General features: G+C 33.6%; 18 protein-coding genes across 33 annotated transcripts; 8 read left to right on the forward strand and 10 right to left on the reverse strand.

The window, feature by feature from the left end:
• Positions 1–901: 901 nt before the first annotated feature.
• On the reverse strand, positions 902–2767 carry LOC116338672 (multiple epidermal growth factor-like domains protein 11). The gene is made up of 5 exons (XM_031764082.1): positions 2341–2767; positions 2071–2244; positions 1744–1993; positions 1491–1669; positions 902–1391 (listed from the first exon to the last, which is right to left on the reverse strand). The coding sequence occupies exons 1-5, from the start codon at positions 2765–2767 to the stop codon at positions 1012–1014; spliced, it is 1410 nt and encodes a 469-aa protein (XP_031619942.1). The 3' UTR covers positions 902–1011.
• A 594-nt stretch (positions 2768–3361) lies between these two features.
• Positions 3362–128655, reverse strand: LOC116338925 (protein grainyhead). 7 transcript variants are annotated; one of them, XM_031764500.1, is made up of 21 exons: positions 126457–127542; positions 125902–126289; positions 125033–125249; positions 124716–124893; positions 123895–124544; positions 69006–69110; positions 68414–68656; positions 60489–60663; positions 51048–51170; positions 50647–50759; positions 50075–50357; positions 49358–49581; positions 44936–45098; positions 28058–28169; positions 23935–24029; positions 19775–19831; positions 15317–15415; positions 11779–12113; positions 11446–11641; positions 9413–9477; positions 3362–7712 (listed from the first exon to the last, which is right to left on the reverse strand). In XM_031764500.1, the coding sequence occupies exons 2-21, from the start codon at positions 125975–125977 to the stop codon at positions 7574–7576; spliced, it is 3648 nt and encodes a 1215-aa protein (XP_031620360.1). In that variant the 5' UTR covers positions 125978–126289; positions 126457–127542; the 3' UTR covers positions 3362–7573. The 7 variants fall into 7 exon arrangements, with proteins under 7 accessions (XP_031620360.1, XP_031620361.1, XP_031620359.1 ...); XM_031764501.1 differs by having other exon boundaries at positions 49358–49576; positions 50076–50357; positions 124716–124896; XM_031764499.1 differs by having other exon boundaries at positions 124716–124896.
• A 36642-nt stretch (positions 128656–165297) lies between these two features.
• On the forward strand, positions 165298–166140 carry LOC116338738 (peptidyl-prolyl cis-trans isomerase NIMA-interacting 4). The gene is made up of 3 exons (XM_031764179.1): positions 165298–165440; positions 165515–165765; positions 165871–166140. Exons 1-3 carry the CDS (start codon positions 165353–165355, stop codon positions 165937–165939), a joined length of 408 nt encoding a protein of 135 aa, XP_031620039.1. The 5' UTR covers positions 165298–165352; the 3' UTR covers positions 165940–166140.
• Positions 166141–166155: 15 nt separating this feature from the next.
• LOC116338673 (eukaryotic translation initiation factor 4E1-like) lies at positions 166156–166930 on the forward strand. Its single transcript, XM_031764083.1, has 4 exons — positions 166156–166205; positions 166266–166527; positions 166587–166745; positions 166806–166930. The coding sequence occupies exons 1-4, from the start codon at positions 166188–166190 to the stop codon at positions 166928–166930; spliced, it is 564 nt and encodes a 187-aa protein (XP_031619943.1). The 5' UTR covers positions 166156–166187.
• A 133-nt stretch (positions 166931–167063) lies between these two features.
• Positions 167064–169537, reverse strand: LOC116338419 (parafibromin). Its single transcript, XM_031763646.1, has 4 exons — positions 169321–169537; positions 169042–169147; positions 167805–168966; positions 167064–167735 (listed from the first exon to the last, which is right to left on the reverse strand). Exons 1-4 carry the CDS (start codon positions 169449–169451, stop codon positions 167557–167559), a joined length of 1578 nt encoding a protein of 525 aa, XP_031619506.1. The 5' UTR covers positions 169452–169537; the 3' UTR covers positions 167064–167556.
• Positions 169538–169572: 35 nt separating this feature from the next.
• On the forward strand, positions 169573–170711 carry LOC116338420 (estradiol 17-beta-dehydrogenase 8). Its single transcript, XM_031763647.1, has 4 exons — positions 169573–169638; positions 169742–169801; positions 169862–170166; positions 170251–170711. Exons 1-4 carry the CDS (start codon positions 169590–169592, stop codon positions 170644–170646), a joined length of 810 nt encoding a protein of 269 aa, XP_031619507.1. The 5' UTR covers positions 169573–169589; the 3' UTR covers positions 170647–170711.
• Positions 170619–180959, reverse strand: LOC116338418 (serine/threonine-protein kinase ATM). Its single transcript, XM_031763645.1, has 20 exons — positions 180286–180959; positions 179975–180204; positions 179504–179884; positions 179293–179423; positions 177791–179234; positions 177453–177725; positions 177016–177385; positions 176662–176948; positions 176310–176585; positions 175584–176240; positions 175275–175517; positions 175041–175194; positions 174614–174963; positions 173812–174552; positions 173089–173731; positions 172549–173013; positions 172250–172462; positions 171114–172175; positions 170973–171032; positions 170619–170888 (listed from the first exon to the last, which is right to left on the reverse strand). The coding sequence occupies exons 1-20, from the start codon at positions 180806–180808 to the stop codon at positions 170767–170769; spliced, it is 8625 nt and encodes a 2874-aa protein (XP_031619505.1). The 5' UTR covers positions 180809–180959; the 3' UTR covers positions 170619–170766.
• Positions 180960–181302: 343 nt separating this feature from the next.
• On the forward strand, positions 181303–189421 carry LOC116338674 (ribonuclease 3-like). The gene is made up of 16 exons (XM_031764084.1): positions 181303–181672; positions 181754–182455; positions 182553–182685; positions 182748–182862; positions 182947–183211; positions 183638–183856; positions 183920–184841; positions 184963–185097; positions 185182–185591; positions 185670–185757; positions 185845–186633; positions 186712–187034; positions 187097–187285; positions 187360–187714; positions 187846–188067; positions 188142–189421. Exons 1-16 carry the CDS (start codon positions 181580–181582, stop codon positions 189170–189172), a joined length of 5991 nt encoding a protein of 1996 aa, XP_031619944.1. The 5' UTR covers positions 181303–181579; the 3' UTR covers positions 189173–189421.
• Positions 189422–189883: 462 nt separating this feature from the next.
• On the forward strand, positions 189884–191969 carry LOC116338639. The gene is made up of 5 exons (XM_031764039.1): positions 189884–190108; positions 190195–190504; positions 190595–191179; positions 191251–191683; positions 191773–191969. Exons 1-5 carry the CDS (start codon positions 190026–190028, stop codon positions 191901–191903), a joined length of 1542 nt encoding a protein of 513 aa, XP_031619899.1. The 5' UTR covers positions 189884–190025; the 3' UTR covers positions 191904–191969.
• Positions 191970–192053: 84 nt separating this feature from the next.
• LOC116338695 (poly [ADP-ribose] polymerase 1-like) lies at positions 192054–194433 on the reverse strand. Its single transcript, XM_031764109.1, has 4 exons — positions 194376–194433; positions 194138–194241; positions 193393–194078; positions 192054–193284 (listed from the first exon to the last, which is right to left on the reverse strand). The coding sequence occupies exons 2-4, from the start codon at positions 194204–194206 to the stop codon at positions 192114–192116; spliced, it is 1926 nt and encodes a 641-aa protein (XP_031619969.1). The 5' UTR covers positions 194207–194241; positions 194376–194433; the 3' UTR covers positions 192054–192113.
• Positions 194434–195785: 1352 nt separating this feature from the next.
• On the reverse strand, positions 195786–200637 carry LOC116338504 (mediator of RNA polymerase II transcription subunit 25-like). Of its 3 annotated transcripts, none has more exons than XM_031763820.1 (18): positions 200145–200637; positions 199855–200077; positions 199638–199780; positions 199431–199576; positions 199131–199174; positions 198942–199048; positions 198618–198872; positions 198322–198556; positions 197879–198222; positions 197694–197811; positions 197579–197623; positions 197366–197476; positions 197240–197308; positions 197094–197168; positions 196819–197019; positions 196601–196717; positions 196453–196512; positions 195786–196201 (listed from the first exon to the last, which is right to left on the reverse strand). In XM_031763820.1, the coding sequence occupies exons 1-18, from the start codon at positions 200432–200434 to the stop codon at positions 196112–196114; spliced, it is 2673 nt and encodes an 890-aa protein (XP_031619680.1). In that variant the 5' UTR covers positions 200435–200637; the 3' UTR covers positions 195786–196111. The 3 variants fall into 3 exon arrangements, with proteins under 3 accessions (XP_031619680.1, XP_031619678.1, XP_031619677.1); XM_031763818.1 differs by having other exon boundaries at positions 198942–199051; XM_031763817.1 differs by having other exon boundaries at positions 198942–199054; positions 200145–200636.
• Positions 200638–201232: 595 nt separating this feature from the next.
• On the forward strand, positions 201233–213317 carry LOC116338732 (inactivation-no-after-potential D protein). 4 transcript variants are annotated; one of them, XM_031764169.1, is made up of 17 exons: positions 201233–201314; positions 201736–202909; positions 208622–208674; positions 208864–208946; positions 209230–209322; positions 209426–209551; positions 209654–209732; positions 209806–210015; positions 210114–210304; positions 210384–210599; positions 210674–210775; positions 210844–210915; positions 210989–211115; positions 211215–211369; positions 211441–211599; positions 211699–211824; positions 211903–213317. In XM_031764169.1, exons 2-17 carry the CDS (start codon positions 202458–202460, stop codon positions 212068–212070), a joined length of 2412 nt encoding a protein of 803 aa, XP_031620029.1. In that variant the 5' UTR covers positions 201233–201314; positions 201736–202457; the 3' UTR covers positions 212071–213317. The 4 variants fall into 4 exon arrangements, with proteins under 4 accessions (XP_031620029.1, XP_031620030.1, XP_031620031.1 ...); XM_031764170.1 differs by having other exon boundaries at positions 211221–211369; XM_031764171.1 differs by lacking the exons at positions 201233–201314; positions 201736–202909 and adding an exon at positions 204766–204963.
• An 827-nt stretch (positions 213318–214144) lies between these two features.
• On the reverse strand, positions 214145–222335 carry LOC116338604 (acyl-CoA desaturase-like). The gene is made up of 6 exons (XM_031763990.1): positions 221839–222335; positions 216262–216697; positions 216046–216176; positions 215746–215951; positions 215389–215627; positions 214145–215307 (listed from the first exon to the last, which is right to left on the reverse strand). The coding sequence occupies exons 2-6, from the start codon at positions 216686–216688 to the stop codon at positions 214691–214693; spliced, it is 1620 nt and encodes a 539-aa protein (XP_031619850.1). The 5' UTR covers positions 216689–216697; positions 221839–222335; the 3' UTR covers positions 214145–214690.
• An 11543-nt stretch (positions 222336–233878) lies between these two features.
• LOC116338913 (cilia- and flagella-associated protein 410) lies at positions 233879–247285 on the reverse strand. 3 transcript variants are annotated; one of them, XM_031764474.1, is made up of 12 exons: positions 247100–247285; positions 246383–246979; positions 244060–244125; positions 238229–238337; positions 236608–236672; positions 236323–236539; positions 236033–236116; positions 235566–235667; positions 235410–235499; positions 235137–235339; positions 234973–235066; positions 233879–234895 (listed from the first exon to the last, which is right to left on the reverse strand). In XM_031764474.1, exons 2-12 carry the CDS (start codon positions 246460–246462, stop codon positions 234782–234784), a joined length of 1224 nt encoding a protein of 407 aa, XP_031620334.1. In that variant the 5' UTR covers positions 246463–246979; positions 247100–247285; the 3' UTR covers positions 233879–234781. The 3 variants fall into 3 exon arrangements, with proteins under 3 accessions (XP_031620334.1, XP_031620333.1, XP_031620335.1); XM_031764473.1 differs by having other exon boundaries at positions 246383–247285; XM_031764475.1 differs by lacking the exon at positions 236033–236116 and having other exon boundaries at positions 246383–247282.
• LOC116338912 (kinetochore protein SLK19) lies at positions 247018–250014 on the forward strand. Of its 2 annotated transcripts, XM_031764471.1 has the most exons (7): positions 247018–247311; positions 248103–248167; positions 248261–248489; positions 248556–248812; positions 248881–249121; positions 249183–249296; positions 249356–250014. In XM_031764471.1, the coding sequence occupies exons 2-7, from the start codon at positions 248118–248120 to the stop codon at positions 249887–249889; spliced, it is 1425 nt and encodes a 474-aa protein (XP_031620331.1). In that variant the 5' UTR covers positions 247018–247311; positions 248103–248117; the 3' UTR covers positions 249890–250014. The 2 variants fall into 2 exon arrangements, with proteins under 2 accessions (XP_031620331.1, XP_031620332.1); XM_031764472.1 differs by lacking the exon at positions 247018–247311 and having other exon boundaries at positions 248057–248167.
• Positions 249926–254014, reverse strand: LOC116338911 (ribosome biogenesis protein BMS1 homolog). Of its 2 annotated transcripts, none has more exons than XM_031764470.1 (5): positions 253830–254014; positions 252425–253753; positions 252099–252319; positions 250528–252024; positions 249926–250463 (listed from the first exon to the last, which is right to left on the reverse strand). In XM_031764470.1, the coding sequence occupies exons 1-5, from the start codon at positions 253879–253881 to the stop codon at positions 250062–250064; spliced, it is 3501 nt and encodes a 1166-aa protein (XP_031620330.1). In that variant the 5' UTR covers positions 253882–254014; the 3' UTR covers positions 249926–250061. The 2 variants fall into 2 exon arrangements, with proteins under 2 accessions (XP_031620330.1, XP_031620329.1); XM_031764469.1 differs by having other exon boundaries at positions 252099–252322.
• An 88-nt stretch (positions 254015–254102) lies between these two features.
• Positions 254103–255092, forward strand: LOC116338801 (DNA-directed RNA polymerases I, II, and III subunit RPABC2). The gene is made up of 3 exons (XM_031764285.1): positions 254103–254266; positions 254547–254702; positions 254802–255092. The coding sequence occupies exons 1-3, from the start codon at positions 254238–254240 to the stop codon at positions 255010–255012; spliced, it is 396 nt and encodes a 131-aa protein (XP_031620145.1). The 5' UTR covers positions 254103–254237; the 3' UTR covers positions 255013–255092.
• Positions 255093–255396: 304 nt separating this feature from the next.
• Positions 255397–257883, reverse strand: LOC116338800 (protein downstream neighbor of son homolog). Its single transcript, XM_031764283.1, has 6 exons — positions 257654–257883; positions 257422–257561; positions 257007–257351; positions 256707–256929; positions 255815–256628; positions 255397–255725 (listed from the first exon to the last, which is right to left on the reverse strand). Exons 1-6 carry the CDS (start codon positions 257702–257704, stop codon positions 255538–255540), a joined length of 1761 nt encoding a protein of 586 aa, XP_031620143.1. The 5' UTR covers positions 257705–257883; the 3' UTR covers positions 255397–255537.
• Positions 257884–288358: the final 30475 nt, after the last annotated feature.

Raw genomic sequence — 288358 nt, forward strand, 5'->3', positions numbered from 1 at the left:
AAGCCAATTCTAATAATAAAAAACAAAAAATTCCCGAATAATAAACAAAGAAAGATTAAAATTGTCAGATCAAGCTGAAATTTTGCCAGACGTTCTAGAATCTAGAATAAGAACGCCTTTCAAATGTCAGCTCGACCCGATAAGATTTTAAAAATTTACATTTTCATACAGGAAAGGATTGTCTGCTGGTCTAGAGGGAACTAAATAATTTTTTTTTTCAAAAAAAAAAGCAAAAAATGAAGTTGGTCGAAAATTTGTCATATTCTAGATTATCATTTGTAATCCGACCGTCGTGAAACTTAATTTTCTGCAAAAAAAATGATCTAGACAAAATTTCACGAAGATTGATGCATAAATGATAGCTCAAATTTCACATTTCTACAAAAATCACAAAAAATGACGTTTGTCGAAAAATTGTCATATTTTTGTTTTTAGTCCCCCATTGGGACTTAAGTGGGACTTAATTGGAACTTAAGGGGGACTTAATTGGGACTTGAGTGGGACTTAAGTGGGACCAAAAGTCCGAATTAAGTCCCACTTAAGTCCCAATTAAGTCCCACTTTCGTAGCCGTTCCGTCTACAATATAGAAAAATATCGACATTTCAATGAGCAATTCCGGCGAAATTTTGTACTACACCCGAAGAGTTATCAAGCGGGATTCTTAGATTCAACCTTAATTCACCGAACTCAACCGAATCCTGAAAACTTTTTCGTGAATAATTTGAAAAACTATTTGATTGGCAAATCTACCAATAATTAAAATAACATAAATGAAAATAAAACGCAATCATTCTTATATTTTCCGAATATATTTTTCTTAATTATTAATTATAACCAAATTTGGAACCGTAACGTATCTGAATACAATCATAAATGCAAGTTATTAATTAGTGTTGAAAAAACATGTAAAAATATTGGATAGAGTTTTAGTAGCTTTATCGACTATAATAACATAATACAATTATCACTGGAGATAAATTAACGTTCGTGCCAAGGATGCCCAATGCCTATCAAAAATTGCGTATTATGCTTTTCGGTTCTATTTCAGCGGACGATAGTAACTGGCTACAATTTGAATCTTTGCACGAAAATGTCACACCACCAACAGAATATTCAGTGAAGCAACCCCATCCATATGTAATAAAGAAGTGACCTGTTTGCAAACAATGGCAATTGGGGCCTTTTCCAATGGCATAAGGAGGACAAGGTCGACCCACGTACGCATATGGTTCACATTTGCCTGTTTCTCTCACCAGATGATGTTTATAATAAGTTGGGCATGTACAAAATGGAGACACATTTACACCATCTTCACACGGATGATTGCAAAATCTTAGACCAGGGTCATAAACATGATCTTTATTTTCGCATTTACAATTCGGATGATGGCCTGAATGTGTGTTTAAAAAATAAAAACAGTTTTAATCAAATTTTAACATTACGATAGGATATTGTATATATTTTGTATAACAAAACAAGGCAAAAGCACCTATAGCATCTTTTGGACAATCGTAACATCGTTTCCATTTTAAGTCAAAGCCAGCTTTTTCGCCGGTGCATGTGCAGTTTGGATATATTCCTGTTGCATCATCACAATCAACACAACGGTTCAAATATCTCCGGAAATACAAAGGATATTTACAGGTGCAGTTTGGATAAATTCCAGTACTTCATAGATAGAGATAAGAGAAAAGATTCAAATTTACTCATATTTTAGTTTACTTTACAACATTTGAATTTACCTCTGTTCTGGACATATACGGCATTCGTCGGCTTTTTCATCATATACAGCATCTCCGTGACACGTACAGTTTGGGAATGTTCCTTCACCATTCCAAGCGCAAATTTTACATTTTTCACCGTTGAATACTTCACCTGTGGGACACTCACAGTTTGGATAGTCTCCATTGAGCTTATATGGACAATTCAAACAGCCTGCTTTCTGCCAACCATAAAACCCACCGTAATAAGAGTCTTCCGATTGATAGTAATCTAAAATGACATTTCATTTTCTTAGTATTCGTTGTGTGTTGATTTCCGTTCAATCGTATGTATTTAACTGTACTGACCATTGCCATTTTCACACGTGCAATCCGGAAACTTTCCGTATGATCCAGAATGACATACTTTGAATTCATTATCCAATTCATCAAATGTTGCATTTACAATTGTATCAGTCTTACAATTCGGATAAATGCTGTCATACGTACTTTTGTCGGGGCATCGAGAGCACTTGAATAAATCTCAAATTCGCCAACGAAAAAGCATCGAATTAGAAAAAAAAATCATTTTTCATAATGAAACTAAAACGAAAATCATTTTCATGCTGATTTCTGTACCTTTGTTGAAACCCAAAAATTCATCGTTACATTTGCAATCAGGAAAATATCCAATACTATCTTCTGGACAAACCAGATTGCATTCATTAAGATAAACATTGTACTCTTGATTGTTTCCAGTACATTTACAATTTGGATAAACCGAGTCGGCCGTTGAATTTTTTGGGCACTTTGGATTTGGACAGGAATTCGTTAACTTGTCGTAATTTGCACCATATCTACATTTGCATTTGGGATAAACACCTTCGCTTATCGATGGACACATCAATACACACGATATTCCATTATAGCCATAATTTTCACCATCACAATCACATTTTGGATAATATCCCGCTTTATTATTCGAACATCTTGCTTGGGAACGTACAAAATCAACGCAAATCAATAAAATAAACAAGGAAAGAGTTATCTCTTGAAAAATTATCATTATATTGTAATAAAATTTTCGACAATTTTTTTTATTTGCAATGATTTTTTATGAAGAACGTTCTAATCGTAGGATAATTCCACTTCAACTGCAAAATATCTCTTTTTTAAAGCTTGCAAGCGTACGTTTGAAACCAAAGTATGTAAGAGTAACTGTGATGTATACAAACTGGTTTCTATCAATTTGAGAAGAGACGCAAGAAATCAGGTAAAAGAACATAATGTGTAGAAATAATGTTCCAGTCTGCTAAAATTGTACCTAAACTTGATCAGCTTTGCATCGTCTCAATTTGCATTTGCACTATCGCCGTTAACTAAATTATGTCCGTTTGGTCGGCAAAAAGGAAAAAAGATGATAACAACGTATCAAACGTATACTTCAAAAGCGAACTAATTATAAAATTGTTGTAAACAATGCAAACATATTTTTGCACTTGGAACAATAGGAAAAAACAAAAATTTGAACAATTATCACAATTGAACAGAGGTGACCGATATCACCGTTACATACTTAATTTTAAGATCTGTTGTTACCTACCCATCATTCATAAAACTCCTTTTTTGCTTTAAAATAAAAAATAATACGCTTAAAATGTTTAATTTTTTATTCTTTATTTCTTAAAACACAATTATATTCCAAAAGGTTTACTTAGACTTCCTTAGACAGAACAATTCTTTTTTACTATAATTTCGTATGTTCACATCGAGTTTTGTACTCATTTTGTTGTGGAACAATATTCTTTTGTCTAAATTATATGAGTCCGTGCGAATTTTCCCGTCGATTTTGTTTTTTATTTGATCAATTTTCAAATAGAGTATAAAAGAAATTTTGCCATTAAATTTCAAAGTAAAAAGAGTTCAATTTTTGATTGTGATAAAAAAAAAGTTAAAGATATATTTGAATCAAAATGGGTGCGCATGTTGATGCTTGCTATTCATTTTTTTTTTGTTGTTCCATTAAAATTAACCATCACCAACGAAATCTTAGACGGGTCCCATGGTGGACCATTTAACTATTTGCAATATTTTAACAAAAATGAAAACTACAAATAAAATATGATTTATGTGCGTGATTTCAAGCTAAGAGAAACAAAACAAAAAGAATTTTTCATTCGCAAAACAGAAGGAAAGAAAAGTAGGGAGAAAAGATTCGTTTCTAGTAGAATGTGTCAATGGTTACATAAAAACGGATATTAAAACCGAAGAATATTTATAAATTGCTATTCGAAACTGAATTCATCGAATAAACTCTCTTTCTGTGTTTTTTGTTTGTTTTTAATCTGTTTCGTAAGTTAGATTTAACGAGATAATAGAGTATAAAATGAACAACATGCGTGTATGAATAATAAAGAGAGTAAAACTTATATATGTAATTAGCTTTTATACTAACTACGTGTACGTATCATGACGTAAAACATCAATTAATTTAATCATAAACATTAATATTGCATTTCTTTCACAGCAGAGAATATGTGTGTGTGTGCGTGTGCTTTGTCGTGATCATCATCTTTACCGCGAGACAGACGAAGTCATGAATCTCATTGCCGAATGGATCTTGTATCGTTTGACGATAAATTTTTTTTAAATAGAACGTTTGTTTTTCAAACAAACCAATAAACATTCGATACGAAGATGCCTGATGCACGACTGCTAGTGACACTTTTTCGTGCATGCTGTTTTTTTTTTCGTATTGTTTTTTCTTCTTCTTTTGTTACTCTGTAAAATAATTCGCTTAGCTAACGATCTAAAACTTATATTTACTTGTAATAGTATTCAGTATTTGTTTTCTCGAAAAGTGTTGTTGTTGTTTTCTTCGACTAATTCGTGCATTTTCTATTTCATCCACATTCATTCAATCAAACCGTTATCTATCAAAAAAAAAATTCACGAAAACAGTAGTCCATCAATTTTAAACGAAATTCTTATAAATTAAGAAATCTCAACTTAAAGTCTACCACCATAAACTTGCTGTGTACTGCCGTTCGATTTATCGACAAATGTTTTGTATATATACGTTTTTCGTTCATCTAAAAAATATCCTGAATTCAAATATGGCTTTACTTAATCGACAAAAAAAAGAAAGTAGGCGATAAAATTTAATTGTACCTTATTTATGATGCGCTAAATATTTCCTATCTCATTTTTGTATTTTCTCGATTTTTTGTTAGTGTTTTTTTTTTATCTTTTTAATCATTGATCGAAATGAGATTTATGTTCGTAAAAAAAGAACAAAAAAGTCAAAATCGCACTGAAAATTTTCTTTAGAATTTGTATCATGGATTAATTTAGAATTTAGTTATTTGTTGTCGCCATCCATTTATTCGGACTGATAGATTTGTTTTTTTTTTTAAGAAAACTCATTTTGTTTTGTCATTTCAGGTACACTTAAATATCAATCATGCAAAAAAAATTCTATCATTAGCTTAACTAATTTCTATAAAATACGATATACTTGTTAAAAAAAACAGTTTCTGTATTTCGTTTGTTCAATATTATCGTGCAATTATTATGGCAATTGGAATTGTTCAATTAGCTTTGTGCTTGTCTGTTTTGACTGTTGTTCATCGATTTCAGCTATAAAGAAAATTAAATAGTCATTTGTAACTGGTTAAGAAAACGAGCAAAAATATAATATGACTATCGATTGAACATTCATTTTGTAAAATATCTCGCCACAAATCTATTCAATTGCTTGAAATTAAATGTATATGCGCTTTTGTCACTTGTGTTCATATTGGGGGTTATGTTTTGGAGGCACTTATTTCTTTTCACATTCTTCTTAGTCTTGAATATGTTTTTATATTTGAAAAAAAAAAAGAAAAAAAATAGTTCAATGTTTTTGTGTTGCGGCAAATTGAGCAAGAATTCCAGATGTGCCATTGAAAGTTTTTTCTCTTTGAGATCTTTTTTAAAACCTAGAACCTTATTGTTCTCTATGCATTTGCATTCGATAGTTGTCCTAAATACTTGGGATTTATTATGCAAATTAAAATGCGCTCATTCAATCATTAGCTGGCAAGATAAAACTGTGTTATCAAATTCTAGTAAAATATATGCATATGTATTTTTTTTATTCTGTTTTAAAAACGCTAAGCATGATTCTTTAAAAGAAAATCGTATAAAATGGACTAAGATAATTAAGAAACAATCCATAAGACTGAAGTTGACTTCGTTTTTTTCTGTTTAAAATAGAAAATTCACAGGCCATAGATGAATTCGAAAGAGAGAGATAGAAAGTGCGCAGATATTTAATTTCTCTCACATATGATCTCGGTGTTGATTATGGGTTTGATTTACTTAATCGACTTTAATCATCATGAGATCCAATGGATCCCTCTCCTCGCAAGCATCAATAGACTTATGAATTCTTTTTTAACGATTTATTCCTACTTTAAAAACAGCTTATACAATTAAATTTTGATGAAATTTAAAAACAATTTTGACAACACTATCTACGACCATATAATTTAGAGACATAATAAATTGATAAAAATTAAAGGATAGAGAGACTCTCTCTCTTTCTCTCTGAGGGATAGAGAGAGAAAAAACGAACATCGAAATATTTGGAATGCAATAAACAAACGTGTAAGTGAAAAAACAAACGTTTAAAATTTAATTCCATTGAAATGCATGACCCCAATAGCGTCCATTTGAATCGTTGTTATCTCTTAATATGAATTTTATAAATTCTCAATATCTAAACTAATTAACGACTTAATATGATCTAAAAATGATGAAGAAGTATATTTTTTGTTCTCATTTCATAATAATAATAATAATAATATTAAAAAACACCTTAGCTTGTACAGTAAATAGGGCAAAAATAGAAGTAAGGATTTTTTTTCATTCGAATCAATACATTCAATGCGAATGAAGACGGAATATGTATTCATCGTCAACATCGGTCTATGGACTCATGTTTTTTTTCTCATTCATCTACTATTCGTTGGTATAGAAAATAAAAATCGGCTACATTTATAGTACATTTTATATTGTAGTTTGTTTCTCATATTTGTGACATTTTACTTAATTGAAATGCTTACATAAAATCTAATCAAAAATCGACTAACTTCATTGGCAACGGTCATATGCTGTCACACATAATTCAAATATACTGAATTATCAAAACGATTTTATAGTTTAACGGTGCTACACACATTGCCATTCCCGTTAGCTATTTGAGCTATAAACCGCAATTTTTTTGAATATATATTCCTCAAGCATTTGACTATTTGTCTTTGTATTCAAATGCCTTTTATAGTTAATCATCATCAATTTATATAAATTGTCATGTTTAGGCATAATATCAATTTGTCTATACTCGTTTGATACGAGAGAATACTTTATCTAAAAAATCATCTGTATTTGTGTAAAAAAAAAGAAATTCTATATAATAATAATATTAAAAGACATAATTTCAATACTAAATCTAACCTAAATCCATCTAGTTACTAATAAGAAACACGCAAATCAAATTATAAAAAATAAGAGTTATGTGTATGTATATATGATAGAGTCGCAGTTTCCCATTATCGAGTGTTTTTCTAGTTATGCTTCCAGATAGAAAATCGGATATTGTGTGTATATGAGCGATGAATTGTGCGGTGGCAGCAGACCGTTTCACTCAGTTTCTCGATGTCGATCATTGGATTAGTGACACAGAGATTATGTAGAATGTACAATTGAATAGTCAGATCTGTTGACAGCTTAACACGAGAAAATGATGTGGCAAGAATATTTATATATTAAGCATATGTAACAGTGGCTCCCATTCGGCGATTGGATCCAAACGTGCGAGAGTTGTCGTTTATTTTGAAACTGAATGATCGGGTAGTTCAGTAAGTGTGATATCGAATAGATCTTCTTCCAATTGTCGAACCTCTAATAAAAAGATGTCCTCATTGCAATAGTACGACAGCATATCGTCATCAATTTTCGCAGTAATCCTATTGAGAGAGAAAAAAACACAAAGAGAAGAAAAAAGAGAGAAGAAAACATGCATAAGTAAAAAACAATTATTTTTATAACATCAAATTATAACAATGTGAACGATAAAAAGAGAAAAGATTACAATAAAAAAAAAAATCAAAGATTTGTTTGACACTCATTTGCCCATTGCAAAATACGATAACAATAAAAAAACCACAACAACAACATTGGATAGAGAAAAGTGCGCGGCCAGTATCGTCACTATCATCATAACATACTTCCATTCAAATTAAATTCCGTTTATGGTCGAACATGTGCAGCACAAGTGATAAAAATGTCTATTATCGAATAAAATTTATTCGATTAAAGTGAGAAGTCTCTCAATAGAATTTCGAAATATAAAATAAAAGGGAATATAACAGAGGGAGAGAAAGAGAGAAGGAACTATGAATGAATACACATAAACTAACCACAAAGTTGCAATCAAATTCAGTCGATTGTGCATTCAAATACAAGAACAACAACAAAAGTTATCATTTTACAATCAAAATTCTAATTTTATCATGAGTCAACATGAACACCGTTGCGCGCGTCGCTTCTGATTTGTGTAGTTGCACATGGCGGGAAAGGTGACTGCATTCAATAGTAATGACTTTGTGGTGCGCAGTTGTTTATGACCACTAATAATAACAGTAAACTAGTTGATCGGCTACTATTAGCATACATTATCATTTTAATTGAAATTTTATTGATAACAACATCCAACACACATATCAGTTGGTATTGGTACGTTCGAATCGAAAGATAGACGCAGCGAGATAGAAATGTGAGTGTGTGAGTGAGAGAGAGAGTGAGCTAGAAAATGAGCGCAGCGTCGGCAACAGCTCATCGAATTAATATAGAAAATTATCACAATTGCAATCGATGATGTGTGTTGGATACAATTGCATTACACAAACGCCCGGATGAATTTGCAACGAATCAAATGGAGAACGTGTCGCATTCGTGGTATTGCTACCACATCATCGTTTATGCAAATTGTGACACCAAGTCAACTTTAAAACAATAACGCATATTGATCGGATTTATCTCTTTTTTTTCTCTTCATCTCACGTGCGTCAATTAGCATTCCATATTCAATAAACGAGAGCCGAGTTCACATTGCAATTTAAATCGTCTTCAAAGCGATTTATTCACATGAAAGCATCCTGTACCGTACAACTGTGCCAAACAAAAATCACATTGAACGATATTCACTCGAAAGTCATATTTGAATCATTTGCATTGCAAACGGACCATTTACGAACGCATTACACCACTAACACAGGTTATAAACAGTCCATTCTCTTCATATTCATATTGATAACGGTTACTGAGAAGTGTTATGGTTAGGCGTGAATTATGATTAGTGAAAAAAAAAATTGTTCAAAAAGTATGTATATATTTATATTTATGATTGAATGTGCATGTGAATGAATTTTATGTATGTCAACATAACAAATACGTTAAAAAACGATCATTATTGTTATCATCACAAATTGGATGGCGAGAGTGATTGAGATAGAGTTAAACATAGATTTAGATAAAGAAAGGGGATAGATGAAGAAAATCGAAAATAAACCATTGTTTTATTGTGGCATTTTGTTTCGATTCCTTGCTAATTTGTTAGTAATTGTTCATTATTATTTTTTGTGTGTTTGGAGTTTGTCTGACTTACCCTTTTCTATTTGTACGGTAAATGTTATTAATACTCGATGTCGATATTTTGTATTTATTTTCGATCTGCAATTAAGATAAACAGAATGAAACAAAACCATGAGCTAAAACCTTATTAGAAAATCCATCAACATGTTGATTTCATTTTATTTTGTGTTTAAATTTTCATTTTCTCTATATTTCTGTATTTCGAACGGAAACAAATTCAGAGGCATTTTCAAAGGAAATTTGCCAAAAAAGCAGATACGCATTATTCTCTCTAGTTTGAGATTTGTACATTGATTTTGTCATTGAATTGAAATTTGAAGTTTTGGAAATTATTTTCGATTTTTGCTTTTGTGATTGTGACAAGGGGGGCATTCATATTTCACATCTCATAACATGATTTGGAATGTTGAAAAAGAAATTAATTTTTGCGAAAAATTTGCAACATATTAACTGACGCAATCGTTTTTGTTTCATCATTAACATTTTTGCACATTAGATTTTCAGACGGTTTGAAGGAAAATTGAGATATTCCGTTTCTCTCGAAATTAATATATATCTTTCTCACATTGGAATGACAAAATATCAAAAATATGTATTCTAGTTGACAATGTCATTACATTTTCTTTTTGTCTATTTTGATTGCCATCATATGCCATTTTTGTCTCATAACATTCGTCGACGACGATGACAATTCTGTTTCCAGCCTTATTATTGCCATGAAGGATTTAAAACGCTCAAACGGAGAGGAAAGATCGGCAGCAGTATTATAATGTGTGTATGTGTGTGTTTTTTTAGTAGACAAATTAAAATTATTAAAATGGAATTAATTGAATGAACATTGAACAATATTGAAGCGGTTTTACAAAAATCATAGTTAATATCGAGCGTATTGATTAAAAGTCTCTATCTTTTTTGTTTTATATTGCTTAGTTTGAAATTCATTAGAAACGTTTTGACGAATGGAAATTACAAATAACAACAAAAACAAAAATAGTAAAAACAAGAGAATAACAATTAAGTGTGATGTGTATGTTAATGAGAATAAAGTTATTAATTACACCCATGCAACAACAACAATAAACAACATATCAACCAAAACAATGTTCAGCAATATAATAACGATTGTGCATTTTGTGTTTGTGTGTATGTCATGTGCTTTGTATTTACTTCTTTTTTCTTTTAAATAATATATATAAATGCGTGTGTGCGTGTATATATATATAACTGGCCGAATTTAAAAAGCCAAACGATTCCTCCCCTAATTGCTGTTTAAGTGAACTAAATTTGTTTACTTTTGCGTTACTAAACAATGTTCGGTTGCTTTGGCGATTTTTGTCTTTTGCACATATTTATGAGTTTCGAATTACGGTTGGATTTTTGTTTCTTTTTCACTTCGACAATAATGGAATAATATCATACCCGAATGCTTTGCTCAAAACTTTTCACAAATGTTTAGTTTCTGAAAAGTTCTGAATTTATCTCCGAATATGCTATTTCGTTTGAAAAATGGCCTTTTCTTGTTTGTTTCACGATTCAAAAACAGTGCTATTATTATAATTTTTTTTTCGTTCGAGAAAATTTATTATGTTCTTTTTCTCTCAATAATTTTAAAATTAAATCAATTTTGGTGATTCTAAATTGTTCTTTTTTTTTCTTTTTTGTAGTCTGTTCTGTTTTACTTGATTACACCTGTTTGTATGTGTTTTTTTTTTGTAAATATTTTTTTGTTTTTGCGCATTAGAAATTAGTTACAGTGATGTGTGTTTTGGTTTGATGATTTTATGGTAATTTTTTATTTGTTATGTATATAAATAAATCAATTTGATTTTAGCTTGTACAAAAAACAGTCAGTGTAGCCGCGCACATATATCGAAGCGCAGACGGACTGAGAGATGCACAACAAAAACAAAACAAAATACGAATGATAATTCTTGATTTACTTAAATTAGACTGATTTAATTTGAAATTATTGAGTTGAAAATGTCAATTTACTTGATGTGATTTTTATGATAATTTATTTGATTTAACAAATGGAAATTTACTTACCGCATTCAAGAGTCCAATTGTTGTTGGCGGTACGACATGCAATGGTGTGTACACATCTTCATTATCTTGTCGTACATATAGCATAACACGTTCATTCAATGGCGGTGTCATTCGTTGTCTTTTGATTACTGGCTGGCCAAATTCATTAACACTTTGAACCATTGATTGATCAAGAATGTGATCCTTTTTCTCCGTACTGTAAATAAGAATTTTCGTTTTAATTAGTAACATAAAACTGAAAAAAATACTCGAAATCGATTGAAATTGTTATCAAGAAAAGATATGAAATGGTTTTGTATGACATTGTTGTGCGCAGATTCGATTTTTACTCACGTCGGCACATCCGGTGGGAAGTGATTGTGGAATTTAAGTGTTGGCGTCGTCGGTTTTTGTGATGCATGCAGTAAGAATGGTGATGTTCCTTTCACATCGCTGCCATTCATTTCACCTTCGTGCGCATAAAAACTTTGCAAATCCATGCCGGACAATTTTTCAATATCTTCGGATGGTGTGAACAATACAGGTGGCTTGGCCAAATCTTGCATCGCATAAAATTCGGATCGATCGGTGACAGGATGATACAATTCGTCCAGCTTCTTACGACCGGTTGCGGTCATTTTGCGTTTAGATGCACGTCGTTCTTCGTCACGTGTTTTACGTTCGGCACCCTGGAAACAGCAACAACAACAAAAAATAACGTAAATTTATAAAATATTGCACAGAATATGGTTAAAAACTGGAAAAATAATATGATTTCGATTTAAAGTATGACATACACACAGAGAACAAAAAAAAGTGTCGACAATATAATATCGATTGAATGAGAAAGCGATTCACAGCGACACATTGAATTTAAATGGTGTTGAAAGAAATACGTGTTATATTCAATGCATGTAAAAGTCATTAAACAATATGCCAACTTAATTAGTAAAAAAAAAAGAATTCAAATCCATTTTCAACGCGCCCAATGGAATGGAATATTGCAAGCTGTTGATGATCTATAAATGGTCGTAATTGGTGTTCGTCCATTTTGATTTTAATGTGTATTAACGGCGGATAAAATAAATAATTGTCTTGTAATGCATTTTAAGTTTCCCCGCATATCGATACTGTAACAGAACATTGCATTTGTGATGTGCTCAATACCGTTATGTCGAGAGCACTATGCGATCCGATTCATGTTCGTTTAAGCATTTCAATCACACACACACATATACAAATAATTCGTGGTGCATCGATGTCAAGTCATCCGATTACATACCAAATGAAATTAAGTTGGCCACATGTTTATATTGAATTTCGAGTCTCAAACGACCTCGAAATTGAAACAAATCACAAATTCTTCTCTGCTGCAACAAAATTCTTTTAAGTGTGCTACAATAATAACACGACCATCGTTTCGTCTTTCGCAAATGTGCAATACTTTGCATCGCATAAATTTATTTATATGTTTCGACAATGTTTTATTTGAAGAAACAAATACGGATCATTCCATTGCAATCGCAGACGGTGCAATAATACAGCAAATTTCTTATCTCAGCAAACATAAAAACGTGGAAAGAGCTAGAGAGGGAATGCCTCGACACCCACTCGAACTTCTTTTACATTATGAAGCGATAAAGATGTGAAAATCATTGCCTTAGACAACTCTCTTTCAATAGCGTGCTCGTTTGCATCAGACAGACTGCTGTTTGGCTTTACAAATTAAATCGTAAAAACATCAAACATGCAGAATAAATGAAGCAATTCAAGACATGCATATAACGGACGCGTTTAATATTCGAAACATTTTGTTTTTTTCTTTTCATTCGAAACGAACTTTATAGAAAACCTGCGAAAGCTTTGAATTCACTGCATCATCGTCGTCTCACAGAGAGTGTTGTTTGAATCAATCGATGTGTACGAATTTTTGTCGCAAAATTTTCCCAGTCGCCGTTCTGGGCGCAATTAGCAAAGTGTTCGATATCACATTAGTTTCAGACAAATGGACAGGGCTTACTAGGTGGTACAATTTGTTTGTTTTTGGTCACAACACGATTTTTGTGTGGTACATCGATTTATCAAGCATTTGATTACAAAGTTGTCTCTCGCGCTCGCTCTCTCTCTCTCACACATTTTCGTATTTTTCATTTTCTCACTTGTCTGTTGTCCAAATGCCTAAATCGACCTGTTTTCTCATGTCATTGCTTTTGGCAAGTGATCATTCACTGTTATCGCGTGTGTGTTTCGATTTGGGAACGCTCCAATTTATTTGGCCGTCATTTGATTCGAGTCATGACTTTTCCTCCTTGATTTCATGTCGGCCATTTTTTTTTCTCACATTCTTGTAAGCGTGTGTTCAGATCCAAGTACTCATAAAAGAAATGAACAAATTAAAAAAAATACACACTTAAAGCGACAAAGATAAAAAAAAACATATCGTAAAACTATCATGTGTCGGCTTAAGTAGTACGATTTTATTTCGTGAAAAAAAAAATCAGCGTTCAATTCATGCACACATTTATATTTATTTCACATTTCTCAGTTCAGCGTATATTTCAAGCTTGTGCTCGAATTGGTGTTTGTGTACATATTTTATAGCATTATTCAAGGTAAATACTGTCAATTTTGTCGTTCAAATTCTGTGCTGCTGTTGTTGTTTTTTGTATTATTACACATTATATTGTTATTAGCTTCTGCTAAACAAGTTGCCGTTGCTTTTTTTTTCGCTTTATAAACATACACATTTGGAGCGGCGCAAAGTGTCTTAAGCCATATTTTTATATTTGATAAAGACAAACAAAAACGGACAACGTACACATATTGGGTTATATTCTTAAAAATTCCGTCCTTTTTTCACTAACGATTAGCCGAGCATTTTGCATTTCAAAAGCATTGAAAAACGATTGATCGTAACACTTAACCCAATGGTCCATATTTGAATGAATTTAATCGTTTTGATGAGACAAAAAAAAACATATCAACACATCTCTGTGTCTGTGTCACACAATTTAAATGAGTGCCAAAAATATTGACGGAATTTTTCATTCGCTCAATTATGTGGAAAATTTTCCACGCATAGTTTGTATATTGAAACAATTGCGAGTTTTTATATTCGAAGCAGTTTCCGTATTGACAACAGCATATTTCTATATCAAAAATCTCCATGATATTTGTCATCGCATCTCGTTTGTTTACTCATATTTGCTTAAAAGCGAATTCGGCAATCGAATCGATTCGCATTGACTCATACCTTATCGTAATGGACAAGCATTAATTTACATAAATTTTCGATAGAAAACGAAAATGAATTTCGATTTAACGAAATAAATTAAACGGTTTTAATTTGTTTTTGTGTGGTTTTTTTTCGTCTTCCATTGGATTCATGTGTATTGGAGATTTATGTTTTTTATTCGCTTCAACAATGGATAAAAGGATTTTGATTTTTGGTGAAAAAAATGAAGAATGTGTTGAGTGTCTCTCTCTGTGTGTGAGAGTGTTTTTTTCGTCGTTGGATCGTTTGAAGGTCACATTGACACATATATTTTTTTTGTTCATTCTTTGGTGTCATGTCATTTAGGCGATTCTTTTTATTCTATTGCCATTTTATTGCTTCGATTTTCGGCAATGTTTTTTTTCACCGTATTTCGTTGTATTTATTTTATTATTCTGTTGTTATTGTCATCTCTTGACCATAAATAATAAACATATAATTTCCTTATAATTTTGCGCATAAAAATATCACTATAATCCGTGTATTGGATAAATCCACGTAGTTTTAATTTGAATTTGTAGTTTGATCTTTAGAATCGAAACGCCAAAAGAACAACAAGCGCCGCAATTTACTTGTCCAAAATGAAAAAAAGATGTAGAAATGAATAACAAGACTTACCTTATCACAAAATACTTTGATTTGACAGTAGCCCCGATGGAAGATTTGTGCATCTCTGTGGTCTTCAAATGTGTCGATTTGAATGTGCAATGGTAAACCCTGTAAAAAATAAATAAATAAATGAATTAACTCCAAGCAACAATTACAAACCATTTATGCGAAGAAAATTGATTTTTGCCATTTTGCTAAAACAAGATAATCACTTATTGGAAAATTCAATTCACTTAGGAATATCTTAAATAATAGATAAATGGTTTCAGCAGAAAATTCTTGGCAATTGGTAAAATTGTGATTGTATTGCCCATACCAAACGGAATGTACAATTGTACAATGACAATATAACAAAATAAACAAAACGCGTAGGTTTAATACAATTTGCGACAAGAGAAAATCGATGTAGAAAAGAAAAACAACAAAAGTGGAATGAGTGATAGTTAAGAAAGGAAGGTGCAGAAATCACGAAAAAACGAGCAAAAAAGCAGCAGACGACACTTAATCGCAACTAGATCATTTACGTGGCAAACGGCATCAATGATTGCTTTTGTCCTCACGCACTTTCCGTTCGGTCAGACACTTAACGCGCATAGACTTTCCATTGCTTTATATTTGTTTCAAGAAAGAGCATTGAGATTTTGTATTTGTTATGTCTCGCCAATCGAACAAATATCGTGTGCGTATCTTTCTGTACATATTTTTTTCCTTCTTCGCTCGCGTTTTTCTCAACTCAAAAGTGGTTGACTTTAAAATATTAAGTGTGCAAATATTAATCACTCGCTTTATGAAATCGTGAAGCAAATGGGGAGGGGAAGTGCGTATGTTAACGAAATGGTCATCAGCATATATATATCCGACAGATATATGAGGAGGATGCGTGTTTATTTCATCATGTACATCAATCGTTGATTGTAATGTGTAGCAATGTAATAAAATGTATATGTACACACACACACAGCATCCAAAACACCTGTCTAATATTCACTTCGTGGTTTCGGTTCAATGTTCATTCATGGATAATCTTTTGGTGCGACAGGTAACTCGGCGTTTCTGATTCAAACGAAACATTAAACTACGACACACCGACAATATCAATCGACAAATATCCACAGCGATATAACTTTTAATCGCATTGGCCGAGCGAACGATAAGTAGAGAAAAACATATTTATTCAGAAGAAGACGAAACGAAAAAAATAAAAATAAAAAAATAAAAAGATCAATCGCACATGAAATAAAAATCAAAATAATTCGATGAGACGATGTTGTTGCGTACACTGCCTCTTTTTTATGTGAATGGATTTCGATATTGTGTATTCATATCAAATGGCTCTTTGGATCTGAGTCTGATTTATTAGGCATTTATATGCATCGTTTACAAATAATGTGTGTGTGTGTGTATACGTTTAAGAGGTGCGCACTGGAGAGGGAGCCTTTGCCTTTGATCGTTTGTTGCGGTGTGTTCGGGTACATGAGAGATCTCAAAACGTTTTAACATTTTCTACTTTGATCCAACACTTTTTTTTATACATTCCATTTTGAGATAGACGATTTTACACCTCATTGTGTGTTGCTTTGATTTCTTTTTGGGCAACATACGTTGTTGTTTTTCTTCTCGAAACATTTTCTCGCTGCCTCATTATTTGTGTGTATGATTGCTCGAATTATTTATTTATGATTTGATTTTATGCGCTCTTTTCAATGCTATTCAAAGCGTATGCTTTAAGCTTTAGTTCTTCCATTTTTGTTTTTCAATTTTCGTATAAGCTTGAACTAAATGACGAGAAAAAAAACATTTTTATTTTGTTGTCGTTCTTACTGTTGCATTTGAATAAATTGGCCTGTTCAAGCTTTGAATCGGTCAACGAATTGATTCTGTATGGTTGTTGTTGTTGTTTTTCATCTTCTATCGGATCTCTATCGCATGGATCTAACATTTAAATCTACTCAAATTTCATGAGATCAAACATAACAAATGGATTTAATTAATTGCCGTCGTGTTAAAGGGGAATTCCAGACATTGCTTAAAGTCAGGTACATTGGAAATTATTGCTCATTTTATTGGTTTTTGGTGGAACAGAATGAAAATAACTTTCGAACCAGGTGACTTTCAAGCTCGTTCATATTCTACGACTGTCTAGATGGAGAAGAAAAAAAAGGCCTGTGAACTACTTTTTTTGTGTATGTAAGTGTATTCGATCACAGGGTAGTTGAGCATGATTTTTCGTGTTCGTATTAAATCAATTGCGTTCAAAGTGGTAAGACACACTTTTACCATTCAATTTACAACCAAAAATGGCTCACAAAATCACTATTCACCGCCAAAATACAAAGGAGAGTGACAGTCACAAACAGTTTTCTCGGCGTTCTTTTCACATCGCATGACACACGAAACGAAAAAAAAAGAAACACCAATCCTGTAGCAGTCGAAAAAAATACGTCTCGGCCCAGCGAGTGAGGAAAGATAAAGTGAAACAATCAAAAACCATTTCAATGAAAGAAGAAAAAAAAAAAGAAAAAGGAGGCGAAAGGCTTATCGAGCGATCAATGTCTCATTGCGCCCAAGATCTTTAATGCCCACAATTCTTTTATATATCTGTGTTTGTTTGTTGATTTCATTTTGGGATTAATTGAATGGACAAAGCGGTATTGAAATAACTTATGGAATGAACAACATTCGATTTTCCATTTGTCTTTGCGTCTTTTCCCACATTTATCGATTTTTTTTTTCGTTGGTTCGCCTCTTCTGTGGCCGTTTTGCGTAACCGATTTCTGCACTGACTGCTGACCACCGTTTCTCTTCACCTCATTTTTTTCTTCTTTACTTCTTTCATATACATATTTAGCATAGGGTACATATGAGCGTACCATTGTCAGTGTGTTTCGGGCAATCGGTGTAATTAAAAATGGTGTACTCACTATGAAATAAATTTTTAGAATGCAATTCATCTGAATTATATATGCGAAAAAAAAATTGGAAACGTTTTGTAACATGGTTTCCGACTGATTAATAAGCTACGATGTACGAGCTGCACACTTCATTACCAAAATAAAAATACATAACACCGATAAACGGTAAGCAAAACAAAAAATGCGCGCGCACACATCGAATCAAAACGACATGAAATAAAAAAAACTGTCGCAAAAAAAGAATTAATGAGAAACGAAATTAGCTGGCGCAGGGGAAAAAATGGTGAAGAGAAAAATAAAACGAAGAGAGCGAGAAGAAACATGTGAAACAGTGAGAGTGTAAAAAAGCTGAAAAAGAGCTGATAGTGTTATTGAAAGGCTTCGTCAATACAGTTGACAATAAATGTGCCGCGCAATGATACTTATGCCACTTGTCGCGGATACGATTAAATTAGCATATAAAAATTAATGGGGCGTACATAGTTGCTATGCATTAAAAAAAAAAACGTAAACAGCGGTCGTATTTTGTGCGAACACAATTTTATTTGGTTTTTGTTTTGTGGCCACTCTTCATCGCTTATTGTTGTAATAAAACTTATTTTTGTGCACAGTGTTGTTGTATGCTTTGTTTTTCGTCTTTTAATATGCTCACACTCGCACGGAAAATCAACTTTTTTTTTGTTGTAAATGATAAGACAATCGAACGATAAGAAGTAAAACTGACGGTGGTAATGAAGCTAGTTGCATTTACGGTTTGAAAGTAATACAGTAGTAAAAGGTGTGCAAGGTAAAGGTTCCGAAACAATCAAAACAAAAGCACTTAGACTTTGAAAAGTCCAAGCGTCGAGAAACGATGAATTTTTTTACAAAGTGTACCATTTTTACACTAAAGATTTGTCGGTTACCGTTTTGTATATCATACTGATCAACAAACAAGATAATCAATGTTTTCTTGTGGTGTGATTGCCTTTTTGCTAAAGGATAAAGAATAAAGCAAATATACCGATTTCACAGTATCTTCGAAATTTAATCGTTTAGTTTTCAAAATTCAAATCAATTAATAGATCATAAATAATACCATTTTATTCGTCTAATTAAGATCCTTCCTCTTCGGTTCATTCATGATTATAATGAAGGGGGAGAAAAAGACAAAAAGTCAATTCAATCGGCTAATTTAATTAATTCTATTCGAAAGCCAAATTGTGTTGGTAAATATTATGATGCTGATAAAAAGCCAAGAATTAAAAGTGAAATCATCTAAATTATTAAAATTTGCTCTTAAGAAATGTCCATTATATTGGGAACATGATTGAGATTCCAAAATGCACTTTCCGCAATTAACTAATAAGATTGACAATGTATGGAAAGAACATTGTTGTTGGCAATTCGATTTGGCAAGAAAAATGGTGATTTCAATTTGCGTGCAACTGCGACAAACGTTCAAACGAATACAGCAGCCACATAAAATCCAAAAAAATATCGTTCACCATGCCATCGAACATCCGATTGAAATGCAACGATCCGGACAACAAAATTGAAAAAAAAAAACACTCACCTTTACGCCTTTCTGACTGCTAAAGTCTGTGCTCAAACATTGTACGGCTATGTTTATCTAAAAATGAAATCAAAAATAAAAAAAAAACATATTGAAAGAAACAAAAACAAAACAAAATGATGAAAATGAATAAAAAACATAAATTATACAAATAAATTTCAAAATAAAGAATGAAGTAAAGAACAAAAAGAAAATCAGTTGAACAAGAAATTGGTTGGGAAAGAAAATTGCATTGCAAAACAAAAATCGAAAATTTCGTAAAGTAATACACAAATGTTTGAGGGGAGTAAGAAACAAAGTAAGCAAAAAAAAGAGTCGATGGTGTACTCCATTCAAAATCAAATGATAAAGAATTAATTAAATAAAACAAATGGAAAAATTGTCACAATAACCGATAAATTAAGGATAATTGTCAAATAAATTCGTTTCAATAATAATTATAGTCAAGTGAACATATCAACAAATAATCGGTTCAATTGAATTGAATCTGAGCTAAAACAAAGCTAACATGTGTTGGTTGATTCGTTCATATCAGGTCTCTTGCTGATCATCTAAGTGCACCGTAAATTGTTGAATATAATCGATGATGATGGTCCATGCACGGTCGACAAAATGTTATATGAACTATTAAGCAATGTGCTGTTCGGTTGTTCGTTATGTGTGCCGGATGCATCAAAGTTAATCAAAGAACGGGCACAAAGCGAAAGAAAAAAAAACCTAGAAGAGAATAGAATCGAACCGCACAAAACGGCGAGAGACAGAGACACTGATAGACATTGAGCTTCGAACCATTTCTCGTATAAATAATAACGAAGTGTCAGTGTGGCGTTGTCAGAGAAAACTCGCACGTACGTACAGAACAACAAACAGAGTCCAGTGCATTTCATGCGGTCTATTATCCTATGATTATTATTCCATTTTTTTCTCTTTCTTGCTTAAATTGTTCGTTCTACCGTGTTTTCTGTATGTATTTTACCATGTTCCACGGGTGAGATGTGCCATGAGGATTGTTTATTATAATTAATTGAAATGTGTTGTATTTTCATCTCGGTATGATTTTGTTCTTATGGTTTGCATTGTAAGGGATCAAAAGAGAGAAGAATGAGAAATTAAGAAGAAGGAGACAAAAAAAATGGCAAAAACACACAACACTCAATCTCAACAATATTGCAACATTGTAAGCTGAATCGCTGAAGCCACTAAAACACATTACAAATTAACGCGTCACAAGTTGTTTGGAATTGCTTTGCTCATTTTGCCGCGTGCATGCATCTTATTCGCATGATATGCAAATGATATGTACTTTTACACTTGTTGCATCGGCTTTTCTTAATTACACACATCGAATACATATAAATCGATCGTTGGACACACAAACATAGACACATTCTCATACGCATCAATATACACGATATATATATTCACTATGAAATTGACTGGATGTTTCAATATCTTGCTGCACTGTTCTATACACTCAATTCAAACACATAATTTCAACATCAATCCCGCAATAAATATTAATTTTAATTCATAACTTTAGATTGAGTCTCTCAGTGTGTATGTGTGTTATTTTTTTTTATCAGCATCTGTTCTGTTCGTCATTCTTCGATTAGATGTGTGCACAATGAGTGAAAAAAAATATGATACGTAGTTTGATACTTGGACATTAAATATCGATAGAAATAGCAACGGCACAAAACTAACGTTGACACTTTATATACGATGTTGTCACCTTATCCGTTGTGCATTTCGTATTGCATACCAATTTATGATGCAATATAGTGTATATGCAAAAATCACACCGAGCGCAACAAGAAGACAGAGAGAACTGAAGAGAAAAAAAGGTGTTTGTCATTTGTTGTTGTTTCATGTTTTTCACAATTATCGCAATTTTCGACACAATTTTAATAAGAGTCGATGTCGCAACATACATTGACGGAGAGACTCAGTCGTAGGCCCCACAACAACAGAACGATTTTTTTTTTTAAATAACATAGTTATTATTTAGTGTGAACTGTTTGTCGATACTCGATTTTATTTATTGGAATCGCAAAAGAAAATTCATTGAGGAAATGCTTTTTATGAGTCTTATTCAAATCGAAACAATATGAAAGACACTGCTGATGTCAATTATTTCATTCCCATTGCATCCATGAAATAGCTAGAACATTTTTTCTTGCTAATAAAATCGAAATGATGGATTCAACGCCCATATCAACTAAACTAATGTCATTTTTTGCTTTGAATAATTTTTCTATTGCTTTCTTCACATTTCGAATATGATGAATTAAGTGATCTGAATAAATTGAAATGCTAAATAAATGAATTGAACAAAAAAAAGAAGAACGGAGATTTAATAGATTCAAAACATTATAAACACTGGTGTCAATATGTTTTTCGCGATTCTTTAATACCTTTTGCAATTAATGCAAAAAGGCTGCGAATCAGCAGTTACATGTAAAAAAGCAAAGCAAACGATAGAGACAGAGAAAGGCAGCGAGAGAAAAAAAAACTCAGAAAGATGTAAAACAAAACGACATAAAACGAAAAAAAAACACACATCTAAAGCAGCCTATTGAAAGACATAAAATGCGAGAATAGAGCAGACAATGTATATTATACATATTAAAATGATTAACGGTATCTGAAAGCACAACATAAATCTTTCTAATTATAAATTGCCATATTCTAGATGTTTTAATTGCTTTTTTTCAATGAAATGCAGATAAAAAAAAATTTTTTATACATTACACATCGATTTATACTTTATATAAATATGTGTGACTCCATTTTGTGCTTTGCTAACTTTTTCTATCGTTCACCATAAACGCCAATAACAGCATGTGTTTGTATGAACATTATTTTAGTAGCTCTAATCTATTGTAAAATGTAGTGAAGCAGAATATTAAAGAAGAAGGAAACGTGTGCGTCGACATTGAGAAAGAGAGTCATTTTATTTTGTGAGATTGGAAGCGTGTGTTAAAAGGGCCAACGCACATCAAATGAAATGATTCATTTCGATTTAATATTTTTCTATTTTCTTTCCGTTTCATCTAAAACTCGATGCGTCCATATATAAATGTTTTTTGCATATTTGGTTTGGCGCTTCTTCATCTTCCTTCCTTCTTTCGAATTGCATTTTCATTTGCAAGTAGCAAGCGGTTAATTTAAATGAAATGACAATAACATAGATCGAAAAATTCGCTCATATCGAAATGATGATAATTAAATATAATGTAACAATCGACAGATTTAGTACTTGGCAAATGGCGAAGAAATTTAAGCGGGGCGTGCGTAAATAGGCAGTTCATTCGTTTACACACGCAATTTATGTGTGTATGTGTGTTTGTTCGAAGATTATGAGCTTCTTTTGCCATTCAATTTTCAAAGCTATTGCCATTTTTACCATTCATTTTTGCTGTCTGCACTTAAAAAAATTTAATGTAGTGCAAAAAAAAAACATTTTTTTTTTGTAGGCAAAGCCACAGATTAAAACCACGCATATAATGACTACATGCTGTCTTTTCAATGTAATAAATTTATTGCCGAACGAAAGCACTTGGCGATTTATCTGTCGTATGGAGTATCTATCCATTCATTCTGATCGTCTATTTTTTTTTCCTCTTCTATACTCACACTAAAATCAGCTCCTTTTCACGCGGATGTTTGTTTATTTGTTTGCACGGCGACGTCGATGACGACGCGCATACAATCTGTACTCTCTTTCTTTTTAATGCGTGGAACGTGGAGCTTCTGCAAATTTAACAACTTAATCAATACGTACAATGTGCATTTTACCGTCATCCGGATATCACTTCGAGGTGAGTATGTGCATTCGCAATAGACATGAATGAATAGATAAATGAAAATTATGTATACATATATGAACACATTTTGTGTAGTCCGCAACTCCGAATGATTCACTACCATTAATCAAATTGTTAATTTTTGTCTTGTCCACATTTGACACTTCTGACAATCTAATTAAATATTACTATAAACTAACATTACACTACGTATACTATTTAGTTTGATTCACTCTGTGTATCGTTCAGTTTTTCGATTTTGAATTTTTCACCATTGAATCAAACGAATGATGACTTTAGTTTGCAATTTCTCTTGATGAATAATGTAAACGTATTTTCATTGTTTATTCTTACCTTGGCAGAACTTTCGAGTGGATTCCAGTAAACAGCGATTGCATTGTGTGATACTTCTTCGATGCATCCCACCAAACCGACAGAATTCTTTGTATCTACGAATGAAAAGCGAACGAAAAAAAAAAATTTACGAATAAAAAATATTGAAAACAAATGAGAGAATGAGAAAATAAGCATCATGTTAATAATTGCAAGGCAGTAATAAGAAACCCATTCAAATTGTTGTGTCGGCTTGAATTTGATTTTAATTTCCACCTGTATCCCCCCGTCAAAACTAATGCAATATGCACATATTTTTCATACTACATTGCTCGATGCAATTGTCATTTGCGGTGAACGTTTGCGGTTTATGTGTGTGTGTGTGCTCATGTACACAGGTTATTTTATGAATCTAATTGATTGGCGAATAAAAGCCAAATGACAAGCACGAGCCAATCGAATTTTTTTTCTAAATGGACACATTTTATCTATGGATTTTGAGTTTAAGACGACTAGAGAGAGAGCGAGAGAGAGAGAGAGAGAGAGAGAGAGAATAAACGGTAAAATACACCGAATTTGTTTTTCACAATTTAGATGAACAAATCTGCGGCGATTTGCGTTTCGATTTGATGCCGTGTATATTGAAATTCTCCGCTGTAGATCTACTAATTGCTGCATAATTCGTTGCAACCTTCATTATTATAAACAAATGACACTGGCCGAAGCGGGAAAGAAGCGTGCTGTTTACTTTGCGGCGCAGTAAAACTTGTGTCTTAACACATTCTCGAAGAAAAGATGCTTAATCCAGATAGCAATTGGCTTTATTCATCGTGTAACCCTTTCATTGAATGAAATTCGTACGAATACAGGAGGAGAAAACAAAAATGTGCGAAGATATACTCTAAAGTGCGTACCACTTACCGCATAGTCAACTGTGGCATTATTTGCTACGAGCATTCACAGCACGGACTTCGCTCATGAGAATTACACACATTCGATTCACAAGCAAAAAGCGACATTTACATTTGCTAAAAGAAAATTTGATCTTATCGCTTCAATAGCGATTGAAAAAAAAAATACACACATAGAAAACAAAAAGCCAATACAAACAGTAAAGAAACAGTATTATTATTAAAGACAAAATGAAACGAAACGCAAATCACATTTAATTGTAACTTATTGAGTGGATCTTTCATTATTGAAACGAATGCATTCATTGAGTGGAGCATATTCACATATATGCACATATGTATGGAGATAAAGCTTTTTCATGTTGCTCATGTGATTTTGCGTTGATTCGCTCTCTTTTCTCGTTGTTTTATTTTGTTGTTTTGCATTTTTTGCACATTCTAAATGGAGTCGCGCGCAATGAGAGCTATTTGCAACAATATTCATTCCACTTATTAAAATTAAAATATTTGTAATTATTATTTGTGTCGATTGTGTTTGTGTGTGTGTGTCTTTCGACAAAATTATCGTTAAACACATGTGTTCGTGTTTCTGATTTGTTAATTTTGTTTATCACGTCTGTATGTCTTTTTTGCCCTGTGATTGGAAAATTTTCCTCTCAATCTCTCGATACTGTTGAACATCCATGAACCGGGTGGATTGTTTGTTTTTTTTTTTCACTTGTGTGCTAAACTGTCAATTTTGTGTGTGAAAATGCCAAATTTAAATAAAACAGTCATAACAGTTCAAATGTGAAAATTATGCCAAATACAAAATGACTTGGAAGTGTCACGATTTTCATTTCATCTCAATGACAAGAGAGCAACCTGCGTCTGACCAAACGGTGACACACCATATTTCTTTTTTGTGAAACAAAAATTGCGCGAACGCGTTTAATAAACATTTACTTCCCTATTCCACCGCGACTATAAAGGTGTCAATGCACTGACATTAGACGAACTCTCATCATTGAATCTTTGTTTCTATCAAGTAATTGGTGAGCACAATGACCGCTCAAAAGGACGCACGTATAAACATTCACAAGCATCGCTCACGCTTATATATTGTGGCATTGCGCATCTAACGGCATCATTGAACTTCTGAATGTGGCGAACGTGCACTGTCATGAACTTTTGTGCGCGCATTTTCAAATTCGTTTTCGGATTTTTCGGTTTGAAAAAGCGCAAAAACACACACAAAATAAATAAATAAACAAATAAGTACGATAAAAGCGATTGCTTCGAGGAAACAGGTAAAATGATGTCGCATAATATGATTCGTTTGAATAAGATAGTCCGTTGACAATGAAACGATATCGTGAAGATAGACAAAGATGTAACGTATTTATACATTTATACCAAAACCATAAATAGAAGAGCCGATCGTTTCGAGGTCGAATTTAATAAATTGATTTGTGGTACTGTGGTCTTTGTTTTTTTTCTCTCTATCTCTCTTGCTTGTACATTCGAATACGCTCAAGCGCCCATCATCATGTAAAATCGTGCAATTTTCGATCGATTGGTAGCCAAATCGACTAAATGATATTCAAGTTGTGCGTTTACAATCACATAGCCTTGATAATGCACATTTACACAAATATAAAATTCGTCTTATCGATAAATTACAGTACAAGCAAATAAGGAACATTATTATTTTTTTTTCTTCTTCTGTTTCTGCGCTCGAAGCTCACAGTATTAAAAATTGGGCCCCATATTCGCATTATTTCATAATAAACGAACGACGAACGAAACCAAACCAAACCAAATCGACAAAACAAAAACATAATCATTCCGAACTGTAGTTCAAGTTTGTTACTTTCGAACGTGACGATTTCATTATCTGCTTCGAATCTCAATGCTCTTTTTTGGCAAGTCAATTACTTAAAGATTTTTTTTTTTGCTTCTTCTGGCTTGTGTGTGTGTGTGTGTGCGTGCGAGCGCAAGCGCGTCGGTTTTCGTTACCAGAATAAATGATTAGGCCATTCGAACTGTAGATCGAGCGAGCGCACACCGAATAGGAAATGTGCATTTAATGAATTGATTTAGTGGCATGATTCGTACAATGAGTACAGGCCACACAAAAAATGTATGTGAGCGCGAAGCAACCATAAAGAAAAAGATTGGACGAAAACTGCTTCTAAATTACAGATCAGATTTTATGCATCATCAACATGGAACGTTGTGTCATTTGAGCATTTGCGAGTATATTCATCCTTGGGAGCTATTTAAAGAAGAGATACGAACAAAAAACATTATATCGTATCATATAATTTCCAAAACTATTCGTAAAACGTGACGCAAATGAATGCAATGGAATCGAGCAATTATCACTAAATGCTCTCAGTTCATTTGTTAATTATCACACTCTTGAACTGAAATCGCTTGAAATGATCAGATCGATGGTGAAAACGAAGACGCCGCCGCCATTATCGACATTGTGCGCAACACATTCGAAGCGGTTGTTTGTCATAGAAAACTGCATAGTACAGCTAGACTATCATCGTTTTCGATTCCCGTTATCAAATTGGTCATTTTTATAATGGGCATTTTGCGTGCCTGCACCTGCAAGGCAATGGCCAATAAAATGGATTCAAATTGCGTATTTTGCTTTGATGTGGCAGCTGTATATGGCTATGGTGCCATTGCATTGGCCAATTTGAATTAAATAGAAGCGCCGTTTGAATCATAAAAAAATTTCACCATCACAAAAAAAATCACCAACTCCACACTGTATGTGCCTCTCTCTATCACGCGCGCACTCTTTTGCCATTTAATTGCAATCGTTGTTTAATTAAATTATATTGGTTGCAATTGGTAAAATCATTCTTCTTCTTGGCGATTTTCTTTCTTTATACCCCCTCCTTCTGTGCGCCTTCTCCGCGACAGATTTGTGTACATTATATTTTTCTCTTCAACTGAAAAGAACAAAAAAATGGAAAGATGCGCGCGATCTAATGTAATAAAGTCGCCATTTCAGTTTATGACCAATGTATGAATATCCAACTAATGCCAATCCATTGAAATGATGATTCTCTTCGACCGATGGGTTTTTCATTTTGTTCATAGATATTTGTTTTATTTTCATTTGACTTGCGGGCATTTTGTTGTTGGCTGGTTTTGTTTTTTTTTTGTCCACTTCTTATAGCCGGCTGTCTCTTTCTATTTAATATTTTATTATCCGAAATGTCATACTTTACCTGCATCTAATATTCTCTGTTTGACTGAATGTTGCCTGCTGTGCCAAAATTGCCATGCTTTGATTTCATCTTCGGGACTCTTCTCTTCGCGGAACATCAGCATAATAACACTCTGTAACGATAGAAAACAAAATACCAAACCACATGAATTGAAACTGATTTGTATTTAATGGAAAATTTACAAAAAAATAAAAATGGAAGGAAAAAAAACCACCACCATCACAACAACAGAAACTCATATATCGCTTAAGCGCATTTTGAGTGGACACTTAATTTATTTAAACATAAATTGTCAGATTAATTCGCAATGTGCGATAAAGCCGTTGTAATTATCTGATTGTAAAACATTAACAACAACAAAATTCCTACCATATTAGAGACAAAATGGGAGATGAGTGGTTTTTTTATGTAGCTATTTACGGTAAACTAGTTGGCAATTTTTGAATTGGAAGTCGATTGTTGAAATTTCGGATCAGAAAACCACAATGTATAATTAGATCAAAAAATTGCGGAACAGGAATATACATATATATGAGATAAAAATGTAAGCGATAAAAATAAATGTGTATGCAAGAGCCTTGGATTTGATTGTGGAATTCGGTCATAAATCGAATTGACGACAACAAAGACACAACACAGCAAGTGTTTAAGCCAAAACTATTTCAAATTTATGCAAAATATTGCAAATTCTAATTGATAATGGCGCCTTTTTAATTTTCATTTTGGATTAAACAATATCTTGCCGTACAACTGAGATACACATTTATGTATGTATGGCCACATTCACCGATCACGTTTTACCCCATCAAAACACATGCAATCGCTGCAGCAACAGCAGCAGCAGCAATCAACAATCATTAGCCGCATTATGATTTGTTAATCGTATTAGTTATTTGGATTTTTTTTTTCGTTCGTGTTAAGACATACCGTGCGGCTGCACGAGCAAATCGAAAGCATGTACTTCAATAATAATAAATTTGAAGTACATATTTGAATGTATCGCCAATAACAAGTGTCTTTGAAATGCCTTGCATGCATGCAACAAATCATTTTGCATGGAATAATTTTTTATGTATAGTTTTTTTTTCACTCTCTTCACCGTTGTTATGGTTATTATTATCATAATTATTATTATTATTATTGTTGTTGTCACTGTAATTTGTTTGTTGTTTCAATTCGTTTGCTTGCTTCAACCGCTAATTATTTTCTTTCGTTTGCTGCTGTTGTTATAGATAAATAAATATAGGGTGAATTGGGGAATGTTTTCTGGACCGGTGTGTGATGTGTCTGTGTGCGCGAATGTGCACACTGCACAGTAGGTGCAATTTGATCGATATGGCCATAGAATATTTTTTATTTGTGCGCCGACACCAGCAAGCGAGAAAAAGATAACGATGCACATTGAATTGCCTGGGCACTGAGTGAAAAATCATTTCAGTGGCTGTAATTAATATCGCATTTGAATGCGATAACCATTTAGCTGTAAAACTATTTAAACCGTATATGATGTTATTGTAAATTTACCGAATGCAAAGAACCAGAGAGAAAAAAATTGTCTTAATTTATGCACGTGCAACAAGCAAGCAGTCAGTAAGTATGAAAATCAAATCGAATCGCGCGGCTCAAGTGTGTGCGTAATGTCGACGACAAAAAAACAACAACAACAACGACAACGTTCGTTCATCCAGGCAAAGTGTGTAAGTGTTATGTATAAATTAAAGAAATTATAGTATGAATGAGAGAATAATCATTTGAGGTCGCAATATGTTGCGGGAAACAAATAATAATAATATGAAAAAATATATTGCAACGCATGATACATGGATAAATTTTAGAAAATTTGTCGCCAGCGATCGAATTTGATGTTCGTGCAAGTGTGTCAACATATACTTCTTGCTCTTTATCGATTGCCACGAGAAATGCACAACGCACAATTTGTGTGCAGCAGGATGTGATTGAATAAAGTACAGCAATTTAATGTTTTTCAATATGTTTGATTTTATAAAATAATCGAAAAAAATGTTGCCTTTTTATCTTTTTGACCAAACGAAATGAGTCTAAAAAAAGCCATTTTAAAATGAGTAGAGGCACTGATTTATGATGGTAATAAAAACGCGAATGTGATCGAGTGAGAGATAAAGAGGCCGATAGTGAGACAAACAGAAGGGAGAGAGGAGCACACATAGTGAGAGATAAAGAAAGAAAAAGAGACAATAAACTTGCGCATTAATTTAACGACTAAGATCTATTAAACTCAAATAGATTGATCACAGCCACACCTGATTAGAATGATTTGTTAGCCATACGCTGTGTGTTTGCACTTTGTTTTCACAATGATTTTTTTTCTCTCCCATTTTGCTACCCCGTGTGTGTGTGTGTATCGAAAAATTATTGCATTTTTTTCATACGAATATTTCGTGTGCGGTTTTCAAAGTGAATCCTTAATTATTTTGAGTTCGCCATACACTTGTCACATTTGTTTAAAATTGTATTCCGAAGGAATAAAAGTGGTTTGCCTCAAAACGTCATTTCATTTGAACGTGACTATCGCTAAGTCGACATTCTTGCCTCATGTAGCCCACAGGAAATAGAAATTCACTTAAAATCAAAATCGAAATGTGTTTGAAATATAAAAACCTGCACACTCTCGCACACACATGAATATCCAATCGGATTAAAAATGACACAAACATACGTTTGCCGTTTGTTGTGGAAGGAAAATATTCATGGGAACAATCGACAGAAACTGCACATTGGAATACGAACGTGGGCAGCAGCGTTGTCAATAAATGTGCAATACATCATATGCACCTTATATATGTGTGTGTGTCTATGTGTTATTCTTTATGTTCTCGTTGGGTATTTTTTTTTCTTTCTTTTACGTCTTTGGGCTGTCATCGATATTTATTCGGTTTGTATTATTTACAACTACTCAAACGCTCACACATGAGAGAGCCGTTAATGCAATATGCACGAAAATTGTCTGCTATTGTCATGTAAACAACAGATCTATCTTTCTATCGTCGAATCGATCTGGCTGGGCTTGAGCCAAATGCACCATTTCTATTGTTCACAGTAACACCGAATTTTCATGCGGTCATATCTCTCTCTTGCTTCCCTTCCCTTCTGCTGCTCTTAGTTCCGTGCCAACATTAAATTAATTGATAAAATACGCAAATGTGATCTATAAATGCAGTCACATTTTTCGGGCGTAACGAAGTCTGAAAATTGCCAACAGATTTATTGAACAATATACAAATTAAGGCGAATATTTTGGTGTAGCATTTAAAACACCTTATGCCAATTGCATTGGATCTGCATCTGAATGTACATATGCACAAGAATTTATTTTGTCAGCCCACGCAATTTCGACCAAATCGACTGAACGGAATTGAATAGACAAGCACACGCGCTCACCGCCACCGTAAAACGATGCGAAACAAACAATTTTGCTCTGAATGCACCGTATTTCAATTCATTTAACTTTTATTTGAAACGAAGAGAAAAAAAACCACCGTTTCGAAAATCAAAATTAAATAAATTTTAATAAATTGCATCGAAAGCTGAAAGCTGCCGTAAAGCGTCCAAAATTTGTACGTATGCATAAATTGTAAATTGAATAAATGGTAATGGAAGACAAGGAGTACAAAACAGAATATCGTATGCTTAACTTTGGTGCAGCTTTTGTAGAGTAGTGTATCGAAAATCGCATTATACGTATAATTTTTTTTTTTTCGATTCAAAACAATGCTATCAATTTTATAACACTGATTTGACTAACAGCCAAATAACTTGTGCTCGTACAGAGGCAGAGATAAAGCCGCAATACAAAAGCACATGCGATTTTTGCGTAAAACAATGCTAAATTCCCAAACTTCGTTTGGACATTCGCAACAATTCGGTGGCTTGACAACAACAGCAACGAAAAAAAAAAAAAAAAAAAAACAGAAAACAAAATATAATCGCATTTGCATGTGCACCATTTTTTCTTTTGTTTGTTTCTTTTATAGTATGAAATTGTATTGTATCAGCTTGGCCCGAACTCGAGCTTGTTTCCTGTTATATTTGGATTACTTGCGGTTAAATTTTTGCCTAGCTTTCAATTATTTATAATCTATCACAATTCCGCCGTGTGGCTATTGCTCAAATACGATTTAATGTATATATTTTTTTTTAAAAGCGCTATGTAGTATTTCTATCAGTTGCTATCAAAACGCCGACGTACGGTAAGTCAGTGGCTTTGGCATTTTGTGTGAGGCGTAAAAATCAAGTAAATACGATGTAAAAACAAAGCCCATTTTGAATGCTTATCACAACAATACGGACAAAATTATACAGTTCTTGTCCACGTATACACTCGATTTGTGTTTTTGTCGTCACTTTGTATGGTTTTCTCTCTCTGTCTGTTTCTCTTGAAGTCTCCGTATGTTTCCTTATCTTACGATGAATTTTATACTAACTTTGAGTACTTTTGTTAATTCTTTTTGGTTTGTTGTTGCAAGTGCTGCTGTTTTATGACAAACCGCAGCGATATTTATGTGTACGTATGGTAAATTTACCTATTTAATGTTCGGAAAATTAATTGAAATTTAGAAAATAGATAATTGCACGCTGTGTGGTAAATGCGTACTCTATCAACGGTTCCCATTTAGCAATGTATACACATAGACGATTTCAACTAATTAAAAGCCATTCGCTTCCAATCATTTTTCATTTCCATCTTCATATTTTTTTTTCTTCTTCTTATTTTTCGGATTCCGGTGTGTTCTGCGTTGGATTTTTGATCGTATTATAAGAATTGATTTGAATGACCGTCACAAGATCTAAATCTGACATTACGTAACATAACCATTGGTCTTAAATAATAATAATATTAATAATAAGTAAAATCAATCGAAGTGCTAACAGACACGATATTCGTGTTGTTATTCAGTATGAAGAAATCCATCTGGATTAAAAATGACGATTGTTTTTTTTTTGTTTTACATTTTTAGATTCAATGAATTTAATTGAATACATTTGAACCTGCTGTACCATTTGAATGTATTTTCCAATTTGAAGTGCGCAACATCGTTAGAACAAATGCTCGTCAAAACTGTTCACTTGTTTTTCATATGGGTGAAGGCATTGGCAATCAAAATGAATTCGAAGAAAAATCAATTAACTGTCATCTTAAATTAGTAGAAAATGTGAAACAACAACAGCAACACAGAATAAGAGATGATCTGCGATTGCGCGATTGCGAATAGCGTATTTGATCGATCTTGAGAATGTGTAATTTTTTATTTTCATTTGTGATGGGGACAGATTGAGCGTGTACAAAAGAACCGTAGAATTGAGAATCTCAATTTGAGATTTAAGGTGGAAGAGATAGAAAAAGACGACACTAAGCCAAACAAATGATAGAATCTATGCCATATTATTGGCTCTTCCTGTTGACTATGATTCTATTATTGATTGCTAGTGAATGAAATACATTGGACACACACACTCACGCATACCGGATGAGTTAGAAAGTATGGCATAAAATAATGGGGAGGATTAAGTCAAAAACAAGAGAGAGAGAGAGAGAGAGAGAGAGAATGAAACGATGAATGAAAACAAAATTTCATGATATACATTTTCTTTTCAGCAATGCTAATCCAATGATTCATGAATAGTGCGATTTGTGTACGCTCTCATTTGCAAACACACACAGAGAGAGAGAGAGAGACACACATAGAGAGACGGAGAATAGTAGCATATGATATAGTTATTAACTTAATATATAATTTATAGATGAATATTATAATTGCACTCATTTATGTGTGTAGTTTCTAATCAATGCTTTATAATTTCCAAAGCATTCATGGCATTTGATGCAACATTCAATCAATATGCGATACAACCATCAAAGAAACACATTAAGACAATTCATACTGAAAATATGTAGAAAAGAAAGAAGAAATCAGTGTACCGTTTAACGAAACAGAGGCGAAACAATTATCAAACTTTTCCATTGGCTCAGAATTTACGCCTTCTCTTTAATCATATGCATTTTCCACTGCGTACAACACCGAAATCTTGTATATATGATTGCACCAATGGTATTGATTTGTTTCTTTTCTCAATATCTACTCAACTCCTTTTTGCACAAGCCTGTAGGCCAATTAATAACATTTATTTTCATTTGATAGAGAGGAGATGGATTAGCTAAATTGACAATTATAATAATAAAATGCCAGGAAAATGAAAATAATTTCGATCATTTGTACCGCAAGTGCGAGCAAGAGCGAATGATTAAAAAAAGGTATATCTATATATATATTCATCATCATTAATAATGACACCGAACAAAAAAGAGGCTCGAATCCATTTGACCAAACGACCATGGTCATCATCTTGTGATCGCAACACATATATCTGTATAATGCATATATTGAGATCGCGGCGCAGCGGCCTGTGCATGCGTAAAAATCGATAGATAAAATTTATTTTGTCTCTCTCGTATTTTTTAACGGTTTTTCTTAATTCAATATTACATTTCATCGTAATCTCACACACGTTCGGTTAATTTAACGATATATGTGTGTGTATACGCGTTGTTTCTCTCTCTCTCTCTTCGTCTCTTTCAATTCTCAACTCTGGACCGTCGTTCAACTCTTTAACAAATATAAATAAATATAATTGACGGTGATAAATTTAATGTCATTTATTATTCTATGAATCGTGTGTGTATAGTTAATAATTTGTTTTTGGTTTTTTTCTCTCCATTTTTTTTTTATTTTCTCTTGATGTACTGTTGTTGTTTTATAGTGTATTTTTTTGTTGTTCAGTTTTGTGTGCATGTGGCGTGCGCGCGATAAGCAGAAGATGCTAGGCCGAACACAGCACAACAATAATGCAACGAATACAAAAAAAAAACATAGAAAAAAATTTCTCTTTTTCAATGCTTTTTCAACCAATTGAACGGTAGAGTGAATTGTGCGTGCGCGCCTGAGAGTGCGATTTGTTTGATTCGTTGCGCGAACGAGCGCATGCGGTCGTCGTGTTTGATACATCGTCTCCAGGTTTAACAATTTACATCATTTGCTATTTTTCCACAATATTAATTGGAAATGATATGTGATGCAGTTAAATGTGGCCGTCTCTTCTTTCGTACTTTCTTAATTTTATTTATGAATAACTCTCTAGACGCATTTGCCCGGCCACTTGTAATATTGTGCGCTTATGTGTGCTATTTGGCTTCAGGATTTTTCCCATAGAATTTTTGCATTCGATATTTGCCATTTGTATGTCTCTTTACTATTGAATCCGCTATAAATGCCGCGATACATTGGCCAGGGGGCCAATATACGAAACTTGAAATCAATTTGAATTAATACGAATGTTTTTCCGATTCCAACGAAGTAATCGTCGTTAAAAGTTATCGAATGAACAGTTTGATGTGGATTACTAATCGAGGTACCGATAAGACGTTGACTGTTCTTTCAAAGGAGCGAGTACGACGTTTCCCCCTTTGCTAAGCGAAATAAATCCGATATGCGGCGCTGATTTAAATGTCACTCTATGTCATTCCACAATGATACATTTTTTGGCTTGACAATATATAAGCTCTTCATTCAACATGCATAATTTTTGAACGGTCGAGTAAAAAAAAGAAACATATCATAAAATATTCTTCTTACGTTTATTTTAAATTTATTTGTTTAAAAATAACAATAATTTCAATTTTTTTTTTCATAGATTGAACAAGAATCTAATGTAAAAAGTAATACCAATGCGACACCTACCGTTAAAATAGAAAAGGAAACTTATTTGGAATTGTAACATTTTGGTCCGCCATAACAGCATCTTCGTTTTGCTTCTCTGTGATTGGTCAAGTAAAACGAAGATGCTGTCATGGTGGACAAAAATGCTACAATGGATACCAACTAAGTTTCTTTTTGCATTTTTACGGTAGGTGTCGCATTGTCATTACTATTTACATTGGATTCTTATTTAATCGATGAAACATTTTTTGTTGAAATTATTGTAATTTATAAACAAATTAATTTTTTTATAAAAAAAAAATTTAATAAATTTTTTAATGAAAAATGTTAGAAAAATATTTTATGACATGTTTTTTTTTCAACGATTCAATAATTATGAATGTGTATGCATTTTAAATGAAGAGCTTATATATTGTCAAGCCAAAAAAGTATTATTGTGAAATGACAGAGTGACATTTACATCAGCGCCGTATATCGAATTAATTTCGCTTGGCATAGGGGGAAATATTTTGACAGATAGTACTCGATCCTTTATCTATATTGACGGAGAAATTAAAACGGAATGCAAATTTTATTCGCTTGCTTATGTGCACCATTTTCTTCATAAAACATCGAAATGTTTATCGAAAATCAAATATCGAGGACGAGCGCATTGACAATATACCCCTGGGCTCTATCTACATGTAAATCGTAAATTGCGTTGACTGAATTTGGTTTGAATATTTTCATTGGTTCAATTATTACCACATGAAAATATAGCTGTTGATTTCGATTCAAAATTTAAAACGGGATAAAATTGGCATCATCAAATAATCTTTATTTTCCACTTTCAGTCATAAATTTCCATGAATTGAATGTATATTACTTTAAAAATAAATGAAATGATTTTTATTCATAGCCATTTTCAATGTGTATCAGTATTGAATGTTTACATTTCTCTCGTGCTCAGAAGAATAAACGCGGCAAATGTTCTTGGATCGAATGCAAGAATATATTGTTGAGCCCTCTAAGCAAATAAAATGGGCAAATAAAATACCCTTAAGCCACCGTGACTCTCTGATAGTATTCCATATTCATTTTCAATAGCGAATTTTTTGTTCCGGACATTTGCTTGTGTTAAAGAAAAGATTGCATGCGTTTTATTCCTTTAAACATTGTTTACTTACACAATATACTCATTTCTGATTTCAGATAGACAGAATGGCTCCGATCTATCTTGCTACTTTAGTTGGCACTAACGTCATTTTCTTTGGCATTTTCTACAGATTCTGTTTTGAATTCGAAGCGTTTCAGCTTGAAGCGTTTGTTGAAGAAACGAAAATTTACACAAAGCAAATTATCAAAAAAAAACCAACAACAACAACGGATGAGAAATTAAATGAGAGAAAAAAAGAAGTTGTTTGTCTTGTTTTTTCAAGCGCCCGCTCCTGATGTACCTTACCAATTGCCCGCGTTGCTTGAGCGCAAATGCGTATAAATGAGCTAAATGAGGGCTGTTTCTGTTCAATCCCCCGGAATAAATTTCATTTTGAATGGTACACAGAACGGAAAGAAAATAAAAATTTATCACAATATATTCAACCGAAAGGATTGAAGGAACAACAGACAAACAATTCACACACACATACACAAGCACATGCACAGTGATCAAGACAACAGAATAAATATTTGAAGAAAAAAAACGACACAAATACGAAGAAGACCTTGTGAAAATACTTTTTACTGTTGCTGATGGTGATGATTAGAATAATTTTGAGCTTTCAACACATATCTTGCGATCAGAATTGATAGATAAGAGCCTCGAGTGCATACGACCCGTCAACGATTGGTGTTTTTTTTTTCTATTTCTTTGAGAGAGTAAAAAATACCACTACATGTGGATAATTTCAATACTTTTTGTTATCTTATTTACATTAAAGTACATAAATGTCAAATTCATGTTAGTTTTTTTTGTGTGGTTGTTCTTTGCTCCTTCGGGATAGTATAAAAAAAGCAACACAGAAGAAAGACTGAACTCTTTGAATTGAGAGAGATAAGACGCACGCAATTCAAGCGCATAAAATACGGAAGATATTTGCCATAGCGGATCTGTATAAAATTGAAAATAAATTATGTGATTATGATGTCACATGAAAATGTTTTTTACTATGTCATTGGCATCGCTTTTAATATATATTAAATTAGTTGTTAAGATAAGTGTAAGAGAGAGAGAGAGAGAGGGAGCGCGCGGGAGAGAGGAAGAGAGAGAATACACTAAATAAATGATATCAAAGTGTATCAGATTCATCATGCATCCGCCTAGATCGAATGCATACTTTACTAATGGAATCAATTAGTGGAGAGTCGACCCGAGCAAGAGTGAAAAAAAACTATACACACAAAAACGAAATAAGATTGAATATAAAGAGAAAAAACCGAGAAAAAAAGTAAAATATAAGCATAAGAAGCCAGTCATTTGTGTTATCGCTCGTAATTTCCTCAATAAATTATACCAAATTGATCTTGGAAAATTCTTGACATGGACCATTCAATAAATCACATAAACATATACTGTGAAAGAGTAGACACGATGCGAGAAATCCATTCTTTGCAATAAAAAAAAAACACAATTTTTTTATCTTTCTTTCTCCTCTCTTTTCTCTCCAAAGCATTAAAATGCACTCCCTGTACGCGGCTATATTTTATATTTTATTGAAAAGAGAAGAAAAATTCTACGCCCGGAATGCAATGTCTTAATCGATTGAAATTAGAATAAAAATTCCGATGCAATGAAAAATATTTCAACAATGTTGTATTTTAATGTCGTTCAATTCAATTGAACATACATAGTGCTATTCACATTCGAGAATTTATTTGCAATATAAAATTCTGCGCACCATTTGTTCATTTTACAATTAATTGAATACAAGTTAATTATAATCGCATTATTATACATCGTATAGAGTGTGTGTGTGTGTGTGTGTATACAAGTGCAATAGAGAATGGACAACGATGCAAGGAAACCGAATACAAAAACAACGCACTCGGTCGCGAATCAGCCAATTGCACAAACAATTCCGGGTGGAAAATGTGCTATGAATTTGTATTGCGGAATGGAATAAAATGCACGCATTTTACAAACCGACAACCATGCGTCATTTCAATGTGGATGCTGTACATATTTTGATCTCACACAAAAATCAACGAAAAATTTGAAATCAACCAATTTACGCGTGCACACACAAACAACAACAGCTTCAACCGTCGTCTGATTAACCGATAGAATCATTTGGTTTTTCACGCGCATTTATTGAGAGAAAAAAAAATGAGCAAAAATATTCTTGTACAAATTGTAATTTAAATATCATATCTATCATATGAAGCAATTTTCTAACTGTAAAGAAAAGCGAATGAGGTGAAAAAATAATATATAAAGTAAAATCTCGAAGCAAAAAAAGAGCACGGCAATAGCCAATGCACAAAGTATGTATTTGTGTGCGTTATGCGCGCACATTGATGGCATGTGTAAAATAGAAAAGAAATCGACGATCGATCACATCCAGCATGCATCTTGTGCTATACACTTTGGTTTTCATGCCTATATGGTGTAATTTTTAATTAAGATTTATATCGTTGGACGTTTTTTTTTCTTCTCTGTCTCAACTTCTTCTGCTTTTGAACACAGTACATAAGTTCGTTGAAGACAAAAGTGCATTCACAATCACACATCTCTATCCCATTCTCGCACTGATCAATCCAATATGTTGCAGCACTTCGAAATGACTACAAATTCTCTCTCTCTCTCTCTCTCTCTCTCTCTCTCTCTCTCTCTCTGCGATCAAAAACATAAATACGCAGGGATACAGAGTATTTATATCTTGTTAGCATATATTGCAAAAAAAAAAAATCATCTAATCATCCATCAGATTTTACAAGCTGTTCACAAAAGCGAACCGCAAAAAAACAAATAACACAAGCGCTATTATTCAGTTAGAAACATGGTAGAAGATTTTTATCTTGCACAGGCAATGGAGTGTTGCCTTCATGCCCGGCGCTATATATATATTGAACATGAATGGAATTTTAATAGTTAGACGATACGCAAATATTCATAATTTTTTTTTTTTGAATTTCAGAAAAAATTGTACCGCCGAGGACTTGTTGTCATATTTTTTTCTCATAGTGAAAAATGAAAATGTCACACTTTGCAAATGGTGTGAATATGAAAAATATATATATGCAAATTATTTAAAAGATTGCAAAATGAAAAAAGTCAAACAGACCATCGCATCGATTTCATTGCACAAATCCATCTCAACAAAAAAAAAATGATTGCGCATTTTTTAAGTATTGATTTGCCTCGAAGGGCAAATGTGTAATGTGTCACGGAACTGCTGTGTAATTTTATGTGTAATATATTAATTCCGAAATTGTGTGTTCCTCACACATGCAAAAAGTTTCTATGACGAAAATTGCCCGAGTTTGCAATTGACTGACATGACATATTGCACTCATTTGTCTAATTGTTGCGACTAAATGAAGAAAAAGAACACTTCACACTAAAAACACATTGTACGCATTAGAGTTGGATAAAAAACTAAAACGATACACAATCAATGCCAAATGAATAATAAAAAAGCATGATAGTGGAATGGATTGAGGAATCTAACCAAAAGGAAGTAAAGAAATAGGGAGACAGAGAGGGGGGTATAGAGAAACGAAAAAGAATAATAGCAACAACATAAATTGATGACAACGACATTCAATCGTATGCAACACTGATGAAGCAAGACATTTTAATAATAAACAAATAATTAAAACGCATAAACATTTTCGCCGTAAATGACAACGAACATTTACCGATTTATAAAATTCCATATTTTATCGAAACAATAAAGCCAAGTAGTTATTTTAACAACATTTAGCTTAGCATCGTCCAATGAAAAATTAACTCTTCAAACAAGAGATGAATAGGAAATAAAGTGGGAGAGAGAGTGAGAGAGATTATGTGCGCGAGTAACTATCGGAAAGCGTGTCAAACGAACCGAAATCAGAAAACAAAATACCCGAAGAGCAATAATAGAAATTGCACCAATAAAATCGAATAGCTACTACAGAGCAACAAATACTATTACCCCACCGGGAATGCCGCGAATTGCGTTGATGACGTTTTTCAAAATGTGTTGCTCTGTTGTTGTTGTGTTTGTTTCTTCATTTTCTAGCTCACAGTACGACGAAATATACATTTTTACACAACAGCTTGTAACAGTTTCCGAATAACTGCGGATTTGATATGCGTTAACAGCTCTATCGAATGGGCAATGCATTCCATTATCGTTGCACCTATTGGGGCTGGTGTGCAGATTTAAACGGCTGCACAAATTAAAATGGTTGCAGTTATTTATCAGAAATTCGAAACAGGCTAAAATCGCACAGGAAAACAAATGAAAGAGACAAAAAACAAAAATAAAAACAAAAAAACATGTGCAACGCAACGCTTAATGTAAATTCCTTCAAACGGTTTCTACTAAAGATTTTTTTGTTGTTGCCACTGCCATCGTTTCGATGAAACTCGAGTAAGTGCACACTGTCCAGAACACTACTCTTTCCATTTGATCATTATTCTAATGTTTGTTTCATTTTTTTCTTTCACAAAATGCATGCCGAGCAAACTTTTTATTAATTAAGAATTTTAAATAAATGTTGATCACATTAGTTGTGGTTGTATTTGTCGAAAAAGAAACCCGATTAGAAATGTGTAATGCATTTCGTTTAGAAAGAATCTCAAACACATTTCATTTTTTCCCATCTTTTGCTTCATCATCATCTATGAACATTGATTCGGTTATGGTTCCATCATTTGCAAGAAAGTTTTTTGATACATACAGGCCGATTCGGCTCGATAGCAATCAGGTTTATGGTGTGTGTATATATGTATTTTTTGTGGGCAATTTTCATGTGTTTTTATAGTTTTCTTCGATTAATTCCGAAATGAATTGCAATACGCAGTGGAATGACTTTCGCATATGATTGTCTCCCTCGGTCCGTAGTCAACGGTCGCTGTGTAGTTGTCTGTTTAATAAAATGAAATTTACAGCTTGCAATGCATTACGGCTCATAGTGCTTGCCAGCAGTAGAGAGGCAGAAAAAAGAAAAAAAAAAGACATGCAATCGAAATGACGGTATTTTATTTTATGGGTGCTCATTGAATAATTTTCATTCCTTAATTCTCAATATATATATTATTGAGTGTATTTGAATGGAGCAGGAGTTGAATTGGTTTTCCAATTTCTAATGGTCTATGTCTGCACTGTGTTGCGTTATTGGCCGGCTTTCTTTTTTTCTGTTCTGCACCGCAAGCGCGTTTGTTGTGTATATAAAAAAAATGCAAAATTTGGAGAGCATCACACAATTTGATTGTGCCATAAAGGATATATTACACAGACGCTTCTACATTAAAGCACAAACCAAATACCCATAAAATTATACCGCAATAAGAGAAGAAGAAAAAACAATTTATACCAAAAAAAATCATATCCATATAAATGAAAAACGCCAAAAACAATAAAAATCAAATTTGTATAGTTTTTTTTACAAAAGTCTAACTGTCTATCGCATCCATGCAGTCGATAGTCGATGCGGATTTAAAGAGTCGCATATCTATAAAAATCATTGTAACGACTGGGGTGCGATTGAAACAGTCACTTCTATGCAATTTCAACATTTCTTGTTGTTGAGCGGTTGTTATTGTTTTTTTTTTCTCTCTCGCTTTCTCTCCTTCACTCTCTGATCTCTGTCCATTTTCACATATTGTATTGCATTCGTGTATATTTTGATATTTATGTACCGTTAATTAATCATAATCATAATAATAAAATAATTTTTTATTGCACAAGATGGGCTCCAATTTTATTGAGAAACTCAATTGTAAACAAAGAGAAACACCGATATATGTATGACGAACGCACTTATTTCGGTACTACTAGAAAATGCGAAACATTACAAAATGCGACGAGCGTTAAGATAAGAGAGATAAAATTTTTACCAATATGTAGGCATAAATTTGATATCGGTACCAAAATATAAACACACCACAAACATATACACACGCGTACACACATACCCACAATTACAATGTAGCAAATTTTAATCTCTCTCTAAAAAAATAGAGTTTTATGTAGAAAATAATTGAACAAGACATTGAAGCGCCCGCACGCAAAATGGACACAATGTGTTTCATTTTATAGTGAATATTATTATTGGCGATATAAGTTCATTGCCGTGTTTGTTTGCTCTCCACCGATATGAGATGAAAATACAAACTAGAAAGAATTTCCATTAGCGTTTGCCGCTGTGCGTTTACCGGTAAGTTGACAATGTTCTTTTATCGAATGGGAAATTATCGATTTGCATTTATTATTCATCAACGGCACAATGACATCGTTGACAAAACGTTCGTTGGTAAATTGTAATCAAAAATCGGGAATAAGACAATGTTACGTTTATGCGTGTTCAACAACAGAGGATCAACTTCAAAAACGAAAATGCAATAGTTTCATTTAATAGGATGCTGAAGTCACATCAAACTCATTTTTTTTGTGTGTATGCTGTCACTGTCCTTTTCCATCATGCGAATCATCTTCACCCGAATACGCATTGCTGTTGTTGTGTTTTTATTTCTATTTTACTTGTCGCTGCATTTTCTGAATTAACATTTTTCGTACAATAAAATTTGAAGAATGGAAACGAGTATCTCTTTTTTCACACATACTTCAGCTCTGAATAAATTGAATTTGATGCGCAAAAGGGAAAGGTGTCGAACAAAAATTACGGAGAATTGCGTTGAAGGACTGAAAGACATACACAGACTTATTAAAAAAAAAAAAAAACGAAGAACGTACACAGGCGAGTGTTTAGTATATGAAGAGCGATAGAACGAAGAGCAGAGCATTAAATGAGCAGAAGCAAAAAGATTTAAGTGTTCTACGAATATCGCTCAATATCAATTATTCGTTGATTTTTTCATTCAAATACAATAGCATGTTATTTGTAATTTCAGTTTCAGTTTATTTTTCTCGCCCCTTCTTGTGTGCGCTCACTCATTCACTCTTTTAATGTGGATTTCTTTTTTTGTATGCTGATTTTTTGTTGTTGTTATTTTTTTTGTCATCGTTGTCGTCGTTTTGAAAAATCTGCATATCCTCTTCTTCGAAGATCAAATTCAAATGATGAAGCACCGTGTGCGTTTTGTAGCAATGTAACAATAGACAAAAGGAAGCGCATCAATTGTGAGATCTTCTCGAGAGAGCGAGAAAGACACACGATGCCGGTGAGTGTGTGTGTGTATGCATATGTGCGTGATTGCCTAGAAGCAGTAATCATCATGGCAATGTCACCCCTTTATTACGGCGAATGTTTGTTATTTCGTCATTAAACGAAGAGAAAAGGAAGAAATCGAAATAAAAAAAAAAACAGAACGAAATCGTCGTTTTTTTTTGTTTCGTTCATTCTTTCTTTCCTTTTATTTGTTGCCACTTTCAATGTGCATGCATATGTTACTTGATTCTCTCTAGATTGATGTCTATCTCTGTGATTGAAGAAACGGGTAGCAACGCCATACACATGTAGGAATTTGTGCAGAGGCAAAATAGAAAAAAGGGGTTAATCCCATTTATGGTGCGAGAGCCGCGAAAAACAAACATAAATTAATTTTGACAGATTTTTTTTCGCTCTTCGTACTCTTTGCTTTCATTCCATTCTTAATGTAATAACTTTTTTTTGCGCTTACTTATTTACAATATCTCTTGGCATCATTTTCAATAAAATGATTAATTATTTATGATCGCTGATGTGTGTGCCGAAGACAATAAACGTATTTAAATAAACAGACAACTTAAATCATAAACATATCTGTCTTTTGCTCGGTTACCTTTCTTTTTTCTTGCACATTTTAAAAAGGAAATGAAACGTCGAACAAACGAACGCACGATTTTTTTTTTTTTTGTTTGGATTTCATTTTAAAAGGTAATGTTGCAAACGGATTACCGAAATAGATCCAGGAATCATTGATCTCAACGCGACTATATCAATGAAAGTTAAACGATTTACATTTATTTAAAAATAAAAAAAATCATGCATAATTGCTTACCTTTACTGTTTGATTCTTTAATGGATGATCTGGATCGGGAATGTATTCTAATGTAATGCCATAAAATTGTCCTTTGTTTATATAGGTGATACGATCATCTTCACGTCGTTGTGATGAACTGATTGGACTCTCGAGATGATAGCGAAAGCCTACGTTTGAGAATCTACATCGTTTGCAAAAAAAAACCAAGTGCAAAAAGCAACAAAGATAAGTGAAAAACATACATAAGTGGATTATATAATATTGATAAAACTGTCAGTTTTTCGGAACTAATCTGCTGAATATGATAAATAGTGCGAGGGTTGATGTTAATCAAAATGGACATTCATTGATAAAATAAAAACGAACAACAACAACTGATAAGAACGAGAAATGAGACTGCATCGATGCAAATAGAGGGGACAACAAAAAAAAAAAGGATTCGCACATTCATTAGTTACATTCTTTCTCACGCAACAAATGTGCATAGTCTATGTGTCCGGCGCAATGAGTCGTGCGGTCCTCTCTGTCCATGTGAAATACGAACGAATTCAAAGTCAAACAGCGACAGCTCTTTCAGCTGTCTGATTATGACGACAAAGTTAAAAGCCAATGCCAAAGCAAAACAACAACAAAAACTGCATCGTCATTCGACAACTGCTGAATTAAACATGTCGATGGATGTCGATTGGCTATTTTATCTGTGAGAACTTTGTTTTCAAATGGGAAAAAATGTACTGATTCCAACAACCACAACGGAAAAAAAGGTGCTTCTCGTAAGCAATGAAGCGTACAGATGGTCGAATTCAAACCAATTGCAAATAAAATTCAGTCAAATATCCACACACAAAAACACAGACGACCAAATTAGTTTTGATAACTGACTCAACATCAACCTAATACACTAATTGACAATATTATTCAAAACATATGGAAAAACAATTTTTTTTTCTTCTCTTTGTATTCTGTTATTAATTTTTGGTTCGTCTCGTTGTTTCATCATCGCTTTCGATCGACCTTTTTGGATCGGTAATCAGCTTACCCAAAGTGTACTCAATCGAAATTTTAATTGATGATAATATTAATCGACAGTGTATTTCATAAATAGAAATGAATAGAGTGCGATCGTTCAAAGTGATTGACACGCTACATCAACCCAATATATATAATATTATATGCAATGCAAGAATCAACCAATCAATACAAAATCAAATGAAAAAAGCTCATTTTGAGACAAGAACATGCCAAATATAAATCGACTGAATTTTGTTCCGATTTTTTTTTATTGTTTTTCGTTGTTATTGTTATTGGCGATGTTTTGTGTGTGCCGCAATTGCGAAACAAAAACCAAATGCTAAATGGTCGAAATAATAATAAAAAAAAAACAAACAAACAAACAAGTATACAATTCGAATACGGAACCATGTTCACATTTAAATAGACCAAATCGAAGGCAAATCATATGCAAGTTTTTCATGTATAATGAAGCGATGCAATGTACATTTTGCACACTCATTCATGTGAGTCATGTCAATTAGAACACAAAATACGGCTCAAACATCTCGACGAAATCACCGATCCAAACATCAGGCAATCACCAATTTCACTGGCATCTGCGTACACATAGATTGCATAACGTTTGTTTTCTCTCTCTCTCTCTTCTATTTCTAGAGCATCGATCAATTTATCGTTGATACATCGCAAACCGAACACACAGACACAATGCATCCCAATTCATACGCACACGCATTTAAAATTTGTTTTGTTCGTTGTTGTTGTTGTTTTTTTTCCTGTCTCAACAAAATTGAGATTCGCCAGTCTCTCGGCGCATCTCTCGATTACGTTTTGTAGTAATTCTTCGGCACAGAGATTCTTGTCTATGTTTCTATTTGTTATTCATTTATTATCTAGATCGATTGATTCCATATTTGGTAAATGAAATCGATTTAAGAATAGAAAATGTTCGATGCGCATTTTTATGTTTTGTGTACACATTTTTTTTTCTCGATTGTATTCCTTTTAGTTTCATTTTCAACGTTGTCTTCCTGTACAACTTCGAATGGACGTTTGCTATACGTTTGCGTGGTTATAGGCAACCGTTATTCAACAAATCCAGTTGACATTGCATTTACAGTGATCGGCTTTAGAATGGCATCGTCATCACAATCGTCATAAGCATGACGCATACGTTCTTTATTCACGCGATACATATTTCAACAAAACTTGATTCTTACGTATCGTTCGCTGTACTTGTTCTGTAATTAAGATTTAAACTTTTTCTTCAAAAATCAAGGAACAATATCGATCCATTCGTTTTGGAGATGTGTATCAATTTTTTGGAACTTTCAAATATTAGATAAAACTGTATCTCTGCCGTTTCAAATGTCACAATTTGCAACGAAAATCGAAAATCTTCGCCTTTTAACATCAATTTTATTCGATAAAATAAGCATTTTTATCGATTGCGTATCATTTACGCATGTATGGATAATCATGAGTTTGAGCTTTTGAACTCGATAAATTAATCTAATCACCGTTGGTATGCTGGGATGGTTTTTTTTACATTTTCAAAAAATGAAGGAAAAAAAAAGCAACAACAAAATTCATTTTCCAAGTGAACATTCAATACACAAATATCGAAAAACGAACAATGTGCTTTGGCTAATAATGAAAAAATGCATTATTTTTCAATGGATATATACTTATGCCTCTATGCGTTTGAAATTGGATAAAGAAGGTGATTTGTTTTTCTTTCTGTTTGGTTATTGTTGTTGTTTTCATGGTGAAATCGAACGAAGTGCGAAGAGCCGTTAGTTCGATATTCGATGCAATCAATTCTTCTGAAATATTTTCGCATATTCATATTTGTATTCTTGATCGTTTTATTTCCCCTTTTCTTCGCTTCATGCATTCTATAGAATCTGACACATGCAGTAAGCATGCTTGAAGTAAATTATACGTAGTTATTTGTGATCCGATATATAATAGCACACGAATCGAATAGAAAATAGAGGGAGAAATAAGCAGTCAATGCAAAAAAAGGATTGCCACTATCCGAAATGGATGGGATTGTGGATTATCATCTGATTTGGTGTGCTTTGAATGATTTTGCCGAAAAAAAGAAACAAGCAAACATATTGTGTACGGTGCATTTCACGTGCGATTCAATATGCATTACATTGTACACTGCCGTCTTCATTTACGTACGATGGTCGATTGTTTGCAGCAAAATCACACACACACGAAATATAAATTGTTTCGCGGTGGTGCACACGCTGCTTTGTGCAACAAGTCAAGTGTACAAAGAGTTTGATCAGTGTGCTATTCGTTATTAAACAAATTCTCTCTCTCTCTCTCTCTTTCTCTCCCTGTTAGTTTTGTTGGCTGTCGTCATCATTTATATTGAGTGGTATTCTATCGAAGTTGAATGTATGAATTTATGTCATGATAAAGACCAATCTTTATATGGAATGATTTAAATTTACGTGCAATTTTCATGGCCAATTGCCGAGATATGTGAGTGCGAGCAAACGATCACATTTTCCCATATTATTATCGCAAAAGCAAAAAGCGAAATAAAAAAAAGCGCAAACTCCTTTCGACAGGAATAATCACGAATTCATTGAGAAAAATACAACCAGCACAAGCGAAAAGAGTTTAGTCAATCGATGCATGCGTATGACTCTTTCAATAGCAACACAAAGCCGGCCTGCATGCCAGATTGCCTGATTCGATGTGAATATGTTCGCTGTCCAATTTTTTTTCTTCTTCTTTATCATTTTCGTTGTTGTTCATATTCTTTGCTTTGGGCTTTTACATTTTAAAACGCACAATTTACGATCTACTCCAAACACTTACCCATTAAAATGGCTTAAAAGCGATCGATCAATGACTATTGAAGCATATTTAGATATGTGCTGTATTTAATGAATGAATATATCTCAATGACCGATTGAATAGTCGACGAGGAATAGAGAAAGAGAGAGAAAGAAACTCGAATAGAATAGCAAACTATCGCTCTAATGTCTTCATAGAAGAACCATAATGATGGAGATTATTGTCATTATTAACCTGTTTCATTGCGGACTAGTTTATTTGAATCGAAGATTAAAAACGAAAAAGAAAACACATGGCGACGATAATGACGAATAAACAAACAAACGAAAAAACAAACGGCACATCTGAAGACATCACAAATTCGCATATTGAAATTGACTGTAATTCGATGTCGTATTCACAACCAACTACTCACTGCATAACAGAAGACATCAATAAGCGACAATCCCAATGTGTGGGTGGATTTTTTGTTTGCCGGTCCGAATTCTCATCAACAAAACGATACACGACATAATACTAATTGAATACATTTGAATCGACTGGTATTGTTTTCTTTTTTTTTTGTTGTTGTTGTATGTGTTATTATTAAAGTTATGCTGTACTTACATTTTTGGTATTTGAATTTTATCAGCATCATTCTGTCGGCCAAAATCATGCCATGGCCGTGAACGTGTGGACGGTTGACTGCTAATTGACGTGTTTGTGCTGCTTGAATTTGTATGCAAACCAACTCGTTGCATTGCGTTCACGGAAACAGGAATGGCATTGCTATCCAAGATGGTCGCTGGTTGACATAATTCGGTGTAATCGAACGATTGCTGTGCCGATAACAGTGAGAGGAAAGAGAAAAAAGAAGCAAAAACAAGAGTTGAACGTAACCAAAATCGAAAGAAAAAAAAAATTCAGAATGACAATCAATTCGAGTTCGAGGTTGAATGGTTTCGTGTGAGTTTTGTCCACTTGGAACGATACAATAAAAAAAAAACGAATCAATATCATTTTGCAAAACAGGATCAAAATATATAAAATATGCAAGATTTATGCATATGCTATCGAATTTTGCTGTGTGGTGCCAGTCATTCATGGACATTCGACGGCTCGATCTGAATAAACCATTGACATCTTAATGACACACACAATAATAATTTCGCAGAGAGAAAGTATTCAATTGTATGTGTTTTGATTTACTTGACAAAAACCAAATCATTCACGCGTACACACGATCTCAAAACGAATGTACATTCACATTTTCCCATTTTTGTCGAGTTTTCTTCTGTTTTGAACGACAAAAAAAATAAACAAACAAACTAAGTAGCAATTCACCTGTTGAATGTTGTTTTGATCGCGTGGTGTTATAGCATCAGCTCCAATACCAGAATCAGGACTTGGCAAATCCACAGTTAAACCGGCTGCGGTGACGGTTTTTGTATAGACAAGTGTACTTTTTGCATGTGTTGTGTAGCGCCCTTCGTATGCACTTTGTGATGGTCCTTCAGCTGTATCGCCATAGATTGTACGTGATGGTGTATAACCTTGAGCGCCAGTATCGCCGCCAGAAAAATATTCGCGATAGTATGGTTCTGAAATGAATGTTGATCCACCCGCACTGTTTGACAGAGATAAAACGAAAGAGAAAGAGAGAAATTTAACACAAACTAAAGAATAAAGAGGATTCAACTAAGGTGTGCATGACAAGCGTCAAGCATAAAAACATTGCGAGAAAATCCAAAAAAAATGTGATTGTTGAGAGAGGATTCAATTGCATTCACTTTTATCAAGATTTATATAACTGCAAAGCATTATTGGAACAATAATAATAATAATAATATCAACACCAAGCACGAGAAGAAAAAAAGAAAGTCAGAAAATCACGTGTATAAAAAGGTTATACTTACGGCAAACGTGTTGTGTACATTCCATATTGATCAGAATATGGACCTGGACTTGGAGTATTTGTGTTTACATTTGAACCAGACGTTGTAGTAGAACTAGTTTGATGTGGTGGACCCTGTAAAACAAGAAAATCAAAAGTATTTGCATGAGATTATGAAATTGAAAGAAGAAAAAAAACAGTGCTCATACACAAAACAAGAACTCACTAACGAAAAAAAAATAAGAGACACTATAACGTTTGGTATGGATTCGGATGTTGTGATGATGACAACAACAACACAGATTTACATAAACATATTGCGTGGGCGAAAGAACAATTATGAACTGATGCCATTCACACATGTTGGACAAATTGTAAAATAACCGAAGAAAAAAGCGGCAAATTCATGTGCCTTGAGCTTACCTGCATATAGATCTGTGTCGCTCCACCTGTTGTTGTGTACATTGTTTCAGATGCTGGGCTACCAGGGCTCAGTGGTGGTTCCTTAATTTGTAATGATGGCGACGGCGATTGAACGACGAGAACCTATCGGGAAATGAAATAAAGAAACAACAACAAAATTAAAATACCGAAGCTCTTTCTAAATGCAACCCCAAGTAATTACAATTCTAATTAAACAGACCAATACACATTAACGAGCAATAGCAATTAAAATTGAAATTGCTTGCGGCAGTCAAATGTGTTTGTGGAGGCGATGTTTATACGTTTTTGTATTGAAATATAAACACAATACACCTTACTGTAGATCAATTAATAGACACATTAGGTTGTTAGTTAGCTGGCTTACATGGCGATTAGTAGCTAAAATAAACCACTTTAGTAGCTTCATGGCACATACATAAGCATACAAAATCCCTCATTCATTCGAAATGGCGAAGTAATAAAGACGAAGTGGAAATAGAAAAAAACTACTTTTATGATATTTGAACGTTCACCGTAATTTAAATGAGTCCTAAACAGTGTAAAACTTTTATGCTGATATGGTTTGATCAATGGCAAGGAAACTCATTGACCTGAAATGATATCCAAGAAGGTGCCCAAACCAAGACGCCGACGATGACCCAAACAATACGCAAATCATTCAAATGCATGAGACTCACACGACGCAATATGTTGACATTGAAATTTACCAAAAAAAAATAATCCAACTAAATCATTTCATGATGGACATGGGTGAGAAGAAATCATCCAATTTATCAACGCTAAAGATGTCACACATGCAAAGTTTTGAGTTTAACTCGACAAATAAGAACTACACAAATCCACACTTAAAATTCATTAATCATTTACTCTCTCAGTCGCAGTTCTTTGTAAATAAATAAAAAATAGCTGTTTTGAACGCAAAATCTACGTTTCTCATCATTATCGTCATTGTTTTTGTATATACCTCCCAAAAACACATCAATCGATGGCAAAAATTAATTATTTTCATAGGAATTTCAAAACAAAATGCTTAATCGTAAATAAGCGGCCAAATAGTACATTTTTTTATAAGTGGCGTTTTTTTTTTCTTCTCTCCGCTCTTTTCTAGCATTTACTAATTATATGGAATATTTTATAATAAATTAAAAATTCTTTTGCTGTGTGTGATTTAAAAATCAATACGGAACAACAAAATGAAGCGAGAAAAAAATATTCCATGTATAAATTAAAGAAAAAAAAAAAAACTTTTGTAAGTATGAATCGATCGATCAGATGCTGACTACTTTTATTGTCACCTTCCTTTCCATGGAAAGCAGTGCCTTCTCATTTAATTATCGATTTTGAAAACAATCTACGTGATATCTAGCTGAAATCTCGAAAATAAAATCAGTATTTTTTTATCTAACCATAAGTAGTTCCAAGAATGTTTTGCGTAAATATCTCTCTCTCTTTCTCTCTCTCTATTGAGATCAATCAACATAAACAAGAGCATAAAATAGGCGCAATTTTATTGATATATCGGTATATAAAATCATTGACGATTCGTCAGAATCACTGTGTGCCTTCGAAATTTGAATCGACGACTAAACAAAAAAAAACTTGGTAATAAAAGTTAAAGTTTCTACATAAAGTTTCTTTGTACATAACGATACTCGCAAATCTCTCTCTGTCTATTCTCTGTGTGTGTCTTTCGATGTCAAAATGCGACATTTACCACAAAATCGTAGCATATCAAATAAAGCAAATGTTTGCCATTTGAATGTTCCATCTATGTTTGATGGTTGTTGTTACTATTTTTTTATTCGTCTATTTCTTCATTATCATTAAAACACTAAAATTCAAAGTCAAAGCAGAAAAATTCTTTTCCGTGTGTTATTAGACGACCATCAAAAATAAATGACAACACCGCTGTGACACCAAACCATACTTGGCTATTGTTTATTGGAATTTGGCAAAAATTCGTTGTCGCCGTTGTCGTTTTTTTCCTTCTTCTTCTTCTTCTCTCATGAAATTTTAAAATCCATGCATATTCAAAAAGCGCATTGGAAATTTGATATTTGATCACACATTAGTCGGAATTGAAATGGAATGACGTTGATTTGAGGGGCCCCCGGGCCGCATGAATAAACCGTCTGACCAGCCGACAAAGAATTCGAGAATGCCAATGATTTGAATGAAATAACAACACCAATGTTGGGAAACGCATATCAAATCATGAAAATGATTTTTACGTGTTTCAATCGAAAATCCGATAAATCGAAATTAATTACATTTTTGGTGGCCATATCGTTTTCATTTTCATTTGGCTATGTTTTGACATCGCATATTGGATTTTATTCTAAAAGCAATTCGATCGTGCAATATATTATTCAATGTGATTCATTTCGAATTTCGGGATTATTCGAAGTTGATATCTTTTTCATTCAAAGTAGATAAAAAAGAGTGCGAGCAAGAGCGAGAGAGAAAAAGGCTATATCGATATTTTTTTTATTTCTCTTCGTTTTGCGCATTCAACACAGCACACGTTGACAACGCATCTTGGTTGATGACTTAATTTTTATATATTCAATATGCAAATGATTTCGGCCACAAAAATCACAAAATGCTAATGCACACTCCATGACATTTTTTCTGGTGGATTTCTGTACATCTCGCTCTTGCGTTTTACATTCACATCATTCTGTTGGCGCATATGATTGGTTGATTTTTGTTTTTGTTTTAAAAACGTATATGTTTTTTTCTGTCTCTTCTCTGTTTCTATACAAAATTTGTGATGGTTTGTTATCGTTGTTGCTATAACCCTTGGCAAATCACAGTGTGTCACAAGAGAGAAAAAAATGTTATCTAATAATTTATTGATTTTATTCGGTAGATTTTGTTTTCCTCTTTTCATTAAAATTTTTTATATTTTCTGCTTAAGGTTCGCACTATGCAATTCCGCCCGTCTATCTCTAAGCTCTTCGGGTCACTTTAAACTTCTGTTTTGAGATATGATTCTGGGAAATTGCTACGAAACAATATTATAACTATTTTCTTCGAAATTTCGCTTTGTACACAGCTTCATGATTATTTCGGCGCAAAAATACACACACTCATGATCATCATCATCATCATCATATAGGACAGCGTTTGCCATCTCAAGTTGTCGCACACATTTTTTCTTCTCATTTTGATTCTTATGTTTCACTAACTCATAATTTATACCAATTCAAAAAATTATGATATTCTGTGATATTTCGATTTTTATGAGTTTTGCATGCGCACAAGTTACACAAAGAATTTGCAGTTCACAAACGAATATATTTTTTCCATGATCCGAAAAGTTTTGCCACAAATTAAACCCAAGCAATAATATATGACAATATTTTTGTGACACACGGAAAATATTCAGACAATTATTGTTTTTATCAATTTTAATTTGATCCGTTGTATTCTTCTTTTCTTGTGTCATCGTTTTTTTCGTGGCCGATTATTTATGCCTGACCAATATACCGATGATTCTGTTTGACTTTGTTTTTGTCGTTTGTCGATTCTTTATGTTATCATAAATCGAATAAAATATTTGTTTTATTGCATTCGTTGATCTCTACGTGCAATCATTGTCTCGGATCGAACAGCACAGCAACAAATTGGGGTTTTAAAAAAATGCTTGACAAAATATACGGCCAATGTCAAGTGTAGAGAGAGAATAAACGAATAATGCACAGAATTTAATTTCGAAAATGAAATCATCCGCACACTCACACACACACTCACAAAGAACTCACTGGAGAAAAAAAAAGATACAACGCAATTTCGTCGTGTAGAGAAAAAAAAATCCTTTTAGTGAATGTTTTTGTCCTTTTGCAATCGTTTGATCATTCAATTTGTGAGACTCATCATCATTTACGTGGTAATCACAGTTAAAAATCCACAACGAGACATGATATAATTGCCGTACTGTTGACAATTGTACACATCGCATAAAATAAAATTGAGATGCAAAATCTCATTCATGCACAAGCGCACTCACTCACACTCGCCGGACGCACAATGACAGCGATATAAATATGTACACATAAAATCACTCGAATTCGAAGTTTATCATTTTAAAGCTTTATATTAAATGACTATACAAAAAACCCAGAAATAATTTGTAGTTAAAAGATGTGTGATGGAGAAACGAACAAGCAAGTGTCCAATGAAACCACAAAATGATGTTGACGACAAATGATTATGGAAGATCGCAAAATAAATATAATGACGGCAGCAGCTCTGGCCAAAGCGTTTTCTTGCTATTTTTTTCTTCTTTTCATTTAAATCTGTATCGTTGTGTCAGTCGTCCGTTGTTGTTGTTGTTTTTTCTACTCTCTGGTCTCTATATTTCGTATCTCATCAAGAGTTGAACATGAAATTATACAGTCTGTGCATTGCTAGTAGCAACGACGCAATATCAACAATCAAAGTGACCATTCAATAGTGAGTGATATCGTCGACAATGCACATGAACCACATGAAATGAGAATTGGTTGTGTTACACACACGAAAGAGTGAACACTGTGTGCGCGCGAGAGAGTGAGAGAAAGAGAGCGCGCGCGCGACAAACCAGCAAGCGGGTGAACACATAGCCACCGCTTAAGATAACTTGCAGACAAACTGATTAATAGTGATATTAATAATTGCATACGCACATGAAATCGAAAGAAAAAAAAAAAGCCCAACAACAACAACTTTTTAAAATGGAAAACTCAACCCGAGATCACTCAGAGAGAAAGAGAGAATGGTGATCTCGCGCGCGCGCGTCCTTCGGCCACTCACTATATAGATTTCGTCCATCATCAACGGCACAATCTCACACATATTCTGAATTAACATTGGATTTAGATCAAAAGAAAGCTGTTTTTTCTCTCTCTTTGCGTCTCTCATTTTTTTTTTTAGCATTTACATCTTTCTCGCTTCTTTGTTCGGTTTCGTTGATGTAAAGCAATGAGAATATACAAATTTTTTTATTTCTTCGTTTGTACTATGTGTGTACGCGTGCATGTTATCGATCGGTGTGTCTTCACGTTGTACTATACAATTTAATCAATGCTCTTGTTATGCGCGTACACTTCAATTTGTGTGTGGTATTGTTCACTTTATAAACGCTTTTAATCAGCCAACAATCACGCAAAATACCGCATACGAAGCGAAATAATAATAATAATAATGAAAAAAAAAACATACAAAATTATAATAATAGTTTCAACAACAAAACAAACTACTTTCAATCTGGAATGATATCTCAATGTTCACACTTCGGGATATTCACATATATTGGCGCCCGGCCATCATCATCATGATCACAAGCGGAAGCTTACACTTAACAAAATTGATCCATATACGCATACACAATCCAGATATAATATTCACTCAATCCACCGCCTAAATACACTATAATCACAATCGGGTTTTCTCGGGAGGACTATATCTAAACGCTTTTGCACCCTTAGGTGCATACATTACTTATATGAAATTTTATCACAATTCGCATGTTTTTCGATTGCCATTTGATTTTTTCCACACTAAAATACCATTCTTATTCATAATTGCTCGGTTTAAAGAGTAATTTACAATTGTGCACACAATAAACAACAGATAAAAAAAAACAAAAAAACTCTTCAATATCACGTGTATCCAATCAACGCACCGTTTAAGTCTATCGTTATAAATTTACTACACTCGATTGTGTGTTCTGCTGCTGTTGTTGTTATAATTTGTATCCTTCGTTTCGTCGACACGAAAAACAAAAAAAAAACTTTATAATTAATAATTTAATGTACTATTCACTCTCTTTTAATGTATCTCGAATATACGCAAATGATAACCAATATAATCGATATATATGTATATTCAACGACAATGTGTATTGTTATTGTTTCCTGCTTCTTGATGGTCAATTCGAACTTGTTCCGTCAACGTTCTATGACAGACTAAATATTCAACATAAACCGTAAACGAAAAAAAGATCCAAAACAATAATAATAATGAACAAAAAGGCAGCAAACGTCAAGAATAAGCACAACAACAATGCCATATATTCAAACTAGTCTACAAACGAGTAGTAGTCCGTTCAAGCAACAACACATACGCACACATATGCTCATTCAGTGCCTTTCGCTCTCTATCTCTTTTATTCGCTCATTTTTTTTTCTTTTCTCTCTTTCTCGTTTGCTTTGGCCTCGTCTTTCTATTGCTACCGCTGGCACATCGCATACGTAGCGGCATGGAAGAGATGTGTGATCGACACAGCAACGTGTATACCGTCATCATGTGTACATATGCAAGGCAATTCTTGTTACCTGTATATTAGCTTCTGCTGCTCTGCACATGCGTCCGCGTCTGTGTTTGTGCATAGGTATGCGCACGATGATTTGGTTATTATTATTTTATTATTATTTTTTTCGTACAAGTCGCTATACAGTCTTGAATTGATGACGTTTTTTGTTTTCGGCATATATGCCAACAAATGCGTATGCATCTCGAAATATGAGTTCCGCAAGTGACGCATATATTGGTGTGTGAGTATTGCTCAAGAATATATCCGCATTTCCATATTTCCCTTCTCGATATTTTCTTATAAATCTTCAAAATGCAAATCACTTCCCCATCTACCATCACTCCTTGGTCTAACCGAAACTTTCCACCTTTGATTTGGTGAATTTCCGTTGCTTGGAACGAAGGGAAAATTACTTCCAAGCAACATACTTGAAAAATACTATACTTAGTAAATGAAATCACTGACAAATACAATCGAAATGAGATGCCTTAGTTTTTGAATTTGATGATTCAAATTTCATTTGCGACAGTACAATGGTAATTGCATAAGAGCGATAACTATGTATTTTTTTATTGTTGTCAGAGAGAGAGAGAGAGTGAGACTCTCTCGTTTGGTACGATAAACTGTTTAACAGCCATGCAGTAGCAGTTAATTTCGCATTAGAACGAAACGTGCATACTTTTTTTGTTTTTCTTTGTAAAGCAGGCAACAAGAAAGGAAATAATAACGACCGAAAACAATTCCACATTGTTGAATTACGATAAAAGCACATAAAAAAAGAAAGACAAAAATAAGCAAATATATTGTCATTGTTTGCGCGTAACTGCGTGTTAATTGTATATTTTCTATGGATTAAATCGGTCCGAAACACACACAAAGATAGAGAGAGAGAGAGAGAGAGAGAGAGAGAGAGAAGTACGGTGACGCCGCCGCCCCATAAGATAGAATATGGTGTTGAAACAAAAGAATATTTTACGTATGTGAAACAATTAAAGATGTTTGCGCATGAAGTCAAAATTCATTTTTCAATGGTGTTTATGAGGACATTATTTTCATCTTTCATCCGTACACATTCGTTTGCAAACAGTTTTAAAAAATTGACCACATATGATATTATGGTTGTTTTCTGTTTTCATTCTGCGTATTTTTTTCGGTTGATCTGACCACGATCAAAAACCGTCTCAGCCGAACAATTCGTTGATTTTCAAGCGTGATTGCTGAGCTCGTCTTTATTTTTGCGCTACTTTTTTCATTCTGTCGCTCTCGCTGGCACAATGTAAGTACGCTTTTTTTTTTATCAACCACACAATATCGGCTACGTGAAATGATGATGGAAGAGCGTAACAAAGGAAAAATACGTTCGCTACTATTGAAAGTCATTGTGTGCGTGTGTTATTTCGGTGAGGTCGTCACATTTAGATATTTTTATAATTTTACACATTTTTGTTCGTCGTCATATTTTGTTTTATTGTGCGATTTATAGGGCATGCAAACGTAAAGTCGCAGCTACTTCAATGGTAGAAAAAATGACATTTTTGTGTATTATCAAAACAGCATCTCTCAGGATTGTCTGTGTGACAGTCCATTTACGCTGTGGCTGATTCCAAGAGTGTCTTTTGATTTTGGGGCTTTTTTTTGTTTATGGCAAATCAGATTCACGTCTGCCAAACGTCTAACATACCATTAAATGGGTTTTAGTAGGAAAAACCATATATGATGATCACGTTAAAACTAAAAATGATTACATCATCTAAGATGTAAAAAAAAAATTAGTTTTTCGGAAAGATTTTGTATGTGTGTGTGATTTTTATGTTTGAATTAGGAAGAACACAGAGACAGGACATTAAAAAAAGGTCACAAACTCTTCGTGATGTATGACGAACCGCAGTAGCATTTTCGCCACCGAATTTTTTTTCTCCATGTGTCGAACAAAGTCGAAAATGTGTAAGTACATCAACAATAATAAAACTTATTATTGCGTTTGCTTATTGTTTGACCTGATGACATTTTCTAAGTTTTTGACCAAACGAAATGTGCTTTTTAGTCTTCTTTTTCGACATGATTCACCAAAATGGTCATTTGTTTGTTTCAATGTTTCGCGCATTATTTTTACTTTGAAACTGATTCTGATGAACATCGCTCTGTTTATGTCATTTGAAATAAAAAAAAACACACACACAGAGAGAGAGAGAAACAAAAGTGATGAAATATTTGGTTTTCACACGTTGTGGCTACTTGGCCTTTTGTTCAAACAAAAAGATTTTATTGCTCTAAAAAGATAGACTGAGAGAAAAGAGACGAACAACGACCAAGCGCGCGCACAAAGCGACAATGAAAAAAAAAAATAATAATCCATAAAATGAAATCAAAGTGGAAACGGTCACAAAAATGACAAGCATTTACAACATAAGTGCCGTTCTGAATGCGACGTGATGAAACGACGAGTAAAAATCATTGGAAAAGAAAGCGGCCACAAAACAAATTTCTCTGCAATGATAATTAGTGTGTTTTTTCTTCTTCTTCTTCTGTTGTCGCTGCTGCTGCTTCTGCATGTAGTTTGCTGTACATTTTCTTCGATAATTGAAATATGCTACTGCCTCCATTCACCACCACAATTCAATGTGCTATTGCTTTTCAGATGTGCATAACATACACATTTACATGCAAATAAAGCCGCTAAGAACCAACCATAGACGTCGATTTAAGGTGGCAATAGGCGCCGAAATCATCACAAAAACACAATTCATACAAGTAAAAAAATAGCACAAAACCGATTTGAATTTAAACGATTCGATTGAAAGGAGAGAGGTGAACTGTTTTTGCAAATTCTACACTATAGAATGTTCGATAAATACATGTATTTGAACAGCGGAAAAATCGTTTCTTTCCAATATATTCTGGCATGCGTCAACGTCGTCGTGATTGTATAGCGATAAACACAACATTGCGATACAACTCTAAACTCGTTACTTGCGCACTCACAAACACAAACACATACATACTCATTCGCTCATTCTGCGTCGTTGTGCGTATTACTTACTCTACACAAACGTACGCCGCTCTCCTTCTCTTAACTGGCATGTACAAATAATATACAAGTACTTAGTATTTTTGTTCATTACCTTTTGATTGCGCGAACATTTCGGATCTATTTTACGTAAGTCTTCGGGCTCTCGTTTCACGTTAACGTTTTGTGTTGATGGGTGTGATCCGAGCAATAGTGCTTGTATTTCATTTTGCGATAGGCCAGTTACATCCAAAGGCGTGGTTTGTCCATTTATCTTTGCGGTAGGGGCACTGGAATATATGAACACAGAACATTAATAATAAATGAAAAAAAAAAAAAAAAAAACATTAAACGAATCTTATGAACAAAAAAAAAAACGAATTGAAAAGGAAACTTTTGCAAATACTACGACATCAAAATAATCATATAAAACTCTGAAGAAATGAAAATAAGCATGCGATAAAGAATAACAAAATCGGGTGCATTGCATTGCATCCGAAAAAACCCCAGCACCGCAATATTGTGCGTTGCAAAGCGAAATAATTATATTTGTTACTGTTTTTTGTTTGTTGGTTTTGATTTCGGAACGAATGGCATCTGATTTGAAAAATTTATGCTGAAAACAAAAACAAAATAGCGATGACGACGACGACAACAACAACAGCAACACCTTGATACATAAGATGGCGATTTATTTATTTGATATTTTTGGTGTCACTTTTTGCTTCGGATATGAACGAACGAATCTGATGCGAATCCAAAGTGCAATTATTAGTTCAATGTAATATTGTGCTTTTGTATTCATTTTTTTTAATTGTCCCTCTCTCTCGCTCGCCTGTTTCATACACATTAAATTCGTTCGTAGCGTCAAAGAACATCGAATCGTCTTACTTCTCTTGTCTTATCGATGTGCATTTGTCATATGGAGTGTCTGTTTTTTTTTTGGTATGTGTGTGTTCTACAACTGTTCGACAGATTATTACATTTTATGCGTTTGTCACATGCGTGCATGTTTACACAGTAGCTGATTCATCGAATAGAATTGTTCGCATTTATTCTGAAGCAATTCAATATCACACAGAGAGATTAATAAAAGAGGTTTAGATTATTTACACAAGCATATCGTTTTCGCTCAATCAAATTCTTTTGCAAATACATTTCTTGTAACAATGCTCAGAGCAATGAAAATATATCATTTTACATCGAATTGAAAAGTAATTTTCATTTAAATATGCAAAAAAAATTGCTTCCACCAAAAATCTAAAAGTTTTTCCTGTGTGCGAACGCACAGAGCAATAAAAAAAAATAAACGAACGAGTAACACACAATTTATAAAGGGGTAAAAAGAATAATTTCTTGGTGTGAATTACAATGTACATTGTGTATGATTTATTGATTTATAAAATGCATCTTTTTGTGTACCTTTTCTTAAGTCAACTCTAGTTTGATCGGAAAGTGGCAATGATGAGTTTGGCATGAGTAGAGCAATAAAAAGGTAGGCATATGCAAACACATACTGATTTGCCTAACTTTCTCTCTCTAGCTCTTTTTATTCGGCTCGACTTTTAATCGAGGGACTCACACACACACACACACAACTGCATTAATGCAAACGAGATGGCAAAAAAAGCACAGTCAATCTACTTAATGGAACTTTAAATTAATGATTTATTGAAAATCGACAAAAAAAACGCATTTCACAGAGGTAATGAATTCCGATGCACAAATTCTGAAATTTATGTGAATTTAAATTACCTTTAGATGCATATTTAGGGCTAGACGATGCAAAGTTTATACACGGTGAAATCGTTTCTTTCATCTTTTTCTTCTTCTTCATTTTCAATGACGATTTATATGCCGAAAAAAAAGACACTACGGTACATACCACATTTGTCTATTCGTCCTGAACCCAAAACATATTGACTGCATTGAGAAAGTCGTTACAGGCCAAATACGAGCAGATTATTTGCATCAAATGAACAATACAGAAAAGTCGATATAAAATGTTTAGCAAAATCATTTTTCCCTATTTTATTTCTTTGCCGATCGGTATTGTCGGTTTTTTGTGGTTGTTGTTGTTATTTTTTGGCACATGCCGTCAGAAATGCAAACAAAATAAACAATGCGTAAAGAAGAAATTGCAACAATATCGACGAAATGGAAAGGTATCAAAACAAGTCTCAGTTATATATTATTCATTTGACACATAATAAATGATCAATATATTAAAATTGCTTCATATTCAAGTGGCATGAATTACGACCCAAACAAACATTTAAAATCACATTTTCGCAATTGCAAACAATGCACTAACGCACACATACAAATCAAATTGCATTCAATGCGCATGAATGCAAGCAATTGTGTCGAATTGCTTTCAAAACAATATTGGTGAATGAATTAATGCGATCACATTAATTTACCAAAATAGTTACAATTCTGTGGGTGCAAGCATTGTAGACATTTTACATAAATAAATCAATCGCAATTTTGTGTGTTTGGGAAACAGAAATGGAGAAAATCAATTCTCTGTGCATTGCTGTCAAACAGCGACAAATAAAAATGTACGCGAACATACATATGGTAAAGTATGTGAAGAAGATCATATGAATAAACTTAACATTTACTGTGTATGGATTACCATATGATTTTGTGCTACCGAAAACCAGATTTTTTTCCATCGTCTGCGGACACTTGTTCGTTTGGTTTGTTGTTGTTTTTCGTATGTATGCGTTTTTTTCCCATTTATTATGTTCTCACTCCTTACCAAGTTAATCAGGAATTAGAACAATTCAACAGGTTTTTCATTTCGATGTAGATCAAAACACATTACAACAAAACACGAAAATATGTTGAAGGAACGAAAAAAAAAACAGCAACAAACACGTCTTCCTTTTGATCGCGTAACGTAATCGTGTGTAGATCGATTGTGCAACGTTTTCACGAGAAATGTGCGCGCAGCAACGGCGAAAAACAAACGGCAAAATACGGAGCTCATGTCCTCAGATCCTGCTTGACTTTTGCTTTGATACGATAACTTGAATATTAGGTTTTTGCCAACGAAATAACAAAGTTATTCAGCGCTGGCATCATTCGTTCAGCTGGCCATGTAAGTGTGTGTGTGTGTGTTTGTATGCTTTCTGGTTTTTATTTTCTGTTCGGCGGGAGTTTACGATTCGTATATTGTCATATCCCTGCTGGTTGAAAATGCTCATATTTTTATTACAGCCAGGAAACTTAATGCAATCAGTGGTTTTCTCTTCTCTTTGGCTTTTGAAAATGTGTAGTAAGACCGTGGAGCACACAAAAAAAAACCAAAACATTTGTGAAGTTCGAAGAGATCTTATCTTTTATACCTTTTGGGTTTGAGCAACAAAATTTATGGCAAACCCCGAAAGGAAGAAAGAGAGAAGTGTTCGAGTGCGTTAAGAAAAAAATAAATATGTGTGAACCCGATTAAAATGTGCGGCAACATTTATTTTATGGAGAACCGTTTTGATTAAAATCACAGATAATCAAATCAAATCAGCACCACTAAAACGCTGTATCGAACGATCACATGAAATGCGTCATTTGTGATTGATTTGTATATTTAAATAAGAATTAAATCGTTTGGGAACAAACACATTTTGAATCATGGAGTGTGTGTGTGCGCGCGTTTTTTTCCATCCATTACTTAAGTTTTATTTTTAGTATAAAAATCATAGTGCACAATGTAAAAAGGTGAGAAAGAAACTGAACGTTGTAAAAGTAAGGGAAAAAAGTCCAATGAAATTGCAGACGAATTATGATGAAAATATTGTAAAATGGTTACCAAAGAGAAGAAACTACTTTGATCATCGATTTGTTTTTAAATCAAGACCGAAACAAAAAGATCAACTTTTAAAGAAAAGAAAAAAGAAGAGAATATATACGTGCGAGCACGGTAAAAATAAAAATAAACGGAATACATATGCGCATAAAATTGTGAATTATAAACAAATGAAAAAGCCAATAAATAATAATGATTTCTTCGTGATGTTATTATAATACATTAATTTGTGTGCGTGTGAATTTGCACACGTATTCATTTGTGGTTTTGCATTGCTGTGAATTATTGTGCCGTTTGCTCATGTTTTGTACCTTGTTCACTTGTACTTGAGTTCTTTTGATTGAGCCGACAAAATCAAATGATTTATTTATTTATTTTATTTTTTGCTTCGAATTTCATCGTTCGATGTGATAAGAACATTTATTTTTACAACAAACCAACATTTTATTTATTTGAATGCAATAACTATTGCTAATGCCATAATGTACAAATTTTCAAATATGTATCACACACCAATGTATCGAAAAATTTAATTGTGAAAAAGAAAAATTCGAAATCGAAGAAAGATGATCTCATTAAAAATTCATATTCGCTCAATTGAATACCGAAATGGATCTGATTGCATGTGTAACGGCATCATCATCACTTCAATCGTATTGAAAACGGGCAAATGCTATATGAGACATATTCAACATGCTGTGGAATTTTATGAAATTACAATATTGACAGTGCAACAATTTAACCTTTCATCGCGCATATCAACTGATCAAACAAACCATATAGACTTCGTGGCAAAAGAAAAAAAAAAACAAAAAATAATCATTCATCGTCCCAAAGAAATGTGTACAACGGATCCGATTTCTCTCTTTCTCTTAAAATCTTCAACAGTTTTGCTTGTAGCAATACCATTTCTCTCAACTTTATTCGCATCAAAATTCTCGCACTAGGCTAACGAACCTCATTTGAATATATTTGACTGATGTAAATTATTTGATATGTACGTTTTACGTTCAAATTCATTTGTACATGTATCATCTTGTGATGGAAAATAAAACCAAATGCAATCCCCTGTCGTTGTTAAGCGTTCAGGCTCAATCTTTCCAAATAACAACAACAACGGAAGGGTTGAATGTGACTGCGGTTGAAAGGGGCGCAACGAACACATCACGTCTAACGGAATATTTTAATTAGCTCAGCAAGAACTGAGATGAGATATGCGTGTGTTTTTTTCCTCTTCATCTCTCACATTTTCATATTCAAATTGCAAATTTATCTTCGATCTTGGTTAAAATACAATCGAAGGTTATTATATTTTATTCAGTTTGGCACGAAGATTTTCTAGCAAATTAATTTGATTCACAAATTTAGTATTATAAATCTGTAGGCAATTATAAATAGTTTTTTCTCTCATTTTATGACTACTGAATTAAAATTTAAAAACAAAGGAAATTTCCATTTCTTTAAAATTATTCGTTTCTTCGATCTCAAAGTTATAAAACTAATCTAAAGTTGAGTTTTGTGTAGAAAAAAAATTACCACTGTACGTAAAATGTTGCTTATTCTTGTTTATTGCCGTTTTGGGCGGAAAATATATGACAAATGTGTTGTGAATTTCATTTGTATCAAATATGACTAATATATGTAATATAGTCGAGCATCTATGTAAAATGTAAACTTTATGTTCTTCTTTTCTTAATGATTTCATTGAAAAGCGTGGAAAGTTTTTTTTTCTTTATTCAAATAGAAAAAAAGACTTTAATGCTACAATTTTTGATGGTTTTTTGTTTCGAATTCACGCATATTTTCGAATTTGAATGAACCAAATGATTTTCGATTCGGGTGACTTTATTAGCAGACTTGATAATAATCGAAATGAGCAAAAGAACAAAGTAAAGATACGGTCGCGAGCGCGATTGTATGGTCGTTAAATTTGTTTGAAATCGAAATTCCATTAAGATGCTTCTGATATTTGGATTGAATCTCACAAAATGAAATCAGTTGTGTATCATTATTATTGGTTTTGTTGTATTCATTTTGGAGTCTATTTGAGCATTACATGCTTACCTGCTCTTTGTTAGTCTAAAGTATCAATAAAAAAGCATAAAAAAGAACGTTGAAATGACACTCTAATCAGAGGAAAAGAAAAACAACAAGCGAATCCAAAGCAATCGATTTGGTATCGAAAAGAGCGACAAAAAAAACTCGACACAATCGCATGCTCTTTTTTTTATTATTGAGGATTCGTTCATTCAGTACGGTCGCCAGCAAGCGATCAAGCGAACACGTTAGGTTTTATATAATTTTATATCATTGATGCTGTATATTTGTTTCTTTTTCTCTTTCTCATTCTCATTCAATACGATTTCATTTGTTTCTTTCATTCGATGTGTTTTATTCTTTGAATTTCAATGGCATACATTTAAATTATTATCGCCAAGAATACTTTCATCTATTCGATCCGTCGATGATAATGATAATTTACCGAATGAAGAGTAGAGAAAAAAAAAACCGAATCAAACCAAGAAGAAAAAAAAAGAAACATTTAAAAGGCCATAAATTTTTCGATACGACGTCGTTTTCATTCTAAAAATGTTTTTGGGTTCGATCTTTTTTTTACATTTAGTTTTTTGTTTGTTTGCGCTTCCTATGGAAAAAAATGACGACGATCTATTGCATCTAATTCCGAAATCAGGCAAAGCATTTTCTCTTTCACACACTCTACATCTGTATCTATTTCTATCGATAGAATGATTATTTTCTGTGCTGTATCTGGCACACAGGAGAAAAATTAATGAAAAGCAAATCGAATACTACTGAATTATAATTAAAGCGATAAATTTTAAAATTATGACATACGTTTCGAATTGAATTACATATAATTTTTTTCCCTTTGGATATATCGTTTTTCACTGATGATCATATGCGAAGTTTTGTGGTAGAATGAACGAAAAAAAAAACTATTTCTAATAACAATGATTTTAACGATTTTTACTTTATCCGCTTCATTTAAATCGTTTGAAACAATGCGCACGATGCTTGAGATTTGTTTCCCTTTTTTCTTCATTCTTCATCCCGCATTCGATGTGAATTTAAATATAAAGAGATTGCCGCTTTTTCTCATCAATTTTATAGCTAATTTTAGTCAATTTATTCCGCATTTTTCACATATTTCTCTGTTCAATTTCGAAAAATGTGTCGATTCCTTGAAAATGAAGCAGACGTAATCGAATGACGTCGATCCAAAAGTCGATCGTTTGTTGAAATCAATTCATTTTTGGATTAGAACTAAATTGCAATATGGATACTCTTTGATTTCTAATACAAAATCTTCGTTTATGTTGATCCAATATTCAAAGACATCTAATGCGACAATTTATTACGTTTTTGGTCCATTCGAAACATTATAAGTTAAACGAATGTGCTGTGGTTTTGGTATTTGTTAAAAGGTTAAATGAGAAAAAAAGAGAATAAATTTGAAGGAGTTGGTTCAATGGGTTGCCATTGATAAAAGTGAAAAGAGCAAAAGCGTGAGAGACAGTGAACGGGAGCGATAAAGAGAACGAATGAATCGGTGATCCTATATGAGTTTAGTGTATATTTCATTGATTCGTTATGAATGCGGGCCAATAAAAAAACTCTTTTTTTTTCTCGTCAAAATACATAATTCATATGTGAAAAATCTAAGAAATCCGCTTTCAAAATGAAAATACTTATGCGATAAACTATTGGATTTTCGTTCGTGCAAGGAAATGCATAAAATTTATGTATTGTACTGCATAATACCGAAAATAAAGCGACTAAAAACGGTGTTTGTACAAGTTCTTTGCTGTATTCTTCTCTTTTTTGTTCGTGTTTCATCCTAATCAAATTGGAATGCTGTGAAAATGGGCGCGCCTATGGTAACTAGATACATGGCGTATACAATAACGTCATCGGTGACAATCACAACACAAAAAAAAATACAGCAATAAATAAAAACAGATGAAAGTAATCGGTCGAATACCACATTTAACTCGGAATCAATGTTAAAATCGACACCTTTATGCATGCATTGTGCCAATCGAAATGGAAACGCAGACTATGCACTAAGATGGTAGAACATCAAAACCAATTCTAGAACTTAAAAACTAAAAACAAAACAAGATCCAGACACTAGATAGAGTAAATGTAGAATTTTTCTCGATTGTACATTCAAAAAATGTGTTCAATTTAAAATAGAATATACTTACGCCCATTGAATATTATCTTTATCCGGAACTTTGTAATATTCATATACAAACGATGTGCTACCATTTGGATTATGAACCTGATGGACTTGATGCGGTGTACCCAATGGGCCGATGCTTACGTTTGTTGTGGCCGTTGTGACTGCTGTTGTTGCACCTGATTCATCTTCGTTATTCGAACTATTATTAGCACCCGATATATTAAGCATGGCTGATGTAGCAGCAGTCAATGGATGTTCGAAAAATCTAAATTGTACAAATTAAAGCATTTAATAAAATCAGAAATGAGAATGGTGAAAGTGAAAGAGCAAATCGGTTAGAATACAATATCCAAACGAATGGCAAAAGCAAGAGAAGGTCAAAAGGATGATTAAATTGCTCATTTCATGCAACAATAACAAAGACGAAGAAGAAGAAGAAAAAACTAATCATACAAAATTGTAGCGATAATTTTCTACTAAAAAGCTAGTCATTTATATCTTAATATTCAATCAACCCGGTTTACAGGTCGCATGTTTTCTCTTTCTCTTTGCTAAACTGGCCAAACATAAGTGTTCAATATAATGCGTAAATTGTAATCGATTGCTTGACTTACCTCGTTGGTAGGTAACCGGCTTGTGTATTTTGTGATGGCACATGATGTATATTCTCTGAATTATTTGCTTCGATCGGTGAATCGGGATTTGAATTGGCACGTCGCCTGCAATATAGAAAAGAGTAATATTTATTAAAACGAATTTTTTATTTTATTTTATTTCAGCACGAAAAATATGTTGATTCAACATTTTTATTTTTTGACTGTAAATGTATAATAATACATAAGGCACATAACGATAAAAAAGAAAATTGTAAACGGAACACAATCAGTGTTCGTATTCATAAATCAACAGGCGAATGTCCTTTTGGTTGTGAACAAAAGACAATACATAAAAGTGTGAAGGATAACGAATTTTAAACGGTTCAACTGACAACCATTGTGCATGTGTGTGAACAATTTTTTGGTTGTTCCGTCTAACTCTGGTTACACCTTGTTAGGGTAGTTTGGCTATTGTATTTGCTTCTGTTCATATTGATATTCTCACTTTTTTATGAGTTTTATTTTTATTTGGTCACCGAGTCATTTACGCCGAAAATTCGAAATTTGACAATGTGAGGAAATTAAACAAAAGATAGTTTGTTGCGCAGCACTTTTTTATGGTGCGCTATATAGTTGAGGTGGTGCGCATAAATGCACCGAAATAAATGAATCGAATGTATGAGCACATGTAAGCCCATGGAGTGTATATACAAGCAAACAGATAACATTACATTACACCATAACTGCGTAATTTGATAGTTTTGTTATTGCACAAACATTGTTTTACTTGACGTTCTTTTCGAGATCATTTTCTTTCTTGTGATTCTTATTGTCTTTCATTTGCTGTTGCCTTTTTTCTTCTTCTTCTTCTTCTTCTTCTTTTCACTCTCGCAATTTTTCTTCTGTATTCCTTCCTTGTTTGCAATCTTTTCACTGCAATAACATACAATTGAAACGGTGCGGATGAAGTCATCGATACTCTGTTAATATGATTATGTGAAGTACAGCATCAAACAACAACAGCAACAGAGAATGTTCCCTTGGCAAGAGATGTCGACATGGCTTTGGTACGCGAATGTCTAGTGCAATTCTCTTTTTTTTTGCACTTACTTAGTTCTCCTCTTGCTCTCTTGCTATTTCCACTTCACATACACCGTACCATGAATATGCTGTGAAAAATGCACAGTCGTTACCACAGTCGATTGTGGCACCTTAAACTCCGATATTAAGGTATCTCATCCCAAAGCCGCAGATATAGCGACAGAGAGACACAGAGCGAACGCATGGAAAAAAACTAGAGGCAGGAAATCGACACGAACTTCACCAAGTGTTTTTTTTTTTCTTTTCATTTAAACTTCGATTACATTGTTATTGCTCACATTTGATTTCAGTCTGTTACTTATTTTCATAGCATGTTGTCATCTTACAACACCTTTTTTGAACATTTACTTCAAAGTTATTGATATTGTTATTTCATTTTGTTGTTGTTGCTGTATTTCATTCAGAGCACCAAATACTGTGTGGCGTTTGTCGACAGTTGCGGTTCATATGCGATTGTTATACTCTCGCCTTTCGCATATTATTTGTGTGTGTATGGTAGATATTTCGTTCGCCCATGGTAAAATCGAAAAATTAGTCGAGCAAATAGTATCAAATTACCCGATTAAAATTTAATATTTGATAGAACGTTGTGGTGTCTGGGTTTATTCGTTTTGGCTCCGATACGACGTTCGTTGTTTCATGTTTGTTGTTTTTTTTTTGGCTTGAAAATTTGTGTACAAGTAAGATCAATGCGTTTCTTCAATTGCACATTACAAAACAGCATTGCAACAAAGTTCTTATTGGTATCGCTCTACGGATCGATTACATGATGCATTTTATTGTTGTTGTTGCAAATCACTTGCCACATGTTTTTTTTTATTTTTTATTGGAATGATACTATTCAAATACAAAACCAACATTGAAAACCACTGCGAAAAATATTCAAAGAGATTGCAAACAACTCAATCATATTCATTAAATTCAAGAAGCTGATCGTCCATTTAAGACATTAAAATGTTCCGCGGTGATAGAAGATATGTTTTGTGTTTGAAATCAACTACGACACTTTTACGCACAATTTTATCAACGAAACGCACACACGCAGAGACAACGTAGATGACAGAAAAGTAAGGAAACAATCAACAGTTAAAATTTTCAGAGGTGAGATTGAGGACAAAAACTTCGTGATGAAAACTACATTCCATGATATTACGTGCCGTCGATATAAAATGATATGTGTGCGTGTGCACTTGTGTATGCAATCACATTTATGCGAGTATTTTTCGCAAGGCATTTGCCATTGTTAATTTGTATGGTCTCAGGCTAAAACGATTGTACAATCGCTTAATAATGTGGTAAAGTAAAGTGTAAAACAGTATTTGCTGACTTTTCTCCCCCCCTCTCTCTGTGTGTGTCGAAAGGAGATAAACAAAAGAAAAGACGGAAAAAATGCATAAAATGGACAATTATTAAATGTTTCGTCGTATCTGATCTTGAATTTGGTGCACAAAATGATTGTTTTCGTACATTTTTCCACTCACAATTTTGATTACCAACGAATGGACAACGAACAAAAACCAAAATTAAAATCTTCGTTGTGAGAATACTTGTTAAATAATGATTTTGCAGACAAGGGAGAGAAAAACAAAAGGCAACGAAAAATAAATTGCACGTGCTCAAATCAAAATGTGTGGTACTTATGGAGCACAAAAACTCCGTCAAACCATTGATGCGCCTCTTTTTATATTTGAAAATACTAGAGCCGATTACCATCGAGTGCACTTAATGCCAAAATGAATTGAAATTTAAAAAGGGACTTTACTGTTGTTGTTTTGTTTTTTGTTTTTCGTCACAAAACGGCGATCGCTTCAAAAAAAATAAACATACACAAATTAGTCCATTATTTTGTATCTTTTGTTGGAAACAAAGCATAAAACGTAAACTGACAACGAATACACTGAATCGATGTCGAAAACTAGGTGAAGCGCTGAATATGCGAACACGAAACAATAAGTATATAAGTACACATATATAAATATATAAACAGTATAAAACGGTTTTAATGGGCGAACCCAACCGACAGGCATAACCAAAAAAAAAAATTATATTTATCACTGATTGTTCTTGAGAATTGAAAGTTAATGCTCTGATTTAATTCGATGAGCTGCAATAACAACGGCTCACAACAATTTCAGGAAGAGAGAAAAGAGTCGAAACAAAAAGAAGAAGAAAACATTGTGTATGTGTATGCATTGTGCATTCGCTGAAAGTGGAATGCACTGTGCGATCGATCGGGCGTGCGCGCATGCACGCAACATTGTATTTTGCCGTTAACATGGCTCTCTATCTCCATTTCGTTTCCATCTCCTGTTTCATCCGTATGCACCATCCTTCACCAAATCGAACAACTGAACGGCTTGAGAAAGCTTTCAACTTGCTGCCCAATGCATTTTCCCTTGAACATTTGCACAGTATGTGTTGTGTTGTTGTTGTACGCGCATTGCACATACACTTCTTTTTTTTCGGGTAAGTGCGCATTTATATTGATTACCCAAATGACCGATCGATAAAAAATGAGCAGCAAAATATATAATTCGCTTTCGATATATCGAAACTCAGTTTTTGCTGTGTACTCATTTCTTTCTTTCGTTCGCTCGCTTTTTCGCTTATGCTCTTCTTTCGTTCAATGCGACCAAATTACTTCCCTGCTGGCTCTCATTCGAACGAATGAAAAAAAAAATGCATTTTTTTCTTCTTCAATAGTAACACACTCGATCATGGATATGTGCCAGATTATCCGTAATTGTGCATTCAAAAAGTTTATTTTTTATCTTCGCAAACAAAAAACGAAGAAGAATTCAATGAAATTGTAGGGTATCAAGAAACAACATTTTTTTTTGTTATCTAAGAACGAAACAAGGATTTTACGTTTTTTTTTCTTCTGGAAATTTCGCTCTTTTTAAATTTACCGAAAAATAATCGTTATAAGTCCATTGTCCCAATATAGAGCCACTTGTTGACGTTGCCGAAATAAATTGCAAGAGAAATTGCGTTATTTTAAACGTTTTGTACCTTTCACAGTCCAGGGTGCAAAAATCACCAACCACAACCACAAATCTCTTTTTTTTTCGTTACAAAAGCAAAACTTTATAAAAAAAATCACTATTATCAGAGGAGACTTCTTCTTTCAATGTCATCGATGTCGCCGATATAATTTGTGTCTTGTGTGTAAAATTTAGAAAACTTAGACGACAAAACGACATGATACAAACAGAAGAAAAATAAAAAGAAAAAAAAAACTATCCGAGTTTTTATGACAAATCTAATTGTTTTCGTTTGACATTTTTGTTTATCAGATAAACAATCATCAACTTAAGACTAAATCGGTCGCAGCTTGTTAACTTGCCTCACGAAACAAAAAACAACAACAAACAAACAACATAGAAACGTTAATTAAACGACAAAATTCAAATAATATGGAGAGACAAAGATAAAATAAAATTAATTAACGATAAAAATGAACTGATAAAACTGAAAGGACTGTGTATGTAATGCTTATTATATTGATGATCGTTTGTTTGTATAGATGTTTTATGTGTATTGTATGTGTCAACGGGTTGCAAGACATTTATTAGTGATTCATGTGGCTTGGATTTTAGCGGCTGCTGTAACCTTTTAGGCAATCAATTTTAATTTTTTTTGAGTGTTCAGAGGCGCTTTGCGCATTATAACAAGGCAAAGTTCATAAAACAGAGATTAAAAAAAAATATTTGGAGTTTGAATTGTGTGAATTAACGAGTTACAGATGGTTCTTTTTTATTTCAATTTTTGTTTGTTCACTTTTCAAAGTGAAATGCTATTGATACATTTGTATTTTGTCGAGTCTACATCAAAGTCATTTCATTGCATATATCATTTGCTAAAAGAACTATGTAAAAGCGCATCAAAATCCGAACGACCTCGGTCTCGTTGCCGCTCTTTTTGTCTCTTTCGCGACTTTATCGCATGACGATTTCTTTTTTCTGAACGTTCGTTTCCACCTCATTTGTTTAGCCTTTCGTGTATCGGTTTTTTTTTTTAATTCTTCTTCTGAATGTTTATCAAAAATGCGCATATAAATATTCTTCCAGATTAGCCTACGTATCACACTTATCTTCATTGGAACTTTTGTATAATATTCCAATTACTAATCACCAATTCTGATGTCCATATTCTCGAAGACCGAGAGTCTCTAATTAATTTTAATAATTTATCACCGCGCATCGCAACATTCACAATACTTGTATTTGTGAGACTCGTTGTCTTTTTTTTTTAAGTAAGAAAACGAGAAGAAGAAGAAGAACTGTGCAGTCTTTGTATATTATCTGTGTGTTTGCGGACAAAATGAAACCCAAGAAATTGATTTCAATTATTAGGTGCATCGTATCATATTGAGGCGACACCAGTGCGCACTGTACTTCTCATAATCATGCATATATGTATAAAATTCTTTTCTGTCTTTTTTTCAGCGTCCAATGGCGTACAATGATCTATTCTATATCATCCCATGTTTGCTTAGTAATACGTGTGCTATTGGCGTGCGCAGCAGGAGCACAATATACTTTTCATTCGGCTCAATTTTGTATTTTTCTCTGTTTCTCACTTTGAAATCAATCTTTATTACACACAAAACCATTTGGAATATAATATTTATGCCATCCATTTTTTCGTTCATCTAGTTTTGTTGTTGTTTGGTTTTTTGTTTATGTGACAAAACCAAAACTATCGTAAGTCGTATTCGCAAACGATTTGAAACTCTTTTATTTTCGTCTTGAAGACTCTCTTTTACTTTGCATTCGTTGAAAGTATCAAATGACTATTACCATTATGCACTTGTGTGTTGGCTTGATTTATTTTGTTTTAATGTGCTGTTGCTGTTAGTTATTGGCTAAAGTGAAAAAATGGAAGAAGAAGAAGAAGAGAATCGAAAGAGAAAATGTGAATTTGAATTTTTCGTTGAAAATGAATAGAGACAAAAGGAAGTGACATTGAGACACAAACCAATATGAACAATACAATGAACACCGAAAATAGATGTTTGATTTTAATATGCTGTAAGCGATTCATAACAGGCTTCAGATTTGGTCATTTTTCGGTTTGATTTCATACAAACATTTTATGAATGTTCGATTATGATCATAAAGTGCAGTGTCATTTATAGACCAAAAATATTTCCATCAAATGTATGTGTTTTTGTTTGTTGAAATTTGGACATTTCTTTTTGTTTTATTGACTCATCGAATAGCACACTATTTAAAGTGCAATTAATTTCGAATGAGACAAATTTCAGTGCATTTGCAACAACAACAAAAAATAAATAAATTTTCAAACACATAAGAAAGAAAGAAAAATAGAGTACTATGCATTTATTGAATAAATGTGTAAAATGTATGTGCTCTCTACCTGTTTGCACAAGGCACAACGATTTCATGCAAAAGCATTTTGAATGTTTCCTTTTTCGGCAAAGCCGACTTCGACACAAGCCAAATGAATTTAATGAATTTTAATATACGCGGGTTCTCTTCGTCGCAGCAACTGATTTTGATGCTGTTGCTGTTGCATCTCGTGCAGCGAATTCTCTCGTGAGTTGTATGCATTATGTACAATTGAATTTTATTAGTTCACAATGTGTGTGATCGATGGAAATGCATATAAGGTGCGAGCACATACACGAGCCCCGATATACTACCTACAGTGCACCGCGCGCACACACAACATTTTCTCTTGCGCTCTATTTTTGTATGCTATAGAGGCATGCCGTGCACCAAATAAAATTATTCTTTCCATTCTTGGGCATTCTGAAATGGCGCTGTGTTGACACGCAAAAGAGAGAAAAACAAAAAAAAATTTAACAGCGATTTAAAACTATGAATAAATTGAATTTGCGCGTTGAAAATTTTTTCGACAATGGAACGCAACAGCGGTTGGTAGTAGGAGCGAAAAATGGGGCGAACATTTTCAAAGGCAAAGAGAATTGAAAAGGAAACGTTGTAATTAAATTTTCAAAATTCCGAATGTATAAAGGGTTGTTTTGTCGTATTAACTACTGTTGCATTCCATTTTCACAAAGCAAATCGTTCTTTTTTTAGCCCGAAGACTTAATTCCCTTTCTTTACATTATGAATGAGCATTGTGTTCTGAGAGAAATATTGAGTAAGAATAAAACGAGAGGATAAAATAATTGGTAGTAAAAGCATGTGAAAATTGAAAAATATAATGTAGTCAAATCAACAGAGAGAGAGAGAGAGAGAGAGAGAGAGAGAGAGGCCAAAAGTCAAACTTTTGTTCGTCGATTGGATTGATTGAATGTTAATCGATAAAATTGTGAATAGAGTTCAATAAAAATGCAATTGCTATTGATTGCTACTAGATTAAATGTGTGGTTTCAATTGACACAACGACATTCAAAGATTTTGTACTTTTTTCCATCGTTTGTTCATAAGAAAAAAATCGTTTTTTTGTTCATATGCAAATTTAATATCGCAAAGTGTGCTCTGGCATTGTTATCGACAGAGTCGTAATAACAAGGTAACAATTGATTGAAGTGAAACAAAAAAAAAATTTGATAGGGAAAAAATAACCACTGCAAAATATCCGTATCTATATACGACAATTAAGAACCATAATGTGGTGGACATACTCAATACCACAATTATATTCAGCGTGTATCCAATTTTAAGTAAATCATTCGAGCGAGATGTATTTTTTTATCTATCTGTTCGCTTTGATCATTCACTGTTTTCTTGATGCTGTGTTTGTGCGCGAGCGCGTTTTTTTTCCTTGTCGCTGCTTGCGTGTTCTATTCAGGGGGCAGCAACACAGGCAGCTTCGCAAGAATGAGAGAAGCACTACAAGACATCTCGCGCACACCGCATATCAACAACAACAATAACAAGTATGCGCAGAAGAAGAAAATGAAAAAAATGCCGTGTTAAAATTATTGTAATTATATCAACCACATAACCAAATTGCTTAACTACTCTATTATTAGCTGAATACAGCAAAAAAACATACACATAATATCAGAGAATAACACATTAGTGATACGGTTTACATTTTGTAAGCATTCAATTGACTTTTTCCACATCGTTTGCATATTCAACATGAAACAAAATGTACACACCAAAACGATTTTCATTTGATAGAGATTTTGGTGTATGCATGCATTTGAAAAAACAAAAAAACAATCGCAATCGATCGAGATTCAAAATGCGCGAAAGAAAGAAAAAGAGCATATTCTATGCGTGTTCATCGTATGCAAACGCTTTCATTATGTAAATTGCTTGTCGAGAAAATAATATGAATCTGTATCAATAATATGCGATCGGTGTATGCAAGTCAGCCATTGACAAAAATGGTGTGTGCCCAAAGAAAGAGAGAGAGAAAATGCGCACATCGAAACTAAGGAACAAAAAAGAAATGAAGGACATTGTAAGTATATTTACGGTCATACAGAGTGTTGGTTTTTTTTTGTTCACTTTTTTTTTCGCAAATATCGATCGAGAACAAATCGTATAATAAAAGCTATACAGAGAGATGGCAAAAGATAGTGAAAGAGTTCGGCCACAAAAGACAAACAGACATACACGAACGAAAAAAAAAAAATGAAGCAGCACACAAAATATGATATACGAATCAGTTTTGATTTTAATGAACATGTTACCCTATCATTAAGCACATTCATTGTGCACACTTATTTTATTTATTTAAGTGTTCGTTTCGCATTGGTGATGTGGCGAACGACGTTTTTTGTCTTCGTGCAAATCGACATTTATAAATGAATTGAATTTAAATGTGTTATAGTTTGCTTACCGCCAATAAACAAAAACCTGTGATTCGATTTATTTATTATTTTGTTAAACAAAAGTGCACAATGCTTTTTATATACGGAAAGTGTGCATTTTATTATAATATGTGTGTTTGCCATAGTATATTATATATATTGGCATGGTCCAATTCAATCTGCACGTTCGCCGAACGGTCGAATCGTCGATTATTGATGAACACACACGCAATATCACAATGTAATGTAGAACAAAAGGAGCCAAACACGAAAATATAAATGCAGCGCACACATTGATCAAATAACATTGAATTGTATGTAATTACCCGAAGAAAAAGTGTTCTCGCACAATGAAATTTGCGGCTTGAGTTTCATATGATATATAATCTACGCTAATAGCGAGAGTTCAAATTAAAAATAAATACGATGGTAATAAATTTAAGCGAAAAGCAAATGCACTTGTGTTCAACAAAACGATCGCCCAAATGCAAATGGACAATGGATCCTTATCGATTTACAATTTCGTGCTTTCAAATTTCGAGCGATCGGTTCTGTCTCTTGGTGGCTCTTTCTTAGCCACAAACAATCATTTATCATAATTTACAATTGAAACGATAAAAAGAAGGAAGTGGAGTTTGTGTGTGTGTGTTATTTTTAAGCCGAAGCGATAATTTTCGATTTGTAAACATATGTGATGCAATGAAAATATTTTGCTCGATTGAGATGTTCGTTTATTCGCCATTCCCAAGCCAATGCATGCATGTGCGCACACAATGAACATTTCATCATGAAATTTCGAGCAAACATTGGTTTACATTAATCCAATTTGGTTTTTAAGAAGAAGAAGAAGAAGCACAATTTCAATTAATTATTCAAATTCTCACACGCATCGGTGTACCCTTAAGAGTTCTCAGTGCGAGGCATAAAACCACACGAAAATGTTACATTTTGAAACGGGTGTAGTGTCAGGGAAGAAAAATAAAAACAACATCCGAACGCGACCAAACTAATAACTAATTTTCTAAAGAAAACAAAACGTTTGTGCGACGCACAATAATTTTTTTTTGTATTGCAGTTTCTATTATTTTTCACTTCTTATTCTTTCATTCAACACCCCAGAAATTAAGAAAACAACAATAAAGCAAACAATAAATAAATAAAAGCCAATCGATGCAGGCGAACATTTTATTTCTCTTGTTTAATTCGTTTGTTATGGAAAAGACCCTTTTCTTTTCACTTCTTTATTAGATTTAACGCTAATTTCTCAACACTACAACAATGTCACACATTGAAATTTTGATCGCCGCGTCGTTTCAACAATAAAATCGCGGCACCACTTTCCCACTCTCAACAAGCAAGAAAAAACACTTGAATAAACGGCATAACAGTACATGTTGTCATTGAAAATAAAAATAATTCAATTTTTTTTTTGTTTACTATACAACACCGTTTGGTGCACCGTTTGATATCGATAATCAATTCGAATTTACACACACGCTATATTTCTATTGAAAAATAAAATCAGCACAACAAAATGAATGGGCATCTCTCTCTCTCTCTCAATTTCTTTTCGTCCAAAATATTTTTCTTCAGATTACCTCATTTTGTTAATGCGAGTCAGTCACGAATTCAAATCAAAATGTAATGAAAGAAATAAGTAATAGAAATTATGACCAATGAGAAAAATCTTTCTTCACTCGCTGAAATTGAGTGCACACAATTTCAAAGTAAATTTTTTTTGCTACATTTCAAATCGATTTCATTACAGAAAATGCTGCCAACAAATCCACTAAAAAGGAAATGATGAAAAATTTACAATTTGAGCAATTGATCGCATGTCTACTTACATAGCTAGAGAGAGAGAGAGAGAGAGAGAGAAAGAGAGAGAAACAAGCGCGGACGATTTGAAAAACTGCAACAACAACACAAACCGCATGCCGATTAGTACAAGTCAGTACAAGCGCACATGAATACCAAACTGACATTCGTAATTGTAAATAATTGATTTATTAAAAGTGATCTTATGTACGATTCATTCGGTACGAGAGAGTAAGCAAGAGAAAGAGAAAGAATTGGATAAGAAAGTGCAATGTGAATAAAAAAAAAATGCACCATATTTTCTATCGCATAAATATGTGTGTGCGAGTATTTATTCGCGTGGCATGGTACTCTGCTCGACTTTATTGAACGTTTTAAACATGCGCTCAGAATATGGTCACAATTGCGAATAATCTCTAACTGCCTACTTGTAATGTCTGTCTATCATTCTGCCTACTGAAAATTTAGCTCTTTTTCTCTGCGGCTAACAATTTTCATTCGTACAATGTTACCCGAACGATGATGATTGTTACCATGATCTATCTGTTTTGAGTGTGTGCGCGTGTGCAAATGCGCCCATCATACCATTGTGTACAATGGCCAAGCGTGGCGATTGCAAAGGAAGAGCGCCGAATGATAATCGAAAAATTGCTTCACATTATGGAGAAAGAGCGAGAGGGCGAGGGAAAGAGAGAGAATAAAAACTGTTTCTTTAGTCCGCTACCTACAACTATATTTCATTCATGTATTCATTCGCCTAGTCGGTTCGCTATTCAGTTCATTTCGTGCTTCTTTTTTGCTTCTATTCACTCGTCTCTTTTTCACTTAACGATGCGAGAATAAAAAGGATGGACTCAGTGATGATGGATAAAAATACAGAGCAGAAGAACAAAACGGTCGCGCGACAAGCAAAATGCTTACAGCTTGTTGATACAAACAAAAACATTTAATTTCAAACATGCAAACTCCGAAATTATTTCTTATACTGCATTCTATGCGGTGTTGTGGGTCATTCATTTGAGCGATAAGTTACATGGATCATTTCAAAAAATAAAAATATAGTAGTGCAGAGGCTTGTTTCACCGACATCTCCATTTTTAGAATTTCCTCATTTTTCGTTGCTTTTTCTCTATTTTTTATACGTTGAAACTATTTGGAATTTTTCGTTCTTTCGCTATCGTTCTGATGTAAATCTTTTCATTTTTGTTTGTTCTTTGCTCAATTGAAAATGATGTACAGTTGAAGATTGCATTAGAACAGAATCTTAAACAGCGAGTGTTTGATAAGATTATGCGAAAATTTACCCTTTTAAAAAATTAATTCCGAAACCGTTTTGTTTGTTTATATTTTTCACAGCATCAAAAAATGCATAAAATGCGAATTAGCCAGCCAAATAAGTCAAATGAGTCGGCTCAATTGGACTGTGCACGCGGTAATTACATCAAAATTCAATTCTAACGCTTTTGCGTTTGTTGCATTTGTTGTTTTTTTTTTCTTTTTCTTTCTGTCAATGTGCTCTTTTATCTCTCATCAAAGTGATTTCGTAATGTAAATTTTCCTTTTTGAATTTTTCGCGACGTTCATGTGCGTGTATATGTGAGTTTTTCGCGCGTTTAACTTCAATTTGTATTCTTGATCAATTTTTTTTTGAGTTTCGTCGCTATTTTACGGAGTACACTTCGGGAGGTACGCTATGATTCGTGCCAATTAAATTAATTATGTATATTCACCTTGAAAGCAAAAAAACGTAAAGAAAAATGTGTGTGCACACATACACACATATTGTGCTGTTTCTATATGTAGAGATTTAGTTGAACGCGATTAATTATTTCTCTTTTTCTTTACGTGATGATTATAATACTTTGCTCTGTCATATTATATCAATTATTCAATGGCAAACGGACGCACGGACTATGTAAAAACAGTCCGCGTTGCTACAGCAAAATTGAATGTGTGTTTTTTTTTTCATAATCTATGAAACGTGTGACAAATAATCCAACAGAAAAATGTGGTTGTCATTAAGACAAATGGAAAATTAAAATGAAAGATATAAAAAAAGTGTACAAAAACAAAGAATTATTAATATTCTGAAGTCGCTTCATCTAAGCACGGTTTCATTTCGTATCACTTGCGCGCACATTTTTTCTTTCCAACGTTGTGTCAGTGAATGGACGGTGTGTGCGTGTGATTGGCGTAGAAAAAGTGATCTGACATCTTTCCATAGAAAATCGACCAACGACGGGATAGACATTGATTTGGAACATTAGTTTTTCATATATAATTTATATGATGGATGGAATTAAAAGATGCCCGCATCTTATTTGCCTTTTTTTTCTTCCAAAGGTAAGATATATCATCGATGTGTAACGAGTGTGAAAAATTTAAATGTATATTCGAGAAAATCACATGCAATCGCCGATCAACCACCACATTTAAATCACAAACAGATTTTCGATTTATCCGCGCTGATTATTGATGCGCGCATATTCGAAACAAACGAACAAAACAAAAAAAAACATTAATCTGATTTGTGAAGGTCTTTTCTGTTTCGAACTACAGCTGGCTAGAAAAACCAATGCTGAACATTTTCAAAATAAGACGCGTCAAGAAGAAGATGGAAAAAATGTAAATTAAATCGGAGCCGATATCAAAGCGCAAAGAAATGTGACCGAAACGTATATTCCCATAGGTTTTCATGATCTGGGTCATAATTTGCCATGGCTCGCACACATCACTTGAAAGACTTAAAGGGACAATGGAATCATACAGACAAACCAGCGGCTAAAAATACAAAGAACCAAAAGGAGAGGGAGAGCGACAGAGAGCTAAAAAAGGGTTCTGAACACTTTCCATCAACGATGCAAATAGCTATATCATTTACATTTCGGCAATTGCAAGGAGCTCAATTTGTGTTTTGACCTTTTTATGGCCGAATAAGCCTTTTAAAGACCAAACAAAAATTTGAATGCACATATGCCGAACGGAAAGGAAATATCCAAGACAATCGCGTTAATGCAAATGAATGTCTTGCGCACTACCTCCGACAAAACCAGAGGATAGCTGAAATTCAGCGATATGAAGAAAAACAAAATGTATGCAAGCATTGGACTCTAGTCTACAAAAGATATATTGAACAACATATAATAGCCAATGTCTTTTTAATTATTGCGGTTCTATTGCAAATGTAGATGGTTCGCGTTCATCTCATACAAAAAAAAGTGCTGTCTTTTTCTTCTTCTCTTCAAATGAATAGGCAAATTGAAGAATAAAAAAAGTACACAGGCAAAAAGGTACTAATATGATTTCTTTTTTCTTCAGCAAAATATCCGCATCAAATTCGTCGCGCATATTGAGGCGAGATGTCCAACATAGATGAAAAGAATAGTTAGAAAGGAGAGCAAAAACGAATGAAAATAAAGAGTAAATTAACAATGACAATACAATAGAAATGCATCAACAGTCGAAAAATTGGTGTGTTCATTAAGCCAAGTGAAAAAAAAAACACAAATCGAAATTTGAGGACAGAATGTAAGAGGCTGAGCAAAAAAACGCATTTGTTATTAGTAATACGCGCACGCAGGTTAAGCCAAGCCAAGTACTAAAGAAAGGATGGCGAACGAAAATCTATTGTTTGTCAGTTCATTTAGCATTCAGGATATGTGTATACGCTGACGTACATGCTTCGAAAAGGATAAAAATAAAAAATGAATTTCTTCGACCGATGTACTGATTGATGCGGCAATGTACGACAAAAGCATATACACTTTTACAGCGTCGTTGTTTACTTTATCCATTTCAAGTAAAAAAAAAACGAAACCCCAAATAGCCCAAACATACATTTGTGATTGTATAAATCTATTGCAATGCCGTGTTTGCACAATGTATTTTACCTCAAAGGATTTCTTCTTTTTCGTTTTTGGTTTTCAATACCAGCTTTGCATTTCACTCCGAACAAAACAATCTCTTACATAGAATGAAAAAAAGTAGGGTTGTTTGCATTTAAATGCCCATACATCCCTTTCGGTTGTTGCCTTCATTCCAATGAATTTATTTTGATGCACGCAATACACACCATTTCAATATTTCAAATGATTTCAGCATAAACAATTGATTCGGGGCCAAAACATTGGACGATGGTCGTGAAATTATGCATAGCAAATGCAAGCTGACACTGATTCCAAAACATATATTCGACAACCGAAGAAAAAGTGTTTTTTTAATGAAAGGTCTTATAAAGAAAAAGAAGAAGAAGAAGAAATGGTTCGCTCAGATATCGCTCGTCATTATTATTTGAAATTGGACGAAGAGAAGAGAAAACAACATGTACAAAAGGGTTCGATTGACTGATTTGTTTGTTGGAATTTTCTTGATGACTTCGATTTTACGCACCGAAATTATACACTTTTGAGTATTTAAAAATGCAAAACTTCACTTCTCTCTCTCTTTCTTTCCCTCTGTCTGTCTGTCTGTCTCTTTCTTTTCTCTCACACGAAAATTTGCCTTTTAATTAGATCGCAAAGAGTAATCGACGCTGCTCATTACGAACTGAATATGGCCCAAGTAATTACGTATTGAAACCGTCGCAACAATTTCCATTTTCTTTTTCCTTTTTCGGTAATTCCTCTTTTCACAATCATTGCGTGCAATAATAATAATAATTTTGCGCTTGTTTGTTTTCGGGCGACCACCAATCATTCAGTTTGTTCGTTTGTTCATTCTGTCACAGTTGGATCCGGAATACGAAAAACGTTCGTTTTTTTACAATGTTATGCACTCTCGCACATTTCATACGAAATCAACTCCAACATGCACATACAAATAATCAGATTACGTTTTAATTTTGGTTTTTCTTTTGAAATATTGCCAATATAACTGGTTTGTAATTGAAAATTTTATTCTGTCTCTCCCGCTCTCTGTCCGTCTCTTTTTCGGTTTTCGGGTCTCTTTGCATTGTAAATGTTGCATTTTTCGTTTCATTGTTTCACAAAGAGAGAAAAAAATAACCAACAATACCGAAAGAGATTTGCTTTACTTGCAAATAAGTGTGTGTTAATTGCCTGAATGGTCACATGTATAATGTCTGAGCGCGTAGTGTGTGTCATCACCACATGTGTCTTAAGCATTTGTTTGGTCTAAATGACATATAACAATCAATTGACCTGGTATTTTGTTGGCGCACACAAACCAAAATACATTTTTGGCAAGCAAAGACACACACGCTCACACCCATCAGTGCAATCAAATTGAATAACAAATATATAGATTGACAATAATTTACAAGATTGGATTGTTTTTAATGCTTCCGAATTTGAGTCATCGTTATTTTTGTAACAGATACGTAAATGAATGATAGTTAATTATTTCCATGAGATAAATTATGTGGTGCGTCGCAAAGTGTCAGTGGTTTATACGTATGATGGTCGAAGGATGTATTTATATTATATATCTGGATATGTTGTGATTAGCAATTTCCCTTTCTCTTTTTCTTCTTTTTTTTTTGTTTGATTTTCGAGTACTTTATTTTATTCATCACCTTGAGGGCCTTTCAATATCACAATAAAAATATAGTTAAATGCAGACAATGGTTGGATGCGATAATTAAAGACGTAATTTTTATGTTTAAGTATTAATGATATTCGCGTTTAACTATGCCTACTTTTGCCGCCATTGACGCCACCGCCGTCGCCGCCAATCGATTTGTTATCATTCCATTTTTATCTACTTCATTGGAAATGCATATGCATTTTACACTACTATTTTTAATCATTACCCAAAAATGACCACGAATTTTGCTGCAAACCATTTTATTTTCCATATTACCATGCGATGAGGTTTGTCGCTTATTATCAAAGTCTTTTGTTTTCACCACAACAATGTCATGTTTTCGAAATTATCGTCACTCACACCCAAAACATTGGGACCGCAAAAATAGAAACGCATTATCGGCCGACAAAATCGATAAACAATAATAATAAACAATAATTATGATCATTACAATGGGAACACTTAATGATTTATTTGGTTTTGGCACGGGTCATATAATAAACACTGACAAACAAGATCGAAATTGATAAGAAAATGTATGTCTGGATGAATTATTATTATGTACACACATACCTATTTTCGTCGTTCAGCCAATCCGAGTAGGCTAACGTGTATGCACCGCCTGTATCCAGTTTGATAATGGTGTGCTTAAATAATCCGAGATGAAAATTCAGAATTCGATTTCAACGAAATCACAAGAATAGAACAAATTTGGGGCGCGTTTTATCACAAGCCAAAAATCGACTTATTGTTTAGTGTTTATTTTCGATGATTCAGTGAAATTGACTAAGAGATGCGTTATTTGTATGGCAATTAGTTCAAAAACAAATCACTCATGCTTCTTTTTATAAATAAAGATTTTTCGGCGACAAATGAGAAATGAATGTGGTTTGCGTACGTTTATTATCGATGCGACGCTCTTTTCAATTTCAAAATTGTTAATTGATATCAAATAAATATCGATGATTGCGTGCGTTCAATTTGTACACATATAGAAACGCACAAGTTTACACACTTAAAAAATCACAACTTTTCAACTGCACTTTAGTTAATTTGTTTCACTGTTTGTGTGTGCCAGAGCCAGACATGCCATTCGGAATTTTTGTTTATTGTACACAAACTCGAGTTGGTCTCTCTCACTATCTCTCTCTCTCTCTCTGCGGTAACAAATGGTCAAACCAAAGCGAGAGTGAAAAAAATCAAACTAATAACAAAAAAAAAATATCGCAAATGATGTCACTAAAAACCAGATTTGGTAAAAAAAATTGTTTTTTTTTTCTTCAAATATTTCGGGTGTTGTGGACAATTGTAATTATTCATAAAAAGAAAGCAAACAAATTCGGTGCGGCGATATAAGAAGCAACAATATTGAATGTAAACGATCAAATGCAAGTGTAGTACGGTGTCGAAGTACGGCGAAGGCAAAAAATACCAATTATAAGCATTTAAGTAAGTAAACACAGAAGTTGTGTGTACGATGCCGATGATTAAATGTTTAAATGTCTCAAGCTATACAATATTCCAGTTGTTGGCTTTTGGCACGGTCATTTATTCGGAACTATGAATTATTATTTTTTCTCCTCTCTTCTCAACAATAAAGAGAAAAAAACATGTTTCGGCTTTGTATAACAAGTATTTCTTTCTCTCTGGTTATGCTCTTGATCGTCTTCAGTGTCTTTCTTTTTTATTGTGTCCTGGCACGATGGATTCTTTTTTCTTCGTTTTGCTCTATTCAAAACTCTTTGTGTTTGATTAGCATGAAAATGAACCTTTTTTGGCTCGTGGTTTTTTTTTTCTGCTGTTCGTTACAGTTGACAACAGCACGTCGACGAGCGACGACAACAATTACACTTGAATTAATATTTCATTTCCGATGCTAATGATGTGTTCGCCCACTACTCGAGACGAAATGTACACGTTGTCGGCTGCTTCTTTTTTGTCGTGAATATAATCAATAAGCGATTTGGTGTAATGTATATCGTTTGAATCAATTGGTCTTCCAGAACTAAGTGTTTGAGCCAATAGACAAGTAAAAGTCAAGGTGAAGATCGTTCGATTTTTCTTTTCGTCCAGGTTTTCAACGAAACAACACAAACGGCTACAGTTCTTGTTGCGCAATCTATTATGCACTCTGTTTATTTTTTTTATTTATTTGACCGAATGACAAAATAAGTCGAAACTGGTTTTTCTTTCTTTTTTATTGTATTCATTCAATTTGGCCTGAAAATTGTTCTAACTCAATCACTTATATGTTGTACATGCTTAGTTATATATCTTGTTGGGGTTCGTGCTTAAGTAAAGGGTTCCAAAAATCCAGTTTTGTCTTTTCACATGTGCACACAATGTTTTCACAATTCAAATGTGTCCTTTTTTATATTAGGATGGCACTTGTTAGTTGATGCGCTTTATCTTGAGTCACCTTCAATAATGCACTGCTTGAATCGAACAAAGGATGAACAATTACAAACGATCGAATCGGGTGTGAATTTTTGTTTATGATGACAAACGTTGACCGAAAATATTATATGTTGAATTTGATCAAAAATCACACAACACACACGCGAATTCGTTACAATCGAAATCGTATTCGGTTCGATAGATAGATTGATCGAATCGAATCTGTGATAATGATATCAACAATCAGTTCCGAGTTGAACAGTTATAGATAGTGTGTACGATACAAGCGGCAATAATAATATAATTGTTGCATGCCCTCTGAGTAGCCGATTTAAACTAAAAACAACTTCAATAATTTTCATGTGTTCAACGTTGTTTTATCTGTTTGGATATACGAAACCAAGTGGCTTCACGAACACGGCACTGTGCGAGAACACGGAATATATATATATATATATGTTTTCAAACTCAATACAAACAATGTGTATTTCATTTTCTCAGTATATATTTATACCTGAATGGTATGCGTATGGTGTCTGTATTTGTTCGTCCATCCGTCGGTCCGCCGTGAGTACAATATACGATACCGATGCGATACACGAGATATATGTATATACAATATGCCGATGAATCTATACATATTTATTTACCTCTTTCAATCGACTCAAATCGCCGAGGTGAGAGAACGCATTGTGTGTGTGTGTGAACGTAAATGTAAGAGAGCTCGCTGCTGTTGCTTCTCATTTCGATATCACTTCTATAGAGTCAAAGCATGTCATATTACTTATATATGTATATAGATATATTGCATATGTAGTGTATTTGTGTGTTTGATTTGGTTATGAGAGAAGAATATGTACTGTGTTCGATGACCAAAATGGGAAAAGAGATACGGCCGATCGCTCTCTTTCTCTCTCTATCACTTCTCACCTATTCATGAAGAGTTTGCGATAAAAGAAGCATGCTTCAAAGAGTTATTGAATACCCCGTTGCATGTAACGGCCAACACGGTTCACATCGGCAGCAGCAGCAGCACACACACATGTGCCTTATACATTAACATTGAATATATGAATTGAACTATCTTGGCGCGCATGCATGTGACCAGAGCCTGCAATTTTACTGTAAACACGAAAGATCGTCAACCGTACATACTTTGTCACGGTTCCAGAATGTATTTCTTCTTCTTAATGTTTTTTTTTTCTTTTTCTTTTCCCATTTTCCTTTACTACCTGTTGAATTGATACGATTTCGTTTTATTTCATTTTCGATACATATAAATAGATGAATATATTTGTAATTCGGTTTTTTTCTCCTCTCGATTCACTAAGCCTTTTTTTATCACATTAAATGGACGGGCATGCGATGCAATCTCAAAAAATATTTCATATTCGGTTCTCGTTACTCCGCATACATTTTCGGCATTTTTTCTTTCTTTTCCTACCGCCTCTCGCTCTCTCTGCCGATTTCTCAAGTAATTATAAGAGTATTTCGAAGCGATTAAAATATATTTATTTTTGTTGTAAAAATACACTTAATCCTCATAGCATTTTTTTCTTTCCATATTTTATCGTCATCGCATTCGGATCCTTTTCGGTGGGTTTGTCATCATATAAAATTCTATGCGTTTTAAAAACCGCAAAGGAAGGTCAAGGATAATGTCTGCACCATGTGCAGGAAACTTTAATCAGTGTGAAAATATTCGGCTTTACAAACAAACACAAAAAAAAAAATTGTAACTCAAAATCTCAGGTTATTTATGCATCCAAAATGCCACGAAACGGCGCATACAAAAAGAGATGTATGAAATAGCAATTTAATGCGAGCATTTTTATAGTGAGTCCAGTGTTTACGAGCACATATCTCTCAATCCATTGAGTCAAGTGTGCATGCGTATCAATTTTCTCTTTTTTTTCTTCTTCTTCTTCTTCTTCTGCACTCTGAACAAGCGTCGGAGATAAACGACAGAGCAATAACCAAAGCATGATGATATATCGTTGGCAATCCAAAGCTTAAGCTTTCGCATGTGTGTATACTATTTCATTTGTGATTGTGAACTCCATAAATGATGATGAATTAAAACGAAAACTTTTACCAGCTACTTTAGATTGGGGATATGAGAAAAAAAAGAATCAAGATCATACAAGTGAAAAGACAAAAAAAAAAACGATCGAGAAAAATGACAAAAAATAACGTAAAAACCACAATAAAAAAACACAGCTACAGACGTTAAGTCTGTTGCCCATTTTTTTTTCATGCGGTAAAAAGTGTAATTTTTGCGCTCGTCGATTTTGTCTTTTCTCTCTTTCTGAACTAAATGCAACGTTTTATGAAATTGATTGTAAAAATTGTACACATTTCTTTCGTGCGTTTTTTTTTATTCAACAAAGAAATTCTTTCGAGAAAACGTGCACAAAAGTATGCAGTTCAAATCGTTGTGCATGTATTTGATTGTTGACGGTGTCACACTCACACTTTATAAAGCTAATACAAATTTCATATTAAATGTTAGCATCATCACTAACGATACACATATACAATGAGTTGATGATAAAAATACGTATAACATCTACATTGTTGCACGCGTCAAACGGCTTTTTTTGCTCTACAATTTGCAACTTCTTGTACAGCCACCACATATCAGTATGAACATTGTATTGAATAGAAAAGAAAAATTATGAAGAACATATAATGTCGATGAAAATTGGTGAAATTTTATGAAATCGAGTGATAATATAGAGCGCGGTCGCATGCGCGCTTTTGTAAGATGTTTACGATTTAGCGAGATATTGTGCGAGCAATATTTATACAAACACTTTGGCATGCCCAGCATATGCCAATACGGATTTTCCAATCCATCATTTTGCAAATGCTCGCATCGAATAATGTATCTATATATAAATCTAAATGATATCGTTTCGAATAAATACACGATACAAAAATAAAATCGATAAATGAAAGCTGAAAGTATTCAATTTTTAGAACGAAATGATTCATTTTATATGCGCACTTCAATAGCAACTAACATTTGATAACGATAAATTGATAGATCCAAAACCAATTCAAAAGTGTGCATGTTTTATTTTTTCGAGTGCCCCTTGGAAATGAATTTGAAAACATTACGAAGAAGAAAAAGAATAAATTTGAATAATGTTCGATGTGTTTCGGTGATTTGAAATGGCAGGAAATTTTCTGTATTCCACTTCTAATCAGTGGAGACGATGTGATGCCCGTGGCAAAGGCAAACCACATGTGCGCATATTCGATTTAAATGCTTGCACGCGCACACACAGTGCTATAGAAACTGAGATAGAAAATAAATGACGCTGAACGACAGAAAAAAATGCGTTTTAATTGATTTCGAAGCCAATCATTGTGTTTATATTTACACACAGACATCAGAAGAAAGTTTTCACCCAAGGTTAATGTCCATTAACATACAAACGCAGTTGAATATTTTTCATGATCGCCACATACATTTGTTTTTCTTCTTCTTTTTTCTCAACGCGATAATATCATCTAACCATTGGTATCTCACAGTCATTCGATGAAGATTTTTTTTTCGTGGCTGTAGTAGTATTGTTTGATGGTTTTATTTTGATTATTCGAAATATTTACCGGAAAATGTGTATCCTGCGCATATATGTTTGCATAGCAAGACAATATCGAAACGCGATCATTATGAAATGTCTAGAATTTCGATTTATTCTTATACATTGAATTGCGTTTGGTATTAACCGCTGATGTTAATAGCCATTTACAAATCGGACCGAAATAAGTCTACAATTACCTGCGTCATCCCGTTATATTTTTTTACATGGAGACACTTTTTTATGCACGCCTCAATGAAAGCACCGTAAGATGCCTGTATCGAAAATGGTCTCGGTCGAATGGGTCATATTTATCATCGAATTATTGCCCTACTTAATGTAAGAGAGCGAGAGAGGGAGAGAGAGAGAGAGAAAGAGTGAAAAGGACCTATGTAACATAGACCCAGGAACTATATCCATCTATTGACATGTATTCGGTGGTAATGTGTTGCGACGCGTTGTGATTGTGCATAAAACAACCAAAATTATATTTTATTTTGTTTGAGAACATACGTTGGCTGAGTCTCGAAATCTAATACTTATTTCATTTACATAACGCACTATAAAACAGATGGATTGAGAAGAAAGCCTAATCCATTCACAGGACATTTAACAGAATCTATCAACTGGTAATAGCGCGCATATATGGACATTTGTTCTTTTTGTGCGTGTGTGTGTGTGCACAGAAGGAAAGGGTCTCTACCTTGTCCGTCGACGATGACGATATGGGCTCATCGCCATTTCTTATATGTACAAACAGTGTTCTTCGCAGGTATCTTTAATAGATTAAATAAAAATATCGTATGTGTTGTTGTTATTAAATTTTAGTCCATTCATACAGTTGTTCGAAACTGTTCGGGTATTGCGTGTTTGATGCAATTGAAGAAACTCTCAATGAAATATTAGAATGAATGTGTATTTTTTTTCTTCTGCCACTATCAAACCATTTCTTGAAAAAAATTGTTCCAAAGGAGTGCCTCTCACCATCGCAAATACTATGTTCCAAGGTGCATTTTTTTGTTTTGCAATTTCAATAGATAGCATTTTATTCTAAAAGAATGTTTATTGAAAAGCATTCTATTTTCTATTTCGATTGCATGACTAAATTCTTCATTTTTCTCTGTCCGCCATGAAATGTCCCTCATAATTCGAAATGATTGCAAATCATCGATTAGAGATTGTGAAAAATGTTTCGTTATGATGAACGCAAAATATTCAATTGAGAATAACTCTTGAGCGAATCCTATAAATTTTTATTACTTTTAATCTTAAAGAAATAGAGTGAGTTCAGTATTTGTGTATTTTTCTCTAACTAAAAGAGAAACTGCCGTTCAGCAATGAATGAATGCTGAATGGAATTTGAAAAAAAATGTTCAAAGAAATGTAATTGTAGCAGTAATAAGCTTTATGCCCATGACAAATGATGAATTTTTAGCAGATTGACATCAAGTTTTTTTTCTGCTATTTTATCTTGCTCGCTAAAAAAACGAATTAAAAACATAACATACACGCCAATCAGAATGGAATCGGTTGAATACTGCAAAATCATTCGTGTTCCAATCCATTCATATGGTCGGTCTTTTTTGTATCGTGTTTTTTTTTTTAAATTGATTATTCAATTAGCGCTAAATGAATTGCGCATCTCAATTGATAAGATTTTCGATTCGTTTTCAAATAAAATAAAATCAATAATGAAAATAATAAAAGTCATACTTCTTTCGGACCCCAAAAAAATCGCCAAAATTGATCGTATGTCAGAGGAAATTCTTATAAAAATGGATGCAGATCAGTCATTCGCTGATGTCATCATGAACATTGTGCTCTGCAACGAATACTCCACTGCTTTGTTGCATCGTCAAGTCGAAAATCACTTTGAACTAGTTATTGATGCACAGAAAATGTGAAGAAAGCCACACAGCTAATCAATTATTTCGATGGTACGGTGTTTTGGGTGCATTTTGTCAAATTGAAAATGGAAATTGTTGACAACCGCAATTCATTCGACTAGATACTTCTGTGCACAGAGGCGAAATGTTGCAGTTGCCATAAAATACAAGCAAATAAACGGCAACATTATAACATTAGCAAAAGCGACTGATGATGCCTCAAGCGATATATTTGTGGTCACATCATCATCGTCGTTGTTGCTGCTGTTGATATTTTTGCCATTCTGATCTCTTATATATGTATTTGCAACGGCTGCAATATTACTATGCTGTCGTTCATTTGTGTAAAGCATTTTGGTATGCACGCTTAATTTAGCCACAAACGCAATCGCCCCGTTGAAGCCATCAACTACAACACTAATTATTATTTCGAAAGAAAGAGGCAGCAAAAAAATATATATCGACACTAAAACAACAACAGCAGCAGCAGCATGAACATGGAACGAACGAGAATGGAATCAAAACACAGCGACAACCACATCACATTAAACTGCACAAAACGCAAAATAATTCAGTGCAGAGTATTTAATATGCATTTAAATGGCATCGCCTAAGATATGTTATTTAAATAGAGTATCTATCCACACGCATATTTGTTCGCGGGCTATTTCACTGCCGACTACTGACAGAGAGCTAACCGCAGTCATCGTAAAAATCATGGAAAAATTACTACTTATTCGGCCTGAGCGCTACGCACTTGTCGTTGCGCTTACAATATAATTACTCTCATTACGATGACGATGATGACGACGACAGCGACAAAAAAAATCACTCATTTGGATTATATACAAATCAATGTTAAGCAGATGAATTATCCGCTGCATTGGCAAACAAACCACTTAAAAAAGTCATAAAGTTCTGTATAATCAAAATGAGAGAGAGGAAAAAACCGCGAATATATGTGTGCAACAACACACATATTTTTTTAAAACAAAAATTTCATTCCGTTTTACATGCAAATCAACCGATGCAGATGAATGAGATCGAGATGAAAAACGGTTTCAGATGTCGACTGGAAAATATGCTTAATGAAAATGATCTGAATGCTTATAAAAAATCAACGTCTGAGAATATATCGATAGCATCTTTCAATTGACCGAAAATGTTTCAATCAATTCATATTATTTTCGGTGTCTATCTTTCTCTTACTCTCTTTTCTTTTCGTTTGCAAATCTTTCGAATGACGAAATAAAAAAAAATGTATTTCAAAAGTAATTGATAAATGATGGGAAAAATGGTGATCAGTGGTGTGTCCGTTTGCATTTCGTCTCGGCATTTTCTTTTTTTTCGTACTTGATATTGGAATTTAGTGTAAATACAATGCGATTTCTTTTTAAATGCACACAAACACACATATATACGGTATAGTTTTTTTTTTTCATTTGGCCGGAATGAGCAATGCATGTTGCACATTGCGTGTCGCTCGATTCAAATGTGAACAAAATGCGAGAATAATTGGTGAGTCAATACACTGTCATTATGCCTTTTTTACTTCTTCTTATTATTATTTTTGATCTCGTCAGTGTTGAAGGCTCGCATCGTCGATCGCAAATCGTGACCTGATGCATTTGTATGTGTGTGTGTATTCATTGTACAAGTGATCGAATCGGGATGACTAAAAGGCGCTGCAAAAGAGATGCCAACTAAAACAAAACAATATTTCTCATTATTTTCTTTGGCCACAGCAACAACAAAAAATCAATCAAATTGGCCACTTTTTAATTTTATATCTCTGCATTTCGATCACTCTTTTGAATCGCATTATTCATTCTGTTTTTCCCTCGTCATTCAGGATTTTCATTGGCATTTTTCTCTCTGCTTCCTTCTCACTTGGTTCTTTTTTTTCTGATTTTGGTCTCTTTAAAATGGTTCCATTTGATGCTGTTTTTGTGCTTTTCAGCTCAAAAAAAAAACAAAAACAATTGAAAACCGTAAATGTAGCTATAGTAACGTCAATTTTGCCGCTGGCAAAGTTCTTGTTACAGGAAAGTCTCCGCTTCTACCATTCACTCCATCTCACTCTCTCTCTCTCACTCACTCCCCTTACATAAGTGTGGAAAAAGATTGGCTGTTCTGATTGACATTGCTTTATTCACAACCACAGTGTGTAAACGCACGCATAATGCGTCGCACATGTTTCTCGTTCGCCGTCGTTTTGCATTCTTTTTCTCATTTTTTCCAATGTTCTACATTGTAATTTCAACGAGCATAGTGGCGATTTTGGTTTGTATGCATGTTTGTATGTGTGTGTGTTGGTTTTTTCTCCGTTCGATTTTCTGTGTATTTCAGCGATTTTTGGCTTCTGTAACTGTTTGTAATTGTTTTTCGGCTATTTAAAAAATATATAATGTTAAAGAAATGCGAGTTATTTGTGCGATTTGTTGTTCGTTTTAGTTTGAATTCCGTTTTTACACATTTTTTTTGAATGTAAGTGTGATTATACGTTTTGCCTCGTTTTCGTCTTCATTGCACTATGTCACTATGTACGCTTCTACTCCTTTGAAGTTCTGCTTTGAGGTTTTCAACTCTTTTCGATGACCAAAACTGTGCCTCGAAACACACTTGTGCAGTCAAGTGACTGTAAAATGTGCTCATTTGCACATCGCAGCGTTTAACTAACACAATGTTCAGTAAACAATTTAATTAAAATAAACGCAGATCTTTCGTGATCTTTCATTTAGTAATATTGAACATTTTAAACGCAAATTTTGAGTTCATCACTTCAACCACCAAGACAAAATTATGCATTTCCCCCAAAAATCGAGTTATTTCGTTAGTGATTTTTCATTTGGTCATCATCAACTTACGTTTTGTTTTGTGGCGTCTTAATCTAAATGACCATGAGCTAGCCACAGTTATTGAATGTGTTTAACATTAGCAGTGTTAAATTATCCCTTTTGGCTTTCGGCAATGCGATAATATTACTTAAATTTTTTTGTTCAAACCAATTTTCGGCTCGTTCAAAGGGTAAAAATGTTCAATTATTACTTATAAAATGAATGGAATGCCATATCATCTAATTGATTGAATTCACCACCAATTAATACATTTATAACCACCAGCAGCAATGCAGATTAGTGAAAAATGTCGGCGGTGTCGTTCAGGCATTATTTGTCTTCTATCCCACTCTATCGTATTAATCACATTTCATAAATGATCACAAATGCGAATCACACAGTCGTAAAACCGATTTTTATATGAAAAACGTCAAAGATTTTAAATCCAGTAAGTTATTCCACAGATTATGATCATTTGAGGGTATAATTCATGTGCAAATTATTACTTCTATACAGTCCGGTGATATATTAACATATCACAAAAATCATTGAAACACACCACCGCAATCACCGTCGCTGATGCCGATGATGACGACGACACCGACAACAACAACAACAATCACGGCAACAAACAATACTGTAATTATAAAAATTATATTCAATCGGTGACCTTCACATTTAAGTGTTGGTTTATTTGCGTAAAACAATGACAACAACGGTAGCCATAAAAAAATATCTCACATAGCACATTTTCAATATACATCTTTTAAACGCGCGACATTCCAATTAAGTTTTTACCAAATGAATTCATTCGAATTAGCGACAGTCAGATAAAGAGAGAGAAAGAGAGAAATGACAACCACAACAAAAATGAATGCGACGAAGACAAAAGAGAGCACAGGTGAAGAGAAATGTAGACACCAAAGAGGGATAGAGAGGAATACACAGAAAACTCCATCGAAATCGAATGAAGTATGTAAAATATTATTTGAACGATAAATTTATTGATTTCATGGAAATTTCACATTTTTGCCAATCTCATCATCTCACACATGATTGAATGGACAAAGTGAGACGCAGAAAAGACTAAAAGAGAGATAGAGAAAGCGCACAACACAATAATGAAATATTAGCAGGCATATAAAATGTAATAGCCCATATCAAATGAGACTTTTTTGGCAATCTTGCCATATTTCGTCGTATTGAGTATTTTCCTTTTCATAATTTTTCAATATACGTTTTTTTTCAGTCTTTTATTTTGTTTTTTTCTCTCTTCTTTTTCATTTTTTTTTTTTATTCCGAACTGTATGTTATTTTGTGTGCGTGTATGAATCAGTCAGTGTGTGTTCAGATTTGGTTTTTTTTCCACTGGTTTGGTGGCATTGTTACCAAGCAACCTATTACGCGACATCATCTGGACACAGTCGCATGATCGAACGAATGTTTCGATCAAAATGAACAAGATAATTTATGGATCGTAAATATTCGACGACTCATATATTCATGCATGTAGAGAATGAGCATCAGAATGAATGTGACAAAATTAAGTGTTCATCTGTTGTATGCGAGTCTGTTGGTTTCTTCGGTGCTCTTCTTTTGATATTGTCCATTTGTTCTTTGTTTAAACCTTTTTTTGGTACTAAGAGGGAGTTCGTTTTTTGTTGCTTGACTTAAACTAATTTACCCTTTTTGTTCCAATGAGATATGATGATTTTGGATATAATCTCCATTTTGTTAGATATGCCTTATATGCATTGTGGCGTTGAAAATGCTACCCCTTTCTGTTCTGTTCAAAAGCGATATAATTTATTATGTTTGTGGATTTTACGCAGTTCAACAAAATAACTTTAAATCGATATAAATTAGACTGTGAATTAAAATTAAGGAAAAAAAAACATACACAAATCTCATTTTGTTGTTGTTTTTTTATCTTCTATTTTTAACAGCAAACCATTTGTCAAATGACGTATGTGTGTATATGGTTTTCGATGACATTAAGAATTTTGTTCGTTTCAAAAGTTAAGTTTGGATTTCTGTTCGGTCATCACTGTTATCGTCATCATCATTCGAATATTTGGTCATCACCATTCGAATGTATGGTGTGTGTTATCAAAAGATTTGTTTTGCTGTTTTGTTTGATCGATGTTGTCGTCTTTGATCGCTCGCGGTTGGAAGAGACAGCTAAAGGTTAAATAATAACAACGTGTAACAAATGTCTGTCAAACGAATAGACAACATCAACAAATAAAAGACAAAATAATTTCTTCTCGTTAGAGATACAATTTTTAATGTACTCTTTGGCACCATTGAATATTTTGCATATTCTGCGCTCAAATTCCAAAACAGCGTGCCATCCATCAAATTTGCCGAAATTTTTTCGAATTTGTCATTCTATCTAACTAATCTCTCTCTCTCTCTCTCTGTCTATTTATTTCTTGCCTACCAAATACAAAAGTATCACTGGCCACGACCTATCGTTCCGGATATGCAACCAGCAAATAATTTGCATAAATTAATTTTCTCAACAAAATGAAATCATCATTTTGTTTCAACGCTCTCAGCATCGCATGGTAATCTGATTGGAAATTCCTTGTAAACAAACGGTTTGTAGTTTATTTTTATTGTCGTTTTATCGCATCGAAACCCGCTCGAAAACTTTTATATACCTTCGGAATATTATAAATCAGCGAAGATACAAAAAAATACAATTAAAAAACCGATAAATTCATTTTATTGCAAAGTCTATTGGGTGTTTTTTTTTTCGTTTGCTATCGCTGCTGTTCTATTACAGTAAGTTGTTTTCAAAATCAAATCTCGTCTCTTAAATTAACCAAAACTAAGAGAACAGCAGCAACAACAATACCAATCAAATACTAAAACAACAGGTGAAATAATCGTTAACACAAAGACGACCCACTATTCATTGGATCAACTTTGAGGCATTCAGCCGCATCGATTTGTGCGGTACTACAACGATTCACATGCGAATGCATCGAATACTAGAAAAGTGTTTTTTCTTCGATTTTCTCTTCAACAATTAATGACTGAATTCATTCATTTCACATCGGAAACTAATTGGAGCATATTTAATTCCGGATCTTTTTTTTGACAAGTGTTCATTTAATTCGAGTTTTTTCTTGCCAATTATATCAACAAAATTATGACGAATGATGACAAAAAAACTAAGCAGCATCCATCTGAAATGCTATCGATTTTTCTGCTAATAAACAATTCGATTCTGTTGGTAATTTGAATACACGTGATGACCTTGTATGGACTTCATTGATCACAACAATATCAGTTACCATCCTCATTGCTTGATTCGTCCGGTAAAAATGAGTGTAAAACTATTGAACATTTGCAATAAAATAATAATCATATTTTTTGTTGATTACTGAAAAACGGTACGTGTATCTCTTTTTATTGTTTTATCAGTGTATCGAAGCGTTTAGTATCGAATTCAGTTCAATTGGCCTTTGGGTTGTTTAATGAATAGTTTAATCATAAGTTTTTTTTAGATATTAAAATGTGTTGTTGAAAAAATTCAAAAATTACATCAGAATGGTTTGCTAACCAAATATGACAGCTTCTTAACTTCTGGTGTATCAGTTTATTCTTTGAGTGCGTATGTCTTTGGTTCTTTGCATGGAATTGCAATATTTTTTTTCGTGGTTTTGTAGAGAGAAAAAGGGGAAATAATTAAAAAATGAGAGCCATTGCAAAATGCATTCTCATAACCATCAACTCTATTAATTATTATACGCAATCAATCCAAGGTTTTTATTCAGTTCATTTCCTACATTGAGCCGTTTTTCATACGCAAGTCGCTCTCTTTCATTCATAAATGGCGTTTACTTCGTTCAGACACTCATTAAAAAAAATCGACCAACAAACAAACGAACAAGCAACTGTGTAACTGTTTCATATATGAAAAAAAAATTAAAGCGCATTGCATTATATGTGTGTCTCTGCGCTTTGAACATACCGTAATCTGTACCAAATCATTTTGATCCGAAACAAACAGGTTTTCTGTTATGTTTTTTTTTTCGTTCGTTCGCTGCTCGTTGCGAATATTCAATTCTCGTTCTCATAGTAGCACGTGTACACAATGCCTGCCATACTCACGATTTAACAGGTACGGGAAGAGTTCAGAATCAAAGCAAAAATTAATAGTTTATGAAATTACCTGCAATGAGAAAAAAAAAACAAAACGAAACATTTAGAAATAAATTGATGGTATTGACATCCAAAGTATTTATTTACTGACAAAAAAACACAGACACCAACATATTAAACAGTTGAATCATCATCGATGAAAGACACACAGTGAGAATGAAAAAGGAATACAATTATATATGATTTTTTTTTTATTTCAACGCGAAAGGGACATGGTTTTTAATATTCTCCAATTCGGTTCGATTGTATTTAAAAAGCGTGTGATTGAAGTGAGAGGTTGATTCCTGATGGTCATTCAATGCAAACATTATTATGGCCAAATCAACAATAACAACATCAACCAAGTCCGGTCGAATCGAGAAGCGAACCAGAGAAAAAACGAAACAAAACTATGCGAACTTGTAAACAAGTTGCATGTGATAAGCAATAAGCATGTGGCGAAATTGTTTTTGGAAATAAATTTTCGTGTTAATTTTAATTGATTGAAATATTTATTATGTGATAAAAATGTGCAAGTTATTCGGTGGTAAATTTAAGTTAAAACGAAACCAAAAATATATACATATATATATATATATATTCGCTGGTTCATCGTCGTGCATTGATAAATTTGATAAACGACTGGAACTTACTGATACGTGCACCAACTTATATCGCTCCAATTTCTCAAATCGTTCGAGCAAGTGTGCAATCGTGCAACATTACTTTCAATATAGGATATATGTAATCTTTTTTTACTGCAACAAAATGAAAGTATGTATCGACAAGGCGTGAACAGGGACACTCACTTCAATAATAATGAATGACCACTTACTTGTTCGCCAAATAAATTCGAACATAAACAAAAAATGATCATTTACTCTGATTTAAAAGTCTTCAATTCGCTTTATTGTGTTCGTTTAAACCAATACGTTGTTTGAGAGAAGTGATATTTCTCTTCGTTTAGCGCCAAAACCGAATTGCAATGCGAAACATTTAATTATTTTTCACGATAATCAAGTGTACATGTGCAAATTTTAGGAAATAGTTTTTATATTATATTTTATTATGTCTGTGTTTCACTATGTCGAAGGACTAAGTCATTAATTCGCTGACAAGCGGTGAAAAACGGAATTTGATAAACACGCACAAAACGAAAACGGTTCGCAGCTATCAATGTCTTAATTTGATTTTTTCCCCATAAGCAACAGCAGCCCGCTTCGTTTCGCACATTGCAACGTACATATTTTATGTGTTAAAACCTAATGAAAGGAAAAATATATCAAGCTACCGGCTGATTATAATGATTGATCACTGTCATTTCCTACAATCTATAATTATATTTTTGCATTCACTATTTTTGAACGGCCAAACGAAAAACAAAAAAAAAAAAAAACAATTCACGCGAATTTTATTGGATCAAAAGGAAAGCGACGCAACGACAGAAAAAATTATAAGAAAAAAACACGCGATATGCTCGTGAATGAGATGAGTGACTGAGTGAAATAGAGATATAGATAGAGAGAGAGAGAGAGAGAGAGAGAGAGAGAGAGCGTAGATAAAAATGAATTGGCGTAAAAATGCTCATTGCAAAGTGAAAATCATTGGGCTTGCATCGAAAATGGCATTGCATTGATTGTAGATATTACATCTGTATCAAACTGTTCGACGGTGAATATAGTTGTAAAATTCATGTTATTTTCATTTTAATGAAATATTTATACGGCGACCAGCTTGCAATGTGCGCGCATTCGGTGCGTTCTATCGTGAAAATGAATGGCGATCGAAAAATAATATGATTATAAATTGTCGGTATCATTTCGGTTTTCCACGGCTACTAATTAAATTGCAATGAAATTGTTAGACATATAAAATAGGTGTATAAGGAGCGAATCATCACATTCGCAGCCGAGTAAAAACGACGAAAAAACCCCACATCATTATTAGTTGCTTGCAACAAAATTAAGATTCATACACATCCACAAATCAGCTTAATTGGGATCTCTTTCATGCCATCCCATATCTTTCGTGGTTACGAGGAATATTATTCCCGATTTGCGCTCACAAGTGAAACAACAACAACAAGAACAACACAAAATTCAGACTATGCTTAGCTCAGTCGAATCTTTAATTTCCAAATCGATGAGCTAATGATGTATGCATGGTTTGTTTTTTCTTTTCATTTCGTTGGACACCACCACAACTTACTGAAATCTAGACTGAAATATAATTCTATATACGAAAACATGAAACGATTCATTCGGTTGGTTAGAATGAAGAAATGTTGTAAATTATCCCTACGATGAGTCGTTTGCATTGTGTGCATGCCAACTGTAATGGAATGGTTGCAAGGCACATGCAGACAGCAACACCCGATTCATAGTTGAAGGAACAATTTTAATTTCTTTTCCGCGCCTGGTTTTTTTTCTTTTGCATCTTTCATTCCATCTTGTCGCCCGTAAACTATGTTGCAATGATGACGGCCACCATTATATTCTATCACACAATTTTCACTCTACCAAACAGTCTGAAAATCTGTGTTCTTTTCCTCTGTTCTTACTGTGCGTGCTCTTATCGTAACATTTTCAAATGCATTAAATACGTTTGCATGAAATAACCAAGAAAGTCGGAAATAGAATTCAAATGCAGATGCTTTAGTATAAGTGTGTGTTTGTGTGTGCCAATTTCATTTTGTGAACAAGATTATTTTTGCAGCTTTGCGTAGTGTGTTTAGCACTTTGCAGCTACTCCAGTTAATGGTCCCATTCAAATGATTGCACTCAAACATTGCCGTACAATATCACAACACTGCACGCCTTCTCAAATAAGAGAGAAAAAAAACTTCAAAAACTACACACACAGATCCATCACGCGTGTATTCATTGCACGGCCTCTGTACTACATAAAATGCACAAGAGCATAAAAGTGCAACAAAAATTTGCTTGCAGACCTGACCGCGCGCTCTGACTCTCCGCTCTCTCTCTCTCTCTCTCTCTCTCTCTCTCTCTCTCTCTCTCTCTCACACACATACACACTCAAACACTCCGTTGGTGCGTTTTAATCAATGGTTTGTGCAGCCACATTCTACATATCTGTAAGCACAATTTGCACACCCGTTTAAGTGTATCAATAACTGACATTGATTTATAAATAATTATAGTTATACAAAATACATTATAACACATCATAAATACAAATTCGTGCATTTGACTCATTCCGTTTGCTGTATGTGTTGCCATATTTTTTTTTATATTTCTTCTCTTATCTGTTGTGATTGTTGTTGTTTTTCATTCAATTCTGTCGTCATAGGTCGCATTTTCTACGCACGAACATGCATTTAGCCTCAGCATAGAATAGAACCAAACGGAACAGATAATGATAAATATATTATTGGTTATCGAGTTTTATTCGATACCCATGTCTCTTGAGTGTATTCTGAAATGAGTGGGCTGGAGTAGAAAAAAGAACAGAATTTCCGGTATTGCTTTGAGACTGAAACAAATAAGATTTCCTTTTTTCAGTTAAATCTTAAAATCCAAATGCGATTTCGAATGGCGTTGACTCATTATTTTGCATACGGATTTTGAATGAAATGCACTCGAATCAAGTGGTTATAATTTTTTATGCGTATTTGAACTTTGTGACTCTATAACATATTCTCTTATTTTTGCAAAAATTCTTCAAAGCAAATGTATTTTCGATTAAAACATAAATTTTGAATTTATGGGTTTTCGATTCCATTAAAAACAATATAGCAGTAATTTGTCTATCAAACCAATCAAAAAATATTATTTTCGCTTCGATGATACTTTTAGCTTCGAGTCACTTAATTGAGGTCTAATGAATCCATTTCAAACGTATTAGCCCGTAATGATTCTATCGTCGATTATTTCTATAGACATTTTTTCTTTAAAAGAATATATAACGACTGTGTTAATTGCTGCCAAATTACAAAATTCCTGTGTCAAATGGACAATATTTAATAGCTGCGATAACGCAAACGCATGTCAAAATCAACTCCTTGGTGCAAATGAACAACATAAAGGTTGTACCGTCAATTGTATATTTTAAAGGTTTCGATACGACTTTATATATTGATCGGAAGTAAAGAATCAATGCAAGCAGTGCAATGAAGTGCAAAGACTCAATGGTGTGTTTAAAAGAAGAAAAAAATATTACAACAACATCGACAAAAATGGTTATCCTACATGATAGTTTTTACGGCCTACCACACATGCACATGCGGCCGCACACGGCCACACAATTCATAAATTGTTTTTACCATTTTGGAATGGGAGAAGACGAAAAATTTCATTGCACACACATCGAATCGATGCATTTCGTTATTTATTTTCCCATTCCGTAGTCAGATTAATTGCACGGTTGACATTTCAGTGATAAACTGTTAATTTATAGGCAAATATCGAAACAAATGGCAGAGAGAGAGAGAGAGAGAGAGAGAGAGAGAGAGAGATTGAAAAAAACGAAGCAAACATAGTTGCGCGCCTAGTTCGAAACGTCCAAATCATATTTTATGGGATATTAAGTAAATGGCTTGCTTATTTATTGAGTGAATGTGATTAATAAAGCTAAAAAACGAATAAATGTGGACATTTATTTTCAATAATCGTGTATAATGCGTCTCTTTCTAGCTCACTCTTACGTTAGTTAGTTCACCTATGATGATGGTTATGGTGATGATATTCCTCATCTATAAGATTGGAATGGTACTCTTCGATGGGATATTGTTTGCAGTAAGCGTCAATTACTTTAAGGTAAAACACACGCAAGTTATTTATTATCGATCGTTCGATGCGAAGAGCTATTATGAAGCGGAAATGGCAACGGATGGCCAAACGACGGTTTAGATGACAACCAGGCGACCGATCGCCCGACCAATCGACCGTTCAAAGTGTCTTTTAATCGAAGAAGTCGAAGTGGCAAAGGATCGAAAGATCGTACCCAAGCACAATACAATATTTACAGCAATGATTCCTCTCTTACTCGCCCACAAATCACGCATTCTACCAAAGTCATCGTTGAAATGACACTTAAGGCATATCTTCTTTCATAGATTGAAATAAATGGATATCCATATCAGAATTTGCGCACCTCTTTTTCTATCTCTCTCAATTGCATTGTAACACTGTGCATCTACACTCGCATTGTGAGAGCAAAAAGTCAAAAACAACAAAATTATTCACATTGGAAACTAGGTAAATTGACAATCGGCTAAATGAAATTTGCGGAAGACAAAAAAAAAAAAACAACCAAAGACAATTGAACATATTTCAGAAATCACAACCGCATTCATTTAACAGATGACATTTCAACTAGCCCAATGGAAGTATCAATGGCCATCCGTCAAAAGAGAAATAAGAAATTATGTGCCGAATGTCATCTGGCCCATCGATCGAAAATTATCATTACCGTTAAACCCGAAAAAATACAAAATATATTCAACTGGCCCAAGAGTTCAAAATATCATGTGATTAATATTTTATGAGCTTATTTGAATTCCTTTTCAAATAACTGCACCGTCTTTCCTGTCATATTATATTTTGCCATTGACTTTAACATGTAAACAATGCAACCGAATGATTATGTTCTCTTTTTTTTGTTTTAATTTTCAGAGCGAACCCGTTCAATTTGACTTCTAGCTTCAGAAAAGTTTATACATTTGTGTGCGAGAGCAAGAAAGAAAATGAGAGAATACCAACCAACGAAAAATACTTTCATAAGTTTGATGTGAAATGAGGTACCGCTGTCATTATTTCGACATGCCATAACATTTGCCGTGAACTTCACCGAATCGTTTGATTTTCCGCTTGAATTGGAACGAATTCAATCAATTAAATGACGAGAGAAAAAGGCATAACAGCAAGATGAAATGGATATACCCTTAGGTGCTCTTACATAATTATCTTCAATTATAATGGAATTTTGCGAGCATTTTTTTTCAGTCAGCTAACTTAACACATATTGATCATTTTGGTCCGGCACACAACATGTGATCTTAAAATTCAAAAACGGATTGAAGTATGTCCAAATTATGGAAAATTCTAAAGTTTACACTAGGCTGGATAGTTCGATTGTGCAGGAAATAAGTGGTTGCAAGATATATGTGTAGCTCAAAAAACAGTGAAAATTTTATCGAAAATATGTGATCAAAATATAATACTTTCGGTCGAATCATAATAATTGAATTCAACATTCGATTCTCGAAAAATAGAGACAAAAAAAATGACCAAGAACAATCGTTTCTATTAAAAAAGCATTCATTCGGATAAAGTGCGTAGAGGTTTAACTATATAAAAAAATTTAAAGAAGAAAAAACACACAACAAAAACTCAATAAATTTATCACTGAATGTTTATCTGACATGATATTAATTAAACGTACCGCCGGAGAAAGGAGAGAAAAAAAAACACCAAAAGAAAATATAAAATGGTCATAAATAATGAAACACCGATTGTATTTGTTGGATTTTATTCGAAGCGAACGCAGATTAGCTCCTGCATTTTTTCAACGTTTCGTTGTTTTTACAGCCCGACAAAATCGAACATACCGAATGGATGCAGCGAAAATTGAATCGAAGCTATTAAAATAAAAATTGGTAGTGAATCTAATAGGAAGAGCAAGTGCAACCAAAAAAAAAAAACTTTCCACGAAGCGCTCGCGCGCGTAATTCGTACAAATAATATCTTTTTTTCTTCTCTGAAACGAAGTTCGATCTAGTGCGCGCTCACACATAAAAACACAACCAAAAGGAAACGATGCAAAAAAAATCCAACAATTCAATGCATCTTTAGATAGCTTTTCCATTGGAACACACTATTCAATTTTCTAATCTGCCCACACAATCTCCGCACAATTTGTATTTTTCGTTGTAGACGTTGTTCACATCTCTTTTTTCATCTTTTCTCTCTCTCTCTCTCTCTCTCTCCCTTTCTCTCGACATAATATTGTGTTTTGTTTTGGTTTTCATTTCTGTCTCCTCTTTTTGAATTTATTTGTCGTTTTTCATTTGGAGTTCGTAAATTTTATTTTAAGTGGGAAGCACACAAGTGCTTTCTGCATCGATATATTCATTCTCTGCGCCAGCATCATGTGTTGTTGTTGTAAAATGGCTTTATTTTTCTTCTACTTCTGCGCAAAATGTGTTTAATTGTATCCGTGCACGACCAACAAACGGTATTGATAATTTTTGCAAAAAGTTTTCTATGGTGCGTCGTCGACGACGTCGATTGACTGGTCGCGTTATGTTGTGTTTTTTTTTGCATTTTTCTTGCTTTATTATTCACACTAAGCGCACGGTATGCACTTTCTTTCTTCTGCCATTTTCTAAACGTCACACACACATATATTTCTTTTTCTTTTCATTTGCTGTTTGTTAGATTGTTTGTTTCTATTTCTAGTGTGTAAAAAGATGTTGTGAGTCGCACGGATTCGGACATTGCAACATTCGATATATGCAATTGCATTTAATGCCTTGTGAAACAGAAACAATTACAGCAAATCGCAAGAAACAAATTAATAGAAATACACTTTCATTTGCATAATTTATTTAGTATTGCATGTATTTATTATATTTCATTTGCAATTGGTGATTTCTTTTTCGATTGGCGTTATAAATAAAATAACAACGACGACGACAACACAACAACAACAGCAACGAAAAAAAAACCAACAACGCAGCAAGACAGAGAACATCTTGTCTCGATATACACCAACCGATTTTATTTCTTCTTTATTTTTCGTATGCCATAGAGTGGTTTGATTTATATCAAAGCAATGGCAATATCGCAGGTGTTTAATCTCAACGAAAAAAAAAAGAGAAAATTGTCTCATTTTTACCACTTGAATTGATAAGGCGGTAATTGCGCGCTACGTACAGATAAATATATATAAAAGACAAAGCGCGCACGAATGAAATAAATAAAATAACATAAAAACGTGTGCACACACACACATAAAATAGCAATGAGGTCGCATGAAATCCGTAATTAAAAGATTCAGTTTATAAATTCAATTTAGAATGATTGCAAGCATTTTGTGAATCTTAGAATCACGCGCTATACGCTTCCCTCTTTTAGCGAACACACAAACGAATTTATTTATTTTGTATCGAATCATTCTTTGTCCGTTTACCATATCGAGAGTGTAAGACAACACAGCGGCTGCTTATTATTCCTTTTTTGCCGATCCGTGTTGCCAAAATAAATGGGAAAAAAACCACACAACAGAGAAAAATACAAGAAGAACAGCGACCAAAGAAAAACGACAACGCACACATCGAAATGACCATTGTAATCGCATGTAATTTTTTACATCCTGAAATTATTTCTGTGCACTTTGTACCTTTGTACATATCGGTTTCATTCATCGTTATCCATTTCATTAGTCATACATACAATTGCTGCAACGACAATATTGCGAGAGTGAATTATTTCTCTCTCTCTCTCTCTCTCTCTCTCTCTCTCTCTCTCGTTTTGTCACACAGCAAATATTTCCGTAAAATCTAAACGTTCTGCATTGGTCATGAAACGCATTCGCAATGATTGCCGGTGAAGATTTCTACAGGTTTTTCTTTTCGTCTCTTCAGTAAAAGAGATTATATATATTTGTGTGTGTGTGTTTTGCGAACTCAAGGATCTCACGTCTGATTTGGTAAATGTGGACATTATGCATTTACGTTGAAATGGAATCGATGCACGCGCATTGAATATCAATGTTTTTAGTTTTTCATTTTGGTTCTTTTATTTCTAGCTACACAATTTTCTCCATTATTACGTGTTTGGGCAATTGTTTCTGGATTTTTTTTGTACGTTTGAATATATTTGTTCTGTTTTATGTGTCCGTGTGCTGCATTCGTTTGCTTCGCTCATTCAATGCGCGTCCACTTAAAATGGTTATCACGCACGATTTGAATCACATCATTTGAACGCATGCTGCGCTTTGTGATCATCCATCAAACAAAACACTGTAAACAGTTATTAATTGTAATTTTTTTTTATTCCGTCGCATATTTGAATGCTTTTGAATCTATTTTCTTCCAAACGATTCAATTTATTACCGAATTTTCGATTTCATTTCATTCAATATTTATTATAAATGAAATAATATTCAATCCTTATACATTCAAATCCATCCACCTAATCTTCAAATTTTACTGCTTTTTTCTCTTTCCTTTCTTATGGATCGGTGTGACAGCTTACAAACACCGTGCTCTGCTGAATGAATGTATATAAAACAAAATAAAAGACAGAGATACACTAATTTGAATGGAGTTAACGTTGATTAACTAAAAAAAAAGTGACAATCGATCTGGCATTTTTTTCTTTTACTTTCGGTATTAACCACTTTCTTGGTCAAACGAACGATGATATTTCACCATTACGTAAGAAACGGACGAAAAGAGGAAAAGAAAAAATGTAAAGAAAAGAGTTCATTCGCATGATAAGAACCGCCGAATGAGCATAAGGAAACGTACTCGCTCGTATTTGGACATAAAAGAACATATGATCAAACCCGAATATACAAATGAATGCGCAGACGATTCTAATTAACTGATGAATCAATCACTGGCTCATTTGTGTATAAGGCCCGGCTGTCGACTTCATCAAAAAATTTCCACTTATAGCGTTTTCGATTTTCAATGTGAATTAAATGCTTTTATATGTTTATGTTGCAAACACGAATGAGTTGGATGTTTTTATTTGTTATACCTGGCGATGTTTTGCAAACGAAAGAAACATAAAAAAAATAAAATGTTTTGCTAAATCTAGTTGAGGAAAAGAGGTAACAACAAGAAAAAAATTCGCCAGATCTTATACTTATTTTAAAGTAATGTGATCATTTTTGACATGCTGTTATTGATGTATTACATCCGAAACAATTAAATTTAAACGCTATGTGAAATAAACCACACCATTCAAATGATCGCTCTAATTCTACACACTGTGTCTTGACTAAGCGATATTCAACTGTTAAAGAAATGTTATGTGTGTATTGTAAATGCTTCCACACAAAAATCTATTGCGATGGAAAATACGCTTTGCTTTATTAGCTCTGTCGAAATGATCTTTTGCTTAATTAAAATGAAGAACGATTGTGTGCACAATCTGACTAAACGCTGCTGAGGTCGAAATAGAAATAAACAAAAAAAACCAACACATTTAATACATTAAACACGATTTTTTGTCGATCGTGTGCAAATCATAAAACATGATCATTCGAAACAACAACAACAAAAATGATATCTTGTCCGTCGTTAATCAAACAGAAAAAAAATGTACGTTTATTTGATTTTTCGGATCAAGTGAAGCCCATAAAATAATCCATACAACTGAACCAAATAAGCACGACAGATGAATGAAGACAAAAAATTGTTTTTAAACGGCGTATAAGAGGAGCTAAATACGCGGTAACAAGTGATGCGATCAAGATCTACATCGATACATACATGAGTATATCAAATGAATAATGACCAAAGAGCAATGAAGGTATGTGAATTAAATCACATAAATTGCCATTCAATGTAAATATTGAATCAAGTACTTTACGGTCTCTAAAGCACACAAACGACGATGAGAGAATTCTCAAATCAAAGAGCCTATACAAAATCGAGATGAACGAAAAAAAGAAATAAGACAAAAACAAATGTTTAATTGAATCTGGCTACTTCGAGATTAGTCATGGCTTATAAATCCATCGTACTTGTGGGTTATTCCATTCGGAGGAAAAAACTACATGACTTTCATTCCTTTTGATTCAAGGCGCTAATCAAATTCAAACTTCGGACGATCATTTTCATTCTCTTTGGTTGGCACGAAATTTTAAAGAAAATATCTTGAGATTCAATATACTTCTACATTTTAAATTCTACATTTTAAAAATACTAAATTTACGATTTACATGTGGAAATGTATTTTGTTTCAAAATCGATTTTAGTCTTCTACGATTGAACATTATATATGAGAATTGTGTTTCTCGGTTTTGGCACTTCAAAATGTGTATGAAATGGACATAGTTATGTGGCAAACAGCAAAAAAAAAACGTTTTACTTTTTCCTTTAAAGTATTTTGCACATTTGCATGATAAATGAATCTTTTAAGCCTTCAGTTATTTTATATGAAATAATTTATAAAATTTTAAAATAATAGCAAAATATGAGCACTTCAACAGCACTTGCAAATGAAACAACCAACAAAGACGAAACAGCAAAATAGAGACGAAGTAAGATAAAAAAAAATATGAATGTTGTGCACATTGATTTTCTTGTGGGTGCGCGGTGCGCTTATGTTTCAGTATCTTTATTTCTCTCTTATGTCTCGCTCGCTCTTTACCTTGGCTGTTGTATTCGCACGTTTTTGGTTGGTGTTTGATGTGGAGTGAATAAGTTGTTTGCAATCTTGTGAAAATTGTCCAAAACCGTTACAATATTCCAGCACTGCAAGCGTGCGCGGCTCGTTTGCGATGCATTCGTATGTGAGAGTTCTCTGTTCGGACTTTTATTGTCTTTTTGTCGATTTTGTGTCAGAAAAAAAAAACCGATACATTATTATGAACATTGACCGAACTCATGTGCATAGTCAATGCATTTTTGCTTTTGACAAGTCAATTTATTTTGATTTTTATCACGTAAATAATGATATTAAACCACGAAATATGTTGATACATTCCAAACAAACATCTTGCGTTTGATAATATTTTGTCCAACTTTTTCTATTGCCACACAAATAGCGTATGCTTATCAAATGCCTAGAATCCAAAACACTCCAAATATATATGGAACATTTTAGTTGATTATATGTGCCATACAATAAAATCTAATACACATATATAAAAAAATTCAACATTAGAATTGGACCAAAACACATTTATCGTTATCGAGAGTGATTTTGGTCCTCCTATTGTATATACATAGCGGCAGTGATTTGCCGAAGCTTTTGTAGTGATCTATTCAGATTTGGCTTGGTGATAGATATCACGAGCGTGGCAGCTTAATAGCGCAGACACAACGATGTTCTAAAGTGTAGATGTGATGCGCCCGCGCGTGCGAAGTCTATGCACACGGCGCTCAATTCATTGACATTGGCATGCAATAGTTATGTGCATTGCATATACCAGATAAATAAGATAAATTGTGGCTGCTGTTCCGGCAATCATCGCTGAGTGAGATGCTAGGGGCAAATGTATATTTACAAATTGCAAATATTCGCAGATCTATTCACTGTATTCGGAAATATTTGCATTCAACTCGGTAAACATTCGCATAATCAGCATTCATTCACATATTCGACGAATATTTGCGAATATACGCATATTCGGTAGATATTCAAATATTTATCAAATTCGGAATACTCATTTTGACCATCAGCCCCTAGGTGAGATGAGTGAGTGTGTGTCTATGTCTGTTTGTTTGCTGAGAAGAGCGAAAAGATTGAGCACATTCTTTCAGCAAAAACGGAACAAACACCGTTATCAACTAATATTCTTATTTATATATATTTTTTTTTTTCGAACACAAATTGCATTAAAATGAATATTTTAAAATGAAGACCAAAACCCCATTAAAAATGCATGTCGTTCGATTGGTTAACGATGAAAATCAAACGGTAAACACGATATATATGCACGCAGCCATGGACAAAAGATGCTATATTAATGTATACGCGTTTAACGATGATTATAATGCAAATTGTGAAACTTCGTTTTAATATTTATTTCAATTTTTGTTGTGACCGCCGTATTGCTCTCGTCTCTCGATCTCGTTGTTCTGTTTCTTCCCCCCTCACTATATCTACTTCTCTTTTTCTCTGTCCATCTCTCGCATCGGGCCATTTTCTCTCTCTTTTGCTTTCATCTTCTTTTTCTTCTCTTAATTTTCTTTCCATGAGTGAGATCAACAACGTTATCAATGTTGAATGAAAACAGTTTTTCTTCTAGGCAAACAAATGAGAATATGTGGCTCATGTGCTAATGAAGAGCGAAAGAGATGAGACCTGCCGCTCGTATAACCACCATACAGAAGAGAAGAAAAAAATCAAAATGTAATAATAATCCATGAAACAATCACACGAATCGCATGGTGCAACACACAACCACACGTCGTCCGCGCGCATTCATTAATGTAAAATAACTATAAATATTAATTGAGCAAGAGAAGTGAGGTTATTGCATCTATTCCAATGTGAAAGAAAAGAAGCCACTGCCGCGATGCTCGACCATTTTTAATACATGAATTATATTTGTTCAGCAATAGAGAGATGAAAGGAGAGTGTACACTGCATACAATGATATAGATATAGCTCTTGCTGAGCAGTGATGAGAATAGATTCTGATATTAATTTATTCGGATTTGTTATGAAATGATCATTTTGTCCTCTTTGCAATAGAACTTTGAAACATCATATACACAAAACGAATCGGATTGACGGTAGAGAGTGTCGGCTGATGGTGTGAAATAAATGTGCGCATCATTCGAGTTACTGGAACGAAAAGTAACATCAAATTTCTGTGTACACTCGTCGAAAAAGAGTCCAAGTGCGCACAACCGATTTCAATCAGTGATAAATGGCTTAAATTGGCTTTTATTCTTGAGTGTATGAGTGTATTTGGTGCTGGCAAACATATCAATGGTGTTAAAATTACAAATATTGCCACTGAGATGGCGATCAATTGTACAATGCACTTGCTATTATTTCAAAAGACATGACCAAATAAATTCGATGATTACTGTGGCCGGTCACACAACACATATTTTTAGAATATCTCGATAACAACAAAGATTTATGTATTTATATTGCATTGTGTGCAATGAAATATATTTGAAAAGAAATAAATGTAAAATAGACAGCATCAAAAGCGCTGCAAAACATTTCGAAATCGCACGTCATTTCATCTTTCATTCGCATTCGAATATCCATGCCGAAAATATCCATCGGACATATAATCATTTCAGTTCACGTTGCGAAAGTGTGCAATGCACCAAAATGCGCACCACTTTTTCATTGATAATAAAGATAAGAAACAATAAGTTTTGCGTAAGCAAAAAAGCTGAACTCTTTGTGGCCAGCGCTTATTTTTCAATTTGATAAATCAAAGCTCAATGGAATGGAAATGAAAATGTGAAATCAGAATTAACCATCAAGCATATCGCTTAAATGCAAAATACACATACTTATTTTTTGTTGTTTTCTGTAAGCCACACATTCGCCGTATGTAAATGCAAGAAGCTATGTAAATTGCAAATCAAATGTTGATTTAAATTAAGTGTAGGTTGTGATAAACATTTGCCAGATTGAACATTGCTTATTTTTCTCCTTCTTTCACTTTGCCATCGTATTCGCCGTGTATAATGTATGCATATTGACTATGCCATTGGTTGATTGTTCTAAATTTGCTGGCACAGAGAGAAAGAGCAATTTCCGTCAGAAATTAACGTCATTTTCAGCATTAAAACCTTTATTAGATCGATCGACTTGACTATGGGCTTTTAAAATGCATAGTAAAATGTTTTATGGCATATATAGAAACATTCGATTGAATCGGTCAGATAAGCGTTAGTCTATTTGCATTTCGACGATATGTGAACGATATTGAAATGTGTGAAGTGCGCTTGAGTGCACATCAATCAAATCATCGATATGCCACAATTTATGACACATAAATTAATACTTTGAAAGCCATTTTTGTTCGGAATTTTTTTCTTCTCTTCTCTTTCACAGGCCTCGCGTACACGTGTGTGCCTCGACTATGGCTGAGATGCATTCAATTGGCGGGTCATAAGATGCAGAACGAAACAAAGCAGATATAGATAGATAGATATTCATTGGTTCCTTACTATCTCAATCGCAAATCACTCATTTTTAAGTTATAATTTAACAATCAAACGAAAATACTATTAATTCAGGAAAATGTTTCATTTAATAAGATCCACGCTGGTTTGACCCTGTCGCAAAATGCGAAAAATCAACTCGTCGACGCAATAACACTCATACAGACGGGTTATTATGATGATTGCCAATGAGTTCAATCATAAAAATGAGCGGATTGAAATAATCACCAAGACATGATTGGATAAAATAGCAACGTTCACAATAACAACAATAATAATATAGAACTTGAGTCGAAACAAACCAAACACTAAAATAAAATAGATCGTTTTACTGATAATCGGACCACGCCCGATACTTTCGCTCTTAATTCGATGTTTTCATCTTCTTCTTCTTCGACTTGGTTTTTTCCTGTAGTTTTTATTGCATTTCATTTATTTTCTCAAGTCGAAATGTTCACCCGAAAAATTAATCGTGAATTTTGTCATTTATTTTTTTAAATGCTTTTTTTTCGTTTCAAGTGTGTATTTTGTTTCTCTAATAGGCATTTGAAAATCAAGAAAAATATCACCATCGAATGAATATATTTGGTTTTCTTAATTAGAATACATAAGCTGGACTTCTCTCTATGTTGATTTGATTTTTGATTTAAATAAAGTTTGGCGATAATTGCGTTAAAAAAATGAAGATCCATCCATTCGATATATTTTTATTATGTATCCCATTAATCGGTCAAACATTTTCAGTGCTATCATTTAAATTAAGCAAGTTCGGATGGATTTGATTTGAATTTATAATGATAATTAGTTTGTTAATGATTTCTTTTTGTCGATGGTGTTTAGAAGATAGATCAAGATATCTTTTGCGCATGATTACAGCTGATGTACAATATGTTTTGATTGTATATTAGTAAAGAAGAGATTCTTAAATTAGCAGAAATCGTAGCAAGGATTTTCTCGCTTTTTCGTCACATCAGTTTGGAATGTGCATGTGCAAGCGATGAATAAGATTAAAATAAATTATGTGGTTATCAATTGATGTGGAGTTTATCGATCGTATATTGGCTAAAAATCGATTTAAAAAACTAACTATGTAAATGACAACCAATGTGTAAAAAAATCGAAATCGATGCATTCGATAGTGCATTTGTCAATTTATGGTTAAATTTGTGTTTAAAAATCTCTTCTATCGTACAATGATCACACAATGTAGCCGTATGTGCATTTGAATGTCGATATACGAGGAACGTGACTACCGTATGGTGACCGTTTTTAGCTCCACGATGCAAAAAGAAAATGCGTGAAATGATCTAATTTTGTTTGGCACATTTGTACAGCGTGTGTATGATTGCTTCGCCTATTTTACGGATATTCAGCGAATGAATCTGCGATATACTGCCTTCGAGTGCGTAGTACCTAGCACGCAACATTTTGCACATTAGCTGTGTGAAATTGCGTTGGTAATAAATGACACATCGCAAATCAAATGCGTATTCAATTTACAATGAGAGCATATAAATTTCTCGGCTTTCGCATTTTAAAATGCGAAGGATGACCAAATGCGTGTATGGCATTCAATATGCACAGTGTGCACTACAATATCCGTTCAGTTCATGTATTCCATTTTGACTTCGTAAAATGTAATTTGGTGCTTTTTTCGCTTCAACTGAGAGACTATGTCGTGCACGGTTTTGTTTCGGTGTATTTTTGCTTTCGTACTTCGTTCCGTTTGCATCTTTATCTTGCCGGTTTTTTTTTTCTCCATTCGGTCAATACTAATAAATTACAATAGCCAATAGTGATTTCGTTTTTGAAATGAAAGATATAATGTAAATTCTTGGCCAAAAAAACACACAACGAAATGGGGAAGCGAAAGAGAGAGAAAAAGTAAAGACGAAAAGGACACAAAAACGATATGAAACGCAATGAATCAAAGTAAATTCACGTATTGACGGCATAAATGCCGGCGAAGACAAATCAAAAAAAAAAAAATCATTCGCAAAAAATGAAATCGCAAACAGCCCTTTGGTGCTTGTTGCTTGAAACAATAACCATTTTCTCTCTCTCTCTCGTTCGCCAAATGGCCGATGATTTTTTCTTTTAATTCTCTTGCTGCCGTTCTATATATGTCGATGAAATTTTCTTATAACCATTGTTGACGCAGAGATATGGACTAACTCCATTGCAGTTTCAGTTATAGAAAAAGATCAAGAAAGGAAGAGAGAGAGAGAGAGAGAGAGAGAGAGAGAGAAAACGGCTAAATCTCTATTGTAGGCAACAGGAAATGTAACGAAATTAAATTCATGAACATTTATTTTCCACGCATCATACATCAATAATATGTCTGTGTGATTGAAAAACAAAAATTAAAGAGATAAAACAGTTTATTTTTTTTACTTCACAATTCTATGGCTTTTGTCTATGGTAGATGCTCTAAATCAAAGTGGCACTTTTCAAATGTGTGCAGTACTTTGATAGAAATATTTGTCGTTCAATGGTAAACGGCATGTAAATACATTTTATTATGTATTTAATGGCATTAATAATGAAAAGTGTTGTACAAAATTTAGTGTGCAAACTAAAGGCTGTCTCTTTAATTCGGGCATTTTATGGGAAACTCAAAAACTTGCACCGCGATCAAATTAATTATATTTTAATCTTTAATTTACTGAATAAATATGCATGCTATGTGTAACGAATATAAGTTTGGTGCATTTACAAAAAAATGACCAAGTTTGAATGCATTAAAAAGACGATATGCATATTTAAATGATATAATTTTGCGGCGATCGGACTCGCTCGAAATCAGAGTACTGGATAAAAATCAGGACACAAAAACACTTGCCAAATTATGTGGAGAAAGAGAGTTTATGATTACGTTTTGACATGGTTCGACTCAAACGGCATTTCTTATGTCGTATTTCTCTTTTTCATCTCGTTCGCTCTCTCAAAATACCCGCATGCATAATGTATATGCAATCGCTTTAGTGGAGCATTTTGGCCGATTGCCGAAAAAAAAACATCAAACATAATACCTACAATTTACACATAATAACAACGCTCAGTCGCTGACTGAAAAATATTTAATACGCTTACGGGGCACGGTTAGTACCGTGTATTTCTACACGAACTTTTAAAATATATTCGTACTGCACAATGACAATTGTGATCAATCAACAAGTGCGAAATGTAACCGAATCGAATACATTTAAATAGCATTACAATGAATTTGTGTTGTTCTGTTGTTGTTGCTCTTTAATATCGATTCGCGTATTGAATTATTCAATTTCCACACATTTACCGCAAAGTAATATGTTGATTACATTTTCAAATGGGCCATTTTATTCATTTTAATTCAGGTGGGTTGTGAATATATATATTATTGTGTGTGAAATTGGTGACAGTGGTGCTGCCGTTTCAGTTCGATTCAGTTTAATAAAAACAATTTTGATGAGTAAAAAAGGACCAACTATACATGGATAATGGTTCCAAAAATAACTAATTATTGTTATTCTTGTTCTTCTTTCCTACCCATCTCTCTTAAGTTCTTCGTTCGAAAAATTAATCGGTAACATGGTTATTATTCAAAATTATATCGGAAAACAATGTCAGTTCTTTTAATCGTTTAAAATGCATAAATGCGGTGATATGATATGCTTTTTATGTAAAAAAAGAAGTGTCCAATGTTCTCTTTTGTTCCTTCATTGGATTCCGAAATCACAAGATGAAAAAAAAAACTATTCGCATGTCGAATTGCAAAGCTACCTTCACCAAAACTACAATCAACATTTCCTCGAAATGTAATACACTATTAAGGTTGAACCAAACACACGTCATAAATTCATCAACATCATTAACTGTGTGGCGCGCGATCATTTGATGCGGTACGAATTGTTTAGGCTGTTCGTGTCCTCCCCCCGAAAATAAATACAGTATGATAATGTGCTAAATCCAATGTTCGATTAAATTTTGGTTTCATGGTGCGCACTGTTACTCTCTTACCATCGCAATTTCGTCGATGATGATGATCATCGTCAACATTGCACGCAAATCTCCATGTCGAAAAAATGATATGTTTTTTTTTCTCTTCATCATTTTGTTCACGCGCGCACGCTTGCAAGCTTACAACTGCATTGCCATCGAATTCTTTCTTATCCATACAAATTGATTAATTATCTTCTTAAGATTGATTATGTACAGGTTAACCGTTTGTACATGTGAACACACATCAAAACTGTCCAAAATGCTTGGATTATTGACTTGGGCTTTCGAAATGAATGAGAAAATAAAAATTGTGTACACTCATGGCGCATATTGCATTGCCACATTGCAAACGATGCAATATACGAAAAAAAAACCAAATAAAATATTTTTTTCTTCAGTTTTTACTTTTTTTTTAAATGGCATACAAGCGAAATTTAATTATAAACTTATACTACACATATATGAAGGGAAAAAAACGCTTCCATTCGAAAAGACTTTTGCCATTTTCATTTCGAATCATGTGGCACAAATCATCATAATCTTTTTCATTCAATGCGAATTTACGTAAATCATGCGACTATTTATTGTCGATTGTGACAAACTGAACGCAGTGTGCATAAGCACCGGCACCGGCACCGACACGTCCATCAACTTATATTGTGTACGCATTTTGAAAAATATGAGCATGACTCTTTTCTGTCCATCAACTCGATTATATTTTTTACTTTTTTTTTTCTTTCAGTTACAGAGGTGAGAGGCAACATGGACAGTAAGAGGATTTTCATGAAAAATAAGATCATTCGCGCTCGCAGCATATCGCCATAATCGTGCATTTAGTGAGAATGAAAATAAAAACACATTTCATACACGATTCACACACAACAGGTTGCTGATCATTTTAAGATACCATACGATCAATTTTAAGCCTACAATATTCTTAACTACTTTTCGTGTGTGGGTCACAAGTGTGACAGAAATGGAAATTTTTGGCCAGATATTTCTTTGTCCAAAGTTATTGATACACATAATTAGAGAACAATTGATAAAACTTATTTATTTTACATATTCTACTTGTTCAAAACACTAAAATTCAGACAATATCACATACTTCATGTTTGACACTGCGTTTGAATTTAGTTTCTCGACAAAGTTTAGATTTATCTGTAAATTAGTCAAATAAATCGAACGGAATATTCAAGTTATCAAAGTGTATTTTTTGTTATACTCGTATGATTTGCACACCATAGGTAAGGTTCAGTTCGCTTTTGAAATCAGCAACACAACAGGTGAAATCGTATTTGCATTTGTGTTGTGATTTGCACTCGAATCAATCGAGGAGGAAAACCCGGCGTGACTTTTTCCAATCGCAACAAAAAGAATAGATGTCTATGTATTATTTACTGAGACAATTGATTTATTTGGACTGAAGTGCCTATTAAATATTAAAGCGTCAAGCATTTTATTTTAAAACTCTCTCCCATCGAATGATTTCAATAACGGAAAATTCGAATGTGTGTGTGTGTGTGTTTGTTTGTGTCTGTCATTTCTGTGAATTTGAGCGTGGCACGTTTGGCAAAAAAAAAATCTTTATCACAATGTTGAACATTCAATTGTATTTTGATTCGACGGGGAGCCTTTCCTTCACGTTTGTCGTTCATCTTCGTGTGTCTGTGTATTATGCGTGCAATTCAGTGAAAAACACGGGACGCAATTGATCAAGGCAAAACAAATAAGAAGAAAAACAAAAAGCCTACAATGTTTGAAGAAAGCAAAAATGTAAAGACAGAGAGGAAGGAGAAAAGCATAACTTACGCGCGTTCACAAAAAAAACGAAAAAAAAAAACATAGTCTCCGTGTTATGCGCGATAACATTGGAAAGGAATCTATTCTGACAGCAGCATGTGCAATGCATTGCATCAACAATCAGTTGCACACATAGCCCAAACGACCAAAGGAATATAAACAACCAACTGTGAATTTTACATTATTTTAATGGCCATATAATTTTATTGTGCAATTCAACAAGGTGTAACGCAACCTAACTATTTTTAATAGTCGTTATTTTTAAGTCGTATTCCTGTCTCCGGAATTCGCATTTTGCGTGCCGTTTTCATTTCTTTCACAAAAAAAAAAACCAACCATGGGTTTTACAATGTAATGCTTTTGTTTTGCGATTTGCTTTGCTTTGAATTTGGTTATGCTGTTAATATACAAAATTACCTATCGAATTCAAAGGATCGTGTTATTGTATTATTTTTCGTTGCATTTTAACGTTTCGAATTTGATGTGAATAACTGCACATTTTGCATACAATATATAGAAATTGTGCGCTCACATCACAATGACATGAGAGGGAAAACGAAAACGAAGACAACGACGACGACGACGACGATGATGATGAAAATAATATATGCTGATTGTGTGTGTGTGTCATGTAAAGTTTCTTTCTTTTCTTGCTCAAAATTTTCTATCGCAAAGCTTTTTCAACATATCTATTTATTCATTTTGTTCATTTGCTTTAAAACATCATCGTATTTAATTTCGCAATGCACAAATGCAAATGCAAAATGAAAAAAAAAACACACACAATCATGTGAATGGTTTGATTAAAAAGCACTCACGCCAACTTTGTGACATATCATAAGGATTGATATAACATCGTGTGCTTGTGCTTGTGCATGTATGCAAAACCAATCGAAAAGAACAAAGAATTCAACGAGTTAGCGCGTCGAAAGAGCCAATATTGGTGCAACATGATTCACTTGATCTTATCCATTAAATCGGTCAGAAACAATATACAAATCGCATGTTTGCAGTGGACAAATCGATTTTCTGTGTACGATTTGCGCCAGACACGAATAAGATAGACATTTTGGCAAATATGAACCGAAACGAGGAAATGTATTTAGAGGCGCATGTGTGTGTGTGCTTGAGAGTAATGTAAATTTAAAGCAAATATATGCAAAATTTGTCAGGAGAATGTGAAAGAGTGAGAGAGGTAGCAGCAGCAAAATCGAAACGAGATGAATGCAAATTGTTGGAGAATTCAATTGAATTTATGTAGCAAATGATTGTACTTTGTGTGAGGTGCGACTATGCCATTTGAGTTTGCTTGATTGCTATCGAATATCATTGCTGATTATTTTTGATGTTTCTCATGATCAAGCTTGAACGTCCTTTTGACAAATACCATCGACACATGCACACTGTTCTGGATCACACATTATTTTACCGTTTGGCATCAATTTTCATTCACTTCATCGCCCAACGATGACAGCACTTTATGTTTTCTGTCTTGGGCCGTTCGTTTTCAATTGTTTATGATTGTAAGATTTCTTTTGAAATTTGAATGTGCTATATAATTGATCCAGACGACAAATTTACAATTGAAAATTCTTATTTCGTTGGATTTTTTAGATTGTTTTTTTTTTCATATCATCATAAAAAGCGTTCTCACAATACAAAATAAACAATACACGGCAATTCGTTACACTGCCGCTGAATATTAAAATATATTTGCGATTGATAAGAATGGAAAATGAAATTCTCTGTACATTTTTTTGTTTTGTTCATTTTAATTTGGCGTGATTTGCTGCACACGATGATCGTTGTCGTCGTCATTTTTGAACGATGCAGTTAGCATGTTGTTGTTCGTCCGAATGGTTGCAGTTTGTTCAACTTTACCTATTCAAATTATTTGTACGAAGAATGCCGGAAAAGATTGCGATTGTGATTTTTAGGCAGATAAGTATTTCGTTTTGCATATTGCACACATTGCAAATGTGCGCATTCATGCGGTTTGTGGTGTATATACTGTGATATCGTAAGCCGTGTACGCGCGATTAGATATCCCGTTGTGTTTGTTTTATACTAATTTAGCGAACAGTTAATTTTTAACTTAGTGCAAACTTCTTCTTTGGACTGTGTGTACTTGATACTCTATGCACCATTGCAAAACCACGGCAAATGTAAATGTGTTGGCTATTGTTGGCTAAAGTGACACATGACCGGGCATTCAATGAGAAATATGGCGAGAAAGATGAAAAAAAAAACATGGGCTCTTTTAAAATATGATAGAATTCGAATAAGCGGGTTTTGCAGTGGTCAGTCATCTCTCACAACACGAAACATGCGCTCACCTTTTACAAAATAAATAAACATGTATATATAAATGTGTGTTGTTTTAGTTTGCTGTATGAGAAATCGATTAAAATTTCCCGACCATAATAACAATATCTATGAATGTGCAACGGTCATTTGGGAATTATTAATTTAATCCATTCAAAAACCGTTATCGTTATCAAATAACGCACGCAGAGTGTCTTGGATTTGTGAGTGTATGTGTGTGTGCCCGAACGCTCTATACAGGAGCTGTACTATGTCTATTTGTTTATATCACACTACCATTGGATGTTTGCTCACCACTGATGTGCTATGCATTTTATGAAATGCAGGCATTTTTCTCATATGCAGGCTTACTCGTTTTTTTCTCATGATGGATGTTCAACCAAACTAATGATGACGTTTCTACATAGAGGAAGAGAGGGTGAATAAAAAAAATCGTATCGAGAGACGTATCTTCCCAAGAACAACGTCTGTCGAAATGATGTGAAATAAGATGCTCAATGCAAGTCATCAATATAAAACTGTGACATTATATTCATAAATGAAATGTTGTTTGCATTGAAGTGAACCAAAACAGAAAAAAAATGATTACTATCAAATTTTGTCAGCGCCCGTTTGAATCAAATATTCAAGAGTAACTAATATTTTCTCAAGTTAAGTCGTTTTTTTTCTCTCTCTGTCTATCCTTTGTCTTTACCTGAATTATTCCCTACACATATGGTTCGTATATTGTTTCATCGAATCGAAAAGGATGTAGCTCAATGTTAAAGTTCAATCCTTTCAAAATCAAATGGGCATTTTTTTTTATTCCATCTTCCTTTTTTCTTCGGTCCGATCATTTCGAATATATTAAATTGAATAAAACTTACCTTTGTTGTTGTTGTGAATGATTTTGCTGGGATACGGTGGCTATTTCAGTGTCCAGTGACGGTTGAGCAGCAACAACATATACATTTGGCCCCTGTACAATGACTTGATGTGGTCCTTCTAATAAATTCAATTCATTTCCCGCATACAATTCAAGACTTTTCGGATCAGCGCTTGTTGTATAAATGACCGTTTTTCCACCATCTTCATAAATCAAATCCAACGGCTGTTGTTTGGCATCATCAGCTGCAGCCGTTGCATAAATTGGCACTTTTCCATTATCATAAATGTGATTATCTTTTACCGTTTCCACATAGGTTTTATCACCATGCGTATAAATAATATGGCCACCTTTTCCTTTATTTTCATCAATTGTTCCGTCAATGACCGGCGAATTGGCCGACGAAATGAGAACATTTGTTGTTGTTGCATCGACTGGTACAGCCGATGACAATTTATTACTGGTATCAGTGTATTGCAATACAGACGTTGCAATCGGATTGGCACTTGGAGTATAAACAATTTCGGTAGCACCACCATCGGTTTGTTGATGCTCAATATCGGTTTCGATTAATTTTTGCGCAGTTTGTGGTGTTTCACTTTGTGACGATTGTGACTCTTGAGCATGCGATGATTCTTCGGTCGTTGTTTGCTAAAATGCACCATTTTAAAATAACCAAACAATTTCAATGACTTACTATAGAAAAATCTACTTCAAATCAAGCATGCAAGATATCTTATACAATTGAAACAAAACTACGTTTTTCTTAATTTTTTTACAATTTTGAGAAGTTTTACTATAAATTTGCATGTATTCACTTACCGTTACAATGCGTGTTATGATATGTTCACCATTTTCGTTGCGAGTTAATATATGGTGTTCGCCGTTTATATATTCACGACTGATAATTTGTTGATCACCAGTTGCTCCGATCAATCTTAAAATTTGCTCATCCGTAAATTCTAATTTCGGTATGAATCCTTGTTGCTGATTACTGTAGCTGCTTTTATTTTTATTTTTTCGATGGGAGAAGTACATTTGAAAAAAAAATGATGCATTTAGTGCAGTTCTGAATGGGAACTTCTGATCAAAATTGTTTCTTACAAAAAAAAACTAATTGTTTTTATCATTAAAATTACCATTGTATTGACTCATTTTCATCATAGTTTTCGGTGCGCGAATTTTTTTTCGTGTCATCGTCTGATTCGCGCGATAAGCCGGATGGCTGTTGTAATGTCGGTGGTTGTGAATTCATTTGTAAATCTAAAACATTTACATTGGTCATTGTAGTTAGTTCTGGACGTGGACTATTTGATGCTGGATGAATTTGACGCGGTGACGGTGACGCTGAAGATCCTAAAAACAAAATGTATGTCAAATTCAAGAAATTGTTTTGCAATTCAAAAATTGTGACAATCAACATTTCTTCGATTTTTACGGTTTTGATTTGAGAAAATCAAAAGAAAAACGCCGATTTCGAAAACGGGAACAATGATTTCTTAGTGCAATACACTTGAATAATGGCAAAAAAAAAAACGATTTATTTATTGCATTTCACGATCATATGGCAACATCAAAAACCTGAACGAATGCATCTAACGGTGTAACGGATGAAATGAGTACGAAACTGACGGAATTTTCTAGATCATCGATATTTCGAAAGATTCCAAATAAGACGATATTGCAATATAAAATTGCTTACATAGCACATTTCTCGCCTATTTTTGTGCTAAATGAAAAGTTTTGATTAAAATTTCAAAACAGTTTTTCTGTTTCACCTTAATTTATTGTTGTTGTTGTCGTTTTATTTTTCATGTCGTTGTTCATTCAAAGCAACTATTTCAGAACAGTTTATTTTCATATAAAAGTCTATAATATTCAAGCAACTGTATTGCACTTAGAAGAAGTTCTCTCATTTTGTGTTTTTTTGTTGTTGTTGTTGTAGAAAGCAAAAAGTTGAAACATAAAATCAACTGTCGATAAGAAATGAAGCAATTGCAATACGTACTTAAATCTTCACCGCCAGCAGACTGAATGATTTGTTGTTGCTGATGTGCAGATACTGTATCTGGTGATGTAGACATGTTTTATTTTTTTTTTGTTTTCGTTCGTTTTTCCGTTTGGAGCTTTTATAATAAAATTCAGTGGAATAGGCGTATAATCGAGTGATAAATTTGAAGTCGATGAGACCGCCTTATAATATTTATTTATTTGATGCCAAAAATGAATTCTTTTTTCATAGCATGAAAACAAGGAATGGAAATGAAAATTATAGTTTGAATGCACGCGTGTGTAAATGTGTGCAGAACGAACGCGCACACTTCATTTAATTATTTGTCACGTTTATTAATTAATTTTTTCGTTTTATTTCGTTGTTCTCCTTGTCGATAGGCTCCCTGTGAACGGCGCAATAATAAATATCTTTAGATAAAGTGGATTTTAATTTGTACTGAAATCTGATCAAATGACGTGTAAATATGTGTGTGTGTAATTGGGTGAAGATGCAAGAATTTGTATATGAATATGAATGTGAATGGCGATGTGAACTTATGGGTTTGCCTACCTTAAAGATTTATTTATTTTTTTTTTCATCAAAGTAGTTTATCGAATGTGTGGTTGTTTGGCATTCGTTCTACGGTGAAATCAAACAAGAAAAAAATAACTAAGTTATAATTGCTTCTGTTTTCTCGTTCGAAACGCTTTTGATATGCATATAGTCTGTGTCGTTGTGTCCGTTTTGTGTGTAGGATGATTGTAATATGCTGGATTTGCTTCGTTTTTTCTTCTTCTTCTGCTTTTAGCTAATGCTTGTTACTGCTGTAAGCCAATGCAAATTTGCTCTCGATCATATCATTGCAAGATATGCATATTACAAATTAATACTTGCGCTAATGCACATTTAAGTACATGCATTTATTAAATTATTTTCACATTCGCCGTTGAGTTTCGATTTATAATGAAAACTGATGCAAACGACACACAGATGAACAACATTTAACACGCATCGCAATAGTTTTTCCTTTGTGTGAGCGTGTGTGCGTGTGTGTATGTACGCGCGCGTATGTATGTATAGTAAAAGCAGAATGCACTTTGCATTTATTATACATATATCTCTTAAATATCTGTTGTGAAGCAAAAATGACGATTTTTCGTTTCGTTACGTTTGAAATTCTTTTTGCACTTCGTTTTGGGTTTTTGGTGTTGATGATGTTGCACGGTTTTCGATTTATTTTATTTTATTTTTATGTCGATTTCAAATTACTCTCTGTCTCAGTATGCCTGTATGTTTTTGCTCATGTGTCTTTTGCCAATAGTTAAAGAGCAGCATACAAAATATTACATACACATCAATTCGCATTTATTCAAAACATATCTACATAGCCGTTGGTTATTTCGCATATAAAATAATCGATATAAACAGTTTCGTTTTATTGAATGGCGATTTGAACGAAAAAACGATTTTGTGGCTATAATAATGATATTGGATGAAAAACGCCAGCGAATAGAATACGTAAGAAGTTCGATGAGAGTGAGATAAATCAATACTTAAGCGAAAACGAATGAGCAAATGAACGATGTATAGAGAAACTGAATGAACAGTTGATAGAGTGTTGTGCAAGTGTTTTGGGGCACATACAATTTTTGCCGATATATTCAATTGCTGTACTCACTGTTCCAACGTGATCGTGTGTATGCTTTTTCTCTCTCTCTCACTCTCTCTTTATTTATTTTTGTTCCGCAATAACTCAAATTAACTTATGAATTATGAATTCATTTAATTTGCGCGCACTTACAAACGAAGTCTCTCACTATCTCGTTAAACGTGAATGTGTCCCCGTGGATTTTTCTCAAAACACCCGATGATATATTTACACTCAAACACATACACCTTCGATTATATATATTGTATGTAATATTAACACATTAAAATTCCATCGAAACGTGTTAATATCAGTTCTTTTGGTTCATTTAGATTTTTTACGGGTGTGATTGAAGAAAACCAAAATCAGTGGTATTCGATGGAAAAATCAGATTATTTATCGATCGATTTCGAGTGTTATGGCAACGTTAATATTCGTTGAGATTACTCAACTGGCTGTATTTTTTTATTTTATTTTTTGCGTATGTGGACGTAGATTTTTCCAACGTTATTATAGTTATTACATGCGTAAATGCGGTTCTTTCTTTTACACAGATCTTTTGATCGCAAAAAAATATCACACACCACAGTTCCTTCGTGTAGATTTGCCTCCAATAAACACTAATTTACTTGTTCATTTACACAGAAAAGGCACTTTTTATATTATTAAATTGACGCCAGCAGAAATATACACGAAACGAAAAAAAAAAGAATCAACGATATGAATAATCAAATTTAAACTAAGCTTTGTTGCAACTTTGCAAGAGTTTCTCTTACTTCTTGGAAGCTTATTGGCACACAATATATATATATATATATATTTAAAACGGCGGGTTTGTATCACACAAATTATTCGTTTGTTTATCTAGATCAATGTTCTTCTCTACACATTATGTTTATTATTATTATGATTATTGTTCTTTAATATGGTAAATTTTGTTTATTACTATAAGAAATTTGCACTTTTTTCCTGCTTTCGATATATTTAACACGATTTTTATTTTCGTTTACCTTAGTAAACATTTCATTCTTATGGCGATTAGATAGAGATTATGGTATATCCGTAGATTTATTGGCAAACAATTTACTTTATTTTCGTTTTTTTCTTCTTTCGTTTAAATGAAATAAAATCTCATTTGTATGCACGCGATTATTAAGTATAGAAGGATAATTGATATTTGTATAAAAAAAATTATATAAAAAATAATATCTTTTTTGTTTCTTTTCTCACATAAAAACTATTTCGTTGTATAGACTCGGATATATTTGTTTAAAATAAACACTAATTTAATTAAAAAAAAAAACAAAGATTTAGTGATTAAAACGTTTGTGCGATTTGTAAAAAAAGGTGTAGATTTATATCGACGAAAAATAAGTGATTATTTGTTAGTTGAACTAAATTAAAATTGGACGGAACTAATAGTTTGACAAATTAGCTGAATGAATTACATTCTAAATGTTTATATTTTGTTCGTGTGGCTGTGCGACAGCGTGTTCGCTTCTGTTTTTTTTTTGTTTAATTGTGTATGTGTGTGAGTCTGTAGTATTTAATTAGTGTTCCACTTGAATGTGATGTGATATCACTTTAAATCGGTAAGCAATCATATAATGTTCGATGATTTTTCGTGTATCATTTGTACCGTCTGACAAAATCATTGTTATTTTTTATTTAATTGTCCTGAATGTGTGTGTATTGGTTGAATTTTTATTACAAAAACCGAACTGCTTCGAAAATGGCACCACATTAATTCATTAAATTTTATATTTTATTGAGCAAGAGATGGGCACATATCACAATAATTTTTATATTCTTTGCTTTTGCCGTTTTTCTTTATCAAACTTTGTCCATTTGATTAACTGGAAACTGTTCCACGGTCACATTTGCGCGCACAAAACGAATATTTAAACCAAAAAAAAAAATATTAAAAAAAGAATTGATGTGCACAAGGTTAATGCATTGCATGTATTGAGTCCCGTTTATTGGCCGATGTGGATGATGATAATCACGGCCAATAAAATGTGACGATTAAAAAGTCGCCTGAAAATTGTTGTATTTTCAATGCATTCGTTTGTAAATGGAAGTTGCAGTTTTGTTTTGCACTCTCTTCCCTGGTCAGCCGAATCTGTAACGAAAATAAAAAGAGAAGAAAAAGTCATGTTGAACAAATAGAATTCTATATCGTATGATTATCGAAGTGTTTGTATTTCGTTTTAAGTGTTTGAGCAGCGCACATAATAACTGTACGTTTGAAATGTTGCGCATGGTTGAGGCCAAGGGCTTTTAATTGATGTCGATAAAAGTCAAATTAAATGCATTTTGTTTTCGTATAATATACTTGTGCTTATTTTGGATTTTTTTAATAGTTTCAAAATATGCCAATAATATGAGATATCCATAAAATTATAATTCAGAGTCGAAGTGTAAATTCACAAACACAAATGAAATTTAATCACAATGTTTGGTGTGTATGTGTGCGCAGAAAAATCGAGTGCTCACTTTAAATTTGGTCATATATTTTGAAGAGAATATATGAAACAATATCATACAAGTGAAAGGAGACTCGTTGCACTTTTGTTGTTGTTTTGTTTCACTTGTCATAATTGTAAACCATAATCCTTTCGCATGCGTTCAACGTAGATTGACTTTACAACCAACGATGGAAACCGAAAACAAAAAGTAAAAGCTCGAGCCACTTTATTTGAAAAAACATGCCAATTTTTCACTATAATTTAATTATGATCGGAGATTTGATGTGAGTATATGTGTATGTGGCGCGGTTTACTTTTCATCACAACAAACATTCAGAAAGGTATTCATTGATATCCTCTCTTATCATGAGGCCGAACAATGAGAGAGCAATACGAAGGTTAACTGGAGTTTTATTTCTCTAAAAATATTGAATAGTTTTGAGTTTTTTTTTTTGTTGCTAAGGTCGGCGATTGTTCAAACAACATCTACAAAGGGAAAGAGCAGGCTTCAAGGATGCCAGACCTCGAGCCATGCATAAAACATATATATTGTCGAGGATTTGAGTAGCAAAATGATACCTTTGAACACACATAGAGAACGAAAGACTGATAGAGATTTATAGTTTACCACAGATCCATACAAGTGACACCATTAGTGTTGACATTAACATATCAATTTACTGCCGATGCGAATTCATCAATGGCAAGACATTGCAAAGAATGAAACGGTTTCTTGTTCAACAGTTGCATAAAATTGCGGACCATTTGATATCGATATGGTTTGGTCTAACTTCTTCAAGACAACAACAACAAGAACAAAATCGATTTTCCGTGCCATTCCAACGAAATTCTTTTATTAAACTAATAATGTGTGTTTTATATGCTAAAACTGTTACAGATTTTCATCGTAATCATGCATTTAATTCGCTGAGTTTATGATCGTAATTATTGTGTTTGCTCGCATGAGCAACGAATATAAATTCAACATGTGTGTTTTCCCTCTCAATCTCTCACTTCGTTCGGTATACATGTGTCAAGTCACTATTTCTATTAATGTGAAAACATTAATTTACGTACAGAGATAAATCAACGTAAATTGATCATTCATCAGAGACTTTCGACTGTGTGTGCGCCAGCCGGTGTATATTTGTATGAGATTGGAGACTTTTTTTTGCGAATCTCGCTAATGAGCGCCATCTGATTTTAGTGTGAATTAGATGCAAAAACTGAATTTAATTCTGTAGCATTGAAATGAAAAAGTGAAAAAACAACAACAATAGCACGGCCACACAGAGCTGTACATCTATGCGTGCTGATGCATACATACACATATACGCTTTCTTCATTCTTTCATTCCATTGCTATACGTATCTCACTGGTCAACAGATCTATGTAGCCATGTTACTGTTGTTGTTTTTTTCTCTTTTTCGATTCAATTCATTGTAACTAAATTGAGTTCAACTATGGAATAGAAGATGGCACAGATGAGGGGAATTCGCATTTTGTCTCTTCATAGGCTTAGCCGGTTGGTGTGCGCAAAGGCTCTTTCATACACTATATATTTATATATTGTTATTATGATGAAACAATTTTTATGAAAACGTTTTTCACGTGTTACACATATTCAATGCAGATTTTTTTTTAATTCATAGACGATTCTTTGTTGTGAACAGCACATTCATTTTGCCTACAGCGAAACATTACGTATTCGAATTAAGAAGAGAATAAAAAAAACAATCCCAAACATACATTACTTTGCAAATCCTTTCGGAAAAGTCAATTGTAAATGCAACAATTTCAACCGAAAATTATGACTGTTAAAGATGCAAATTGATAATTAACATTCATGCAACGTATTCGTTTATATTTGTACGTAGACCTTGTTCACGGTGATTTACTTTCATACCGATTACAAATGACATTTGTAATGACATGCACACATTGCAAATAGATGCGGTAGCAATTTGCGATTGTAATTCCCAAGCCCAAATTTCTTGAATCATTCTCGGTTTTTTTAAAATGACTTGCACTTGCATGGTGAATCCCATACTCATTGTAATAAATTTGAAACTATAATTTGAAAAAATTCTTAAAATTCCACCGTCTGTAAAATATTCGATACAAATATTTTTATGAGTCAGCGAATCATCAACATTTTGGAAATTCCGATATACTTCTTTGTTTAAAAAAAAATTGAACTAAAATTGTAATTTTATGCATCGATTTGTCATTGGTGTTGCAAATATTTCGCATATATGCAAAGAAATAATGCGCACAAATCACTTTTCGTTTATCGACACATTGGTGACAAATGCCTTGATAAAAATTGACCGAATAACACAACAAAACAAATAAAATAAATTGGTTTCGTTTTCTCAACTTCTCTCTCCCGAATCGAATCCTTTTTAGATAATAATTTGTGTGCATTTGTGAAATATTCGAATATTTCAACGTAAAAAGACAATAAGACGAGATATACCAAAGTGTTTAATGCCAAAATTAGCATTTAGCAATAAATTTTGGTGTGACACAAAAAGTATGGTTGCACATTCGTGTGAGAAGTGCAAAATGAATAATAAAAATAAAGAGCAGATACGAAATTTAGAAGGAATTTTCGAATGGAGATTCGTATGTCCTTCGTATAAATATTGGAATGGAATCCATGTAAAATCCGTGTGCAATAAATAACAAATTAAAATGTGTATAAAATGCGAATGTGCAAAGGAGCCGAACCGAGTGGTCGGTGTCGATTTGTTTGTACATTTTTTTTTTTTTACTTTGTGTAAATAAAATGTAATCGCAATTGATTTTACGTGAATCAAACAAACAAAACCGTATCACTTGTCATCAAATGCGATTTTTTTTCTTATTGATTCATTGAAATAGATTTCATTCGTCACGATCATTGTTGGATTTATTCATAAAAGTAGTCAACATTTTGTGTCTTGTTCTGGTTTTTGTAGTACGTGCTGTAAGAATGTAAGTTTTATATTGGCAAAGAGCAGCTTCTTCGATGTACTGATCGAAAGTTGAGAGAAAAAAAGACAAATCCTTTAGTATTTACGATCTTCATCAAGCTGTTTATAAATCGACGCGATCAGCCACGTTTCAAATATGCTTGCATGTTGGTTGGCTGGTAATTGCACACCGAATCGACACACACACACACACACACACTTTGCGTTCAATTGGATTTGAACGAACAAGATTTTAATCATTCGGCTTAAGTATTTGCGTTCACTGCTCAATCGTTTGGTGAATTTTCTTGCTCTCTATCTTTCGTCCGTCAAAACATTAGATAGAAAATACGTATAAGTGAAATAGGTAGAACATACACGATCGGAATGTGCCGAGCGAAAGAAAGAGGGAACAAAAAAATCAGCAACGCGCGCGCCTAATGACATACGATCGAAATGAAACAAATTTGCCGAGAGTTCCATATTCATTTTGTGATGTTAGATCATGACTTTGGCGGCATGCTTGTATATTTACATTCATGCATTTTTTTGTCGTCTTTAATTTTGTGTGTGTGCACACTCGTACACCAGCGATATAATTTATACATTTTATTCATGCTTTTTCTGAATGAGCTTTTTTTGTGTGTGTCGCTCGATCTCGCTCTCTTCCATGCAAAATTGCTTGCTAGCAAATTTGCGATTGTGCCAAACGAATTATCCAACATGTGATCACTTTAATACATAAAACCGCATAAAATTAAAACACCCAATGCAAGAAGAAAAACACACACATCGTGAACGTTGAATACTTTACTTTATAATACGCAAAAACTATAATCGTAAATTTATTATATCGGTTTGGACATTTTCTGCAAAAGAATATAGTTTTGTGATTTTCTCTTTCTCTCTCTTCCATTCAAATAGAGAGAAAAATGAGATCGTATAGAAACTATCTCTCTCTCTTTTTCGGCGAAACAAACCGAAGCCAAAATAATACAAAAACCCATTGAATAGCAATGCTTTAATGAATATATGCAAGCAAAAAATCTTTTTGGGCATTTAAGTTTGAGGAATTCTTTTGATTCAACCCATAAAATACAATCAACAAGTGCAGAACAATGAAATTCTTAGGGGAAATCGATAGTTTCCGAAAACTCTAAGATTTTATTGGAATAAAAGAAGAAGCCGATCTTAAACGATTAAAATACATGGCGAATTGGCTTCTAACGGTGCTGGATGCGCATGCGAATAGCATATAAAACAAATGCGTTGCAACAAGATGTCGAGATGCGGGAACAAACATTATTTATTGCAAAATGATCACAACTCCATAGTGTGTTTTGCATAGTAAAATGCAAATGAAAATATAAATGCCAAGAGACTTGATGCCTTTTTTATACTCTTTCCGCGATAGTCAATTCTTATTCAATATTTGTCGAGATAAATTAGTTTTGCATATGGACAATAGACGCAAAGTGGTGCGACCAGTAGCGCGCCTGGTTTGACATATTAAAATTCGAAGTGTGGTGTAAGTTCAGATACATTTAATATGCATATAAAGTGACAATAAATTATCGTTGGCAAATTAGTTTCGTCATTTCCGTTATTTTTTCATATATTGGCCGTGTTGTGCACCGCCACAACAGCCACTGCCACCGATCACAGAGAGTGATCACGACGGGACCTTAATTACAGAACACATTTTTCAATCGACAGAGTAATTATTTTCTATATTGACGAAATATGTAGATTTTTTGTTGTTGTAGTTAATACCATCCATTATTCTATGCACACGATGCAAGATTGTGAATCAAATACATGACATTGTAAATGAACGGCTTTCAATTGTGAGACGCAGATAAATGATATGAGATCGTAATCGATCGTGTGTTTATTTCTTTTTTAGTTCGTTTCTTAAACGACAACGGCATACAAATTAAAAACATGAACGCATTCAATAACTGTATGTGATTTGTTAGATGAATTAAATCCTTTAATCACATTCTCGATGCAACAACAAATTATATTGAGACACGTGTATTCTTGCACGTTCAAAAATTCTATGAAACGTAGAAAAATTGGTCGGTATGGATGTGATGCAAACACTTTTCATTTGTTTTATGAACCATAAATAATTGGTTGGTGTTATTAAAAACAAAAACCTTGAAAGCAAAGTGAAATTTTTGATTACAGCGAAGATGAAGACGGAAAAAATGTTTCGTTTAATTGTTGAATTTTGTCATTCACTTGATTCCATCGCAATTTTTTTAAATACATTTTAAGAGTGTGATGATGACTGTCTTCCATGGCCGTCAGAAGCAACGCAGAGCCGTAGAGCGCTCTCTCTCTCTCTCTCTCTCTCTCTCTCTCTCTCTCTTAAAGAGAGATAGATAGATAGAGCAAAGACAACATTTTGGGAAAATCAATGAAAACCGAGCGATGGACAATTCTGAAAATTTTGTGAATGTGTCTTGTGGCGCCAAGGTTGAAAATACATCAAAAAGATAATTAATGTTTGATCTCCCGGCAAAATGCATTTATTTTTGTTGTCACATATTCAGTATATGAGCACCAGGAAAATCAATCTGCATAGATGCACAATGTGAGAGGAAGAGACAGGTTACAACTTTAGCAAGTGAAATCGCGAGCATTATCACTTGTGTCTCTTTGTGCGCGCATACACTGTTTTTTTTCTCTCGATCTCTCGCTGCTTGCTGGCTCTTCTGTCACACAGAAATGTGGCCGTGTGTTTCGTGAGCGAGTTGGTGAACGTTGTTAATCAATAATTTATGGTTGGTAGTTGCGTTCGTTTCTTATCATATTTGACTCCTCATTGCTCTCTAGCCCGACACATACGCTGTCGCTGTTCGGCGACAATACGATATATACGTATATAAAAGCGCTACAATTAAACCAAATAAATTAATCAAGGAACGAAACACGTACGAATAAGAAAAAAAAAATTAAAATAAACAAAAGCAGTAAATATTCCACTCGTTACAACATCAAAAATGAGACAGAAGGAGAGTGAGAAATATGCTCGCACGCTCTACCAATGTAAATCGTAAAAAAATCGTATACGATCAACTGAAGCAGCGAAAAAATGAAGTGCAACGGAACACATAATCAGCGCATACCCGACGATCTCAAAATGTACATTCACGATTCCATTCTTTTTTTTCCTTTGTGCGTCTTTGTTTTCTGGACCCAAGCAAAAAATGGAAACGAAGAAAAATGGAAAATCAAAAATCAGCATAACACACATATTCGTTTCGGTTATTCGGTGGATGCATTTACTGCACAGTAATTTCGATCGCGAAATGGCCAAACGAATACTCCATATATTCATTTGGAAATGGAACGTGTGGGTTGACTTTATGAATGCATTTATTTTAACGTTGTCAAATTTGATGGCGAATGCTGTCGACAAAATTGATGGCGTATTCGGTTTTAATAAAACCAAAAGGGATAAACATAAACCAGAAAATTGTATGATATTCTTTTCGAAAGTAAAATTTTTTCTTTTTTTTTCATTGTTGTTAACAAAATAATGTAAAACGAGCTTCTCCTCTTACATTTTTATTAAGCATTACAATTTAGTTCTTATTTTACATTACGCATTTACACATAGGCCCACATAGAACCTCATTTACCATTAATATTTTTTTTTTTTTTTTGGTTTTACACTATAACTTGAAGTATTGTTCGCATTTTTCGCTCTGAATTCGATGTCGTTGACTGTTATGACTAAAATTCATACGAAAATCAGCTTTGATGACGATTATAGTGTTCGACTTTCACTTTATAGCAAATATGGATCGATTGTAATAACCTAAAAAAAAAGTTTTTTGCAAAAATTTGACACGTGCTGTGGCTTAAAATCGTCAACAATCAAAAAATATTGCTTTCGAACACGAAACACATTTTCGATTAGCTTTTTATATAAATCGAAAAAAAAAAAAAAATAACGTAATATATCGAGTGAAAAAAAATCAGCTGCAACTTAAAAGATGATTAATAATAAAAATTCAAAATAATTTCTCATTGAATATGGTCTTCGCATGATTTAAACGAACTAATCGAAAACATCATCTAAAAATAGATATTTTGTTTTAATATTATAGATAAATTAAATTAGATGCGATTGCATGCAAACATGAGCATGGAAAAATAAATAACATGATGCGGCGGCAATGGCAGTAACGGCAGCAGGTAAAACGCATGTATCGACACTCAAAACAAATGCTTGTCGCATATACAAATGTACCGATAAACTTGATTGAAATCGTGACTGCATGGTGCTATTTGCCCCTTTTTTATCACGCACACACACACACACACACACACACACACACAAATGCAAGAGCGAAAGAGTTCACTCATATAAACAGCGAGCCAACTGTATACATGTGCACCATGATCAAGATTGTGTGCACGTCTAAAAAATATCACGCAAAAAAAAAAAACGAAAATTGAAGAGAATAAGTAGATTTCAAGTTTTACTGGTTTTTCATCACGTGGATGCATATTGTTGATGTGGCCAAAGCCGGTCAATATAGTATTCACAATGTGCATGTGTATAGACGAAAGAAAAAAAAACCTAAACAAAATACAAATATATTCAAGTTCAAATAAGAGTGAAAGAGAAAAGAAGCACAACAGAAGACTATGTTATCATCCGATGATGAAGTAAAAATAATGAGAATTATCCGCGGTTTACTGTTTGTTTGTTTATAACAAGTGTGGTTTTTTTGAATTGGAACTTCGGCAATAATACTATGTAATCAAGAAATCATAGTTTGGCAATTTAAAAGTGATCAGTTACGCTGAATTCATCTGAATTGTAAAACTAAAGGAGGAGAAGAATAAAAAATAACCACCATCAATAACAATATAACAACGTCAGCCAACAACACATGTTTGGAACAAGTGATTTGTCTGGCTAGACACTTATTAGACGACTTTTGCATGTCTCTTCATTATTCAAACTGGAAAAGATAGATCAAGTTAATAAGGCAGGCAGTCGCGCGCTCGCGCACACACCACCTCATTTAAAAAAAAGGTTCACACAACTTCTCTCTTTCGCTGACGAGCGCGAAGGTTCACACAACTTCTCTCTTTCGCTGACGAGCGCGCGCACATTTGTTCAATAAAATATAATAATAGTAGAGCTACAGGCTGATTATTTACATTTTATGCAACGCCGCATAACCGATAAATGAATTCGGTCAATGAATTCTGGTTTCATATATGTGTATTATTTTGTCGTAGCCGGTGTGTAGTGTGTGTGTGTGAAAGAGAGTGTGTTCATGATCAAGAAACAAAAGAAGTGGTTCAGTTCAGGCCAGTTCAGCAACCACAACAAATGATCATATGGTTGAACTGAAGCCTGTTCGCTGTAAAGAGTGAAATGGAATTTAACCGGACTTTTTTCCCGTTGTTGTGTCGTCGTCGACGACGTCATCGTTATTATTTGAAGTTACCATTATATTTGTTGTTTATTTTTATCTCTCGCCGCACACATGCCTCTATCACTCAACACCAGACGATGAAGATGAGATCCAAATGAAAAGAATAGTGTCATTAATTCATTTCAGCTTTTTGGGTGGTTTGGCGTGCACCGTTACTAAAAAAATATGAAATTCATATAATAATGATAATAATACAATAGTTGTTCGCGAAATACAAGTTAGGTGAGATCTTGATTTTGTTTTATTCTTCAAACAAAAAAATCCTCATTTATTATGGTACGCATGCGTTTAAGCGATTTAAACAAACTGGCTACCATCAATGATACCGACAATGACGACGTCATTGTGCTTGTCACGCATCAATGGTATCACGTATTCGCAACATTTTTTAGACATCGGTTGACCAAAATATCTTTCAAAAAGTGAAATGTACCGTTCAGAAAAGTATTGTATAAATTAAAACTGAAATTCGAAGACGACTCAACATGAATATTGTTTTTTTTTTGCTTTTCATAAACAAACATATTTAAGCCAACTAATTGAGGTCTTCGTGATTGTTGAATGGCATACATGCTTATATGAGAAAAATATACTATGTTAACAATTTAATTTGCATACCACCAACGGGATAGTTTGTTCGCTTCATTTATTCATCGAAGATTTTACGCATATCTTTTTTTTTTCATTCGCATTCAAATGTCATATGCATAAAAACCATTTCTCAACATCACAATCGATATTGCAATGAATTTCGTCGAATTATTTCTTAAGTGAAAGGATCATTTTCGTTGTTTATCGTTCGATTTATGTTTAACGAAGATTAAAAAAACCGAAAATATTTGTTTCTTATTAATACAAACATTGTACGGTTGTCGAAATGGGCACGCACTCACATCGATCATATATCTATATAATATGTTTCGTGTGTACAAAGAACAAAATGATGATTATTTTAAAGCATTTATTTAGTTATGGTCCATGAAATGGTTTTCCTCTCCATTGACACTGCATGCGCGTTTTCATCTTGACATATTTGTGCATGTATGCATTGTATATATGATAGGAATATGGCCCGAATACATATGAAGACCATTGCTGTCGTCTTGAATATCAATTAAACAATACTTGAGCTTTCACTGTGTGTTTCTCCAATCGTTAATGGCAATTAATAAAAAAAACCAAACCGAAATACATTGCATATACTCACACGATGACACATCGAGAAGAGCTGCTACAATAACACAAAACAAACCAAGCAAAATATATATCGACAGAAATTAGTTGGCATTTCATTCTATAAAACTTTTTTGGTCTTCGAATTGGTATGTATCTTGCGTGAGATGCAAGTCATATGTGGAGCGATTGTGTACGGTGTTATATTTATGTTGCCTCTTCTCTCCACACTCCCCCCACCTCATTCTTTCTATATCGTTCGATATTTGACATCATTGTCGTCGATTTTTATATTCATTTACTCCCAAGCTCCTTGCGTGTGTGCTCCTTTATCTCAGTGCCTTTTTTCATCTTCACTTTCTTGTGTTGCTTCGCTGTTTTAATGCACTTTTCGTATTTTCGGTTTTTTCGTTTTTCCCTCGGTTTTTTGTTGTTGTTGGTTTCGTTGTTGTATTTTCATTGCTTGTGCTTCATTTTTGTTTCGTATCTGACTCACAAATATTCTGTTATATATCTCTCTTTTTTTGGGATTGTTTTGGAATCACAGGCATACCGTATAAAAAGGCCACTAATGTTTAAAATGCATGCGATATTCATCGACATCTCCAGCAGATTTTATTTATTACATGTGGATTCGTATTTCCAGATTGAATGTGATATTTTACCGGCCCATCACCAAACGTAGCCATCCAGACAGACAATAGCAACAACATTTTCAGCCCAACAATCAGCTGGAATCATTTCACCCGTGATTTTGGGTTGGGCAACAAAAATGTCGTGTAAAAGAGGCCCCAAACTAAAAGCAAAACAATCGTCTTTGAAGATAACGTTGTCAGAGTAATAGTAAAACAGATATAGTTTTTTTTTGATTGGAAATTATATAAAAACGTCGTTAAAAATGGGCTAAATATCTTTTCATGTCACCCTAAACAAAACAATTTTGCTCAAAACATCAAAAGTGAAATGAAATTGGTCGAGCCCTTGGCAATCACACCATTTAATTTAGATCCCAAAATACAGTGTCTTACGCTTCGATGTCGTAATATATATATATTTCGTATACGTGCAGTTTATGAGCATCACATTCACTCACACAGTGATGCTATTGATGGAGGAAGAAAGAGAAGATATGTATAAATAATAAAACGACTTTTCTCTCTTGAGTGTGTTGCTGTTTTCTTCTTTTAACATAATCGCATTCTGGTAGTGACCGTGTTGCTTCTCCCTTCTGTTTTATCGTTGTATTTTGAAAATCAGTTCAATTTTACTGTCCATAATATTTCGGATCGAATGAAAGGCTTTTGCTGTTGCTATTGATGTTCTTCAACTCTTCTGTGTGTCGTATTTTTTTTTTATTGTTACTGGCGTTTGTATTGTTGGTATTTTCCACGTTTGTTTTTATCTCTCTTTGGACTCTTACTCGCTTCTTCTCTCGCACTTTATTTTTTCTTCTTCTTTTTTTCGTTTCTTCAAAACACATTTAATAGCTTATATTAAATTTTGTTTCTTATATCGACGGTTTTTTTTTCTTCTCTCGCTCTCTGCCCATCAATATGTGATTTTATTTTATTATTGATCTTGCTTTTAGTGCTTTGATATTGTCTGTATTGTTCACTGAATCTGTATGGGTCTTGTTGTTGATTCGCAATTATTATGGGTTCCAGCTCGAATATAAGCACGTAATATTGTACTCAATCGACGTAATTATTTGACAGTGTTTTTTTTCTTTCTTTCACTCTTTGGTCTTGTTGAATTATGGCCACTAGCCAATGTTCTATTTTAGTATTATGCAGTATTTTGGAAATGTATCGATCCTTACTCCTTTATCTGTATGATTAAATTAAAATGATTGTCATGTTGAATGAATCAAGAGTTTTACAATAGATGAAATAATGACCCATTCCATCCGGTTTGAGTTTGATCAAATGACGTTTCAGCGTCATTGGGTGACAATTAACCAAAACGATATTCAATCGTTTGAGCACATAAATATTCGTAAACCGTGTCATTTCTTTGTATACTATTACTGGCCAAAGTAAGATATAAGCGAGAGAGAGAGAGAGGAGAAAGAATCCAACACAATGAAATCCGATCCGCTTACAGTGGTTTATCATCATGAATTCGGTTTGACACATTATTAAAAATATTTAAAAATTTCGAACGATGCTTGTGTCTTGAATACCGAACAAAGAAAGAGAGATGGAGCTTAAATGAAGGTACACAATTTGCATGCAATGTCTAATGAATACTCGAGCAGTTTGCGTCAGTAATGAAATCAAATCAATGATGTTTGTACCGTCACGCGAATAAAGGTGAAGAAGAAAAAAAAAACTTGGCCATAATTTGATTAAAAAGATCCTAACTCATTTTATACCGAAAAAAATGGTCCATTGTGTTATGGATTATTCACAAATTGAATAAGAAGAAGAATGGATGAAAATACCTTAATCGTGTTTTACGCGGAAAGACATTCACTGGGATTTGAGTTGAATGCTGGCATGAATGGAACAGTCGAACGCTTCTAGATGCTGATATTTCTAAATTGTAGCATTTTCATTGTCTACACTCACACATCGGCAACACAAAACAACAACAAAACCAAACTGAATGCTGCCGATATAGTTTACGTGTTACATTGTTTCTCCTTTTTTCTCTCTTTCGTTTGGTTGCTCTATGCACTGCGTTTCAATCGCGTTGAATAGAGTCAACATTGAGTGCAATCATACAAATGCTGGTTTTATGTATGCGCGGTTTTTTCGCTTGAATCATGGCAAAAGACACAACGGTTGTCTGCAGCAGGAATTAATTAAATATAGAAAACCATACACACATTCGAAAAAGTCATAAGATTTGCACAATATTGTCTTTGGTTTACGTCAGAGAACGAGAGAGAAAGAGAAAGAGAATGCGAAAAGGAGATGGAAATCAAGTGAAAAAGAGCGAATTATTTATGTGCCACTAAGGAAGATTCAGCCTTGTGTTTTGTCGTTCATTTTAGTTGGTTCAAGTAAGGATGTATTTTTTTTTCGGTTGTTGCAATTATCGGATTCGGACAGAGAAAATGATCTTTAATGTTAAAGATTTTGTGTGTTGGTTTTGGTTGTCCTTTTTCTTTATTTCTCTTTCTGTGTGTCTCTGTCTCACTCTCTGTCTTTTATTTCTGTGTATTCTCTAGCGATTACACACGAATGCAATATATCTCTGTCTTGTACCCAGTGTGTTGTCTACGTTAAACTTCTATTCTGGTATATTTTTGTTGCTGTGAGCTGCCATTGACGTTGAGTTCGAGTCGCGCTTATTCATTGTTGATTCTTATTGGGATTTTTTTTTTCTTATTCGTTCATACTACATATATATTGCTGTGTTATTTTGTGTTGTTATTGTTTTTTTTTTTCATTTTGCTGCTTTTTCCCTTCTGTTTTCTCGAGCACACTATAAATGCATGCTCAAAATATCAACCATGGTAGCCCAATGATTGTGTGTAGTTTATGTAAAATGTTGAGAGAGATAAAGTAAATTTACGTATGCATTTTCGTTCAATAATTCTCTTATATTTTCGAGGATTACTTTTCGATATTATTGCTTGTTGTGCATCTTAGTCTGGGCTTTTTTCTTGCCTTTTATTTGTTCGTTGGCTCTTTTTTTTATATTTTGGTTCAGTCAGCATCGAAACTCATTGATTGGATGTGATTTTCGCTCATTTTTTACGAGTTGTGTTTGTCTGTGTGAGAGAGAGAGTGTGTGTGCATGTGCATGATTCATGGCTAACGATTACTGTGGTTTTTCTTTGCGTTCAAGCATTCCATTTGATTTTGAGTTTGTATGCGGCAATATCAATGGTGTATATGCATTGAAACTAGCATGAAAACGGCTGTGAAACTCATTGATTTTTAATGCGGTACCATTTTTCATCGATAGCTTTGCTTTTCGTTGTTGCTGCGTGTGCAAACATCAAGCATCTACATTTCTTTTCATTTAATAATTGAGTTTTCTTTCTGTTTGACAATCATAATGGAAAACCACAACCTTCGCACACTCTCATTTCAACAATAGAAAGAAAAGACTTCAGTGACAAACGAAAGCGACGAACCTTTTTCATTGTGGTTTTTTCAATTTTGTACGACGATTACTCTCAATTCAATGCCAAATTTGAAGGAATTTTGGATTGTCCATACTGAACAGATTGTTGTTTTGTTTTCATAATTGATTTTTGTTTCAAATGGCAAAAAAATTAAAAATTGAAATGTTATTGCTACTGAACGTTCACACGCACATTTCCTTGTTCAACGAATATCTGTCGTCACTGTAAAACCGCATTTATGCAACATTGTAATGCCATTCATTGGGTTTATTGATATATATATTTTTTGCAATTGTTGTTGTTGTATGTTTAATTGGTCATGAATTGTCATTTAAATTGCAAAGCCATTAGGCATGCTTGAAGAATAAAGAATACACATTATAATTGCGAATCCAAAACTCCCATGGCAATTTAACGGCACCAAAAGAGCTTTGTTTACAAACATCTTGTTGAATGTTGTTTGTTGTAAAAAAAATAATCAAAACAAGTATATCAACAACGACAACAACCGCGAACGATATAGAGAGAAAAAAGTATACGCACCGTCAAAAATTGCTTGAATTTGCCGGTTACCTGTTACTATAAAGGTTTATTACCGAAGCGATGAGACATAGACATACATAATACACAGATGTATTCACATCATATGCACTAGAGCAAGAGGGAGAAAGAGGTGGAGAGAGCATGCAAGATAGAGTAAGAGACAAAGAAAAAACTTCGCTCCATAACTTAATGCCTATATATGACATTTTAGAATCAAAAGCAAACGCACTCCAACCGAGTGCGGAATAATAAAGGAAATGAATCTGAGCGCAGTTGAGAGAAAAAATAAAACCAGTTAAGCAAGTAGATGAAAAACTATATACAACAAAATTGGACAAGTTTTGCGCGCAAACAGACACACATATGTGTATATTTTAATGTTATTATGCGCGCGCATTTTTGTCTGATCGTAAAATGCAATCAATAAAGTGACAGAGACATAGAGATAGACAACGATATATACACACATATATGTTCATGATGATAGAAAAGATCAAAACGAAAATTGCACAATTTTAAGCGTTTTTCGACCATCAAAACATTCAACAGCCATTTTCAAAGTTGACATTTTTTTTTCTATTTCGTCTGGGCCAAATGTTATTTGAAACATATATTTCATACACATAAAATATTGTCATCGAAATGGTGACATCGCGCAAGATAGAAAACTATGCTTAAAATATAACTCACCTTATGTAAATACGAATTGCTTCGTTGAGATTTGATTTGTTATAATGAACGAAATTTATTGGTATTTCTGAGACTCAGATGACTAACTGAGGTTTGAGTTATCTATATAGATATTTTATTGCTCTTTCTATCGATTTGAATTCTTGATGAGAAAAAAATCACACCAAAATGATCACATAAAACAGCGAAAAGCACGTAAGCCCATGATTAAAACTATTTATTTTCTCTTTCGTTTCGATTTCGACAATTTTTGTTTTCGGTCGGTTGTGGTATTTCCATTTGTTCAACTACAATTGTTGAAGTGACTGTTGTTGGTTCATCTAGATGTTCGATGTGTTTGAATATTTTTTGAATTGTCTACTTGGAATCTAATACAAACAAACTTATTTCGGGCATTAATCTAGTTATTTCACGCAATCAGCATAACATAATTATCACATTATTACCCACCAACCGAACATAAACTTTATTTATATATATATATATATATAAAAACATTCACAAAACACTTAATATTTTCATTAAAAATGACGAATTTGATCAGTTTGCCGCTGTTATTATGATTCGCACTTAAATTGCTGTTTGTCTTGCAATAAATGAAATACAAATATAAATAAAATCCGAACCGAAAAAATTGAACACGAGAAAAAGCATCACACCACCAAAAAAACTAATGTTGAAGTAATAATAACAATGCGATCGAAATGAAACAGAAATGTTGAGTTTAGTTCGATTCTCTCACTCACAATGCGCGATCGGAGTGCGCGAGCTGTACATTGTCTCTCTCTCAATTGGATGGCAATTGCTTCGATGTTGTGTGTATATATTTTTTTATATATATGTGTGTTGATTAGAGCTGATTAGAGTTGTTTTGATTTGAGTGATGATCACATTTCCAATTGTTATGAATACTGTTGTGTTCGTTGAATTGGATTTTTATTCACAAAAACTTTTTTGACAATTGTGATTTAAATATAAAACTAATTTGAAATGGAGACAATTCCCATAGATTTTTAGCAGGTGTCCGTGTTTGAACTGAAACTACTTCTGTACGAAAAATGTTTTACAGCAGCAACTGCGCAGATTGTGCGGCGTATTAATCAACGACATCGGTTGCCACGGCAATGATCGTATGGTATATCGTATGAATGGTCGAATGATCAGTGTAGCGCAAGCGTTCGATTGATTCGTGCAGGTGATTTGATGAACAAAGAATTCAACATACGTGTACAGTGAATTGTAGGCGCTATTGAATACGGTAACGTGTGCACACCATACGATCAACGTACGTGCAACACTTGATTCGATCATTCATATAAGATGGCGATCTGTGATACATTCTCCATCACCTTTGGTCGTGTTGCGTTTCAACGGTGATCATTTTGATTTGTTTTCTCATCCGACACACACACTCAATATATGCTGTGTCGACTTTTAGTCGTTGTTTTTGTTATTGCTGCTTCGAATTTGAAAAGAGTTGAACTTATTGTCCATTCCATATGCATTCAGAGAGCGAGAGACCGTTGTAGCACTGTAACATACAGCATTCGAGCCGCACAATACAATCGCAACATATATGCCAAGCACAAGCTCTTACATCGAGACCAATCTCATATACATACACATATGACACGCACACAAACATGGCATGCAGAGAGGCGAACATCGAGGCTCATGGGACACGGCGACGAAGAAAGAGAACGGAGCACCACGCTCAACAACTACACTAATCATGCTGTCTTATTGGCATTTTCGAATTCTCTTTCTCATTCTATCTTTCCTCTTCTATCTCTTTGGCAAAACGAGCAGCGCACTGTCACCTATTCACTATTCTCCCTCACAACCGTACGGTCTTATATGCCGCCAAGATGTTTCCTATAAGAGTTTTCTCTCTCTCTCTCGGTATTATTGTGTGTTGTTGTTAAGATTTTGTTTTTTCTTATTTCATTCGTTCGTTTCGTTCGCTCTTTCGTCTTTTGTGATTACTTCTTGGCTTTTTGGATGCTGCTTCGTGCGTTTTTTTTGACTCTCCGAGTTTTTTTTTGTAATGTTTGGATCGTTTTTCTGTTTGCTTCTCTTCTCAACGACGACGATGACTGTGCGACGATGTGATTTGGGTTTTTCTTATTCGTATCGTGAAGAGGTGTAAAGATTGTGAGCGAACATCAAACGAAGCAAATAAAGATGAGAAATAAATATAAATAAGAAGAGAATGAGAAGAGATAAAAAAAAAACATTACAACAACAATGCAATGAACGGCCAAACGACAATTCATGCTCAAGCCAAAACACAGAGAGCACTCAATAATGACGACATCGGAAAGAGCTCAGCACTCATCAAATAGAATTGTATTTGTATAAATATATAAAAATATATGTACGCTATATGTGCTGAAAAAAAATAATAATAACAAAATAACAACAACAATAAGGGAAATGGTAAGCATGAAACCAATCGTATATTGCCATTGGCTCACGGCAATGTGTTAATAAATGCATCTCTATCTTTCTTAAAAGAGATTCAGTGGACCTGATTATGCAAGTCGTGTAGATTTCAATATATGTGGTTATTGCATGTCGAATAGACGCTCAGTTTTAATGAATATTAAATTTCAGTTATTTATTTCTGATCGTTGCTTCTTTGCGCGCTTTCAACCCAAAATCAGTCGTCGTCGGCGACAGCAACAGTCGCTGCAAAAAAAAAACTGAAATTAAAATTGAAATGAAAGAAGAAAAAAAAACCTCAAATGATTTTCGCCTTTTAAAATTTGTTGCGTAAAAAGCACTAACAACAGTCGGACAAAAATATTCATATACGTATGCCGCTGAATGATGATGATGAGATGGTGATACACCAAAAATTTTCCAGATTTCACATGGAATGTAAAGTTCGAATGGCCAAACAGAAAATAAAACCGAAAAAAAAAGATTCAACAACATCAAATACCAATAAATTGGCTGATAGAGAAACACGACCGAAAACCAATGATGAAAGACACAACACATATTTAATGAATTTAAATTTAAAAAAAGAAATATCTATACGGTGTTTTTTCTCTCTTCACTCAAATTCGTCTAGCCGAAAAGGGGCATTTGGTAATCTTGTGTGTCACTCGAAACAACAATACACAACAAATGAACAGCATCCACAAAACGCACCAAGCTATAAGTGCACAAACAAACATCATCAGATAGATAGATAGATCCATTCATATATATTTATATATATATATGGCGATGATTGTCGGGGATTTTCTCTATCTGCGTCTAATTTTTTTCGGTCATTTTATTTTTATTTATTGGAATTTTATTTATTTTGTTGTTGTTAATGTTGTGTGTGTATTAATCGTAAGAGAGATGAGCCATGCACCAAGCATACGTAATATTGTTGCGCACTATTGCTGTGGCCGTTGCTTCGTTTTGTTTTGGTGAATACAAAACATATATTCTTGAATCGAGAGGGAGAGAGAAAGAGCACAAGAAGTGGAATATGAAATGAAATAATTTCCAAAGGCAGCAAAGATCGGCATGCAATAACACAAATATATCGCAGGAGATGCGTTTCTTTCGGTCCTTCTTTTTTCTTATCTCATATTATGAGTGGCGACTGAGATCCTTTTTTTCGGTTTTTTTATTTTTAAATTTCAATTGGATGTACACGAAGTAATTGAACATTCAGCAAATTTTCACAAGCCGTACAACAGAAAATTAAAAAAAACGGACTGTGCTTGTATTGCAATGAAATTCATTGTATAAAATCAGCAACATAAAATGAAAACAAATAAAGATGCGGCAAAAATGGTCCAGCACAAAGTGAATTGATCTTTTTGCGAATAAAATAAAATATCATCTGGCGAATGCAATGATCTGGAGTCTCAATGTTAAGGAAATTTAGTCGGAACACTTGCATCCACATACAGCGATGGCGGCCAACTGAGTGTAGCGGCAGAAGCACATTCACAATGTTTGCAATTGCACAAGGAACATAGGGATATGTGAAGCTGTACGAAATCAAGCAATCTACAATGGTATACGTGCAATATATTCACACAGAAATAGAAATTTGTATTATCGTTTCTTTTACAGTTCATTTGGGCGATAATTCCGCAAGCGCTTAAGTCACAATCAAGGTATCATGCATTTCCGCACTAAGAACACACCACTCATTCCAATTGGTATTGAAAATGCCCCGGGCTGGAAAAAAAGATGCAACAGCTTTCGAGATCGATCGACTCTTTTATTTTTCTTATTATTTCAATGGAATATCTTGAATGAAATTGTTTATTTCTCATTCTATAGAACAACTCCAATTCATTCAGATAAAATTTACGGCATTCGTACAAACCGGGGCTTCGTGCTCAATTTTTTCATACAATCATTTGATTCATTACCATGGATTTCATCTACATTTTTTTTAATCATTAGAAAGAAACTTAATGATGCTTGGTTAAATCAGAAAGAAACTAAAACACAATCATAAATGGAACATTTTGTATGCTACTAAATAATGATATTTTAAATTCTTGTTTAAATAAAAGACTCATTTCAAATATAACTGCTAATTACTCCTGAGATCAAGTGGCATTATATCAAGCATACTTTTAATCAATAATAACTTTGCTAAGACATGGTTTCAAAAACTAAATGAAACATCCGGAAATATCTAATAGTATATCTGGTTGATAAAACATTTTCTATGATAATAATTCAATTCGAAAAAAAAAAATGCTCAAAATATAAATAAAAAGATTGAATATCTTTAAATACGGTGGTAATAGTGGCATTTTAATTCAGAAATTCATATCATGAGTGAAAAAAATAAAGTTTCGAGCATAACCCCGACGTATCACATAATACATAAATAAGTCACAACCGAAACTATTTCTCCATAAATTAAGAACCGGAATGGTTATAATAAATCGACCATTTCGCGGAATGTTTCTTTGGTTCAGAGAAATTGTTTCGGATATGACTCAGAAATTATTTCACCAGGAATTATTTCACGCTACTCAAAATCAGAAACTTGTCAACTATATTAAGATCTTCTACCAATTAATTTCGCGATCAAATTTTTCAAAGTGAATGTTTCTAACATTCTAGCCCGGGCAAAATTATGAATATGACACATAATTTGAACCAGTTATTTTGAAAAATTTGATCGCCACATTTGGCTTCAATCACTTTTAAATTAATTTAGTTTCTATTCTTAATAATTAGACGACGAAAATAAAAACATGACGAAACAGCGGACAGAATTGTTACCTTTGACAAAGTAAAAAAAAATTAAAACAGCCCAACAAGTGTTGTGGTTTTCGTGTAGTTCGTTATTTTTTTATTCATACGTGCTCTCTTTTAAGTTTGTTGACGCATAAAATATGTCGTTTGGCATCAGATGATATTAGTGAGAAAATGCGTGTTGTATCGAATATGGCTGGTGCTGAAATTACGGTATCCCAGAAATGAATTCTCTTGGAAATTCATTTGCTGTTTCGATTGATTGAATTGAAATATGTCGAAGTTGATTATTTGTAAATTTTCAATCGTTTTTAAAGTCAAAGCGAAATACGAACATATTGTGTATGTCTCTCTGTCACAAAATGAAAATACATCTTAAGTGTTATTCTCTGTTGGTATATGTTGTTCGGACAAATCCTGTAATCTACTTTTTAGAAAAATGTCAAAACGCAAATGTACAATGCACGACCTTCGTGTGTATGTGTATCATAGATATTTGATGGTTTTTTTTTCGTGTTCTCGTTTGCATATTTGCCACTAAAGCGGACCATCGACTTGCAATGTTTTATGTTATGTCCGCGATCGCACATTGGTTCACAGTTATTTTTACCGAAATGAAAACTACAAAAATTGTTTTTGATACACACAATAAAACATTGCCTACACATTTCAAATTCGAAACATATACACAACGTGTACACCAAATATATGGTTTACATTGAATCACCATAGAGAGAAAGAACGAGCAAATCGTCAACACGAAATGCAACTGTGCAACCGCAATGGCAAAGGCACCTGAAGATTATGTTGGCCAAAGCATGGCAAAATATACGTATTTTATGGCCGCATATAAGTCATAAGCTGCACTGAACGGATTAATTCGAACGCGCAGCGCAAAAGGCAGCACACTTCATCAAATTACGACGACTGATACCAAGAGTCTGGACTTAAACAGAATTTGAAGAAAAAGAAAATCCTACAAAGTGTGATCGCTGTTTTCGTCGCGTAGCATTTTCAATGTTTCATACCTTTGGCGTCCGTAATTCAAAATGCAAATTGCAACGCGAAATGCACATGGGAAACGAATAGGCATTTACACGGATTGAAACCAAATCGAAGCAGAAGAGATTTTATTGCAAAATCGACAAGATTCTCTCTCTCTCTCTGTGTGTTTTTTCTCTCATTTGAACATGGTGTTTTGAACTCAAAGATAATTTCCACCGAGAAATTTCATTTCACAAACCGTGCTGTGTGCAACATTTATTTGCAAGAAGAGAAATAAATATCACCGTTCATTTCATGGCAATGTCGCTGTGTGACTGTTTTACATTTCTGCAAAGTGAATGCCCGATGCAACTGTACAATTAGCGCAAATCGAGGAAATAAAATAGACATTTGACCTTTGCAAAAATCCAACCTCATTTGAATCATTTTCAAAGTTGCACTTTATATGTGGGATTATCGCTTTTTATATCGCATACTTTTAATTTTAACTATTATTAACATTAATTTTTCTTTTTAATTTTCTATTTATTTTCGTATGAAACATTCGTGTAATCTCATGCGTCGACGTTTTTTGAATTTGGTGAACAACATTTTATTTTCAAACGATTTAAACAGACTAAAAGCCTTGTTAATCATTAAAAAAACGAATACATGAGTTGCGTATATTTTCCAAATCAAAGGATCTCCGAAAAGATCAATTGATTGTGATAAATTGTGCCGGATCCTTGAATTTTCGTAACGATGTGTATCTAACAAATTTGAATGCGACCTTTGTCCAAATAGCGCTAAAATATCTACCGTGATACAAAAAAAAAACATGAGATATAAAATAAAACCGTAGCGTCCATCTGTCTGGCGTATTTTCAACGGTGCTCCTTTCTATCGCACTATATTTGACACAATAAGGTCATTTTAATGTGCCGTACACATATCGATGCAGCCAACATTTTCTCATATTATTCAAAACTTGTTTTTCCACATTTCGATACGAATTTTACGAGTGAAGAACACAGAACACATGAGCGAAGAAAGGAACTGCAAACACAAACGTTTCGTACATTTCGATTTTGCATTTGACGTGAATCGAAGTTGGACTCTCTGTATATGTTTTGTGACAGGAATATAGATATTCTAAAGGAATAGCGCATTGGAAGAATGAATTGAAGACGAAAAAAAAACGTTTCTCAACCCCATTAACGGTCGCTCCGACGATTTCGATACGTTACAATATACGAGGCGAAAAAAAATACAAATGGTCAAGATAGTAAATTAAAAAGAGAAAAATCCAAGGAAAACAGTACACTTCAATAGCCAAAAGGAACATAAAAAAAAAAATGTTTATAAAAGTCATCGATGTGATTGCATAAGATTTTCTATATATTTAAATGACCGTTTGAAGTAGGCAAAAAAAAAAAATCAGAGACGAACTATCTACCGTTTGAAAGAAGAACGCTGCCCGAGACACCCCTTTTTTATTTGCCGAGGCTTTGATATTTTAGATTGGTGCGTTTTTTCATCATTAAATGATATTCGAAGCACAGATAAATGTTTGCGAATAATGAAATCGGACAAATAACTGACCAACTACAAAGGTGTATCGTATATACATCAAAGAAGAAAAAAAAAAACATTTCCAAGATTGACATCATCCTGTATGTTTTGGTTCGAGCATTGAAAAAGGGTTGTATCTATAGATAGAGGAACGTAAATGAATAAGGGTGGTATTTTGCTTATCCTATCTACTGTTGCCATAAATGACCATTAGGCTTTGGTCAGCTCAAAAATAAAGAAGAAGAAAAAAACTAACAACAGCTGAAGATGACCTCCCGAACTTTTTACGAATGGAACAGCATTTGATTAGTAGTCAAACGAGTTCTTTTTTTTCTTAATTCATTCTCTCTTCAATTTACTCCTTGTGTCCGATTATTCGTTTTTGAAATTTTCCTTTTTCTTTCTCTTTTCAGTTGTGGTGCATAACGCATTTCGTGCGTGAGAATTTATTTAAGTATGATAAATAGAAAAAATGTTTTTTCTTCTTGGTCTCTTCTCTCTCTCTCTCTCTCTCTCTCTCTTGTATTGTGTTGTTCATTTTTACGTGTGCTATAAGAAAATCAATTTGCATGTGTGCATTCTATACATAAATGAAATAAGATTAATTTGGCGTAAAAGAGAAAAAAAGAGACATCGTGACTTAAAACTAAATATGAACCTTATAGATTTCGAACAATTCCATTCATGTATTCCTTTCTCTGTCTCTGTAGATAATTAAGAGAGAAAAAGAGAGAAGGAACCAATTTTTAAACTCAAAAATATGGAAATATTTCTTCTAATATTCAATGAAATGGTCAGTCATATGCGCCAAATGATAGTTTTTTTTCCTTCTTTCATTATTTATTCGTTCCCCGTATGACGCTTAGTGACCATTATGAATTTAATATATTCGGGGAATGTTCTTTTTTCAGCTTCTTTTGCTCGCTTGCTTTAGCATCGGAATACATAAATCGTTGGTCAGGGATGTTTATGCTTTTCATGCAAAGAAAAAAAATTGAATGAAATCGAAAAAGAAAAAATAGTAATGGAACTTCTTATAACAATTTTGTAACGACATAAAATCACAATATACAAAGAATCGGTTCATGATCGTGTTGTCGCTTATTTAGGATTTATGAGCGAGTTGTTTTGATCCACACTGGACACAATAGCAACGTTCTAACCGTAATAATGATGATGGTCAAAAACGAGTTTTCAATAGTTTGTTTATATTAAAATTTCCATTTGAGTTTTTCGATTGTCCATTTTTTTTAAATGGGCAGATTTCCGTAGAGAAGCGAGAGAAATAATTGGCATATCGAATTAACAGACAATTGTTAAAAGCAATTAAGATTTTAAACTCGAGAGATATGTCTTCTTCGGTTAAAATTGATTTTATTTTTATGAATTTGAATATAAAAACAGAAAATGTGTTTTTGAAGATGATATCGAGCCGTAATTATCAACATAAGATGCTCGGAATTTTTGCGTACATAAGGACGTTCATCCAAACAGCAACAACAAAAATTATTTCGAAATGCAGTGCGTTGGCAATGGCGAAACAGATACATGTGTTTATGGAAAGAGTGAGAATTCGATGAGCTATGGCCATTTGATATTGCGTTGTCGGGTATTTGAGTGCGTTTTCTTTCTCTCGCTCTCTCTCTCTCTCACTCTGTCTGTCTCTCTGTTGTTTTCGTTTTTTCAAACATCGACGAACCAAATTTATGGGCCAGTAACAAAATATCTTCCATCAAGTGCTATAAATATTACAAAAATTAATTGATTTTATGCACGCAATTTCAATGTTTGTGTGTTGCTTCCGCCAACAAAGTGAGCACACACACACACACACATACACGGGCTGGACGACGATCGGCATCGAAATGTATGCATGTTACTGTGGTTTTAAAACGCGACAGCAACATCAAGCTACAACGGAGCAGGAAAAATAAAATAAAATCATCTAACCATCTATTTTGATATATTTTCATTTGCTAAATATGCTTTTATATTCATCTCCGTTTTCATTTATTTGCTTGCAATACTTTCAGATTCTAGATGCATTTCTGTGCTATCTTGTGACCATGCCTTTTCTCTGCTGAATATACTTTTTTTTACCGACTATGTTTTTCTTTTTCGTTTCCAATTTAAGTAAACGTGTACATGAGTTCGCGATGTTTGTTTCATTTCGTTTTCATGGCGATCCCGCATTCTAACTATACCAAAAGAGCGAATTCAATGAGCGCAATCGTCGAATGAGGTGAAACATCTTTAATTTCTAATTATTCACTGTGGCGGTGTTTGCCTCTGTGCGCTGCCATTATTTCGGCGTGCAAATGACGGTTTCAATTTGATTTTTATTTTTTCTATTTCGAATGAGAAAAGGCGTTCCACCGTTCAGCCACGTTCGCCGAACGAATATATAGGCATGTTTTCTGTAATTCACAAAATTCATGCTTTTTTCGTTAATTTTTCAAAATGATGATGAATGTTGTATTGCACGGTGGCGGATGCTTAAAGTTTTCGTCTTAAATTAACGGCTTCTATAAAAAACAAAACCCAAATACAAAATACATTGCAATGATCGGCGCAAATGCGCACAAATGTTGTTCTGTATATTCAATACATTTTATGTGTGCGCGCACTGTTGACGGTTGTTTAATTTCTTACATACACCTCACAAATCAATTACATTTTGCTTCTTTTCGAGATTGAAAAAGAGCGAACGAATGACCGTAATGCTTGTACACTTGTCGGATTTATTAATAAAGTTGGTTGCTCTGAGTAATCTCTCCAATGAATATGGATTGTCCATATATATTTTTTTTTGTGGTCTCGAATGGTTTTGCAATTTTTGCGGTATTTACACTGTATTATGGGCGACCTTTTGAACGATATGAGTAATACTGGTGAAATGCAATTTATGTTTTCATATGGAAACTATTGCAGTTATAATTGCATAGTCGAGATTTTCATTTATATTTAATGCTTTGGTGTATGCACTGACATAACCGACAATTCGTCAAATCGATTAAAATAATTGATCTAACGAATATTTTGACCATACACGGAAACTTTGTTGTGATTTTTGTTTTCATTGAATTCAACGCGATTTGATTGCCAAAATGAAATGGATATGTTCAGTTGTTCATATTCAATTTTAACAGACTGAACGACAGAAAAAAACCAGCCGAGATAAAAATGCTTAAAATGAAACAAAAACGCCTAATGTAATCAATAAATGCATATAGAAGAGGTGCACACGTCCATCGCACTACAATTATACCGTCTCGTGAATTTTATGTTAGCCAAAGATTTTCTCGCTCTGTTTTTCTTTCTCTGCGCCGTATGATCAACCTTATCAGCTTTATTTTGCGGCTTGGTTCATCGTGTCAGCCATATATAATGTACGCACATATATCTTTTTTCTTGATTTTTTTTTTATTTTTATTTGCTCATATATGAAATACATCGGACTGTTAATGTAAAATATAGTATCTTTAATTCATTCGCCTTGTTTCGATTTATAATTCGACCTTTCTTAAAGACTCTTTTGAGTGTTTGCATTTCATAATAAAAAATGTATACTTCATGTGACTGACATATCTCATTTCCATTTTAAAATTGATGAAAATCTTCGAAAATAAAATGAAAAATGTGCGCACACAAAACTCTTAATCTGACTGTAAATTGTATGCACTTAGCAATTGAAAAATTATTGCCTAATGCAAAAAATGCCGTTGATTCGACAAATGGTGCGCATTTAGTGAAATGATTTATCTAATATGTGCCATGAAAGGACTTTGAACGGGGCAATAAATGCCAATTATCAAAGTTTGTTTTCAAATCAAATATATATTACCATCGCATGTAAATTGGGCAAATGAACATTTGCTATTCACATTTTCTCTTTTCCATTGGAGATTTTATTTCATTTATATCGTTCGCATTTTTTTTTTATTTCTACCTCAACTCAACTCCACCTCAAACTATTCACTTAAACAATTTTATCTCGTGCTCTCTTTCTCTACATTTTGCGTGGTGTTTCAAGATTATGTAGTTCGATATACATTCGGTTAAAACATACGTGTATGCCACACTTTTAGCTTATACTAAGAGAGAAATGGCATAAAACAGCAAAACCAAACCCAAAATAAATCGCATCATTTTCAAAGCTAAAAGGTTTTTCTTGTTCGATCACAAGCTACAATTTTCATTTATTGCTTGTTTCCGTTTGTTTGTTTTCTGGTCGCTGTTTTTTTTTTTTTGCGTCAATATTCAATGGGCTTTCGTATCAATTATAAACATTATGTTCACAATGCATTCATTTTATAAAATATTTAGAAATTACATTTCAGGGAATTTGTCTCGCAATCTCGATGCGTCTCGAATTTTATCATTTTTTGAAGTAATTCCCATTAAAAAGTAATAGATTGGCGCTATGATCTTTATAATAAAAAAAATCATTTAATGTATAGATGGGCCACGATGTGTTACAATTCATTTTTCATAAATATAAATAGTGCGAAAATGTTTATAAATCAGTTTCATCATGTATAAACATATACGAAGTATGGGACATAAATCATCAAAACAATAAATTGAGATATTAATTTTGTATAATTGTTCTGATTGAATTTATAGTATAGAAAATTTAAATAATTTCCAGTATGAATATTAACGAAGTCTTCTCGAACGATATCTCGAATAAATCGAACATATTTGAAAATGAAAAAAAAAGAGAAGTAAAATCCGTTCTGAAATGTTCTAAACGATATAAATTGCAGTGCATGACTATATGAGTGTTGCGCAATTAGATTTAATTGTTTGGCATTAATAAGCGAAAAAAAGGAGACAACATCACATTAGATTATTCATACGTTCGTATCATTTTGCAAACGTTGGTCAATTGTATTTATAGCTTTTCTGTCATTTTTTGCGGCTTTTTCATTGGGTCGTACAAAAACGAGAGAAAAAAATTAATAATAGTTGCAACTCGTGATCCAAATGAAACTATGAATTTAATATAAAAAAAGAGTGTTGATCATTGAATCTTTAGGGCCGCCTATTTTTTTTATATACTTACAATGTTTTACTCATTGATTTCGACACAAAGCATATACTTTGCATTTTTTTTTTCACTCTTATCTTTTTTCAATTTGTAATTATAGTTCCCGTCAGTGTGACATATTTGACTGTGAATATGTAGTTGTTTTCGTTGTCGTTGTTGCTGTGGTTGCACTATTCTTTCATAAAGGCTGACAATGTGCAGCTGAAAAATGAATATCACACAATTAAATGCATTTATTGCGCGTTCTTGACTCTTTCATGCTTCTCTTAATCTTTCTTGCATTTTCAAATTGCGATTAAATGCACATTATTCACAGTCAAATTTATAGAAATATATTGTGAACGAACATTGGCGAGAACCTCATGAATTTGCATATATCTATCTCACATGTGAATAGTTTGCTTATTTTATGTGTGTATGCACACGGCGCACGGTTCTTTTTTTTTTTCTTTTAATCGAATGCAATAAAATTGTAATCAATCAAGCGATTGATTTTGTTCTGCGCGTTTTGTGAAGTGAGCATGTGTGGCAGTGCATTTGCATTTTTATCTGACGCTTTTAACATTTTTGTTCCCACTGTGCGCCATACTAGCATTCGATCGCCATTTCACAATTGAACGCAAAACCACGTCGACAAAATAAAAAAATCTTTTATGAATCATTTGATAGAGATTGAATAATGAAACTCGCCGATTATATGGTATAGATCCTTATGCATTCACTTTGGCATACGGAAAATCGATTTGCAATGTGTGTATGTGTGAGTTTTTTTATTTTATTTTATCAATGCAATCATCTTGAGAAACGTAGAAAACATGTCACACAAACAACTGATCGTAATTAGTTATGATAAAATAGCAAAAAAAAGCCAATCACAACGAAAATGATTAAAAATTATTATTATGTAAAGGGGAGAACCGTTTATTTATTTTTTTCGCTGTATGAGAGTGAAAAAGAGAAAAACTTATGTGTCTTATGCGTCCTTTTGCCTCTTTCGAATTCAACCATTGAGAACTAGGCAGTCGCACAGAGGTTTCATCATTCGTCTATGAAAAATATATTCATTCTTTGACTCGATATCTCGGTGTTTAGCGAGGAAATGAAAATACACATTTTATCGACAGGCAATATTTGCAGCGATTTGTTTTATTCATGCTGGGTGAAAGAGAGAAATATAAAAAAATTGCGTTGTGTGTATATACACCAAAAAGGTGCATACAGCCTGTCACGTTCCCGACCATGTCAATCAACCATGTGTCACTGTTCAATCAACAGAGAATTTTTGCGACAGAAAAATTACTCATTCAGACAGCTTTTGAACAGGCCAACTTCTCCGGCAAATATCGATGAAGCAAAATTTACATATGTAATGGACGGGAATTCACAAACCACAAACGATACACATGCATAGCATACAATTCGATGATCGTTATCCCTGAATGCGCGCGCACCCGTGTACATTTAGCAAGGCGAATGAGATTGAGCCAGCGAGAGAAAGAGCACCCAATGCGCAAAATTCATAACGCGAGAATAAAACGAAACACGACAAACAGGAAAAGCAATCAAACATACGAATGGAAAAATCATTGGCTTCAATCCCTTGATAACAATCAGAAAACTTTAAAAATGATATGGCATTTTATAACCCGGCTGTATGTTTACTATTTGTTGCCTACTATTTTCTTTCTTCTATTCCTTCCTTAAACTCTGTGATCGGTGCGCGCATGAGCTTTATGTGTGTCTTTTCTTCATCTTTTGCATCCAGTCCACGAGAAATAACGCAATCAATTCGAGCGAATGCTATTTGAGTGCTCTTTTTTTATGCAATTGTCAGATATTCGTAATTTACCAATCGATTGATGTTGACTTTTTTTTTTGTTCTGTTTACAAGACAGAGCTATGTTTTCAATTATGGCTTTATCAAATCAATCAATCAACAAAACCGATATTTAGCAAAACTTTCCATTGTTTTCGCAATCGCATTTTACAGCAATATATGTGTGACAACAAGGCATTTGTAACTCACTTGAAAATTGAATTTTCCGCCACAAATAATTTGGAAAAATGGACAAATTTGCACAGTCACATTTTATAAAAACGAAATACAGAAATATGGAAAAAGAATGATCAAATTACGCAACAATAGAAACAATGTAAAACAAACAAATAAAAAAAATAAAACTTTTCAAAGTTCATCACATCATTCTTTTATTTCTATTCCGTAGTTCGTGTGAAATGTCGATATCTTGATATGGTCTACTACATAAACGATATTCAATTGTGAGTGCTGCAAATAATACAGAGCAGCTACAGAAAAAAAAAGATGTCTCAATTTCACGGTGTAAGATATACAATGAGAGTGTAACAGCGAAAACCAGTTCAAAAACTGTACGTGAACACACACACACACAGTGTATGTATATCTTTGCTCAGGATCAAGTTCAAGTGCCACGATAAAAAAAAACGCGCACATTCATTCAAAGTACGGCGCAACTTATGGCTGAATTATAAATGGAATTAAATTATGTGAATAAATCATAAAGCATGTGAAAAATCGGAAACTAGATCTTCGTTTAATTCATTCCGTTTCGTTTACCTTTTGTTTAAAATCATAATTGCTAAACTGTATAAAATGTGTTTTCCTCAAATATTTTCTCATATCTCAAGGTAAAAACAAAACACGTGAAGTTGTACGAAACGGTGCTAATCTCATACGCAAACGAAGAAAAAGAAGAAGCAGAAGAAAGATCAGAATCTGATTGCAAAATGGTTTTCCGCGTATTACGGCTGCGCTCAAAGCGAAACAATGTGAACGAAACTAAAAAATAAAAACATTTTGCTTACTGTCATTTTATTTGTGTTCTTTGTCATCATTTCGTATTGTCGCTGTTGTGTTTTTTTTTTAATATTCATTCAGCCATTGCCGAAAAAGGAGCTCTAGTGGTCTGTGTGAATTGACCGAATAACAACGAAATGATATGGCCTAACATTTTAAACGAAACAAAAGAAAACTATTCCGAAACAAAATGTAAACATTAATAAGCAGAGAATTAAATGGAACATGCGGAATTATTAGCGTTTGACTTGACCCGCACACGGTTATTCGGTGCTGTTGTGTAATCGAGCTGCAAAGGGCCGGGTCGGTGGCTGGAATTTCACAGAATTATTCAAAATTTCTGTTGTTTCGTCATCGCTGTAATGCTCTGCACAATGAAATCGGTTTCTTTTTGGCATGCACACTGCGATGGGGTCCATTCGATAGAGCGCGCGGTGTCTTCATTCAAATTGATTGTTTTCAGTTTTAGTTGCATTCAGTTCGATCGAAAATGATCGATATAATGATGTATTACATGTTATTTTAGCGGCATTTTTTTTATGCACGAACAAAGACTCCAAAAAAGATTTACCGTTATATACACTAAAGTGAGGTGAAACAAAAATGCCGATAAAACTGCCAAAAGAATGATGAATAAGGACAACATAAATAAAGAAAAAAAAATTATGATTTTGAAGTTGAACAGACCAACACACATACATTATGTGTCATACAAAAACAATCAAACGTGATGGGGACAACTTCTTTTAAATCGATACGCAGTCCACCACACACATGCATCACAAACATTTATAAAATATCAAATTGTCGATATCGTTGGCCACAAACAAATACTCTAGAGTACTGATTCCATCTGCGAAATACCTTTATTTTAAACGGACAATAATCCATGAATTATTAATAAATACTGCGAGATACGCAGAATGCATCAGTTAAATGTGGCATCATCAGTAGGGCATTTTTAAGTTGAGTGTCTGTTGTTTTATTGTTGTTGTTGCTACTGCTGCTGTTGTCCGATCATGTTTGTTTGGTTAGTTTTTTTTTACTCTGTGTTTATCGTTGCATTTTTTTTTTTCATTTTTACTTTGCCTGCATTTTCATTCCGCTAAAAAAAAAAGAAAAAACACACACGCATGGCCACAAATGAACAGTGGTCGCTTTTGCACTGGCTCGTCATTCGTTTTTCGCTTGTTTCGTCATTAATGTAACATATTATCTGTTTTCAGATAAAATGCCAAACAATATTCATCATAAATGCACATCGTTTAAATTTCTGTTACAGACTTTCCTCGTTATTTTGCGCTTTGCAATCTCCATTTATGTTCACCGATTCAGAGAGCACAAATGTAGTAAATAAATATATATTATATCAAAAACAACACTCTCTATATACATTCAATAAATTAATTTGCCAATCGTAAAAAGTAAAAAAAAAGAAACAATCGAGATGGTCTCGAATGCCATGCCCTAACATTGCGATGGATCGAAAGAGAGACGCAACAGCATCCACAAACCGTATAAAAATCACTTTCAGAATGAAAAGAATCGAACCATGAAAATGAAAGAAAAACGACGATAAAGAAAAAGAGCATCCATCCATATTGAGAGAGAAGTACAGTCCAAAAAAGTCTCGGTGTTTTGATTTTTCTTTAACAATATAATTGACATAAGGACAAAAATATGGTAGTTGCAATCTGCCACAATTGTCGCATATACACATTATCAGGACGGATGGACGGCAAATGCGTACATGAATCGTAATTATTTTATATATTGTTGAGATTAATTTACTGATTATAATTCATCTATAGAAAATGATGACAATTTATTGGTTATGCTTCGAACAGTTCAGTCTATTTGATTTTCGATTTGCGTCAATATTTGTAGCCGAGATGCAACTGCAACAGCTGAACATATAGAAAATAACATCAACAATAACAACAAATGCTGATCTCTTGTGATTCCTTTGCCGTTAAGCGTTTTTATTGGGTTATTTAGTTGAGCGTTTGCCATATGAACGTGTATATTTCCAATCGATCAATTAGTGCTAGATTTTAGTATCAATCGTAATTGTAACAAAATGAAAATCGAAAGAGAGACAGAAAAAGAAATGAGAGAATAGAAAGAAAGAAAAAATTTCAACCAATAAAAATATAAATGCCCAATGTAGTTGCAATCGCCAGTTGGTATATTCAATGGAAAAAAAATCGCCACAAAGCATAAATGTTATCACTTCTTTTCAATCGAATTGAATCTATAACATCGGATATATCCTGCGTGAATGCATCTCTCGACAAACTCTCGCCATAAAATCGCCGATGAGCGCAATACATTCGATTTGTGAAAAGCACCAAAGTCAAAGCGACTAAATATAGGTACATCAATGGTTCATATGTCTCCCATGCCAAGCAACGATACACCATGCGACAAATTCAGTCATGAGATTTCACATTTTGATTTGATTTGATGATGATTTTTATTTTTCTTTCATTTCAAATTGAAAACAATAAAAAAGAAAATTGAATCACACCGCGGCGCGCTACGCACACAATCTTTTACTTACATTTTTGATCCGCATAATGTCTTTTCAATTGCAATTTAAAAGTAAACGCATTTCATGCGTACACATTTCATATGGCCATATTTGTGCAAAATCATTTGAAAAAAAAAAAAAAAAAAAAGCAAATGTTCATGGTGCTCGAGCTGCATCCAATTATTGAGCCGATTCAAAAACTTTTGTCCTTTTTTTCTACACAAAGTTTGCCATCAAAATAATCGCATTTTAAATTGAAGAACAAGCAGAAAAGGCAATTAATTCGCTTGATGTTTTATGAAAACTGATATACATTATCAACGGGTGAAAAAAAAATCAGAGAGAATGAACTGAACGCTTTCACAGTTAGACAACCGTATCTAATGGTTTAATCGATGGATTGCGGATCTTTTTTTCTTCATTTTTGTATTTATAATTTGATTTTGATTTATTCCAGATATACTACATCGAAGCAATGAAAATGAGTTATTTCGCCATTAATTCGAGACAATTTATTATTGACCGGAATGATCTGGGTTTTTTGTTTTTGAAGTTAAGCTTTAGTTTTATTTTATTCAACGAAAATAATCAACGTGATCTATTTTGGCGTTGATCGATGTCTCGGCATTTTGCTATGAACTACACGTAAAACAAAAAAAAAGTCTAAAATCAATTGCAATTCATATCATACAGCGTTCACATATACTTCGAAGTGATTATAAATGTTGTATAGTGCACATTGCACTGGCATCTTTGCGCATAAATGACAATCCAGAACTTATTTTGTAGTCGATTTTTATAAAGATATTATAGACTTTGTTCTCGCGTATATTGTTTTGTGCGGTTTGAAACGCTTTTTCTACATTTAAAATTTTGCATTTACAAATATGGTGAAAAGCAACGACGATGATGATGAAAATGCGATCGATGCAAAGCGACCCCATACAGAGCAAAAAAAAATACACAGAACGAAAAAAAAGCGATACGTAAACTTGGAATTTGCTCCGTGCAAACGAAAAGCATGAATGCACTATAAAATTCCTGCATACATTTTTTTTCTGTTCGCTACTGTTTCGTTGATTTAAAACGTTCGCTTCACTCATTTGACCAAATCAAGAGACATACTCATGTAATGAGACAGAGTGGCGAATGCATACCTTAGTTCCACATACAGAAAGCGCTAATGACAAATTATATTAATTCACATTGAATGACTAAACGCTGGAGAGATTAAAAACCGTCTGAGCGAAATAACAACAACAACAATAAAAACGCGTACACACTTACAACGAAAGAGGGAAAATTCTTCATTAGGAAAACATTGAATTCACCATTTTAGCAATGAAAACATTGTCGTCGCACCAGACCTTGTCCATTCTGATTGAGTGCCATATGAATTATAACGAACGCATTCGGCAGAGCAATGCAATCTTTGTCAACTTTGTTCTCAGAATTTGTCGCAATAGAAATAGCGATCGCATAATATAACAAAACAAACCTGGCGTTGAAGAGATAAACAGAGAGAAGGAGAGCGATGCAGCATAATTTAACCGTTTGCTTGCATTGCGCCTCGCAATATCACTCTTTTACTCACTATTTCAGCGATTTCCCTTTAAATATTGCCATGACCATATTCATATTGAACGGATGGCAGAGAGCACACACAAATGTAGAAAGAAGAGAGTGAAAAAAAGAGAATATATTGAGCTATGTTAATGGCAACGACAATGTGATGTTTATCATTGGAAATTTGTACTCAACATCCAAATCAAAACACTTTTTATTGACCAAATTCTTGGAAAATTACTTTAGCAATTTTTTTTACTTTACTCTCTATTCGTATTAATTTCTTTTGCTTCAATTTTACTATGGATATTCAACAGACAAATTTAAATTGTTTCTATTTCAGCTTGACACTTGTATACTCCATATTTTGTACATTTTTTTCATTTTTGCTTTGCAAACCATAATCTATTATTAGAACCACGACTGAAGACAATATTTCTTAAGAATTTTCCATTTAATTGCTCGTTACATTTCGTTTCATAGTTCACATGAAATGACTGAGCAAAAAAAAAACTGTTTTTTGAATGAAAAAAGTCGATAAAAAAGATTCACATTATGCAAGACTGCATATTATTCATACTTGTCAGAATAACATAACCTTAAATTTGAACCAATAGCGTATGCATTTATTTTGATTGATTTATATATTGATAGTCATGGCACCAAAGAAGGATGCAAAAGGTGGCGGTGGTTCAAAGGATAAAGGCGGCAAATCGGCCAAAGGTGGTGGCGGCGATGATAAAGGTAATGTTTTGTAAATCCTTTACATTTAATGAAAAGAGCTATGAATAACATTGTTTGGTTTCGTAAACAATTAGGTGCAGCCGGTAAAGAGAAGAAAGGCGGCAATGCTGTAAAAGTGCGTCATATTTTGTGCGAAAAACAAAGTAAAATCTTAGAAGCATTGGAAAAAATAAAAGCTGGTCAAAAATTTCCGGATGTTGCGGCCGCTTATAGCGAGGACAAAGCTCGTCAGGGTGGCGATCTTGGTTGGCAAATTCGCGGAGCAATGGTTGGACCATTCCAAGATGCCGCATTCGCATTACCCATCTCAACTGTAGCAAATCCTGTAATTATGAAATTAACTCGCTTTACTCATTTTTTTTTTGTTTTTTATTCGCTCGATCAATGCTTTGATTATTCTTTTTTTTTCATTTACTTCTCTTCAAAATAGGTTTATACCGATCCACCGATTAAAACTAAATTTGGATATCACATAATAATGGTCGAAGGCAAAAAATGAACTAAAAACTAAGATACCCTGTACTATATATATCGTTATTTTCATTTCGAATCCAACAATCGAAAATATGTTTGAATTTCTTTTTCTATTACAATCAATGTTAACTTTAATTGAAAATGATTTTTCGATGAATGTTTGATTTTCAAAAAAACCAAAATAAAATAAAGACACCATTGATTGATTGTTTCAATTAGTTTGTAATATTAATGTGTTTTTACTTTGTCGATTAAACATTCCACACTTTTGAGATGGCTTTAAATTTGGTTGTGAGTGAAGACCTTTTTTTATTTATAAAATTTGAAATTCATTTTATTGTATTTATATAGGATTTAGGTGTTTCGAATGTCAAATCGGAAATGTCGAAAGCGTGTTTGCTTAGAAGCGAATGGTCATTGTGGTACTTTGAAAAGGAATGTGATAAGTCATGGGAACAGTGCTTTCACGAAGTGGCTGCTTGTAAATCGATTGAAGAATTTTGGATCCTATTTAATTCGATCAAATTGCCAACGGAAATTAGTGAGGGCTGTAATTATGCACTGTTTCGAAGCACAATACGTCCAATGTGGGAAGATGAACATAATCAAAATGGTAGTTCAAGTATCTATTCACATATAAAGCAATTTGTAAACGTTTTGTTTGCTCACAAGGTGGAAGGTGGGTCATCACACTCGAAAAACGCGTTGAAAGCGACGAAGTCAGCCGACTATGGTTCGATACATTGTTACTACTAATTGAAGAAAAACTCTCATGCACATCATCAATATGTGGCGTCATTTTTCATAATCGCTGGAAATTCACCAAAATTGGTAATTGAGTTAATAACCGTTTTTTTTTTGTAATTTATAAAAAAAAATCAAATTTTATAGCCATTTGGGTGTCAACGTCTGTTGCACATGAATTTGTTCGCCGAGAAATCCGATCTAAGCTTCGATTAGCCGACTCTGTACCATGCATTTTTGAGAAACATGGATGTCAGCCGAATGCAAACTAATGTTGTCTTTATAACATTCAATCAAGAAAAAAACCATTCAATAAATTCACTCAAAATGTTTCATTGATTTTTACATTATTTTTTAATATATTTTTTCTAAAATGGTATAACATTAGAATGGTTAAACTGAAAAATATTTGTTTGAAATTTCGGACTATTGACGTTTATTGCTTGTGGTAGCTTAACTGGGCTAAATTGCTTGGATTTACGGATATCTGCGGTGAAACCAATCAAATCTGAAAACTTGGTTGTACTCTCTTGGAGCAATCTGAACTTGAAAAAAAAAATTGAAATCAGCGGCGATTTGAATTATTCGACACTTTCAATTCGAACGGACAAATAAAAACAAAAACAATTAAATACATGAAATGTTTGCCATCGTTTTTTAATTCAATTTTCGTATAATTTTATTTCATTTGATGTTTTGCAAATGGCGTGTCATTATAATGTAAAAAGAATGTATTTTTTTTCTATATGGTTAAATGAAATGGAATTTTTCTCGTATATTTTTTTTCGAGGGGAGAGAAAATTGTCTATTCTATATACGAATACAGTTTTCTTTTTAAACCAACAGAACAATTTGATTCTTTGTTGCTTGTTTTTTTTTAACACAATAATCAATAAAATTAGTATCGAAGATCTGGTTTATTTTTCATCATATAACTATCCAATCGTTCCCAAAATGTCATAAGAGCTGCTCGATCCAAATGTCGTTTGGTTCGTGACAAATTTAATACCGTAACCGCCCATCGTGCAACGTTTGCGTCCAATTTCATTTCGTCGAAACGTAAGTGAAAAGCACAAACTGAAAATATTGAAAAAAAAACATGCATTAAATCAATCCATTTTATAGCAGTCATCGTCGAGCACTTACTTTGTGAAAATATTTCAACGGGATTCCCATTCCATGGCCATCCTTTGAACTGCCATGCAGGCCCCATAACAAAAACAGCAACCACACGATGCCAATCTTGTGGTGATAATCTTGATGGATTATCAATGACACGATACGGCACAGTAACGTTGCCATCTTTACGTCGTTGCAATAGAATTTCATTTTCACGTGGACATCCTTGTGCCTTTTTCTCATCCGTTGAAACAAACCGAAGATCTTGTAGAATGTCTTTTGCATTGTACATGCTGATCAAGCTTGTATTTGTTGCTGGTATAATAATAATTGGTGTTCGTGACGGTCGTTTATTGCCTTGTTGTTGTGCATTCATGCCTTGATGTGCCGGATTAATATCTTTCGGTCGTCCGGGTGGCATCATTGCAATTTGTTGTTTCTTTTGCAATGCCGAACCATCGGTCACCGATTTCAATGACATACCATGATATGTACCCATTGTATCAATTTTGAAACCTTCCGTTTCTTCCTTTTGACGATTGAAACGTTCTTGATCGTACCGATTATATTGTGCTGGTTGTGGTGTTGGTCGTATGATTCGTGCCGGTTCTGGTAAACGATTTTGTGGTTGCATCGGTCTCGATCGTCCTTCTTCGCGATTTTTAATACCTTGTAATATGGCAAAAATATTTTTTGCAAACATTTTACCAGTACTTTGTAGCATTGTGGTACGTGTACGCCATTGTCGTTCACGGCTTATAATATCCTTTGTTGAATCCACATCAAAATCAAGAATGGCACGTAAATCGGTGCCCATTGCATCGTCATTATCATTTCGTTTGATGGTGGTACGTTTGTTGGCCAAACGTTTTGCTTTGATGGCCGCAATTTTTTCAACTGACATCGCCTCCGACAATGATTTAATGTTGTCAAGATTGACAGCCTGTTCTTTTTTGTTAACATCTAAACGTGCTGCTAATTGTTCACGCACTTTTTGCACTTGTGTATCTTCATAACGCGCTTTTTTCGCAATATTTTCCAAACCATCACCTTCGAGCGGACGTTTGACTTGGGTTGGAATCTCCAACGGTGCACTTTTGTCGATGCTCGCACATGACGATGATTCACCATTTAAATAGCCCAATAATTCTTTTCGATCGGGACGATTTACGGCTGGTATATCTTCGGCCTATAAATGTTACACGATTTTTTTATTCGAATCAGATAAATTACAATTTTATGAAATAGAAATTGATATACTTACGGCACATTGACGCACATACACGGAATGCTGAAGCTGTACATTTTTCAAAAGGTACAGCAAGCATTCAAGTGTGTAATATTCTGGTGGAGCTCCCTTTTTACCCGAACTAAATAAATACAAGCAAAAAAATCACATTAAAAAAAAAAAAAAAAAAAACAAATGAAAAATTCCACGTATTTTTGAGAAAGAAAAAAAGAAATTTGTTTCCATGAAACCATAACCTAACATTTATGTTATGCAGTTTTGATGTTGTTATTTCGATTGCGTCGCAATACATACCCATATTTTAGATAATTGGTTTTCACATTTCTCGGCCACGAAAATTCACCAAATATAATTTGTCCTTCGCGTTCGATAATTTCACGCTTTTTTATATTATATTGCCGTAATAAACTGAGCGGATCAGCCATTGTTTACAAAATAAACTATAAATTGCTGTTACTCACTTAGTGTTCGTTTTGTAGTAAAACTGAGAATTTTGACATATTGTCAATGACCACTGTGAAGTTCGTCAATAAGGCTGCGTTCACATTTGTTTTGACTAAACAATGACAAGTATGCAACCGACAAGACCGATCATCAACCTTTTTTTGTTGTGTATGTGTTTTTTTTATATTTGACGACACTGTTTATTATCATCATTAAAATTGATTGAAAAAGAACGAAAGTTGACAATTTTTTATTTTGATTTATTATTTAGTAAATATTTTTGTAATCATCATGAGTCTTCCATTGAGTGGCAAAATTGCATTGATTATCGGTTAGAAGTTTTGTTTTTATAGTTTTGCGTTTGAATTTGACAAGGGATTAATATTCACAGGTGCTGGAAGTGGGATTGGTAGAGCTGCTTGTCGATTGTTAAATCGTGATGGTGCTACCATTGTTGCTGCTGATCGAAATGCCGAAGCAGCAAAAGACGTGGCCAATTCGTTAAGTGGAGACAATCAATTTATTGAATTGGAAGTCTCAAATAAACAAAGCATTCAAAATGGCCTTCAAAATATTCTCAACAAATTCGATGCACCACCAACAATTATTGTGAACGCAGCCGGAATAATCAGAGATAATTTCATTTTAAAATTAGATGAAGACTATTTTGATGATGTCATTCGGGTCAATTTAAAGGTGAAATTCACTTTGTAGCTCCTTTACAAACGATTTCAAATCGTTGAGCTCATGAATTTTGATCACTTTTTTTTATCATTTCAGGGAACATTTCTAATTATGCAAAGCTGTGCAAATGCAATGGTAGAGAAAAATGTAAGCAATGGAACAATTATCAATATCGGTAGTATCGTTAGTAAGATGGGAAATATCGGCCAAGCGAATTATGTGTCGAGCAAAGCAGGCGTTGAAGCGATAACGAAAACAGCATCAAAAGAATTTGGTAAATTTGGTATTCGAGTAAATTGTATTTTGCCCGGATTCATAAATACACCAATGACTGAATCGGTGCCACAAAAAGTTAAAGACATTATGACCATGCAGTGTGCATTAAGACGTTTTGGTAAGCCGGACGAAGTAGCTGAAGTAATTGCATTTTTAGCATCGGATAAAAGTTCCTATGTAAACGGTGCTTCAATTGAGGTCACTGGTGGCCTTTAATAAATTGTTTTTATTGCAAAAAGTAAATAAATGTTACATGGGTTTCGGATGTGGTTGATTTTACATGTCATATGTTTTTCAATTTTAATATAGTAATGAGTAAGAAAATAAAACTGTTATTTAAAGGTAAGGTTGCCATCCAACAAAGAGCCGGCATAAAAGTTTTTCGTTCATTGCTTCTTTAATCAAAATCTCGACGTGGCGTTTCACAGAAATCGCATCACTACGACTAACATGTTTACCTGAGGGGGGAATCACAAAAGAAAAGAATAAAATTTAAAATAATCGATAAGTAATCGGAAAATAATCGAAAATAACATGTTTACCATTCAGTTTCTCCTCTAGCCGTGACAATGCTCGCTGAGCCAGCGTATTCAAGTCATCTTCTGTAATGTTAACGGAAAAAGAAAGTAAATGTTAATTTCAGATTAGATTCAAAAAGAAATGTATGTAAATGCGATATTTACCTTCATTGATCTGAACATGTGTTTGTTGTCGTTTCGATGCTTGATTGCTGGTTAAAGCCCATGTATACAATGGATCATGTAATAATACTTCAACAATTGTAAGAATTGTTGATTTATTTTGTCGTAAAACTTCCATTGTTTTCTCGCATGATTTGCGATAGATGCCTTCAACGCCAGATGGTCCAAGCGCTGAAACCAGATCTCGTGTCAAACGGAAGGGAATTAACTCCGGTGTGGGTAAACATTTTCCTTGCTCGAATGCAATCCCAAAATCGATATGAATCAATTCGGCCGTCGTTTTATCAATCAAAATATTGCTAACATGACGATCACCAATGCCGAGAATGTAGCCAATCATCGATGTTGTTGCCAAACTATGAGCATATGCCATTCGACGTTCAAACCAAACGCCCGGATTATGATAGTGTTCCAAAAAGAAATGATGGAATACTGGCTTAATTTTCTCACAAATTTTTTTGTAATTTTTAAAAATATCGTCCATTGGTGTTTTGCGCAGTGGTGTTTGACTTAGCTTCGCTCGACACTCTTTGGGTGTCCAATCATTTGGGCGAAAACGTTCATGTGCTCCTTTAGATTTCGAATTACCAACTAAATAGTCAGTCAATGGCATTGTGTTTTCACACCATTCCAGGATGCCGCTCCGTTGTGACAGCGGTACAATGATGTAGGTTCGTACATGCAAACGATCTTTATTGGTAATTTTCGACTGATTCAACATGTCATTCATAATATTGAAGACCTGTTGCATAACGGCATCTTGACGCAAATCATCTTTTCCCTTCAGCAATTGTGAATACTGGCGGCCATTCGATCCAATGCATTCGATTCGTTTTGGAGCATTTATGCCACCTGGTCGATCGAATGTATTCTTCCACTTGTGAATGCCAACTTTTGTCTTTGTATAATCACCTGAAATGCTTATTGGAAGATGCACCGTTGGACAATGTATCAAATCCAAGTCACGTAGATGACGAATCGGTCCAGCCGGTCCGAATTCTCGAACTGCAGTCTTTACTTCAACGTTAGCCAACTGAATCAGAACTTTATAGAAAGAGAAAAGAGATTTTTATGTTTTTTTTTCTTCATTTTTTTGAATGTATCACAAATATTCTAACCTTCACACATTCGTTCCATTTCACAAATAATATCCCGAAGTGCACTGTAACCTTTCATTATTTGCAGTAACTTGGCGGCGGCATCCGTTCTCGGTGAACTCGATATCGCTGACTTGCTGTTTACATCTTCGATGAATCGATCGTCTTTGAATGCATTAACAAGTGCCAACACTTTTGGAAGCACATGATGTGGATGTTGTAAAGCACAACGCACTGTTATTTTTGAAGAAAAGAAACATTCGATTGAAAGAAATATATAAACGATTCCACACAAAACAGATTGAATCACAATAACTTACAAATAATATCTGAAATGACCTCATGAATTCCGTCGGTACTGAGATGGGTGGTAATTTGTGGCATAAGTGGTATAAATTTGTACGTTGGAATTTTGCTATACGAATCTTGAATTTCAGTTAAAACAACTTGATCGTTGCTATTTGAAAACCACAAACTGAACAAACGGAACATTGTTGAGTTATTCGCCTCGTTTTCACTTTCAAGCAATAGACTTTGAATGTATCCATCGACAGCCATATGCAAATATTTCATGTATTCTGTATTCGTTGACTTTACATCTGTATCATCAATCGAAATGACTTTATCCACTTGCATATATGTTTTCTGTTCATCTTTAGTTAGGCTCATTTTCTTTTTCTTCATTTCGGACAAGATGGCGCGATTTTTTTGAATGTTTGTCATTTTTTTCTCGAATTCAGATGATTTTTTATAAGCAGCAATTTGTTGATATTCAAGATCCGCATCTAAAATGATATTTGTTGATTTATTTTTCATTATTTAAATGAAGTCAATAAAGGAATAAATAATTGACACCCTACATTTGGCAATGGCATGATAGTTGCGTTTTTTATTCTCCAAATGTCGTCGTTCTCGTACTTCTGGCGGATAATAATAATGACTGTCCGGTTTAATAGCATCGCTACTTTTTTTAATACCACCCGATGTTTTATTCGATAAAACAAAGTAATCATTGATGATCGTTTTGGTGTCTTCTAACCGTGCCTCGGCCAAATATTCGCCCATCATTCCAATTGCTTTTGCTCGTGTAAATGATGGAAACATGTCTTTTATGATGTTTTCAATTAATTTTTGTGCCATTTCCGATTCGCCTTGGCTCCAATTCAATTGGGCATCTTCAATGTACGCTCTGGCATTCATTTCGCGATTTAATTTCTTTTTATACAACGTTGATAAATATCGTTCACCCAAATTGTAAAATCCCTCCTCTCGACATTCACTAACCAGATTCAATATCATTTGATCAATGCCATCGCCGAATTTGAACACTTTCTCGAAATTACGTTTGGCACGAACACCAGCCGATTCAAGCAATGTTATACGTTGTGCCAATATTGGTTCGCGATAATTGAAACCACACGATGCAATTTGATCTTGATATTTCCATTTGTTGATTACAAAATCGGGTTCATAATTTTCTTCGTCACTGTTCGGAAATTGAATCTAAAATATGGTGAAAAAAAAACGATTTTTAAACAATTATTAAATTCGGGATGGTTTTCAAAACAATGTCATTATCTTACACCGCTGAATTCCTCAATTTGCTGCAATAGATGCAACATCATGAGATTTTTGTAGATATTTTTGGTACATTCGTAACTCGATTGTTTAAACATTTTTATCACTCCCTCAAATGCACGTTTAACATTAATCTTGGTTCCGATTTGATCTCTTTGCTGTACACTTTTCAATGCAAAATAATGGTATTTATCAAATTCGTTCGTTGGATCTTGATTTGTGGTGCACGAATGGTCCGCACTTCCTTCAGCAATTCCCCAGTCTTGTAGTCGCCATGCGCATTCATAATTTCTTGAATTATTGCTCATATTTAATTTATTTGCCAAATTATAAAGACCAGCTTCGCTTAAGTATCTCGAATATTCAGTAAAGCCATCGGTTTGCGCATCAACGCCAATCAATAGTTTGTTCCAGCATCGATTCACTTCCAAGTATTGCGTCTTGTGTTTGATTGGATCCAAGAATGCAGACACCGCATCAATTTCACCGATTGATTGATATGCACTTTTCATGATCGATTGAATTTCAGTCTCATCACTTTCGTACGATGATAATTCACCATACAATATGGCTGTAAAATGTGCTTCGCAAAATAGGGCCGCTTTGGCAATGTGTAAATTATTCAAATTAACTTGAAGATTTTGTGCAGAACCAAAGAGCGCCTGATTGTGCATCCGTACGCATTCAGCTACATTTAACATAAGTCTAATTGACACTTTATTTAAGTAGACAGGAGTGTTTGCGATCTAAAAAAAAATTGACCCATGTTAATGGATGAAATTATTGAAATCCAGAATTATTGATTACCTCATTGATTTTGTTGGCGCTCAAGTTTTCAAAAGTCTTTTGAAAGAATGATTTGATCGCCTTTTCAAGAGTTCGATAATAATTGGCATTCTTGGTTGTTAACAAGGTTTTGATCAACAATGGAACCATAGCAGTTGAAAATGATGTTTGCTTTGCCGCCACATGTGCCAGTGGTTCATTACCAAACAATGTAAACAATTCAACAGCTAATTGCTTCACCCAAATTGAGTGGGACGAATGAAATGCATTATCGTTGAATAACTTCTCAAAATCGAGATTATTCTCACTTAGCTTGAGTGGTATTTGGCGCACAGCACTCGTTTCAAATACACCCAAAAGCGGATATTGTACTGTAAATTAAATGAAAATGTTTCTTCAGTAAATTACCCAACCACTATAAAAACAAATACTATTGAATATAGTTTACCTAAGAATTCACTCGCCTTACTGGACTCCAGCAAATGAATGCTAGCTTCAGCTGCTGCTTGTAAAACTGTTGCATCGCTATGAATGAAAATTCCGTTCAATTTGTCCATTGCATGCTCGCATAAATTAGAAACAGCTTCATCAAATTCATTGCACTAAAAATGGCGGAATGGTTATATTTCGAAGAATTTGTATTTTCCTAATAAATAAATGAAAAATGTTTGTTCATGCTTACAATTTTGTATGTTTGCAATTGAACGTCAAACTTCAGCGCGATGGATCCAAGATCGCTTGGGCCGAGTTCACCTAAGCATTTGGCTGCTATTAAGCTCTTTTCACTATCGACGTTCTGAACAATATGGGCCAGTAGTGCCGATATCAATCGATGAATGGGGCTCTTTTCACAATCTTCCGAAAAACCACGGGTTTCGTAAATTGTCTTGTATATCTCTTGTAATTCTTGTTTCTTCTTTGACAACTGTGTACATGAACAGCACCATATAATAAACTTACATTTCGGAAATAAATCACATTCATTACTTACATGCTCCTTCAATGACAATAGACCTTCAACTTTGCGCTTGTCAACCGAAAGAAAGTATTCGATTTCTTCAAGTAATGTGAACGATTTACCGTTGTATTTCATCTCGTTTTGAATTTTGCAAAGTTCATTGAATTCCACTTGTTTGGGGAAGCTGTCCAATTTACCGATGGCCGTTTTCAGCACTGTCTTTTGACTGATGATCAGAAATTGAAGTAAATCCATGGCCGCAATTGAGATTTTTGTTTGTGACTTGCTTTTTGCCATTGGCATCAGCATCGATACGATGTAATTCAAATGATTTTGAAAGTATTCAGCGCATGTTGGTAAAATCTTTTCGCAAAATTTACGGAAATATTTGCATGTGGCTAATTTGAATTTGTCACTGCATTCGCTAGTGATTGTATTGCCAATGAAATAAATGAAATCCCGGACGAAAAATCCAATAACGTCCGATCGCTCCTTTTTATTAGCATTTTCAATCAGAAAATCCACGATTATATCAATAAACACACAGACACGAAACATTTGACACATTTTGATCTCTTCACAAATGGATCTTTGCAATTCCAGTTTCAATGAGTACAAAGTGTTGACAACATTTTTTGGCATCATCTCACAATAAAGATGTATGAGATTTGATGATTTGAAAGCTTTTCGCTAAAATTAAAAATAAAATATTTATATCAATTTTCAATCCAAGTCATCCAAAGAATCAACCTCACTTACCTGCAGAAATTGCAGCGATTTCATGAAGATGTTGTAGTCAATTGTTTGTTTATCAGAAATAAATTCGACCTCTGTGTCAAAATAAGCACGAAATTCTACTTCGTCCCACATATGTTTGAGTAATTTTTCGATTATTTCAAGGGAATGCGTGTCAAAATATTTTGCAATTTGCGGTAGTTGCTCTTTTAAAATTTTCATCATATTTGTAGCACCGGTTTTATCTTGATCGGACACTTGAATCGATGCATAGTAGGCCAAGCATTCGGTTATCACATTCTGAAATGCAAAACAAGACCATTCGACATTGAAGATTCAATACTTTTTTGTATCGATGGCGAAAGTGAACACTTACCGTTGATAACATATTCAGCAATGAGTTATTTGTTGAATCCATTTCAAGAAGATCTGGTAAATACCATTGTTTATACAAGAGTACTTGCAATGTGATTGTATCCATGTATTCGACTAGAAAATCTGCCTGCGTTTGGAAGTTCAACAATTTTTCCGGGAATGTAGTCATATGAATGTTTTTATCAATCCAAGATGCAATTAAGAATGGAAACAAATCGGCCAACAAGGTGGTGTGCGTTGTTTGAAATACATCTTTACACAATTTTGTCGCAATCTCCACAATTTTTACTACAAACAAACAAATTATGGCTTAAAATCTTTTACTAAAATTTACTGTAATCAATTTGCAGTTTACTTTGGTCCATGTTCAGTTGTTGTCCGCACAATTCAATTAGATTGAACCATGTTTGTCGTCGCAATGGATAACAGACACCGATGATGGAACAATAGAGCTGCAACCGGGTTGAAACAATGCACATTTTTCGATCTCTGTCATTCTCTTGTTCGACGGACAACTGGTCAATTTCAAGTTTTTCCATTAAATTTGTGTGAAAATTTTGTACTGTTACACAGCTTATACGTTCTTCATCGTAGTTTAAGCACTTTTTATTGAAAATATTGGTCAAACATTGAACAGCGGTGAATTGAATGGTAATATATTCGGATTGAAGAAAACGTTGTAAAAATGCAATGATCACAAAGCAGTCTTCAGCTTCAAAGAATTCCTAAATGAAAAAAATGCCAACAATAACAATCATTGAAAGATTCATCGTGCGAAATGAATGTACTTACTTGAGCAAAGTACTGAACACTTTGAATGACCTTGATGCTGATTCGTGGTCCATATTTTTTTGATTTGATTTGTTTCAGAAATGACGTCAACAAATTTATGAGGTCATCATGTAGATCAACGTGGGGCTTGACACATTTTACTAAAGCTGGAATATTGTCCACCACCATTTCCATGTAATCATGTTGTGACGAAAGATTCGTACAAATTTTTTTTATTTCATCGAATGCCCACTCAACTAGTGCCTCAGATGGATTCAATTGACTTAAAATGATCTAAAAATATAAAATATTAAACCAAATTAAATCGCTTGCAAACACAATTTCATAACTCTGTTTACCTTAATCAAGTGAAACAAAATAAAAATATCCTGATTGCGCTTGTAATTGAATGTATATTCCGAGATTGATTCAAGCACATGTACTTCCGTATCATTTTCATCGTCGTATGCCGAAAAATGGGCCAACAGCTGTAGACATTTGAGTTGAATTCGTTCTTCGAATGATAATTGGCTGATTTTCTGTATTGGTGTCAAAACTAGAGACTCATCATGCAGCGATGGTTTTAATTGTACCTTCAACCAGTTGATGATGTGAATGCTATTTGAAACAATAAACATATTGTGTTCGATGATCGGATGATATTTGTCATGCCAAATGCTCAACAAGCCGTCAACAATTTCATTCACTTCATTTGGGTTTTGATCGATATTCAGTGATGCATCAAATTTCTCAACAATCACATTGAGTTGACCGATTTTGAAGAAGATTCGCTTTGTTAAAAATTTACGAAAAAAATCGCTATCAATTGACTCGTAACCGACCAATGTATTCAGTATATTGATATTTATTGCCAGCGATGATGCGATATTGTGGAAACAATCCAATGAATTGTCATCTGGGCTGGTGCTATTTTCACTTGGGCCATCGGTGTCATGTATGGCTTTTTCCAGTTCAACGAAAATCGTATCGTTTACAAATGCTTTGACGTCATTTTTTTCCGGAAGTTCGTTAATTGTTGGTGTCACAGGCTTTTCGTTCGCATGAATTGTGTCGGTGACGATTAATTTGGACAACATGCGATATTGAAGATTTTTAACGATATCAGCAATGAATAGATCATGATCAAATGCATCGGCATCTTCTTGCATCACATCTGTATCTAGTTTATGGCTTTTGTTGTTTCCATTTTCTTGACGCGACAAAACGCACAGAACATACAGGTCGGCAATCAAGTGATCATCAAATCGATTATTATTTTCGATGACTTTTTTCAATTCCGACAATTTTATTTTCGAACTCAACCATTTAATCACCGCAATTTTCAAATTTGTAATGCCATGAATCATATCAGTATTCACGTTGCCCAAAATACTGATCAAAAGTTTGATCGAACTGTTGGATTTTTTGATATTCGACATCTTTGTCACTTCGCTTATGACATCTTTGATGAAATTATACGAAACAATCACATCATTTTCAATGAGAATACGCATCAAATCGAGATTTTCCAATTGCATTTTATCGGTGGCCGCATGCTTAAATGATAATGTCATGATATTGCGCCAATATTCTACACAATATGAATCTCGTATCAATGTTGAGCCTTTCTTCAGCTCATGCTCTTTTCGCAACATAACATCGACTATTCGAATGTAATGTTTCATATGCAATGAGTGCTGAATGGTTGGCTTGAAATCGTAGAGAAGTTTCAACAGCGGTTGATAATCTTCTGCTTGTAGTACGTGTGGAAAGTCAACCAACATCTGTGACAGTATGGCAAACCTGTGAAAAAATTCATTTCATTTAATAAATGATTGATAGAATGCTTTCTTTGATTTACCATCGCCAACAGAATTTCGTCGATTCATATTCAATGAGCTCGAAAATTCGTTCCAGTTTCATCGCTTGGCGGAGTCTTTTCTGTCGTTGTTCTTCACCGCTGCTGTTCCATACATCATCTTTCCAAAATACCTGAGAACCGAAAAAAAAAAAAATATTGATAGAAATTGCCCCAAAAGGACGAGAGAAAAAAAAGTGCATTAAATATATACCACAGAACATAGTTTTGCAGCCATTCGAACAAAAACATGAGAAATGGTGGGCGGTTCTTTCGAACGCATCGAACGTTTACGTGATTCGGTTATTTCACGTTCCACAATGCTGATCATATTTCGAAGATGTTTGTGCCATACTTGCATATCTTCGGCAACATTTATTTGAAATAAATCGTCAATTTGATTGGATGTAGCATACTGGCACCGATCAATAACCATGCTATTCGGTTCAGGCGAATGAACAACAATCGAAACATGCATTATTTTCATCAAGTTAACTTTGAAATCAGCATCCATTGAAAACTGATAAAATTTCAAGAGTTTATCTAGAACCTTTTCCGTAAATGCAACAACAGACAATCGTTGATTCATGGCCAACTACAAGAAAAAAAAGAATGAAGGAAAAAAAATAATGTTTATTGTTTAATATTTTCAACCGATACCACTTTCCAATGAGACACTGCTTACATTTCGAATGAATTCATAAACAATGTGCAAAATGTGTTTTTGTGCATTGATATGATTCTGAAATTGACCTTCGTTGATGATCTGAACAATATCGGGTAGGTATTGATGTAAATCGCTGACCAAGTAACGGTACTTTGAACCATGTTGCAAAATCAATGGAATGCATTGTAACAATTCATTTTTCTGTATTCGATTCTGTTTGTATAATTCGAAAATATGGGAGAGCAATCCTGTGCACGAAAATAAAAATTGAAAAGAATAATGAAAGAATAAAAACGTCATATTTAATTTGATGTGGATGATAAACTTACGGCTCCATTCGGCCAATTTCAATTCGCTTAGGCTGTGTTTCGCATTCAAAATGTCTTTTTTTACAATCTGTAGATACAATCCATCGAAATGACAGCAAATTGTTGGCGTTTCAAAGCATTCAAATGCTGCATGGCAGATTTTCGCATAAGATATATTTGGCATGTATTCGTTGGCCAAGCTGACACATTTTCTCAATAATGATTTGTATGAATCATTTTTTGCAAGCAAACTATTCTTTTGACTTTCAGCTCTTTTGCCTGCTTCAATGCGCATACATTGATCCTTTACTGCGTCATGCAATCCATCAAATAATTCGGACCAATTGAATGTGTCGGTCTCATCTTCATCTGAATGATGATGATTATTGCTATTCAATCGGAATATTCCACGTAATTCATGCGCCCGATTATCGAAAATATTGTGTAATTCGTCGAGAGATTTGGAGCGTACGGTAATTTTGTCATTTTTTATATCAATCAATTGTTGTCGAATTTGTATCAATAGCAACGTCGCGGACGACATTTTTCCAATACTTTTTTTTACGATTATCAAAAATTTAAAGAAAACATCACATCACGTTAAACAACACAAGATATATGTATGCATTAGCATAACAAAACCGAATGTTTTGAACGCCTTTCAAAATACACTTGTTTAAACTAAAATTTCTCAGTACTGGCGCAAATTTTATTTAGCGCTCACATACATTGAACTGTCAAAATCTGTATATTTAGAGATTTTGACATTTGCGCATTTAAAAAAAGAAATCACTCAGATTCAGCCAGCGTCAAATCGATATCACGGGTTTTTTTTCCTTTCAACAAAACAAAGGCAAATTTTAAAACGCAAAATTCAAACTCATTTTTGTTTTCGTAATTTAAAGTTTTTTGATTTCAGTCAGCACTGTCAAACAAATTTACCGCTAAAATAAAACCAAAAGTGTCAAACGTCTGAACTGTCAAACTGAAAGTGGTTCCGCAGATATGTGGTGTAGGTTTTGACATTTGTATTTTTATTTCACACATTAAAAATTATTGTATTTTCTAAAAAAAATATTGTGTCACACCAGTTTTGCGATCAATTCAAAAAAAGTGTTGAAAATTCAGCCCACTTCCAAATGTGATTGACGCAATTCGAATCGATATTGGATTGATCGTGATTGAAAATTGAAGGCATTCTCTTATTTTGTTTGATTGCTTTCTTTTGATTTGGATATCGAATGTTGGTTTTATGTTTTAATTTGGATTCAAATTGAATAAATTTCGAAACGCAAATAAATAGCAACAAAAAGAAATGGATATTCCCGATCAGCTACGAAATCTACAACAATTGAAAAAACTAAGATTCGACGATGAAAAGTATAAAACGGCTACATCATTAGAGCAGGTATGTTTAAATGTTGGTGATTGTTCACATTGGAATCGTTTCATTAATTTTGTGTTCGTTATTTATTTTTATTTTTTTCAGGCTGAAATCGAACGTCGTGTGGAAAAATGTTACGATCGTTTCGAGCAAGTTCGTTATTTGGAAAATAAAAAAGCATTGCCCAGCCTGCATCGTTTGCAGCATATAAAATTTTTGGAAAATATGCTTCGATCGTTGTCAACCAATTATCAGTGCTTGGACAGTAGTCGTCCATGGTTGATTTATTGGATTTTAAATGCGGCCCATTTGTTAAATTTTCGCTTTCCCGACGAATTATTATCGCGAGTTGTAAAATTTTTAGTCAAATGTCGTTCAAATGATGGCGGATTTGGCGGTGGTCCCGGACAAGTGCCACATTTAGCAACAACATACGGTTCGGTAAATGCTTTATGCATAATCGGAACACCAGAAGCTTATGATGCCATTAATAAACCAACGTTGTTGAAATTTTTGTACCGTGTTCGTGATGATAAAACTGGTGCCTTTCGCATGGACACTGATGGTGAAATTGATGTTCGTGGTTCATACTGTGCCGTTTCGGTTGCAAAATTAGTTAACATATCAGCCGAAGAAGAGGCAAAACTGTTCAATGGAACTGTCGATTGGATTGCATCCTGTCAAACATACGAAGGCGGGATGGGTGGTGTACCCGACAAAGAAGCTCACGGTGGATACACATTTTGTGGTATTGCCGCACTTGCTTTGCTCGGATCAACAGGGAAATGCAATTTAGATGCTTTACTTGTACGTTCACATTGCAAAACACAAAATTTTATTCATTTTACGTTGACATCAATGGGACTTTATGTACATATTTTTGTTTGTTTTTCAACTATTTCAGAGATGGACAGTGAATAAACAAATGAAATTTGAAGGTGGCTTCCAGGGAAGAACAAATAAATTAGTCGATGGATGCTATTCATTTTGGTGCGGAGCAATTGTGCCTATTGTACAAGCCGTTTTATGTAAAAAAGGTATGCAAAAATTTAACGGCATTTCGAAAGCAATTTTCATGTCTTCTTATTTTCCATTTTAGAACCATATTTGAGTCGAATACTCAAAAAACCGGTATTTGATGTGCGCGCATTACAGGAGTACATTTTTATTTGCTGTCAACGTCCATCAGGCGGTTTGATTGACAAGCCTGATACGTAAGTACATTGACATGTCGATGGATTGAAAGTGAATCAATTAAAATAATAATTTCTTTCTCTCTTACCACACTCTCCCCACAGACCACCCGATCTTTATCACACATGTTATACATTGAGCGGTGTATCGATTTCACAACATTCAGAAATAGATGCCGATCCATTCGTTATTGGTGATATTGTGACTAATGAATTATTACCAACACATCCGTTATATAATACACCTCCAAAATCTGCATGGCAGGCATTCGTGCATTTTCAGAATTACGGCAACAACGGCGAATGTTGCTTTGAAGGTGAAACAACCAATCAAGATTGTGACAAAAATGATGACTTAAATGGCCATCAATAAACCTACATTAATTGAAAACTCATGATCCGTTCGTTCCACACTTATACTATAGTATAGTAGATCAATTATTTACCTCATCATTTTATATTTTCGGTTTTGGTTGCGCATTTTTTATTGAACTAACCATTATTTTTTTTTTGTATTAGACATTACCAAAAATAAACATTTTGTATAAAGACCACGAAAATTGTTTGTATTTTTTTTATTGGTATTCAACAATGGTAAATTGACTGCAGTAGTCTGCAAAGCGTATTTATGAATGTACTGAATTGGAGTGCGTTCATAAGCCGATCATTGACAAAAGATTGTCAAACGTTCTTATATGATTAAATGTCATTTAAAAAAACATGCTAAAGTTCGGTGTTTTTTGTTTGGTTCTATTTTTGTTTAAAATTGATTCGGACTCTTCAAAGATTTGTATAGTGTGCAATGAGCTATCCAAATCGATTTGATGCTAGTCAAGCAAATAATAAAGGTCAAACGCAAAATAATGAATATCAGGGACCATTTTATGTACAATCATATGGTAGCACGGCCGCACCAACAAATCCAATTCCGCCAGTTTGTCCTGTTACAAACACATTTTTTCCACCCGTCAACTTTAGCGTTCCGCCACCAAATTTCAACAATGCACAAATGAACGTTAGTATTATTTATTCATGTTCTATCGAAATTGTTTTCTAGTAAATTTAAATATGTAAATAGATATACACAACCCAGCTACCACCACCTCCACAACCGTCGTCAGTTCATCAATATAATCAACAACAACAAATATATCGACAACGGCATTCGTATCAAAATTCCAGAGACCATTCAGCACCTGTTCGCAGTTCAAAATTTGATGAGAGGAGAGATACTAAAAAATGTCATGACCTTCAATCATCACGAAAACCTGATGATTCAACACGTTCATTTGAAAGAAATCGAAATAGAGACAGAGATAGTAATAGAAATAGGGACAGAGATGGTGAAAGAAATAAAGACAGAGACAGATATAGAAATCAAGATAGACGCAGAGATAGAGACAGAGAAACACACAGAAATAGAGACAAAGTTGTGGTTGACAAAAGGCGGATTAGAGATAGAAAAAGTGACAATGTCAATGACCCACCCAGAAGAGATGATCACAAAAGGAATAGAGATCGGGACAGAGATGCTAAAGACCGGGTGAAAGACAAAAGCCGAGACCGAAGTTACCAAAATTGTGATAATCGTGGCCGAAAATATAGTACACATCCGGATCGAAGTAGAAGCGATTCAACTTTTTCAAAGACATCAACTAGTTCGAAAAGTGACACACGAAATATTGATGATCGAACAAATTCGGTTCAACTAAAACCAAGTTCAAGTTGCTCATCGCGTACTTTGTCAACTAAACGAGAAACGTCACAGGCTCGATCCGATGGGTGTGAAACTAAAAATTCGCCCGAAAAATCATTATCAGTCAAAGAACCTACCGAAAGGGCACGCATTTTACAAAAGTGGCGCAGTAATTTTTGTAAAACTTCTGAAGATATAACGCGTAAATTAGAAGAGTTGAACGAAGATGCAGAGAAAGAAACTTATATACGATCGTCGCCGGCTGAGTTGTTTTATAGACGAACACCGAACAATGAAATCGAAGGTAAAACACATATTTACCTAAAAATTACTATTCCATTACTCTACAATTCCTGATCCATTCCGTTTCATTACTTATTTATTAATTTCCATTTTTTCCATTCATTTCTTCTGATCATCCCTAGGCAAAACACGCTCCGAGCATTTATGCAATTTATTTCGGTTTGAACTTGTTGAACGCGGTAAACGTGCACGCCAATCCAAACCGGTGATTGTCGACAAGCCCAGGAAACGACGGCATCGCGTGTGCCGACATAAAGGTATGACTTAAACACAATTTTTGTTTCATTTCATTCAATGACCAATATGTGTAATTTTCGTTTTATGTTCAAAATGTTCTTTAGGAGATGATAAATGCTCATCATCTGATTCGTCAGATAATGATTTGCATATCGAAGACGATTCTCCCATGGAAGAATTAACGAAAAAAACAAAACATCCATATCGATTGCATAAGGATTTATGGCACAATGAACCCGGTGAAATGAATGATGGCCCATTGTGTCGATGCTCGGCAAAGTCACGGCGAACCGGCATACGACACAACATTTATCCCGGTGAAGAGATAATACCAAAATGTTTACCAAATTCAAATAATGCCACAAAGCTATACCATTACAAAATAACCGTATCACCACCCACAAATTTCCTAACAAAAACGCCAACAATGATTAAGCATGACGAACACGAATTTCTATTTGAAGGATTTTCTCTACTTTCACACCAACCGCTTGGCGAGTTTCCCGATTGTACGGTATGTTTTGCTTTCGATCTTAATTGGTCGTGTGGTATAACCGTTTAAGTTGCTAATTAAATTCTTTTCTTCGTCTAGGTCATTCGTTTCAATATAGAATACAAAATTATGTATTTTGAAGAGAAAATGCCGGAAAATTTTACAATACAAGAATTGGATTTGTTTAGTGAGTATGATTCAACAAAAAAAAAAAAAGTTCAATTTCAGAAATGTATGTTAAATCAATTTCCCTTCGATTATTTTTATTTTATAGCTGAATATTTATTCGGTGAAATTCTTGAAATGACAGATTTTTCCGTCTTACCGAAACAAAACGATGATACATGTTCGCTGTTTCATTTTTTTCCGCGATTTGTACGTGCCATACCCGATAATGGCAAAGAAATTCTATCAATGAGCGTTGTTCTAAAATATTTACTCGACAATTCTGGTCCACTTGTCGATGGATCAATTCTTAAAGATATGGATAAGGTGCATCAACGTGAGTGGCAAGAATATGTAGATGAAGTAAAGGGTATGGTTGTGACGAATCCTGGAATGAAACCGTGCTCGATCCGAGTCGACCAATTGGATCGGAATGTTGGCGATTTACCGAACTGTGTCGATCCGGAAGATGCCAATATTGTGCATCCGGTGATTGTACACTTTGCTGTTCGTCCACCACAATTGAGCTATGCTGGCAATTCGGAATATCAAAAGTCATGGCGTGAATATGTTAAATTTCGACATTTAGTGGCCAATATGTCGAAACCATCGTACGAAGACAAACGAAAGTTGGAGGCGAAAGAGAGTCGACTACAAGAAATGCGAACCGAAGGCCGTTTTAAACGAAATATTCCGGTTGATATTTCTTCAAAAGGTTTTTATCGTACTGGAATCATGTGCGATATTGTTCAACATGCACTCTTAATACCCGTACTAACCACACATCTTCGGTTCCATCAATCGCTTAATTTGCTGGAGAATAACATACAATACAAATTCAAAAATCGTTATCTATTGCAATTGGCCTTAACACATCCATCTTATAAGGAGAATTTCGGTATGGATATTACTATATTTTCCATTGGCCGAATTGAATTGATTTTTTCAATGTTTATTTTTTTCATTATTCGTTCAGGTACAAATCCAGACCATGCGCGAAATAGTTTATCAAATTGCGGCATTCGGCAGCCCGAATATGGAGATAGGAAAATTCACTATTTACATGCAAGAAAACGCGGCATAAACACACTCATCAATATTATGTCATTGTTTGGAAAAGAAAATGCAACCGAAAGCAGCATAACACATAATGAACGTTTGGAATTTCTCGGCGATGCAGTTGTTGAATTTATAACATCCGTTCATTTATTTCTTATGTTTCCCGATCTTGAAGAAGGTGGACTGGCCACTTATCGTGCTGCTATCGTACAAAATCAACATTTAGCTGTTTTAGCAAAGGTAACTTGAGTTCAAGTCATTCTTGTGAATTTCTCTTCTAAATAAATTTTTGAATCAATTAGAAATTGCGATTGGATGAGTTTATGCTGTATGCGCACGGCTCGGATTTGTGTCATGAATTAGAATTGAGACATGCGATGGCCAATTGTTTTGAAGCATTTATGGGCGCGCTGCATTTAGATGGAGGCATCGAAGTGGCCGACAAAGTGTTTGGAACTACACTGTTCCTTGAGAACGACACACTCAAAAGGGTATATTTATTTCGCAAAACCAATTTAAAAAAGACAAAAACTTAACATTTACATTGAACCTATGAACATATTAGGTTTGGGTTAATTTACCACAACATCCGCTGCAAGAGCAGGAACCATTGGGAGATCGACAATGGATCAAAGATTATCCATTGCTTCAAAGTTTAGTTAAATTCGAAGATACGATTGGCGCCAAGTTTCATCACATTCGTTTATTGGCACGAGCATTTACAGATCGTAGCATTGGTTATACTCATTTAACCATGGGCTCCAATCAGCGTCTTGAATTCCTCGGTGATACTGTGCTACAATTAATTTGTTCCGAATTCTTATATCGACATTTTCCCGAACATCACGAAGGACATTTATCATTGTTGCGAAGTTCCCTAGTCAATAATCGAACGCAAGCGGTTGTTTGTGATGATTTGGGTATGACCTAGGGGCAATTCACTTAAAAATTGCCTTTCTATTATTTAATAATTGTTATTGATTCTTTTTCGATTATTTTCGATTATTTGTCGATTATTTTAAATTTTTTTCTTTTGTGATTCTCCCCTTAGGTATGACTGAGTATGCGATATATGCAAATCCAAAAACTGAATTGAAAACAAAAGACAGAGCTGATTTGTTGGAAGCATTTTTGGGTGCATTGTATGTGGACAAAGGTCTTGCATATCCCGAAGTATTTTGTCAAGTTTGTCTATTTCCTCGACTACAAATGTTCATTATGAACCAAGACTGGAACGATTCAAAATCAAAATTGCAGCAATGTTGCTTGACGCGTAAGTTTTTTCAATGTGAATTATTACTTTTTGAATGAAATTGAGTGAATTTGTGTTTACTTTTGCTTTTTAAGTTCGTACAATGGATGGTGGTGAGCCCGACATTCCAGTTTATAAGGTGATTGAATGTACCGGACCAACAAATACTCGTGTATATAAAGTGGCCGTTTACTTCAGAGGCAAACGCTTGGCCAGTTCATCGGGACATTCAATACAACAAGCCGAAATGGAAGCAGCAAAAACAGCATTAGAAAATTCATCGGCACTATTTCCACAGTTGGACTATCAAAAACGCGTAATAGCAAACAGTATGAAACGACAAAAAGGCAAACCCTATACGAGGGAACAAAAACGCAATCGCACAGAATTGCAAAAAATTGCAAAAAAAATTGCCGAGGATGATTCACATTTACCGAAACAATATCGTATTAATGAGAAATCAAATAAACAATCATCAGATGAATCAAACTCACTTAAATCCGATTCTGATGGAAAATATTCGGATTCATCGCATCTTAGTTGTTCGACCAACAAGACTAAGCGAACAAAACAAAAGAAAAAACACAAACACCGAAAAAAGAATCGTGCAAATGATGAAGATGAACCACATTTGAAATGCAAGGATGAAAATAAGCAAGAACTCCAAAGTATGCAAGAAAAACTGGAAACACAAATCAACGAAACAAACGCGAATACAATTCAAGATTTTACCAAACACAATGACGTAGAAGACGACTTGGCAATAGAAAATTATCATTCGGATGAATCAGACACGTTTAAATCCGATTCCGATGCAAAATATTCGGATTCATCTCATTTTAGTTGCTCCAGCAGGAGTGAGCGTATAAAACACAAGAAAAAACTCACATACCGAATGAAAGATCATGCAAGAGATGACAGCGATGAGTCACATTTGACATGCAAAAATGAAAATAACCAAGAGCTCCAAAATATGCAAGAAAGACTAGATGTACAAATGTACGAATCAAACGCGAATACAACGGAACATTTAACCAAACAAAATGAAGTAGAATACGACTTAGAGATAGAAACAATTGATTCTGGTGATGATATTGCTTCTTTAGAATCTGGGGAAATCTCATAAGCAAAATCATCTTTCGATAAACAAATTGTATAATTTTTTATATCCTTCCAAATTGTTGTCTTCAAAAGACAATTGTTATTCAGTGATAGCTTTTGGACGATTCGTAATTAACATTTTTTAGAATGATATAATGGAATTATTAGTATTAAACGCTTATCTAACGCTGTATTGAAATTGAACCAAAATTTTAATCACAACAAAATGAAGTATTTTCATTACAAAATTAAACACAACAGTTTCTTTCTTAAAGCTAAATTCTTTCATTTGTATTTGGTCAGCGGCATCTAAAAAAAAAACAGAGGAAAATGGTGAACATGGGTCAACGTATGGTGGTAATCCTCTTGGTTGCGTGTAGCAATTGCTGCACTTGAAGTGTTGCGCGATGAAAATTTGGCCGAAAATGCTGATCGCATGGGAGAAAAACTTGAAGTAAAAACTTCAAGAAATGATTATCTTTGCCCCAAATTATTTTGGTTATGCGATTAATATTTAAAGTAAACGTGTATCGAAAATTAATTGTATCACAAAATAAATAAATATGTTCGAACTTTTCGTGAGAGTAAAAATCAGCCAAAAAAAAAACATATTGAATATACAGACTTTTTTTTTCGAATTTTAAACAGCGATTCAGCGTTTAGCTTTCAAGTGTCATTTTGGCTGAACTACAGTCACACATTTGACAGATAGATCGAGTGTGACAGCTAATGTTTTATTGCATATTGTTTATATAGCGGCGACAACTATTTATGAAATATTTTTTTTATTGTGTTTCTTAATTTTGTTGGTGTATAAAGAACTTATTAATCTATTTAAAACGCAAAAAAAAATTATAAATAATAAAAAATACAGAAAAATGGGTGATGGATTGGATCGTACTCTGCGTACAGAATACGACCAAATGCGTATTCTGGACATCTATTCCGATGCAGAAATTTTGTAAGTAATCCAAGCACAATTTTCACATTTTTTTTATTATTATTATTTAATATCATTTGTGTTTGCTCACTGATGTTTTATTGTAGAGAAATAAAAGAAAAACGAGAAAATTTTGAAAATAAGATCTCACAACCATCCCGTGTAATAAAAGACTATGTCGAATATATAAAATATGAACGAAGTTTGATAGCAACGACCAAAGAGCGAATCAAACAACAAAAAATCACTATGACTCATTCGATTTTATTACAAATTGCCGACCGCATGAAGAAATTGTATGCAGAAGCTCTGTCCAAATTCCCAAACAATATCCGCTTTTGGAATGAATATATCAAATTCTTGCAGACATTCAAATACACCAAGGATATATCTTCAACATTTGAACGAATGTTACAGGTTTGTCTAACGATTAAAATGATCATGGTTTCAGTGAAGAGACTTTTATGACTATAATATTGATAAACCTTATCTCTTGCCATTTTCCAGTTCCATTCGGATAAAGTGGATGCTTGGAATCGTGCAATTTTGTGGGAGTATAATGAGAATTTCAATGATGAACACATTAAAACGTTACAATCACGTGCCCAGCAACTCCATCCAGACTCTGAACAACTCTATCTTACATTCTTTCAAATTGAATTGGAGAATAAGCGTCAATCCGATGAGCTGGAAGCATTACAAAATGCTGCTATTATTTACAGTAACATCAAAAACAAAGTTACCAACATTGATTTTTACTTTGAGATGCTGAACATTGTCGATAAATTCAAGTATGCCAACTCAATTCAACAGACAATATTGAATGATATGCGAGTGTTGTTTCCGAGTGAAGCACTTATAAGGCATAAATTAGCACAGCGTGAATTGAATGGCCTGTCAACCGTTGATTGTAAAATGGACTTTACTGGTTTGATAAAAAAGGAAGGCGGTGAATGCAATGGAGAAGACAGTAAATCGATGTTGTTGAGTTTGAAAAAGTTAAAAATAGAAGATCTATCGGCTCCACCACAGCATACGCTAAAAAAACGCATTGAATTATCGATTCAAACTTATGAGGAAGCTATCAAAGTGGTATGTTTTCTAATTTATTTATTTATTTTTTAAATAAAATATTCATTATTTTGACTTCTTTATTTATTTAGATTAACACGGACACAATGTGGAGCTATTACATTGAGACCATGATAGAAATAAATAAAGATTTATCCACACATGCGCTATTGAAGCGACAAGCCCTGCGAAAGGCGCTCGATGGAGCCTATGCATCAAATCATATGTCCGAAAATCATTATTTACTGTACATTCAACAATTGTATACAAACAATCCACAAGACCAGAACATTGAAAATGTCTTAAAAAAGGCGACGCAAATGTACGAAGGTTCATTAAGCATTTGGCTTCTATGTTTGCGTTATTACATACAGGATGAGAATGGTTTTGCGAAGGTTCGAGAGAATTTCAAAAAAGCCAAAATTGCGCTCGGCCCAAGAGGTGCAGACATATGGGAATTATATTTTTTATATTTGAAAACATGGTATACGCCTGAAGGATTGAAGGGAAGAGCTCGCACAGAAGGTATACTGATTGTTTTTATGCTATTTACGCTGTCATATTGACAAAGATGTTAATAATTTATCAGTAACGAAGTTTGTTTTCATTTTCAGCTCGACGTCAAGCACAACATGAATTGGATCGATTCATTTCTGATTTGAAACAACAAACACATGCTGCGTTCAATCAACTGAAAGATCAAGTCTTGGATACTGTAGCAAATACACCAAATATCCCCGAATAAGAATAATTTATCTTATTTTTGAAATAATTATTAATTCACTATAATCAATTTGATGTACTGTCGACAATTTTTTTATATAATAAAAGTGTATCAAATTTAAATTAAAAATTTGAATTAAAGCCAGTTGTTTTGATATTTTAAGAGGTCGCAGGAAACTTTATTTTAGTTTTAAAAAAAGTAATGCTCGTTCAACTTACTTAAACTTTACATTCATTCCTTTTCAAGTTTAATTATAAATTCAACAATTGCTTGTTGTTTGTTTTTTATAACGTATTCGTTGTACAAAGAATATCCATGCTCATAAGACGATCTCTCTTCAAGTTGTCCACAGTAAATTTTGGCTCCATTGAGATCTTCCTCGGCACTTCGGGATGATGAGAATTTTTCGCCCAAACAAAATATTGAATCGACATCGTTGTCCCATTGTAATTTTTGGTCGTGTCTTAAATATTGTTGTTTGACTTGTTTAGCGTTGCCCAAAGCTACACGGCAAACCAGAATATAAACAGTATTTAGTGACTTATAATTTAAGCCAGCGTTTGCAACCGCATCCCAAAAATAAATTCCATCGCCAAGGAATCGATTTACGCTATATATATGCTTTGGTGCTGACTTTAAGCCTTCGCGTAAAATGGATAGTATATTACAGCCAAATGTGAAATGCAACAAATACCGATGGTTATGTGTAATATTTGTTGAAAAATCACCATTTTCATCGGCGTTCATATTATCAACTTTGAATATATTTGCAACGCGAAAATACCTGGAAGAATTCGCATGTTGTGTTTTTTCAACAACATTTTTAAGAATTTTATACTCTATTTTTTCCTCATTTAGCTCAATTAATTCAACTCTGATCCAGTTGTCAATAAAATAATCTAAAGGATTTATGCCACGTCTTCTATTGGCCTCAGTTAAACAATCAATTGCTGACTTCATTTTATTGACGTACTCAATTTTACTATCGCAATAAATAATATCCTTAAATCGTTGGCGACGCCTATTGTCACCTTGATGCGGAATCAGAGCGTAGAATTTATTTGTGTATTCCAGCTTCGGAACTTTTCCCATGGCTATTTGTTTGTGCATACCATCAAGTAAACACAAGGCTCTATCCAAATGTTCGATTAATGGTAATCCAAGTGGAAACCATAAATCGATTAAATGGATTAGCAGTTTTCTGACGGATTTTTCCAAATTCGATTCTGGTTTACGATTTTCTAGATGCCGTGCATTTACATACAAAAGATTCAATCGAGTAAATCCATCCAAGCGTCTTTTGCGATTAATAAGATCGCAAAATTGTTTTTTTGTCATTTTTCTACAATAACCTCTTATGCCTTTCATTCCAATTCTTCCGTGGTATCTCAAGCATGTCCGTCTGAAAATCGAATTCAAGAAGAAATTTATTTCTCACACTTTCAGCATATTTTATATAAAATCTCTTCGATTCCAATGGTTACTTCAAATAAAAATATGTTTTACTCACATTCCATTGATTGTTGGCAAAAGATAAACGCCAAACTTGTTGACATGTTGTTTATTCGCGTCATTACCAATCGGCACCACATGAGACTCAGGAGACTCATTTAAATAATTATTTGTGTCCTCAACACTACTGCATCCCGATGGTTCGTCATCACTTGAATTGCATAATTTAAGTTTTTTACGAGGACTGATTTTAGGACTGTCATCACTTTCATCACTAGATTCGCCTGAATCATCTTTTTCCGATTCGGATGAACTGTCTACAAAATTGACCGTTTGATGTATTTTACGAGGAGTATTAGGAGTGTCACTGTCGCTATTAGCATCATTTTTATTGCCATTGCCGTTTTCATTTTCGCTTTCTGATTCGCTTGATTCGCTTTCGCTCCCATTTACGCTTTTATAATCTTCACTGTCATATTCTTTATCTTCCTCACCTTCTGCGCAACTTTCATTATCGGATGTATCACCACTATGCTCAGACATTTCCTCTTCTGGTCGGTCGTCGATAAAATCACTCATATCATCGTCCATGCTTTCATATGTAAAGTCACTTTCATCGCCAAGAATCCGCCGCAGTTCATTGTCACATTCTTCGTCACTATCATCTGTTTCACCTGGATCATTAGTGCACCGAATGTCTACGTTTGTTAGAACAATTACATCGTCATCCAATACCATTTCAGTCTTTAAAATATAAAAGATTATTATCAAAAGTTCGACTCAATATATTTCATATACAATACTTCTGGATATATTTTGTCGATCAGCATAGAAACTGCTCGATCAATTGTTTTTCTATAGAATACATCCATTGTTGACTCTGTTCGGCGATATTTATTTATCAAACCTAAAATAATGCGAATAAATAAGTTTAAATGACTGTAACATTTTTTGTTTATTTATTTTTATTTGCATAGAATTTTGTAACCAAATCTAATAACAAATCAGTTAATCAGTGAACATTCATTTTTTGAACTCAACCGTATAAAGTTTGTATTGAGTAGAATATTGTACAAGCTTTGCAATGAGCTGAATATTTTAAGTTAATTGAGCTCAACCACCAAAATACTGATAACGTTCTCTCGAAAAAATAAATCAAATTCCCGCCAACATATGCTGACTGAGCAGAAACTCAGTGCAGTCTAATTACACCATACACTTCAAGCACTGTGAATGTCTATATATACTCTCATATATGTATACATATTGATGCGTCGTTCTCTACAAACTACGTATATGTGCAAGTATGCGTATTAGTCAAATTGGCGGGAAAAAGTATGACGAAACAACGAAACGAAACAAAACAAAACAAAACAAAACAAAACCGCTTACCGATTCTTTTTTAATGCTGACAAAATATATTTCTTAATTCTGATATCACACCAGTCACTTTTTGATTATTTCCTTATACTTTTAAATACAATAAATATTTTGAGAAGAAAATATTTTTCATTTATATCAAATTATATGATATCTCGACTATTATTGTTATTGCAATTCAATTAAAAAAATTCTAGAAAAATATTAAAAATGTTCTAGTAAAATATTTAAGCAAAGGCGAAAAGTCTAGACGACTGAAGTCTTAATGTACGACTGTTGAAATATCTACACTTACACACATCAATAACAAAAGTACATGTTAGATAGTAGTACCAAACAAGTATATTGATATAAGTCGAACATTGTATACATTGTATTATAATATGGATAACATACGTAGGTGTTCAGAGGGGGGACGGTTCCGTATTTTTTTCAGTCATTCTATTTGCTCCGCTTCTTAAAAGTCTGCCCAGCTATACATAACAATATAACAATGGAAACCTACAAACCTAGATCGAACTCTTTTTTTGTTGTTTTTTAATTATGAACCCAGCAACCATTGATACATATATCAATAAAATTTCAAGGTCAATTGCAATAAATAAAAAAGGCTCTTTGGTCGAATTTCATCATAGATTGAAATAGTACTTAAGCTCTTGAATTAATAAATGCTATCAAAATTTGAACCGTGCATGAAAGTGAGTACACATTGTGTGTTTCAAATGGATCGCACGTAAATGCGTTGATTGAATAACTTTAATATTTTTTTAAAGTTTTTTTTTAAATTCAATCTTTCCTCGCCTCTCCTTAACATTTATGCAAAACGCTGACAAATAAACGGGAAAAAGGATTTCACTGGCAATTAACTTAAAATTAAAATTGAAGTTGATTTAAAAAAAAAAATATCATTCAATCGACCGCCAAAAGAATTTTTTTTTTTTTTTTTTTTTTCAAAAACAAAATCAAATGTAATTGAGCGTAATTTCATTTTAGTGCAAACGGTGGTCTAATTGAATGTATTAATCATTTTTGATTTCATTATCGTTCCAAATTAAAAATAACAATGTTTCGTTAATTGAATAAAATATAATTTTTATTTTTTTTGTCTTTCATTTTTTTGCTAACTATTAACAGGATTTTTTTCGTATCGATTTCGTTGCCATGTCAGGCTTTGCATCAATCGAAAAATGTGGATGTGATACAAAATGATTGCCTCCATTTAAAATCCTTAGCAGTCAAATGTAACATATGGTATTTGATTCAAATTTCAGTCAAAATGTAATTTTATAAGAGCAATAATTTTGTGTGGCTCCTGATAAAAATTACGCAATGAAATTAATGGTCATAAAAAATGTGGAGTTTTGTAGTTTTCTTTCGTATCGAGAGATAATATATTATCATTGCATATATTCGTAATTTGGATCATTAAATTGCTGATTCGGTCGAATGTTCATATTCATATTGGGATTCATCATGTTATTCGGTACCTTCATTCCCATCATATGAATAATTGTTAATGCAAATACATCCATTACCAGGCATGAAAAGAAAAAAAAAAGAGTTTGAAAGTTAACAAAAAAGAAAAATTTCTTAATTTAAATTGAAAAATATTAATCACACTTATCGTCGAAAAGGGATTTAATTCGAGTGTGGCGCACAGTGAGTTATCACCTGAATTTCATCCTATTTCGATGGTAGAAGTGGATGAAACAATGTGAATTTGACTAAAAATCGTTACCATGTTAGGATTAGGTCCCTGCATTCCCATCATTGGTCTAAATTGATTTGGCTGCTGAACCTGAGGGGAAAGATGAATTTAACAGTTATTTTCATTTTTGTGTTGTTGCAAGTAGCTAAAGGGGGAACATTCAAAACATCGCAATTACCTGTCCTTGTGGCTGAAGCAAATGTCGAAGACTGTTATTTGGATTTATCATAGCAGGATTTGCATTTGGATTTTGATTTGGCATACCAGGTCGCATCATTCGTGGAACATTCATCATCTAAATCGAAAAAAATATGAAAAACAAAAATATATTAGTGTCACTTGGGTTAATTCAAAACACGAACATAAAATAATTTAAAAACAATCATAAAAATTAACCTGTGCCTGCGGATTGAGTTTCATTCGTTGTTGCATCATTTTGTTAAAGTCGGGTTGCATTGGCATATGCTGTTGCATTGCATCTTGTTGCATTTGTTGCACTGGCACCGGCATTTGATTTCCTTGTTGATTCATCATCGGCGATGAAATTTGACCAAAATCCATTTTAACCATTTGATCTTGATGCGGCTGCTGGATTTGCTGCAAAAAAAAACAATTTCATTGAAAGGACATATTTTTAAACCGAATTTTTACTATTTTTATAAATTACGTACTTGTTGCGAAGGAGTTGGTTGTGCTGCTTGCATCATCTGTTGTGGCTGCGGTTGACCCGGTTGCTGTTGTGGATTCTATATAGATGAAAAAAGTACTTAGTTTTCATCCTATGCATTCCGTTTTAAATTTTCAGTAAAGAAATTACCTGCTGGCCTTGACCACGAACGCTTTGTTTTTGCGAAATAACCTTACGTAATCGATCAACGAATCCAGCCTAAAGAAATACATAATCATGAATGTACATTTTTACATCATTTTCTTACGAACTTACCTGATTATTTGGAATGAAACCAAGATATGCCTTTTTATCCACTGAATAAAATAGAATCAATACTCTAATTTCGCACGACGAAGATTGTTGATTGAAATGAACACAGCCAGCCTAAATTAAACAAACAAACATAAAATCGAACGAATATTAAAGTCAAAAGTAGATGAAATTGAATTGATCCAAAATAAAAAATAAAAATCATGTCAAACTTACAAATCCGCTACTCATGACACGTGTAAGGTTATCCAAACTTGGACACTAAAAATCAGAAACAAAAAAATTCATTAAAATTGATTCTTCTCTAAAGTACCGGCGAAATTGAAAGTACCGGCGATAGATGAAATGTAACTGATCTAGATTCCTTCAAGTACTGTTGACCGATATTTCCAACCAATTGCTTTGGCATTAATTGCATTAGTAAACGCGGTGGCCAATGGTCTCCTTGTCTGTATAGCAAGAAAAATGTAAAGAGATTAGAGTCAGAGTAATTGATCAAATCAAAAATTGCATTACATTTCTGGATCGCCTTCTTTAGCTGTCACATAGCACGGAACTTGATGAGGTATTTTATCAGCTTGTGTAGTTTTCGCTTTTTCAACCCATTCCAAAACGCCGGTCCAAATTTTTTCTCGAATTGGAGGTGGTGCATTGGATTGCGGTGGCTGTTGCTGCTGTTGTTGTTGAGCCGATGAATCGGACATTGATTGCTGCATCATGACTTGATGAGGTGGCTGATTTGGATTCGGCGCATTTGACATTGTCGGTTGAGGCTGAAGTCGTTGTTGCAATTTTTCTTGTTGAATTTGATGTTGTAATTGCTGTTGATTTAGAATTTGCATACGTAATGCTTGTTGTTGCTAAATAGAACAAGATAAGATGTGAGTAACAAGTTTTATGACTTAATGTTAAAGGTCTGATTGTTAAAAAGATTGAAAGAAAGAGAGAAAATCATTTACCAATACACTTGGCCCCGGTGGCTGTGCACCCATATTGGCCATATTCATGTTCGGATTCATATTTGAATTTGACAATATTGGTCTGGCTTGTTGTGGCACAGGGAAACGATTTCCAATCGTTGGTTGCATTGGATTTGTTGTTATATTTGGTTTGTTTTGAACCGTTGAAAATACGGCCGAAACTTGTGGTGCCGCTGATGAAACGGGTACTTGGTTTTTGATTTGATTGTCCGGTCTATCATAAATTTATAAAAGTCATTACATTGAAATGAAATATGATTCGAAATTGAACTGACCCCGGTTGAGTTTGTTGTGGTGCTTGTTGTGACATTGTTGGTTGTGGTTGACTTGAAGGAACCGTTTGATTTGGTTGTGGAGTCTGCTGTTGTTGCTGTTGTTGCTGCTGTTGTTGTTGCTGCTCTTGTTGTTGCTGCTGCTGCTGCTGCTGCTGTTGTTGTTGTTGCTGCTGTTGTTGTTGCTGCTGCTGCTGCTGCTGCTGTTGTTGTTGTTGTTGTTGATTTGGCTGTGGATTTCCTGAAGTCGGCACTTGACTGCAATAATAATAGTCTTAATAAGTTAATATTAAATATAAGTTAAATGCTATTTAGATTATTGCTTACATTTGTGGTTGATTTTGTTGCTGCTGTGGCATCGGTTGCGTTTGTTGTTGCTGTGATGATGGAGACGGTGCCGGTTGAGACTGAACATTTCCTTGTTGTTGTGATTGCTGCTGCTGAAGTAGAAAAAAGCATATTGTTTTTCAATAATTTGATTCTTCTAATTTTGGAGTAAATTCACGTTTATTTTACCTGTGTCTGCGCTGCATTCGCATTGAATTGTTGGAAGTTCATACCTGAATTGTTATAAAAAAATAATAATAATGTAGCATGATGGAATAAAATAATACAAAATATAATGGCTGAGTTCAATATGAGATGATAAAAGTATATCCTCAAATTATTATTATTTTTTTCTCAATTTATTTCATTTTGTTGCTCATTGCATATGCGCACTACACGAATATTTCTGAATTTTAACAGGCACCGAATGCTTGACGTGGAAATGCATGAACATCGTTTCGTTCAAATAAAATAACAAAAATCCCTTACCTGCATTATTCGTGCGAATTAAATTATTTGATGTAACTGAATCTTTTGCATTATTTTGGCGTGGACTTTGCATGTTTGCGTTCATTGTATTTGCATGAATCGTTGGTGTGGCACTTGTCTGTGGTGTTGTTGGTCGATCACTGAAACTATACGACACATTATCAATTGGTCAATAAAATTATGTTGATTTAGTCACGTATTATTTACCAGTATCCTTTCAAAAGAACTAAATGTCGTGGATCTTTTGAGAAATCTTTGTTTAGTGCTGACATGTCGCCATCGGCTTTTTCAAAGATTTTTATTAAAATTGGAATTTTTCTCGGCGATATTATCGATAGATTGATGCTTCTCTGTGGAAATGTAATGAAATGCACCAATTAGAAAATTTATTTTCATTCGCATGCTCCGCTCTATATTCACTTACTTCTTGAAACAGAGTTGCCATTTGTTCGATTGTCTTATTTTCGTACTGTGTACATTCCATGACCGGCATAGAATATGGTGTACTATTACATAAAAGAATGCAATGATTTTGAACTTGGAATCGATGTTCTTCACGAACTTCGTTCATATCTTCAAAGCAAACCAAGGCTGTTGCCAAACCTTCTGCTAAATTGGCATTCGATTCACTTTTACCGCCGCTTAGACTGGAATTGAAATGTTTATTATTAAATCTGAGTTATAGACTATTTTTGACATAAATTTTCAACTAACTCCAGCTTGTCAATGGTGTTTAGCACTTTTTGGGGGCTTGAGAATGGTCCATATGTGCTGCATGCAACGCCTGGTAAGCTTTGAACCGTTTTGTAAACGATCACACCGTATATAAATTTACTATTTTCAATTGGAAATAGATCATGTTCATCGGCAATGCCTTGCAATGAAAAATGTTCCAGCGTTGGTACGATGTAATTGTTTCTCAACTCGGACATATATGCGCCCGTAATTGCTGTACTTTCTATCAAAAACACAACATTTGCGACAAGATCATTTGATGTAACCATTTTTGTTTTGCAGTGAAGTTTCTTTGGACTATTTCAAAAATTTGCAATTTCTACAAACAAATTGTTTTCGATAAATTGTAAAAACAATTTGAATTGAAAAAAACAAAACGATTTGATTTATTTTGAACGAGCAACGTTTGTTACATTTATCTATTGTTATGGAACATCAATATTTGTGTTTTTCTTTTTACTATCTATTGATGTGACACAAAAATTTACTTGAATGAATACAGTGGCATACACTCTAATTTGACATTTCATGAAGCGGCTTGTAATCGTACCGATTAACATACCAAGTGTCGGTAATGTTTGCGGTTGAAAACAAAAAAAATGCAGCAATATTCAACCGATAACAGCGGATTGGCTGTTTTTACTCAAAATAAACGAATTTCGATTGAATCGTAAAGAAAATTATAACATTTTGAATCGAATATATTCGAAAAATTATCGTGGATTTAAATAATTGTGTGAAATAGTTTATTTTGTCCGTATTTAAAAGTACGTACTTACGGTTATCGCTCTTATTTGAAATTACATTTAAACTTAACTGTCACCATGACAAAAGGGAAAAGAAATAATGTTGTGTTAAATAAATATAAACATATTTTTGTTTAAATTTACACAATATTATTCAATGTTTATCTAAATTTTTGTAATTTTTTGCTCATGAATACTTTTTCACTAAGTACATTAATGTCAAGGTTTTCATCATTGTTTCATTTGCGTTCAAAGTATGTAGGATTTGCACCAGAGGGATCTATATCGCCAAACTGTAAAATTGAATGTCAAAAGGAAAAGAGGAGAAGTAAGAGAAACATACTGTGATGTCCTCTTTTATCTCACAGGAATTTTTGTTTGCTCTCGATTTTGTTCTGGGTTGGTAAGTTAAATTCAGCATGAAACAGGACATTTTTTTTCTTCTTCTTCTAGATGTTGTCTTATGAAATCGCAAAGAATAAAATCATTTGTTTATTTATGTTTCAATTTGCATGACAATTTATTTAATTCAAAACAAAAAAAAATATGCTCTTTCTGTTGATGATGTTATGTAGCGCACAAAGTTTACCGTAACTGGATCTATCATTGCATCTCTTCTTGTCTTCACATTTTTCTCATATTCTATCTCTCTGTGTATAACATTCCTTTACTCATGTCCTTTACACGTACACACAAATACTATATCCACATTTGGAAGCAATTTATGTATAAAAAAAAATATATGCACAACAAATACGCGCAGTTTACACAACCACCCACACTTTTCTCTATCTTTCTCTACTTTTCCAATTGAATACTTGCAGATTTTTCTCATTTCGTGTTTGATTGTGTGTGCTGTCCTCGTATCAGAAGTCTTATCAAAACAAGGTGTATGGAGAGAAGAAGAAAAAAAAAGAAGATGGAACGAAAAGAATTTAGAAATTATTGTTAAATTATTTAGTGACAAATGACATAAAACGCTGATTTAAGATTTAAGTTTGTTTGGTCCTTTTTTTATTGAAAAACTTTTGGTTTCGCCAAAAGTTAAAGGTAAAAAAAATGGATGACCAAGTATCAAAATTCAAGGAAAAATCATTTCATTCACGAAGGATTCGCCAATCGAGCCAAAACTCACGGACAATCTAAGGATTATTTTAATTTTATTGAATTAAACAACGGACCAAAAATAAACACACATTAAATAATGCAGTTCTGAAGTAATTTTGATGAAAAAAAAAACATACAAATTTAAAACAGATTTATTCGCGAGATAAATAATCGAATATAAAACGAATATTAAACGAATATTAAAATAAATTGCATCGCAAAGCCTACGATTCATGCACAACAGTACTCGTCGAATAAATGATGAGGCCAAATTTCCATTTGAGAAGTAATAAATAAGAAAATAAAAAAGAAATCGAATAATTGATATAAAACATGATGCCTACATAATTGAATGCAAACAATATCGAATTAATTTACACCTAATGAATTTGAGTGACCGGAATTTGTGGTAACCCAAACGATTTACGATAGAAAAACTATGTCTTTATCATCTGAAAAGATTTACAAACGAAAACCATCGATTATAGTGCGTCAGCAATTATTACAAGTTTTGTTGAGGAAATACATAAAAAAGGTTTATTTTGGTGTGTTAAACGAAAAGAGAACAAAGCAACAAAAACAACAACACCAACAACAAACAAACGAATCCAAATTCGGTGATCGTCAATTATTACGCCAAGAATATTACAATGACATATATGAGTGCCTAATAAACTATTGCAAACTAAACAACATAGCAAGTGCTCGACTAACGGAAACACTCGATCGATTTACCACATTCACCAGTCGTCGTGAATTTATTGAATCAATAAAAAAGAAACGAACCAATAAGACACAGAAAACACTATTAACTACAACCGTAACACCAACAATAAAAGCAACGGCCAAAAATGACGACGGTGCCGAAAGCAATAAAGGTGAATTTTCAAGGTGAGCACTTCACTATTAATGTGTTATAATATCTGTAAATTATGTATTGCACATAATGACAAAAAACAGTCGACGTCTTCATTCTATTCGAATGGAAAAATTGAAGGAGATTGATTTTCTATGACACTTATAGAATTTGAATTTAGTTACCATTATTTTATCTAATTTTATTAAATTTATGTTGAATGTATCATAATCAATCAATGGAACAAAATACTATTCAATGTGAGTGAAAATGTGTATTCATGTTTTGCATGATTGTTGAGGTAGGTCTTTAACGGTTAAGTATGAATGTAGCAAGTCAAACCAAACATCTTTTGCATTCATTTAATTCATTCATAATCACTTTAATGAAAACAATGACGATGATCATAATAGCAATAGATACGCGCTTATATATTTCCTATTCAATGTTAATTACGAATTAGTCACAATTTTAGTGACATGAATGAATCCATATTAATTACGCCCAAAACTATGTAAACACACAGTTTCATGACGCGCAACATTCCCTTGTTTTCGTTTCGCTGTTAATTCGATGATTGAAATCAACGTATATGCTCATCTGGTAAACAGTGCCAAATTAGATATGATGTGATTTTATAAATCAGCACATATGATGAGCATTTCATGTGGTCGGTGCTATTTCAATGCAACACAGAAGAAATGAAATTTTAAAAAAGCACACATTTTTAATTCATCATGCCGAAATGTTCAAATGAGAAATGAAAAATTGCAAATAAAATGTGTTCGAATGGAAGCATGAAATAAAAAGTAATAGTTATACAAACCATAAACACACATACAGGCTGTATCAAAAGGCGCTATAGTCTATACTTAAAATTAATCGATACCAATTGCGTACTAATTTGCGTATTGCTAAGCGGTTTTTTTTGCATTTCGTTCTGCTCCCTTCGAACTACTACACTTTTGTATGCTGACACATTGGGAAAATTGTACATGTATGCATGGATAAAAAAGTTCACCTTCTTCGACCGGAGCAACTGTATATTTTCTATTCAAAAAAAAAAAAAAAACAACGAAAATTCCAAAGGCTTCACAAGTTAACGTGTTTGGTGTGAGCACCCGTCGTCTTCAATTTCGCTCAATTTTCAACAAACATGTGAGCCAATTCAATTTACCCTTATTGATTGAGGCTGTGTGCTACTTGTTTTTCCATTCATCTTTTTCTTTCGGCGATTTTGCTGCTTCGCTACTTTAATCGGTTATGTCAAATCTATGAAATGCAAATTCACAGAACACGAAAGGGAATATATTTGGTTGGCGGATGTAAGTGTGTTTGTAATACAAACTTTGTATGCAATGAACATGAAAAATGTGAATTGATAACGGCAGAGAGAGAGAGAGAGAAATTGCATGGAAATTGCATCGTCACACCATCCATTTACTCATTTGACAAGAGCTTCGGCTTCGAAGCAAATTTCCTTAATATCATTAAATACAATGAATATTTTCGCACATGTGCGTTATTGTACGGTATGTTGCAAACACATCATATCAAATAGCGTTCGGCTTGTCAATGTGGCGCTCCCCCTTCCTCACTCTCTTAGTCTCTCTCTCACACTCGCTTCTTCTTATGTTACTTGAAGAATTCGACATATGCACGTTACAAATACAAATGTGTATTTGTAGATAAAACAAAAACAAATGTAAATTAACAACATGAAACGTAATTTTCTGAGTGAAACAACAAATGAAAAAAAAAAGTTGTGGAAAACATATATACCTAGATATATACGTGGAACAAGTGCGAAACAAACAGGAATCACATTTATTTAACTAAATATATCGAGAAAAAGAAAAATACTAATTTTCATGTAGTTCATTATCGTTGGTCGAGCATATAAGTTCAACATTTTCTTTTTGTTCGTTGGAAAACTAAGCAAACCAAGTGATTTGTGTGATACAATTAATTTCGTTACTTTTGATTTTCAATTGTTTGTTGAATTCTGTAAACTAAACAATAGCTACGATTTCAAATTCGTTCAATTGTCAACGTTTCTTTTCAAGATTTTCAGTTCACTTTAATTTCTGTGAGTTTTTTTCTTCTTCTTTATTTTGTTTTTCTTTTTGAAATGTTTATGTATGGTTTTTGTGCCATTTTTAAAAATGGTTCAACTTTTCCAACTGCAGTATTCGTATACTTGTTAAACTTTTTTTTCGTACAAGCGTCAACATTTTCTAAGAAAACATTAATATCAGCAAAGTTAATTGGTTCCGCATGATTTAAACATTTTCTTCAAAAAGCTAGCAGCTGGATGGGGAACATACCCAACTACATTTCAAGTCATAAAAGCTCACAAAATTGAGAATACACAGATCCATCCTACAACAGTACAAAAATTACTACATGAAATGTTGATTAGACATTTTGAAATTACTATTGCTTTTTGAATGAAACATATTCAAATAATTCCACTTCTGGCTTTTGAATTTAAAATGGAAAAACGTAACCATCCCATCGTCACATACATAATTACATTTACACAGTGAACAGAAGTATAACATTTTCAAAAAATTTCGCACAATCAACATAGAAGATAAATTATCTCTGTGCCAATAATTCACCTTATTTTGTTAAAATTGGATTAATTTTCAATTTTTCGTCGAATAATGTGTTCAACGTGGTTTTCGTCAAATAATTATCACCTTAAAAGCATATAACATTTGAATGGATTTATGTCATTCTATATCTTAAGCACAATTACCAAGCCCATTCTTTCTTTGCTTTTGCTTCATTTAAAGTTGATCTATTCTTATTTTCTAATTTAATGCCATGAAGCATTTCTCGGCACTAATGAAATGAAATTCTTTCGATTCTTCAACACATTTATAGTCAAATTAAACGATGTTTCGAATCTTTGAAAACGTATAGAAAAACAAGTTCAAGAGTTTAATGTCGCTATCGTCAAGCTGAATCCAGTCGGATGAGAATAAAAATTTACTCAAACTTATGGTTAGCCGTATTTTCAATTAGCACAACGGCAGAAGCACTTAATTTGAATATGCTAGCATAATGGGAAGAGCTTTAACATCGTATAGTTTTATTCAACGAATCTATCATTTTGGTACCAATTATGTGACGTATGAACACCGTCTCGAATTTAAATATATAGGGGAGGAAGGGGCGAATCAAGAGAACGATTTCCAAAATATCCAACTGTCATTAGAAGCATTTTTATGTACTCCATATTTGGTAGGAATAACATTGCGAGGATAACTTTCTAGAAGGACAAATGTGTTTTTCGCAAAATTTGTGGAAAAAAATGGGATGAATCGCAAATGTCTCAGCGACAATGGCCTTGAAAAATCCTAGGGGCATATCATGAAAACAAATGCGTCATTTTTGAATAAATATGCTGTGCTTTCAATGAATGCAGTAAATGTATCACAAATTCAACAAATGTTGAGCAAATATACAAATGTATCACAAATGTGGCATTGTTGGCCTTCTAGATAGCTTGTTGGAAATGGCTTAAATAAAATTGAACTAATTAACTTCAAGTCGTTTCAAGTATAAAATATTTAGAATTTTAATATTATCAACTCTTTTTTTTTGGTCCGAAATATTAAAATTATGCTGAAATAAATATAATATTACTAACTTAACCTAACTTTCGCTTTGCAAATGATGAACGTGGTTGAACGTAACAACTTTAAACTGTCTAGTGGAGACGGTTGTGAATCCGCCGCGTAAATAAAAGCTTTTTGACATCGGTCTGGTTTTGACGTTTGATGTAAAACAATAACAAATATGAAGCGTCAATAACAAATCATATTTGCAAATGACGATATGCCCCTAGGAATAATCAATGTCTGGTATCGTTTGAAAGGTGATTTCAATACGTAACTTTTGTAGAAGAAACTTTTTTGTTTTGGCGACACAACTCCAAGATATGATATGACCTTACCCCAGAAAGGTGTGGCGATTCTACCTGTGATTTCCAACTTCACGCACAATACCATATCTTAAGGTGTTGACAACAAAACAAAACTGTTTCTTCTACAAAATTTACCACCTTTCAAACGATACCAGACAATTACTATTATGGGCCATATTCCTTGAGATATTTGGCTCCAAAAAAAGTGCAGCAATTCGCCCCGTCCTCCCCTAGATATATATATAAATCGATATATCGATCAGCTTTCAATAAAGCTGACATGTTGGTCCATTTTTTTGTTCTTTATAAGCTATTGCCGAATTTTCGATCGAATAATAATATTTTGGTTAGTTTAAAATGAGAATATAAGCCAAGCCAATCAATTGACAATATTGTAAAAAAGTCGAATATTAATTATTAATGTGTAAAATATATTTGCATGTTTTAACAGAGTAGCCAATGGCTCAGAGAATAATTCAAATCGATAAATCAAATGACGGAACACAGAATTTGGCAAAGAGGAAAAAAAACATGACGGCAAATATCAATATTTTCGTATTTGAACAAATGTGTCGGTTTAACGAAGAAAAAAATAAAATGTCTTACATCTGTAAGATGAACTTTTCCGCACTGTGATCCACAACATGCATTTATTACGTATCTTTTACCGTAAATATGAATTCATGAGAAAACTGAATCTGATATAAATTTTGCGATACAAATAATTTTGATAGACTTTTCAATGCCTGTATGATATCATAATCATGTGAACATTTGCAGATGTTATTTTCTTCACAATAAGCTAACATTCTGAAAGTTTGAAGAAATTTCAATACAATTGAGTGGTACCTTCCATACAAAATTTTCGTTTTTGAGTAAAACATCCAAAATTTTGTTCGGGAGGTACCTATCATGCATTCAAATCTCTTCAAACCCTCGGAATGTTATTTTTGTGTTAAAAAAATAACCTGTGCAAAGTTTCAGCTCATTACGATATCATACAGGCATGGCTTTCATACAAAAATCCAAAATTTTTGAAATTTTTGTATGAAAAGTGTGTCGAAAATTATTTGTATCGCAAAACTAACGTCATATTCGGTTTTCTCATACCCAAAAACCCCTCATTACATATTTTTGAGTGTTTAAGAAAACATTAAATATCATTTTTGGAAGAAAAATTGATTTTTTCCCATGGGCATCACACCAGACATGACACTTCACTGTATCAACCAAAGTCGCTCAAAATCTAATGGTTTCTATTCCTCGGCACCCCCAATCATCCTGCGAAGTCAAATTTTGAATTACTTTTCTTGTTTGACAGTTATCGTGTTAACAAATTTTTGCGTACAGGGTACAGGGTACGCACATACATTCGGACATCGAAAAAAGGCTAGATTCGTGTTCCCTGCCCCCAAAAACACCCAGAAAACACATTTTTGATGGGTGTTAATTTTTCGACCGATTCCAATACTTTACCTTACACACTAGGTGTGTGCGGAAAAGTAAAATATTGTCAACCTTGAAAGCTATGAAAAGAAAATAAGTAGAAAATCAAAATGTTTGAAAGTTAATAAAAGAGAAAAAGAAAAATCTGTGAAAAATCTGACTTATTGGACACGAAAGCAAGCTTTCGATCAAATAGTTGCAAAGTTTCTTGATTTTTTTTTTGTGAGAAAAGAAAAGAATACACAAGGTTTGAATTCCTTTTTTTTTTTTTTTGAATCGATCAATGGAAATTACTCCAAAAAATGCAGAAATGCACTGATTTTGTTTCGTTTCACAGTTGAAAAACGTGTTTATTTTCTTTCAGATGCAGTATGACAGTCACACGATCAAGCGAAAAAACTTTTGACGAAAATGAAGGTAAAGCATAATACCATTCAATTAGACATAATTCATATTTGTGGTTTGTTTCGGTGTTAGTAGTAATTGTCCATACACACATAGAATTATTCACAATCTATTTATTCAAAATTAAATAAACTAATAACCAGTCATTGAACTAACAACTAATCGCATTAAATTTGCAACACTGCTCATGGACATGATTAGAAATCGGCTGGGGAAAAAGGGTACAAGTGGAATTAAAAAGAGAATTGGGAGCATCATTTGGCGTATGCATTGTTGGCGGAACGGTATCAAATACATCATTCATATGATTTCCGACTTTTTTTTCTGTTATACCAAGTGCCATTATACTCTAATGGGTCACATCCAATAAGTTTTCGGTCGTCAATGTGTGTGCGTGTTTGTGTGTTTGTGTGTATGCAATGCACAGCGCACACTCTTTTGAATAGTAGAAAACTATTTTGGAAGAGATCCAAATTGAAAACACTCATACTCAAAGGGAATTTTTTTCTTCAATTTTTTTTCGCTCTCATCATATGCTGAATCAACCAAATGCAATGACGAAATTAGGTCAATATATCCAATGATGCACAGCAAATTTCAGGAATTTTCATTAAAAATATTATCAAATCAAGTCCGGCCGAATTATGTAAGCAGATTAAAGTGCGTATCACAGTTCTTTGAATTTCGTTTCTATCTTGTTCAAATTTGAAAAAAAAAATCATCAATTTTTTGTGTGTCGATTACATTTTACCAAATTAAATAGGTTGGTGATAGAATTTTAGCTGTAAACGATAATGATGTGCGTAAAGCAACACAAGAACAAGCAATAAATTTAATTAAAAATGCCGGCTGCACCATCAAACTAGATATACAAAGCTTTGATTTATCGGTAATGGAAAATACTTTTTTTAATCGATAAATTTGTGTCGATTTGTTTAAAAAAAAAAAACAATAGCTTAATACATATGAAATGCATCTTACATGTATACAGAACATACCAAATAAGACGACAATGAATAAATCAGTAGATGTAAGTAATGAGAAAACGCCTTACGAAACATCCATACAGAGTAAGTAATTCATTCAGACGATTTAAACAGAATAAAGGAAGATTGACCATTTGCCGATGAATGATGTTTATAGATAACGATGTACAAAATTCAACTACAACGAAAAGTAGTGAAGGCGAGTCATCGAACGACGATGATGATTCTGAGGAAGAAGATTCTTTGGGCAAAGTTGTAACGAAAGCTGGCAAAGAAATCGATCGAAAATCAGCCGGCAATGTAAAACGATCAAAGGAAGAGTCTAAAGCGGACGAAGAACCGGAAAATGAGTTTGGATATACAGACAGTGAGTATATCATATTGAACTATAACACTTTAGGACTATTAATCAGTTGGATTAAATGCAAAAACACAATACGCATTCGAATTTTATGAAAATTATAGAAAAAATTAAAAAACGCTATGGAAGTTTGGGAACCGTCATTCGTGTTAAGGTGAATCGATCGAATAATAACATGGGAATCGCATTGGCTGGACATCGAAATCGAAATGAAATGGGCTGCTTTATAGCTGGCCTGAATCCAAAAGGTTCGGCCAGTTCACAGAATCTCCAAGTCGGCGACGAAATTTTAGAAGTAATTTTACATTTTTCTACAATCGAAAAAATATTTTATTAGGTGAACGAACTCGGATTGGTTTGATTTCTTTTTATAGATTAACGGAATAGTCGTACACAAAATGTGCCATTTAAATGCGTCAGTTTTAATCAAAGGAATACCAGGAACAACACTTGAATTTCTCGTATTGCGCAAGGAGTCCGCATTGGATACAATTGCCGTTAAAGCGGTCACCACTTTTCCAGCTGCCTTTGATCAGCTTGATCATTTACATTCGTGCTATAAGAATGTACGCACTGTGAGCATTCAAAAGGTATAGTATATATTCTACTTGCATAAATCGTCGAAGTCAATGGTCGAATTCATTGAATTTGTTTACCTTTTTAGAGTGGACCAAGTCTAGGAATAATGATTATTGAAGGAAAACATTCGGAATTGGGCCAAGGTATTTTCATTTCAGACATTCAGGATGGCTCAAATGCCGATAAGGTACATCTTCAAGTGCAAACGACTAGAGAAATTATGTCAAGCTATTTATCACGTTCACTGTTTTTTAGGCTGGATTATTGATTGGAGAAATGATATTAGCCGTCAATAAAGATCTTTTGGTAGATTGTAATTATGATTCGGTATGTTTGAAGAAAAAAAAATCATCAAATTCTTGTCATTATCGATATGTATAATGGTTATTGTTTCGTTTAGGCCGCGTCTCTATTGAAACGAGCTGAAGGTATTGTAACACTTATTGTGTGCAATCCGAATAAAAAGGATGATAAGAAAGACGAAAAGAAAGATGAACCAGCAAAGACACCAACATCTGAGAAAAAAGGTGAATTCGCTCATAAATTCGACAAGAATTTCATCTGTCGATGTTGATGTATATTAAATGTTTGACGCTCGATTTTTGCTAAATTTGATTCTACCGAAGGTGCAGACAAACCAGAGAAACCAAAAGATGATAAACCAGCTGATCCATCCAAAGCGACAATTCAACCGAATAAGGATACTGTAATCGAAATAAATGCCGGCGGAAAACCACTTGGATTGGACATAGTGGGCGGTAAAATGTATACGCCACCAGTTGTAAGTAAACATTTGACGCTATGGTTGACAGTTCAAAAACATTTTCCCAATTGTACATCTAATATTTACAGAATGGTGCTTATATAGTGAATGTTAAGCCAACTTTTGCTGCCGATCTTGATAAAAGACTTCAACGACTTGATAAAATCACCGAAATCGAAGGCACAAAAATCACAGCCGAAATGACAGAGTATGATCTCAAGAAATTATTCAAACGGTGCTATTTACAGGTAAACATTTGGCTCTTATGTTTTCAACGGTATTTTCGTTTGCGAGAGAGACCAAATTAGAAAAAGAATTATTTAAAATAAAAATGTAATTTAACGTAGGTGAAAATGACAGTTTATCGTAATGAACCATCAAGCACAGAAGTTACAATTGAAATTGGAAATCGCAAGGGATTTGGATTCAATTACAAGCATTGTCCTGGTCACGGTATTATGGTGACTGATATCGTACGTTTCAAATAAATAATTTCCCCATCAACATTTAATATAATATGTATTACAAAAAAAAATGTTTATTTATTCAAGACCCCCGGAAGTTCAGCTGCTTTGGATGGTAGACTAACACCTGGTGATATGATTACATGCATAAATGGTGAAAATATCCAAGCTGAGAGTTTAACAGATACTATTATCTTGATTAAAACATCACAAAGCAAATTAACACTCAAAGTATCACGTCCAGCCCAGAAGTAGTGCATTCTAGTTACTAATAAAAGATATGAAGAAAGAGAGATAGTTATGAAGAGATCGAAACCAAACGAGAGATATTCATTTATTAGATTATGATAATGATATTAGCTGATTAGATACAGTGAAACCATACCCTGTAAAATTCATTTCACGTACACAAACACACACAAAAAAAAAAACAATTATTCAACGAAACAGCAAAAAAATCTCAGACATTTGGCGATCTCGTTGAATTTGTGCTGAAAATTATATTGCATTTTATAACCATTATACCTCATAGAATTCATTGTGTACAAAACAAAGGAAGAATGAGAAAAACTCATAGTAAATGAAACAAAGATTTGAATTTACAAAATGTACGGCTTTGTCTTTTGTGGCTTTAATTCAAGTTCCTTTCATTTTCACACATATTCAATTTATGTTGTTGACTTTTCTTGGTTCTATTTTTTTTAAAGAAAATTGATTGTTTTTATCGTTCTCTCATATTCGAAGATAAACTTTGCCTTTTATTTGTTGCACCATTTTCTTTCGAAATTAGTAGAAAATAAGAAAAAAAAACATGAAACAAAACAATTTGATCAATTTAATCGTCTTGAAATAATCAAAGTAGTTCTACGTACCTGTGCATAAATGCATTAAATATAATTATCAAAATTTATTATTATTATTAGATAAAAAAGAAATAAAAAAATGAGTATTTATCGAGAATTTTCGATCAATTAGTCAAAAACTAACGGGCGTCACATTATCAATGACACTTAACTTCATTCACAATGTACACGCGAAATTTACTGTGCTCAAGACCAATTATATCACGGTGTACGTTCAAAAAAAACATCTCTGTGATTAATCAATGTTATTTTGTGTGCCAGTCGTTTTTTCTTTACTTTTAATTCGATAAAAAAAAACCATATTAAATAAACACAGAGAGATAGAGAGAGAGAATAAAATAAAACTAACGTGTATGGATTGTGTTATTTCGCACATTGTGTGTTTGCGTCATTGATGACGTCACGCATTAAACGTTAGTATACTACTTCCCATAATTATACATATATGATATAGTGATTCAATCTTCTCATTATATAGAGTATGAAACAAACAAATTATTTCCAAATCAAAGAAATGTAATGCATCAAAATGATTTTACAAATTTATTATTATATAAGAAACTCGCACTTTCCCACATATATAGTATAATTCTTCCAAACAATTTCCAAAACAAAAAGAAACAAATAATAAAAAAAAAACAACTAAATAGTAAAAGTAATCAATTCTAAAACAATTTGGTAGTTTTAGGTGTCCAAATATAGTTGATTGGAAAATGTTAATCACAGAGTGTAAGTAAGAATTTATCCGGGCCACAGAAGATGATCACGCATTTTTTGTGCCTATTTTTTTTAAAAGAAAATTATTTTATCCAACTGAAATACGCTTCTTTAGATCTCTTAAATAGAAATGTGCTCTGTGACTAACAATCAAATATATCATGTCTCATTGGAATTGGAGAAAAACAATATAGAAAATCTATCTTTGAAATTAAATAACGATCAATTCGATTGGAATTGTTCATATAACAACAAATAAAAGTAAAAACAAAAAAACACAACGAAAAAACGGTGTTTTTTTAGAATTCTCTTTTTTCAGAACTCACACCGTTATTTCTTACCAGACAATATATTTAGCTGTCGTCATCTGGATATTTCAGCTCATCTGGATATCGTCAGCAGATGATATGAAGTGAAAACAATAGAAGTGATTGTTATAGGTATATAAGCTTGTTATATACTGCTATTACTATAACAATCACTTCTATTGTTTCACTTCGCATCATCTGCTGACGGCATCCAGATGAGCTGAAATATCCAGATGACGGCAGCTAAATATATTGTCTGTTTCTTACAGGTTGGGTTGCAGTTTCCGTGAGATGAAGGTACAATAGTAGAGATGCACAACAAAAACAAAATTACACACAATCTTTTCGCAAATATCTATATCTATTTTTTTATTTTGACATTTTACAATTGTGTTTTTTATTGTTGAGATTTTTTTCGATACATTTTTTTCGGCACAAACATTTTTTTTTTTCAATTTTAAATGTCACGTATTCGGTTTTAATGTGTCCATAAGAAATGTTAAAAGTCAAAACAATCAAAAGAAGTATAGTGCTAAAACTTGGAATGTAACTTGTAAAAAATATTTATTAAAATTCAATATTAATTTATAATTACAAAAAAACACACGATATCGACTGTCAACTTAAATAAAAGGCGGTCTGGAGGCTCCACAGCAACAGACCATTAATAAACTCTAAACATAAAGAAACGGTATCACTCACATTTTGTAACTTTTTTCTTCTAATATTTAAATCATTCTTAATCATTTTTTGTTTACATCATTCTTAATATGAACTTACATATTTGCATATATTTTTTTCTATGTGCAGTCAAAATCGATGAATGTTGTGCATGCAAAGCTTTTTTTTCTCTCTTCTTTTCTTAACTTACTTTTATTCTATTTTTTTACTTATCTTTTTATTTGTTGGTGCTGCGTTTTTTTTTATCTTTTTTTTTAAAGTAAGGCAGCATTTAGTTTTTATATAGATAGGTATTTTTCATTTTATTTAAATCTTTGAAAAAATTGCACTGTCTGCATCGATATTCAACTGGCTTTTATCTAACACTGGGCTCATCAATAGTTTGAACTCGGGTTCATTATTATTGTTCAACTTTTTGATGGCCGTGTCATTTTCATCGGTAATAGTGCCGATCATTTTTTCGGCTTCCGATTTTTCAACAATATACTTTTTAATTTTATCGGCATTTTCAATATGTGATAGTCTTCGTTGACGCTCTTCGAGCACTTCATTTTCGCGTGATAATAATTCTTCATCCTTTTCATTTTTGCTCAATTCATCTTCGATGAGTGCATAACCATCGGCATTGATAATTTTCGGTTTTGGTGAGTAAATTGAATTGTACGTTGGATTTGATGGATGTTTCCACATATTAAATAGTGTGGTAAATGCACGTCGACCCTCCTCTGTGCCATATACTTTGTGTGAACTGTCACCAGTTCGCATGGAACGATTTTTAATCATATTGTTTGATGCTTCGCGACGATCAAAAATTAAACCGAAATTGGCAAGAACATCAATTAAAAATCCAGTTACATTCAATGGTGATCCCAATTCGGATGCTCGGTAGTCCCAAGGGAACGCGTGATGATAGTTATGCCATCCTAAAATTAAAACAAAATTGTTAAATTTCTAACAAACGGTCTCAGAAAAATGAAGAAAAAAACGAATGTTTTCTAACCAACCTTCACCAACAGCAAAGAATGCAACAACCATATTCTCAACCGGGAAAATTGTTTTATCAAATGGACGTGTTCCGTATAAGTGAGCGGCCGAATTTACCAACCATGTTGCATTTAATGAAATTACAGCTCTTGCAAAGAAACACACAAACAATGCAACAATTGGATCCTCATTCCAGGCAAAAATTGGCAACGATGTTGGCAACATTAAAGCAAAAATGGTGTAAAGCAATTTATAGTGTCTGAAATGACGGAAAAAATGCTGTATAAATTACGCTGAACGGTTATTAATGATAAAAAAATCATCTAAGAAAGTGTCTATTTTCACTCTAAGCACGTATTTGATCCATTAATACTCACTCTTTTTGGAACATAATAAATTTGTCGGCTTCCAGGTCAGACATATCAATTTTCTTGCCGTATTCCAACACTTTAGGATGTTTTCGCGACATTAACCAGCCAACATGACTGAAGAAGAATCCACGGTTTGCGTTATGCGGATCAGCATCGGTGTCCGAGTATTTGTGATGTTGACGATGATCACGAACCCATACATATAAACAATTCTGTCAAACAAAAACAGCCAGTTATTTATTTATTTCATTGAAAAACGTTGCGTGAAAGAATCGAGAAGGTTCTTTTAATTGAGTTCATTTTTACCTGTCCAGCCAACGTATGGAGCCACAAAAGGAAAATTCTCAATGGAGTTTTTGCTTTGAATGCTCGATGTGACCAAAGTCGATGAGCTCCCATTGTTACACCCAATCCAGAACCGTACATCAATGCAAATGCTACAATTAAAATCAATTATTAATGTTAAAATGTTGTACATTGAATTGATTAACCAAGAAAATTTCAAATAAAATGTGTACTTACTGTAAATGACAGTGTACAATCGTGCCATGCCAAGCATCACCATAAAAACTCCAGTAAGTGCGCACATATGTAATATCAAGAAACCGATTGCATTTGGCCACACAATTTTACGTTTGAAACTAAAATCTGTGCCAATTTGCGATGGTAGAATGGGCGTTTTAGCTCCAACTTCTTTAAGCTTATCGAGCGCCTCATCATGTGATAGATTTTCGGTGGTTTGTTTGAGAACTTTGTTTACTGCTGGTCCCAATGTTGAAACATCAGCATCAAAATCTTTTTCAATTTCACTGTCATTGCTATCGGACAATTTTTCGTTTATGTTATTGTTATTATTGTTCAATAAATCGGATGATGATGATTGATTTGATAAGTTGCCAAATTTTCGTCGACGAATCGACATGTCAAATGCTTCTGATTCAATTGCCATTTTGTAAGTCTGAAAAACAAAACGAAGAAAACAAAATTAAATTAGTTGAAAAAGGATGGAAAGTAACACATTTCACGTGGAAAGGTAGAAAACAATGATTTTATCTTAAAGCATAAAAACTATCGAACGGTAAAACTGCCATTTACTGTTCTGAATTGATATTAAATGTCAAGTATGCGCCAAACGCGATAATTATGCTGATTCATCATGCAACATTTTGATGGATTCTTTGAGGCCAGCCGCTGTTTTAGAATTATGTGATTTTAAATTGATTATGTTGTAAACAAATACACATATGATATTAATATTTATCGAACCATTATTTCGGAAGTGTGTGTGTGTCGATCTTATATGTGTAACGATATCAAAAATTTACTGGTTTTTTTCGGTTGCTTTTGAATATTTCTATCTAGTTTTTTCAAGAACATTGACCTTGAAGTGCGTAAAATAAATACATACTCATCAGTATATGTTTCTAATGAATTGTAAAAATTGTTCGTGTTCTCACTCTCATGCAAAAAAAAAAGAATGGAACCTTTCACCAAGAAATCTTTCTTCAATGAAAGAAAGTGATAGAAATTTCTCGAGATTTACCATTTCCGTAAATCCACCAATCGATCGATGAAATATCAAACATTTGTTCTATTGAGAAATTGGTTTGTTTCGAAACCAGTTTGTTAAGAAATTCACAATTTATAAAATGCGGTATGTTTGCTTCATTTCTTATTCAAGAAAAAAAAAGAAATCGTAATAAGAAAAGAAGAGAAATAACGTTTCAGACGAGATTAAAAATTTGAGTTGCAAATAAATTAAGGCCATAGTATAAGGAGAGAAAAAAATGATGGGCCAGACGACAAAAAGTTTAACTGCCAAGTGATAAACAAGTTTTATCCGCACCAGGAACAAGATTTTTAAACACACAAACATATTGAGTTTTCATCTCTTTGTGTGTTGGTCCGAATATTTATTTATTTGTTGGCTGTATTAGATTTTTCGTCGTCAGTGGTATGTTTGCGATGTAAGGCAATGACTTTTTGCATGGCTTGAAATATAATCGCTTTTTGGTTGGTTCATTCACACATTCATCTCAACACCAATTTATGCTGTTTATTATAGTTATTATTTTTGCTACTTCGACATTCACAAAGATTATAGATTATTACATTAGATCGTGCGTTCGATGCCGATTGATTGAAATCTATCGATGTTTCACCGTATCCATGTATTTCGTTCATATCATTCAAATGATATGTATAATCGCTTTGTTTTTCGGAAATAACCTTAAGCAGATGACGATTTCATACTGATGATGATAGTTGAACGCTATTGATTTATTGTTGATCGGCACAGCCGGTTATATTAGCATTTTATAATCTTGAAAATTTTCAACTTTGAGATGTGAAAAAAAGAAGAATATTCATCAGTTTGTTTCGGATAATTTCATTGAATGAATTCATTCTGCGTGTATTTATGAGTGTTAGGTACATTTGGAGCAATGTTGCGTGTGATCGGCTACCACCTTGCACACAGCAACAGGTAGATTATGGCCAATTGGTGGAACACATGTAGCATAAATACTGGACCACGAATGAAAATGTGTCTCATTACTATTATTATGTTTTGTTGTTGTTTCTTTCGTTTGGTTTTATTGTGTAGTTATTAGTCAACCGAATCAATGGTGCCCCATTAAAAATTCATGTGTGATATGGTTTGCGTGTGTTGACGCGGGGTTTTTAACCATTTGAAATCACCATTGGTGACACCGACATCGACTTTGATTTATCAAGGTTAGGTGATGAAGTGAATGAACAGTTCATGAGATTTTCCAAGCGAGACAAGAAACATGTTGAAGATAATACATATATATAAATTTTTCGGCCGTATATTGTATATTAGATAGTTACGTAGCATGCGAGTCAAGTTAAATAGTTCCGCATTCTAGTGATAAGGTAACTCTATTATGCAATGAATCGAAATGGAAAAATCGTCTCGATGCCATTGAATTAAGATCGTCAATATCATGCACGGGTTCATGTGACTCAGCGCATTTCAACACTCTTTTTGCTTTTGTTTCAACCGTGCTCCCGTGCACGGTGTGAACTTTCTAATGAATTATCTGTTGTAGTTACAAGTGCGAAAGAAAAACAAAATTGCTTTGGTTAATTTGGAAGGTCATAGAAAACACATCGAGTGTATTCTCTCCGTCTCTAAAATGAGCCAAAAAGACCATTAACATGATGATTCAGTACGAAACAGAAACGATTTAAAATATATTGAAAACATGAAAAACGGCACCGTATACTGGTTTATTGGTGTGCAATCGTAATAATTACGCACATTTTTAGTTTATTTGAAAATGTGTTGTTAGTTGTATATCGTTTACTCAAAGTCTTTTTTTTAAAAAACCGAATTGGCCCATATGATGTGATATGATGTCCGTCTGCATTTATTATATAGCTGTTTTTTTATATTGCTCAAGTCCAATCCCAGACATAGGTTGATTACTAGTTTTTCACTTTTTCTTGTGTTTCCGAAATAACCGAAAAAACATACACACAGACACACAAATCATATACAAGTTTAATTCATAACAATAATGCTGATTTTACGCCATTCCATGTCCATTGTTCACAACGAATTATGACATTTAGTAATAGTTATTTTTTACATGCTTAAATACATTTCGGACCATCTATAAACAAATATTACCGAAAATATGTGTGTTAGCCATGCGCTTAGCACATACACATACACATACACTTACACCAAGTCACGATAACTTAATTCAAACAAACATTACTGAATTTAGATTAAATGGTCCTTGGTTCTATTGAGAAATTGCATCCAATTTATCATTGTATTCGGTCGTGGCATTTCACTTTGGTATGTAAATAATTTTGAAAGATGTTTGAATTTTAGAAAGAAAACAAACAACCAGACGTCGTCTCAAATTGAATTTGTCACACACTATTATTGATTGAGCCGCAGTAAATATGAGTGCTGTCCAAAGTGATACAAATAAAACAAAAACTTGCTAATTTTTTTTAGCTATAACTTTCCATTGTAAAATTAGCGGCTGATTCACTACATTTTACATGTGATTTGGGAAATTTTTCGGTCATGGAATTTGTTGTAAACTTAAAAAATGCCATGGCATGGAACGTGGTTCATTTACCTTGATGAGATTCACGATGTAAATCGTTTAGAAAATCGTAATCGTGACAAACAAACTATAAACACATATTCCATCCGAAATAAACCAATTTCGATGTGTGTTATGATACAAATTGGTATGATTAAGGCTTAGCCTTGAGTATTCTTTGAGCAAAGCAATGATGCGATTTCAAAGGTTTTTTTTCTTCTCTTCTTTGAAATTACTTTGGCTCAAATAAACAGGCTAGCGATCATTTACTCTTTGCATAATGCTTTCAGTGCGTGTGCCGTATTGTTGATTTTGCTTCAAAGTAAGATGGTTAGTTTCGGCGGCTTGTGAAATTATCTTGTATTTTAATTTGAAACGATGTGTAAAGAATTACTTTTATACTTTTTTTGTATATATTTTGGTAATTACCGAATAGATTCGGTATGCTTTAATGCGTAACTTTGAAATGATGCTACACTAATGATAAACAATGTAAATTAGATCGCTATCAAATTAAACATAATCGATACGTGTTTTTCTTCCTCTATTTTGGAAGTGTTTCTCATTATTTCTTTGGATTGTGTGTGTGTGTGTGTGTGTGTGTGTGTGTGTGTGTTTATGTGTGTTTGTGTTTCTAATATCCTGACACATGGTCTAATGTAGAATATGCAAATATTGCGGTTTTACAAGGTGGGAAAATTTGTCGACACGTTTTGTGTTTTTAGATGACTAACAACAAAGAGACTACTAGAAGAGAGGCAAAAAACATTTGAATATTGAATTTCATTTAGCATAATCTTAATCAATTGGCAAGGTTCGGCTCATATTCAACTCTTTTACAAGACCTAAGAAAGTGACCAGAAAAATATATAACATTTGAAGAGACGAGCAAATATACAGTTCAATTAGGAACTATTTGAATTACATAACGGTGTGAATCACCAACGCATATTGACACATATCTATTTTCGGTTGGCCACTGTTTTACACACACAAATAAACACACACACAAACACATGGATCTGAAATTGCCAAAATCTTCGCGAGAAATTCCATCTATTCCATTTGCACTATTACATTATTATGCCTTTCATATCCAATGGCAATCAGTATACGAAAAGTTTCGCGCCACTGAAATAGTTAAACCTTAAGAAGTGGATTTATTGTACATCATATCACATGCCAGTTCGTGATTTCGAAAAGATTTGATTTTGCAACAACATTTTTTGCCCTAGTTACTTGTATTTCCGACGCACTTTTAACGTCTACGCATCAGCTTTGATGAACAAATCTTTTTTGTGAACTATTTTAAAAACGTTTAGTATTGTACCTCCGAAATACATCATTTTTAGTCTTAACTGGTACGCAAAGGGTTAATGAAGATGAATGTACAAATTTAAAAGTCGGTATACGAAATAAAAGTCATAGGAAGGGGGTGCATTTACTTTAGGAGAAAACAAAATGTATTCACACCCATTGGTGCGGTAGCTAATGAATTTCATCACCAAATGTTTCTCTTTAGTTCCAGTTTTCTTTTGATCGTATTATTTGAATTAACATTTGAAGGTGTGGAATTTTCTGCATATTCAAATGTGGTTTTCATTTAAAGGGGTAAAAATCAATCATGTTCATCTGGAAATTCCAGTTACGTATCAAATCCATACGTAATCGATACTTCTTGATTGGATAATTCCATTGATCACGGTGGAAAATCAAAATAATCAATTTAGCATAAGATGATCACACCTCTAGTGATATCATCGATTTATCTTATTCATTTCTTAAATCAAGTTAACTTGATAATCCCCATTTTCAAAGAAAAAATTATGTTTTATTGTTACTATTCCATAATCATTGACATCTTTGCGGATTACAATAATTGTGAAATACGAACACACGCGTCATGTGAATAACGTTCAGTTCTTAGACACAAATTCGCTTTAAAAAAAATAAGCAGAAATCATTTTGTGTTGTTGGGATTTTATTTTGTCAATGTTAACCAACTTACCGTTTGCTTGTATTGCTGTGATAGTGTCTATATATCAACTTTGATTGTTACTACAATTCCTCAGTTTATTTTTGAATTTGTTTGGAAAATTTTCAGTTTAATGAAAACTGATTGTAACACGTTCAAAGTATTCAATTAATCCGTGGGAACACTTTGCACATTTTGGAATAAGAACTCTGGAGTTAACTAATTTTCCACACCACTATTTTGATCACTTGTATTATTATTTTTCTAACGTAAATTTACGTCTCACTTGATAAATAATATCCGATCCCGTCTGCAGAAACCGTTAAATCAATTCGGAATTGTTGAAAAAAAGAGAAACTGCTATAGTAACACTTAAATCTTTTTTTTTCCTTCTTTTTCTCTTTTTTCTCTCGATACTATTCACAATATAGCGATTTTATGGTGTGATTTTGGACGATAACAAAAGTTATCGATAATGAGACTTATGCGGACGAACGTGAACGTGTCAGTGATATGGATTTGAATAAATGACTCAATGTTCAATACAAAAGTTTATATACGAACTCCTTCCCATCGAAAAAACCGAATTCATATACAGATTATGGATCGCAACATATGTATGTACGAGAGAGATATGTTAACACACACATGATCGTTGTATTTCACATATCGTCACAGCTTTAATTCCCAAGCACATACACATTCATGGGTCACATCGCACATGCGAACATATATAGACACCATGCCTCGACCGTGAATTGTTGGTGCTAACAGCAATAGATAAACCACAAACACATACACATTCGCACAAATGGCTAGCCCATTGACGATACAAAATAGCAAATTTCAAACTGGTCCTTTGATGACTTACAATCATTTTCTTTATTCTTACCGAATTTCAGAATAATTATCAAAAAAAAAAGATTCCAAATGATGTCTTTTTGTGATTGACAGAAAAAGTGAAAAAACAGAACTCAATTCAATGTATGTTTAACCAAAAAAGAAAAATTTACAATATATTTGCGCTATCATTTAGCACATTTTTACGATTTTTTTTTTCGCTCTTCAAACAAATTCAATCGCTTCCATTTCTCACCATGATCCACTAGCACCCATTAAAAAATATGTATATATATATATCTAAAACAAATAAAGCATTGGTCAATACACATGACAAAACACAAATGGTGTCATCAATAATAATTAGCAAACGTAATAAATCATCAATAGCTCATAAGGATGCGTTTAACATCGATTATTGGGTAATTCATTCGAAAAGAAACAAAACGTTGTTCATATCGCACGATTTTTTTTTTTTTTTGATTTAGAATGCTTTTGCTTTTCAATTGACTCGTTCGTTCGCACCTTTGTTACGGATTTTAACGATCGCGAATAAAAAAATACAAATTGTAATTGCATATTTAGTTGCATATTACTAATGAACAGTTTTCCGTGTAAATATGTACTTCCCATACTCACGACGATATCTCGTAACTTGATTTAAACGAGAATGCAAATGTTCTCTATCTCATTCACTCCTACTATTTATTGCAGCAAATTATTGCGAATCATTATGAAAATGCTGATGTAAGTTGTAACGTGCACGACAAGCCGTTTCCACCTGATTCCTTACGGAATTAGATATCTATATTCTATTCATTCAAATTGATGATCATTCATTTCGCCGAAAACAATGATTTTACTCTGCGGTCAATTTCAAAAGGGAAATTCTAGCCAAGCGAGTTGACACACCGCACATTTGGATAAACCAGCGTGTGGAGCATTTAAAATTGTTGCACTCACATCCCATTGACTGAATGCAGTGTACCTATATATAATTTGTTGTTGGTTTTTTTTTTTGTTTCCAATTATAAAAAAAAATATTTAAATATTACTCACAATATTTGTTATAATTTACGTGAACTATTGAGCACCGTTTGTTTATTTTTCGGTATCTTTTGTTCGTATATGTGTGCTTTTCTTCATCGTTTTGTTGATGTGAATGAAAGGGAGCGAACGAGAGCGAGAGAAAGAGAGACTAAAAACTGTTGAAATATTTTAACGTAAATACACGCTCATGGAACGCACTGTAAAGTGCTTATATTAATGCTTGATTAAGGTAAACAAAGCAGATTTTTCATGTTAGATGGTTCAATGCAAAAGCAAATTTACGAGCAAAAAAGCTGAAGAAACGAAATATTTCTTTTTTTTTCTTGTTTTGCCATCGCACTTGCCATTCTTTTTTCTGCTTCATTTTCATTATTCATAATTGAAGTTATCTTTGCGGCGCGCATACAAACAAACAACCAATGTACACATAATGTGCAAGTGCGCTCGTCGTACCTCAAGTGTACCTTAAAAACTTTGGACACACTATTGTACATTAGGTCAAAATTTGTGAAAAAATAACACAGCATTTGCACATATCAAATATGGTACATACATTTTATGTTTGGTTTTTTGTTTTGTTTCTTTTTATTTCGGTGTTTGTTTTGTAGTTCAAAAACAGCAAAGATATGACCATTTATTGATACATTCGACACACAGTCTTGCGTTGCAAATGAAAGAAAGAAACGAGAAGAGAAGCAGAAAAAAAAACGTTCGACATAATTCGAATAACCCGAGCCGAAAGATTCCCATTGTCTTAACACATAAAACTGGTTAGCAATTAGTACGTGTGGTACCCCAAATGGTTAGAAAAAAAAATGGTTATGCAAAGTGATGTCAACATCAACAATTATACCGTTTGGCCACGAATATATTTTTGTTTGAGTGCGAATTTTATGTTTGTGCACAATTTGTGCAAAAATCTTACAGAATTTCACCAAAAATAACAAAACAACATAAGAAGAGAGCCAGAGGGACACACACAAATGTGCACATTTCACAATTTCTCCAATTAAAATTTACTCAATTAGAATATTTTCCACTAAATATAATAGTGTGAATGGTATTTGAATTGAATCCATTTACGACACTTTAATTTGCTGGGCGATTTCACTTCAAATAACCACTCTTACGTTTACAGCACAGTAATTAGAGATAAATTGTTCAAAGCATGAGTAGCTTAAAAATGTGTTCAAATCAAATTAAAAAATCGATTTAAGAACATTAGATGATCATTTCTTTATTTTCCCAATTTGATTGCGATATCATCGAATGATGTGCATAAAAAAAATTTCATCTTCTCTCTAGGCCTAGTAGAAAAGTGAAGGGTTAAAAGTTTTTGTAATATTCGGTCCTTTGCTCGATAAAGTCAGTATTTCAAAATACAGACATTCATGGAGCACACCATCATTGGCTATCATTAATTTATTTTTCACACAATTTTTATTATGTGTGCATCGTGTAACATATTTCAAATTGATATTAATTCGTGGAAAATTGCTTACAACATTGTACACAATACAGTTTGAAGGATTTCGAATTTTGTTTTTTTTTTTTTTTTTTTTGGTGTTGTAATATTGTGCGTTCGAGTTTGAACCCAAAAAAGTAATCTTCGTTTAATTTGCAATTTTGTTTTTTGCGTTTTTTTATGTTTTTCAACCATACCAAATCAATAATGAACAAAGCAATCAATTTAATGAATTTTCGCATACTTTCATAGCGATTCTAAATATAATGATTTGAGTTAGCTCGCACATATTGAGAAAAATGAAAAAAAAAAACCACATCGCTCATAAAATGTTTATAGTTTTCGCTTTTAGAACTTGGTTGTCAATAAAAATATGATGTATTTTACATGTCATGCCACCTGTGAAACGTTTGCCACAGTCAATATGATAGATTGTAAGAAGTTTACGACGGATGTGGCTGTATTTTTTGTTGTTGTTGTTTCAAATATGTTCTCAGTTTCTAATAAACATTTCAGATGCTAAAATCCACAGATGCAATTATATCTTCAAATGATTTATCACACAGTATGTACGACTTGTACGTCGTATTCTAAAGCGCCTTTATGTACAATTGTACATGGCAGATGTGTGAGTGACGATTCAATCGATAAATATTTATATGAATACAATATGGAAATAATTTGGTGGCCGTTGTCATTATCAACAGAGAGAAATTCTTTGTGTGATTTTGTTTCTTAGATTGGTCGAATACACCAATACAAAAAAAAACTCCGAACAGCCTAAAGAAGAAATGAAGACAAAATTCCAATGATGTCACCTTGCTGAATTAATAACCTTTTTCACTGGTTGAATTTAATACGATACAGCACTAGTTGAGATTACGCTTAATGATGTCCCTTTCATTTGGTTCATTCGCGCTTCAGCAAACATGTCGTTGAACAGCAACGTCGACAACATTGCGTTGTATCCTCATGGACGACGCTTTTTTATTAAAGCACCATACGCGCTTACATTATCTCACAAATTTTGTTAATTTATGTTTTTTTCTACTTCGGCGTTTTTTCGCAAGAAAATGAGCCGAAATTGAAACAGAAACCATTCGATTAGTATTAGCCATTCAACATTCAGACGTAAATGTGCTTATATGTCATTGAATTCGTTCAAGTAAATGCTATTAGGTGACACAGTATGTTTGTAGCGACAATACATAAATATTGATGCATATGTTTGCTGAGGCCAATATATTCGTCATCACACATCAGCACATAATATCTAATCTGAATATTCAGAGCTTGAAGTAAAATCATTCCTACCGGCAATGATAAAACGATAAAAATTCAAGTTAACTGTTAATTTGTAAATGGAACACATACTTCACTGAAAATTGTGCTTATTGACGCTTTGTGCTTCGCTATACCAAACAAATTCAGGGGAGATTTTATCGTGTCTAATCATATAATAAGTTCTATTTGTTTGCAACAAGTCTTTTTTTGTCACAGACAATTAAATTCATTCGCTCATATAACCTTCTGCGATTCTGAGAATAAATTACACCAAAACAATGAATGAAAATCATTTGACAATCGATTCATAATATATTCCACAAACATTGTATTTGACATCACATCATATAACTTGTTTGAACTTAACTGAACTTGTTTTTTACATGTATGTGCGTATGCGTATTGTCTTTTTTTTCATTTTTCATTTCTTTTTCAATGGATTAGAGCGGAGCTTAATTCAACGTGTGACATGACATTGCTTACCAAAGTTTATCTGAACCGACATGAATTCTATGCGAAAGTTAATTAATTTAAAATATTACTAATAATAAATGTTGCGCATCACTTTAGAAATCAAAAATGTTGACGAATTCATTTGACGTACGCAGCTATAAATCATACTAAATGATTTCGTTTTTGGTTCAGATCGTTTCACACGTTTTATTTCGAGGTTGACTTAATGCATCTATTATTTTTCACCATTAATTAGTGTTTGCAAATTACTATTCCATTTTTAAAATCTAGATCAACAACAAGTTAACATTTCGGAGAGAAGAAGTATGCACACCAATAAATGATTGCTTTGAGAATTTCGGTAATGGTCTATTTTTGGACCATAGATAAAGTTAAAGGTTAAAACTGTTCTAATTGATATATCTCTTGCAATCAATCGATACTTTATTCAAATGGCGTATTTGGTGATTTGATTATTTTGGTTACTTTATTATGCCATTAAAAGTGTATTACATTGAAAAATACCCAAACCCTTCCGTTTTGTCGCATTTGATACCAAATCAACTTAGTGCTTAAATTCGTTTTTTTTAAATTATTTTTGGAATGATTTTTTCATGTGAAATTATAATTTTTGCAAAATTTTATTTCGAAGATAAATTCTTTGTTATTATCATAGTGTGTGTACTGAATTTCATAAATGAGCCGATGTCACACCTAAAATCAACAAAATTTATGTTAGCGTTTGAGATAACCGACGTGTGATTTTCAAATAAATATTGTAGAATCAATTTGCCTCAGTTTTAAAAATCAATAAATTGAGTTGAATTCATTTTTGCCCGCACTTGATGCAATTCTTCTCTGAAATTGGCCAAACGTCTTGCTATCAAGGTAGACCGTCCATCCGTTTAAATTGTTCAATATAATTGTCTCAATTCAAACTCATTTACAGTAATCAGAACTTAGACGCGTGTTGTCGACATTTTCCTTGTGTACTTCCGATTTGATGCGGAGAAGAATAAAAAAAACTTCAACATTAATAATAACAACAGAATCATTAACGTTACTTTATGGCGTTGAAATTTAAACGAAAACCAATTTTTTTCATTCAATTAAGTGCGAATGAAAAAAAGCCATTGTATTGGATTCATGAGTTCGGAAATGACACTTTACTTAATTCAGGGGCTCATTATATCAACGTAAGTAAAAACAGTTGGATTTTTTCTCTTCTTCTTTTTTTTCTTTATTTTTTGTCTTCTGGGTCTTTGTGTCTAAAGGTAATGAGGCTTCTCACTTTCAATCTCCGTGTTCATGTGGTGAATTTAAACCGTTGTTTTCCATTTTTCAACCAAACGTTACGTCCTCGTCCAACCTACTTCCTCCTTCGGTTTGTCAATTAATAATTACGGATCATCAAATGTACGGCGAGTCACATTAAAATGAACAAAAATGCTTAGACGGTAGTTCATAATTATCAAAATGACATTTCTCGTTATTCTCAAGATGGATTTTTTTTTCGTTCATTTCGTTTTCCTTCGAAGATGTTTAGTTGAAAGTGATTTCTGGTATTAATTGCAACAACAACAACAAAGTTATTGCAAAAAAATAGTTTATAATATAATATACTAATTTATTACTTTAAATGAATTTTGTCTTTTAATTGAAATGCTAAATGTTAATCGTTTTTTTTTTTTCGAAGCTAGATATAAGTAGTATATTCTAATTTATGCATTATCATTAGAGTGAAGAAGAAAAATATGACAAACTTAAAGGTTATAAGAATGCAGATAGAACAAAAACATCAATCGAACTTCGATCATCACGTGCTCTTTTTCCATAACATCGGTACAATAGAAAAAATTCTAGAGATTTTGTAGGTTAAAATCATTCAAATGCCAATTAAAGTTTTATGAAGCACCTGGCGCCACTCAAAAGCACCAATACTTGATTTTTATTTAAATTGAAAATGCATCGTCGATGATCTAATTGGAATAGCATTGTTTCGAGGGATAAAAAAAGATCAAATATATACGAATCGCCAACCTTTAATTAAAAAAAAAAGTAGAATTAAGATGCAAACATTTTTTTTGCGTACGTGCCGAATTTGTAACATACCGATGATAGCAGTGTACTCACGCAAAACTGGTATTTCAAGTTTCGGATATTCTGGGTCTAATTTATGCAGCAATCGATCTTCAAGTTCAGAACAATTTGATTCCTACAATGTACATGGGAAACTGAATCAATTTCGGATGGCCAGCGCGGTACACTGAATCAATTGAATGTTGATTTTCTTCTGATTTCGTTATGTGAGCATGAAATTACACATGGCAAATTACTATTCATTTGGCACGATTCAACGATAAAACTTAACATCGATTCATGTAAATATTCTGTTTCTCAATGTTTGAATAGCTATCCATAATTAATTTATGCATTCATTCACAACCCGCGGTTCATCACATCAGTCAGTTTGTTTGTTTTTGTTCGTTCCTTTTTTTTTGCTTCACTCCTATTCTTGTTTTTCTATTCACATGCTTGAATAATGTGTTGAAGCATATATGTACTTATATTTCAAATTCAAATAGAATTTTTCTAAAGGGTAAATTGAAAGCCTCTCCCCCCATCAATATTGAAAGAAGCTTTTGACCTTCTTTTGACTATGACGGCTTATAATTTTTTTCTAACTGCTTTTTTTGAATGAGGATCGCAAAATAATATCATAAAATGGTATGGCATAAGGAAGAATGCCCAATCCACTCTTGCGTCAACCAGATGATGATTCGATCCAAGATTCTAATAATAGGAAATAAACGTTTTGATTGAAGTTACCATGCACTTATAAGAAGGAAAAACCCGTTTAATACTGATTAATTAGTCAATTAATAAAATGCCAGATGCCAGGACACCACCAGGTACGAAGCGAAATATCAAATCCGAAAAGTCACCGCTTATCAACGATTTCAACAAAAACATAAAACCATTACGTGATTTTATTTTCAGGATTTGATTGTTGTTTTTGGCTTTAAATTTAGATTTTATTCTAATGAATTTCAAGCGGTTGTGGGATTAGAATTTTAAAAAAAACCTTTTTTTTGTTCTTCACTTTTGACCGATACGGAATTCCCATCAGATAGAATCAGATTCTATAGAAATGCATTGCATTTTGTTGGAATAGATTTGATCATCGCTTAAACGTTCATCAAAGTGCAAATTCCATGTGCTGTCACCGTGCTCGCGACTTTTTCAATAGTTTTGTGAAACGTGTAGCCTTCGAATGGTGTGCACGTCGCTCTATTTACAATGCGCCAAATTGTATCATTTAACACAGACCGGTTACCCGATCGTAACCAACTGCCATAAAATAAAGAAAGTGAAAATCACTTTTAATTTTTACAACTACAAAAATTAATTACCCGATTCCATAATAATCATGTTTTCCTCCATTATTTTTGTAAGAATCACAATTACCGCCTCAATCATATTGCCGTTGTCTTGGGCAAATGGCAATTGGCATAAAACGACTATTGACTGGTCATAAGTAAACCTCCAATTGAACCAGATAACTAACAACCCAGTTACTGGGCTTTGTGCTGTTTCATTGCATGTAGACAAAGTTTTCAGAGAGTATTTTGTAACGAATAATATTTGAATATGTGTGTTATGAAAAAAAAAAAAGCACACAGAATTAAAGAGTACACATTGAGAGACGCCCAACTTATTTTTAACCCATCATTCAACATTGGGTTCAATTTCTACTTAAAATTCTCTTGTCCGCTCACAACGTCCAAGAGGCCCTAACACAATTTAAAACAAATGCTAAGCACATCTCTTACAATCTTCTGCACAACGTGATGACAGATAGAGAGAGCGAAACAGTTAGAAAAGTAAACGTAACGGTGCAAAAACGAAAGCAGTATATGCGCTTCCATGTGGCTTGAGAAGATACTACAAGAACACATATACACAAAAACATGAATAACAACACACAGGAATGATGTTGGCAGTGTGGCTCGTGCTTATTGCGTCGCAATTTATTCGCATGGAAACGAAACAAAGAAAGAAGTCTGTTTAGACAGAAATATAGTTTCATGGGCATGAAATTCGGGATTTTTTAAATTCTATTTTCGATTCTCTTTTGATTTGATAAAACAACTTATTATGGCATGAATATCTGATTTCAGCTGATGATAGTATCTTGAATTAGATTTCTTTTTTTATGTTGGAAAACGCAGAAAACTAACAACAATTTTTTAGTAAAACGAATTGGAAAACGAATAACACGATCTTCATAATCACTTTTCATATATTATATATGTAAAATACATATTCAATTTATTATATCGTTTTTTTTTATCATCACGTGGTTTATTTATTTACCATTATGAAAATAAAATTAAATGATGGACTGGTTGTAACCAAAATCTACTATTAAGCGATAATTGTTGCCGGAGTTGAATTTTTGATATTTGATACTGGAATAAACTATCTTTAACTTAAATCACAATATTTGGTAATCAAAATTAGCTAGTAACTTTTATAAAAAAAATAATCGACCGGCTACTAGTTGAAATATTCTCACAAGGGTATTCTCATTCATTTCAAATTCACGTTTTTTTATTACATTGCCCATGCTTATTCGCTCTTTCTTTCTTTTCTTTCAAACTCTTCTTCTTTTTTTCAACGGCAACAATACGCAGTCGCATGTATCTTTCAAGTTCATTAACTCATGAATGGAGAGCAACAGAAATCGACACAACGTTACATAACATTCAGACAAATTTAATGGTGTACAAAGTACATTTCATTTTTCTGCATGCATGCAGCAGCAGCAACAGTACACAATTAAGTTGATATGCATCTTAAATTGCGATGTCAACAGCCAAACCAAACAGGTATATTGTATTTGCTAACGAGATGAAGACAATGCTACATACACTTGACTACTTCTTTTTGTATTCGAATTCATACGCATCACAAACGGCGATACTACTCTCACAACGATTTATATACAACTTTATTTCTTTTGACGCCCAAATATAGACAACCAGAAAAAATTGTGTTTGAACCACTCAATGAATATTTTGCCGTGCTTTAGACATATATGTTTTTAAAAGCATCTAACCATTTGTTCTAACCAGTTAGGTTCTTGTTTAAGGAATTGTGTGTTTTTCTTAAAATAAATAAAGTTTCTCCGGAAGGTCAAATTACATTTGAATTGTGTCCTGCAATTGCCCGACAGGCCTTAGGTGTCATCGGCCACAGGTCAACCGGAGAATTTCGTCGGACGTTCGAGAACTGTTCGGACAGGCAAACATGGATATAGCCACGGACAACAATTTATCTTTTATGGTTCGAACAAATTTTCGTCCGAGAACGATTCGAAAATTCGGACATGAGATTGACACAGACAAAAATTCGCCCGTAAGAATTTCAACCAAAATTTTCATTGCCTCGTCAGTCACAGCTTGGTTCTTCCATCTGTTAATCATTTCAAGTAGCGATCAACGAAAGAAATAGCTGATAAGTGCACACACATGCGGCCAAATCAAATGAGGATGCGGCTATTTAATATTGTGCGATCAAATTTAAACTCAATGCGGACATATTTTCATCATTTTTATAATTCTGTATTAGAATTGACCGTAATTTATTGCATTCATAGTAAATTTGACCGCAATCGCTTAAGTCAAACATTCAGTTCACCATGTCAGACATTATATTGAGATAACATGCGTATCATAGAAAAAGAAGGATCATATAGGAAGAGAATGTTATTAGAAGAAATTCATATAAAAGCAAGTAGAAAATGTGTTAATATAAAAAGTTTGATTCGAATCAAAGAATGTGAGTGATATTTATTATAATTTGTTTGAAAAATTGAAAACTTGATTCATTCAAATATTGTGCTATTAAACATGTCATTTAAATGTAACATTTTGATGTCATACGTTTGTTTGACACTTGAGGTCTCAGTCAGTTTGTTTTGCAATGCAGCGTATGTCAGTTGTTAATTTTCCTGAATTTATCAGTTTAACTCATTGATTGGTTTATTCTTTTTATATTTTTGTTTTGCCAAAAAAATTGTTTGAATGAACATAATTAATCAGAAAATTTTTGACATAGTAGATATTCATTGAAAAGTGAGTTTAATATTCTTTTCTTTTAAGTGAGGGTGTTGTTACACTATCTAATACATTGTACTATTCGATTTCTTTAGACTCTGAAGAAGAATCACAAATGATTCGAAACGTCGGTATATTCTAATAAAATATCAACTCAAACCAGACCGAATTGGCTTTCATTTACTAATATCATTATATTGAGATATTTTCAGCCAGATGAATCAGCTCAGCCAGATTTCGTCAGGAGTTGAAATGGAGCGAAAACAATAAAAGTGATTGTAGCAATGTAAGTGTAATTATAGCCATAACAATCACTTCTATTGTATTCGCTCAATTTCAGCCCCTGGCGATATCTGGCTGAGCTGATTCATCTGGCTGAAAATATCTCAATATAATATCTGCACCATGTACGCGTGTGAATTCATTAAACATTAACTAATTTATTTAACAAATATTTTTTATTCTTCTTTATAATTTGAAATCAGTCTATGTATTTCGGATGGATATTTCCGAGATCCATCCGAGATATTTTAGAATATCTGGATATTTAACGCAACTGCATAGAGCCAGAGCTGTGTGCGTCGCACATATAATCTACGGTATGTCGCTACACGTAAAATACAGACACAGTGTGACTGTGTACGTGCGACACTTGATACACATATACGTCGCGACATACCGTAGATTCTATTTGCGACGCACACAGCTCTGGCGCTGTGCAGTTGCGTTGAATATCCAGATATTCTAAAATATCTCGGATGGATATCCATCCGAAATACATAGACTGTTTGAAATCCAGCTTTTTGAAATTGAAACTGTGATAAAAATTCCAAATTTATATAAAAAAAAGACAATTGAATTTGTTGTTTTTTTATAAATCAAGAAAGCTTTAATAAATTTTTATTAAACAAAAATATGTTTTAAATATTCATTTTGCATGTTAATTGGGCGTCACATTTAAATGGTTGGCAAGAGTTTTGAGGGAACACTATCAATACATTCATAAGAACTTCAAACAAAAACGGATGAAATGTTCTCGACCATTTCGTGTAATACGTATGGAATAGTTTGCTGATTTCTCTAATAATAATGGACGTGTACATAACGGCAGAATTGATGCATTTTTACATGCACGTGTCTATTAAGCTCTATAATAATTATCTATAATCATGCTAGTTCAAAATTTTATCGAATTTTATTTCGTTGAAACATACCATGCCGCGTTTGTTTATGTGAAAATATTTTCTTTAGAGACATTCATAGCTAATTAATTCGGAGGTATATTTTATAATTTCTTTTTTTCTAATTGCATATTTATTTAAACAATGTAATAAAATTAACAAAACGAAACTGAGTATAATACAGAAGCTTCTTTTACGGTTATTTTATAACTTGAAACGAAAAAAAAAACAAAGCAGTTTTTAGCAATATTATTATCGGATCGCTTATTATCAATCGTAGGCTCCATAGAATTATTTAAAGTTAATTTACAAAAAGTTTTTCATTCAGACCATGTGGGTATTACAATCGAAAGTTATTCCGCGCTGTGTAATTCATTTTAGTTTAGTTCGCATTCGTCTTCGATTTTAGTTTTTTTTGTAATGAATATAAATTAGAGAACTTAGTTGTTTATATTCGAGTAAAAATATTGTCAGTTAATGTTAATTTTGTCTTTTAAATAATTGTCTGTGTATAAGATCGAATTAATCGCCTAATTCGGTTTAGATGCATAACTATTTAGTTGTTATAAATTCACTTTTTGTCATTCGGCCGCCAGCTCATCGATGCGACATCGAACTGCATGCTCAACTACTTCCAAACTTGGATAATCCAACTCCTTAACGAGACAGAGTGTTGCCGATAACAAATTCGAACTCTGCAAGACAAGAAAAAAAAAATAAATGCGTTTAGAGAGTGCTATTTACAAATATATGTAACATGAATGAGGATTACTCTGTTAACGGGTCTCCTATGATAACTAGCGTAATGATTGAGAACTGCGTTTGATACAACACTGGCTGTATCACTGAATCGTCCATCTTGTCTTCTAGAAGATGCAAAATATTTCCATTATTTCATTGTCATGCAAACTCTTATGAAACAGTTGTGCTTCTTACCTGGGCCGACCTCGTTCATTTTCATCCCATTCTTCTTTTTCACGCGAACCATTTCGGTATGGATAATTTGCATCTCGTTCTACGTTGGGACCGCCGCTACGACGCTGTTGTGGTGTACTATGATTTGGCTCATCCCATTCAGTTAAATCACTTTGACTATGGCGATAATGAGCTGGCATTGGTCGATCTGATTGATAATATTCCTGAAAATGAAAAAAAAGACACGGTCCATTTAAATGTTAAAAAAAACTAAACCAACAAAAATTAAAGTACCTTCATTGAATGAGTTGACATGCTCGGCACAATGTGCGGACGTTCACGATAACCGCTAGTATTCTGAATTTCATCTGAACCAGGTGATCTCTGCGTGAATTGAATGAACATTTGTGAATCGATTATTTTGATTGATTTTTGTTCGGAAAAACTTACATCATATGATTGTTGATGGTATGAAGATCGATAATCACGTTGTTTCGGCGATGGTGGATGATTTGGCTCAGCGGGAGAATATTCTTGATTCGGTGGTGATTTCTAAATTAAAAAATAAAATATCAACATATAAGTTCAAGTATTCAATATTAAAATAAAATAAAAGCGGTCACAACTTAAGAATTTAAGCATTTAAACTATCTGTTCACGTTCTACGATACAATACACCAACAATGGTTCTTGAATTTAAAATTAAAATGACATTTTATAGTATAACGTAAACGAATCCCCCTAAAAATGAAAATGTCTAAGGAACAATTGGAAAGAATACATTTGAACGCTGATTTGGAAAAAAAGGTGTAAAGAAAAGCAAAGAACGTAAAAAAATATTCGATTTTTCGTTCAATTGTCTATATAATCATGCGAAACTGATGAGCGGCTAAATAAATGCGATATTTGCAATGTACCTGTTGCGGTGAAGAAGGTACGGATACTCGGTCATGGGAATCGATTAAATGATCTGTCTCGGGATTTTGATGATGATGATTGAACTATTGATATTAGTCATGTATTGAGATCGCATATTCATGTATTTTCAGATGACAATTTTATTTCGCCATTGTAAATGCATTTATAAATTAGAGATTTATTTTAAATGAAATGTATGGAGATTTGATTTTTGTATTTTGGATTTCGTAATTTTTTTTGTTCGAATTGAAAGATAATTGAATTGTGAAAATGCTATGATAAAACGTACCTCTCTGACGGGGCTTTGTTGGCGATATTGTTGTTGTTGCTGCTGTTGTGGGGCTTGCTGCTGAGTGGGCCCATTTGAATAGGCATCTTCATAGACTTCCTCTTGACTTTGTACTGCATGACCACCTTTCATGGCATCAGCCAATTCTTCTGATGTAACACCCACATTGTCCAACATCTCAAGGTTTGGCAACGCACGCAAAACAATTTGCCGATAACTAAACGGATGGTAGTAATTTAAATTTAATTTTAATTAATTACTTCAATTCTTATCAAAAATACATACTTTGGGCCAGCCATTTCGACGCATGGATTTTCTTCGAGCCATAGTTTTTTTAAATGCGGCAATCCCTGTAAATAATTTCAAAATATATTTTAACATTAAAGATTCAAATGACTAAATTCACGCTTACAAAGATTATATGTTTTCGCCCAATCGTGTGATCATAGAATATTAGTGAATGTTATATGTGGAATATTAAGAATTTTACGCTAGGGGAGAGAAACCAATGCTAGTTTTTCTAGTTTATAGCTAATTTACTAGTTTTTAGCTAATTTACTAGTTTATTGCTTGAATAATCTAATAATGCTAATATTTCTTTATGAAATTGCTAGTTTTCTAGTTTTTTGTTCTGTCAAATGACAATCAAATGATTGTACTGACACAATGAAGTATTTTGACGTTTAGTTGTTCAGACATATTTTTATGTGTTTTGAATAATTATACACTTATAATAGTAAAAATTAGTTTAATTATTCTTTTTTAACACAAAATCGTGCAAAAATACTTGTATCTTTCAATAGTCGACTTGTAAAATTGATTTAGTTACCAAATCATGGCACAATATCAAAATGGCGGGTCAAATAATTTTTGCTAATTTTTCTAGTTTTTGCTAGTTTTTTTCTAATTTTCCTAGTTTTTACTTGAAACAAAAAAAAACTAGCTAATGGTTTCCGTCCCCTAGATTTTACGTGAATTCACATTTACATGTACATATTTTGGTTTCTTTACATTCAAAATGTTTACAAAATGCAGATAAAAATATTCATTTATGGCATCATTGTGCGTGTTATATTCAAATTTACCGCACACAATGTTCAACATGAAATCACTGGTTATACTTATGAATCACATTCATATTGTTATTGTCATTCTCTATCTGCTACGATGAGATCACAATGACACACACCAAGACATTCGTTGTTATTACAATACACAAGCACCTACTGTCAAAATGTGTGTATTCGTATGTGTGTGCGTGTTTTGTGTTTCGACTCAAGTTACAAAAACTTGTTGACAAGCGTGAGCAGTAAGAGATGTTCTTTTTTTAATTTACGTTGTAAACGTACGGTTTTCATAAAATAAAATAAAATGAACTCAAAAGGTAAGAATAATAATTTTGGTTTTTTAAAAGTGAAAATGTGAATGTTTTTTTTTTCGTTCCAGGGCCCATAACAGATCAGCCGCGATCAGTTGTGGAAAATATAAGAAACGCCCCGGACACTACAGACGGTAGATTAAACCAACCCGACGAGGCATGTTGTGCTGATTGTTGTGTATGTTGTGGAGCAACTTTTACTCAGGCTTGTAATAACATTCTTACATGGCTGTAAGTTCTTTTTTTTCGTTCATCAACATTTTTACGTTTTATCTGCGTTAGAAAAATGCTGAAAATATTATTTGATCTTTTCAGACTTTGCATCGATTTTTGGCAAATTTTTGCCGAATGCGATTGTTGCGGAACATGCTGTGATGCTCTCTGTCATTGTTGTAATGCCGATTGTTGCAATTTATAGTATCAAATTGATACTCATCTTGATGAATCATTTCAAATCTATAATCATTCACACATTTTTTATTCCATTACCACTTAATTGATAGAAATAATAAAAGAAACATTTCATACCTGTAAGTAGACCAGATCGTTGATATCTTTAATGTTGTTTTTCCTGAGATACAGTTCTTGGAGTTTGTGACAGTCTTCAAAATCGCTAAGAGAAGAGATTTTGTTTACACTATACATCGGGAAGGAAGAAGAAGAGTATAAAAATGTGACATTATTAATAATAAATTTTTGACAAATGCTATGTTCATTTATGTGTGGCATTATTGAAGTACCCTTTATGTTCATGCCATTTGTACATGAGAATATCGCATTGAAGCGGCAAACATATACATTGATGAAAGTACATTTTTTTCGTACGAACGTAAACAGTTTTTTGTATAACACACAACGAAAAGACATGTTGAATCGTACAAGCCGACACATTACGTTCTTGCCTTATTGCGGCATCGGCTACACTTTGCATGAATTTCATTGCTATAGATACGGCGTATGTTTAGTCTGAGCCATCGGGCCGTCGAAGAAGACTAATTTAAATTAAACGAATATTCGCATGATACTTTGATTGAATTGACCTTTCAGAATGATCAACATGTTTTGATATATTGGAGAGCGATTTAGCTTCTGATTTCTGAAAATTTTGAAATTCAGTTTATCTTCTCTAAATTAACTGAAAATTCTGCTGAAATTCGATAGTTCAAATCTAGATGCAAGTAAATGGAATATGCATTCATTGCTGATGAGCTTAATCGAGACTATAATTAAAGAGAAAAATTCATAACGATTTTTGAAATTTGTCCGAAAAAGAAATGTTCGGAAATTGAAAAAAATTTGGGATTTTTTTGTTGTTGCTTTCTCCAATCTTTGATTGTATATTAATAAAAGTACTATCGAATAACGAAGTTATAAAGATAAAATATCGTCATAATTAAAGCATTTAAAGTATATTTTTATTGATTGTATGCGGAAATGACGTGATTCGACTTGGTTTCAACGTGATGTTCCATTTTCAATGTTCTTCACAGAATAAATTCAGGTGAAATATAATTGCGATATTTAATATTAAATATTCTTAAAATCTTATTAATTTCGTCACATCTTTGTGACTTCTTTTTTGAAAATAACATTAATTGCATTTGGCCAATGGTTTAACTTGGAATACAAAAACGAAGAAGTTTTATTATGTCGATTCATGCAAATTTGATATCAAAGAGTATTGGGATCCATTTACTGGACTGATTTGTAAGCGGCAAATCATAAACTTTTTTATCGATATTGATTTGAATCAAATATTTTGCAGATAACGAAACAATTACCTATGACTTTCGAATAAATGGCCAATTGATGGCAGACGGAATGACGATCGACCGAGATGGTTTGTTGTGGTTGGAACTACTTAAAGGAGACAGTGTCATTGCTATTGATCCAGTGTGAGTTATTTCATTGGTTTTTGTGATGAAAAAACAATATAATAATTTGTTTTCGCACTCAATCGAGTAGTTCACACAGAATTGTAAAAAATATTACAATTCCGGCACATCAAGTAACAGCTGCGGTATTTGGCGGACCACATTTAGATGAAGTTTTCGTAACTACAGGAGGTCGACCGTTTGACATTCAGATTGGCGAAAGAGATACAGTGCCAGAACCACCATTATCCGGACATTTATTCAAAATAACTGGACTAAAAAACAGAGGATTTCCACCATATAAACTTAGGTTGTGAACAGTATCGATGTCATTATTATACACTTAGATGTTAGCCCTTTCACTCTTTCTACCCACTCCCTTGGCACACTACTGGTTACATTCTCTGCTTGACCCTCAAAAGCAAATATGATTTAATATACAAGATTTATGTTTATCGTAACACAATTTGGCTTAGAACCATTGAAGAAAATCGATGAAAATATATGTGTGAATGAATCACTTTGGAATCTTCCCAAAGAGCACTTATATTCAAATTTCCAATTCACCCAACGATGATTCATTTTTGATGTGAGCACAGAACAAGTAAAAAAACACAGGAACTATCAGTATCATCATTTGATAGCGTACGCTTTGAATAGGCTTGATTATTTCGCATTTCAATTTAGATACCATTCATTAGTTGGCATAAAATTTGATATTTTTTTAATTGAAATAACAACAATAAATGAGATGGACTTTTGTTCTCTTGAAATGAAAAAGAAAAACGTTTAAATTATGTAAATTGGTTGAAAACCACAATCGATGCATTGAAACTAGAGTTGACTGGTGAATAGTGCATGCGATATTGTTCGCCTGCATTTCGTTTCATTTGAGTAATTGTGCATTAGAAACTTGCATCCAATTCTCTTGATGTTCCGCTTTATCTAATGGCTCTCATGAATGGAATGTCAAGAATTCAGTGTTATTTCTTTCTATTAAGATAAAGCTTCGGCCATACTTCAAAGGCAAAAAGAAAGTCAACACCACAGAGCTGATCATTAGCTGAAATCATTTTCATCAACATTATGTTTTTGTGTTGTTGTTTTTTTAACTTTTGTTTGTTAATGACATGACATAGTAAACTGAAACCTTTATTTAATCTTGTTGTTGTTCTCATCAAATTGTTAACCTTTTTTTAATTCTGAAATAAATAAATGCAAAAATCAACCTACACTTCATTTACGAACGACATTGTATTCAGTTGTGGTGATGGCATGGAAAATATACACACAGGACTATTCATTGTAGTTGTAAAATGTTGTATTTTCTATACCTGCTGTAAAGACTTCTATTTTTTTTCGTATAATGGCATCTGTTACTATCTAGCGACGTACACTTGATTCGAGCAAAACTGACACACATACACAAGAATTCTATTCACTAAATGACATCATCATATTACTTTTTTTCACATTCATTCATTTTGTTTTCCAAAGTCCTGCTATTTTTCGCTGTTATTAATTAATGGGAAAATTGAATTTTACCGAGGGAAACGCTTTCACGCAATCCACACACACATATTTATGAGAGGTATATTGTGCAAAGAACGGTATTGGTTACGGCTATTAAAGGTTATATTTTCGACGAATTTTTTGACTATTTATATAGTCATTTTCGATAGCAATCAGTGGAATTTGTTCCGAATGAATTGAATTGTGCCAAAAATAAAATTCATTTAATTTTGGGATCTAATGAAACTAAGGAAATAAAAGAAACAACCAACAACCGAGGCGGCAATAACATGCCCGAAATGCATACAAAATGAACGAAACCAACTAAAGAGGTTAATGATGATGTAGTGAAAGTACGCATAAGCGAACATTTCTAGACTAACAAAATAACATGTATGCAAATATTCGCGATATATGTGTATGTGGAGAAAAAGCCGCATATCGATCGAACTTGAATATCACATGTGCACAAAATAACCAAACTAGCGTAACGAACAAAAAAAACAAACATCGATTTTTGTCATCAATTCATCGTTGTTGTTCAATTCAACTGTAAAATGCACTATTCGGGCCGCTCTTTTTATAGCTTATTTAATCTGAACGAGGAATTGGTTTTTGTTTTGTGTGAGCGAATATTTACAATCGCGAATCACACATTTTTTATTTGAGCATTGAGTTGACATTCAACTCTTCGTAGCCCGAAGCATTGCAGTTTTGGAGTGGAATTTTGCTTTAAAAAAAAACATTTATTACACTCGGTCGGGTTACCGCGATGTTAGAAAGCAACATCACAATATAATCGCCATAATCTAACGGTTTGTGATTTTTATGTTAAAAAAAAAGAAAAGAAAATGAAATAGATAAAAAGCGAACATAGTGCCTTTTAGAAGCCACGCTAAGCTCGACGATGAGATAGAAATAGTTTTTTTTTATTCATTCGTTTACATTTGTTAAATGTGAAATTTATTCGTGGCATCAATTCTATGGAACATAATGTGAAGTTTCGAATCGATAGAGAACATTTTTGTTTCTCTTTCAAATATAATTTTATTGTTCCATCTTTAGTTTGTTCAGCGGTTGGTAGCTGATATAGTGAGTTTAGTTGAAGGGGGAAAAATTAAATTTACACATATTACAAATGAATTAAGCAATCCGCACGAGTGGTCGTCGTTCGTCTTGCTCATTGTAATAAAGTGGAAAGCGAACACAAAAAAAAACAATGCGCAGTTTTTTTTTCGCTTCTGATTTATTGAAATAAATTCCATGAAAATGAATTAAACTGTTGGATGGTGAAATTTTCTACTATACATTAATCCAACTTAATTTGCGATTCTATTCTGAAAACTGGTTGCTGCGACAATTTCATCATGCAAACATTAAAATATATGTGTGAACTTGAATTAGTCGATTTCAATGAAAACTTTTGCTTTCCAACACGAACAGAAATCGGTGTGAGTGTTTTTTTTCTTCTTATTGGCTCCTACATGCGGCATGTGTTGTTTTATGTCTACCGAATGTGTTAAAACTTGATGCAATGTTCTTTTTTTCGTCTTCGTTAACATTGATCGGCGACGACTTGATATGTGAAAAGTACACATACGAATTTCAGTCCATATATGGGCGTCGATGGGCAAGGTCATTCTGATCATATCCAAAAATGAAATCGGAACAAAATATGATACTGAATATGTTCCAAAACACTTTTTCGTTTTTTGTTCCCCTTCATTGTTTCACGTGCCGAATACCAACGCAAATGTTTTGGCCAAGAAATTTATGTGCGGTTTTTAGTCTCATTTCTTTTTTCTCGTTTGTTTTATACATTGAAGACATTACATATGTTTTCATCGTTCCTCTACATGAGTACGTTTGCCATGTTTAATTTGTTCGATGTGTCGTTGAAATGATTCCATTCATTCAACGCTGTCGCACAAAATGAAACGCAGAGAAGCCAAGCAGCTCGTGTGCTTAACGTCTCAACTGAAATGGAAGTATTTTGCGACGCATTTAAAAAAAAACCATTGCATAATACTGCACCCGCATAAATTTTCGTTTTTGTTCCAAGTTGTGTTTTTACTGTATTTATTGGGTCTACTAATAAAGCATGGCTGCTTATAATTGAAATCACTTTTGTTTTGTTTTTCTTCTTCTCTTTCATTGTATGTTTGTTGTTTATTTAAAAAACTTTATAATATACAGGGCCATATATGCACATTTTGATGACAGTCAATACCGGTCGCTGAACGAATTATTGAATCACCGAATACAAACCAAATGGGCACACAATCACGTTATATGCACTTAAATGTGTAAGCCACCGTTATGGAATTGAATTATTCATTTGAAAGTAAAAATAAACCGTCGATTTATTGACAATTATAATTGCTGCATGTTGGTAATAGAGCGGTCAATGTGTAACCAACAGACGCGTGTCTTCTGTCTTGCTTCGGTTGACATATAGTTTAGTAATTCTATTGTGTCTGCATAGTCGGTTTATTCAACCAAATTACTTGGTAAACATGGTTGACATATTGTAATCGGAACAAATGTGTGTTTTTCCTTTTCTTGAGTACATTCAATCTCAGTATTTCATAGAAATGTGCTCGTTACACGATCAACAAAAACCAGAACGTCATTTCTACTGAATAATATCGGCAAATTTATAGATTTTATATACTTGTTGCATAGTTTACATAAATAAATTGCAGAGCAATGCCGTCAATTGTCGTTCCCATTTAATAACTTTGGCCGACATTTATGATAATGGTTTTTAGAACGATATCGGTTGAAGGTATGAAAAGTAAATGGAATTTGTTTCATTATTCATATGCACATCTTCATTTGACTTTGAATAAATCGCTCCAATTTTGTCTTTATCTTTTCCCCCATAATTATTGATCATTTGAATGAATCTTGATCATTCCATACACACTCCGTTTGGAAAATATTAATTTCCAATAATTTTAGTAAGCTTACCTCAATGCTAGCACCTCCACACCACGCATTCGTCTAATGATCGATACATCGCTAAGTTCGCTGCCCCTGAAAAGCAAAAAAAAAGCGCATTTGGCGAGAAAAAAAAGCGATCAGAAAAAAATTGTCCAATTTCGAATGTGAATATTATTTCAAAAATGGCCAACAGGTAGGTTTTATCGGTTCAATAAATGGAGATAGAATCGAAAGCAAAAGAAAAGAAATCTCAAAATCTATGGTAAAAATTGAAAACAATCGATGAATGCGAAAACACAAACACACGCAATTAAACGTTGTTGCTGTATTTTGATCAAATGTGAGTAATCGTAGACACTTGTTGAAAATGATTGGTAGGAGGCTAGATGACGACATGCTTGGTTGTTGTATATTTTATAGCCATAAATGGCGTGGAGCAAGCAAACAGTTTTTTTTTTGTTCAACGATAAATAAAATAATAAAACGTCGGTTTTGTGTGTGGCTCTTATTCATTCGATATCGGTGACATGTTTGGTCTTTTTGAATATGTTTTTCGTAAACAAATTATGAATCCAGGCATCCTTAAATCGCATAATAAAGCACAATTTTTGTTGAGCCTACTCAAGTATTCAACAAAACAAAAACAATGGCAATATAATCCAATGAAATCAATAATTTAAATAGAAAAGATAAGAACGCGCGCCAAGTGTTTTTCATCGATTAAATAAAATGAAAATAATTTATTCCGATATATTTTTGCTGAAAAATATTATGTACATATTAATTTTTGCATGAGTTCAAGAGACTCTTGACGAATGTTTTCGCGAAAAGGTTGATATGAAAGGCAATGCCACGCATGCACGCAATATCATTTAACACTCGCTTTGATTCAGAATATGAATAAAAATGGAAAAGCATAATCGCAGAAATTCCATATGAATAGCGATTGGTCTGGGTAATTGAATATGAATTTGTTGAAAACTGTTACACACGCTTCACAGGGTTTTTCCTCGACATTATTCGCTGCTGTTGTTTTGTTTGTTTGGTCTTTTTTTTCAGTGGGAAATTAGAATCTTTGCACATGACAAGATTTCCCCTTGAATGAGGTTAATTGTATTGATTTCGAGTAGGTCATATGATCGTCAATTTTGAATTCTTAGAAACTATATAATTTTCCACCAGCCGGAGAATTCCACAGAAATGGAAAAGAAGTTAACTTCGGACGGTTAAGAAACGTTGAAATGGAAAATCGTCTATTTTTTGTGATTGATAACTTACACAAGAAACTACAAATTATTAGGTGCGAAAGATTTCCAAGATTTCATTCGATTGATTGATGTAATTTTTGTGTTAATTACATCAAAAATATGGCATGTAGGAAATGTCACTCAATTTGAAACTGACGAGTTGTTGCGCTAAAACCGATTGCTATAAAGGCGGTAACATCTACATGAAATTTGTTGACGTAAACTCCGATATTTGGTCAGAAAATGGGGTCAGGTCAACATCGTAAACTGTATATTTGGAAAAAATTACTAGAACCAGTCATTGCGAACGACAATATGACAAAGGATACAATGGGATAGGTTAAGGTGCAAGCAAAATATGCCGTCATTTAACGAATAAACCACGTATGAGGTGTGTTTGACCATTGTTTTCAGTTTCTTTATTAATTGAAAAGCAAATGATACCGAAAAATTACGCGTTCATCAAAATTCGAAGGAAATTGCTCGACTAGCGTGTGGCGTTACGTTGAGGCTCCTACCATATAATTTCACAAAGTTTCGAATGAATGTCTAGTAAGAATCGTGGTATATATGCAAGAAGAGCACCAGAGTGAATGTCTTGTAAAAAGTTATTCTGCTCATCATTTCTTTATGGATGTTGATCGTTACGTTTATATCTTGTTCACATCTAGTTCCATTGAATTTAAGTTGTTTTGCGCTCGATGTTTCCCGCTTCATCGGCCGTTTTACCGTTTGTAACTGTACTCGAGATTCAATGTACTCAGATTTCTACTATACATTTTCATTGTGCTAGCATCTTTTTCTCTCTTCTTTCGGTCGGCTTTCTTCTCCATATGCCGCAAACAATTGTTGCCGCATGAATAAAAAAAACAAGCATACAACATTCAACACTTCAAAACATTGCGAAAAAGCATACATGAATTATGTTTTGAAAGTGTTTGTAAGATTGTGAGCGAAATTTCTTTTCTTCGATGCTACATTTATCTCACCCTCAATTTACCTGGGCCTCTCATGAGAATCATTTATATTTCATATATGTTTGTTTGCCATTTTCCATGGTTGACATTTTTTAAGTCTATTGTGTTTACGTTTGTTCGACTTACCAGCAATTAAGCTTTTTGATTGAAGCAAGATCTGATTGTCTGGATCTCGCGATTACCATTTCCTCTGTGAGTCGTGTCATTATTATTGTTGTTTAGTGTATCGAACAAAATTACAAAAATATTCGAAAAAAAGCGGCACAGAATCTTCGCTTGTGAGTTTAAAACAATCGATACACAATGTAGGTGTTTTATTACTCTCTGTTTATTTATTTGCACTTTATGGATTTTGGCGTCTCTGTTTTCAACGTCTATGTGGTGTTGTTATTGTTGTTGTTGTTGATGATGTTTTTATTATTTTTCGTTGGAATATTTTACATGCGAATAAAAACACTGCAGTCAATTAGCTAAGATCGTGAATTATTATTCGAATCATTATTTGGAGCGTAATTACAATTCTTCATGCCTATTTCAGTGATTTCTTATCACTTGTCTGACTTTACAATGAAACTGTAAACTGCACTTTGGCGCACCTTTTCGTTGTCGCTTCGGGCAATGCACTGTGTTCATTTGGAAATTTGTCACAGAATTCAGTGTTTTTTAACATTCCATTTCAATATTCATTGTATGAAGTCGTCGAGACAGGACGTTTGAATACAACTACAAAAACGTACAAAACAATAAACAAACAAACTAAAATGATGTGAATTTAAAAAAAATTCCACCAAAAAAATTGTGATGTTTTTCTCATCAAAATGAAATAAAATCAACAGTTCACACAAATTGTATCACAGGTGTTCGGCGACGCAAGACGTTTTCTTGGTACACAATTTTTTTTCTTATATTTCATTGACACACTGTATAATACACTATTAATAGTTGTAGTGCGTTAAATTTGAAGACTAAAAATTTGCAAGAACAAAAAAGAAACGTCCGCCATAAATGAAATACAGCAACGAAGTGAATGTAAATATCTAGTTGGAAATCGAAATGTGAGTGTTTTGATGACAAGATTCGTATATCGAACTGTCTATGTGTCTTCTTATTCGGGGCACACAAATGAATCGGCGTACACGATGCGGTGTATTACTAATCATAATACCAAAACACTCACTCACACACACTTACACACACACACCAGACATTCGGTATGACTAAGAATCGTCGGACGTCAGAAAAACATAGATACCCACACTGAAACGTCGTCATCGCGTGCGAATCACTTTGGTCATGCAACATTCACCGTGTACACGCATTGAATGTGCGTCTTTCTTTGTAGTAGTTTCTGACACTTGCAGCCACTTTTCATTCAAATATATAGAATTTAGTACCCGATTCATCCATGTTCGAAAAAAAATTTCGTTCTTTTTCGAACAAAAAAAAGATAAATTTGAAATTATCGTCGATGCAGTGCATCCATGTGAATCAATGAACAGTAGGCGGTTTTTCAAATTCTGACAACTCATTTCTTTTTTCAAGAAAATATTGAAAACAAATAATACAATTTGAAAAATATCAATTCGTCGAATTATTAACGCATTTTGTGGTCACTTTATTGATCCAACAAGTTTTGCCGGCAAAGACACGCGATTTAGTCAAGCCATATCGATTTGTTGATTTTTGGTACACAGATGAACGTTGTTGCCAAAGCAACGTTGCAAACAAACATTTTTTTTTTGCGCCGCGACAAAATAGACAATATCCGATGACAAAGTGCATAATAAGCTGCTAATTTATGGAAAGTCGGTGAATAACATAGATTTAAATATATATATATTTTTAGTCGATCGCGAAAAGTATGTCGGCGTCATCGATTGAAATCAAAGGAATAATAGCCAAAAGTGAATGGTAAGTTTGAAATTCAGTTAAATTTAAAAAAATAAAATAGAAAAGAATAAATGTATTTGAAATGTGAATTTAAATATAAATTTCAATTAAAAGTTCCAGTTCATCGTCAAAGAAAAATGATGGCGTATATTCTGCTTCGAATTTAATTTTAAGAACTCGAATGTTACAACGTAAATCTCAAAATCGTCCGGCTGGCATGATTATGTCTGGTGGAAGTATAAATGGGCTCAGTTCGGATATTCGGCAACGTGTATTATCTGCACGTCAACATCGACATAAAAGTTTGCAAAATCAGTTGAATCTAGCACTACAGCAAAATTCGGTAAAATTGAACGAAAAATCAATATTGTACTTTTGAATAATAGATTGCTTTCTTGTCTTTCATTAGGAATTGGTGAATGAGAATCGTTTATTGAAAACATTGCATAAGCGTCAAGACAATGCATTGAGCAAATATGAGGGATCTACAGCCGTACTACCGCAATTGATTAAATCGCATAATGACGAATTGCGCGTATGGCAAACAAAGTATCGCACAATTAATATACAAAATCGGGAGCTAAACAAAAAACTACAACAAAAAGATAAGCTCGTTAACGAGCTCAATGATCGTCTCAAGCATTTATCGATTTTAACTACTGAAAGGTATGTGTATTTTTTAAATTTCCATTCCATTTTTTCTCTCTCTCTCTCATGAAATGGCATATTCAAAGGCATCTGGAAGAGAGAGAAGTTCTTCAAACAAAGGTCGTGTCATTGGAACAAAAATTAAGCGAAAAAGAAGAAGAGATAAAAGTTCTCACTCGACGAAATACATTAGAGGCCAAAAATTTCAAGACGCAACTTGCGAACGAAAGAAAGAAGTACAAAGAATTGTGTCAAAAACAAAATGGGGACAAGCAAGTTGGATCCTCAAATGACTCGGACTATAGCAGTGCCAAAGATGCCAAAGAGGTTTGGTGACTTAATTCAATTATAAATGTGGTTGTTCCTTTTCATACGGTTTAATTTGTAGGTCAAGCACATCAACGCACTATCACTGGTGAGTGCTTCATCTGCTATCAGCAAAGAAACCCCACCAACAGATATACTGCACATTGATACTGAAGATGACGATGACGATGACTTGGTAAATTTAGCGGAGTTTCGTTTTTTTTTTTAATTCTTACAATTATTAATTATTGGTAGGTTATCAAGCAATTGCTTGATAAAGATGTGTGCTCGATTACAAATAACGATACAACTCCAATTACTAGTATTAGACGGTTGGATGATATAAAACATTTTGCCAACGATGGTGCACAGAACATTCATGCAATCCATCAGAAAATACAGAACGACATCGAGAAAAATGAAGCTTTATTGGATTTACATTGCGACGAAATTAGTCGCGATATTGGTGCATTAAATCTATCGAAGAATTCGCAACTATTTGATGATATTGATGAATCCGGCGATTCGGGAGCATTAAAACCAATCAACGATTTATTTCAAATGAACAACGATAAGCGAAACGGTTTCAACGATAAGATAAATGGCCTCAAAGAAACAGTATCGTTTAATTCGGATAAAACAAAAATACCAAGAACTGTATCGTGTTTGCCACGTTTCAACATAAATGTTGGCGGTAAACCAACGAAACGAATGCCCATTGATCAACAAAAAAAAACCAAACTGTTGGCACAACTGAAATCAATTGAATCGGGAAACGGATGTCTTTAATTCAAATTTTATTTTCGCAAACGTAAACCAGGTTACTAAGAATTTACAGAATAAAATCCATTCGATTTTATTATTTATCATCATAACAATCTTGTTCAACGTTTGTGTTTCTTATTACTTATTTAAAAGGCAAAAAAATAATAATAAAGTTATCGATTTAACTATATTTCGATTATTTCTTAAAGTGTTTTCGTTTTCCTCCACCTCCATCTTTGCCAGCTGCTTTCGATGTTTCCATTCTGCTAATTGTTCGGCAAATCTTTTTACGTAATTCTTTTTGTCGTTTGAGTCGACGCATTTCATCGGCCAATTTGGCATCTTTGAATTTCTTAACTCGCATTTCGGTTTCTTTTTTCGTTTTTTCTTTCTTTGCGTCAAAGTTTGTCTTGATCATTTTCATCATATTTGCAACACGTTGCTCATGCGGCGAATGAATGACCGCAATACGATTACTATCGATCGGTTTCTTTGGATCAACTGGACCCAATTTCGGTCGATCTTTATACGGCAATGATTTTTGTAATGCTCTTGGAATATGCAATGGATAGAATTGCTTGGGTGGTCGAACGATTTTCTGAAATAGAAAAAAAAATTGGAAAAGTTGTGCTTTCTGAAAGAAAATGAAATGCTTTACATACCGTATATAAACTATCTGAATTTGGTTTGGCTTTAATATTCTTTTCACGCTTCAATTCACCGACAGTTTTCATTCCAATCCATTGGTTCTTTTCGCTTGGTGGTAACATCAAATTCGTAACCGGTGCATAGAATTTCGGCACATCGACTTTAAACCAAGTTCTACAGAAAACGATATCACTTAATAAAATCTTATCTTCAAATGTTGCACGATATGATCCTTCGGGTGTTTGATTTGCTTTCTTAATTTGACCACGTATTCCAGATACAGTCTTTATTTTGGCACCTTCAAATTTGGCCACTTCTAAATTACTGTTGAACATTCCCTTGATAAATGCTGATTTTTTAAATATTTTAAACGGTGTTCCGACTAATTTGAGTTTTTTCATAATTTGTGTGGATTTGTCTACTTCGGTGACACAGCCAGTGGCAGCAATTCGAAAACCAATGCGACGCATTTGATCGGTATTCTGTTGGATTTTCTGAATCGCCAAGAATCCAGTATTTTGTGGTGTGATTGGTCCGTAGAAGGTCATGCTGCACGTAACATGATTTGGTGTATACTTTAGATAACGATGTTTCATATCATCTTCGACCTTTGCAAAAATCGGTATTGTCTGGAAACGGCGCCAACCCAATGACAAAATCAATGGATCGGTGGTTTTTAATAATTTTTTATACCAACGATGTTTTTTTACTTTGCAGTTAACATAGCCGACATTTTCTTCGGACATATTTAAGCCGCCAATTAGAATCGGATAGGTGGCATCAAAATTCTCGACAAATTCACATGGAACATTTTTAAATGCCAATCGAACGTAAAGGCCAGATCGAAAACCTTCAATTTGAACACGCAAATCATCATCCAAATTTTCAAATTCTTTTTTATTCAATTCGGATTGACGATTGGCTGCTGCTTTTAATTCTTCATAATATTGATGATCGCCTTTGATTCGACCATCATCTTTATTATCGTATTCAGAATCAAATTGTGCCTTCAATTTCATCTTTTTCGCCATTAATTCGGTTTTTGTTAAATTTGACTCTTCAACACGGGTCATTTTACGTTTTCGTGATTGCTCATTTTCGGGCAATTTGTCAGCATCGTCGTCATCATCAGACTCGTTATCGTCGTCAGCTTGAGCCTTGACATTTTTTTTGCCTTTGTGCTTTTCACCCGTTTCTAAATCCTCAAAATCACCGTAGATTTCACTATCATCATCACTTAAATCGTCTAAACGCAACAGCTCTTGAGCATCCTCTGATTCTCTCCATTTTCCCGTTACGAAACAATCTTTGATAAGGTGTTTATTTTCATCAATGCTCCAATCCCTTGTATCTGCGCCGTATTCTTCGAAGAAACATGATTCGAATGCATCGCGATTTTCTTTTTCGCTGTGCAAGTCAGCCTGTTTGTTTGCTACAACATTGAACATTCCACCGATTTTGTCCTCTTCATCGGAATCATTTTCGTCTCCTTGTTGCACTTTTCGTTTTTCCTGTTAAAACATGAAAATATATAAAAGTTTTCGTTTTTGTCAAATCATTTGTTTAAATTAAGATGAGTATCTACCGCATTTATGGCACCATAGACGATTTTCATAAGATTCTGTGAATTTGATTGCCTCTCCAAATATGCGAATCGAGCTTTTTGTGCTAGATTATCTCTCCAATTAATGCCACTTTCGACTGCATCCATTTCTTCATCGATATCTTCATCTCTTTCATTCACATCGTCGGTGCGATCTTTATCTAGCTTATCAGAAAATTGGTATTCATCATCGTCCGAACTATCTGCTGTTTTTAAAAATAAAAAAGATTTGAAATTAAAATTGAAACAGATATTTGGGTTGTTTTTTTTTTTAATTTAACTTAAAAAATTGAATTATGAACATTTACCATTTTCATCTGGATCTTCTTCGTCATCACTTTCTCCTTGCCATCCCAGGCCATTCTGTTCCGCTTCGCTATCTTCTTCGTCGACACCAGAGTCTTCATCGCTATCTGCATCACTTTCTGAATCGTTATCATCGTCCGAATCGATTTTGTTGTTATCTTGAAATTCTTTCGATTTAATAAGGGCACCATCACTGAACAGCCGAAACTCTTGACTGTCAATTTGTGTATCGAATGTTTCTTTCTTTCCGATCAAATCTTGGACGATTTCTTCCTGTTCGGTATTTGCTTCCTTTTTATGGCTATGTGAACCTTGCAATTCAATATAAACCGCATCTTTATCGTAAACAATTCCACCCACACCGGACATTGGGGCATACAGCAAACGCTCTTTTTCCATAAGATTTCGTTTCTTTTCTCCCGTTGGCAACGGACATGGATCCGGTAATGTGCTCATTTCATGCACTCTCATATCACCCAAACCGGCAATATGAACCATATTTTCTTTAGTCATTGGCACCCCGCGAACATAACCATAGAGAATAACTTCGCGATTGCATTTGGCATTCAAACGAATCTCTTCTGTATTTGTAACATCTTCCATACGATCGGCCAAAATGTAACTGTGTGTTCCGCGCCAAGTAAGTGGTCTAAATTTCATCACCGATATGAAACGACTTAAATTTTTAACTTCATTTCGTAGGTATTCGCCATGCAGAATGCCCGACAAATAAAACAATTTTGCACCATCGAATACTTCAGTCCAAAACCGATGTTTCAACTCCTTTTTTCGACGTTTTAATGTCTTTGCATTTTTGATTGCATCTAAATGCGTTAAAATGCCCATAATCTTTGGCATTCCGTGCACTTGGCAAATATTAAGAAATTCGAAAATTTCCATTTCAAATCCAAACGATGCGTCAATCATGAGCAACACCAAATCGGCACATTTTGCAATATCGATCATAGCATTGATATCGTTCTTACATTCAATCAATGTAATTCGTCGTTTCTTCGATGTCACAATCGTAATGGGGCCCTCAATATTTGTCACATTTGTGCGGGTAAAACTGCGAATTAAATTGTTAATCAATGTTGATTTACCAACTTTTGGTGGACCAACAACAGCGATTAAAATCGGCGGTACATCATTCGATGATTTGTCAACAAGTGGTATGTGTTGCTTTTTGGCTGTTAAATCTTCACCGCGACGAAAATTTCGTTCAGCCCGAACAACCGATTGAATTGCAAATGCCTTTGGATTTCTCTGCCGAGCTGTAAGTGTTTCATCTTTTTGTTTCGTTTTGGCTTTTTTCTTCTCAGCGCTCACACCTACAACAGAATAAAAGAAAATCGAATATTTTTCATATAAATTACTTCACAGAAAGTGATTAAAAAAAATACGAACCGGATTGTTTCTTTCGGTGCTCCTTTTTCTTGTCACTTTCAATATCGGCCATGATCGACACAAATGAATTTGTTGTTTTTCTAAAGTTTGGTTTGTGTTTAGCAATTCCATGGGGTTTTCAACACGGTAAAAAACACATTTCAATGTTGAACGGAATAAAATCAACAATCCACATGTTCGAAGTGTCAAAACCACACGCACGTTTACGGCGAACATCGGTACTAATGGCGTTGTTTACCATTTTCGAAATGCGGTTGTGAAGCATATGACAGCATTCATCGAGTGTTAGTTTGTGTTTTGACTTACTGCGCTTCAGTTCACGGAAAGAACGAATTTTTATTAATTTAGCCACAAAAACCGACCGGACTGACCTTTTTGAATTTTTGATATATTTATTTACCTTTAACCATGGATGACGGTGATTATGATAATGAAGAGTAAGTACAATTATTGAAAATGTTAAAATAAACATTGAATTGGTTACTTCTAACCTCAACAAAGTCGTAATTTATGAACATGATGAAATACGCTCAATGCATCACATTGTTTGCATATCGAGTTATTTGGAAAACTTTCAACATAAACATATTGAACTATGAGCTATTGTTATGGAAGTTTGTTACCAAAACATCGAGTTCGATCAAGAAAAATTGCGTCTTTTTTAAAATGAAATCCAAAATACTGATTGAATGTAAATTTCTGGAATTTTCTTCGTAGTGTTGCTGCCGACGATTTCGATGATGTTGAAGACGATGACAATATTGATGATTTGAATCAGGAAGAAGAAGCCGAAAATTTTGAAATCATTGCACCAGGACAACAAGGTGGCGGTGTACCGAAAAACAAACGAATTACAACCAGATACATGACCAAGTCAGTATTGTTTTACTTTTTTGTGTTTTTTTCCTTTTTAACACACGCACACTTGAAAATGTACTAATTTGGTTGACTTTCTTTAACAAAAAAAAATAGATATGAACGAGCTCGGGTGTTGGGAACGCGCGCATTACAAATCGCAATGTGTGCACCGATTATGGTTGAATTAGAAAACGAAACCGATCCCCTGCAAATTGCCATGAAAGAGCTAAAACAGCGCAAAATTCCAATTATCATTCGTCGTTACTTGCCAGACCATTCGTATGAAGACTGGAGCATCGATGAACTTATTATAATCGACACATAAGATCCATAGACTGTAAACTAAACTATAATTCTAATCTTTTGGCAAATAAATAAGAGAACAATTTAAAAAATGGTCTTGTATATGTAATGCGATATTTCATTTAAATATAGCAATTCAAATGAGCTTGAGCTATTTTACCAACGAAGACCCAGTCAATTTAATAGTTTTTTCTTCTTAAAACTTTTCTACATGTACCTAGATAGGAAACAAGCCAAATTGACACATAAAGAAGAAATCGAATAACAAAAAAAGTTGGGTGGCTTGGCCGAAGCAAAATGTTCCAGAGCTTAAACAGTACAAAATCCTCAATAGCATTTGTTGTTACTTACCTTAGAGATTTCTGGAAAATAATTAAGAGAAAAATATAAAAAAAATGCTGTGCCATTTGCAAATTGTCATATTTTCAGTCATTTATTTATCGGAACATCGTATGTTCTTAAAGTAATTAAAACAAGAATAATAAATTATTTGGGATTATTTGAAGGAAGATATTTTTTAAACAAAAATCTAGGTAACTGGGCACATTTACTTCTTCTCCGACCAAATATAACCACCAGATTCCTTGTCAAAATACATTCGCTCTACGACACGAACGGCGTCATTGCTAACACGGCATAATGGTTGGAGTAGAGATGATGGAAGACCACAATCGGATAAATTCTCGCGACCAAATACAGTTTCGGTGGTCACTTCTTTGTTTTCTTTGTTCAAATCTATGATGATTAAGAATGAAATGGAATACAATTACAAGAGTTATACAATACATGAGTAATGCGGTAAAATGGCAAAAATAAATACAAACCATCAATAATTTTCTGTCCAGCTTTGCTCAGAGCATTTGTACTATTAAAATTAACGGAAGTCATACTGAATTGGTCTTTTGTCTCTCTCACCAAATTGCACAAATAATGTAATGTATGTGGCAAAATGACGCCTCTAATTTCCATACTGTGGTAATCGATGTTTTGTTCACGCACCTTGCTGGCACGTATTTGATTGTTTTTCAGTGTAGCACCGGGAAATGCAACGGGTGAAATGAGTGTCGGTGGAATGCCAGCCAAACGGCCAACTCTTGTGGTTGTACTTTTGGCATTCAACAAAAAATTGAAAAGAGCCTGACACTCAACACCTTCGATCAGTAAAATCGATTGATCGGTTGAGTCTTCGGCACATTCTTCATTGTGCACGCGTCGAGCATTGGTGGTGCGAATCTTTTTAATTTCCGACTTATCCACTCCCATACTTTCAAGCCATTTTTCTTCGTCTTCTTCCTCCTCGCTACCATCATCGGCATCGAGACCTTCGTCATTGTTACCACTTGTGTTTATGCCATCTGCTGATGTTTCGGCCGCATTTTCTTCCGATAAATTCGAAAAGCTATTGCTTTGTGTATCATTGCCCGAATCTAACGATTTATTTTGTGCATCCGATGATGGTTTCTTCAATGGCATCGTGAATTCAATTTCTTCCTCTTTGAGAGCAGATCGTAAACCGCGAGATGTTGGCGTCAACAATGCGTGTGTTTCATGTTTTCCGCCAATTCCAGCGGCTCGAAAGAGCACTGTAAATGAATTTGCGCACATATAAAAATATGGACATTGCAATGATCGCACAAGCTATAAAGTATATTTGAAAGCGAAAATTATTTTAAAATCGATTTTGTATTTTAGTCAAAAAACAAATTTTATACAAACCTGAAACAATGCACGAAAACTGTCACCCCAATCACGTGCAAGAGCTGATCGTTCGGCTTCGCCAATTGTGGTTCCAATATTTGCTTTTGACATGCGCGGAAATAATGTAAGCCATGGTAAATGCGGATGCTGCCAGTACATGGTGCTCTGGTGAAATCGGGCTGCTGGCGAAATATCCAAACCGCTCGTCTCAGATGATTTTATATCGGCACACCGCACAAAACTTTTAATGAAAATTGAAAAAAAAAATACACATTTGCTCTTGATCAAAGCAAAACGATGGAAAGTGTCATGGCTTACTTTGTAATACCACTTGCTTCTTCATTGCATTTAAGTCGATCGCCTGGAACTGGTTTTTTGGTCAATAAACGTAATTTGGTTTTTAGACTCCAATCGATTGGTACATGACTAGTTGGCTTTTCTGCATCTGTTTCGACTAATTCTGTGTCAGCTTCTTCGGTTTGATTGAGTAGATTTATAAATGAATTCGGTTCTTTGTGATTTAACGATGGCTTAGAATGTGATGCCGCTATTTCATTTTCGCTTACATTGGCTAACAAATTAAATACAGAATCTTCTGATACATATTCGGTGGTATCTGGAATACTTTGTCGCGCTTTCTTCTTGTCCGATGTAAATCGTTCACTAAAATACAAGTGACATGCCAATGTTTTTGTTTTTCCAAGAATTCATTTTTATTTTTGTATGTACTCACTTGAGAAATGGATTTTTCCTCTTTTCGCTGGGTGTAATTTTAAATTTGGATGGAGAACTTCTAGTACTGTAAGCCGGTGGTCGTTCGAGACGCTCTTGCAGAGCCTTCTGTTTTTGTTTAAGACGTTGTAATCGTAGAATCTGATATGGTAAAACAAAGAGTTAACAAAAACATCGAAAAGCGATTACGGAATAAGTAAACAAATTGGAAATAAATGTAAACAAAAATTAACCTCATTCGGTGTTTTCCATGCTTTATCGTCAACTTTCTTAACATTAGACATTCTAAATGTGGAATTTTTTTTTCTCTAATTTTTTTACAATCAAAATACAATTTTTGTTAAAGAACGATATTTTGCACGAAATGTGCGGCAAATATATATATAGAAATGATACTATTGTTCAATATTGAATATGTTGGAAATGAATTGTTTGGGCGCAGCTGTCATTTTTGTGCGCTATACACTTAGCTAAGCAGTGTTGTATTTATTTATGTCATGCGTACGATTTGTTGAACAACACACACAATATCGGTGATTCCACACATACTCACACCAATACAGTAAATGCACAATAAAATCATTTATACCATCAATGCATATTACCGCATATCCATCGGGCAATTTTAAGCATTAAAATAAAGAAACGTAGAAAGAAAAAAAATTAACCATTTATTTATCAAACATTTCAAATTGATAATAGATTGAATTAAACATGATGGAAAATAGATATGAATTCATCGTTCTTCTCAATCGGTATTTGTTCGTATATTTTTGATGAAGTTTCATATTCAAAAGATTCAAGTATTGTTTCGAACCTCAAAAGCCAAAAGAAATTTAGAACGCCATCTAGCGTAAGAACTACCATAAAACTTTGAAAATTGCATATTTCTACCAAATCTATCGGCTCTTTTCACCCAAAAAAACAATATTTGAATTGTCTCGGCTAATAAAGGTGTCTTCACTGAAGTTTTACTTTTTCAGACCAATTTTGTTTACGCAATCAACAGAATAAATGAAAATTTAAGTTGATTTTATAACGAATTTGAATGTCTTTGTTAGTTTAGATATCGTTGAAAGGTCAAAGAAAAACTGAAAAAAAAATCTTCAAGAACTAATGGCAAAAAAAAAAAAACTGTTGAAAATTGTATTAGAAAAAAGACAAAATCTGGTACAAGCGAAGTAAGTCGTAGTCGTAATCCGTTCATGCACGATACAATTTCTGCGCTCTAATTATTCAAATAAAATGCAGATCCTCTTTGGTTCATGAAGAGGCTTTTGCTACTTAGCATTCACATAAGCATTGAAAACGGCTTTACGAAGAAAGTCTTATCACTTTTATGTGCAGGTAAGTGACAAATATGCATACAGATCTGCTACATAAAAACTTCACTGGAATCGGACCCTGAAGAACTCTTTTGAATTCTAATAAAAACAGTCGCTATTCTTTATGGCACTGAGCGAGTTTATTTCTATGAGTTTCTCATCAGTTCTATGTGTTGAAATAGAATAGCAAAAAAAAGAGAATTCAACACGGATAATGCAAGAGTCAAATACTTATGTGTTTTTATATTTTCAACTCTAATTTGGTATTAAGGGATTGTAAATTTGCATATGCACACTTTTTGCATGTTTCTATATTCCGAAACATTCGATGAGTATGAATGCAGCTGGCGTAAAATGGTGGGAACATAAAAATCTCGATTCATTTCAAGAAAAATTCCAAATTCAATTTTCAATGATAGTTGAACACATTTTGATTGTGAGCATTGTTCTTTTGGTCTTCTTAAAATGGATGAAAAAGTAAAGATATGATGATATACGTTTGAATTTGGATCCGTTGATTCTTCTTAGTTTGTGTATTATGTGCGTTGATATTCTGGATATTTTCCACACAGCCGTTTTCCATGTAGGTGAAAATTCACCATCATCCCAAATCCATTTCCACGAATGCATTTTGTATGAATATAATTATATTTTTAATACATAAATAAAACTAATTAGACATTGGTTTTGGAAACTGTCGGATAAAAGTGCACATTCAAGGGATTTTTGAATAAATTTATATTTTCACATATTTATTTTTTGTACTGCTGTGAATTTTATGATTATTCGTAAAATATTTTTGTTTAGCAAACCACACAGTTTCGCTCTCTTTTACACTCATATACACAGTGGTGGTAAACATAAAATGAGAAGAAAAAAAGAGATTGGAAAATGGAAAAAGTGTGTGTGTCAGAGAAAGAGAGAGAGATAATGTGTGTATCAGAGATTGCAGACCGTGGCATAAATCACCATCGCTCGAACTTCCATTAGTATATTAATAAAATGTGTGTTAACTTATTTAAATTCGGGATCTGTCGAGTACACGAGAGAAAATGAACGAAGTGGAACCAACCAACCAACAAAATAAAAAACCAACACATCAAACCGAAACTGAAAATTCACATGCATCTTTTCATTGGCTCTTGGAGACGGAAAAAAGTGCCCTCCGTTTCGCACTTACTTTTCCTACCGGAATGAGTTTCTGTAATCTAAAAATAATTTTAATAAATTTTATACATAGAAAAGCGAAATGCAATGCCATTGAAATTCAGTGGTGTGAAGTAGGTACGAACGGTCACCGCTGTTCGCCTTATTCTCTGTTCATATTTGAACTCTCTGCATTTCAATGAGATTACTTTCGACCGAAATTATACGATGATTTTAAAGTCCGTATAGTTTCCATGTCATGTAGATGATAAAATGTTGAATTTAATACGAAAATAAATAACATTACAACTGTAAAATTGGAAGCCGACTTTCATTCAAACTTCTTGTACGCCACACAACAGCTCATCACTTCATAGAAAAAGTTGGCGGAATTTTTTGTTTTCCGAAAATTTGGATGAAATTCACATAGATATGTTCACAACTTTATTGCATTTTGACTATTAACTGCCATACTTTATATTCTCCGTATTTACTAAAAAGAATGAACACAATTTACAATGTCTGCTCAATTCATTTCATCAATTAGGAAGGTGTCATTCATTCATTAATTTTTCATAATAAAACGCTCTAATTCATACCAACACATTTTTAAATTTTTATCAACTGTAATAAAGTTTAAAATACCCTTTTCATTTGTCTAATTCGTCAAACCGTCAATTTCTTACTCTAATGAAAAAACTACCAATTACTACCTAAATGTGTGTTCAACACGTCTTGCATTTCATTAGAACTTTATGCGATCTTTCAACAAAAATGCAAATGGCTAGAGCTACAGAAGGGAACCATTAGTCCTGTTGTTGTTGTTGTTATTATTATTTTTGTAACCGTTGTTTTTGCTTTTTATGGAAAAACAAAAAGAAAATGTTGGTACCTTACAGTAACGCCTGATTCGCACGTAAAATGATTTATGCTTGATTTTAAAAAATTTAATTCAATGGATTGTAGTACATAGCATACAAATTCATCGGAAGAATGTCAAAATTTCCACGCTCATTCATTCTCGACGTATAAATGAATTGCGAAACGTTGCAATGTAATCATATTGATGAGACGATGCGTGAAAAAACAGCACTGCATAATCAAAACAAAAATCAAAATTGTTCCAAAAAGTAACAGTCAAGCGTAACAAATTATTACTTCGGGAGCCAATTATTTATTGAAGTGTAACAATATTTGTGTTTATTTTAATTCCCGCGGTGATTTTTTTTTAACTTGCTTGCTTGTGTGTGGGTGGAAAAGTGCGTACATCGGCAAAAAATTCACTTGGTTCCATTAAGAGCTGGGAAAAGGGAGTGAAAATGAGGAACAGAGAAATAATGGATGTAAAACGCAGAAGTATGATCATGACAAAAAAAAAACAACAATAACAAAGAGCACCGAGTTTGATGAAGAATAGTCACATTTGTTGTTTTCACAGGTAATAAAATAATCATTCGTGGTTGATTCTGCGAACTTGAGTGAAATTATGAAGAGAACTTCTCTCTCAGAGAATGATGTTTGTTAGTTCATAACGAAGGGTTATAGAGGCGAAGATTTCCTATCTCTTGGTTGATCATAAGTACGTTGATATTTGCAAGGTCTATAAAGAGTCTTCGAATCGATTGATCACAGTTGAAAATGATTGGCTGTGATTTTAATTTTGGACATATGTTCTATTTTTTCGATGAGAATCAAGTCATTTTTTGGCTGATTTGATAGCGGGGGGAGGATTAAAAAGTTAAAAAGTCGAATGGCAAACGTTGAACAAATTTTCAACAGTTTACACTACATATACACTTACCAAGCGCACTGAATACGAAAAAAAACGAACGTACCAAAAACAAAACGTCGAACATGTTTTTAACGGTTGTCTCGCTTTTGTTTTTAATTCACTACATTTAACGACCACAAATCCTCGCAAATGAAGTACACATTTCGGTCGCATAACGCACTCGTGATTGTTGAATGTTGTTGTCATTGTCGTGCTCGAATGTTAAGTTGATGAGCGTAGAAATACTTGATTTCAACATCAATGGCTTCAATTTTTTTTTTAATGAATCGGTTTTCAATTTCACGGTGAAAAAAGGGAGCTTGATCAGCGTAATTCCATTGTTTTTTTTTTTCACCGAGTCCACAATTTTTGTTCGCTTTATTATGAGTCGTATCGAAATCGTCTCTCATACTTTTGACTTTTCCATTTTCAATTTGGTGCGTGCGTTTCTCGATTCTCGTGTATATTTTTTTTCTTTGCCGGCACAATTTGTCGCTACTTGTGTTCACGAGTCATATGTTGTTTGTTGTTGATTTAAATGGCTTTCTAGCGGTGTTCGTTGCCATTAATAAGACATAAGTTTGGCTATATGACGCATTCTCGGTATATTTTTCTGAGAAAATTTCTTTAGCGAACGAATGAAAGCGAACAACCGAAAAGTGAAAAATAACAAAGGCATTCGAACACAAACAAGATTGACAGAGATGACGAAAAATCGTGAGTAAATGGAAAAGTACAACGAGCACCAAAAATCGCTGGCGAATAGAAAAATATATATATATACACACCATATCGAAGGAATCAGTGAAAAAGATGAGGGTCGTTACTGGAACGATGTAAAGATAAAGAGACAGATTTGCATAAAATTTACATATTAGTTGATCCCCGATTGCTTTTTGCCTTCACTCGTCTTTAAATCTTTTTATTCTCAACGTCAACACAACATCAAATGATAACAATAATAACAATAATAATCCGAAATAACAAGTGAATCCAATAAATTTATTGATGCTTTCATTCGATATTTGTTTGGTGGCTATACGACGAGACAGCCGTGGCTGAATCGAAAATACTCCGAACTCTGTCATGTGTTCGGTGATGGCGTTGCCGTTTTTTCGAAATTTATTTCCTTTTCTCAGCCAGCGCTCCCGATCTTTCAATATCATTTTAACGGCGAAATCCAACCAAAAGTCGCATATTTTTGTTGACATGTGTATGTTTAAGAATCCTTGCATTTCACATAAGAACCTTTTAAAACAAAATACAAACCAAAACTGTCACCCTAAACGATGTTCATCGCTATATTTACACTTCGAATTTTAATTCAAATTTATGTAGTTCGAGCTATTTATCAAATTATTCTGACTAAAAAGTGAAATATTTTGCATCAATTAAGTTGTTTTTGACAATAACGGTAAATTCGATAACCATGTGAAAAATGTGATAATTTTCATTTTAAAAATAAATCGATCAGGATTTCGTTCAGAATTTTAAAATGAAATATGTTGTAATACACGGCGACTTTCTATATTTGGTCCATTGCATTTTAAATTTTATGCCACAAGTCGAATAACCATTAAATGATAGTGTTATTGATTCGAATTTATTTTTATTGAAGTTAAAAACTGCCCCCAAGACGCACTTAAGACCAATATAAACACTTTCACATATTTTCATTTGGTGAAAAATGAATAATAATCGACAGGCAATCTATGGAAATGGTGCGTGCGTATTGAAATGGGAAAAAAATAAAAAGCCGAACACTTTTCAACATTGACTGACCGCAATAAAACGAGCAACGCTGTATCTATTTCCACCAGAAACTGCCCGAGAATTTTATTAACAAATTTCACATCCAATTGCGAGCTATTTACGTTTATTTTCACCGTACGGAAGAACATCAGAGCATGTAGCAAATGGCTATATCGAAACGCAACTTAGATGCACAAGAAAAAGATGAAATGAAGAATAATCACATATCAAGAATTCATATCGTTTATCTTCCTTAGTGTGTTCGTGTGTGTGTGTATGTAGATGCTAGACCATTTCATGAAATGGACTATCAAATTTAATTCTATTACTTTATTTGAAAAATCAAATAGAAAAATAAGATGAACAGCGGCATCAAGCTGGCAAACAAGAAAAGAGAAAGAGAGGGGAAGAGAGAGAAAGGAAAGGGCTGAAGCAAAATCGAAAAAATATGGTAACGACGCATTGAGCATTGCTGTTTTCACATAAAAATATCGAACGGAACATTTCAACCACATTACTTGGCATTATAGTTATTTTATTGTTCAATTTCTTTTTGGTTGTTCCGTTCAATGTGTTTTTTTTTCATCCTCCTCACATTTGTTCAATCTCATTTCGCATGCCGTTCAGTTTTTGTCTGTCTGTTTCTCTTTTTAATTCCATTGAATAGGCAAACACGGCGCCCCGGTGCAACGGGCTAAGTATTTGAGAGTGTAATTTATGACTAAAACTCATGTGTGATGCGCTAACTTAAATTGAATTTGACGCTTTAAGTATCAATAAGATAAATAATGCAAAGAAACTATATTAATAATTGTAAATGATTACTTTTGCACATTTTTCATGGTGTTTTAGCGTTAGAAAGTTTTTGACTCAATTTAAATGATAAATTACCGCAATCGACAAAAATCGCAATGTAACCATGGCAATACCTGTCTCTATTTTGCCAAAGATGGCAATAACAACGAGCATTTCAATCGCATCCTTCGTTACGCCATTTTAATTTCGTGTATATACATTTTCGGATGAAAGAGCTGAACTTTTATATCAAAACAACGGTCATTTGCCGGACCACCGAGTGATATAGTCTCAATTCAAGTGGTTTGATCGACCGTTATCAAACCGAAAAAGAAAACAAATATCAATATGGCAAAAAACAACAAATGGAAAACATAAAAAAGCAACAATATCAAAATAATCAAACGAATTGGCGAGAAAGGTCAAGAGAGTCAACCGAAAAAGAAGATAAACGTGATATGTAAAATGTGAATGAAAAAGAAAATAGAATCTATCCCCCCAAATACACTAAAAGAATACGAAAAACAAACTATTAAAACCACTCCCTGCTGTTTCAGTTCAATCATCATTCTGGGGTGGAGTGTTATGGCCAAAGTGGTCAACAAAAAGACGAAACATCGAAAAAACATTACAAAATAGAACGGCGCAGTAGTGGAGAGGAAATTCTTTGGATCCGACTGTCGCTCGTTGAAATGATGCTAAGAATCTTGCAAGATAAGAAATTCGAACAAATAGAAAATAAAATGCTACATTAGACGATAAAAACAGCAGCAGCAGCGGCAGCGGTAGCAACAACAACGAGGACAATGACAATGGCAAACGGTTTTGTTGTACATGGTTTTAATAGGCTTCGTAGAAGAAAATGCGCGCCACATAATTTATATGAGTCTATAAAATAATATGAAGCGACGAATAAAAACAACAAACCACTAGAAAATAGAAGAGCGTATGTGAAGAGCATAAATGAAAATGCCAAACGATTTTGGTGGTTGGGAATATGGTGTTGTTCACATGAGTGCGTGTGTGCAAGAAACATTGATGTATTTGTCTGTCTGTATTTAATATAAGGCAATATTTTGCGACAAAAGCGTAAATGTTACTGTATCTGATCACATTATCAGCGATGTTATTGGTGCAAAGCGAAAATTATGCGTGCGCTCCTTGAAGTCGCTCTACTTAGTTTTCTTTTCTTTTTGAAACGATGCTTTCTTTCTTTTTTGTTCATGTGTATGTGTGTGCTCAGAGTACTTTTTGTGCGGGCATTTGCTACTGATCATATGTGTTTCACCATCTTCACTTATTACATTTATTCGCTCTGCTTCTGAAATCTCAGCACATAACAATTTAATTTATGACATTTTTACAGTTCGTTTATTTTATTGCCAATTTGATTCAGATCGAATCGTATACACATACAAACCAAACACACACACACACACACACACACTATATGGCAGAGAGATAGACGCCGGAGCCGGAATATGGGCATTCGAATATTTCTGTTACTTTGAATGCAAACAATCGACAGACTTTAGCTATTGAATAAAACTAACGCTGTGGCATAAAAAATGGCGCTTTTCTTTCGTACCAGATGAATAACAGAAGTCCACAAATCCAATTGCTTTTCTTTTCATTCCTTAACAACACTCGCATCGCATTTGAAGAACATATAAAAGAAAACACGTATTTCTTACGAAGCCATTCATACATGACCACGTGATAAAAAGAAACAATGCCATCACAAATATTGAAGAGACTGACCATTGAACGACCACACAAAGGCAGCTCTTTCATTTACATCTTTATGTCCTTGCAGCAAACGCGCAAATTTTCGCGAATTTTTATTCACTTTAATCTGAAATAGTGCAAATGCTGTTTTGCAAATAAAATTCAAATGATATTTGGTCACTTTGAAACAGACAAATGCATGATTTTGAAAGATTGTGTCTGTTGTACCAAATAAAAACCAAATCAAATGACGAACAAAAAAAGTAGAATCCAACAAGAAGAAGTGACCACATAAAACATGAACAAATAAAACAAGTGGACTAACTGGCAAATGGCCAATGTGTTTCGTTTTACCAATCACAATCCATTTGCCACTGCGAATGCAGAAAAGAGATAAAATGGAATTATTTTGCGTCGACATGTTCTTAATTAACGAAATGACCATTGGAATGTTGAACGTAAAAAGGCGAATAAATTAAGGCTTTCACATTAAATGAAATGGACGTCACTTTACTAAATGAGATTCGTTTTTTCTCTCTTGCAATGGATTTTCCCATCTGCGCCGTTTTATTTATTCTATTTCACATATAGTGTTTATTAAATTGAATGCATAAATTATCACAGAATCCATTCGTACATTATTTGCCGTAAATCTTTTGATAATTCTTTAATTTCAACCCTTGTACGTATTCAAACAGAAGTCGTTCTTATTAATATGTCGACAGAAATAACAATAAAACGAAGAAAAATTTGCGCCCAGCGAAAATGAGCAATAAAAAAACTGACTGAAAATGATATGAACAAAGGAGAAAATTACGCGTTCGGTTGAGCATAATCTTAACAATAAATGAATGAAGCATCTGTTCCAATTGATTTAGATTTAAATGGATAAAACATATAATTACAGTTAACTCTTTTATTTTAACATCAAAGCAGCCATAAAAAAAAAACAATCTTGAGCTCTGATTTTAACGAATAAAAAAAATATGAATTTTAATTTAAAAAAAAAGACGTCACCATTTTACTAGGTTCGAGCAAAAAAATGTGAGCAGTACAAAATGAATGAGGCATGAAAATTGGATTTTTATTCATTTCTTAATGTGTTAAATCTCCTTGCGATTATTTCAAACAAAACGAGAAAAAAAATTGTTGTCTATTGAAACGCCAACAAAAAGCAACAACAAAAAGGCGAAAATTTATTCGCTTTTCTTATTCATACATAATTTGTTTTTATGTTTCAAATCTACCAACAACGTAGAGCTGAAAGCGGAAAAAAAATTACACGAGGAAAATATCACGGCAATAAAGAAATCAGAAAAAATAATAACACGAAACAAAAAAAGAAAATCGCACAAATGTAACAAATGGAAAAGGGTTCATTTTATCGTACTTATCGCATTTAAATGACGACTTGCTGTTATTGTTTTTGTTCGGTGTAATTTTTTTCGCTTTCATTTCTTCAAGATGATTTCATATTTAACGATGCATTAATTACAATGGGCTGGAAATTTTTCTCTTTTGTAGAGGGTTCGTTTCTCTCTCTCTCTCTTTTTCTTAATTTGACAAAATATCACGAACACGCTTAAATTTTAATAAATCACCAATTTATTTGTATATTTAAAAAAAAAAGTATTTTTATCCCATGATTTTCAGAGCATTGTCATTTGGAATCATCATCGAATCGATCAATTTATCAAAAGACATTTAAAACATCATTGAGATATATTGGAATGAAATTTTTCGCATCAGAAACACCCCCTGTCACATTAGAGTGTATGAAGAGAATCGCCCACAAATATCGATGTGTGCGAATGTTTGCAAACGAAATATAATGCCAAATCTTTCGTTTTTGCGGTTTCGAATGTGAAATAAAAATTGACACGTACAAAAAGACGTAGACAATCACATGGACACGGAAAATTGGCAATAAAAAACATCAATCATCATCCATCACACATTTGCTATTCGAATCACTTTTCACCATCGCATTCGAATGACAGTTTTTGCTCAATTCACCTCAATTTGTTCGCAGACACAAATACTGTTTCATCCAATTATTCGGGCTTATACCGATGTGTGATGACACGTCTCAAATTATGAGCTAAACAATTCGAAATTGGGTGTGAATTGATGATACATTATAAGGTGATTTATATTCGCAAATAACATATATAATTTGATGGAAATACACAAGGCCGTACTCCTAATTAATCCGTTAATTTAAAGTCTCTTCGTCATTTACAAATTTATTGTCTTTGCATGGTAAACGATTCAAAGATAAATATGAAATTTTAGCTGTTCGGCGGTTGATACAACAGTGAAATTTGAAAGTGTAAGTAGATTTTCTAACTTTTTTGCCTTTGAGTTTGAATTTTCCGTTCTTTATAAGAAATCCATGTTTAACAAAAGCAAATAAGAATTTACTGCAACAACTAGTTACTATTGTAACTAAATGAATGGATCAAATTTGCGTATGACACCGTTCAAACCGCATCTTTTCACAATCCAAATACGTTCATTTTCACACAAAAAAGAAAGAATATATAATGTTGCCTATACGAAGAGTGTCACCCTCTTTTATCTGGCTGACATCGTCTGTTTGATCGGACCTTTGTTTGGTATCGGAGAATTTAACCGTTTGTAAATTGCATTTTATAGAAATCGAGAATCGGTTTTGGGCCACCGCAAACAGATAGATACTGAATGGAATGCTCGTATGACGGATTCATTGTATCAGTTTCGGTTGTAATATGTAAATGTGCATGTGATATGTGTGGAACAGTCTATTCAAATGAATATGCACGTCAGCATTGTCAACAACGTTTCATCATCGTTTTGAAAAAGATTTGCCCTGTTTGATTTGCGCTCCTTCCATACATCAATCCATGTGTACCATTTCGTTGCCGAACCTGTCCGCAATATTTCGGATATATATTTATTTTTGAGTAACTCACTTTTAACGCAACAGCGTGTGGTATTGTCACAAATCCACACACTCACACTCTATCTCGATTTTAAAATGCGAACCCTTCGAAACATTTTAAGATTCAAGTATATTTAAATATAACACAGTTACGTAGCAGTAACGCGTTATTTTACCCAACGATACGTACAAACGTCTGATTTCTGACTAGCAAACAACGAGATAAAACACAACATTATTAAAAGACCGCTTTGTGTACACATGGAATGCGTTTATGTGTCACTGATTTTTAAACCTATCGGCCTTTATAACGGGAGAAAAAAAATGAAAGAGAATAATAAAAAAACACCGAGTGCGATGAGTTAATTTGGGGTGCGTTACGCTTCAAAATTTGTTTCGATTTTGACAGATTTTTTATTTGATGCGAGAAAATGGGAGAAAGAGAGTGACCACCAGGTTCATCTTTTGGTTGTTATTGCCAAGCAGTGTTGGTCATTTATTGAATTTTTTCATCATTTCACTTTCATAAATAGATCGAAAACGCCAATAGCCGACTTGAACCTATAAGATAGTATTGTAATTTGATTGATTAAAATTAATTCGACGAAATAGGGATCAAAAAAATCTTCAAGAGATGAATTCAAGTCCTTAAACATCAACATTTTATGCACACAGTAAATTCACATTTCCTCATAAAAATTGAGGTAGAACGAGATTTTAATCAAATAAACAATTTTTATTCAAAAGTCATTATATTCATGTCAATTTGTGCATTGGTTGCACCTTTCAATTGAATTAAACACAGCGTATTCGCCCGTAATGATGCTTGAGCATAAGTAGAATGTTTGCAAAAACATTCTATCACCATTTGGGATCAACAAACAAATCGAGAAATCAAAGACAAACTGATGACTTTTCATTTGGCAAATCGTGCGTATGCAAAAAAGATAAAGTGGCTGTAACGAACTGTTGACAAATAAATAACAAAGGCCATCAATATAATTTATGTGCTCATGAGCTTTGTGCGAGCGGTATCGAACAATTGTTTATGATGCTTGACATGCCCATTATTTTATGACTTTCTTTCACAATCGAACGAAGTGAAAGGAAACAAAAATCATGAACTTCGAATGAAAATCAAAACAATGCGCTCAATTGTTAGAAAAATGCATACGTATTTGGAACTAATATCATTGTAATGGTACAACGAACGCCGAACAAGGCGTCGAAATCACTTCAATTCGAAACCAAAATTGAACGCGCAAACGTGTACTTCAAACGTTATTCGTCGTTATGCTTCATTACGCGTAGTTCGGGGTATATTTTTTTTATTGTTATTCTACATTTTTCCCGATCAAATCGCGTAAATCATTCCACATCTAAATGCAAATAATAATTTTATTTTCATCGCATCATCATGTTATCGCGTAAACTTTTCCAAGTTCAAATTAATAATTATTAGAAAATTGATTGATTTAATTAAATGCAAAAAGATATCTTGACGTTTTTTTTTGTTGATTGTTAAATTCGTCATCGTTTTGTGAACATTTCGACTGTTCAAATTTTTTGCTTGCGAAGTATTCGGTCTTTCTTCGATACTTGCAATATGAATTGTTATCGTCGACGTTGCGTTCGTTTTGTTGAACATTTATCAATTTTTCAAATGGGAATGAATTTATTCAATGATTTTTATTGCTGGCATCAAATTTCTTCCACACGTGTAACGCCATTGTAACGAGTGAGGTCACGTGCTCATTACACTGTATTTATATGACTTTTGTTTATTATTTATCTGTGTGTCGTTCGTTCGTTTCTCCCCATATCGTGCTAAAATCACGCCCAATATTATCGTTTATTATTTCCTTGCCGCCGTTGATTCGGCGAATTCAAATTGAAAATGCGAACAAAAAGAAATCATAATAACAACAACAGCAACAATAATAATAATAAAAGACGATAGAAATCAGCAGCGTTCAACGAACGATTCAGTGCCGCCACTGTGCTGCCTGATGCTGGGCTATTTGTCAGTACTAATTAATTAGTTCAATTGGGTAAATATTTATGTTGATTTAAATTGGAAGACGGGTAGAAATAAATTTTAAAACGTGCTGAACGTGGTGTGGGCTTTTTTTCATCGTTTTCGCTCAATGAGTTTGTGTGAAATTGTCAGGTTTCGAAGCGACTATGTTCAATGTCAAAACGAAATGATTCTATAATATGTCCAATGAAAGTGTTCCTCAATACTTCTTTCTATGATTTGCCATTTGTGAGGGGGTTTCTGATTTGGTTCTTCTATCACTCTCGCGCCAAAATCATAAAATATCATTATTTGGCTAAAAAAAGAGCAAATAAACGCAATTGAATACGGACTAATCAAAAGTTATTAAATAAGTCCCAATAGGCAAAAAAAATATATGAGAAGAGAGAGAATTCTATTAAAATCAAATAATAAAAGCGACGACAACGAAGTAAAAGATGAAGTGCCATCACAAGAAAAAAAAAACTGGACTCAGAAGTCGTAATTCATAAATATTGAAGATCATCAAAACACAAAAGATTTTCACTCTATTTCATCTTGGTATTGCCATTGACGATGGCTTTATCTGTTCCATTCAATTGTCGTTTATGCTCATCTTTTATCTACTTGAATCTTGTTATAGCAAAACTTTACCAATAAAAAATCATTTACTCTTACGACTTGTGAATGAAATCAACCATCAACTACACACGCACTTAGAGTGGCTGCTGGAGATCTTCAAAAATATATTTTATACACAACAGAACAGTGTTTGCAAGCGAAAAAAAAAGCGAAGAAACGGGCCAAAATGACATAACGAAATGGCAAAGAAGGAAAAAAAATGAAAATGTGATAAAGCACAAGTGAAGAAGTGAATTGTTGGTTGTTATGCCACAGTTCGTAATAGGGAGTCACGGTGTCGGTGTCGATGAAGACAGATGACATTGGTTATGCTCTTTTTGTGACTTTGTGGATGGTTTTTTTTTCCTCTTTTTCATTGCCGGACGAAAAATTACAAAAGCCAACCACACACATTCACATCATCAACAACAACCACAAAAAAGACACACACAGAGAGAGAGATTCCAAACCGAATAAATAGAAAAATTACATTTTATCGTAGGCGACTGCTCTTTATTTTGTTATTAAATGCACCCATGAATGTGGTTACGGCCAAACACATCTTTCGAAAAGATGATTGCAATCCACTAACAAAAAATGATCATAAGTAAAATAAAAACATCGAAAACATTCGATAATATGATGAGACCCTCACATCAAATCAGAGCATAATAATGATACATACTTGGATTTCGTTAGCCGATGTGTCACACACTGTCTCTGCATATTTGGTCGAATAGAAATAGTGAGAGAATGTGAAGTGCGTGTATCTGATACCCTATTGATATCCATTGATAAAGAGATATGAATGCGTTTATGTCAGATGCGATTTATTATTACAGACAATGACACAAAAGTCATAATTTTCGTAATGCTTTTCGCACAAACGAGACGAAGACAAACCACAGCGCAAAAAAGGCGATACAAACGACTTTGCACAAACTATAACCTAACAAAAAAAAACAACACCAAAAAATGAACAAAATCTCGACGGGAAGAAAATAGGAATGGCATATTTGCGAATGAGACAGAAAAAAAACAACAACCTCATGATATTGATGATGACGATGATGTCAGAACGATGGTAAAATATTTGACTTAAGCCAACGAGAAAATACAGAATGAGATATGAAAAAAACAACCAGCAGAGAATATGACAAGAAGAAAAGAAAAATAATGCGACGCATCAATATAAGTACAATATATAAAAAACATTCGATAATATAGATTATTACCAAATTGACGAGAGGGTGGTCAAATCATAATAAGATAATAATGATGCGAAATAAGCTGCAACACAAACGGACAAGGTTATCGGACCAATAACATATTTTAGATGCTGTTTACCGAAGTAATCGAAATATAATGACACCGTATTACATTGCAACTTTTTTGTTTTGCGAATTAATCTTATTCTCTGTTCTGCATGGGCTTTGTAAGTGATGGTCGAGCTGTCGGCGTGGAATGATAGGAGATTTGTTTCGTTTTGCCGTTTTAATGAATCTATATAGAGCAGTTAAATGATGCATAACGAAAACGCAAACATAAAATGAACAATTGGCATCAATGAGACGGCATCTCATTTAAATATTGTCCAATCTTCTTAATGGATATTTCGATAACAACTAGATATTTCAGCTCTTGGAGAAGTATGTAAGATGCACCAAAATCGTTTATTTAACATTGTTTCTAATGGTATTCTTTCTGCTCATGTTGCACCACTGTATACCAATAAAAAAAAACTATGAAACCTAGCTTGTACATGTCTTTCGCATATGTACGCAATACACACAAAGAAGAAATGGACTCTTTAGCGGAAACACTTTGAAATAATGAAAACAAGAACGTTTTCTTTCGCGTTTCTACGTTTGACATAAATCAAATACATATGTTTTTACTGCATGCAGTAGAACTCTTTCTCAAATAGTTCATTTTGCATTTTGCAGTAGAAAAAAGTGTGAGCGAACGAGCAAGAGAGAGAGAGAGAGAGAGAGAGAGAGAGAGAGAGAAACATTCGGAAATGTTGCGAAAAAACAAACGATGTGTCCTATAAATTACAAGCAGCACATTATCAGTCTTTGTTTTTACACTAAACTCGTCGCTTTTTTTTCTCTGTACGAATTGTATTTTACAGAGAAACGAGCATTTTAGTTTTTGTCTTTGTGATTCGCACATGTGCCAAATGCGATTTGGTGTGACGGTGAGTATCTTGAGAATTGGTAAGTTTACTTTGATGCATTATTACGATATGCAATGAGGAACAATGTTGAAAAAGGCAGACGATAGAGCAACGGGCGCATAGGCCAAAACAACAAAAAAAAAACCGGCGAGCATAATGAATTCGGCAAATGGAGACAAAAAGTAAATATTTATCAGTCAGGAACATTACATTTTGGCATTTATTATAGAAGCGACACAGCGGAATTTCATTGGCAGCTCTAAGTAACGAAACAACAGAAAACTTGGTTGCCACTCCAAAAAAGAAACAAATATAGAAAAACAAATGCACCAAAGCCAACAAGAAGCATATTTTCTTAAAATGAGTGTTCTTCTTGAAGGCACTAAAATGTTAAAAACAATAAGAATTGCTATTGTTTTTGATAAATGGTACTTATGGTCCTAAATGCAATACCGATGCACAAACGTCTCAGATCTTTGTTTCGTTTGGTCTTTAATTGTCGAGTTTTGGTCTAAATTATGGTCTCTTGTTTGCTGCAACCATCTATAACATCTATCGTCTTTGCAACGAATCCAAAAAGTTTTCTGTGAGTTTGTTGAATGCTTTGATGTTGTACATGAGTTTAGTTTTGGCTAAAAAGTGAATTGTAATTGAATGTCGCCAACGGAAGTAGCAATGACATAAGCAAACAGGAAACATTGCCTGGGATTAGCACTTCCGTTCAATATGCATATCTCACACATATTTGCCGATGAGCGCGCAAAATGTACGTTTCTATGTGTCGGCTGCTGGCACATGATTCAATCACATATTCTAGCTTATTTAGATTTTGAAAACACCATTTTATTCTTTATTTTCACTTCCGGCAAATGTCTTTTGAAGAAAAGTCACCAATTGCACAGAGCAAAAGAAGAAAGGGGGATAGAATGATAAAGAGTAAAAGTGAGAGAGAGAGAGCTACGCCAAACGCTGTATGCATCGCAAAGGCGCCAAATGATATATGACATACGGAAAACCTACTTCCCATTTATTTAGTTTTCGCTTTTGGCTTTGTTTCGAGCATTCAGGTGAACACAGTGCCAATGCTTCATATTCAATATATCACTGCAGCAAATTACATCATAACATGACAATCAATTTTGGTGTTGCTTAACAATACTAGATCGGCATATATACCGATGCGAAAAATCAAATAGCGTAAACAAAAGGACAATAACGAACGACAACGGTATGGTTGATGAAACACATACGATTTTACGAAAAGCTATACGTTTGGCCCCAAGCGCAGATACAAGTTGCTTTGGAAAGAGTTTAACACGACTATTAGCACATCGTAATGTCTTTTTGCATAAATTTGCGTCTTTGTGGGCAACATAAGACTTTCGAAACATTTCCTCTCCATCTTAATTATGCACCGTTCTTCGGTGGCTATCAAAAATATGTTTATTTAAATTTGTACATTTCATTTGATAGCATTAGAACATTTCCGAAAATTCTTTAGTATTGTATTTTCGTCTAGCTATTTTCAAATTCCAAATGATAAATAGACATCCAAATGTATAGTGAAATGGCACAAACACAAGATAAATGATGCCACATACCATTTTTCGACCACAAGCTCGTTCATACACACAATTCACACACACACAAAAAGTCGACAAAAATCAAACAAAAAAATATCGAAAAACATTATCCAACATTGGCAATCGGTATAGGGTTTCCATTGTGATTGCACTGTTAATCGAACAAAAACATTTGTTGAAATATTCGAGCAAATCATTTATTTTCAATCGACATGAAAATACAACCATTTCGACCGAATTCATTGAATTGAAGCAACAATATTTTACCGAATCACCCTAAAACATTTCATAAAGTGAATGTATGGTAAACGAATTATAGTGGCAAGTATTCCGGCTATTGTGATACGAAAAGAAGAAGAAAAAAACGCCGAACAAAATTGTAACAGGGGAATTTTTTTCCTTGCTGGCCACTGGACACAATGAAAAACACAATTTATTGAGTGGTTTTCATTGACATTAAAACAATTTGTAGTTGTGCATCGTGAAATTGCAGGGGTTGACCACTAACACATGTTTCATAGCTAAAGCAAGGTATTGACAACACTTCAATAACAAATAATGGTCAAGTTGACCATTAAATCGAACCGCGTTAACTTGTTAACTTCAGAATGAATGCGAAACTTAACCGGGGGCCAGTATTAACACTGCAATTCCGATAATTGCTGAACAATAGTTGTTTTGAGTGAAATTCAATGTGGACAAGAATTTGTACAAAATAGAAATCAGCGTGAAATAATAACACAAAAGAAACAATGTTGTTAAATAAAAATAAAAGAAGGGGGAGGTCGTGATATTGACTGGCACTTATCGATTCATTGATTTGACAATCAAATAATTTATTACAAATCACGCATTTCAAAATCACTTAAAACGAACCGAATTCAATTCGATAAATTTCAAACGGAAAAATGCAATTACTTACATACTTAATTTTGAGTAATTAATTGTGAAATGCCGTTTGCAGTTAATTTATTGACTTTAACACGCGTAAAATGTCGGCTTTAAATTATATTGATGAGTGCGGTCAATTCAATTACATTTTTAGTCGAATAGTGTAGAACATTGTATGTTGTGCAATGTACATTTGTGTGTTGCCAATATGAAGGGTGCAATAAATAAGGAGTAGTTTACTGTAAATTTGGTTGATTTGATCAATGGCCTGGAAACAATTTCCATTTTGTGACGCTTATCAGTGCGATGGGCTAAAAAGATGTTGACCAATAAACAACTCGGTTGTCTATGTAATAAACTCGATTGCACATCAATTTTATTCACTAAATGAAGCACTCAATGAAACGATAAGAATTCGTTGCCAACTTGTATCTGAATTGTAATTAGACTAAAATCCCAATAACATTTCATTGTTGGCAAATCTCTCGGATTTTATCAATTTTGATTTGATTAAAGTGGTTGTGCAAAAGTCATTTTAATTTTATATATATTTATATCCCTCTGTTCGATCCACTTTTGCTTGCGTAAGAGTGTGAACGGTAAAATAAGGCATCGGTGTAAGAAAAGACAACGATTTTCCATTTCATTGAGCATTTTTCGTAACAGTTGTTCATGACATTTTGATTACGGCGCAAATAACCCACAATCGGTTAACCGAATTTTCCACACAATGTTTTCTATTTTCGGTGGCTGTCATTCAAACTGATAGTGGTGATGTCTTTCAGTGTGTGTGTGTATGTGTGCATTTTGTTAACCATAAACACCAAACAAACCGCAAATGTACTGTCGCAACAATATGCTGCGTGGTGAGTGACAACATAGCAACAGCATTGTTGTTCACACAAAATGAATTGTTTTCATAAATTTAATTGAAAAGTATGTGCCACATTTAATGATATTAATTTTTTTGGTTTTCGTTTGAATTCGCCAGAGACAGCATGTTTGGGCCAAAATTGCATAATACGTATCAGTTAGATAGTTAAAAAAAAATGTGGACTTTGAGCAACGGCACATCAATTTCAACCGATTGGCGCTCGTTTCATTTAATTAATATATCAAAATGAAACTGAAACATTTGCTGAATATTTTCAACGTTAACACACATTCTGCCATTGAAACATAACTTTCCACCGAATCAAGCACACACACTCGATTATCCCATAATTTATATACTAATGTAAGCAATTCACTCCATTATGATAAAATCATAATAATTTTTGTATGCAAAATGGAGATTTTCCCATTTTTTTTTTCAACGAATGTAATTGAAATTGAGTTTTTCCCTCCATATTGCTATATACGGCAAAAAAAATGTGTTTTCTACAGAATATGAATCATTTTGGAAACTGTTGTTAACAATTTAAGCATTGTTTTATCTCTTCGCTCTCACTTTCTTGTTCTCGTCGTTCATCTGGAGTGCTTATGACATAAGATATATTTTGCACATATGATTTTTTCATTCATTTCACTTGTAGCAAGTCCTTGTGCATAACATAATGATGAAAAGTGACGGCAGATAAAAAGAAAAAAATATATTGCATTAAAATGTGATGCAAAATACGCATTGCTTCCGATATTTCTATATTAAGTCTTTGTAATTATATTCAAATATTATTCCAATATTTATATTGGTTTCCGATGTGCTTCCAATACAACGACGGCGAGGACGACGCCGATGCCGATGAACATAATGTGTTACTACAAGCACCACCACATACATAAATGCAATCCACTCATCCGAAGAAATAGCAATTTAAAGATACTCCTTTACTCTCTGGCTCCCTCTCTCTCTCTCTCTCTCTCTCTCTCTCTCTCTCTCTTATCCAATCGACGCTAAATTAAATATTGTTTTCATTTCGCCAAGAAAGTTTAATATTGGCGGCGAGCACTTTCAGCGAAAGGGCACAAAAAAGACCATACATCAGAACCGCATTGAAAGTGTTATCCCATTTTATTTCACATTCTTTTTCATTAAACGGTTTCCAAGCGCATAGATCTATCAAAGCGTCATTTAAAGAAAATAGGAACGAACAGAAAGAGAGCAAGAGAGAGAGAGAGAGAAATCGTCGGAAGTGGAATGAGATTTTGTTGGTTTAAAATGTGCATATGTGTTGTGCACGGTTTAAAACAAAGGGAAAGGCAAAGAAAATTGAAAGCATCCTTTTAAAAAATATTGCATGCATTTATGTATGACCCTTTTTATGAGTTTTTCGATTTGATTTGGATATATGTGGTGCTGATATGCTCAATACCTTGCGAGCACATTGAATTTGATGAAGTTTACATTCATTTCGTATGTGGATGAATTATAATGGGTGGCAAAGGTATTTGCAATGGTATTGGTGAAGGCATATCTCGATTGATCAAGGTATGGATTGAATGTTTCCATTACATGACTAGTATCATCACATCTCATTTTTTTTTGCTCCCTTTAAGCTCTTTTTTTGTTGCCCACTGCACCGAAATACGATAAAGCAATTTTCCTTTTGTCAGTAGATGAAAAGATCGAACAAACGGTTTGATTGATAGAAATTTATATTGGTAAATGGTTCGTTTTCATTTGTCTGTGTAAATACTTCCGCCCATTCTGGATTTTCAGGGTATTGTAAATTGAAAATCTTCAATATCTCTTTTCATATGAATGGCTTGTGTACACACATATGGGGAAAATTGTTCAATTCAATCAATTATTGCTATTGAGAAAAGAGAAAAATGTATCGTTTTTTTTTACTCGATCAAATTGTACTAAATGCAAGAAAAATGGCAAAGAAAATTTTCGAAAAAAGAAGAAGAAATAATTCAACACCGAATAGTTTTTGGTTTGAAAAGAACAATTCACTAAAATGTTCACCTTCAAATCAGTCTGCGACATTCCTATTTTATAAGAAAGCTTTTTTCGTCGAAAGTCTCCGAAGTAAAATATATACATAATTTCGTTTGCAAGTACATTTTTTATTTGATAAATCAATTTTTGTATAAAAAGAAAAATCACGTTGAAGACTTGTGTCCAAATACGTTGTCTCTGCATCCATATCTCGGAGCTCACTTTGATGGCTGTGTCTATTTACTTTCATCGTTAACAAGATTTATATTAAATTTATTATCAATTTCAAAGTGTGTAGCGTGCACGCAAGAAATTTCTACGAAATATTATTTTGATATTTATAATGGACACCGTCTGTGAATTACCAAATTTATGAGCTTCGCAAAATTCAAAATGAAGAACAAGAACATTATTGCCAGGGCGAGAAGAAATAGAAAAGTCGCGGTAACCGTCCACCAAAATCACTCTATTGGAAATTTCATTTCTTTTTTTTTTCTTTCTTTCATTTTGTTCGTGGCACCAACATAAATTGGAATGGCTCCAAAATTCGTCCAAGAAAGGGGCAGAGGCAGCTGGAAACTTTTTCATTTTCTATTTAAAATCTATACAAAGTGAAGCTCATGAATAGAGACAGAAGTATATGACCGCAAGAAAAGAAGAAAAACATGAAAAAAGAAAACTGTGAGCAAATGAATGTATGTGTGTATGGTGAATAAAAGAGAAAGTTTTTCAAGCTGAAGAATTATGAAGTGTGATGGTTTGCGGTTATTAAAACAATCCTAATTAAAACACCCTCTCGTTATCAAAATCGTTTTCACCATTGTCAATAAAGAGCCAAAGCATGAGATACACACTGGCACAAGATTTTGTGTCGATGTGATGCCATCATACCTTAATCATTTACCATTCGGTAAGTATGAACGAAAATACCACTTACGTATTCCATCGTCTTTCATTTGCTCAGTCGTTCGGAACTTTTCCTTACCTTTTTCCGATGGAAACCGGAAAAATTGTAATCCATTCCATGGTTGTTTCGCATTCGCGATCTATCTGCGTCGCTTATTACGTTTCGACAATAATTTTCATCGCGTTTTTAATTTATGTTCATTCATCTTTCACCATTATGGACTTAAATTTGATGCGAAAGCCATTGCTATCGTCTAGCGCTTGTCGTTCGTATTTTGCCATCGAAATAATAAGATTATATGTGGCACAAAGGGAGCGGACGACCAAACAAGATGAATAAAAAAAATATATATGAGATTTTTCTTTCTGTGAAGTTTTTGTATGTGCTTTGTTTTTAATTTTTTGATTTGCTTTATTTGGTTACACTTTTAATTCCTTTCTCGCAGCTTGTTCTGTTTCGAGCGCATGTCAGAGCGCGCGAATACATTTCATTTGGCCAACGCATGCAATGCCTGACTTTTTGGCGCTGCACAATGTTGATGAAAAAGTTAGCAATTTTCGTTTGATCAAAGCGAAAACTTTGCTTTGAAATGCGAACTTTTTCGTTATCATTTCGAGTTTTCCATCCGTTGGAAAATTACTAGATAATTTTGCGAAATAACAAAAAACTTGACAAGCGAATTTTATTCCGTTTTTTTTTTGCACTTCAAACTTAAGCAAAGCGAAATTTACTGTCCCTTGGCGACCACATACATGAACAACGAAACGAATTTCTGGCGACATTTTACGGTGGAATTTATTTTTTAAAGTTTCTCGCAATCTTATCAATTTTGTACGGATTTCGCGTAAGTATGAATGGAGTGAGAACGAGAAAGTGTGAGAAAAAAAAAATCTGAAATTCACCATAAAATGTATGAGATTATCGCGCCTTCATAATATCAAATAAAATACAGTTTATCCTTTCGACGAAAGCAAACATCAATATAACTTTCTCAGTTTAGTTTTACTTTATGTTCCCACTCCCCGTGCGCGCGTGTGTGTGTGTGTTTCTTCATGAGTGAAGCTCGTGCATTCAACAGTGTGTCTCTGTCATAATACATCTTTTGCATATCTAATACACAGCATCAAAATAAAATGCGGTGAATTTATTCTTTAAAAATTACTCTCGCTCCAATGATTGAGTGAGCGCGTAGATATACGATGACAGTATACGACAACCTCAATACGCAACACATCACATCATACAATTTTCGGAATTCATCTGTGTGCTTTTATCTATGCAATTGACATATCATTTCACGGGCTGTCGCCTTTCAATAATTTCGGTTACACGATTTACATCAACAACAGTCACAACATCAATTCTTACAATTTGCACTTGGTTCAAAAGTACCATGGAACGGAGTAGCAAGGGAAAAAACCGAAGGAACAAAATGACAACAAAGCAAGAATGATGAATGAGAGAGTGAAAGAGAGCCACAGAGTGGCGATGATGTATCAGCAACAGAACGACAGTAGTAGTAGTCGGGCGTCTAGAAAAGGGATAAAAACCAAAATAAAATGCAAAACGGACCCGTGTATTTGCTTTTAACAAATCTTTTCCGCTTACACACTCAAATGTTGGTTGGTTTTTTGTCGTCTCGTTTTTTCATTTTGTTTAGAATATACCACGTGCATTTAAGCAAATGATTCGTTGACGCTACCATAAATCGAAATCGCTAGTCTCCACTTTAGTCGCAAAACTTTTTTTTTGCATACCAAAAAATATTCAATAGACCTATTGATATTTTTATTATAATTTTTTTTTTGTTCGGATTCTACTCCTACTTCGTCTTCAGTTCATAAACAGTTATTGTTATGGAATTATTCTAATTTAATGGTATTTGTGAACGGTGAAGGTATGCAAAGGAAGAGAATACAGTGAGCAGAGGATACATCAACCACAAAATCGGAAAAGCAATGAACGATATAAACCTATTTACCGGCGATGATAAAAAAGGGGTTGCTAGAGATAAAAAAAAAGAATACGTGGAATCATGCGGTTAAATAGATTTTGATATTTATCGTTATTACATTTTCCGTTCGGAGAATGAGTGAATTCCGTTTGTTTTCGGCCCGTTTATACATATTACATGTGTGCACTGGAATATGGCATTTTTCGACAACAACAATAAAATGACTTGATCGAAAATAAACGAAGCACAATTAATGCGTGCCGCTTCTGGCAATTTAACACAGTACAGTGAATACGGTGGGAAATTCACAATAATCTCTTACACAATATTATAACTCGCTCTCAACTGGATTTCAATCATTTAATACGTAATCCATATGCATGTTACGTACGATATAGCGCACAACATCCGTCACATGTTTTGCCAACAATTTGTTTATGTGTTGTGAAAACTTGATTTAATTCAATTAATTACATCAATCCATATTTTCATATCACACTTTTTGTCCACTGACCACATCGTTCTCTAGTGCTAATGACATTTAATTTTGAAAATTGTGAATGCCATAAGCTGTATCATCTGTTGGTTTCGTTTAAAATTCCAATCGTTCGAGACAAATCGCCCACAATGGAAACAAGCGAAACGACAACCTAATTAAATTTGCACCAAACATTGAGAGATGGAAGAGGCTGAAGGGCGCTCAACAATATGGAAGAAAAATGATGATATTTGATTCACTTTAAAATATGAACAAGCCAAAAAACGAATGGAAAAATGAGACCAGTTGACAATTTACTCTTCAACAAAAATTAGAGTTCAACATTTTCAATTAAGTACAGATTATTCTAATTCAAAGCCGTAAAATTGTTTTACGAATTATTTTAATTAATTCCCCTTTTCAAAATCAAGAATTCATAATAATTTTCGGTGGCATTGTGAATGCCATTATTATGCATATCTGAACGTAACAAAAACCATTTTTCCAACAACCAAATTTTTCCATTGTTGAATTTAACTACACTGAAAAATGGTTATGAGATAGACAGAGAGAGAAAATCCGACCGAATGCTACACCATTATAGTGATGGATTGCGCCAATGCTTGAAATCTACCTGATACGAAATCTCATCCGAATATACATCACATTCCTGTTGAATCAACTTAAATAACATAATAACAAATTGAATTTAACTTCACACTACCAGTTGATGTGTTTTCAACGAAAATTCCTCCATAATTTTAGTTTGCATTCTAGTTTGTTGCATGACTATAGGCGCATACGAATACAAAACGCCCGCGCAAGGACAATAACATCTTTCTTATTCAACGTGTGTTTTCTTCAATAAATATAACCCGTGAACCTTACATCGTTGGCATTGTTATGCCGATGATCTATGGCTTAATTGAAAAGTGAAATGTTGAATTCAACGAGTGCATGCATTCAGTTTGGAACGGAGACGGGGCGAGAGAGAGAGAGAGAGAGGGCGCGCGCGTGAATTGATTGTAATGAATATGCTGAATGGTGCCTTTAGCATTTTTGCCATTATCATCATTGTCAAGCGAAAACTTGTTCAACAGCATATACGCTTCGTAGCATGATGAATGGCAATAACAAATATACTGTACAATTTACACAAACTTTTTCAAATTAGCATAACACTTTTGTTTTATTGCATGACTGAGCCGCAATTACATTTTACAATTTTAATTTATATCCAATGTTTTACGGGATTTGCATTTAGCGACAACTTTTGACGGTAATTTTGTTTTGATTTTTGTGTAGACATGAACTTTGATCAAATTCCATCATTTACTAATCATTGATTTGACAATATTTACCGTGAACAAAAATCAGTTTACGCATTTGAAATGATCAAAATATTCCCTTCAAGTTTTGAATGCAGCTGAATTCTTGACTTCTACGCAATGTTGCAACTCTGTTTAATCTCTGTTCAGGAATTTCTTTGTTCTTATGACCAGTTGTGTCATGAATTTTATTACTTGGTATAGTTTTCAATCGAAAGTATGTTATATCCAGTTCACCGGCTTTTCAAGCACTATTCCATACGATCAAATGTCTAATTCCATAAAATCCCAGAAACAAAAAAATATCCATTCACCTTTATATCCTGTGCAATGTTTTAAAATAAGTTATTCCTTTAAGATTTCTTCTGCTTTTCATTTCATTTCTTTCCGTTCCTTTGACATATGTCTGTGAGCTTAAATCTCAAAGCCGGAAAAAATGAAGAAAAAACTATCCGGAAGAAGATAGAAGCATAAGCAGCAGAAGAAAAAAATCCAATAACATTTCTTATTATTTTTCTCATGCAATTTCTCGCATTAGATGTGATACGATTTCCGTTCCAGTTTTGAAAATAGTGTTTGCGCATCAGGAGATTAAGTAAAAAGGATCTCATACATTTATCACATAGAAAATAGTGAAATAAAGAGAGAAAAAAAAAACAACAAAACCAAATAGCATTGCGAAAGCCAATCCGAAAAACAATAAGAGCAGAAAAAAAGGTGCTCGGATGTTCGAGTGTCTCGCGCGCGTATACAAGATGTGGCTTGGATGCAGTGATACAATTCGTTGGTCGTGTGTATTTGTTTTAAGTGTGCTATATGAGATATGGATATTGTCGTTTTAGTTTGGAGGCGGAGAATGCCTTGCGAGAAACCCATTTGCGATTCGTTGCGAAAATAGTGGTGTCCGCATAACTGATGCTCCCGAAATAGTTTCGTAGTTTTTCGAGGTAAGGCTCCACGTAACGATGACTCGAAGACAATTTGTGTGCTAAACTCGACACAAACACACACATCAGCATACATATACGCGCGGCACACACTCCAGCAGCACAAGTACGAAATGCGACAAGACATATGTGCGCGCTCACTTGTTTTCCGAATGGTTTTTATCTTTTTCCCGTTTCGTTTGTTTTATTTGTTTTGGGCATCCGTTTTGTGAGCACATGATAAACGTTTTTCGGTTCGGGGCATGTATTTAGATTACAATACACATAAAAATAAACAGGGTGAACATCAATTGTTCGCGCACTATTTGAGTATTTTGGATTTGACATTTTATCGTTGGATTCATCGATTTTTGGAAAATTAAATTGGAACCTGGCCATTTATGGCGCTGAAAAAATGTCATAATTTTGGAGTGTTTGTTTCAAAATGCACTTCTTGAACACACTATGTTCTCGGTTATCCAATTCCATACGACGACGGCTTATGATAACCAAAGAAAGAATCGAAAGCATTCTGTGCGAATGGGTACCGCTAACATTGATTCTGCGCGCAAGCAAGCATATCGTGCTCTTATCATTCGGGCTTCGATATCACATTGATTTCTTTTCTCTTTTTTTCCAGTTCGGACTGTTTTGAGTTGGCGTGTACGTTGTAGCGTCGTGTGTCTTTCGTTTCGCATTTGTTTTTCTTTATATTTTCATTTGTCACAAGTTCGTGTATATTTTTTTTTTCAGTTTTGATGTGTTTCATGCTACAACGTAGCTGCCTGAGTGTAGAATATTTTCCATTTCAGTTCGACTGCGCGTTATCGCAAAGGTAACAAGTGTACTATTTGTTTCGTCTCAATTGCTTTGATATGTATGTAAAGCATCCGTGTGGTCCTTTATGAAGCTGCAATAGTTTTTCTTCTTTTTGTTTCATCCGATTTTTTTTTTTTTTTGTTCTCTCCTTTTTTTTATTCAGGATTTTGTTCGTAATATTTTTTTTGCGTTCATTGCAAGCACACACTCTTTATCTCCATCACAGTTGAGCGTTGTCGTTTTAACGGTGCTGGCGCAGTTGAGTTGTCGTGGATGCTATTATCGCATGAGTCTTTTTTTTTTTTCATTCAGTTTCTTTTGATGTTTTTGGTGAGACTAGCCAATGGAAATAAAATGTTATCGTTTCGCCAAACTGTAAGTAATCCGTGTTGTTGTCGTATGCTCGTTTATCCTTGCTGGGTACTTCAGTTGTAGGCGTTCACGGATCGAAGGCGTGGTTATTACATGAAAGATATAAACACATCGCAATACGAAAAAGAATCAAACTAATATTAAATCTTTTTTTGTCGTTCTTATTACATGCGCTCAACACGAATTGCGGCATATTCTGATCTATATGATCGTCAACGATTTGTTGTTAATTGGAAAAATTCGGATTCCTTTGACTCAAGTAATTAAAAGTATTGACGTTTAAAGCTAAAATTATGCATATTTTATTGATTTTAATGAGGACATACAAAGAGATTCCCGAACAATTGATGTCTTCTCTACCTTCATTTGAACATGATCAATTTTAAATCATCATTGTTTCAATTTATTTTTGCTCATAATCATAAACACTGCATAAACAATATACCTGACATTGCTGGCCTATTTGAATTATGTGGAATGGAAAACAGAAAATAAACGACCGAAACTGGTAACAACCAAAACAGCGAGAAATGAAAAAGTAATGCTAAATTGGCAAACAAATCACAAATTTTTAAAAAACAACCATAAATTTGGAGGCGGAAAAACGAGGAGTTTTGGCTGCACAAACATAAATATCGGATGAATACTTAGTTCGGAGATTGACTAAAAAAAATTCCATCTCGTGGAATGGCCAAGACTCGGACACATAGACACATTAAATTATTACGGTTACATGCATGAAAAATTAAACATATTTGTTTATTAGGCAAAATATGCATAGCTGCATTGTGTTCTATTCCACACAGTGTCTATCAAGCGTTTCTTCTTTCGGTTGTTCTCCTTTTGTTTGAGCATGCACAATGTTCTGTCCAACATTCATGGTGTGTGCTAAATAATGGGAACCGTTTATTATTGCTGTTTTATAGTTTAATGAATAAACGGGCGTATAAAGTTTGTTACGAAAAATAGAACAAATAATTTTTTTTTTCGTCCATTCGAGATTTATTACAGTAAAACGGGGGAAAATGGCATTTTTTGCAATATCGAAAGATGTGATTCACAGAGATGACGCGATCAATTTCAACTAAAACAGTGTTATGGTCAATTCATTTGATGTTGGCTGTATTCCATTTTCTGATGTCGACTTGAGCTCTTTTTTTTTATTTTGCAGTCCGATTTTTTTTTTGTTTCATTTTTCTCAATGAATACAAAAAGCGAAATGAAACAAATGCAGTCACCAGCCAAACGAGAAAAAAAAAGAATCACCACAAAAATGTTTACTTGGTGCAACCACCGGACCGAGCAAATGGATACGTTCTGCGAACCATGAATTTCCAAGCGAATGGCACCGACAACACAAAAAAATACATTATAACACACGCATTGCGATCCGCAGAAAAAAAAAAGTTGAAAAAAGGCGATGAACAACAACAACAAAAAAAATTGCATAAATAAAAAAAATGTGTATCAGTTTTTTGTGCTCGACAGAAAATCAGAATGTGTGTACATATTTGAATTGGTACGACCATTATGATAATATTCGGTGATTGTTTTTTCGTTGCGTTCTTTTCACATTGGGCTACCCAACCACCGTCATTGCTGCTTTTGAGAATGAAACTCTTTACTTGCAATGGACATCGCAAAAAAAAAGAAAAAAACAACACACGCACACAGGCAAATACACGAGAAAAAAACGGTCTAAGAACACATGAATACGGTTGTAGCATAACGGATTTGATGTTTTGTTAATGGCGATGACGAGTGTCGGCGATGAAGGTATAGTGAAGCACTTTTTTGTGCGATCTCTTCTACCTATTTGCGTTTAAGTAAAAAACTTTTTTACACGTCAGATGGTACAGCAATTGCCATGTGTGGAATACAATGAGCTCGAGTTTCGCTGTGTTAGCCACTCGGAAATGAATCAGTGCTCAAATTGCGGTTTGCACACTCGTTGGTTCTTTTTTATTCTCTCTGTGTGTATTGTTGCTTTCAATTCTCGCGTCATATTCTTTTACGCGAATAATCCTTTGTGGAGTAATCCTTTAGTCGCATGGCACAAATTAAAATTAATGGAGCTCGTGCCGATGAGCACACACGTTACCACAAGACAATTGAGAAGGAGAAATGAGCGAAAAAAAGCGTGTGCACAAAGTCAGAAAATGTATGGCATCGATAAACGAATAATCAAAGACACAACATCCTGTGTTGAAAATGATCAAAAAGAATGCGTCCATCAAAATTCTTTTTGAAAGTCGGCAGCACAACATGCAGAAATAACGACACAAAAATGTGTCATTGAATGAAGATCGGATCGTCGCCTTATTTAGATTTTAGTTCGATCACAATTTTTCTTTGTATTCAGTGGAAATAAATGGATATTTTTGTTGAATGTGTTTTTTTTTTCGTTCCTGATTCTCAATACTTTTGTTGTTGATTCGTTAACAGTCACGGCCGTATTTTACTCTGGATGATTTCTTTTTTGATTTTTTCTTAAAACGCACATTTGTCAGGTAAGTCGAGCATCGCTGGGGATTTACTA

The sequence above is a fragment of the Contarinia nasturtii genome, unplaced genomic scaffold, assembly GCF_009176525.2.
Source record: "Contarinia nasturtii isolate CC-2019 unplaced genomic scaffold, AAFC_CNas_1.1 Cnas_scaffold_414, whole genome shotgun sequence".
In the NCBI taxonomy this organism is placed as follows: Eukaryota; Metazoa; Arthropoda; class Insecta; order Diptera; family Cecidomyiidae; genus Contarinia; species Contarinia nasturtii.

Excerpts from the sequence above, each read along its gene's own strand:
- LOC116338672 (XM_031764082.1), bottom strand. The coding sequence starts at position 2,767 with ATGATAATTTTTCAAGAGATAACTCTTTCCTTGTTTATTTTATTGATT. Across the intron at positions 2,245-2,340 it reads ATTTTTGGGTTTCAACAAAG|ATTTATTCAAGTGCTCTCGA; the intron begins GTACAGAAATCA and ends GGCGAATTTGAG. Across the intron at positions 1,392-1,490 it reads TTGTCCAAAAGATGCTATAG|GCCATCATCCGAATTGTAAA; the intron begins GTGCTTTTGCCT and ends ACACACATTCAG.
- LOC116338925 (XM_031764499.1), bottom strand. The coding sequence starts at position 125,977 with ATGTCTACATCACCAGATACAGTATCTGCACATCAGCAACAACAAATC. Across the intron at positions 24,030-28,057 it reads ACAGAGAATATTAGATGCAG|ATACAAAGAATTCTGTCGGT; the intron begins GTAAAGTATGAC and ends TTTCATTCGTAG. Across the intron at positions 11,642-11,778 it reads TTCCCACCGGATGTGCCGAC|TACGGAGAAAAAGGATCACA; the intron begins GTGAGTAAAAAT and ends TCTTATTTACAG.
- LOC116338738 (XM_031764179.1), top strand. The coding sequence starts at position 165,353 with ATGGCACCAAAGAAGGATGCAAAAGGTGGCGGTGGTTCAAAGGATAAA. Across the intron at positions 165,441-165,514 it reads TGGTGGCGGCGATGATAAAG|GTGCAGCCGGTAAAGAGAAG; the intron begins GTAATGTTTTGT and ends GTAAACAATTAG. Across the intron at positions 165,766-165,870 it reads TCTCAACTGTAGCAAATCCT|GTTTATACCGATCCACCGAT; the intron begins GTAATTATGAAA and ends TCTTCAAAATAG.
- LOC116338673 (XM_031764083.1), top strand. Across the intron at positions 166,528-166,586 it reads AGATGAACATAATCAAAATG|GTGGAAGGTGGGTCATCACA; the intron begins GTAGTTCAAGTA and ends TTTGCTCACAAG. Across the intron at positions 166,746-166,805 it reads CTGGAAATTCACCAAAATTG|CCATTTGGGTGTCAACGTCT; the intron begins GTAATTGAGTTA and ends CAAATTTTATAG.
- LOC116338419 (XM_031763646.1), bottom strand. The coding sequence starts at position 169,451 with ATGGCTGATCCGCTCAGTTTATTACGGCAATATAATATAAAAAAGCGT. Across the intron at positions 168,967-169,041 it reads TGTATGTGCGTCAATGTGCC|GCCGAAGATATACCAGCCGT; the intron begins GTAAGTATATCA and ends TAACATTTATAG. Across the intron at positions 167,736-167,804 it reads CGTTGAAATATTTTCACAAA|TTTGTGCTTTTCACTTACGT; the intron begins GTAAGTGCTCGA and ends CAATATTTTCAG.
- LOC116338420 (XM_031763647.1), top strand. The coding sequence starts at position 169,590 with ATGACAAGTATGCAACCGACAAGACCGATCATCAACCTTTTTTTGTTG. Across the intron at positions 169,802-169,861 it reads CAAAATTGCATTGATTATCG|GTGCTGGAAGTGGGATTGGT; the intron begins GTTAGAAGTTTT and ends TAATATTCACAG. Across the intron at positions 170,167-170,250 it reads TCATTCGGGTCAATTTAAAG|GGAACATTTCTAATTATGCA; the intron begins GTGAAATTCACT and ends TTATCATTTCAG.
- LOC116338418 (XM_031763645.1), bottom strand. The coding sequence starts at position 180,808 with ATGTCGTCCGCGACGTTGCTATTGATACAAATTCGACAACAATTGATT. Across the intron at positions 180,205-180,285 it reads GAAATTGGCCGAATGGAGCC|GATTGCTCTCCCATATTTTC; the intron begins GTAAGTTTATCA and ends TTTCGTGCACAG. Across the intron at positions 176,949-177,015 it reads ACAACTGAACATGGACCAAA|TAAAAATTGTGGAGATTGCG; the intron begins GTAAACTGCAAA and ends GTTTGTTTGTAG.
- LOC116338674 (XM_031764084.1), top strand. The coding sequence starts at position 181,580 with ATGGATATTCCCGATCAGCTACGAAATCTACAACAATTGAAAAAACTA. Across the intron at positions 182,456-182,552 it reads GCAATTTAGATGCTTTACTT|AGATGGACAGTGAATAAACA; the intron begins GTACGTTCACAT and ends CAACTATTTCAG. Across the intron at positions 185,758-185,844 it reads ACAAGAATTGGATTTGTTTA|CTGAATATTTATTCGGTGAA; the intron begins GTGAGTATGATT and ends TTTATTTTATAG.
- LOC116338639 (XM_031764039.1), top strand. The coding sequence starts at position 190,026 with ATGGGTGATGGATTGGATCGTACTCTGCGTACAGAATACGACCAAATG. Across the intron at positions 190,109-190,194 it reads TATTCCGATGCAGAAATTTT|AGAAATAAAAGAAAAACGAG; the intron begins GTAAGTAATCCA and ends GTTTTATTGTAG. Across the intron at positions 191,180-191,250 it reads ATGAGGAAGCTATCAAAGTG|ATTAACACGGACACAATGTG; the intron begins GTATGTTTTCTA and ends TTATTTATTTAG.
- LOC116338695 (XM_031764109.1), bottom strand. The coding sequence starts at position 194,206 with ATGGATGTATTCTATAGAAAAACAATTGATCGAGCAGTTTCTATGCTG. Across the intron at positions 194,079-194,137 it reads TCGACAAAATATATCCAGAA|ACTGAAATGGTATTGGATGA; the intron begins GTATTGTATATG and ends TATATTTTAAAG. Across the intron at positions 193,285-193,392 it reads TTGCCAACAATCAATGGAAT|ACGGACATGCTTGAGATACC; the intron begins GTGAGTAAAACA and ends TTCGATTTTCAG.
- LOC116338504 (XM_031763817.1), bottom strand. The coding sequence starts at position 200,434 with ATGGTTACATCAAATGATCTTGTCGCAAATGTTGTGTTTTTGATAGAA. Across the intron at positions 197,169-197,239 it reads TTCGTGGTCAAGGCCAGCAG|AATCCACAACAGCAACCGGG; the intron begins GTAATTTCTTTA and ends TCATCTATATAG. Across the intron at positions 196,718-196,818 it reads AACTCAATCCGCAGGCACAG|ATGATGAATGTTCCACGAAT; the intron begins GTTAATTTTTAT and ends TTTTCGATTTAG.
- LOC116338732 (XM_031764169.1), top strand. The coding sequence starts at position 202,458 with ATGTCTTTATCATCTGAAAAGATTTACAAACGAAAACCATCGATTATA. Across the intron at positions 209,733-209,805 it reads TTACGAAACATCCATACAGA|ATAACGATGTACAAAATTCA; the intron begins GTAAGTAATTCA and ends TGATGTTTATAG. Across the intron at positions 211,825-211,902 it reads GTATTATGGTGACTGATATC|ACCCCCGGAAGTTCAGCTGC; the intron begins GTACGTTTCAAA and ends TATTTATTCAAG.
- LOC116338604 (XM_031763990.1), bottom strand. The coding sequence starts at position 216,688 with ATGGCAATTGAATCAGAAGCATTTGACATGTCGATTCGTCGACGAAAA. Across the intron at positions 215,952-216,045 it reads TCCATACGTTGGCTGGACAG|AATTGTTTATATGTATGGGT; the intron begins GTAAAAATGAAC and ends TTTGTTTGACAG. Across the intron at positions 215,628-215,745 it reads TTTATTATGTTCCAAAAAGA|ACACTATAAATTGCTTTACA; the intron begins GTGAGTATTAAT and ends CCGTCATTTCAG.
- LOC116338913 (XM_031764474.1), bottom strand. The coding sequence starts at position 246,462 with ATGACACGACTCACAGAGGAAATGGTAATCGCGAGATCCAGACAATCA. Across the intron at positions 235,500-235,565 it reads ACCATCAACAATCATATGAT|AGATCACCTGGTTCAGATGA; the intron begins GTAAGTTTTTCC and ends CAATTCACGCAG. Across the intron at positions 235,067-235,136 it reads AATGAACGAGGTCGGCCCAG|AAGACAAGATGGACGATTCA; the intron begins GTAAGAAGCACA and ends TGCATCTTCTAG.
- LOC116338912 (XM_031764471.1), top strand. The coding sequence starts at position 248,118 with ATGTCGGCGTCATCGATTGAAATCAAAGGAATAATAGCCAAAAGTGAA. Across the intron at positions 248,168-248,260 it reads ATAATAGCCAAAAGTGAATG|TTCCAGTTCATCGTCAAAGA; the intron begins GTAAGTTTGAAA and ends TTCAATTAAAAG. Across the intron at positions 248,813-248,880 it reads TCGATTTTAACTACTGAAAG|GCATCTGGAAGAGAGAGAAG; the intron begins GTATGTGTATTT and ends GCATATTCAAAG.
- LOC116338911 (XM_031764469.1), bottom strand. The coding sequence starts at position 253,881 with ATGGCCGATATTGAAAGTGACAAGAAAAAGGAGCACCGAAAGAAACAA. Across the intron at positions 253,754-253,829 it reads GCACCGAAAGAAACAATCCG|GTGTGAGCGCTGAGAAGAAA; the intron begins GTTCGTATTTTT and ends ATTCTGTTGTAG. Across the intron at positions 250,464-250,527 it reads ATTCAGATAGTTTATATACG|AAAATCGTTCGACCACCCAA; the intron begins GTATGTAAAGCA and ends TTTCTATTTCAG.
- LOC116338801 (XM_031764285.1), top strand. The coding sequence starts at position 254,238 with ATGGATGACGGTGATTATGATAATGAAGA. Across the intron at positions 254,267-254,546 it reads GGTGATTATGATAATGAAGA|TGTTGCTGCCGACGATTTCG; the intron begins GTAAGTACAATT and ends TTTTCTTCGTAG. Across the intron at positions 254,703-254,801 it reads ACAACCAGATACATGACCAA|ATATGAACGAGCTCGGGTGT; the intron begins GTCAGTATTGTT and ends AAAAAAAAATAG.
- LOC116338800 (XM_031764283.1), bottom strand. The coding sequence starts at position 257,704 with ATGTCTAATGTTAAGAAAGTTGACGATAAAGCATGGAAAACACCGAAT. Across the intron at positions 256,930-257,006 it reads GAAGCAAGTGGTATTACAAA|TTTTGTGCGGTGTGCCGATA; the intron begins GTAAGCCATGAC and ends TTTCATTAAAAG. Across the intron at positions 255,726-255,814 it reads TGGACAGAAAATTATTGATG|ATTTGAACAAAGAAAACAAA; the intron begins GTTTGTATTTAT and ends TAATCATCATAG.